This window comes from Marmota monax, unplaced genomic scaffold (assembly GCF_021218885.2).
Source record: "Marmota monax isolate L192 unplaced genomic scaffold, Marmota_monax_Labrador192_F-V1.1 WCK01_AAM20220418_F8-fsc00277, whole genome shotgun sequence".
In the NCBI taxonomy this organism is placed as follows: domain Eukaryota; kingdom Metazoa; phylum Chordata; class Mammalia; order Rodentia; family Sciuridae; genus Marmota; species Marmota monax.
In genome coordinates this window covers 931610-1203625 of record NW_026694513.1, presented here as the reverse complement: position 1 = coordinate 1203625, position 272016 = coordinate 931610, and the positions used below count along the sequence as shown (strand labels likewise).

Below are 272016 nucleotides of genomic sequence, written 5' to 3'. Positions count from 1 at the left end.
CATGCCCAACCCACAGCAGCAGTCACCTTACATGTTCTATAAATGGAAAAAAAAAATTTTCTATAATCCTCTAGAAATTTGTAATTGGTTGTTACTGCAGCAAACCGCCCAGTTGGGTGGCTCCATCTTTCTATCTTCTTTCTCTTTAATTATAATAATGCAGTTTCCAACTTGTGGTATGAAACAACTTCTCCCAATAGCATCACACACTGCCCTGTGGGAAGACAGAATGGAAAATAAACAGCACCTATACTCTTTTTCTAAAGTCACTCCCCAAAAATTGCACACACCTCTCCACTCAATCCCATAGCCCTACTAACCATAGCCCACAAGAAGCAGGAAAATACAATCTTCAGCTGAGCAGTCATATGCCAAACTAAACAGGTTGCTCTATTTTTCTGCATTTACAAATCACAGTGGTCCCCTATCTTCCCCATATTTAAACTTCAATTGTTATAATAGTAAGAAAGAAAATATAAATTCTTGGATTTTCATGAGAAGAGAAACTAATATGTACTGAATTCCTAATACTAAACCAATACTAGGTATGATTATTGGGTGCTGGGGAGACAAGAAACAATCTAATAAGGTCCCTACAGCCACAGAGATTTACATTGTAGTTAGGGGAGAAAGACAATGAATAAGTACTCAAACAATTAAGATAATTTCAAATTGTGATAATGTGTCATAATAAGAAATGTATATTTGGTCTCTGCCTCTGTTTCCTGACATGGAAACCCTAAAACCTAGTACTTTCCTAAGAAACACTGGTGCTAGGAATATCTTTTGTTCTAATATGTAATCTTTGAACTTGATTCCTGATACAGAGCTCTTAAATCCCCTAGGATTTTCTGGGTGCTGGAATATCTTTTGTTCTAATGAAAAAATTCTTGGTGAGTTCCTAAATGGGGAGGTGAGACAGAAAGACCATTCCACAACCAAAAACTTGGAATGGTTAGCCTTATCCCCCATTCTTCAAAAAGGAAAGAGGTAATGGATATTTAGTTAATAAACAATCAAGCCTATACAATGAAGCCTCCATAAAAATTCCTATAGTGTCAGAGAGTATCCTAGTTGCTGAACACATCCACATGCCAGGAGGGTGCCAACTTCAACTTCTTAAAGACAAAAGGTCCCGAATGTGGGACCCTCTTGACAACATTCTATTTACCTCTTTTTCAGAGTGCTCATCTATGTCCTTTGAAATACCTTTATAATAAATTATTAAATGTCAATACATGTTTTTCTGAGTACTGTGAACTATTCTGATAAACAGTTGAAACTAAGGAGGATGAATTTCATGATTGCTTTTCTATTTCTATGAGGAATGCCACTGGGATTTTGATCGGAATTGCATTAAATCTGTATATTGTTTTTGGTAGTATGGTCATTTTGATAATATTAATTCTGCCTATCCAAGAGCAAGGTAGATCTTTCCATCTTCTAATGTCTTCTTTGATTTCTCCCTTTAGGGTTCTGTAGTTTTCATTGTATAGATCTTTTACCTCTTTCGTTAAGTGGATTTCCAAGTATTTTTTTTTTTTTAGGTTATTGTGAATGGGGTAGTTTTCCTCATTTCCTTCTCAGAGTATTTGTTACTGATATACAAAAATGCCTTTGATTTATGGGTGTTAATTTTATATCCTGCTACTTTGCTGAATTCATTTACTAGCTCTAGAAGTTTTCTGGTGGAGTTTTTTGGGTCTTCTAGGTATCGAATCATATTGTTAGCAAATAGTACTAATTTAAGTTCTTCTTTTCCTATGCATATCCCTTTAATTTCTTTTGTCTGTCTAATTGCTCTGGCCAGTGTTTCAAGAACTATGTTGAATAGAAATGGTGAAAGAGGGCATTCCTGTCTTGTTCCAGTTTTTAGATCTGGGAATGGTACCACCATTTGACCCAGCTATCCCTCTCCTTGCTCTATACCCAAAGGACTTAAAAGCAGGGACACAGCCACATCAATGTTTATAGCAGCACAATTCACAATAGCTAAACTGTGGGGCCAACCTAGATGCCCTTCAGTGGATGAATGGATTTAAAAATGTGGCATATATACACAATGGAATTTTATTCAGCAATTAAAGAGAATAACATCATGGCATTTGCAGGTAAATGGATGGCACTGGAGAAGATAATGCTAAGTGAAGTTAGCCAATCCCCCCCCCCAAAAAAAAAAAAAACAAATGCTGAATGTTTTCTCTGATATAAAGAGGCTGACTCATAATGGGGTAGGGAGGGGGAACATGGGAGGAATAGATGAATTCTAGATAGAGAAGAGGGGTGAGAGGAAAAAGGAGGGAGCAGGAGATTAGCAAGGATGGTGGAATGTGATGGACATCATTATCCAAAGTACATGTATGAAGACATGAATTGGGTGTCAACATACTTTATATACAAACAGAAATATGAAAAAATGTGGTATATATGTGTAATAAGAATTGTAATGCATTCTGCTGACATTTTTTAAAAATCAATAAAAGAAAGAAAGAGAGAGAAAGAAAGAAAGAAAGAAAGAGAAAGAAACTAACTGAGGAGGAGGTCGTGGGAACTTCCAGTGCATATCCAAGTTGGACAGAGGTTGTGGGTAACTTGGAAACGCACCATGTGATTGGCATCTGAAATGGGAGAGCAATCTTGCAGGTCTGAGCCCTTAAGTGTGAGGTCTGTTAACTTGAGATAGTTAATGTAGTATAGAATTGAACTGAATTGTGAGACACCCAGTTGGTGTCCACAGAGAACTGAAAAACCCATACACATCTGGCATTAGAAGTGGTATGAGTGTAGAGAAGAAAACAGTTTGTTTTTTTCCAAATAAATAAGTTCTAAGAGAGTGGTGAATGGCTGGTTGGCAGATTGGTCAGAGAGGACTGTGTTAGAGAGGTAATATTTGAGAAAATGCCACCCTTGATAAACTCTAGAATACAGCATTTCAAGAAAGGGAATTTCAAATTCAAAGGCCATGAGGCAGGCATAGTTCTGGTGTAATGAAACAGAGTAGGCAAATGGTAAGAAATAAAGCTGGAGGGGTAGGTTTGTGCAAAGCCTTGAAGACCATGAAGAGGAGGTCAGGTTTCATTCTAAATGAGCCGTGGAGCCTTTGGAGGGTTATAGGTAAAGAAGTTGCATGGTCTGACTTAAATATTAACTAAATCACTGTGGCCATGGGAATTCCTCCAGGACCTATGCTATATGATATACAGATATTAGTCACTTAACACTACAAAATTATTTTTTAATAATTTTAATAATAGCAATTATTATTTCTCAAGGAGGCTATATAAATGTCAAAGTTCATATAATTCAAAGAAGATGCAATCAAGATGGCAAACAGATCATCTTTAACTCCTGATATTTACACCCATGTCTAATTTCCTCCACTTGAGTGTTGATGGGACCTGTAACTTGTTTCTAACCAATAGTATATGGCAAGAGTGATAGGATGTTGCTACCTTGACTTTTGCATAAAGGTCTGTCTTGGTAGTAGACTTACTTAGTCTCTTGTTGTTGCAAGCTGCCATGAATCCTATAGCTGTAAGAAACTGAATGCTACCAACAACCACATTGAATGAGAGAGTGGACCCTTTCCTGATTGAGCCTCCAGATAAAAACTTAATCCTGGCCAACAACTTGATTACAACCTTACAAGACCCTGAAACACAGAACCGAGAGAAACTATGACTGAACTTCTGACCCACAGCAATTGCCACATGTGTAGTATGTGTTTAAGCCAATAAGTTTGTGAAAATTTGTTACCCACAACAAGAAAATAATATGCCAGGTTTCAAAACCTGGTCTGTCTGGGCTCCAAATTCTGTGCTCCCTCTCCTACATCTGATCAGTTGAATTTATAGAGAAAGTTTTTAACTGAGGAGTTGATAGAAGTTATAGACTGTCAAAATTTGCAGAAGTTCACAGGTCATATAGTCCATCCCTCCTAGGACAAACAAATCCCCCTCTCCCAAGGGAATGTCTAAGGCTAGAATATATGTGTGTAGTGTGTGTGTGTGTGTGTGTGTGTGTAGTACAGGGGATAAAATCCATGACCTTGTGCATGCTAGGCAAGCGCTCTCCTACTGAGTTACATCCTCAGCCCAGAAGGTTAGGATATTGAGCTAGAAGATAGCATTTATATTTATATGGCAAGGAATAACAAGGATAACTAATAATTTTTTTAATTTATCAATCTGAAGGAACCATTGATTGTGATAGTAATCTTTCTTTTCCTAGAATTGTAAGCAGTAGAAACACTCACAACATTTGAAAAGGTTTGTGTATTTATTTCAGAGAGAGGGGCAGTATAAAAAACAAGAGTCTTGGTACACAGACAGTCATAAACTCTATTAGCTGTGAAAGTAAAAGATGTGGACCACCAACAGGTGATGGAAATCTCAGAGCAGGATCTTGTTGGTTCCTTCACAGTGTTGGGAATTAAACCCAGGCTGTTGTGCATGCTAGGCAAAGATCTATATCCACAGCCCTCAGAGCAGAATTTTAATCACAAAAATCAGTCTTGGAGCCATTTTATCATAATTAGAAAACATTATGACTTGAAATTATGAAACTTCAAATGTGAACTGAAACTTAATAAGCAAATGTGGAATTGGATTGTCAATAGCTACATAAATAATACATTACATATTTCTTAGGGCTGTGTTAAATTCCTGTATTTATCCACTGTCTCCATTAATACATCTGTAATTGTCAAACCACATTTTCTATTATCTGATTCAGACCCACATAGTACAATTCTTTTATCATTAAAGACACTTTGACCTGAAAAGGATAGTATTGATTTATTAAACTCAAGAGGTATCCAAATTTCCATCAACTAATTGATGGATTAACAATATGTGGTACACAGAAGAATATTTTTCAGCAATAAAAAGGAATGGTGTGCTGATGTATGCTAAATCATGGATAAATGTTGAAAACAGTATGCTAACTGAAAGAAGCCACCCACACACACACAAAAGCCACATACTGCATAATTCCATTTAAATGAAGCATTCAAAATAAGCAAATAGAGAAGAAAGTAGATTAGATAAAATAAAAGGTCATTTGAAAATCCAGACAATTCTTAACCAATCTATTAGGAAGAAGCCACCTCTTTTCCTATAGCACTAGCAAATCTAGAATAGGACTTTCATTGGTCCTGCGTGGGTAGCATGCCATTTCTGAACCAATCACTGTAATCGAGGGGGATGCAGTATTGTGACTGACCAAGCCTGGATCTCATATTCACCCCCTCTTTGAAGAAAACAGTATCAGTGCTTCTCAAACCACAAGAATAGAGCCTGAGTGCTATCTCTCCTAAGGAAGATTAAAGTGTTGTTATGGTAAGAAGAGAGAACAGAAGCTAGACAGGCCAAAACAATAGATGAACACTTTACCAAACCCACACAAGGGCCAAGAGAATCTCATCACGTAGAATCTCTTCATGACTTTGTGGAGCTAAAACTTCATAATACATGGCTACTTCTCCAATCCAATTCAATCCCATATTTATCTGAAACTGGTTAGTGTTAGAGTACAAGAGTCATCTGTGCTTGGAAAGCAACAAGGATACAGGGTGAGGGACTGTGATAGTAGAGATGAACAAGACTCTGTTCTCAGGAAGTTTACTGGCTAATCCAGGAGTTCTTAGACTTTACTATACAAAAAAAAAAAAAAAAAAATCACCAGGGGGGATTTTTATTAAAGATGCATATTCCTAGGCCCCAAACTTAGATTTAGAAAGTGTGTGAGGTCGGCTCCAGAAATGTGTGTGTTTGTAAATAAGCTCCCCAAGAGATTGTGTTCCAGGGGGACCAAAAACTCCCTTGAAGATTCTTTAAGGGGTGGGCATGCAAAAAGGAAGATACAGGGCACCTAAGAGATTCTATAAAACCATTGCAACTGAAAGGTGGCACAGAGGAAACAGTGTCCTTGTTTAGCTTATTTCATGAATTTTACATAAGGTATGGTTTCTTATAAAGAAAACTAGAGCATTTTATCTAGTCTACTACAAATGTTTCTGATTTTGATGAGCCTGGGGATGTTTGAGAGATGAGAAGCTAAGAGCTGGCCTTTATTCATTTGCTTAGAACAATCCTATACATTTCATCTCCTTTAATCCTTTGAGAATTTTGTAATGCAAATGAATTTACCCTTCAGAATTTATCCTACTCATTTGTATTTTCTTAGCTAAAAAACATTATCCTTCTATGTTTCATCCAAATTACTCAATAAGTCATTTGAACTTTTCTTTCTTTCTTTTTTTTTTTTTTTTTGTATTGGGGATTCAACTCAGGGATGTTTTACCACTGAGCTATATACCCAACCCCTTTTTTATTTTATTTTTTTGACTAGGACCTTGCTAAGTTGCTGAGGCTGGTCTTGAACTTGCCAGCCTCCTGCCTCAGACTCCCAAGTCGCTAGAATTACTGACATGCACCACTACACCCAGCCCTGAACTTTTTCAAACTAATTTACTATTAGATACTATTAAGGTTCCATTTAGATTGACTCTCCTGAATAAATAAAGTTGACTCTCCTTAACCTCATGAGTAAATTGTAGGCATTGTCCCTCAGAATATTGAAAATCAACTCTGCAGGCTATTTTTTATACTGGGATAAGTTTCTGATATTAGATTATCAATTGAGAATGTCACAGACAAATAAAACAAAAAGGAGACCAATTGTGCTTATTTTATGTCCACAGGTTCTTATATAATCTCATAAATGTATGCTAATTTCACTTTCTTTGAGTTATTAGTTGGACTTACAGGCTCATTTTTAATAATAGAATATAGCAGAATTGACAATATAACTTTTAAGATTAGGTCACAAAAGGTATTCCACCCTCTTGCTTGAATTGTTCACTGTGAGAGAAGCTGGCTGTCATGCCATTAGAATGCTTCAGTAACTGTGGAGAGGTCCATGTGACAAAGAACTGAAGTCTTTAGCCAATAGCCATGTGAGTGAACCATCTTGAAAGAGGATCATCCAAGTTCATTCAAGCTATCAGGTGGCTGTAGCCCCAGTTAAAATTTTGACTGCAACCTTATAAGATAAAGAGCTAGACCTGCCCAGCTAACTGACTTTCAGAGTTCTGACACTCAGAAATTGTAAGAGAGTACATTTTTGTTGGTGGTACCCACTATGTTTTAGAATAATTTGTTACACAGAAGTAGATTGCTAATCCACTGACAATTTGTGTCACTTTTTTATTTTAAAATAAAGGATATTTTTTAAAACTACTATCATTGGCTAAAATAAATGACTTTATTTATCTTTAACTTTTTATTGAGTACAGTTTTATATATGCCAAAGATAAAGAGTAAACCCTCATGTACTTGTTTAAATTCAACAATTATTAACTCATGAACAATTTTATTTCATGTATACCCACATCCATTCACGCATATTCATCTTAAATTATTTTGAAGGGAATTCCAGATAGCAAATTATTTCATTTGTAAATATTTTAGTATATATATATATATATGTATAAATATAAATATATATATATATATATATATTCACACACACACATTATGTATATAGATATAGATATTTCTAAAAGATAAGTGCCTTTTTTATACATAACCACAATAAGCTTATTATACCTGAAAACATAATTCTTTAATATTGCTGAATATTCAGTGCTGTAGTTTGGATATAGTTTGAGACTATCTGCTTAAGATTCATGTGCTAGAAGCTTTGTTCTCAATGTAACAGTGTTGAGGTTTTAGGACTTTTAAGAGATAATTATACCACAGAAGCATCATGTTTGGAGGGATTAATATAGTTCTCCAGAGTTGATTAGTTCCCTCAAGAGCAGATTGTAATAAAGAAACAAGCCTAGCCCTCCCTAATGCTCTAGGTTACTGGCTCATCATGTAACCTCTTTCTCTCAGTACTACTGAAAAGTAATGCCATCTATCTACCATTTTATGACTCAATAGGAGGCGCTCACCAGAAACTGATGCCAGTGCTTTGCTCTTGGTTCTCCAGAATGTGAGCTTAATAAACCATTTTTCTTTTTATTTTATACAGTTCCAATGTATTTTACCATAGCAGCACAAAATGGACCACAACATCCAAGTATTGGAAGGTTTTAAAACTTTCTTATACTTTATATGAATCAGGATCAATTGCTTGATCTGTTTTATACATTTCTTCTCATTCAAGTGTTCCCACATTTCTCAAAGTACATAATGTCTAGATGTCTCCTTTTTGTGTTGCTAGCCATTGATGATCATTTCTAGATCCATTAATATTCTATAGATAGAAAATTAGTAATATTTAATTTAATTATTTTTCATTTATTAGCTGGAATACTCTTCATACAAGAATACTGGAATACTCTTCATACAAGAGAAACTTTCATCAACTCTTTTAGTTGCCTAAGCTACAGTTCATGGAGAAACAATAAGATCTCTGTTTATTCCTTTTTTAAAAAAAAAAAAATCTATCAGTTTTCAAAATAAAGTTTTGCAGAAGTGTCCCTACGGAATTTTGGGGTATATAAATATATTTAGTGTTTCAGTGCATTGCATTTGGTATTCCCTTTTCCCCCCTGGTGCTGGGGATGTTTGACAAGTGCTCTACCACTGAGCTACATTCCCAATTTTTTTTTTTTTTAAATCTTAAGACAGGTTTTTGCTAAGTTGCCCAGGCCGGCCTGAAGCTTGTGAACCTCCTGCCTCAGTCTCCCAAATTGCTGGGATTACAGGTGTGTACCACCATATCTGGCTATTATTTTTAATAATGCTCAAATTATTCTCCTTCTCCAGGAGATACTTCAACCTGGCTTCTAAGCCTTTTTGCATGGTTCTAATATTCCCTGGTAATTTCTTGCTTTTTTGAATGGAATGATGTTCCAGGCACAAGTTTTATATTTTCTGCCACTAATCTGGAATCGTTTTCCCCAGAAGCTCTGATTTTTATTAATGGGAAGTACTTATTAAAAGCCATAATCTGGGCACTCTCTGCTACTTAGTCCTTATTTCAAGAATTTTTCAGTAGAAAGAGATTGAAAATACTTTCTCTTTTTAAAATTAAAATACACTGAAAAAAGATACAAATAAATACATTGTGAATTCATAGTGGTACTTCTAATTTAAATCTGGGATTTAAGATATTTAAATTAATTTCATTGTTTTTACATTTGTCTTTGTTTTTATACCAAAAATCTTTGCTTCCCAATGACCCTTGCATAATTACTCATTTGCTTTAATTTATAAGACACAAAATACAGTCTCAGAACAATATACTATTGCCAACAATATGATCACAGAAAACAGTTTACAATTTTTTGTTGTTTTTGTCCTTAGGATATAGTTCCCAAGTGATATATTAGTGAAATTACTGTTTTAAAGCATTTGACACAGTCCTTTCTGTGTGGTTATATCATGTATTCAATTTATAATTAGATTGATGCATTTCATTTTGCTTCTGATTTTTAGGGACTTTAAAAAACTTTTTTAAGTTTGTTTCATAATTATATAAACTTTATAAATCATATTTATAAAACATAATAAATCCAGAGAAGTCTAGCTACTATCCCCACCTGTATTCACTGTCCTTTCCTCCTCCTAGAGAGGACTGATTTTTTAAAAAAAGTTTTGGATTAGCCTTATTTTTAAAAAATATAAGCATTAACCTATTAATTTTTCTTTTCTCCCTTCAGCTTTCATAGACAAGTAGTATCAGATCACACATGATTTTCTTCATATTGGTTTTTAACTAACAAATATATTCTATAAATCATTCCATAGAACTGAATAGTTAGTTATTGCTTATTTCTATTTACAGTTTTCTTTATTTGAGTAGACTGTATCCTATTTGACAGCGCATTACAAAAAGGAATATTTCCAATGTTTTTCTACTGTAGTACTTTAGCAATCAATTGCTTACCTCAAATATATTTTCATATAACTTTGAGATATATTTATGAAAGTGAGATTGGTGGATCAAAGTTAAATACAAATGTAATTTCACTAGATATTGTCAAATTCCCTTTCATATGTGAATTAGTCTGGGTTTGCCCCAAAAACTGAATCAATGGCATACACACGCGTTCACACACACACACATGCAGAAAGAGATTTTACTATGAGAATTGGCTTACACAATTATAGAGGTCAGTAAGCCTATCACATGCAGTCTGCAAGTTGGAGTGTTAGAAAAGTCAATGCTATCCTTCAGTCCAAGTCTGAATCCCTAATGCACAGGGTCTTCAATGTTTAAAAGTAGGAGACTAAGATTTAATTTGCCTTTCCTCTGCCTTTTTGTTCTCAAAATTTTGGCCCTTACCTGATTAGATGGCCCTGAACTGCTAAGGACAATCTTCTGTACTCAGACTAATTCAAATGCTAATCTTTTCTAGAAACACCCTCATAGACAGATTCAGAAGTAATGTTTTTCCAGGTACCTGAGCATCCATTAGCCCAGGCAATTTGACACATAAAATTGGCCATCATAATGTACATTATACCATTTTGCATTCTCATCTACAGCATATGAAAACGCCCATTGGCTCACAGTCCAACTGAGAATATTTCACTTTCACTTCCATGGTTTCAGCTACATGCAGTCAACCATACTCAGAAAATATTAAGTGGAAAATCCTAAAGATAGAAGCTGGGGTTGTGGCTCAGTGGTAGAGTGCTTGCCTAGCATGTGTGAAGTCCTGGATTCCATTCGATAAAGATCCATAGACAATGAAAAAATATATATTGTAAAAAATCCTAAGGATAAACAATTTATATTTAAAATAATTTTTATTAGAGTATATTGTGATAATTATTCTAATATTATTTAATGTTGTTAATCTCTTATTATGCCTGAATTATACATTAAACATTATCATAGGTATGTATAAGAAAAAGGCATATATAGGATTCAGTACTATCTCTGGTTTCAAACACTCCCTGGGGGTCTCAGAAAAAATCCCTTTTTATAAGGGACAAACTGTATTGTTAAATTTCCAGACTCTTGCCAGTATGACAAATGATAACAAGTATTTTTGTGTATTTTTAATTAACAATTTTTTTTCTCTTAAAAACAAGGGAGACAGATCCACCCACACCAGGCCATGGGGGATCCAGGCTCACAGTAGGCCCAGGTCTACCCGTCCACCTGCTGGGCAGACGCCTGCCAGAGCCTAGCCTCTGGCACAGGACTGCCCCTTCTGACCAGCAGACTACCACAGGTGGTCAAGCCTGATGGCCCAGATCCACCCACACCAGCCTGTACAGGACCCAGGCTCACAGTAGGTCCAGTTCCACCCCTCTACCAGCAGTCACCCACCAGAGCCCAACCTCTGTCACAGGACTACTGTGGGAGCCCAGGCCCAGCCCAGATTCGTCCACACCGACTTACACAGGACCCAGGTCCAGGGTAAGTCCAAGTTTGCTCCCACCATGTGGGAGCCTAAGCCTAACCCACTTCCATCTTAGGACACTGCAGTCATCACCATAGCCTTCCCCACGCAGTAGCCCCTAACTTTTTGACAACAGACAGGGCCTAGAAGCAGCTTCATCTCAGAGCAGGCATCCCAAAGGGAGTGAGAGGCCCACCCTTCAGCCCCATCTCTGTAAGACATTGCTTCCAACTTGGGGCACCTTAACTATTATCTCGAGTTACCTCGGCTATTGCTGCCACCACCTTTAGATGCAGTAGCATCCATTGAGGGACACCAGCAGAGTCTGGAAGCCCAACATCAAGGTGAGGTACAGACAATCTGCATGGGTACTCCAAGAATATAGCGAAGAAACTGTAATATCTCAGATCCACACTGCAAGAAAGGAAGACATATAGACAACATGAAAAAAAAAAACAAGGGAGAAAAGTGCCCCAAACAAACCAGGACACTATAATAACAGAACACATGGACAGCGAAGTTGATGAAATGTCAGAGAAGGAATTCAGAAGGTTCAAAATTAAAATGATCTGTGAATTAAAGAAAGACCTAAATGAGCAAATACAGGCAAAAATTGATCACTCCAACAAAGAGATAAGAGAGCAAATACAGGTAGCAAAAGATTACTTCAAGAGACAGAAAATCTGGAAAAAAAAAAAACCAAACAGAAATCCTTGAAGTGAAAGACACAATTAATCAAATAAAAAAAAAACTCAATAGAAAGCATAATAAACAGACTATATCACTTGGAAGAAAGAACATCAGATAATGAAGACAAAATATACAATCTGGAAAATAAAGTTGATCACACAGTGAAGATAGTAAGAAACCACGAACAGAACATCCAAGAATTATGGACAGCATCAAAAGACCACATCTAAGAGTTATTGGGATAGAGGAAGGAACAGAGTTTCAAACCAAAGGAATGCACAATCTCTTCAATGAGATAATATCAGAAAATTTTCCAAGCATGAAGAACAAATTGGAAAAACAAATACAAGAGGCTTACAGGACACCAAATGTACAAAGTTACAACAGATCTACACCAAGGAACATTATAATGAAAATGCCTAGCATACAGAATAAGGATAGAATCTTAAAAGCCGCAAGAGAGAGGAATCAGATCACATATAGGAGGAGACCAATCCATATCTCAGCAGATTTTTCAATCCAGACCCTCAAATCCAGGAGATTGTGGAACAACATGTACCAAGCTCTGAAAGAAAATGGATGCCAACCAAAAATCTTATATCCAGCAAAACTAAGCTTTAGATTTGATGATGAAATAAAGACCTTCCATGATAAACAAAAGTTAAAAGAATTTACAACTAGAAAGCCTGCACTACAGAACATCCTCAGCAAAATATTCCACAAAGAGGAAATGAAAAACAATGATGAAAATCAGCAGAGGGAGGGATTACACAAAAGGAAAATCTAATCAGAGGAGAAACCAATTCATCTTAAATATCAAAAATGAACAAAAATGGCTGGGAATACAAATCATGTCTCAATAATAACCCTGAATGTTAATGGCCTAAACTCACTAATCAAAAGACATAGACTGGCAGATTGGATTAAAAAAATATGCTACCTCCACAGACTGAAGGTGAAAGGTTGGGAAAAATCATACCACTCACATGGACTACAGAAGCAAGCAAGGGTTTCCATCTTCATAGCAAATGAAGTAGACATCAAGCTAAAGTCAATTAAAAAGGATAAAGAAGGACACCACATATTGCTCAAGGGAACCATACACCAACAAGACTTAACAATTATAAATATATATGCCCCAAACAATGGAGCATCTACGTTCAGCAAACAAACCCTTCTCAAGTTCAAGAGTCAAATAGACCACAACACAATAATTTTGCGTGACTTTAACACACCTCTTTTATCACTAGATACTTCCTCTAAATAAAAGCTAAACAAAGAAACTATAGAACTCAATAATACAATCAATAACTTAGACTTAACTAACATATATAGAATATTGGAATTAAATTAGAAATCAATGGTAAAATAAGAAATAAAAGCCACTCCAACACCTGGAGACTAAATAATATGCTACTGAATGAAAAATGGATTGCAGAAGATATCAAGGAGAAGATTTAAAAAATTTTAGAGGTGAATGAAAACACAGATACTACATATCAAAATCTCTGGGACACCATGAAAGCAGTTCTAAGAGGAAAGTTCATTGCATGGAGTTCATTCTTTAAAAGAAAAAAAAGTCAACAAATAAATTGTTAGAGTCTGTAAACAAGTCAAAATAACACCTGGCATTTTGCCAGGGGAATGTTAGAGTTCCTAAACAAGTCTGGATGGTGCTTGGCAAAATGCCAGAGGGAGTGGTTTGAGAAGTAACAAAAACAAGCCATTAAGTGTGGAGATTCCTTATTGGTTGACTGATGTATCTAGTTTATGCTAATTAGATAAGCTGTGTGGAATGTATAAATACTGCTCCTGTCCTGCAATAAAAGGCTCCCTCTCCTGCTGTATCAATCTACGCAAGTTGTTCGTCACTCCCCGGTTATTTTGCTGCAGCCAGACAGACTGCGGCATAAATGACTTAACATTACATCTCAAAGCCCTAGAAAAAGGACAAATAAACACCAAAAGCAGTAGAAGATAGGAAATAATTAAAATCAGAGCTGAAATCAATGAAATTGAAATGAAAGAAACAATTGAAAAATTTGACAAAACAAAAAATTGCTTCTTTGGAAAACTAAATAAAATTGACAGACCCTTAGCCATGTTAACAAAGAGAAGGAGAGAGAAAACTCAAATTACTAACATAAGTGATGAAAAAGGAAATATCACAGCAGACACTACAGAAATACAAAGATAATTAGAAATTACTTTGAAAACTTGTACTCCAATAAAACAGAAAATATCAAAGGCATCGACAAATTTCTAGAGTCACATAATTAGCCCAAATTGAATCAGGATGATATATACAATTTAAACAGATCAATTTCAAGTGATGAAATAGAAGACACCATCAAATGTCTACCCACCAAGAAAAGCCCAGGACCGGATAGATACACAGCCGAGTTCCACAGGACCTTTAAAGAAGAACTAATACCAATACTCTTCAATTTATTTCAGGAAATAGAAAAAGAGGTAGCACTTCCAAACTCATTCTATGAGGGCAGTATCACCCTATTTCCAAAAACAGGCAAAGACACATCAAAAAAAGAAAACTTCAGACCAATATCTCTAATGAACATAGATGCAAAAATTCTTAATAAAATTCTGGCAAATTGAATATAAAAACATATCAAAAAGACCATGTACCACGATCAAGTGGGATTCATCTCAAGGATGCAAGGTTGGTTCAACATAAGGAAATCAATAAATGTAATTCATCAGATCAATTTTCTTAAAGCATCATATGATCATCTCAATAGATGCAGAAAAAGCATTTGACAAAATACAACACCCCTTTATGTTCAAAACACTAAAAAAATTAGGGGTAACAGGAACATGTCTCAACATCATAAAGGCTATCTATGCTAAGCCCCAGGCCAACATCATTCTAAATGAAAAAAAATAAAGACGTTCCCTCTAAAAATGGAACAAGACAGGGATGCCCTCTTTCACCTCTTCTATTTAACATAGTTCTTGAAACACTGGCCAGAACAATTATATAGACAAAAGAAATTAAGGAATACACATAGGAAAAGAAGAACTCAAATTGGCACTATTTACTGATAATATGATTCTATACCTAGAAGACCCTAAAAGTTCCACCAGAAAACTTCTAGAACTAGTAAATGAAGTCAGCAAAGTAGCAGGATATAAAATCAAAACACCCATAAATCAAAGGCATTTCTGTATATCAGTGACACATCCTCAGAAAGGGAAATGAGGAAAACTACCCCATTTACAATAGCCTGAAAAAAAAAAATAAATAAATAAAATACTTGGGAATCAACTTAACGAAAGAGGTGAAAGATCTATATAATGAAAATTACAGAACTCTAAAGAAATAAGTCAAAGAAGACCTTAGAAGATGGAAAGATCTACCTTGCTCTTGGATAGGCAGAATTAATATTATAAAAATGACCGTACACCCAAAAGCACTATACAGATTTAATGCAATTCTGATCAAAATACCAATGGCATTCCTCATATAAATAGATAAAGCAGTCATGAAATTCAACTGGAAAAATAAGAGACCCAGAATAGCTAAAGCAATCCTTAGCAGGAAGAGTGAAGCAGGTGGCACTATACCAAACCTTAAACTATACTACAGAGCAATAGTAACAAAAACAGCATGGTATTGGCACCAAAACAGACTGGTAGATCAATAGTACAGGATAGAGGACACAGAGACTATCCCACAAAATTATAATTATCTTATATTAGACAAAGGATCCAAAAATATGCATTGGAGAAAAGATAGCCTCTTCAAAAAATGGTGCTGGGAAAACTGGAAATCCATATGCAACAAAATGAAATTAAACTCCTATCTCTCACCATGCACAAAATTCAACTCAAAATGGATTAAGGATTTAGGAATTAATCCAGAAACGCTGCATCTAATAGAAGAAAACGTAGACCCTAATCTCCATCATGTGGGATTGGGCCACAACTTCCTTAATAAGACTCCTTTGGTGCAAGAATTAAAATAAAAAATCAATAAATGGGATGGACTCAAACTAAAAAGTTTCTTTTCAGCAAAAGAAACAATCTGTGAGGTGACTAGAAAGCCTACATCTTGGGAGCAAATCTTTACCCTTCACACATCAGATAGAGCACTAATCTCTAGGGTTTACAAAGAACTCAAAAAGCTAAACACCAAAAAAACAAATAACCCAATCACAAATAGGCCAAAGACCTGAATAGACATTTCTCAGAAGATGATATACAATCAATCAACAGATATATGAAAAAATGTTCATCATCACTAGCAATCAGAGAAATGCAAATCAAAACTACTCTAAAATTTCATCTCACTCTAGTCAGAATGGCAGTTATTATGAAGACAAACAACAATAAGTGTTGGCGAGGATGCGGGGAAAAAAGTACACTCATACATTGCTGGTGCAACTGCAAATTGATGCAGCCAATATGGAAAGCAGTATGGAGATTTCTTGGAAAATTGGGAATGGAACCACCATTTGACCCAGCTATCCCTCTCCTTGCTCTGTACCCAAAGGACTTAAACACAGCATACTACAGGGACACAGGCACATCAATGTTTTTAGCCACACAATTTACAATAGCTAAACTGTGGAACCAACATAGATGCCCTTCATTAGAGGAACAGATTTAAAAAATGTGGCATATATACACAATGTAATATTACTCAGCAATAAAAGAGAATAAAATCATGGCATTTTCAGGTAAATGGATGGAGTTAGAGAAGATAATACTAAGTGGAAGTTAGCCAATCCCCAAAAACCCAATGCTGAATGTTTCCTCTGATATAAGGAGGCTGATTCATAGTGGGGTAGTGTTGGAACCTTTTACCTCCTTTGGGACCCTGGCCATTATTGGGTGTTGGCTGAGGCGGCCTCATGGGTTAGCATTTCCGTATATGTGACCTGGCTGGATTGGCATTCGCTGGCTTTTAGCCCGTGCCGGGCTTTTGACCTTAGTCCCGCCTAATGGTTTAATCTGAAATCTGCCTAGGCCCCTTAGTGATAGTGACGTAACTGCCCCTTCTTGGTTCTTGCTACTGTCTCTTCTTACTCCCTCCTTCTATCACTATATAACCTTGTCCCTGACACAATAAAGTTGAGATTGCTGCACCTCTATGGTTGACTCAACTCCCGACTCAGTGTGATTCTTGGCCAGGCTGGGTGGCGGGCAGGGCTGCAACGCTCATATCTCGCTCAGCCCCGGAGACACTAGCTGGTCTAGTGCGCTTCACTACCTCTGTCGGAGGGCAGTTCCAACAGGGTAGGGAGAGGGAGCATGGGAGGAATAGAGGAACTCTAGATAAGGCAGATGGGTAGGAGGGAAAGGGAGGGGCATGGGATTAGAAATGATGGTGGAATGTGATGGACATTATTATCCAAAGTACATATATGAAGACACGAATTTGTGTGATTATACTTTGTATACAACCAGAGATATGAAAAATTGTGCTCTATATGTGTAATAAGAATTATAACACATTCTGCTGTCATATATAAATTTAAAAATTAACTAAAAAACAAGGCAGACATAATTTCAAACCAAATATATCTCTTTGAATTGTATACAATTAGATTCTCAAACTCACTACATGTTCTTGTTTGTGCTCATTTTTCTCTAGGTTGGTGAATACTTGCTCACAGTTCAGTATCAGTGTGCAGAATATAGAAACCATTGCTCTGGCCAATGCTTTTTCATCTACACGTATAAAATAATGATATTTGTACACTCTCTGGAGTGGAAGGGTGAGCCTTCTCATAAATAAGGACAGCAGGCTCCAGAGTCTGAACATCCAAAGACTTTGCCCAGATTCCCAAGGAAAAGACCCTTAAAAGCTACACACACCTGGAATCCATATGTTATGGTTTAGATATTGTTTTAGTAAGCTTTTTTGCTGCTGTGACTAAAGGACTCAACCAGAACAATTTTAGGGATGGGAAAGTTTATTTGAGGGCTGACGGTTTCAGAGATCTCAGTCCATAGAAGATCAGCTCCATTCCTTAGGGCTCGAGGTGTGGCAAGACATCATGGCTGAAAAAGAGTGTGGCAGACGGAAACAGTTCACATGAAGATCAAAAAGCAGAGAGAAAGAGAGAGATCTCCACTTGCCAGATACAAATATATATATCCCCAAACCACACTCCAGTTCCCACCTCCTCCAGCCACACCCTACCACTTCATTTAGCACTCAATTAATCCCAATCAGGAGATTAATTTGCTGATTGGGTTAAGACTCTTACAACCCAATCATTTCTCCTCTGAACCTTCTTTCATTGTCTCACTTGTGAGCTTTTGGGAGACACCTCACACCCAAACGATAATAGAAGTGTCCCCAAAAAGCTCATGTCTGAGATAATACAAGAATATTCAGAGGTGAAAATGATTAGATTATGAGAACTGTAACTTAATCAGTGGATTAATCCACTGATAAGGACTAAGTGGTATGTGTAGGCAGGTGGCGTGTTGCGGGAGATGGGGGACTGGGGCGTACATTTGGGGTTTACATCTTGTCCCTAGTAAGCAGATCTCTCTCTCTCTCTCTCTCTCTCTCTCTCTCTCTCTCTCTCTGTCTCTCTCTCTCTCTCCTGGTTGTCATGTCCTCAGCTGCTTTCCTCTGCCATGCCCTCCCACCATAATGTTCTGCCTCACTCAGAGCTGTAGAGTCCATTGACCAGGAACTGAACCTCAGAATCTGTGAGTCAAAATAAGCTTTTCCTTTTCTACATTGTTTTTGTCAGGTCTTTAGTCACAGAAATGGAAAAGCTAACGACAACACCATACCTGTTGGAAATCTCTGTATTAAAAAACTAACTCCATTCATGATATATGGATTCTTATTAGTTTTCACCTCGGAAGTTTGCCTTTGTCTAGGCATAACTATTAATTTAGGACTAGATTTTCCTCTGAGGATTATAACCCTCTGTCCTCTAACTAAAATAAAAGTTGAAATTAATTAAGAGAACAAAGAACAAATAGTTTCCAAGCCCAATGAAGTATTTCAAAAGTTCTATTCACTCTGTTTTTTTAAATTATAAATCATATGCTATTTATATTATAAATCTTTTTATTTGTCTATTAAAATTAGGCACATGCATTTCACTGCTATTATGGTTTAGACCTGGAATGTACCCAAAGGCTCATGTGTTGAAGGCTTGGTCCCCAGTTCAGCAATGTTCAGAAGTGGGGCTTTCAGGACATGTTTGGATCTCTAACCTCATCGGAGGCTCAATCCATTGATGGGATCATAATTTGAATGGACTATTGAACATGAAGGAAGTGGGTCTTGGGTGGCATGCCCTTGGAACTATATCTTACTCCTGATCTCTTCCTCTCTCTCTCTCTCTCTCTCTTTCTCATCCCCCCAACCTCCCCCCCCTTCTTTCTCTCCCCTTCCCAGCTGCCATAACACAGGAAACTCTCCTCTGCCACATCCTTTTGGCCAAAGAGTAGACTCAGACCCAAAGCAAAAGAGCCAGCCATACATGGACTGAAATCATGAGCCAAAATAAATCTTCCCTTCTTTAAGTTGTTTTTCTCAGGTATTTTGTAACAATAATGAAAAGCTGACTAATAATAACTGCCTGATTAATTTGGGGTATGACCATGCATTTTGCTTTGGCCAATAAAATGTGAGCAGAAGTTACTTGTGTTGCCTTCAGGCTGAAACCCCTCTTTCCCTTTGCTGTGGCAATCAGTATTTTTCCCATTAGCAACTGCTCCATCAGGTTGAGTCCTGGACTAAGACCCACTAAGATGAAGCAACCAACCCACCATGGACATGAGCCTGAGTGAGAAATAAACCTGGGTTGTTCCAAGCTATTGAAATTTGGGGTTTGCTCATTCCTATAACATAACTTGGCCTATCCTCACTAATAAAGCACTCTTCAGTGTGGCTTTGTATTATGAAGACCTGAGATTTCAATAAAGTTGAAAATATTGTAAAAGACATTGAAATAGATCAGAGATATCAAATGATCACTCCGTAATTGAAAAAATAACATGTATCATCTGCCAAATTGATATCTGCTTACAGGTAAGTTATTATTCATGCAATCACAGGTTCTCAGACTTAAAGGATCTTGGAGATGACAAAATCCAATACTCTTTCCAACACACAGCTCCTCTGTGCAACATCCCCAGAGAATGGTCTTTCAGGATCATCTTGTAAACCCCCATAGAAAGCTTAGGTATATCATATGAGTCAGTGTATTCCAATTCTTAATAACTCTTAGACTTGTTTAAAAGTGCTTTATTATATGTCAAGTCAACTTTCTTTCTCTTACTTCAAAGCATTGGTTATATGAGTAAATTTAATTTCTCATATCAAAAAAATTCTAACATGTCTTCTTCTCTTGCTGAAATATACCCAAATTTTGTAATTTCTCAAAGTCACTGTTTCAGACCATTCTCTTCACACTCCCTCACCTTGGGTCTCTCTGTGAATCTGGTAGACCATTCTTCAGTCTAATAACCAAAAAGACTCTGCATTCATCATTCACTATTCACTACCCCCATCTCCAACTCTGCCACCTCCCAAGATGGTTGCTGGTGGAATGGAATCCCTACCACAGTCACCCATAAAAGACACCTTTGATGTGACAGTCCTCCAAGAAATGAAAACCACATGGAGAAGAATGGCTAATAGTTAAGCGTGGAATTATAATAACAGAAAAGGCTGAATCCCTGCATTTTGCCTTCAGGGAGCATTGGAACAATGGACTTATTGTATAATTCCAGCTGAGTGATTTTTGGGACCAAGGCAGTCTGAAACCAGAGAAGGGAAACCAGCTGCAGTGGATTCCAAGAAATATAAATGTGTATGTACTTTTTGGAGGGAAATTTCCAGGGATTTCTGGGAATATTTAGTAACTTCTGTGCTTACATATGTTTAGTTGTATAAGGCAAGGGCTTATCCCAAAAGTAACCATTCAGAAATCAACACAATTTTATTTTAAAAAGTATCCAACTGGCTGTTTCTCTAACTCAGTAGTAGACTGATTGTCTAGCATGCACAAGGCCCTGAATTCAATACACTGCGCGCGCGCACACACACACACACACACACACACACACACAAAAAGTGTCCTACCAAAACATGCTATCAGAAAACTTAGGATGCACAGAAAAATATACACACACAGAAATTAAAAAGTTATGACAAAATCCAGGCACAGTAGCACATGCCTTTAATCCCAGTGACTCTGGAGGCTGAGGCAGGAGTATCACTAGTTCAAAGCCAGCCTCACCAAGTTAGTGAGGCCCTAAGCAACTCATCGAGACTGTGTCTCTAAATAAAATTTTTTAAAAAGCGGGGGGGCTGGAGATGTTGCTTAGTGGTTAAGGCCCTCAGATTCAATTTCTGGTACAAAAAAAAAGTCATGGCAAGAAACTCTTACAATAAAAATTTTGCATTATTCAATAGTTAACAGCATACTTATTTATGGTCACGTTTGATGTTAAAAAACATTATTCTTCAAAATTACTTTGTGTCCTTAAATTTTACATAACGAGATTTAGACTTTTTAGAGCTTTAACTCTCCTTTCTGCTAGAATTATAAAATTTATTTCAATTTCTTGACTTTCAGACAAGGAAATCAAGAACAATAAACTTCATGGTTATTGAGTCATTTACCAAAGTGAAAAGTAGTTTGGGGTAAATACTTCATAGTCATTGCAAACTCAAAGTGTCTAAAAACTGAGCTCATCTTCCTCATCGCGCCTTCTTCTTCTTCTTTTTTTTTTTTAAGAGATGAGGTAATGCTATTTTTCTGGTCCACCACACTTACAATCTCAATGCCTCCCTCTCTTCTCAACATTTTCAAGAAAACAGAAGTTCTGGTATGGGGGAGAGATAGCTCAATGCTAGAGAGCATACAGAATGCTTGGGACCCAGGGTTAATCCTTAGCACCTCCCAAAATAAAAAATAAATAAAAAGAAATTCTGTTGCTTCTTCTGTTAAACTTTCTCTAGGATTTCAGCCCTTCTAGAATTTTATGCCACTCCCTTAGGTACCATCACCTGAGAAGCTGTGAGTAAAAGAAGACCCAAATTAATAGTCCATTTAGTTTTCTCCATTATTCTCCCTTAAAACATCCTTCCTTATATATGTCAGTCCGTGGTCTTAAGAGTGTCAGAGATCTTTTTTTTTTTTAAAGAAAGAGTGAGAGAGTGAGAGAGAATTTTTTAATATTTATTTTCCAGTTCTTGGCAGACACAACATCTTTGTTTGTATGTGGTGCTGAGGATCGAACCCGGGCCACACGCCAAGCGAGCGGGCTACCACTTGAGCCACATCCCCAGCCCCGGTGTCAGAGATCTTAATTGTTTATTGATTCAAATGTAAACTCTTTAGCTTAATAGAAAGACATTTACTTATCTACTCTGGGCCATGCATAGGACCAGGCAGGAAAGAAACAAGGGTGAAATCAACAGATAAGATTCCCAGCCCCTTAGTGCTACAATTAGTGGGGCAGGCAGACAGTACAGAGAACAACAAAAACAAAATAAATATATAACTTATGACAACTGCTCTGAAGGACAGTAACAGAGAGCTGTGCCCAAGAATCACAAGAAGAATCTACTTTGATTGCTGGGTAGGGTGAGGTTTGGAGAAGACTGAAAGACAACTTGGGGGAAAAAAGAGGTTTCTGCCACTGTCCAGGTAGCAGATGATGATGAGGGTTATACTGGAGATACTAGTTAAGAAGCAAAAATAATAGGACTGACTAAAAATGGATTTGATGAGAGGGGTGGTAAGAGAAAGAGGTGAATCAAAGGTCATATCCAGCATTCTGGTTTAAAGAAATCAGGTTGAGATAGATATACTGAGATAGATTTACGAGAAGAGTGAATATGGGGACTCCATTTTCCAAGAGCTCCCTTTTTAGACCTAACCAACCATTTTAAAAGAAGAACCAGCCAGGGGTCACAACAATAGTAACAACTCAGGCATTGGCTCCCCACGGCCCCACCCCTTAGACTCAGCTATTCCAAAGAGAACTCTGCCCTCTGAGCAGATAGTGGCTCATCTTCATCCCAACTGAAAATCCGTCCAGAGCAGCTATGACCTTGTGGGGTTTATCTTCTGCAGCCTTAAGGGAGTCCCTAAGAAGGAGTATAACAAAGCACCTTCCCAGAAGTTTGAACAGGAGGGACAAAGAAGGGAATTTCTCCTGAAGATTTACCCATCTAGCAGGGCCACTCTCTCTAGAGAGGGTCTGTGGAATAGAAGGAAGGGAGCCCCCTCCCTCCCATTGATACAAGGGCAAGGTCCTTACCAAGGGGTTTCTTTGAATCAATCTCATCTGAAAGGAAGTGTCACTCTCACAATTTCCTGTCAACAAGAAACGAGTTTGCCTCCTCTGGATCTGGAAAATGTGTTTCACTACCAGGAGCAGAGAAAGGCCAAGTCAGCCCCTCCTTGGCACACAACCATCCTAAGGCTATGTCCTGGCATCCTGTTCACTCCAGCTCTATCTGCCAAGCTTGCCCAAGGAAAGGCTTCTGGATTGATAGCTTTCCTTTCACTACCCACATAGCACTCCCTGGACAAACTGAATCCCACCTACCTCCCTCACTGAAATATGTACTGTGTGGCCCCTGGGACCTGCCCTAGATTGGCCACTCTTAGGCCACCCTAGGCAAGGCCCTCAACTCTCTGGAGAGAAAGATTCCTGCATTGCTGCTGCCAGGATCACTCAGGCTGCTGACATTCTCTACGGCTGAGTGCTTAGACTAGCTAGAGATACATTGTCTGCACCAGGGAACAATGTGGCTCTTCTTCCAGACAGCAACCTCACACCCATGGCAGCTCTTCTTTCTGGGTTGGGGCAGGGTACTTTCGACAAAAAGATCTGCAGCTTGAGAAACACTTCTTTTGTTTTCCAACCTCCTGGCCATGGACACCATCCAGAGGTAGCTACCATTCATTATGAGGAGAGCCAATCCCACCTGAGGGGCCCTTGGCAGGATGCCCTTGACTGCACCTGTGATGGGACAGTCCAGCAGCCCCAACACCATTCCCATTGCCATCACACTTCAAGCTCCACCCAAGACACACACTTTGACCTTTGGACTCCTTGCCCCAACTATCTCTTGGACATCTTTCTCTTGACCATCTCTTAGTTACCTCCAACCCCTTACCTGTGCCAACTATGTGGATATCAAATAATTCTTGACAAATGCAAACTGATTTGTGGTGTCATCTGAGATTTTACCCATTGCCATGACTAGCCCTTCTGGATCAGGCCTGCTGTACTGAGGAAGAGAGTCAACCTTTAGTAGTGACCCATGTGTGTCTGACTTCAGATTTAAGAGTTTTTCAGATTTTATAATATTTGCATACAATTTATCAGTTTGCCGCAGTCTGGCTGGGCACAAAATAACCAAGCCACCACACACCTTGTAGATTCAAACTGTAAGGGTCCGGCGAACGTCGGAGGAAGAGACCACCAAGAGACCGGCTCATGCAACAGCAAAAGGGGATTTACTGAGGATCCAATCCAGGGCGCTGGGGCTCCAGGCTCACTCAACAAGGGAGAGCGGCACAGACCCCTGAGCAGAGGTTAAGCAGTGCTTAAGTACACTTTTGGGGGAGGGTGGGGGCTTTGCATACATCAGAACAAATCATCATGAGGCGCGGGGAAAATCAAACAACAACTCTCAAACTTGATTAGCACATTCATTGGCGGGAACAGGTTGGGCGGGGGTGATAGGTCAGTTCTAAAGCGGGGTACACGTTCAAACTGATTGGTTTAGGCCCTGAGATGCCTACGTGCCAAGCTGCACAGGGTCCTAGGTTATTAAACAACTAGATGGTCAGGGGGAATATTTACTGAGCAGTCCCGAGATTTGTCCTAACTGCTACAGGAATTTCAGGTTTTGGGTGTACCATAGGAACTTAACAATACCTGGTCCTTTACATTTTAACTCAGGCTTTGCAGCTTAGAAACTTTACGATACCCGGTCTTTTACACTTTAACTTCAATTTCTTTTACTCTTACAAAACAGCAACTCTTTATTCTCGAACTGTCACCGGCACTCTACACGCACGTTCTGGGAAAATTTCCCCTCCACCGGGATCTGGGTCCCAAATACCCTCTGAATCCCGCGAGAACTCAGAGAACTCAACAGGAACTCAAGGAGCAGGCGCCTGAGGCAGCAGGATACGCCCTATTCCCAGCAGGATCCACCCTAAACCTAGAACCTCCCTAAACCCGGATCCACCCTGGTCCTTGAGCAGGGTCACCTTTCTTAAACATTCATGCAATGTCACTGCAAATGACCTGGGTCCAAGGCAAGCCTATTTCCACAATGGAGAGTCCTCCCTCTAAGCAACATTGGGTAGGCTGACAAGGAAATTGCCATGCGTCATTCCTACTTGGCTATGGCTCTCAGCATCAGTTGAGGCCTGCATAGTGGTACATGCCTGCAGTCCCAGCTACTGTGGAAGCTGAGGCAGGAAGATTCCAAGTTCACGGCCAGCCTGGCCAATTTAACAAGAACATATCTCAAAATAACATTTGAAAAAGGACTGGGATATAGATGTAGCTCAACGGTAGAGAACTTGCCTGGCATTTGTGAGGCACTAGGCTAAACATTCAGAACTGAGGGGGGTAAAAAAAAATAAACTTACCACTTGAACATTCCTAACACAAAAACCTGAAATCTGCAATGTTTAAAGTTTTGGATTTTCGGAGCATTTCAGGTTTCAAATTTCCAGATTAGGGATGCTCTACCTTCATATAATATTAAATAATATGTGTATAATTTTCTTATAACACATATAATTATATGTATGTGTATGTAGAAAAAGATGAATCATAAAGAATTGCCTCACGTGATTATAGGAGCTGACAAGTCCCAATATGCAGGATGAGTCAGAATGGTACAGACCCAGGAGAATGAATTATTTATTACCAGTTCAAATCCAAAGTCCAGAGAACGAGGACAGCAAATGGTATAGTTCCTAACCAGACTCAGTTCCCAGGAAAAGTCCATGTTTTTTGTTTGAGTCCAAAGGCAAGACACAGCTGATATTCCAGTTTTAAGATAATCAGCAGGGGGCTGGGGATGTGGCTCAAGCGGTAGCGTGCTCGCCTGGCATGCGTGCGGCCCGGGTTCGATCCTCAGCACCACATACAAAGATGTTGTGTCCGCCAAAAACTGAAAAATAAATATTAAAAAATTCTCTCTCTCTCTCTCTCTCTCTCTCTCTCTCTTTTAAAAAAAAGATAATCAGCAGAAGGAATTCCCCCTTACTTTGGTACTATTCAGGCCTTTCACTGATTATAAGAGACCCAGCCATTTAAGGGAGGATGATCTGTTTTATTCACTCTACCAACTTAAATACTAATCTCATACCAAAACACCCTTACAGAAACATCCGGAATCATGCTTGATCAAATATTTTCTTGGCTCCCTATGGGCCAAATTAACACAAAAAATTAACCAGTCCACCTGAGGATGCAGACCAACTGCTCCAACACTTACTAACTGAGGTGCTAAGAATATTAAAACCTATAAAGAAAGGGTCTGTTCTGGAACAATCTAGTCCCAATGTAGGACAACCAGCCATGTAGGACAAACCATGGGGTTTGCCACAAGATCAGAGAAATGAAGCCAACGAATCTAAGATTGCTCAGAGTGCAATTTATTGGGGGTGGGGAGGAACCTACTAACAGAAATGTGGTCTTGAGTAGCAGCAAGATCAGGTGGATCCCTGTGATTTGAGACAGAAATGGGGGAATATCTATTGGTCAGGGCAAAAATGACTTTATTCAAGCCAGAATGCTCCTTATCTTGAGATAATTTGCAAAATCAGACACATTTCTGGCACCTGGGTCCAGTCATAAAGCTCCATATATGGCTTTAGTGATTTTTACCTGTTTTCAGTGTGCTGGGAAACTATGTTGGGAATCTGACCAGGTTTCCCAGGGGCAGTCATGGTGGTCACAACTCAGGATGATTGCAGCCATGTCAGCCTAAATCCATACAGGTTCCAACAGTAAAATGCATCAGGCCTACTTCAGATCCTCATAGGGATTAAAAGAAGGGTAACGTCCTACTCTGCCTACTCAGTAATGTACTTGTTCTGTTTGATATGTTAACTTGAGATAGCTGTGAGGCCTCTAAGGGTCAAGTAGGCTGAAGGATATTTGAGCCTGGAGGTCAAACGAGGGAGTTAGCATATAGCATTAAACCAAGGGGTAAAGATTACTGAGACAAAAGAGAAGAGGGTCTGGAATGGATTCCTGTAGATTGAATAGGAAAAGAATGGATATGTATAGAAGAAAACTGAGAAGTGCCAGGAAGAGGGAAGAATATGGTATCACAGGAATTAAGAATATTTGGAGAATGATTATACCAAATACCATGGCAAGATCAACTAAAGAGAACACAGAGAGTGCACGGGGTTTGATTATTTATAGACTTTTGCAGTTTGTGCACTAAGACACAACTCTAGCCCACTGTCATTTCTGTAAATGACCTGACCTCTTGATGACTTCTGAGACACACATCCTACTTTTCTCAGGACAGTCCTCCAATAAGTCATGTTGTTGTTCTCATTCCCAAATGTAATTCCAAATAGTGTTCTCTTTTATTCCCCGAAGTGCACCAGATTGCATGGTGAACTATATGGTCTCCCCATTTATAACACAAGTCTTTTGTGCCAGGGTTAGAAGGAGGTAACTTAAGTCCTACTTCCTCCATTCTCCTTGCTATCTCAGGGCTTTTGCTCAGGGTACTCCCCACACAACAGAAAGTCCATTTTGCTTCTTTCTGACAAATTCAGATTTACCTCCTCATGCTGCATTGATGGGTCCATCCCACCACAGACCTTCTCTGTCTCTTTCTTTTAACATTGTATTTTTATTCTGAAACAATATAAGATTTATAGAAAAATATAAAACATGAAACAAAACACTTTTTTCTTCTTATCTAATTAATAGTAAGTTGCCAACATTGTTCCCATGGCCCCTAAAAACTCCAGTGTGTATTTGGTAGGACATTCTTCCTCCAAAATCAGGAAATAAACATGGATACATTGTTACTATGTAATTCTTAGATTTATTCCAGTTCGACTGGTGTCTTCACAGCAATGGGTCCAGTTCAGAATCACTCATTGCTTTTGTCAACTCTCTTTAATCTCCTTCAATTTGTCAAAGTTCCTTGGGTTTTTCCTTGACTTTCATGACGTTGACCATTTTGAAACTACATACCAGGTATTTTATAAAATGTTCCTCAACTTGGGCTTTGTCTGCCATTTTTTCATAATTAGATTCAGGTTGTATCTTTGACAGAAATAAGACTTATTGTTATGTTTGTTACATTGTGTCTATGCCTCAATATGTCGTATTACTAATGACTAACTTTGATCATTTCGTTAAGGTGACATCTACCAGATTTTTTTACTATAAAGTTACTCTTTTATCCCTTCATAATAAATCAATATTTTGTACGTAAGAACTTTGAGACTATGTAAAATTTTCATTTGTCATCAAAAGTTTTCTTTATTCATATCCCTTTACATAAATATGGATTTATGAATTAGAAATTATCCAATAGTATATTACCATCATGTGGACTACATTGTTATTATTTATTTGTTTATTTTTATAGTGTTGGGGATCAAACCCAGGGCTTTGTGCATACTAGGCAAGCCCTCTGGCACTGACACATCACTAGCTCAAAAATGACTAGACTGTCATTTTTTTCAGCTTTCAAATTGTCCCAGATATAGCCATAAGGAATATTCCGGACTGATTCTTGTGTTATTCTTTGAGTTCTTTCTTACTTTCTGGTCCCACAAGATATCCCAGGCTCATCTTTTACTTTTCTCAGTCTTAGAATCAACCATTTCTCTAAGGGGTCTTGGTTTCTTAGTGAAGTATTATATTTAGAAACCAGGGTTTATATTGTTGATTGCAAGCCCTCTCTGTGCACAGAACTAGAGAGTATCTAAAGATACACAAACACATAACCACATGTGCATTTACACTTATATTTACATATACATATCTTATTTGTTTCTTTACTTATTGAGAAACATGAATTCACACTGATGCTTCCAATTCCAACCCAAGTTTCATTCTACTTTTCTCTCTAGTTTCCTTTCCTTTTCCTTCCTTCCTTCCTTCCTTCCTTCCTTCCTTCCTTTAATGGAGTTCTACTACATTTTCCAGGCTGGTCTCAGACTTCTGGGTTCAAGCCATCCTCCTGTTTCAGTCTCCCAAGTACCTGGGACTATAAGCATGTGTCATTGCACTTGGCTGTCTAGTTTCTTTCTTTCTTTTTTGCACCAGAAATTAAACACAGGGCACTTAACCACTGAGTCATGTATCGCCAGCCCTTTTTATCTTTTATTTAGAGACAGGGTCTCACTGAGTTCCTTGGGACCTCACTAAGTTGCTGAGATTGGTTTTGAATTCACAATCCTCTTGCCTCAGCCTCTGGAGCTGCTGGGATTACAGGTGTGCACCCCCCCACACACCCCCACCCCCACCCCACCCCGCTCTAGTTTCATTTTCAACTCTTTTTCCAACAGCAAGAAGCTTTGCTCCCATTGCTTTTAATACCTCTACATGCATGTCCTTAGAGATACCACTTTCTCCCCAGCCGCACTCCAACACCCCATCCAGTGAGGACACTCCTTTACCCCATTTAGGCAAGCAATGACACCCTGTGCCAGACTCCATCTAAATGTAAGTCTCCTTATCCTAGTCAGGTTCTGAACACCATAGCTCTGCCCCCACACTCTCTCTGTGCACAGAATATCTAAAGATACACAAACACATAACCACATCTGCATTTACATTTATATTTATATACACATATCTTATTTGTTTCTTATTGAGAAACACGAATTCACATTGATGCTTCCAATTCCAACCCAAGTTTCATTCTACTTTTAGCTGCCTCCCTTGCTTGTCCCTTCTCCCACCCTTGTGACTTTTGCACTTGATTATTCAAGGAAGGAGGAGGAAGGAAAAGGGTAACTGTATCTTCTCTCCTTTCAAATACTTCCATCTCCTTTATGCTTGGTCATTCAGAATTCAATGATTATTTCCACCATGTATTGTCCTTAAATTGTGTAATGCCTTTAAATTGCATTTCCCCAATAAGGTTGGCTCTGAATAGAGGAACTCTAGATAGGGCAGAGGGGTGAGAGGGGAAGGGAAGGAGCAGGGGCTTAGAAATGATGGTGGAATGTGATGGACATCATTATCCAAAGTACATGTATGAAGACATGAATTGGTGTGAATATACTTTGTATACAACCAGAGATATGAAAAAAGTGTGCTCCTTATGTGTAATATGAATTGCAAAGAATTCTGCTGTCATATATAAAAAAAAATTTAAAAAAATTTTTAAAAAGTCTAGCTATTACTACACACAGCAACTTGGATGAATCTCCAGGAAATTATACTGAGTAAAAATATCTTAAATGGTGAGAAAAAAAAATGGCTCTGCACTGAGAGCAAAGGTCTTGTGTCCTTCTTTGGGTCCACTACACTCTTTTCCCTTTGCATAAGGCCTCCTCCTGGCTTCCTCTTGCACCTCTTCTGGCTGAAAGCTGGGTGTGGGGAGTAAAGTCACTCAGGCCTGAGATCTGGCCTTGCCTGATAGTCTGCCCAGTGGCTGGGGCAGTCTTATCAGTTATTTGCACACAGATGGCCCTTGGGAGGAAGGGGTGGAGGGGTTGTTCACGGAGGCCCAGGCTGTGAGGCTTATATCCAACACCTCTGAAGAATAAAGTACCCAACCCAGGACAAAGAGTCACGCTTTCAGACTTTGTGTCGTGAGGAATATTATTTTAAAAGGTTAGTCACATAGGCATTTGATAGCCCATAAAGGAAACAGTGAATGACTGACAGAAATTACAGGATGGCTCCACCCTCTTGCAGAAATGACATATTCATTTGAATGCTTTGTAGGATTTCACAACACGCAGTGCTTAGTGCTCCCGGAAAGCAGCTTTCCAGCATCCAGGATGGAAATAGGAGAAATGAGGATGAGCCTTCTCATCCCTTCCTTTTCTGCCCAGCTTTCTTTTGTGACCAACCTCCTCCTACAGGCTTTTCTTGTTTGAGACTTCATACCTTAAGAAATAAATTAATTCATGCAATTGAGAGAATTGTAGACAGAGTATAAAAAAGATAAATTTAATTATGCTGCTTTTGAGGCTCGAATTCCAGTAAAACAACCAAATTTTCCCATCTACTCCCTCCCGCCAAACGTAGAGGTATTTACGTTGACACAGTGCCATCTGCTGGCACTTTGAATAGCAGCAGCTGATTATTCGCTGATTATTGTTTCAATGGCGCTTCTCACTGCTGCTCATTTTATTTATTCATTCTGAAAACATTTACTCTGTCCTAATGATGGGTCAGGCACTGTGCTCAGTGATAGAGATACAAGAATGTATCACTACTTCCCTGTGTAGTGTAGTAATTTTTAAACTCGGCACAAGTCAGAATTATCTCAGGAAAAACTTAAAATGCACACTCCTAGGCTCTGCTTTGCAGACTTCAAGTTGAGGGTCTAGATTAGGTCCTTGAAGCCTGTATTTTAAACCTACTCCTCAGGTAATTCTGAAACAGAATCTCCATGAATTATATTTTGAACAAAAGTAAAGACAAAGATACAAACAGTAGAATCCATTATTGTAATGTAGTCTAGTAAATGCCACAAAATAAGGACAGGGTTTGCTAGGGACATAGATAGACTAAGGAATAGAATGGAGAAAAGTTCCCAGAAGGTACGAGTCTAGACAAATAGTAATTGGTATGGGTTAGAGGTGTAACTTAGGATACTTTCCTAGCATGCGTGAGGCCCTGAGTTCACATCCCCAGCACTTCAAAACAAGAAAAAGAAAAGGTTGGGAGATGACAGAGGAGACCAGAGAAATATACAAAGGCAACTGGGTATGAAACTCCATGGGATTTGCAAGCAGTGTGGGAAGCTAGAGCTAAGAAGAGCTGGGCAGAGTGTCAAAAAGCATGAAGGCCCTGGAATATCAAGCTAACCTTATCTGCAGAGCTCCAGGGAATGTGGACACTTCTTACACAGAATGACTTGACCAGTCCTGCATTTTAGGGAGATCCCTCTGGCAGCAATGCTGATGGTGGATCCTTTGGAGATGAAGTATGAGAGCTCTGAGTGGAGGCAAGGGCGGAGGATAAAGAAGGGGCAGATCTGAGCGGGGCTCAAGGAGGTTCAGGCAGAAGAACATAGGGCAGGTACCAAGTAAAAAAGCCTCACAGTGACTGTAAACACTCCAGCTTAGGTGACCAGATGTTATTTTACAAGACAGGGCAAACAGAGGGATGGGCAGGGCTGGGTGGCAGACGTCAGGGAAGAGTAGGAAAGACACAAAAGGAAAAAGCACAGTATTTCTCTGTAGTATGTCACTGCTCTCTTCTGTCATTTACTATATGGTCGAAATTCTTCCTTTACCTTTCTGCACTTTAGATATATCCATCTGTAAAATACAGATTGTAAGAGCATCTACTTCATAGGGTTTTTGTAAGTGTCTAGCACATATTAAGTCTCAATAAATGCTATTGTTTTATTACTTTTAATGTTATTTATAGTAAAATTTATTACCATGTTAAATAGTTGCTTGTGGTACATCTAATGCTCCCAATGCTTCACCCCCTCCATGTTAAGAACTGTTACATCCATGGCTTTTGCCAAGGGACTTTGCAGTACCTCCCATTAGTACAGCCAGAGTGCTTCCCCCTCCAGGCCTCCGTGAGTAGCTTAGGCCAATGCTATATTAGTGATGATGACACAGCTGAGATTTTAAATCTGCTTGTGAAGTTTGGCTTATTCTCTTTGCTTATGAAATTCACCAGGGCTGGATCAGCAGCCTCAATTCAGAAGGGACCAGCCAACCCATAGGCCTGTGAACAAAGACATAAATGGGTTTTTGTTGTGTACCAGGAAGATAGGAGTGTTTCTATTACAGAGTATGTTTGCAACAATTACAAATCATATACTGATACGGAAAAAATTGTCTGGCCAAATTGTTCAATAATTAAGGGACTTTTGTCTCTCCGTTAGGCTCTCTGCAAGCAGAAACTGCCTAGGTATTCTAGATCTGACAATACCTAAGGTATTCTGGGCCTTTGGTAAGAGCAATCATTTTATTTATTGTTCTTAATAGCTAAGACATGGAATCAGCTTCAGTGTCTGTTCATCAATGTATAAACAGAGAAAAATATGATAAAGATGCACAATATAATATTATGATTCTTTGAAAAGCAAAAGGAAATCCTGTCCTTTGCAACATCATGGATGCACCTAGAGGGCATGTTAAGTGAAAAAAAATAAGCTAGGTACAGGAAGATAAATACTGCATGATCTCATTTGTATGTAAAATCTAAAAAAGACTACCTCATAGAAGCAGACAGTAGAATGGTGGTTACCAGGAATGGGGGTGAGGAAGGAGTTGGGAGATGTCGGTTAAAAGATATAACATTTCAATCAAGGGGCTAGAAATGAAGCTCAGTGGCAAAGCACATGCCTGGTACATGGGAGCATTGCAAAATTTTTTCAGTTAGGAAGAATAAGTTCAACAGGTCCACCTAACAACATGTTAGCAATAATGTATGGTACACTTGACCATTGTTACTAAGAAAATAGATTTTGAGTGTTCTCATTACAAAAAAAAATTAAAAATGAGTGTGGTAATGCCTATGTAATTAGTTTGATTTAGCCATTCCATAATGTGTACATACGTCAAAACATCATGTTGTATACCATAAATATTTATATTTTTATTTGTCAATTATAAAAGTAAATCTAAATATAATAAATATTATATTTATAATATAATAAATTATTATACTTATTTTAGGGTTTGACCAACTTGTAGCCACTAGGGTCACTTGGTGTCTTTATGTCCATGAGAAGAGAGGCATCAAGCAGAAAAGATGGCAGATGCCCAACCCCCATCTTCAGCTCAGACCCTTCCTTCCCCCTGATCAAGCTCAACTCGTGGCCCTGACCACAGAATGACCCAACAAAGCTAAATTCAATTATATGTTTGAAACCTAGAGCAGGCTCAACTTGGCCTCCAAATCTCCTATTTGGAGCACCCATATTACCAAGACTGTTTTCTGTATGCAAGGGGCAGGATTGTCTTCTTTCTTTTTGTCAGGGAGATCTGAGGTCTTTGTTCATTTCTCAGTTAAACTTGATAACCCTGCTTTATTTTGGACAGCAGAGTGGGGGAAAAAACACTGGGTCAGGAGTCAAAAGATTAGCTCTGCTACTGAATTGTCTGACACAGCCACACAAGTTAGCTGACTCTCAATTTTTTTTCTTCCTTCTTTTCTCCATCCCTTCCTCTCTTTCTTGCTTCCTCTTTTTTTAAATTTATTTTTTAGTTTTAAGCGGACACAATATCTTTATTTTACATCTATGTGGTGCTGAGGATCAAACTCAGTGCCTCGCACATGCTAGGCAAGCACTCTTACCACTGAGCCACAACCCCCAGCCCACTCCCTCCCTCTTTCTTTCTTTTCTTCCTTTGTTCTTTCTTTCAATTGTGTTACAAGGACCTCATGTTACAAGGACCTCTTTTCTTTCAATTGTGTTACAAGGACTCTAACACTGAGTTACATTCCCAGTCCTGCCCAATTTTTATTTGTAAAATGGGAATTATCTGGCAATTGGGAAGATCAATTAGGAAGTAAAAAAAAAATGAAATATAAGCAATTGTTCCTAAACTGAGGAGGTTCATTAGTATGGGGTAGGGGTTGGGAGTGAAGCAGGAGAAATAGCACAGCAAGGGTTCCTCCAGCTCAGGAACCTCAACACATGTCCCACTGAAGGCATTCTTAGTCCATTCTGGGGAGTTGAACCTTGGGCCATAGGTTTAAATCCTATTCTGACCCTCTCCCTCTAGGTTGCTTTAAGACTTCCTAGTTTAATTTATACCACTATCTCTTCCCTCATTTTGATCTCTGCGTGGGCATGGGACCTTCACAGCAGTTTAGAATTCTCAATGGTAACCACCTGTGGTGGTTTCTTATCCTTCTGAAACCCACTGAAAGGCTCACTTGGTCACAGTGAGCCTTTCCTATAGGAAATTCCAGATGAGATATTTATTGCAGATTAGAATCTGAGTTTGTTTTTTGTTTATTTGATTGCTTTGTTTTTGCTCGTGTATTACTGTTTGCTGAGAAGGATTTTTCACCTGCTTATACACATCCTCAGGACAAGTGAACTACAAACTCAAAGCAAAACTGCAAAGAGGGCAAGGTTTGTCTGGAGGGTTCCTCCATCATCCTTGATGCCCTCTTCAAGAGCATGAAGAACCAAGAAGCAGATTATGTTGGATGTCCTTCCAAGCCATCCAAATCTCCTACCTCCCTGTGCCCTGAGGCATCATGGTTCTGCCATCTGCTGGAACTAACTTGACTATTTTAAAAAATGTATTGCTAGGGTGATTTTATATATATAATTTTTTTGAGACAGGGCCTCCCTAAGTTTCTAAGGACCTTGCTAAATTTCTGAGGCTGGCTTCAAACTTACTATCATCCTGCCTCAGCCTTCTAAATTGCTGGGAATACAGGTGTGCATCACTAAGCCTGGATTAGCTGATAATATCTTTTTTTGTGTGTGTGCTGGGGGTTAAACTCAGGGCCACTGAGCCACTTCCCCAGCCCTATGTTGTATTTTATTTAGAGACAGGGTCTCACTGAGTTGCTTAGCGCCTCACTTTTGCTGAGGTTGGCTTTGAACTCGCAATTCTGCTGCCTCAGTCTCTGGAGCTACTGGGATTGCAGGTGTGTGCCACCATGCCTGGCAGGTAATAATATCTTAATGTGCTAACATATTTGTCTTATAATGGCAATCTTTAAAACCTTGACCCAAAGATGAGAGTGGAAATATAAAGAGGAGAATTTTAATAACAATAACACAAAAACAATAGTTGTAGACAGGGCCTTTCATGCACACAATGAGTAGCACTCACACATCGTGAAGAGCTGAGACAGGCAGGCTCTCCATCTTTCTCTTGACATAGAAACATTCAGTGCATGTCCAGGTCTGTGAGATAATTAGTAACTGAAGCAGGACTGGGTGAGACTCAGCTATTTTACTTTGCTCTTCATTTCTTTGCCATGTCATTATACTATAAAGGAATATTGAATGAGACAGAGGTTGCAAATATTTACTAGAAGGATAAACTGATATTCAAAAGAACTATCTGCAGGTTTACATTTGCTTTTGCTTTTATTTTTTTCCTTAGTACTTGTTGCATCATTGATTGAAAAGAAGGTGGAGAAAAGAAACAGAGCAAAAGAAAGAGAAGGAGCACTCAGTATATACCTGGCACTTCACAAACGTAATCTTACTTAAATTACCGGACAATCACACATGATAGGTCCCTGTTTCGTAAACACATGGAATGATGCTGAGAGAGGTTAGTCACTTTTCTCCAGGTCTTCCAGCTCGGGAGAGTGAATTTTGCTGTGTGCCACTGAGAGTCCTGTGAACTAGGATATCCTTGAATTTCAAGAAGGATTATCCTCATGGGAGTACACAAGGTCCTGGATCAAGGAAATTTGGACCTATTTTATAGGTTTTCTAATGTTTTAATAACTAGTAGGGCTAGTTCCTCCTCGTTGTTTTTCATTTTTTCAGGGCTTTCCCTGGTATTCTTGCTTATTTATCCTTCCAAATGAACATTGTGATAAAATGGACTTAGCTCTCAGGCTCCCCCTTCTGTTGCTTTTGCAAAGTACAATGATATTATTGACAGTTTCCAGACAAGAGTTCTGTCTCCTCTATTTTAGTCCCCTACTTTGGTCTAGACATTTTCTTTCTTTTCCCCCATATCCTACTAATATTCTCTCCACCTAGTCTTATTTCTTTTGTAGTATTCCCATTCTTATCTAATGACAACTCTTTCAGTATCTCGGGGAGAAATTCTTCCTTCATTCTATTCAACTGATCCATCAAGGACTCCTTTTTAGTTCACATTTAAAATACGTTCAGGGAGAGACATCTGTGTAGGAGAACAGGGTGAACAGAGTACTCATGTGGGTAAGTGGCCAGGTGTGTGATTTCAGAGCCAGGAGTGGCACAAAGATGTCAGTGTAGGGATGCTCTAGCATGGAGTGTCAGAGCCCCAGCAAGAAGAGAAGGGTGCCCACATATTGGGATGGTGGTAAAAGGCCCACCATGGAGATGAAGTCAGATGGCTAGAGTTGGATTACAGGGAGGATGAAGCGCTATTTTCTTCATGTAGTCTCAAGGCCTCTCTAGGTGGCTTCTTCATGTGGCCCAAATTTGAGCTTTTTTGTAGTGTGGTGGACTTGGAGTAGTCAGATTCCCTCTGTGACAGCTATAAGCTCTTCCAAAATGAGTGCTCAGTGAACAAATCAGAAGCTGAATTGTCATTTATGACCTAGCCTTGGAAGTCACATAGCATTGTTTCCACCATACTCAGTTGGTTAAAATAGTCACAAAAGCCTACCTAGTTTAAAAGTAGAGGGGGACACAGGCCCCATCCCTTACTTGGAAAAGTGTCAAAGTCACATGTAAGAAAAGCACCTGGACTGTAAGTTGGTCTCCTTGTAGCTATCTTTGGACAACATCTTTTGTCACAGTGGCTGATAAGGCCCAAAGAGACTGGAACCCTCCCTACCTTCCAGAATCATTCATTCTGTTAATTTCTCGCTTTGTTTGCTCCAGGCACACTGACTTCCCTACTATTCTTTGAAAACCAAGCACACTCCTCCCTCAGGGCCTTTGTACTTGCTCTGCCTACACTTTCTAGGATTTTCTCTCTCCACATATCTAAATGGCAGGGCCCCAGATTTCCTTTAGGTCTCAAATTGTCTGACAACCTTTCCTTAACAATAAAATAACAATAGCCCTATCCTCATTCTCCATTTATCTTCTCTGATATATTTTTCTCTGGGGCACCTATAAACACCTACCATTTAATGTATTTATACGTGTGCTTGCCTCTTTTCTCTCTTTCTAATGGAATGTTAGCTCCATGAGAACAAGGAAGGCCTTAACTCTTTTGTTCAGGATTGGAATGATGTCTTTAGCCAGTAGCTACAGAGGACCTGAGACGGACCAATAGCCATATGAGTGGACTTCCTTCCCAAATTGTGGCTTGAGTTGACTGTAACCTCAACCAATGCCTTAACTGCAGCATTGTGTCCGATTCTGAGCTAAATCTGGACTCCTGACACATAGAAAATGTGAGATAATAAATACTGTTGTTTTAAAGCTACCATTTCAGAGCCATTTGTAAATAGCAATTGATAACTAATGCAGATTAGTACTAGTTAGATTCTGTAGAGATTGTTACAGTAATGGTTCCCAATGGATTGTACCTCTCAGTATCTGTGCATATGTGTGGTCCCCTCACACATGGACTCTGGATTTGTTTACAGGAAAGCATGAGGCAAGAAGAGGTGTGCGAAGTACTTAGCACATTGACCCTTGCCCTCCAGGAATCCTGAGTCCACAGAATCTAAAGATGCCAGGGACAAAAGACCTTGTGGGGAAAGGCCCAGCTGACCACATAGTTTCAGCCATTCCAGCTGATCTGTCATCTTGTAGTCACATGAGTGAGCCCAGGGGGAACCAACAAGACAAACTATACAACTGTAATAGAAAATAAATCATTTGTATTAAGCCAGTAAAGTTTGGAGAGGCTTTTTACAGAAGTAGACAACTGATGTACCCTCCTTCTCTTCCAGACTCACCCCCCTTCACACACACACACTATTTATAGACAAGTTCTGGCTGTGTTGCCCAGGCTGGCCTGGAAATTGCTTTTTCTTATCTTTTTATCCCATTACAATGCTAGTCGTGGCTTTCCAGACACTAAACCTTTCTATTCTTTTATTTTCACTTACCAAACTCATGGTGTGAACCAACATACACACCCAGAAACAGATTTCTTGGAACCGTAGTATATTCCTTTCCTAGGGCTGCCACATCAAATTACCACAAACTGGGAGGCTTAAAACAATAGAAAGTTATTTTCTGGTAATTTTGGAGACTACAAGCCAAAATCCAGGTGTCAGCAGGGCTTCTCTCTCTCTCTCTCTCTCTCTCTCTCTCAAATGCTCTGGAGGAAAAATCAGTTTCCCGTCTTTCTCTTGGCTTCTGGTGTTGCCAGCAATCTTTGGTGTTCCTTGGATTGCAGCTATTTAACTCGTCTGTGACTCCAACATCACCTGGCATTCTCCTCCTGGGTCTTTATATCATATAGGGTTAAGGGCTGACTGTACTACAATATGACCTCATCTTAACTAATTATACTATAACAACTCTACTTCCAAATAAAGTCATGTTCTGAGGTATTAGGCAATCCCAGTGTATCTGTCTGTCTTTTTGGGAGACACAATCCAACCTATGACATATATCCATAATCCCTGCCCTTTGCTGTACATTCTAGAGCTCTTAAATCTTCCAGTCTACAATGTGACTAAACATTAATTCTCTTTCTTTTTTTTTTTTTTTGGTACTGGGGTTTGAACCCAGGGATGCTTTGCCACTGAGATACATCTCCGGCTCTTTTTATGTTTTTATTTTGAGACAGGGTCTCACAAAGTTGCTTAGGGCCTCACTAAATTGCTGAGGCTGACCTCAAACTTGCAATCCTCCTGCCTCAGCCTACTGAGTCATTGAGATTACAGGCATGTGCCATTGCACTTGGCTAAAACACTAATTCTTAGCATTCAATTAAGACATTTGTTGAATGCCTACTATGGGTAAACACTCTTTCTGGGCTTTATTTAATTCAAATAAGTCTGTATAAAAACTTGGTCTTATATAGTTTGGGCACCCCTTGCTAGATTAAAAAGTAAATTGGAGGGCTGGGGTTGTGGCTCAGTGGTAGAGCGCTTGCCTGGCATGTATGTGTAAGGGACTGGGTTTCATCCTCAGCACCACATAAAAATAAATAAATAAAATAAAGGTATTGTGTCCATCCACAACTAAATTTTTTTAAAAAGGTAAATTGGTATGAATATTAATTTTGAATTGTTATTACCATTGGAGCAAATTAAATAGTAAACAAACCCATACAAATGCCTGAGTGTGATGAAATGATCATGAAAAGCTTAGTTGCCAAGAGAGTTCCTGGTTTGGCAGTCACTAACTCATTTTTAATCAACAAGCTTTAGCTTGTTTAGTCAAAGTTAGTTGATGTATGTGGGCCTTTTAACTGTGACCACAAGTTGCATACCATCTCTTACCTCACCCCATGGTGACAGGATGATTCCTCAGTTATTTTTTGTTTGAACTTTTTTTTCTAAGTCCAATTTCACAATAACTTTTTTTTTTTTTTTCAAATCTCTTTTGGCACTGGAATCTCAAATGTTCCTAGCTTTGGAGATTAGAAGTACTTTCCCACACTTTGAAGTTTTATAGTATTGCATAATTTATACTTGTCCAGACATTTTTATTCATTATTTAATTCTATATGTTATTTACTTAAGCCCTTCCTTTGCTTTCCTGGAGTCATTAGAATGTCCTTTTTCAAACTATGTGAATTGAATATTTAATTAATTTATTTTTCTTTCCATTTGCTTAGTAACAAACACACATGAACTAATTTTCTTGTAAATACAGGGCTGTCCACTTATTGAAATTTCCTTGTCTGATCATTCATCTCAGAATTCCTTTCTGAACACGACTGCCCTTGCCATCTACCTGAAACAATTTCTTTTTCAAAATTGAAAGCAGTTTTGAACGATTCATTTGGCAATCTCTGAGAAAGATAGCACTGCATTTCTGTAATCAGAGCCTTCTTTTTGCCTCAGCATAGAGTCCCAGCACAAAGATAATAAGTGGACAATGGACAGTCTTTATTGAGCATTTTCCCTTGTAGCTGGTATTGTACTAAAAACTTTACACACCTTATTTTAACCATTCCACATTAGTTTCCATGCCCTTTTTACCAGGTAAAATGCTACTCATATATTTGTCTCATATTTCTATTATCGGAACATGTGAAATATTCCATTGTAGGGCCTTCTTTCTGGCCCTGTGTCATTTTCCCTCCATATTCCAACTCAGTAGTCACAGCAAATGACTGACCTGCCAGATCTAAAACAACCTCCCTCCACACTTCCACACATTCTATTTTATTTTACATTATTTCAAATTATCTTGCTCATTTGTTTCCTGGTTATGATCGGCTTCCACTGCTAGACTTTAAACTTCAAGGGCTTTAAAACTCCAAGAAGCCTTGTCAACCACAGCATTCTTAGAGCTCCCTAAGAACAGTGGCACATAGTAGGAAATGAAATGAAAATAATGAGGCAGAATGAAAGCGTTTCTGAAGGCAAATAATGTTGCCTGAGAAATCAATACTTTTGGACTCCATAAAGTAGCAGCTGCTTTTGATTCTGAACATTTGATCCAAGAAGGTAAGAGACATCTTTCATTAGATGCGTGCCTTAAAGTCCCTCAAAAACTGAACTAGGGAGGGAGGGAGGCCCTCCAGGCTCATTGTCAGTCACTGTGATTTTAAACAGATGCTTTCCCAGGGCAGAGGAGGAAGAAGGTAGAGAAGGGAAGTAAAGGAGAGTGGGAGGGAAAGCCGAGACTCCAGAGAGCCAGGAGAACTTGGCGTGGAGTGGAGGGTGCGAGAAGGCACCTGGTGGGACAGCAGACATTGCCAAAGGAGCCCGAAGAAGGCACGGTTTATGAGGCTGGGACTGGGCAGGTCAGGAACTGGCATGGACTAGGAAGGGGCTAGGGCTGCAAAAGGGGCGAGGGGGAGTAAGTGGAGTCCCGCAACCAAGAGGCGTCAAGGGGCAACCAGAGGTAGAAAGGGGGCGCCTAGGAGTTGCCAAGGGTGAATGGAGAGAAACGCGGTCTATCAGGGGGACCTGGCAGGACAGGCGCAGTGGTCGAGGGACGGGTAAAGGCTGGGGGCTGGATGAGACCGGAGCAGGGGGTTTTATAGGAGTCGACCAGGAGGCAGAAGGGAGCAAAAGAATGCCAGCGAAAGGAGCGGAGCAGAGCGGAGGGCGCAGATGGGGAAGCAGCGCCAAGGAGCGCAGGGGGCCGCTGAGACCTCAGGGATCCCCAAGGTCGCCGAGGGAGTGCCCAGGGAGCGCGGATAGCGCCGGCTGGCCCGGGCGGGCTGCGAGGAGGGGGCGCGCCGGGGTCGCCGAGGGGCGGGCGCTGAAGCCGGCGGCCGCGGGCGGGGCGGCCCGGTGGCTGTCGCTCACTTCCGGGAGAGCGTGGGTGCCGGGGCCGCCGCCTGCTTGCAGAGCTTCCAGCCGGCCGTCCCGGGCCGCGAAGCCGGTGAGCGCGCAGGCCAGGCCGCAGTCCCGCTGTCCGCCCTGCGTCGTCCTCTGTCAGCAGCCATGGGGGCTTCCGCGCGGCTAGTGCGCGCAGTGATCATGGGGGCTCCGGGCTCGGGCAAGGGCACCGTGTCCTCGCGCATCACCAAACACTTCCAGCTGAAGCACCTCTCCAGCGGGGACCTGCTCCGACAAAATATGCTTCAAGGCACAGGTGGGCGCCCAGGCCACGGGGCCGGCGGAGCGCTGTCGCCCGGGTCGGGTTTTGCGGGCGGAGGGGCCGAGGCGGGGGATTCGAGCCCGGATGCGGTCCTAGGAAGCGGGCGCGGCGTTTTCCTCCCGCCGCGGGGATATGAGATCTCTGGCAGCTGACAACCCCGAAAACTCCAGTTTCCGCCGGCTGTTTTGGGTAGGTTGCGTGGGGTGGGGGAGGGCATTCGTGAATTCGGACACGCTCTGAGTTCAAAAATAAAAAGAAACCACCTTGCTTTGTTTGAAAGGCACCTCCAGTCTGGTCGCAGCTGCTTCTGAGGGTCCTTCTAGCTGAGCTTCTTCTTCACGGGTCCCTTGAACATGGAAAATTGGCAGAGCCCTGCCAGGTCTTGCTCTTTTTCTTACCCCACCCCCATTTAGTTAAGCTCTGTGGGATCTTGTAGTTCTGACCTTTCTCTTGTAAGCTCAAGGCCAAGATTATTTACCCTCGTTGTAGTCACTGCTGAGTAATTTTTGAGCAGTGGCTTAGATTTTGATACCCCCAGAGACTTCTTAAACACAAAAGGTATCCTTATGCTTGATCACATAAAAGATAGTTTTGTTTTGCATGCCAAATAAAGCCGGAAAACTCAGTGCAAAATCCAGTCAACAAACGGTGTACTTTACATTGCTTGAATTTGTGGTATGTAGATTCTTTCTCTAAAAGACTATTTTTAAAAAGTTTTCTTAAAGTTTTTCTTTTTCTTAGCAAAAGTGTTGACCTTTACCTCACAATCAGAACCCATTTTGAAGCCTGCAAAAGGTTTTTTAAACAATGAAAAACTCAGGACAGATAGAAGTACATAAAATAACACACAAAGCTTTCTCTCATTCCCTGTCTCAGTCCTGTTCCTAGAGAGGAAAAATGTGTTTCCTTATAGAAATGTTTATTTTTGTACAAGCACATATACGTATATCTTTTGTGTTATATGCAATCATATATGTACTCTGCGTCAAAGTGTTTCCACTTTATATCTGGGATATCTTTTCCCTGGAAATATAGAACTCTATTTCATTCTGTGTAGGCATCTACTTGCTGAATTTACTGATTTATTTAAAAAGTCCTCTTTTGATGGGTGTTTAGGTTATTTCCAGGTGAGTTTTTTTGTTGTTGTTGTTTGTTTTTAGTTTAAAAAATGATATTTAAATTGGGGGGAAAACCAGAATCAACCCAATATTTCTATAGTTTGTTTCTTGGAGTTCTTTGGTTCAGTATCCAACTTACCTGGCGCATTACTACTTTCAGTTTTAACATTGATCTTAAAAAATAATGCCTTGTAGTTAATTGAACTTTACCAAAAAGATTAAATTGTTTGACTCTCTTGCTAAATGTTCTTGATGCAACACATTGAAATAGTTAGGTAACAATAAACAGTCCCTAGTATTGTAGACTGATTTTTGGTGTGAGGTTATCCAAAGTACAAGGGAGTAAGGAATTCTTAAGGATTATCTGAAAAATTACTGAGCAGTGAGGCATAACTGTGTGGTTAGAGAGCACCTTCAGGAAAGAATGTTTATTAATTTATTAAAACAAAATATTTTTAAAAAGTAAATTTAAAAATCAATTAAATAAACTTTAAAAATGAAGAAACCATGCTTTAATAAACTTTAAAAATGAAGAAACCATCCTTAACACTCCCTGACATTCTTGCTGTCTTATTCCCTAGAGCTCTACAACCTGAAAAGAACCTAAAGGGAGTATAGGGAACATGAAAGGAGGTCCAGCTTGCCTCAGGTGCCTGCCCCTTCTGGACTTTTTAGTAATTCTTAGACAAAGACAGATAAAGACTTCTTTAAAGAAATTAAAGATTCATGTCAGGAGAACTAGAATGTCAGAAGACCAATCTCTGCAGGGTCATGGTTCAAGGTAACTGCACATAAAAGGGTTGGCTTCTCTACTTGGCTAAGGAAAATTCCAGAGTTCACACGGAAGCACCCAAAGAGATCCTGAGGGATGGTTGCACTGTGTCTGATTCATCTAGCTGCCCCAAGCAGCAGAACAGGCATATCCTGAGGTGGGTCATTTGCTAGAGCTCTTCAAAGAATTATGGGCAGTTCTTTAACAAGAAAAACAAAATGAAGCTTGATGTCATAAAATTGTTATTACAGATGTGAATAATCTATTAATTATTAAAGTTATGCATAATGATCTGTTATTACAGATTATCTTCACAGAACAGATCTGGCACAGTTCTGTATTTCAAAACTAAGACTATATTCTCAATAAATATTTGTGAATGGGTTGGATATTTCCCACAGAATCAGAGCCAAAAGAGGTATAATCTTTAAAAATAAAATACTGCTCATGCTTTCTGATACTAAGTTGTATTTATTATAAAGGAATAAAAATGTCATGAGACTATTAGGAAAATTAAGATCATCCATGATTCTGCCTTCCCACATAGATAGATAGAGTTATAGTTGACCCTTTGGTGTTTTCCCTTATTGTTTTTTTTTTTTTCTCTTTTTCCCCTCTGCTCACTGTTGTATTTGCATGCATTTGTAAAATTGTTACATTTTAGATACTTTTTATTCTTATTTATTGTATGTTCATTCACACATCATTAAGCAGCCTTAAAATATTTAATTTCATTAAGATTATAAGTAAACAGTTTTTCTACTGTTGGACATATTGTTAACCATTTTTTTGCTATAATAAATACTGGTGCTACTATCCTTGTTCCTGAATATTTGTCAGCATCTTTGACTATTTCCCTTTAAATAAATTTATAGTGTGGAATCTCTTGCAATCAACCATCACTTCATGAAAGTGCTGTATTTTATAACCCTTCTCAGTATTTTATAGCTAAAGTTGAAAATCATCCCAGGAGATCTCTGCTCTTTAAGTTTATAACGTGAGGGGGGCTTGTATTCTTTCCAGCAGTTGTAGCTTCACTGTTACCTCCTTGGGCCTAGAAGTTTTCCTCATCTGTAAATGCAATTTAAAATATAAGCCATGAATATACTTTATTAAGACCAAAGGTAAATCACCCAGGAGATATGATAAGGACACTGGAAATGCTAGGCAACTTATTGGCAATAGCAAACATGGAGTAACTGTAGATCACACCTGGATCCTGGAGTCAGGAAACTTGAATATGATTCATACACATTTAGTCCAATCCTCATTTAAAGATGAGGAAACTGAGCTCAGGAAAAGTTAAGAATTCAGTCAGTAATAAACTGCATTTATTTGTTCATCTAAGTAGTGCATATACTGAAATGTGAAGGATACAGAGAAGATTAATATGACTTCTGCACAGTCTGAAATACAAATTCATGAAGTCCTTATTAAAAAAAAATTAAGATGAAAATAAAAAGCATTTACTGAAAGACTAGGATGAAAACCCAGGGCTTCTGTGTGTCAATTAAATACTCCTTTCATTATGTAGTATTTCTTTTTTTTTTTTTTTTTATAGAATTTTTTTAATATTTATTTTTTAGTTTTCGGCGGACACAACATCTTTGTTTGTATGTGGTGCTGAGGATCGAACCCGGGCCGCACGCATGCCAGGCAAGCGCACTACCGCTTGAGCCACATCCCCAGCCCATTTATGTAGTATTTCTCAAATTGAGATTCATGAGATATTTTTAGGTAGACATTTTTATATATTTATTTCAAAGTGCATGAGAAAAAAATAAACCTATATTTCATGAACTTGATGACATTTATTTAAAAAGGTGAGTCACTTTAAAGAAAACCATATAATATATAATGGTTCACCTGTTATAGAAATTGCAAAGTTGATATGAGATTGCTCAGAGTTTGAGAAAGTATACCACAGTATTGTGTGGACTCAGTGGCTTAATCTTTGAATCTCATTTGTTCTCATCTATAAGTTGTGGGAGTCCAACTCAGTATATAAACATCAAGATCCCTGTCAGCTCCCAAGTTTCTATATATCTAACAAAACATTATTATGTATACACATAGAGCATAATTATGCTTAATTATGATGATAGTGATGGCAGAGCAAATTATCTTTTTAACGGTAAAAATTTAATTTGTAATAGGAGATTCATTTACATAGTTTAGAATTCCTAAAAGTCTAAAAAGGATATTACATGAAAAAAATCCTTCCAAGATATTTCATGCACATGCAACCAAATGTTTACTTTTTCTTCTCTGTGTTTGTGTTTTACCTAAACGGCAGCACACTGTACATATTGTTCTGAACCTTTACCAACATGTTTTCAAAAAGAAATGCCCCATTTCACTTTTTTTGTAATAGCTTTGAGATGATGTATATACCATATAATTTATCCATTTAAAGTGTACAATTCAATGGACTTTAGTATATTCATAGAGTTGAGTATCTCTCACCACAACCAATTTTAGAACATTTTTATTACCCACAAAAGAAATCTCCTTCCTGTTAGTCACTCCCATTCCCTCCCCACCTCACCTAATCCCTCCTGAGCCTCTGATACCAATAATACACCTCTATATTTCTTCATCTATTTTGGACATTTTATCCAAACATACAAATTAATTATACAATATATGGTATTCCCCCCCCTCCGCGGCTTCTTTACTAAACATAGGGTTTATTTATTTATTTTTGTTTTGTTTTGTGTTTTACAAGACAGGTTCTCACTCTGTTGCCCAGGCTGGCCCTGAACTCCTGGGTTCAAGGGGTTCTCCTTCTTGAGTCTCCTTAGTAGCTGGTCTATAGGCATGTCTCACTGCACCCAGCTTAGTGCAGTGTTTTCAGGGTTCATCCATATTGTACTATTAGTATTTCATTCCTTTTTTTTTTAAAGAGAGAGAGAGAGAGAGAGAGAGAATTTTTAAATATTTATTTCCTTTAGTTTTCGGCGGACACAACATCTTTGTTTGTATGTGGTGCTGAGGATTGAACCTGAGCCGCACGCATGCCAGGCGAGCACGCTACCGCTTGAGCCACATCCCCAGCCCCACTTCATTCCTTTTTAATTGTCAAATACTCCATGTATGGATATACTACATTTGATTTATCCATTCATGAGTTGGTGGACATTTGGGTTGTTTTTTCTCTTTCCATTATTTTCTGTGTGTAGACAGTTTGTTTAAAAAGTTAAAGGAACAGTTTTTAAAAGATAAGTGTGTTAATTAATTTTGTCTCAAAGAAACTAGGCTTTTGTTAGATGGTAATTTTTGACAAAAATAAAGCCTTTGAAATTCCATGAATAGAATCCAAGGGCATCCAAGCAGCTTGTCCCTCCTTCCATATATCATCTATCTACCCATCCATCCATGGATCCAACAAGTACCTAATATGTGATAAGAAGTGACATACAGAAAGGAATAGATTTCACTGAAGATGCCAATAATCAGGATGTGGGCATGAGGAACAGGTGGACAGATGGACCTGTGTGTTCATAAGCTCCGGATGCTGTAACAGCCTCCCACAGCAGATCAGATATCTTCAACAGTAGAATTTATTTTCTCATAGTTTTGGATCCTTTAAAGTCCAAGGTCAAGGCACTGGAAGAATTGGTTTCTGGTAAGGACTTTCTGACTTGCAGACAGCTGCCTTCTCACTTTGTTGTCTCATGGTCTTTCCTCTGTGCCCAGGCACTCCTGGTATCTTCCTTTGCTTATAAGGACACAAGCCTTATGGGGTCCACCCTTATGACCTCATTTAATCTTAATTACCTCCTTAAAGGCACTATCTCTACATTATAGTCACTTTAGGGGTTAGGGTTTCAACATGGATTTGGGCTGACACAGTTCAGTCCTTAACATGTAGACATGTAGTTTTAGTAGTGTGATAGACAAGCCTGTGACATCATAGATGTGTGGAGGAGGAAATTTTGGTTTCTTAGGAGGTTGAGGGATGCCTCACTATGAAGAGCTCTTTAAGATGGCTCTTGAAAGAGTACATTTTCTTTTGCGATAACCAAATACTTGAGTTTATAAAGGAAAGAAGTTAGTTCAGCTCATGGTTTTGGAGACTGGAAGTCCAAGGTCAAGTGGCTATATCTGGCAAGGGCCTTGTGCTGCATTATGATGTGCAGATATGGAAGGACAAGTGGTTTCATGCAAGATACAGAACACCATCTGTTACAATTCATTCTCAAGGCAACTAGTCAAACTCTAAAAACTCATTTCCCAGAGAATTTTCCCAGTCCCACAAGAGTAATATTAATCTTTTAATGACAGTGGAGTCCTCATGAACCACACACCTCTTTAAAAAATCTTATCTCTCAATGCTATTCTGTTGGGGACCAAATTCAACATAAGTTCTAGAAGAAACAAAAACCACATCCATATCATGGCAGAGTAAGAACTCATCAGGCAAAAGAAGGGGCAAAGGGCTTGTGCAAAGGCTAGGATTCTGAGTATGTTCAGAGTATGTCCAGGCTGGGGGTTGTGGTTTGAGGGTAGGGTAAAAGTGGGGAGGGAAAGAGGTAAGATGAGGCCAGATGCAGACTGACCTTTATACAATTTTTGAATTGCAATTCTATGCTGAAACAGAGTTGAGTGGGAAGAGAAGTGTATGGATCTGGTATAAAAACACTTTCTAAGTGTTTCACTGAAGAGGAGAAAAACTGGGTGATAGTTGGAGGAAGGACCATTGGCCAAGGGAGATTTTAGCTTTAATATTTTGTTTTCAGTGTAATTCCTTGAAATATTTTATGCCTGGAATTAGTATAATGTCTGTGTGTGGTTAGAAGAAGAGTTAAATGAACACTCATTTACCTATCCCTGGAGAGAATGCCAGGCGCTTTGGGGGCTCTTCTGTGTGCCCTTTCCACAGATATCTTCTTCCTGTCCCACGTGATAACCACTGTGTGAATTCAAGTCTTTATTATTTGAGAAAGGTTTTACTCCAAAATGCCCAGGATGGGGGATAAAGCTGTCATTTAACCCATTCACTGTCATCTTTCTAGTTTTATTTTGACACATTTTTAAAAGTAGAGTTCATGTTGTTTACTATTTAATGATGATGAAAGCAATTTAGGTAGGAAGGAGATTAATTCTCTCTAGCCCTTTCTTTTGGTCTGTGTAAAAGAAAACTGATTCAGGTCCCTCTTTTGTACTTCATGGCTGCTCAAGCAATAATTTTGAATGTTCAGATATGATGTGAGGTTGGTTTGGGTAATGTTGTGAGGATGACCAGATTTTAAAAGGAGATACAGAAACAAAAATTGTAGTTTATGTAATAAATCAGTTATTTCTCAGATTAATGCCTGGTTTATGGTTATTTATCCTTAAAAGTTGATTTAGACCTTCCCTATTTTTCCTCTTAACTATCCTTTTCTATTTTTATTTGTGAATAACTTTATAGAAAATTAACTTATTGTGAAGAATCTACTTTTAAACTAGCTTTTTGTGCTGGGCATGGTTGGCACACACCTGTAATACCGGCGCTCAGGAGGCTGAAGCAGGAAGATCTTGAGATCAAAGTCAGCCTTAGCAACTGATTGAGGTCCTAAGCAACTCAGTGAGACTCTGTCTCAAAATAAAAAAGGGCTTGGGATGTGGCTCAGTGGTTAAGCACCCCTGGGTTCAATCCCCGGTGGTTTAAAAAAAAAAAAAATTAAACTAGCTTTTTGTGTTTTGGAGATGTGAAAGCTCCCAAATTTGTTAATTTTTGTTTTCTTTTTTTGTGGTGCTGGGGCTTGAACCCAGGGCTTTGTACATCCAAATTGTTTTTGGTTTTGGTTTTGTTTCTGGTACTGGGGATTGAACTCAGGGATGCTTTACCTCTAAGCTACATCCCCAGCCCTTTTTATTTTTTATTTTGAGACAAGAGTCTTGCCAAGTTGCTCAGGAATTCACTAAATTAATTGCTAAGGCTGGCTTTGAACTTATGATCCTTCCTCTTTTTCCAAGTGGCTAGGATTACAGGCATGTGCCATCATGCCTAACTCAATTGTTAATTTTTGAATCAAAAAGTGAATGGTACTCTTATGAGAAGTCTATTAAGGTATATGTATAATATTAAATTATAGGCAATCAAATAAATATTTACCTAATGTCCAAAGCTCACCCTGGATGGAAGTCTTTGTATATAATTTAGGGAGTAAGTCAACATTTAAAATGTAAAAAGCAAACTGCTTAGACTTCGAGGTGGAGAGTTGAATCTTTTTTTTTAAACTCCAGTTGAAACATTATAGGCTTTTGGTTTTCATACTGTATATAAATATTTACCTATGTATATACAAAAACTCAAAATATCTATTATCAGTTTTAATAATAATTGACTTTGAGTAGTGGTGGGATTTTTTTCCTTACTAGGAACTTTCCACCACATAATCATGAAATTAACCCTTGTAAAGTATGATTCAGTATTTTTTTAGACTATCCAGAGTTGTGTAACCATCACCACAGTGAATTTTTGTACATGTTTTTCCTTAAGATTTTTATACTTTTAGCTCTCAAATGTAGGTCTGTGATCCATATTGAGTTATTATTCAGTTATCCCAGCAGTTTTTTTTTTTTTGAAAGATTGTTTTACTTCATTGAATTGTCTTGACATCCTTATTGAACATTAGTTGATTGTAAGGTCGAGGGGTTATCTCTGGATTCTCAATTCTGTTCCATTAAACCATGTGTGTTCTTGTGCCAGTACACACAATCTTGATTGTTACTTTGAAATCAGAAGTGTGTGTCCTCCAACTTTTTTTTTTTTTTTTTTAAGATAGTTTTGACTATTCAGGGTGCCTTGAATTTTAGAATCTGCTTGTCAAAGACATCAGGTAGGTAGGATTTTGATAGGATTTCACTGAATCTGTATCACTTATGAAGAGTATTACCATCTTAACAATATTAATTCTTAAAATCGTGAATATAAGATGTGTTTTCATTTTGTTAGGTCTTTCTTGTCTTTCAATAATATTGTAGTTCTCAGGTTACAAGTTCTGCACATTTTAAAAAATTTATTGCTAATTTTCTTATTTTTTTATGCAGTTATAAATTCAGTCTTCCCCTTCCTATGATGATCAAGCCCAGGGCCTTGTGCTTGCTAGGCGAGTGCTTTACCAGTGAGCCACATTCCAGCCCACTGAGTTGTTATCTTAGTTTTATTTTCAGACTGTTCATTGTTAGCTATTTGTATAGTTGCCTTGTACTCTGCAACTTTCTGGACTCATTAATTGATTAGTTGTAATAGTTTCTTAGTAGATTCCTTAAGATTTTCTATGTATAAGATAAGGTCATCTGCATTTACTTCTTCCCTTCTGGATACTATTTCTTTCTGGACTGATTGCACTGGCTGGAATCTCTAGTTGACTCGAAGTGACAAGAGCAGATCATCTTTTCTTGAAGTTCCTCTTATACTGATGAAATTAAGCATTAAGCATTTTATTAATTAGTTCCATCACCTAAAGTCATTTGTTGTCATTGGTTGGGAGTTTAGAAGAGGGGTTGGTCTGAAGCAAGAGAGATGAGGATGGAACCCATTTGTTTAGGACTCAGTCCTGAAGAATTGAAAGTTTTTACCTTTTTTTTTTTTTTTTTCCTCCCAAACACCATTGAGAAGGATGGAACTCTGCCTCCCTAGAGCAGTAGTGAAAAGCCTGGAGACAGAATGGTCTACTCATATGAAGTATATGAACCTTTCCAAAGACTGTTATCTAATAAGTCTTCAGAGCTCTCTATCTTGGAACCTAGGCCCTTTTTCAATGCTATCTGTATTAGATTTTATTTGTGAGGGGGAACAGGGTTTCATGATATTGTGCCAGCTGATCTGGAACTGGTGGGCTCCAGCCTTCCTCCTATCTCAGCTTTTTAAGTAGATGGGACTACAGGGGTGCACTACCACACCCAGGTCCAAATGTTGTTGTAAACCTGATAACACACCTTCAAATGGCAGTTTCCATACTGTTAATTCTTGGTTAAAATATAAAATTTCATGAATTTAACAATTTGGAATCTGTTTTGAGTTCAGTATAGCAATTCATACCAAGAGGTATGAAAATATTCATATATACTATGACCTTTAATCAGATTATTGGGAATGTATTCATCAGAAACAATTCAGAAGACTAAAAGAAGGAGAAGAAGAAGGAGAAGGAGAGGAGGATGAAGAAAGAAGAAGATCTTAAAGAAGATCTTAAGAAACAGCAGTGATGAGGAAAAACCAAGACTAATTTACATAATTTAAATGTCTAACAGTACCACTGTGAGAAAGTATATTTTTATGTATAAAGCATTGATATACATTGATGGAGAGGACTATTACCAGAAATGACTATATAAGATCACTGAAAAATATTTACAAAATGTTAGTGAAAAAGAACACAAAAGTTTATATATACACAAGTTACAACAGTTTTACAACTCTGAATATATATAGATTACTAAGGGAGCATAAGGAAATTAAGTTTTTTGGATAAAAATGATACAGTTGTGCACAGTATTTCTAAATTGTTCATAAATTCTTTTCCAGAGTATCTTATTAATAAAAGTGTAATATGATCACAGTCAAAAATTGAATTGTATTACGACAGTAGCACCTGTTTTAAGATTGGGAAAAATCTCTAGACTAACATATGAAAGTAGGAATTTAAATTAAGCCATCTCAAAATAATGAATATTTCAAACTCTTATTTAGAAGAAAATATCAGTTATTCCATATTTTTCCCTGAGAGAAATAGAAAATTACAAATATATAAAAAATAATCTATTCTCAATTCTATCACAAAGAAATGACTACTGTTAGCATATTGGTCTATAACTTTGTATTATTTTTTCCATCTATACATTTATATTTATGTATTTTTTCATACTGGAGGATTTGAAATAGGCTTAACTTTATTTTGTAACCTGTTTTTAAGCAGAAAAGTCGATGATACACATTTTCATACAGGTGTGCTTCCCAAGGTCAATTTTAGGGAACCAGTTTTAGGAACCACTAGGATAAAACAAATGCACTTAATGATTTCCCCCCCTCTGCTCTAGAGATTGGTGTGTTAGCCAAGACTTTCATTGACCAAGGGAAGCTCATCCCAGATGATGTCATGACTCGGCTAGCCCTCCATGAGCTAAAAAATCTCACCCAATGTAACTGGCTATTGGATGGTAAGTAGAGTGTTGTGAGCATTCCAACTGTCCTATGGTAAGTAGAGTGTTGTGAGCATCCCAGCTGTCCTAAATGATGAGTGCTGGCAAGACAAAGATCATTTCATGGGCTATAGAAAGTTATCAGGAATGGTGGTCAGGGGACCAGGTGCAATGGCAAGGCTTATAATTCTTGCAAATTGTGAGGCTAAGGCAGGAAAGCGCAAGTTCAAGGCCAATCTCAGCAAATTAGTGAGGGTCTAAGCAATTTTAGTGAAATCCTGTCTCAAACTAAAAAATTAAAAGGGCTGAAGATGTAGCTCAGCGAAAAAGTGTCCCTGAGTTCAATCCCTAGCACCAAACACACAAATAGAGAAGTGTTTTTATTGACACTTTTTTTTAGTGCACAACTTTTAGTTATGAGTAGATGTTGGGTTAGCTTATGTTCAAATTCTACTCCCACTGCTTAATTAGCTTTGTGAGGAAGAGCAAGTAACCTTGCTACGCCTCAGTTTCTTCATTTGTAATGTGGGAATAATAATAGTGCCTCATTTATGATGGTTGAAAGAAGTTATCTTTATAAAATATTTGACATTATATATAGATCCTGGAACTTGGAGAGCACTCAATAGATTTAGCCACCATATTCTATTTGTTCTCATTAAATGTATTAAAATGTTTTTATTAGAGGGATAAGGATATAACTCAGAGGTAAAGCACTTGCCTAAAATTATTTTTATCAGGATCATTTACTTCATTGTAAATTTTATAATAAATGTTTGATGACTGACTTATTCAGTTTGGGGCCATATATAGATTGAGCTTTTTGCCATTATAAACTTTTATTAGGGGCTATTTACCCCAAATCCGGGTTTCTTGGGTATAGTTTTATCTATTATAATTGCTGTTTTAGCTATATAAAGTCTAGGTCACAGGAAAATTTTTCCATCTTTCAGTGCTAATAAGAAAATGTATTTTTAGCTTTAACAAATTATTGCATGTACACTTTTAATCTTTGTCACTTTTGTAAAGTATTCCTTTTTACCAATTTAAATTTTTCCTGGTGTTCTAACCAAAATGTCCTTAGTAACAACACTGCAAAGTCAAAAATTTGGGGATCAAAATATTATTTTAAATTCCCTATAGTTGTATCTGTTTCTGGATTCACTAACCAGTTACAATTTGCCATTCTCTGTTTTTTTTAACCACATTGTTTAAACTACTTTAGCTATACCAGTTGAGTATCCTGTATGTGAAATGCTGGGATCCAGAAGTGTTTCAGATTTCAGTTTTTTGTATTTTGGGATATTTGCATAAACTACTATTTGAGCATCCCTAATCTAAAAACTCAAAATTCAAAAAGCTCTGAAATCTGACTTTCTGAGCATCATAGGATTTCAGGTTTGGGGATTAGGGCTGCTTTATAAATTGGTTATCTGTTAGGGCTTATTCCTCTACTTTGTTTTCTGTCACATTCCAAAAAAGCCTTTTGAGGTTCTAAGTGAAGGTGATGAGTTCAGCTTTTGTTCAAAGGCATGAAAGTGTGAATGTCCTAATAAGATGGCAGTCAGGCAGAAGGTACTTGAGAGGATCAGCCTTCTGTTCTATTCAAACCTTCAAACTGATTGGTAAGGCCAATATACTTTAGAGGGCAATATACTTTATTCAGTCTACCTGTTTGAATGTTAATCTCATAAAAAAAAAAAAAAACACCCTTTCATATATACCCAGAATGTTTGATCAAATATCTAGGGATCCCATGACCCACACTCTCAAAAAAATTAATTAGTACAGTTGTATTACATCTATGATCAAGCTGCCTATGGTATTTCTTTTGTTTAGATTGTCCAGCATTTTTTTTTTTTTAATACCAGGGATTGAACCCAGGGGTACTTAACCACTGAGCTACATCCCCAACCCCTTTTTTCTTTATTAGTTTGAAACAGGGTCTCTCACTAAATTGCTTAGGTAAATTGCTGAGGCAGGCTTTGAACTTTGTGATCCTCCTGCCTTAAAACTCTGGAGCCACTGGGATTATAGGTGTGGGCCACCAAGCCTGGCTTCCAACATCCCAATGTTAATTTTTGTTCTTTCTTTCCTTTCTCCTTTCCTCTCTCCCTTCATTTTTTTTTTTTAAACTTTCTAAAGGTTTTCCAAGGACACTTCCACAGGCAGAAGCCCTGGATAAAGTTTATCAGATAGACACAGTAATCAACCTGAATGTGCCCTTTGAGGTCATTAAACACCGCCTCACTGCTCGCTGGATTCATCCAGCCAGTGGCCGAGTCTACAACATTGAATTCAACCCTCCTAAAACTGTGGTGAGTAGTTGTAGAGGAGTGGACATATGGCAGACTGTCCTTGAGTCCTTTTGCCTGCGTGGACATAAAGTTGGTGAACTTGAAAATCTTGTACCTGACCAAAATTCCTGAGGGTATGTTTTCAGGTTACTTGTAGTCCATTCAGGTTGGTAGTGAAGTCATTCCAGGAGCAACAGGGGTTTGTTACTTGAAATTCAAAAGTATGTGTTCATTTCCTACTTTGTGCCAGGAAATGAGTTAGGAGAAGAGGCAGGAGGGATTTGCAGCACTGACAGTTGAGGTTCTCAGTGTATAGCTGAATCTGTATGTGTGTGTATGAAATTGTTTAGAGGTTGGTTAGAAAATCTTTTTATTAAGGTGACTGATACTGTGTCACTTTCTACTTTCTGTGCTAGCCTTCCCCTATTGTAATAAATACCTGAGATAATCAGCTTTACAAGGAAGAAAGATTTTGGCTCACAATTTTGAAGGTTTCAATCCATTGGCCCATTGCTTTTGGGCCTGTGGTGAGCCAACAAATCATAGTGGGGAACACATGGTAGAACAAAGATGGGGAAGTGGAAGAGACCAGGGTCCTACAGTCCCTTTCCAAGGCAAACCCCCAATGACTAAGACCTTCCACTAAGCCCCACCTCTTAAAGGTATCGCTACTTCCCAATAGTGTCATGAGCTAGGACTAATCCTTTAACACATGGACCTTTGGGGATCATTCCAGATCCAAACTATAGTACTACAGAAATAATCCTAGTTTCTCTTGGCTCTGTGTTGCAATGGTCTGTCTTTGGGTAGGATTGTTTGTTTAGAAGTTAACATATTTTTGTAATTGGTGCTTGAACAGAGATTCACTGAAGTGCTTATAAAAATTTCCTTTAAAGATTATGATATTTAATACCAGTCTTCTAACTACTGTTTAGGGCATAGATGATCTGACAGGAGAGCCTCTGATTCAGCGTGAGGATGATAGACCAGACACAGTGATCAAGAGACTGAAGGCTTATGAAGCACAAACGGAGCCAGTTTTGGAGTATTATCAGTGAGTTCTTGCTTTTGAGAACTTCTCTTGCATTTTGAAGCATGGGGTTTTTGATTTTCCATACTTTACAATTGGATATGCTAAAATTCCAGAAGACCCAATTCAAATTGGCTTAAGCAACAAAGAAAATGTATTAGCTAGTACAATAGAGAAGTCCAGAAGGTAGGCTGGATTTCAGTCACTCCTAGGTCTGACCAGAGGTTTGCCATTGTCTTAGCTTTGCCTTCTTTTGTGTCTTTACTTTGTCCTCAGGCTTCCTGCATGGTTGCAGACATTAGCTAGAACAGCCAGGGCTTCCTCTTTCATGAAAGGCTGAAGAGTAATCTCTTCCTAGTGAACAAAAGCTCTGAATATCCCTCAGATTAAACCAATTGAACAGCCACTGTGGTCATGGAATCCAGGCACTAACTGTTGTAGGCCTGGATTACCAGTCACTTGGCTGGGAGGGATTATACCAGTTAGTCCACACCCGGAGCTAGGAGTGACCACTCTCACCCTAAACTCTGCTATGTAGTGGAGAGAGGACTGGAATGAGTGCTGTGGAGGCAAACCTGCCCACTGTATGTGCCAACAGAAGTTGCTTTAGTACAGGAGACTCTCAATTGACATCTGACCCACCGATAGTGAATTTGTCTAATAAATCAGGAGGTTTTTTTTGGTATTGGGGATTGAGTCCAGGGGTCTTAACCACTGAGATATATTCCCAGTATCCTCCACCTTTTTAAAAATTTTGCTTTGAGAGAAGATCTCACTAAATTGCTGAGTGTCTCACTGAGGTGCTGAGGCTATCATTGAACTTGAGATCCTCCTGCCTCAGCCTCTCAAGTAGTTGGGATTACAGATGTTTATCACTGCACCTGGCGTGGTTAATAATTTTGGTATACTCTTCAAGGAGTTCATACACAGAATGGGAACTATACTGAGTTAATATTTGATGCAAGCTAAGAAAAAGTTCTGTTTCTTTTTTTTAAAGAGAGAGAATTTTTTAATATTTTTTAGTTTTCAGTGGACACAACATCTTTATTTTTTTAATGTGGTGCTGAGGTTCAAACCTAGCACCCCACGCATGCCAGGCAAGCATGCTACCACTTGAGCCACATCCCCAGCCCAGAGTCCTGTTTCTTTAGTCAGCTTTCCTTCTCCTTATAGAGAATGACTGCTTCCCTCTTATTCACTGTCTTACTAAATAATGATTGTCAAAACAGTCCAGTGTTGTGAAAGCATAGGCTCTGGAGCCAGAACAAGTTCAAGTTTCAGCTCATCATTTAATTAATTTGGCCTTAACCCCTTGCTTAACCCTTGCCTGTTTTCTCCTCTATAAAATGGGAATGAGAATACATGCTTGGACATGAGTTAATATGTGTTAATTCTTAAAATGGTGCATGACATATAGTAAGCACTACATAAATATTAGCTATTATTATGGTTGTAGTTATTGTTATAATAGGGGCAAGTATGCAGTAAAATCTGAAGCAATAGTCTTCAAACCATTTTAATAGTTATTTCTGGAGGGCAAAATTACAAAATAGCTGGTAATTCACTTTTTATAGTAGTTGTTATTATAATTTTGTGATTTATATAATGAGCCTGGCTCCAAAGATTACCAGCTCTGGCCCTGGGCAAGGTATTTAACCTTACAATACAAAATCCTTATTATAAAATCAGGCAGTGTGAAATAATACCACTATATAGGCTTAAGGGAATGAAGAGGATATGTGAAAAGACTCAAAGCAAATTTGGTGTCTATTACTAAATCACCCAGTGTCAGTGATTATTATTTACTCTGTTGACACTGGGTCAGGCCCTTGGTCCACACAAATAGATTCAGTTCCTGTCAGGCCCCAAGCAGCTCACCTTCTGTATATGGGTGAAGTGGAAAGCTGAAAGCACTGTTTATCATTCGATGTGGTACAGTAACCTAATCCACACTGACTTAAGCAGAATTTGGGGCTGGGGTTGTATCTTAGTGGTAGAGTGCTTGCCTAACATGTCCGAGGCACTGGGTTCAATTCTTAGCCCTGCATATAAATAAATGAAATAAAGTTCCATCAACAACTAAAAAAATATTGAAAAAAAAAAACAGAATTTATTGGTCATATACCTAAAAAGTCTAAAGGTAAGTAGATGGCTGGGTCCAGGTGTTGAAGAAACATCCGGCTCCCTCTGTACTCTAGCTTATCTCCTACCAGTTCAATTACCCCAGCAGAAAAGAGCCTTTTTTTTGCCAGCAAAAATCTTGTGATTGGCAGAGATTACTGTGACTTCGTCATTCTTGAATATGGGAAATGAGGTTCAGTCTCACCTGAACCTCATGGACTTTGGTTGGGGAGATTATTACTGTTGTTGGGCAGGTAACATTACTGTAAGGCTCTGAATAGAGAACTAGTCCTACTGGGATTAGTTATGCCAAAATGAGGAAATCTTACAGAAATGAATGAAGCAGGTCCTTATCTTGAGAGATCCTAGTGCCAGTAGTGGTACACCTATAATCCCAGTGACTTGGCAAGCTGAGGCAGGATCGAGTCCGCCAAGGCAAGCCTCAACAACTTAGCAAGACCCTAAGCAACTTAAGGAGACCTCCTCTCAAAATTGAAAAAAATAAAAGGTTAGAGATGTGTCTCAGTGGTAAAGTACCCCTGGATTCAATCCCCCCACTCCAGAGATACTAGTTTTTCTTTCAAGACTTCTGGCTTTTGCTACCTCTTGCTGTTAATTCAAGCTTCTCCTTCTGAGTTCTCACACATAAAACTAAAGTTGGATTTCACTAAAAATTGAAAGTGGTACCATAAGGACTTCAGTTACAACATTGTTATATTAAAATGCCCACAGTTGTTATTGTATTTTAAAACTCCTTTCAGCCATGGGACATTTATAGAGTAATTAGCCTATGTTTAAAAATAGCAGGATGCTCTTACTCTTTGGAGGACTAATTTTTTTGAACTGGTTCCATTTTATTTCACAAAAAATGACAAATGTTCATCCAAGGTAACAGCTTTAGGATTGAATAGGTACCTTTAGTTGTGCTCTCAGCAATTAACCCACTTGTGACATTGTGGCTTGATTTTTAAAGTAGGCCTTCATGAGGCTTATACCATTAAGAAAGTTATTCTCTTGAAAGCTACTAAATTCCTGTGAATTTAGAAGCTTAAGACTTCTAATATGCAAAGAATACTGTTTGAATATAATTTCTCTGGTAGCAAATATTTCTTACCAAAAAAAAAAAATGTTAACTATCATAATCTTATGAGGTTTCAAGAACTCTGAAAACCTAGTAAGAGGGTTTAACAGAGGTATCAGGGAGTTTTTCATTTGCTTTTTTGCAACCTTTGAGCCAGTGTGTATACATGAGTATGCATGGATTGGTAAAGGGATATTAGCAAGAGTGTCACACTCTCTGGACTAATATCTATGGGTTGAAGCAGTCGCAGGATTCTGCTTCTTACTCTTCACTGCTGATCCGGTACAAGAAAGACAAATCTTTCCAGGAGAGAAATGAAGAAAATAAGAAAAACAATAAAACTTAAACTTTCTATTCCCCTTTCTGTTAAAGTTCACAAGGGTAGCGTAGAGGAAAAAAATAAAACTCAGCAAAATGAGAGATAATCCAGTATTGGAAAGCTCCAAGGAGAGAGAGAGAGAGAGAGAGAGAATTTTTTAATATTTCTTTTGCAGTTTTCGGTGGACACAACATCTTTATTTTTATGTGGTGCTGAGGATCGAACCCAGCGCTCCCAAGCATGCCAGGCGAGCACGTTACCGCTTGAGCCACATCCCCAGCCGCTGGAAAGGTCTTTTTGCAAAAGACTTTAATGAACAAAAAAAGCCAATGGCTATTCTGGTGTCTGACGGTCCCCGTTTGGAAATCTATTACCAACTTAGTGATCTGGATTAAGTCACTTTATAAGAGACAATTTTGTCAGCAGAGTAAGAAAATTTGAGTTTTGGAAATTACTGAATGAATTAGCTATAAAGCATTTAACAGAGGTTTTAACACACAGTACACAGTCAATAATGACAGCTGCTATTATTTTGTAAATGCCCATTTCTGTATGCTATGGGGCAAAGCTGAAACTAAAATGTAGGCTTGGGCTGGGGATGTGGCTCAAGCGGTAGCGCGCTCGCCTGGCATGCGTGCGGCCTGGGTTCGACTCTCAGCACCACATACAAACAAAGATGTTGTGTTCGACGATAACTAAAAAATAAATATCAAAAAAATTCTCTCTCTCTCTAAAGAAAAAAAAAAAAAAAACAAAAACCTAAAATGTAGGCTCTCCAGTGCCTAGCCAAATTCTTTCTCTTAGTCACCTAGATCTATACTTATGAGACTCCTAAATCTATACTGTCATGTTTTACAGAAAAGCTTTGAAAACCTTATTAGGAAGATTGAGACCTGTGTTTTTCATTTTTGTTTTGTTTTTCCTTTAGGAAAAAAGGGGTGTTGGAAACATTTTCTGGAACGGAAACCAACAAGATTTGGCCCTATGTTTATGCTTTCCTACAAACAAAAGTTCCACAAACAAACCAGAAAGCCTCAGTTACTCCATGAGGAGAAAAGCGTGTAACTAGTAAGATGAGCAGAACCTCCTCATCTTTGCATTAGCAGCTCCTTTTACTAAGATTCCAGCATGTATGAATTCTTTGAAAATTGTTTTATTTCTACTGATTTTATTGTGGATATTATTAAGGATGTGCCAAATGATTCAGATACTAAGATTGATCTTTTGAAATCATCTAGTATATTTTATCCAATTATATTCTATGAGTGTGCAATTCAAAAACATCAGATATCAAAACTTTTTAAAGAATTTGTTAAAGTAAAAATTAAAAGAGCAATTAGTAGTAACATTTTTGTTCAGTAAAAGTGGTTGATAAAATTTTTGTATTTTTCTGGGAAAGTTGGAAAAATACATGTCATTTGGGGAAAATAGCTCATCAGAGGCTTCTGCATATACTGATGCCAAAAAATGTTTTCTAGCCTGTGGAACATGGTATGGTAAGACACTATATGAAATTCCATGAAAAAAGCAACTAGATTTACAGATCCGTTGCAAGATGCAAATTCACTGCTGCCTTTACACTAAGAAACATGTAAGCTACCTACATATACTGTATTTATTTTGTCATTAGAAATACCTTGTTTACTCAGAATTTTCAATTTGCTATAAAAATGTCAGCGTATAAGAAAATATTACTTTAATACGACTTATTTTCTTTTGAAAAATACATGTGTACTGAGGGACATGATTTGTGTCAAAATTGACATTGTACGTTCTTAGGTAAGCACCAACACTGACTTCAGTGGAAAATGTAATAAAATCTTAGGTTTTCAGATGTTACTCAGGTTAAGAAATGTATGTTTTAAGATATACTTGTCAGTTTTTTCTTGATCTAAACATACACTCTGCCTTGATAAACAAGTTATAGCAAAAAGAAAAAATAAAGAAAAGAGGAAACCCATGGTACTATGTAAAGTAGGCATACTTTACCATTAAGGAAATAGAAATAGATCAGGCATACCTGGAGGATGTTCTCTTGAGGAACACTAACATAACTGGCAAACACATATTGCAGTAGAGAATTTACAAGACAGGTTAAGAAGGACCAGGAAAGTAACTATTCCTTAAAAGAGATTTTTGTTTTTGATCAAAGAAATTGATACTTAATAGTGTTCATTGCCATCCTGTCTTAAAGGGAAAGAACTCTGCTGGTGTCATCTGAGCAGCCATTTTAAAACTTAAAATCATTTTAGACTCCTAGCAGGGCAACAAGGATGCATGCTTATATATCCTGGCCTGGTAAAAGTTGTGCAATTTGAGAGGTGGAGGAAAAACCCACTGTGTCTTCCATGGGATACTGACTCTTATTTTCCTTGGTGCTAAAATCAAATGAATCAAGTCCTTGTACAAGCTATTAATTGCCTTTGAAAATCTGGCCCATCTTATTCCAAGGCCTTTAAAATACAAAACAAATGCCAGCAAGTGGTTCTTATGTATTTGGGGTGGGGCATACAACTTATTTTTCTTTCCTCTTGATTTTTAAAAATTTATTGTTGATCTTTTGAAATGGACCAAGGCTTTTTAAAAGGATTACAGTAATCATTATCACTCTTACAATGCCTTATTAAAAACATGTTAATATTACGTGTTTCCTAAAAATGTTGCAAAACTACTAAACTTAGGAATTACCACTTGGTTATCAGGCATACAGTCCTTATTAGAATGTAATGAAATTTCAGCACTGTAGCTATTACTTACTTTGTCTTTGGTCCTTCACAAGGGCCACCCCACCCCACCTTCCTTTTTGCTACCCTGCCATCTCATTGCCTTTGTACTAATAAATTGTCTTAAAACAGGTTTTAAAGCTGATTTTATACAATTCTTTATCCCCTGCTATACAGTACGGTAGCCACACTGGCTTTTATGACAACCTTAGATCTGGAAATCAACAAGAATTAAAGAATATACTATGAAAATTAAGACTGTCTTCTGTGACCATTCCTTCCTCACTACTAAACACTTAACCAAAGTTTTGCACATGCATGCATTATTTATGGGAAATATGTATGATTTTTTTTTAATTAAAACAAGCAAAAAGAACTTGTTTTCTGCTGGATGAGCTAATGTCACAGACAATGCTGATTAAGGGTATTGTTGCTAAGTGCCTCCTGCAGGGGGAAAAAAAAATCATACTGTGATGACCATTATAACAATTCATGTACCACATGGAAATATGTCTGGAGCTGAATGCATGGTTTAGGAGGAGATACTACACTTGAGATTAAAAGATGAGTAGAACAGTACCTCAAACCACGCTCCTTTCTGGAAAGTCAGTATGAAATGGGACATGCATAAAGGCAATTAGCACCATCCAGAAATTTTAATTTAGTTCTCAGTTCCACCTCAAATAGGTTAATTATTGTTTAAATTACTAAAACCAAGCCTATGGCTACTTTTGCCTGCTCCAGCCACATACAATGGCATCTTAGCAAAATATTTTGGACACTCATGGTTTGGAATAAAATGTCTCATATTAACATCAAATCATTGCAATTACAGACCTCAGATTATATTAAATTGCTGTAATACAAGCAACAAGAATAATTTTAAAACTTACTTATAAACTACGTCTTCTCATTGATAAAAGAAAACATCCTCACTGATAAACTGCAGAAATAGCTTTCCTGTCCTTGCAATTAAAGATTTTCATCCTGGAAGTTATGGTTTAAAAAAAAAAATTAAGGTTAAAATAATCTAGCTGTGCTTAAAAACTAATAAAAGCCGTATGATCTGTAGTGTCTACTCACCTCTTTCCCTCCTTTTTAGCTTCCAAATGATCGGGAGTTTGTCCATATGTAGCACTGAGTAAAACTAAATGTTAAGGCCAAAGTGTTAATCAGTACAGTGTTGTGTCATATTTTCCCAAATGATTCAAGTTAACTGTCTGAAGAGTGAACAGAATCATACTGCTCAAAGAACCAAGTGAACCAGGCAAAATGACACATACTTGGGGGGCTGAGACAGGAAGATCACAAGCTGAAGGCCAGTTTGGGCAACTGAGACCCTGTTGCAAATTAAAAATTGAGAAAAAATTGTGGGAGCAGTGCTAATTATGTAGCTCAGTGATAGAGCACTTGGTAGGCAAGCACAGGCCCCAGGTTCAATCCCTAGTACCACCAAAAACAAAAGTGAATGATGTGGGAATTTTAAAAATCATTTTTTCTATTTAGAAAAGACAAAACTTCAATCTAATTCTTCAAGGGTTATAAGAATATTTTCAACTTCATTATTAGATTTTAAGCAATCCATGAACAACTTATTTCTGTGTACTCCCTCAATTCACTTACATAGTAAGTAAACAAATACTTACTAGATGACTCAGCTTCTCAGAAGACCTCTGAAATAGTATCCGCATGGTCATTACAGATGGGAACAGATGCATAGGATTTTAGGGTCTTTAAATGTGTATGACATAGTAGCAAAATTGAAATGGGAAATCTAACCTCAAACCAGACAAATACTATTTCTGTCCCACATGAATTTAGAACTGAAATACCTGAGTTTAAGCATAGTAAATTGACATTTTTTTTTTCTGAAAATACACCAAGAATTATTTCCCAAATACCTTTCCTAAACAAACTTAAAACTAGTTTTTTTTCCATCCTGTAAGAAAGTCCACTAATCTATAGATAACATGTTAATTTATTTTTAAAGGATAATATGAATGCTACTCTGAAAGAAAAGAGCCTGATTTTCCTTAAAAAAAAAAAAGAATTTTATTATTTTTTTTTTAGATTGTGAGCCCATTAGGCAACAATTTGAAAGAGCCCACTAATGGTATTACTGGAAAAGAATGCTAGCCATCTATCTTAGAGCAATAATTTAAAACCAGTATTGTCTTCATCACTATTGACATAATAATTGCCAGAATAAATGGAATGATAGCTATTTCATCCTTTTAAAAAATATTTTATTAGAAGATTAATTTTATCAAGTAAAACAGGATTCTGTTGAATATTTTAATGTCAAAAATGTTTCATTCCTCAGATTGGGTTTTCCATGGCTTAGCCTGTTTAGGGAAAATTGTTCAACTTCAAATATAATTATCCCTTTGTTTAGTATATCTCTCATTACTTAAGAAACAGAAAAGAGTACATTTATTTCGATAGGAGTTAGTTCTCAGTATTAAAGAGGACATTTTTGAAATGAAAAAAAAAAAACAAGATGTCAATTTACTGTTCTTAGTACTAAATTACTAATTATATAAAAGTTATAGTCTTAACATGCAAATTATCGCCCCCTCTCGAATAAATCACACTTTTCTATACTTAAAAGTTATCACTTCCTTTTGATAGTTAAAAAATACAAATAGTCAGGCTGGGGATGTGGCTCAAGTAAGTGGTAGCGCGCTTGCCTAGCATGCGTGAGGCACTGGGTTCAATTCTCAGCACCACATAGAAACAAAATAAAGTTATTAAAAAAAAAGAATCATATTAAAAAAATAGTCACATTTCACAGAATAGTTCTGAGGTAATTCCTGTCATTAAAAAAAAAAAAAAAACCTTTCAGAAATAGTTTACTCAATTTGTGGATTCTTTCTGTCTTGCCATTCTTCTATTAATGGCTCTGTCAGCCAGAGCCATTAATAGCTCTAACTTGGAAGAAGACAAAATGAAAGTCAAAACAATTTGGATGACTACAGGCAAGTTCAGGGGAAAAGTGAAGTTGAAGAAGTGGTAAATAATGGTTCATATAACATTTCTGGGAAACGGGAGTAGTATATTTTTGTGTCCATTCTCTCCAATTAGGACAAAGGGAAAGATGACAGCACACTCCAGAAGAAAAGAAAACTTTCTATGACTAGGTCATTGGTTTAAAAAATTACAGGCTGATGAATACTACCATATAAATTAGTCAAACATTTTATTATAGAGTATATAATAATATCAAAAGCACAAAAAAGACTTATTCTGAAAAACAGGAAAATTGTGACATTACAGAAGTAGGATTCAATAATTCCAGCCTGTTTCTATGGGTACTAGTGCCTAATCACCTCAGTTAAAACAAGATACAAATGAGGCCAAGGTTACAGATCTGATCCCCATATGGATCCTTTAGCATTATTTGGTTTCTTGAATTGAGACATGTATTCCCAATTCCATGTTTGCGTCCAAATGTTTGCTACTGGTCTTAATGGGTACCAAAGACTATACTCAAATACAATCAAAGCTCATGTTCCTGTGAGAAGATAAATTTTCAAATAATAAGGACAGCATGATCAGCACTGTCATCTAATCTAAATAAAACAAGCCACCAAATATTCTAGTACATTTGAAGTGAATTATGCAAGAAGTAGTAAGAATAACATTCTATGGTAGCTAAACTAGAGAGGAATAACAAGTGGAGTAAAAGCCATTATTAGCATTAAGGGTTACCAAATTCTTAGATATGAGTAGTTGGCAGCTTAAGAAAGTTAGCTCTACAAGATTTATCATTATTGTTCTTCCAGTTTGTTCTTACAGGTCATTAGTATTCTTTTAAAACTTAGTCCCTGAGAGATCCCAGACTACGTCAAGTAAAGAAATTGAGTAAGCTTGTAGTCTATCTTGTTTTAAAAAAACAAAGCCCTATATGAGCTCATCACTACAATCTTTAGTATTTAGAAAGTCAACAGTAAAATCAACTTCTAAAGAACAGCTTTGAGAATACACTGAGGGGTAACAGAGTCAAGGATTTAACTGATGGTGCCGAAAATACATATTATTATTTTAAAAGGAACGACTTTTAAAAATTTGTGCCACCCAGCTTATTAGTAAAGTAGATTAGCGACTACTGATTTATTGCTTTTAATATGATGAAACACCAGATTTGACAGCTAAGTTAGCAGTGGGATACAAGTACATTTTTATCTTTAATTATTTTTGTAGAATAGGACATATCCATATCCATATAAAAAGAGACTATGTAGCAGATGCCTCCTAGAATCAGCCAGTTCTTGTAAACATTGCATTTGTGCAGATTTTCATACTTTGATTCCAAAATTGAGAATTAGGTTAAAGGCAAATTTAGTAGCCAACCCAGGGGGAAAAAAAGAGTTCAGTTTGACTTCCTGCAACATATGGTACCACTTCTCCTTTCAAAAACAAAACAAAACAAAACAAAAAACCTAGCAGCACATAAAAAAAGTTACAAAACGTTTCAGTACTCTTTTTTCCCTCCCTCAAAAACCGAACAAAAATAAAGTGCAGCACCCATAAAAGTGTCAAGAAAAATAGCCAAGTTCTTCCTTTCTTGTAACAAAATAGCACTTGGCCTCAGCAGTCTTAACCAAATTATACAGTGTCCATCATTTTGGGTTCATCATCTTCTTTATGTACCACTGAATTTAAACTGCAGAGAGCTGTATTGATAGAATACTGAAGATAATCTGGATTCTGGGGAAGGAAGAAAAAAAAAGAATATATAATAACCAGTTTTATGCCAGTACACATAATCACATATGCATTTTCACATCCTAATTCTCTACAGTATAACAAAGTAGGAAAGAAGATAGACTTTGGAGTCAGACCAGCTAAAACTGGAAAAATAAATAAAAAGTAGGCTATTATTTGCTTAACCCAAAGAGATGTGATAAAGACAGAATATGTGTAAACAGAAATGTAACAGACATCACCTTTTCTTATCCTTTTAACAAAACTATCATTTTAGTTATTCATACTAGGCCATGTATGTAGCTAATCTATGTAATAGATGTATACACTTATTGATAATTTAAGTAATAAATGTAGCTTGAAGGCAGCAATGAATTTTGAAGATTACTATCTAATTATAGCAGTAAATGCTAAAAATGCAAAACATCTTAACAGAGGAAAAATCCACTTACTGAGTAAAATAAGCTTGAATAAAAAATCTGAAGTACACAGACCCATATTTTAAAAAAAATAAAAGAACAACTGAGATTTTATTTATTCTTTAAATAGAAAGATAATTCATAAATGTTATGTTTGCCCATTTCTAAAACTAAGATTAAAAAACCAAAACCTTGTCCAGTATATGCAAAAATAAAACCATGATTTGTTAAAGCACTACTATTAAGGAAATAAGGCCTTAAGATCCAGGATTTCAGGAAAATTTTTCCCCAGAATTCAATTTGGTCTGCCCAGTCATTCTAAATATCTACTAGATACTTTTACAAATATTGTCATCACCTAGTTTAATTTATTTTTATTTAACAAACACCAGTGAGGAAAGTCCAAATGGCACAGATGTTTTAAACCTTCCCATACCTTAAGGAGAAAGGGTTTTCAAAAACTTCTTAATAAAGTATAATACTATATGAAGTTTTTTTTCTTCTTTTTTTTTTTTTTAAGCCAAAAAGCTAGATAAATTATTCCCCAGCAGGTCTTTATGAAAGAAGTGACACCAATAACTGACTGAGGTCTGGGACATTCATCGTGAACTTCAGTTCTAATCCTGCCTCTACCCTGTATTCTGAGAACTGGCTAAGGAGATTCTCCAGAACTCATTTGTCTTGAGGCTATCATGTCTTCCACTTTGAAAAAACAAAAAGCAATTGATATGCCTAACCTGACTTTGCTTAAATTACACTGGTTGGCTCATATTCTCATCTCAAAAATTTTCTTATCTCGGTGACAAGTGTCTTCTAAAAGCACAGGATTATCTTGCACTATTTGTAGTGCATTACTCAACAGTCTGTAATGCAGGTGAATAGGCGGTGAAGCAGGAAATTCAGGATTAGAATATTAGCTCTATCACACACTTCAACTGACTTCAGGCAAATTATTTAACCTAAGTTTCAGTTTACTTATCCATAAAAATGAATGAAAATGAACCATAGTATTTTTGAGAAGATTAAACAATAAAACACATGAAAGTGTTTTGTAACCTGTAAACTGATATAAAAAGGAATATTATTGTGGCAAGATTTTCTTTCCAACTTCCTCTAAATTGACAACTTGGTCCCTCAAGTGGCCCCCCATCCTGTTTCCCTCAGCCAGTCCACAATACTGCGCATCTAGCTGAAATCTTAAAGCTCTCCTCTTCCTCAGGCAGATTAGGTTAGGATACTAAAATTCTCACTCTATGAGGAACTGCTCTGTTAGCCAGATTAAGTCTAAGCAACCCTGATAATGTTAGCAATTAAGTCAGAATCATGAGTCTAGCCCCCCCCCCCCCACAGGCCAAATAAGTATAATGGATGCCTTGCAGTTATTATCAGTTACTATCTGTTATATTTACCAAAAACTTACTTCCCCCTTTCCAGACGCAACTTTTTGATACTTTACTGAATCAAACACCTTCAAAGTCTCTTTATTTCTCCACATGAATCATGTAACATTTTAATTTTAGGAGGTTTATATATTGGATATGACAGTGACTTAAGTCATAAAATTCCCTTGGAAAAACTAGTTCCCTATGGGCTATATCTCAGGAAGTGAAATTCACCATTGTATTTAAATACCATTTAAGATTTGATATTATATAGGAAATCTTTAGAGGTAATGTTTCTTACAAGTTTGGGGGGGTACTATTGTTTAAAAATCAGAACTTGATGATTTCCATCCTCGAAAATGATATTTTTGAGTTGAATATGATCAATTGCTTTCCTTATACAGCCTACAATACATGTGACTGGAATGGTGAAATTATAGTGACATAAAGTCAAGACACTGAAATATCTCAATCTTTTATCACCTTATGAATTTTAAAAATAAATCTAGGACTCTCCTCATCTTGTCTACTAAATGAGACTTTCCATCTCACAATGCAGGCAACAGAATAAACTGGTCTTTAAAATCCTTGCACATGGAAATGAGAGTTGATTGGACTAAGATGCTTCCACTACAATCAAATGGGAAGGAACTATCTACCAATAATTTAAAACTGAGTTTTAAATAGTATCAGCTAGATGAGTGGTCTGATTCCTTCTTCTTTTTGCTATAAAGTCTCTGATGCTGTTGACATGGTTTTTATCTTGATCTAAAGATTGATTTAAGTAGTTGCTGATACTACCAGACACAATATTATAAGCTATATTAATGTGAACTAAGTGTTACATCTGATAGGCAACACCACCACTAGAGATGGTATTATATAAACCCATGTAGCAGACTACCTTGATTACCACTTTCATGCATGCTCTGAAGCTAATCCATTTAAGAAAAGAGATAGAAGAGATTCAATGCATAAAATAGGACTAAGGATTACCTTTTGAGGCAAGAATATTCAAAACAGTCACACGTGTATCACATATAAGATACTCCAAAATAACAAAAACTATGATTTAATATGTTTACAAAATAAATATTAACTTCTCTAACTTACCTGTGGTAAGGATTCTAATAAACCTATAGATCCAACACCAGAATGGGGAACATGATTAGGAACTGTCATAGGTTGAAAACTTTGTGATTGAGAATAAAGTCTTACTCTTGACTTGAAAGCTTCAAGTTCATTTTTGAATGCTTCAAAATAACCTTCTTCCTCTGCCTAGAACACATAAAACAGACTGTTTTTCAAAACCAGAGTAAATTCTAAAAAGCTTACAATACAGCTGGTTGAGGAAATAAAGAAAAGGTGAACAGTCTAAATGTAGAAACCATTATGGCCTCTTCAGATCTGTGACATCTACTTGTTTTATAGGAACATTAATGACTAATTTGTTCCATTTCTTACTGCTTCAGCAAAATAAAACAAGCTAATAGGAACACACAAAAGTAAAACAGGTTTTCTCTTATCTCTCTTGATTTATCTGGATCTTTAACAGGACCCCAAAATCCTCATTTCACCTTTCACATTCATTCCATTCTCTTACCATTGCCAAACCGTCACAGGATATTCTTTAAAAAGATTTAAATTAATGAGGGGGAACTATTGCCTACTTCTAATAATTTTCTAACCCTTTATTCTCTATGAAAACCAAATAAAACTCAACATTCTACTTCATTAGGAGAACACCTTTGTGTTTTTAGTTAAACAGGTACATCTTTTTCTCCCAACATTATGGAAAGAAAAAAATACAATGACTTATGATGACATGTAACATATTCTATATCAACAGAATGCTGGCTTTATGTTCAAGTGGTGGAAGAGAGCTTATCAAATGAAGTTTAGGTTATATAACCAGGTTAAAACCTCTTTAAATTAGTCATTAGCATCAGCATACAAATAATGCAAACAGTATTCTACTGCCTTCCCATCTTCATAAATTTCATAATAATTTCCTTAATCACATTTTAGCACCTTTACTTTAGTTAATATATGGGAGTCATGTGGACAAACAGAATGTTAGCCCTGTGCGTAAGGCCTGGGGATTCAGGTCTAGAGTGATTTGACTTTGTTTTATTAAGTAATCCATATAGGCCACTTGCTTAATTTCTTTTCTTTTCTTTTTTTTTTTGGTGGCAGGGTATTGGGGGTTGAGATAGGAGATAGAAGAGATTCAATGCATAAAATAGAGGACCCCGGGGCAACTGACCACTGAGCCATATCACCAGCCCTATTTTGTATTTTATTTAGAGACAGGGTCTCACTGAGTTGTTCAGCGCCTTGCTTTTGCTGAGGCTGGCTTTGAACTCGCGATCTTCCTATCTCAGCCTCCCAAGCCACTGGGATTACAGGCATGCACCACCGTGCACAGTGCTTGATTTCTTTATACAGGTTTCCTTATCTACAATATAAGAACAGAAATCCTCATAAAACATGACAAAGATTTATAAGTTAATCCATATAAAGTGCCTTGCACAAAGTAAGCATCTTATGAATATTATTGTTTAATTAAAAAATATATTAAAAATACAATGCAAGACCGAAGACTTCAGTGCCTTTCAGTTCTACTTTGTTAAATTTTCAAAGAATGTACACAGTGTGGACATGTTCCATTATCATATTAATCACCAGTTTAAATACATCCATTAATACAAGATGAAAAAAAAAAAAAAAGCTCCTATGTGCCATATAAAAATTTAGAAAAGTCACCATAAACCTAGCTAAAACACCAACTCATCAAAACTCTACATCACAAGGGTTTTAGGGTATTTTAAGGTAGAACTGTTGCCACCTTTGTAGGTTTTTTTAAATATTAAAAAATAGAGGACTGGGGTTGTAGCTTAATGGTGAAGCGCTTGCCAGGGTCTTAAGTTCCACCCCCAGCACTCCCCCCATCTCCCCAAAACACCTTTTGGTATATTTCTTTTGAACTTCTAATTTTACATGCTGAAACATATCCTGTGTGCAAAAGAGCATGTAAGATACACATGTGTAGTTTATTCAGCAAAAATACAACCTTGTACCCATAAAAATTAGGAAATAGATCACTACTAGTACTTTATAAACCAGTTCTGAAGAGAAATTTTCCTCCCTACCTAAGTTATCATTAGACTCGGTCCTTTGCTTCTTTAATTTTACTGCTTATACACATATCCCTCAACTACATATTGCTTACCTCTGCCTGCTATAAAAATATTTTATAAAATACAGAATATTTAAATATATGATCTTTATCAAAATATATTTTAAAAACTGATACTGGTTATATCACTCCATATTTTATTTTATTCATTTCCCAGCTTTTTCATCCATACTGATATTGGTTAGTATTTTACCAAATGAATATAGCATAGTTTATTCATTCTATTGTTGTCAGACATTTGAGTTGTTCTCAGGCTTTTTGTTATTATGAACAAAGCTACATATTTTGGCATCTAGTGTATAGGTATAAGAGTTGCACTAAGTCAAACTTTGGAGCTTAGGACTCTTTAACACTTGAAAATTACTGAGGACCTGTAATTGTGTGGGTTATATTTGTTAATATTGCTGTTAGAAATTAAAAGTGAGGAATCAAGGAAAATAAAAATAGTAGTAAAAAACTCATTACATACTACCATTAATAACATTTTTATTTTAAAAGACTATTTGTGTTAGGCATAGTGGCATATGCTGGTAGTCCCAGCTACTTGAGAGACTAAGAAAAGATAATTGCTTGATCTCAAGAGTTTGAGATCTACCTGGATAACAAAGTGAGAACCTGTCTTAAAAAAAAAAGCATGTGAAAATTTTATTCTCCAAAACTAATTTAGTGCCATTTTTAATTTCTGCAAACCTCTCTAAGGTCTACCTTAACAGAAGACAGATTATCACATCTGCTTTGGGATCAATTTCAATTGTACACTTGTGAGAGAATAAGAATAAAATAGCAAATACCATCAATATTATCATGAAAATACTTCTAATCAAGGCCCGCCTGAAAAGGTTTTAAAGACTCTCAGAGGTCCCTCAACTACATGTTGATAACATATTCTCTAGGGTATAAACCTAAAAGAATTTTTGGGTATTCACATATGTGATTGTTCAATTTTACTAGAAAAATTTCCCAAATGGTTATTAGAATTTATATTCCCACTAGCAGTGAATTCAAGTCCTAACTGTTCTACTTCTTGGGCAACTTTCAAATTTTTACTCATCTAGTGAAATGGTAAGCTTTGCAGACATTATCTATTTTTTTGTGACATAGCCAACATTTTTTGTGTTTATATAAACATGTACCACTTCCTCTAAACTTACAGCATAAACATTTCTTAGAGCATTAAAAATGTTCCATAAATAACTAATGGCTGCATAAATCTATGTACACTACAGGTCTTTTTTTTTTTTAACCATTCCTCTAACTATTGAATTTTTGGGTTGTTTCTTATTTTTCTATTACAAAGTCTGATTTCTTATTAAACTGTGAATATCCTATATCTTCCACTTCTGAAATGGTTTTGCTTTCCATTAGCAGGTACTCAATAGTTACTGAATGGATAAATGATAAACTATCCAAATATACACATTCATTTGAATGGATCTCAATTTCATATAAATGCTATAGTATAAGTCATAAGAAAGTATGTATGAATACATAAAAGATTATATAAGAATAGCTCCTTTAAGACTCAATTAGTCTGTGGCCTTCTGGTTAAACGGTTTCTCCTGATGTGTACAGAACAAAGGGGTCTCAGCTATGACCTAACCTTCCCATTTAACAATACAAAATAACTGGGTTGGGGAAATAGCACAGTAGTTGAACACTTGCACAAGATCCTCAGTTCAATCAATCCTTAGTATAGCGTGTGGGGGAGGCACACCCTTAAAACAGCAACAACAACAAAAAATACTTACTTTGGCTTTTTGGAAAAATAAACGAAAACACCCTCTTGGATCCACATTACAGTTTTTGGCCATTTCCATAATAAATTGCATTACAACAGCTTGATGTGCTATTTGTTCCATTAGAGCCCCTTTCTGAAAATAAATAAAATTATAAGAAACCTCTAGAACATATTTAATTGGGTTACTTCTGATTTTGTTCTTTTTAGTTATAAGTCAAATACTATGTGGACATATAAAGAGTATATCTCAATTCTTTACTATTTTTATGTGACCAGAATTATTAAAGGGGACCATGCATTGGTCTGACTTAAAATGTGATTACCATTTGGATTTTTTAAAACATCACTTTCTAATTAGAAAAGAAAAAGGATATAGGAACAAAAGCAGTTGAGAGGCGGCAGAGAACACACCAGAAAAGTTTACATACGCTCACAATTATTTTAAGTTCCCACATTAAACTCAAGTAGGTCTGAAAACAAAAACAATTAGAATTCTAATGACCTTCTTGCTTTCATTGAAAGTAAATAACATAATAAACAAAACACCAAGTAAGAAATCAGAATTCCACTAACATTTCCCACAAAGTCAACATGACCAAGTAACACACTGAAATTTTAAGATTCACACAATACCTGCTCAGCTTCTAGGTGAAAACACCATAGAATAAGATATTTAGCAGTTTCTTCACATACAAGGTATGGATGGTCAGACAAAAACCTCTGACTATCATCCCATCGACTCAACATACCTGAAAAAAAAAAAAAAAAGAATACATATATATGTGTGTGTATACGTATATATATACACACATATACATATATATGAAATCATGAATGCTAAATATTTTGTTTCTTCCTGTGAAGAAAATATAAAATTATTCTCTTTAAAGGTAATTCATATTACCAAAGCAGTGTGTATGGTAAAAGGGCAAATGAAAAGGGATAATAGCTGCTAGACTAGAAATAGCTTCCAAAATTCACAGAAAGTTTTCTTTCAGATAATGAAGCTAATGTAGAAAGGCCAGTTTAAAGTCAAAAAGTCTTGCATCTGTAAATGCCCACAGTCCCAGGCAAATCGAGACAAGTGGTCATATTAAGGTTAAAGTAAAAGACCTGATTTACTCAGAGAACAGAATCTTTTCTATTCAAACGATGGAAAAGAAAGCAAAACCTCAATAAACTGCACTTGGCACACTTAAAGACTTAAGACGATATGTTAAAATGGTGACATTTACCAATTTAAGAAAATTATCTACTGGTAAAGCAATGAAGCCAGTATCATACTAGTAAAAATAATCATTTAAATTATTTTAGCTTTTTACTCATGATGTCTGTTTACACTCGCAGTAAGTAAAAATTTCTAAAAAGTAGTTAAGTAGACTTAAAAATGGCTGCCATTTTTTTTCAAGATGTCAAATGAATACAAATACTACCTTAAGAGTATATGCATGTTTATAAGATATCTCCTCAAAGTCAATATGACCAAATCATCATAGAACCAGACAAGTATTGCACTTTTAATTTTTCCAGTTGGCTTTATACTTGAATAACTTCAACATAACAATGTTAGCAGCTTTACACTCCTCAGATCCACCCAAGGAAATATGGATGTTACCAAATCATCATGGAAATTTTACAGGGCTGTTTTAGTACTCTGGCAATAAACTTTCCTCTAGACACAAAATGAACTTCTATATATTAAATTCTAAAGTAGAACACAATAACAAACAAAACTATTGCTGAAAATACACAGCAACATATAGCAATCAGTTGAAAATACATGATTAACTTTTCCTCAAAAGAAAAAGGGGGGGCATAAAAAAGGTTTTAACATTTCTTATAAACGTTTTATAAGCTTTGTGTTATTTCCCCAACACTTTGATGACAATGATTATTAGGTCATTTAAGATTCTAAGAAACAGAATACTGAAAGTTTAAGTAACTACTTCTCAAAGTATAGAGTTAATAATGACTCCTGGAAGTCAGAGTAAATGAAAGCAAAATCCTTATTTCTTATACCTGAAACCATAAAATTAATCCTATGAAGTAGTTTTGGCTTAACCTTCTTATACTTCTGAAAAGCTAATATTTCAACTCTATTTACCATCTGTAAAGCACTGCTTTTCTTCTTTACTTCTCCATGGTAGCACTGTGACTCCATGAATTATCAAAATTCTACACATTTTTGTCATGAAATGTATGAAAGGGTTAATAAAAATACTTGTAGGGAACCCTGATGGGTTAGTAGCACTTATAAGGGTCATGAGGAAGGGTGTCATTACATGTTAAAAGTTTTTTTTTTAAACAACTTATGTAATACCCAAGAGAAAATTTACACTTGAAATTAAACACAGATTTTCTGTAACTTGGAAATATTGTCATCACTTGACTTAAAAAAAAAAAACAAAAACCAGACACTGAATTACTAGGAAATTGAGAAGTTACAGGTAGTTCATACAAATCTCTGTGGAGGGAGTATGGAATTTTATGAATAAAATACTGAAAGAGAATCAATACAGGATCAGAACATGACTAAAACTATTGATGTTATTTTGGAATTTGTAAATAAATGTAAGAATAACACAATCTAGCAGGACGGCTAGGAAAAACAGATTCTAAACTGCTTTTTAATATAACCGCTTCACCATTTACTAACTTGAGCAAGTTCCTTTACATGCCTCCATTTCCTTGTAGAATAGGGCTATAAGTAAATAATACCTGACAGGATTTTTAAACGATTATATAAAATGAATTCATAGAAAGCACTAGAAATAGTGCCTGACACATATTAAATAGATAATAAGTATTAGGTTACTAACATGATATAAGAAATATTTATTAAGCTAAATCTTCGGTCAAGGATAATCCAGTCGTCTAAACTAGCCAACCAATTTCTTTGAAAGCTTGAAAAACTTCACTTGGACAATTTATTTCAATTATATGCTTTAATTTATGTATTTCCCTGGTGAACACCTATCTAAATCTCAATCTATCCATCTCTCCATATTCTACCTGTTTCCTAAAATGGTCCCCAAATATGCATATCCTTATTAATTTCTCTTTCCTTTTTGCACTATACTTACAGAATGAAAACATTTTAACATTTTACACTATTCATCTATAATGTCCCAGCTAGGTTGTTAATTTATTGAGGAAAGACATATATATGACTATTTTTTTTGTGTATTTCCAGAGCCTCAAATTTCCTGTATTTCCAATCACCTATGCACCAACAATTTCTACCTATACGACTACATAAACTCATCTTACTTGAAAATCAAACCCATTCTTCCATTTCTGTCAACCTACAGGCTTCCTGGATTCTATTACTCACTCAAACATTCTAGAAATTCCTCTGACATTTCCATTTCTCTGACGTTAAAACTGACTATCAAGTTCTATGGTTATAATACCATAATCTGTTAATAAATTTCTAATGTTAAGCCATCCTAAAATTCTTAGGATGAACTCTTTTTTTTTAAATTTATTTATTTATTTTTTTTGTACTTGTAGATGGTCAGCATGCCTTTATTTTATTTGCTTATTTTTATATGTGATGCTAAGGTTCAAACCCAATGCTTCATACACGCTCAGCAAGTGCTCTGCCACTGAACCACAGCCCCCACCCCTTAGGATGAACTCTTAAAAATATTTTTCAGATTATAAAAATGAAGTGTATACATTATGAAGAATATGAAAAGTCCAAAACATAGAAATCAATTGCAGGTCTACCACAAGCAATATTAATATTTATGTATTTCCTCCCAGCCTATTTGAAAATGAATTTTAGAGAAACAAAATTAAAATCGTATCATAATCTTCTCTTTGTCCTACTTCATAGTCTATTCAAGAATACATTATCCTATTATAGTTTATATTTTTACAGCTTTTGATAACAATTCGTCCAGATTCAAAAAAATGACAAATCATTGCTAACTATGGCTGGATGGGAAGATGACGTGCTCTGAAAAACTGTTAAATGAATCCAAAAGCAGCGCTGTAGATCACAAAGACAGTGATGTCAAAGATACATATAACTTTGAATAAAACTGTACAGTGAAATCTAAGAAAAAACAGGTTTTTTTATCTAAATAAGTATTTTGTATTTATAAAATGTGAATCAAACTAACAAATACAAATGTAGAAAAATAAGATTTCAATACTTTGTAATACTCCACAATAAGCATTGTACCATTTATCATTAGATGGTAAATTCCATCTAATTATAAGGGTAAAAGCAACACAAGAAAGACAGCCAACAAACAGCATAAGGGAAAGTTAGGAAAAACTCTAAAAAATGTAAGTACAGAGTAAGACCATAAAGTAGTACTGGTGTGAAGCCCCACATCCTAAACAGACCCCATGCACCAGGCTCATCTTTCAAGAGTCTGAAATGCAATCCAAGTATGGAAAGTCTCTCCATTTGAAAACTTTAAATACAGCTGCTATTCCAGGTGTGTTTACAGGAGTGTATCAGTGTGGTCATCATTCTCGAAAATGCTTTTTTCGTTCATTACAATACACATACAACACTAGAAAAATGTGGTTTCTCCAAGCAGGGATAGCATCAAACATTCATTGTCTTGCTTCAGGGCTCTATCTTCTCTGTGCCACAAATTTAGTCAGTGAGGATTTTGATTGACTCATCATCCCACAACTGCAAGCTGGTCCACTCTATGCTGATGGAACTTGGTGAGCAGGAAGTACTGGGTACCTCAGATGTCTTGGTAAGATACACACATGCCAGAGAGTAGGAAAAAAACACATGAAAATGTTGGGAGCCTACTACCTTAGTAACATTTCTGTGGATCCAATGTGCTGCGGCAAGTAGGATATCTCCTCCAAAGTGAAAAGTCAATATGTATTTCCACTAAGAGACAGGCACAATGTGAATCTGGGAGTGGCTATCAAGTCTGGTTGGGTTCGAAGACAGCAATGCTCTGGTTAGTATTACAAGATGAGGTAGTGGATGTTTACAACATGCAATGTTCAAAACAATTTTGCTTATCAATGACCTATAGGTGTCAAGTTAGCTTTTACCCTCAGCTACCTCATTACACGTACAATAGTTTCATAAACTAAGGAGTTATTGTAGCACAGGCTTGAGATTATGCACAGATTCAACAGTATGGATTTTCCTCATCAGGGATGTTCCAGTATCCCAACTCAGCACAGCCAATGGATACCTGATCTGCCAGTAGCAGAAACCAATGCCAAAACCTCAATATGGCAACATACACAAGAGAAACTATACAGTCATCAAGAAGCAGATTACATATTTTGGTCCCATTTCATCTTAAAGAGACAGTAATTTCTCACTTGAGAAAGCCCATTCTAGATCTGGAATTGCCCTCTCTGCTTACCATGTTTCTATCAGTAATATACCTGTGGTCCTACTAAGTGAATTATTCAATATCCCACATGATTTTTGGTTTATTTATAACAAAAGAAATGATGACTGTAGGCTCATGAAATCACTCGTCTTACCCTGAACATCATTACTCAGAAGGAGGTTTTATAGAATGATGAAATTATTTATTAAAGACTCAGTCATAGTACCAGGTGGGTTACAACAACTTGTGAAAACTGGGATATTTTCCCACATAAAATTACTTTTGACCACACCACCCAGTTTACAATAAAAGTGAAGGAACTGTTTCTCACCTACTAGGTTCCATGGCTCCAAAGCAACTAGCCTATAGAATACTAGATGGGTAAAAACGTCTTCAGGGATGCTGTTCTACCAGAATCGGTGTATGCTCTAAAAGAGCAACCAGTAGATGGTGCATTATTTTTTCTTACAGCAGAACACATAGACCTAGAAAGCACGGACTGTAGGTGGGAATGGCAGCTCACATAATACAACTAAGACAAATAGTTTTACAAAAATTATGACATAAGGCTCTACTCATTTAAAGATTTCAATATCTATCTAAGGGAGGACTGCTTATTCATTTTTTCTATTATAAAAAATATCACAATGGGGGCTGGGGTTGTGGCTCAGCAGTAGATTGCTCGCCTAGCATATGTGAGGTCCTGGATTAGATCCTCAGCACCACATAAGTAAATAAAGGTATTGTGTCCAACTACAACTAAAAAATAAAAATATAAAAAACATCACAACAATAATATGTAGAAATGCAGACTTTGTCTATACTTCTTTATGTACTAAGTTTTTCTTCATTTTAAATAAGAGGTATGAAAAAATGAATTCTTCATGAAAAAATAAACAGATGAGAAAACATTGACAATACTATCCATTGTCTTGACATTAGTGAAGCATAAATGAAATTTTAAATACTTTGGGAGAAATGCCAATGGGAGAAAAAAAAAATTTTTAAATGCCATTTAAAATATTCGTGAACATAGTGTTCTTTTGTACTGTTTGCTAAATTAACATATTACTGGTGATTTTAAAAAAACTATGAATTGAACCTTAACTCCTAAAACTTCCCAACAGCATTTTCATTCCAGCAGTATACTGTCTATAATTCTTAGAATACAACATACTGTTGCCTGGCTGCATTTCTACATGCCGCTATGGTTGCTACATGGAAAACTCTTATCTGTTCCTCATAAGCAGGCTCAGATGTCACCTTTCTTGGGAAGCCTTCACTTTACATTGACCTCATCCCAGTCTTCTTCCCCCAATAGAAAAACTATCAGTTCTTTGCATACATATTTCTATCACTACATTTATCTGAATAACTGTTAAATAACCTGCTTGAGTTACACAGCATAAAACCTTTAAAAAAAAAAAAAAAAAAGAATGCTAATATTTTAACAAAAGGATAAGCAGATACCAAGGAAGAAAAGAAAGAAAAAAGCAGAGGCTAGTCAAGATTGGAAAGAGACCATGGAATAAAGAAGATGGTTTCAGAAGGTATTATTAATAGACTGAATTTTGCTTTTCCTCACAATTTGATTTGTTCTATCAATCTATATTATTTATGACCCCAAAAAATGTCTACAATAAGATTTGTACATCTCCAGAAGTAGCTACATAACTGGAGTCTGTTACATATCTTTTTGGTTCCCATTTTATAAATCCATTTTTTTGCACATATATATATGATACCAAATATTATAAAGAAGAAATTCAGAGAGTAGACTTACCAAAATGTCTGATTTTTTGTTCATATTTCTGCATAAATGATTTTGATTTATCTTCATCTTCTGTTTCTTTTCTTTTATCTTGATTAATAAAACTCTATGAAAGAAATTTAGAAATTAAAGTTGGATTTTATGTTCTTGAATCTTCTTTCTTAGACATTGAATGTCTAGCAATTCTTCCAATAAACAATATAAAAATGTGGTGTAATATGATTCTATTATATCATTATTAAGTTCTTCATTAAAAAGGTAAATTTTTTTTCATTTGAGAGCTTAGTTTTGTTTAATGTGTGTCTGGAAAATTATAGATTTATCTTGAAAATCATACAGAAAAAACCAACTGAATTAATCCGTTTTGTTAAAATGGTTGCCCTACTAAAGCTAGGTTCAGAAAGATTCTTTACATGAATAATTTAGGTTTACACTATTCATTTCCTGTGAACATTTGCAACTCTAGCCTAATTTTTGGATTCTGCTAGAAATAAACTCAGAAATTCAAAGCACACAGACAGTAAAGTATTTACTATAAATTCTTTGAGAAGAGATAAATCAAAACATACATCTGGGTTGTATTGCTAATAAATTTTTCTTAAGAGGCAAGTTTGATTCTTGAAATCAAGTACAAAATTCTATTAAAGAAGTGCTTATTTTCAGTTAAAACAGACCAAAAATGAGGTTTTTATCTCTAGCCAGCGAAACTGACAGCACAGTTTCTCAGAACATTCTGTGATTACATTTATACCCTGATATTATCACTGCCCAAAATAAAAAGTAAAACCAGCTTTCTGTCAGTTTATGACCAGGAAGCCCACAAAAGTTTATACATTTCAAAATAAAAGCATTTTCCCCTTTATATATTCTGCCATCTAGACCAGCACTGTCCAATAGAAATATAATCCAAGTCACAAATATCAAATTCCTATTAGCCACATTAAAATGCAGAAACAGATGAAACTAATAACTACATTATTTAACCTAACATATCCAACATATTATCATTTTAACATGTAAGCAACACAAAAATATTAATGAATTTTTTTTTTTTTTTTTTTTTGATACTGAGCCATCAGAATCTGGTGTGTATTTTACACTTACAGCACATCTCAGTTCAGACTAGTCACATTTCAAGCACTCAATAGCACATGTGGCTAGTGGCTATCAAGTTGGATAGCGCAGATCTAGACCAGTCCTCTCAAGTCTCAAGCTCCCAGACAAAATCAATGTACGATTTTGAGAAAATGACTGGAACATAAAAAACAGTCCTAATTAATTTGTGATATAAATGTAGGCTATGTTAGAAATTAAGTTTAAAGAAACAATTAAAAGCAGAAACAAAATGAAAATATTCTTTGTGAGCACTGTGTTAAGAAACATTAACTATATAAAATAAACATTGCTTTGACTGTTCCCTCTGGAAGAAAAAAATTTTTTTTAATTATTTTAAATATTTTGAGGGTATAATGTAAAACAGAAGTAAAATAACACTTAAGACACACCCCTTAATACATTTATACAAATAGCAAATTATTTAAATGAAGAATGATCCTGTTGTAGGGGAGAAAAATATATATAAATTAGAACAGGCACAAAGAAAGTCTAGAAAGATATGACTCATTCTTAACAGAGGTTATGTCTGGAAAATGGAACTAAACGTAAAGGGAGCCTTTGAATTTCTATTTTACATGCTTGTTTATTGTTTATTTATCAATAAGCATGTTTTACTATTAAAAATTTTCTCAAAGAAGGAATTATTGATATGGCTAGTGGTGATGCACATTTACCTATGTGTCTTACTGACTGCTGCAGTAGAACCGAAGATGGTCCAGAAGAGGCAGTTAATAAATAGTGCTCAATGAGTGGGTGAGAGTGGATGCCAGGAAGACAGAAATTAAATAAGTTATAGGATGAGAAGTCTAGAAAATAATGATGGTTAAAGACAGGGTGAATGTTGATTTAGACAAGAATGAGCAGCCAATCTCTATAGCCCAAGGGTTAAATTTAGAACAAATACAAAAAAATTTCCCTTAACAAATTAATAGAAAATGACTGTCTTTCATTGCCCCAATAAGTTGCAGACCAAAGATTTAAATCAAATACTTGATTTTTAAGTTCCAATTTATACATCTTAATAGAGTGTGGATTACATAACTATATCTAGTTGTTAATTTTTACTGGGGATTGAACAAAGGACACTTTACCACTGAGCTATATCCCCAGCCTTTTTAATATTTTTATTTTAAGCCAGGTTCTCACTAAGTTGCTGAAGCTGGCCTCAAATTTGTGATCCTCCTGCCTCAGCCTACTTAGTTACTGGAATTATAGGTGTGGGCTACCAGCTATTTACTAAAATGTTACACATGAGATTTGTGTACCTCAACGTAAAATGTTACCCAAAGAATAAACAAACAAACAAAAAAATGAATAATCAAGGAGGGATAGGTTCAGGGATAATCAAGCAAATGAAGGTACAGATCAAATGAGAATGACAGAATGATGACGGTGTTGATGTGCAACATGGGGTTTGTCTGTTTACTTTGTGTATATTGATATATACGTTCATATATATTATAATATATATTTAATATTAAAATATTAAATTTATATTAATATATATAATATTTTCCATATTAAAAAAGCTAAAAAAGAACCAAATTCTCTCCTACATTATATGTTCATGGGTTAATTAAGGAAAGTGATGACATCTGAATGTCTATCTCTGTCTATTCTCTACATAAATGTAGTAACATCATCCCTGCTTCAAGTTCAGGGAACACTAATAGAGGATAATATACAAAATCCACCTTGTGGTAAAGGCAAAAGCTTTTAGCTTCTGATAAATGTTTCCTTTAGCCATTTTAGCAAAGTGGAAAAAAATTAACATAAAATATTTGTGCCTATAAGTATGTTCACAGATTTCATTACATTTCTACAGAGTAAGGCTCAATACAGAATGCTATGCTTCAACATAATATTACTTTATCCCATATTAAAATCATTAATTCATAAAATTATTAGGCTCTAGCCTGGTGCAATGGCCCATGCCTGCAATCCCACCAGCTTGGGAAGCAGAGGGAGGAGGACTACAAGTTGAAAGCCAGCCTCAGCAAAAGTGAGGCACTAAGGATCTCAGTGAGACACAGTCTCTAAATAAAATACAAAATAAAGCTGATGATGGGCTCAGTGGTCAAGTGCCAGCGTTCAATCCCCAGTCCTCTCACCGCCCCCCAAAAGTTATTAGGCTCTGACTTTCTCCTCCTTCTCATGTGTTTTGAAAAATCTCTAGAAGCTCTAGTTTTCAAATGGAAAACAAACATATAACCCCTGAGCAGTGTGAGAAATATGGGATTTTAAGTCTATCATTAATATCTATTATCTGTTATCTTCATTTAATAATAGACATCATTTTCATTATTTTTTATTTATTTCCTTTTAGTTGTATATGAACACAATACCTTTAGTTTATTTATTTATTTTTATGTGGTGCTAAGGATTGAACCTAGGGCCTTAACGTGCTAGGCAAGTACTCTACCACTGAGCCACAACCCTAGCCCCATCATCATTTTCATTCTTAAAGGTATCTTTAGTAAAGGATATTCAACACCTTTCTTTACCTTATCTAGTCTTCAAATCCCAGAGTAAGGATTTTATTCTTCAAATTTAATCCACTGTTATGTTATCAAGTCACTGTACTTACTTTTCTATTTCTTCACTTATAAAATAAGGTAGCTGAATGAAAATAACTCTTAATGCAATGACTACCAAACATAGGGTACAAAATGAGATGTGAGAGAAAATTTAACTTTGATTTAGATATTTTCTCATCCTTAAAATTTCTAAATCCTTAAAAGCATTTTAAGAATGCTTTTTATATATAGTATTTGTTCAACATTATCTTACATAAACAATTAATTGAGCCTGTAAATTATAACTGCCTGTAGGGGCTACTGATATAGCTTAGTGACAGAGCACTTTGCCTAATATGCACAAAGCCTGGGGTTTGATCTATAGCAACACAAAAACAAACAAAAGAAAATGAAAAAAAAAAAAAAAAAAAAAAAACTGCCTACAAAGCTGGATGCTGTGGTGCATGCCTGTAATCCCAGCAACTTGGGAGGCTGAGGTAGGAGGATTGCAAGTTCAAGGTCAGCCTGGGCAACTTAGTGAGATCCTGTTTCAAAATAAAAAATAAAAGGGCTGGAGATGTATCTCAGTGTTTGTAAAACACTTGTTTAGTATGTTCCAGGCCCTGAGGTTCATTCTCCAATATGGGGAGGTTGGGATGGGAGGCGGGCATTGGGAGGTGGGTGCAACAAACCTGCCTGTAGTCTGCAGCTCTAGAGTAAGAACTTTCAAACTTACAGTTTAGATGAAGAAATAGATTGTACGTTTTGTCCTAACATGCACACAAATACCTAAAATACTAGTTTTTCAATACAATATTGACCCTAAGTGGGATGCACTTTGATCTTTTCTATCAGATTCTACTTGAAAAAGAAAAAATGCTGCTAGGAATGCACCAAATTGTTTTCATAGCCAACTTAAATTGGTCATGACCCCATGGTCTGAAGAATACTGTTTTTCTGTACTCTCCCAGCAATAAATGGTCTTTGACTTTTTCTTCTTCAGCGACAAAAGTAAAAGAAAAAGGCCTATATATTCTAATGAGAAACACAATACTGCTCTTAAAACAACTTGACAAACTACTACACTATTTTAAGAGACAAAAGAGTCTGAATTATTTCTAAAAAGTTCTTTTCAGTACTATGACATTTTCTAGATTACCTCCTAAATTTACTAAACATTGGTAACTAAACAGTGAAAAGATTTTTATCTAGTAAGTCCAATAACTAAATGTGTTACCAAACTGATAGCAAGCAGGCAGCATTGCAATGTCAGAAAGTACTCGTAACATCTGAGCTTTACCACATACCAGGTTCTATGCTACCACACTTTTAAGACATTACTTTATTTGAAGCTACCAAGCTAAGAGATGTTAAGTGACTTGTCCAAGGTCACAAAGCTAGCATGTAATAAAGTTGAGATTTAAGACAGTCTAATTTCAGAGCCCAAACTGCACTATACCATGTGTCATGCTATTGTCATATATTTGTATTAAGGACTACTAGAATTAAGACAATGCTGGAGTACTTGTACTTTCCATAAACTATCAAAATTTGAACACTTTACAAATACTTGGTTGTTTTGCTATCAAAACGTACAAATACTTAAATTTTTCTCCTTTCTTTATAGCCCAATAAAAGGTCATACCTTATTAAAAACATCCTTGCTAATGGCATCCATGTTCCACAGACACATCCTCTCTCTTTGTACTAAAGCCTCTTCTTTCTGTCGCCACTCTTCTTCTCGTTGCCTTAGTTCTGATACTGCTGTTTGTGCTTTGGCATGTTCCTGATCCAAGGACTCAGAATTATGCAGTGCTAAGCTACCAAGTTTCTGCTGAGCTTCGGCAAGATTCCATTTGCACGCCACAGAGCTCTTCACAAACTCTTTCTGCTTTTGGCAAGCCAGCTCAATCCCATGGCTATACATCTGAATAGAAAAACAGTATTTGTAAGAAATGAAGGTTGCAATGGATATATTTGTGCAGCACAGCTCAACTCTTTTAAAAATTTTTATTCAAAGGATCTCTGTACAATGTTTGTGGTGCATAGCCTATCCTGTGTTCTTTGTCTACAAGTTACATTTTTATATTATAGGCCTTGTTTCATCAACTAGATTCTAAGCTTCTTTGTTAACCTGTGTCCCTCCTCCAACAACTAACAACACCACAAAGTCTGGCAACTATCACAGTGACTTGCATATAGCTGGTACTCAACATTTGACTCACAGTCTTCATAATCCTGGACCAACAGAATGAGAATAAAGATTAAATCTAGCTTACCACCTCAACACTCCACGTGTTGAAAACCAGATCTTTTAGAGTTTTGTTCTGCAAGTTCTTCACAGTAAGGAATCTCCTTTTGTTTAGAAATAATTATTTCTTGATTTCTGCTTTCTTTGTGTATTATCCCAATCCCTAGTGATCAGAGAAGATCTTAATAGAAATTTCTATTTATAACTGATTATATCAGACAGATATTCTTTAACTTTATCCTAATAAAAATAGGCAAAGTTATTTAAATTAATACCTGCCAACTGTTCTACCCTGGTGATTCTATCCTACTCAGAGTAATAATTACAGATTTTTAATATTGTGTTTTATTTGTTTATTTATTTGGTGGTACTAAGGATTAAATACAGTGACATTCTACCATTAAGCAACATTCTTTTTATTTTTTATCACATATATATGTGTATATGTGTGTGTGTGTGTGTGTGTGTGTGTTTGTGTATGTTTCACTAAGTTGCTGAGGACCTTTCTAAAATTCTGAGGCTGGCCTTGAACTTGTGATCCTCTTGCCTTGTTTCCACCTGAAGTTACAGGCATGTGCCACCGAGTTAGCAGTGATATTTACTTAATTGTTGTGTGTAAAGCAATATGGTAGTCAAAAAGAGGAAGGCATATTATGATTTCTTGGCCAAATATAAATCAACTTCAAACTACTTATTCAGAATAATTTCTCTTCAATCTGTTCCTATATATATTTCACTATTGAAAAGCTCTTATAACTTTATACCTAAATTATACAAATAGTCTGTCTCATTTCAAGCTATTCTCTACTCCACTACGCTGTAGTCATCTTTCCAAAAAAAAAAAAAAAAAACCAAATTCAATCACATTACTCGTTCTTAAGACTCTTGGAATAACATGCAAATTCTGTGGCATAGCATGGTACTTCATGATTTCATTTCCTATAATCTCTCCCGTCTCAGATATAGGTACTCTTCCATTTGTTTGCTTATTCTTCCCGCCTTCAACCTGTTGCCCCCTTCAATTTGGCAATCCTCCTTGCTCTAGGTAAACTCCTATCTCCATTCCAGATTCTAACAACCCATAAGCTTTTTCTTATTCATTCTGTTCCTACCAAAGATATAATACACGTTTTATATAATATTTTTCATATAATATTGTACTTATTTGTATTTTCAGCATCTAAGCTTCTTGAAGGGCTAGCATTCAATAAATAATAGAGGAATAAATGAATCTTCACTTCTTAGAACAGACTGGTCAGGTGGTAAAGAATTCTAAGGCAAGTAGCAAGTAAGGCCTCTTACACTATAATTATAATATTATAATGCAGATGTTTTATTTACTCATTCAACAGATTTGTAGCCCAGGTCCCCTACAAGTAAGCCAAAAGTAAAAATAAATGTTTTACTTGATTATCTTAGAATAGGATCAAAGAAAAAACTGGAAACTAGCTATGCTTAAAAATGGGGCCAAAAAAAGAAAAATGAAACTATAAAACTTAATTTATAAAAAGACAAAGCTATACCATACCTTATATTTTTTGGAATTATGTGGAAGCAAAAAAAAAATTTTTTTAAATCAAACCAATTCCAAAAATGATTTCTATTTAAATTCTTCTCCATAGCAATTAGAGATACCATTTGGCTACTTGGGCAAACTATCTAGGATGTATTCAGATTAAGTAAAATATTAGGTCATATTTTAATCCATGACCTTGATGTCTTAGATGGATATAATTATTTTTTAATGAACATAAATTCTGAAAAGGAACTGCTAAAGTCCACTAATGTTAGTAACGTCACATTAAAAATTCTCAAAAAGGATATCTATATTCTAATTTGCTTTTACCTTAATTGGGAATCTCAGAATCATACACTGCTTATTACATTAAGATATCTAAATCTATCATATTTGGTAAAAATTAATCCAAAGTTTTTTTTAAAGAATAATTTTAAGTGCCTATTTATTGGATTAAACATTTTATTCTTCCCGAATATTCCAGTTCAAAAATTTAAGTCCTAAAGTCAGCAAGACAAAATAAGCAGAGTTGTAACGAACACCTGAACTTAAAATTAGAAATCACTTTGCAAATCTGAAGACTATTTAAAGGTAATATCAGCTACACAGTTTTATAGTATTTCCTAGGATGAGTAGTGTAGTAGGTGGGCAAAAATACTGTACTAGAAGTCATAAATTCTAATTTTGACTCTGCTACAACTAGCTATATGGCCTCAGGGAAATCACATTTAGTGAAGGAGATAAGCCTATTCACTTATAAAATATTTTTCTCCTATTATGAGTTTGTAAGTGCACAAGTAAAAGATTAATATAAATGTATATTAATCTTTTAATCTAATTAATGTATATTAATCTTAAGAGTTTCTCTTAAGTAACTTTTGTGATTCAATTATAATGTACTGAAATTCTTGAGACTTTTTTCTCTCCGTCTGCCTTTAAAATTGACAACAGCAACTGCTGTTCATTCTCTCATACTCCCTTCCTTCCCCCACCTCTGTAATGCATTATAGGCTCATAACACATTTTGTATATAAAAATGACACTAGTGATCCATAATTAGTGGGTGACTACTGACACATCAACTCTTATTCTGCCTCACTTTCCCAGTGACCCGTTGGCTAAGTACAGACTGTGGTTATGAAACAGCATTTTTCTCCGTGTGAAGCCAACCAACTCCATTAGCTGAAATAAGACTGATGATCCTATACTTACTAGAAAAACAAATTTAAATCACTAATCTTCATTAACATTGAGCACAATGAGTTTTGAGGGAAAACTGCTATTAATTCTATTATGCTGTTATTGAACCTCAGTCTGCAGAAAGCCTAGGCAGACATCTACAATCCATTTCGTTGAACATAATAGTATTTAGTCTATGATCCCGAAATACAGCCCAAAACACTCAGGTTAAGAGAAAAAATATGAAAAGGTGATGAGTATGTAAGCACTACCTACGATTGGACCCAGAAAAATCCTAAATATCATATTTGGTTAAGTTGCAGAGACAAGAAATCTGGATTGAAAACAAGTAGCATTAGGAATCTTAGCAAAGAGTCTGGAAAAAAAAAAAAAGGAGAGAGAGAGAGAGAGGGGGAGGGAGAGAGAGAGGGAGCGGGAGGGAGGGAGGGGGAGAGGGAGAGGGAGGGAGGGAGGGAGGGAGGGAGAGAGAGAGAGAGAGAGAGAGAGAGAGAGAGAGAGAGAGAGGGAGGAAGGCTGTGCCTAGTATGTTTTCACTGGAGAATGTCATTAAGCAGTCAGAACTAAAAACAAAACAGCAAGGGAAAGTCACCCGACTGGAAGGTGTGCGCCAGCATCTAAACCGAGGTTTACAAAATTTGCTCAGGTGTTAACGTGCGTTAAAGAGCACGTGAAATCTTTATGTGAGGACTCAGTGTAACGTTGAAGTATAACCACTAACTATTCCTATCAGCCGTGCATAAGTACACTGGGGCCTTTAACAGAATAAAGAATTCGGACAAAAAAGCACGCACGAGAGGACAAAGGGTCAATGTCACACCGGGTGTGCCGCCCCAAATCTGGGAGCTGTCACGAAAGAGGGAATGAGGACTGTATTCCAAGGATGAGAAGAAATCATCCAAGGTAAGCGAAAATGTGTGCGTGGAGGTGGTGGTTGGGAATGAATATATGGCTACCGCTTCTTCACTCCAAAAGATGCTACAATAGCGGAGGAATGGCATCAGGCCCCGGGGGTTGTAGTGGGTACAGAAGTGGGCACAGAAGCGGGTCGTAGAGACGCGACATTTTAGGGGGCTTGGCGCCAGCATCTCCCCATCCCCCAGCAAAACGTGGGCCCCCCTCACCTGGGCGCCACCGCCCGGCAGCGGCGGGCAGCGGGGAGAGCCAGGGGACACATCCAAGTCACTCTCTTCCTCAGTCTCACCCTCTGCCCGAGGGAGGCTCCAGGGTCCGGGCGGCGGCCACGGTTGTTCCATGTCCAACTGGCCGCAGCCCTACAACCGCCACTGCCAACGGACTTGGCGTGAATGGAACCTACTGCACCCAGCCAGCCGCCCCAGCCAGCCGGGGCCGTTACCCAGAATCCCTCTGCAGGCAGCGACGCCGACGCACACCCGCGCTGGCCTGGCCGCGCAACTGGCGGACAGCGGAAGAAGAAGTACTCAGCTCGGTGCGTCACTTCCTGGTGGGCGTGGCCTGGGGCGCGGCCCAGGTCTTGAGTCTCGCGCGTGGAACTGGAACGCTTTCCCGTTTAAGTCTCGGAAGTCTTTCAGCCTGCCAATCAGTCCGCGATGGCTCTGTGGGTGGTGAGGTGTTAGTTAGCGTTAGATACTGTTGTTATAGTGTTCCTTACCCTGTAAACGGCGGATCCTAGCCTGCGGGAGTTACTTGGACGGTGTCCACTTTGCGTGTTTTTAAAGCTGCAACTTGTTTTTGTACAATTGATATATAAACCAGCAGGTCTAAGGCGGAAATGGAGGGGGCTAATTTTTTAAAAGCAGAGCCAATTTACCTCTCATTTCGAATTACCCGCAACAAGAGAGTTCTGCAAAATTTGGGAAGACAGGGACGCCCTAGATAAAACACTGGAGTGAACATGGCTCCAAAAAATTAAGACTAGTACCGCACCTACTGAATATGTGATCCGTATCTCATTTAATTCTAAAGATTGTGTTCGTACTATCAGGCACCCCGCTCTCCGCCGCCGCCTGTTTTTGAGAAGAAATAGACTGAACATGCCCGAGGTCACACATTTAATTTAAGAGGAAGGGCTAGAATCCAGCCATGCAAGTATAATTTCAAAATCTGCATGTTTAATAATCAAACCTTGCTGCCCTACTCATAGAGTCTCAAATAAGAACAGCAAAACGCCACTCTTTCTTTCAGTCGATTAGACTAGCACATTTTTGAAGTTGATAAATAATAAATGTTGACCAAAATACAAGGAATGCTGTCGGAGAGAGTGTCAGTTGTACAACCTTTTGGGAGGAGTAAATTAATAATATGAAAGGCTTAAGTGCTTCAATTCAGTAATTTCAATCCCAGGAAATTATCCAAGAATTTTGCACCAATATTCAATGATTCATATACAAAGATGTTTTTCAGTGGAAAGAAAAAGCCAAAAAAGAATTGTTTATCAATAGAGGATCTAAATTATGTCATATTGCTACAATGGGATACTAGTCTTATAAAGAACAAATGTGCTGATTTAGAAATATCTCAAAAGTGAATTGAGTGAAATAACAAGTTGTGGAATTAGATATATATGTATGAATCCGTACAGATCTTATTTGTATCCAAACAAGTCACCAGTTGAATGGGGTGGCCGATCCCTTTAATTCTAGCAATTCCAGAGTCTGAGGCATTAGGAACACAAGTTGGAGGCCAGCCTCAGCAACTTATGAGAGGACTGGGGATGTAGCTCAGTGGTAGAGCGCCCCTAAGTGGAATCCAAAATACCAAAAACATACAAATAAACAATAACAAGTCTGTGTGTGTGTGTGTGTGTGTGTGTGTTTGTGTATGTAAAATTTCTGGAAGGTATACAAGAAACTTGATTACCTCTGGTGGGTAAGGCTGGGGAGGAAAGTTTCTGAGGGTTTTTATTTTCTAGTTAGCTTTCCAGTATTGTGTCAATTGGATATTTTCAATGAATAAGTAAAAGTGGAGAAACACTGCACCTAAGCCTTTTGAGTGTAGGAGTGAAAGCCAAAGGAGAAAATGAGAAACAGAAAAGGAAAACACTTTTTTCTCTTTGCTTCTTTGAAGCCACAAAGTGCTTTGAGCAGTGCCTGGCAAAAAGTAAGCTCTATATAAGTCCTAAATTCTAAATAAATGCCAAGTTGTTGTTAGGGTTATTATTGGCAATGGTTTTTCTTCTACCTCTGAATACTTCTCAGTCTCCTTCCTCTAACTGATCTCTAATTTTGGAATCCCTCAGATTTTGACTAGTGGAGAAGATTTTATCTATCACTGTAGCCTTAAATTAAAACAACAAAAAAAAAACCCTTGTATTCACAGCCACCAACCTAAAATCAAGCCCAGACTTTACCCCAGTCCCTCAAACTCCTCTACTTACTGATTTCATATTTTTATTTGAATGTTTCAGCCACATTTTAAGTCATATATATATATATATATATATATATATATATATAATCCTACTCCTTTCCCCAAATCTCTTCTTCTTGTCTTGTCTTAGATCTCATTGGCTAGAACTTACGAATAATAATTCATTCCCTGGAGTTGAATGCATTGCCACCCAAACAAAACTGGGTTTCTTTTAGCAAGGAAGAAGATATTACAAGTATGAGGTAGGCACTGTGTGCCACAACTAAGTTCCTGTGCAAGCTAGTGGTAGTGTAGTTTGAGTGAGTGTCAGTTCCTGCCAGCTTCCCCTTCACAGTTTTCCCCTCCCCAGGGTTCTCTTTGTATGATCTTTGGCCTCCTTTTGGTTCCTGAAATATACCAATTTCTTTCCTGACTCCTGGCCCTTTGCATTTGATGTTCCTTTCACCTGCATATCTTTTCATTTGAAAGTCTTGGCTAGTGGTCATGCTTCTCTTTTAAGGTCTTAGGTCAAATGTTGTCATACCCTTGGGGAGCCAAGCTAGCCACTAAATCTAAGCCAGATTCTCATTTGCTCTCTCTAACCTGTAACCTTCTATCTCATCACTTTGGATATTTCCTTCTTGCCCTTCATAATACTTTTTCTGTTTATTCTCACTTGTTAATTATTAAGTTTCTTCCTACAGTAGAATGTAAGCTCATGAGCATAGTTTGCTTCTTATTCACCTTTGTACCTAAATTGTTCAGAACAGTGCCTGGGACATAGTAGGTGTTCAATGAATATGCTGTGAATAAATGGATGGAAATAGGAGTAAATAGATGGATATGAATATAAAAATAAAAAATGCAAGATTAAATAAAGACAGAAGAGAACCAAAAAAGAACACAAAGATGTATATTTTTGGTAGGAGACAAATACATATAATCACATAAGAAGTAACCTCATCTTGAGCCATTGCTGGCTTCAAAGCATGCATTTTATGTCCCAAAACAGTAGACACACTTTTTAAAATTTTACAAGTTTTCTTTGTTTATATGGTACTGGGAGTTAAACCCAGGGCCTTCTGCATGCTAGGCAAGTGTTCTACCTCTGAGCAACATCCCCAAACCCTAGGCCTGCCTCCGTCTTTTTCTTTTCTTTTTTTTTAACAAGTTTTAGAACTTAATTATACTCTTTTCTGCTTTTTTTAATGTTGCAAAATAAAGTTTCTGAGAAATTGCTTGTGTCATAATTTGCTTACTACTCCCAAAGATATAGTGCTAGCCAGCTGAAACTTAAGGAGCAAATTAGTTTCTTTCTGAATATAAATTAAGTTTAAATAGAAGAACTATATAGTACAAAATGTCTAAGAGAAGTCATAATTATTTAAATATTAAGCCTACAAATGCTAGTGTATTAAACACAAGGCAAAAAGTAACATAGTCTGACTCCTGAACTCTTATAAGTTTTATGAAATAGATGTCATGTGTGGGCCCAGATCCCAAATGACTTCAGGATTGTTAAAAGCCATTCAGTTGTAATTTGATTCTTTCTCTTGAAAACACTCCTAGTACTGGGAGAAATTCTGGAGAAGTGGGTACACTTAAAGAAACACTCAAATTTCCAGCTCCTGTTTTGGATTAGGAGACCACTGTTCTTACAACACAGTGCTTCTTTCCCCCTTTAAATGAATTTCCCTCTCAATTACTTTAAAATGTTACGGACCACAATAATTTGCTTAACTTACCTATATTAGAGGTGAAGAGATCCATCATGTTTTTTGTATACATATGTGAGACTTCTATCAAAGAGAACTGCATGTAATGCCACCAAGAATCCTTTTGATGGACTATTTTAGGACAGAAGTTCCACAAAAGGCTATGATATTTTTTTAATTTAACTATTGATTTTTAAAAATTGTGATTATGAAATTTTTTTGCTGGTACTGGGGCTCAAACCTAGTACCTCACCCATTCTAGTCAAGTACTCTACCACTGAACTACAACCCCAGCTTATTTTCAGACAAGATCTTGCTAAGTTGCCCAAACTGGCACTGAACTTGCAATCCTCCAACCTCAGCCTCCCAAGTAGCTGAGATTACATACAGGTGAGTGTTACAACCCCCAGTTGTGAATATTTTTAAACACATATTACGATAGAAGTACAGAAACTTTATATATCCATCACCCAGATTCAATAATTATCAAGATTTTTCTACATTTGTTGTATCTATTCCTTTAATGCATTTACTGAATCCTTGAAAGCAAAACCTTAGCATTATATCATTTTATCACTACATAATTTAATATGCATCTCTAAACAATGTTAATATTTGTCTTATATAAACACAAAGGTTTTATCATACCTATAAAAATTAATTTTAAACCATAATCAAATTTTCCTGATAGTTTCTATAAGTTAGTTTATTCAAATTAACTTTCCAATAAAGTCCATATATTACAATTGCTTATTAGGTCTCAACTATCTTCTATCTAGAGAAGTTCTCCTCACTACTAGTACTTCTTGCTTTTCCTTCCTTCTTCTCCTTTAACTTCTTTTCCTTCTCCTTTTCACTTTTAATACCATTGACTTGTTGCAGACTGAGGCAGTTGTCCTATACAGTGTCTCACATTCTAGATATTACTATTATTAACATGTTCTCCTCCCCCATTCGCTTCAAGTGAAGTTAGCTTTAGAGTAGTGCTGCCCACTAGAATATTCTGTGATGATGAAAATATTCTACTTGCATTCACTGGTACATAGTCACTAGCCATATATGGCTATTGAGCACTTTGAATATGACTAGTGCAAATGAGGAACTGAGCTGTAAATTTATTTAGTTTTGGTTCATTGAAATAATTATACATGTCTAGCATATTGAATAATGCAACTCTAGTAGCTTGATTAGATTCAACTTGAACTTAGCGAAAGTGCTTCATAGGTGCTTCCTATGAATCATGCAGGGAGATACTTGATGCTACCAATAATGATATACAGTGATTGCTAAGAGCCACAGCCAAGTAATATGATGCATGGCATTTTTGGTTGAAAGGTGATGCCAGCAAGCCATTGAGATGATATAATTATGTTAAGATTTGCATTCATATGGATATTGGACTCCTGCTGTCCACCTTGGCCTGCTACTGGACTCCTGGAGAGTTCCCATTGGTTGGGGAAGTGCGGTAGGAGGGAATTCCGGAGGAGGAACTTCCTCTTGGGATCCGGGAGAATGGCGGCGTGGGTCCATCGATCTGCCCGGGCGCAGACGGACCACTGGCGGCAGTTTCAAAAAATAAAGTTTGTTCCTGCTTGAGTGGCTCGTGATTTTGTGCCCAGCCAGACTGCGGCAAGTGATATTAGGACTGATCCTGCTCATGGAAAGTTTTCCCAAAGGGTATGATTTTAACAGTAATCTTTGTGTGTGGGGAGGGGGACTGGAGATTGAACTCAGGGGCACTCAACCACTGAGCCACATCCCCAGCCCTATTTTGTATTTTATTTAGAGACAGGTTCTCACTGAGTTTAGCACATCGCTTTTGCTGAGGCAGGCTTTGAACTCTTCATCCTCCTGCTTCAGCTTCCCAAGCCACTGGGATTACAGAGGTGCACCACTGCACCTGGCTTAACAATAATCTTTAAAAAAAAAAAAACAAACATTAATTGCATCTTTATGCAGTTTGTGGGAACCAAGGAAAGAACCCAGTGCAATTCATTGAACTCATATATATTCACAGTAAAAGTCAAAAAGACAAAATGTTCTCTTATATCAGACTTGAGAAAGCTAAACTGTGAAAGAATATTTTAAAGAAAGTCTTCGAAGGATAATATAAAATACAGTTATTTCTTGGGTCTGGACACTGTGCCTAAAAACAGAACAAAACAAAATCAGTGTTCTGGAAATGCATTACTCCTGAAGCAATCAATTGTTCTATATACTTGGGACTTTCTTTCTTCCTTTTTTTATTTCCTGCAGGCATTTTTCACAAATGCTGATGAATAACAACTCACTTTGGAAATCTAATCTGTTAGTGTTTTTTACACTTACTAATGAGTAATTCACTGGCTCCAAAGATTTTAGGACCTAACTCAGTGTTCTCCACTGAATTCAGACATAAATAAATGGCTTAAGACAGGAATTGACGGTCTTTTTTTTTTAAAAAAAAAATCACTTATTATGGAATGAAGCTGCCTTTGGAGACAACTATAAGGAGGTATGACTATGATGGAGAGAGAAGGCCCTCTTTCCTTGTCTTTGCCTCATCAGATAACCCAGGTGGCCCTTTTCTTGTGATTGATGGGGAACTGATAGCAGGTTGGAGGGCTCAGTATGCACTGAGAAGTAGCTCTAAAACCTGATGTGACTACCCTTTTAGATGCTGAAGAAACCTACAGGCTCTCTTCCCAGAACAATACACATTTGCACATGCAAGAAAGTTTGCTTATCCTTTCAGGAATGTTAGGGCCTCTGGGATAGGATCTCAGAATTTAAAAAAAAAAAAAAAACACAAAACCAAACAAACAAAAAATCCTCTGCCCTGGAAGTGGAAGTGGCAGACATACATTGCATGGATACTTTTGTAGCATGCAGTACATAAAACATGGCCCCAAAATCTGAAGAAGTCAGTTCTTGCTCCTTCCTATATTCCCAGATTCATCCTTTCTATTGTTTTATGTTTCCTGTTTGTTTAGGTAAAGATTCCTCTTTACTTCTGTACCCTAGATTCCCTTCCCAGAGGCAAATATTACTAGCAGTTTCTGTTGTATTTTTTCAGGAATATTTAAGCATGTAGGAACACATAATATTCTGCCTTCCCAAAAGGCAGCATATCATTCACATTTTTGTGCCATGCTCTTTTTCTTTGTTCTATATTTTAGAGATTATTATTGTTAGGTCTTATAGCTCTGCCCCATTCTTTTTCCATGCTGTGTAATATTTCCACATGTGGCTCACTTATAATTGATTACTGCTTATTGAACATTTATTCTTTCTAGTATTTTTTAACTGTGAATACTGGTACAGCATATGTCAGTGTTTTGTGAAAGCATTCCCATGGGATAAATTTCTAGCAGTGGAATCACTCAGCCAAATTAAAATTTTTGGTAGACATTATCAAATTGTTCTCCTAAGAAGTTATATGTGGTAGACAGAATAATGGCTCACAAAGACATTTCCTATATTATTTCCTATAATCTTACTTAATAAAGGGGAAATTAAAGTTTCAGAAGGAATAAAGGTGCTAATCAGCTGACCTCAATATAGGGACCTTTTTGTCTGACTGGTCCCAATGTAATCATAAAGATCCTCAAAAATGGAGTAGAGAACCAGAGAGATATGGCAGCATGAGAAAGACTTGGCTTGATGTTGCTGGCTTTAAAGATGGAGGAAGGGAGCTTGGAGCCAAGGAATTCAGGCAGCTTTTAATTAAAAGTGAAAATGTAAGGATGCAGAAAAGGCAAGGAATGTAACCCTGCTGGTACCTCAATTTTTGCTCAGTGGGGTCCACAAAATTGGAAGATAATAAATTTGTCTTATTTTAAGCCCCAAAGTCTGTGATAATTTGATATAGTAGCCAGAGAAAACAAATATATGTATTTACATTCCAACCAGCAATGTTTCTCCATACCCTGTCCATTAGTGCCTTAAAAAAAATAGTTTCTTCCCTTCATATGAATACAATTATTTGAAAAGAAATGTTTATAATTTTGTGTCTTATAATTAGCTTTTTGGTTAAAAGGAAAATCTCAGTCATGATTGTCACATTCTTGTTCTTTGCACTTTGGCAAATTCTCATTTGAAGAAAGGTTTAATTTTCTCATCTGGGGCCAGGAAATAAGCAGGATGTACTGATGTGTCTTTTCTGCAATGCTGATGTCACTGCTGATCAAGGTGCACTGCAGAAACACTCTACAAGAAACACTTTACAAGAAAATATAAATTAAATATAATCTCTATTGATTCATTGAATATCCCCACAGCAAATTAGCAAAAACAGCTGTGCCTGATCCCTTCTCATTGGGTATATTTAGCTTGCCCTCATGTGGTGAGACTGCCCCTTATTCACACAATTAACCCTTACAGACTGTAGATCATCTCTACACTTAACATCTATGCCAAGATATTTATTGAGCATCTGCAATGCAAATTAATCAGGGTTCAAACACTTAGCCATGTAGAGTTAACAGATTATGGAGATAAACAGTAATCAGCAATCACAGGAACAAATGTGAAACTACTATTGTGGGAATTGGTCCAAAGGGATTATAGATGAATATAATCATCTAAAATAGTAAGATTCCACCCTATCAGAGAAAGCTGAAGAGCGAAAGTTGTGTGGGATCTGTAAATCTGTACATGTTAATTAATACCTACATTGGCTGACATCCCTAGATAAAGGATACAGAGTGAGGAAAACAAAGGACCAAGAAAAACTGTTTGGCTAGGTAGAATAGGATACAGAGACAAGAAGAATGTTCAGAGAGATGGAGGGAAACCATAACAGGGCTGGGCCATGAAACCAAGCAAGGAGAGTCCAATTTTATGAAGAGTTAAAGATTAGAAATAGCATATGATGGGAGTGTGGACAGTGTGTCTGTAAGGATCAATAGGATGTTCTTGTTTTAGGGGCAGTGATGTGGTAGGGCACACCTTGATTAAATATAACTTCTCTTTATTAGTTGTGTAGCCTTGGGCAAAAGGCGATTTATTTGGCTTTAGATTCTGCCTCTGTAAATAGGGAATAATATCTCCCTCAGAGTTATTGTGGGAGTGATTAGCTCTTTGTAGATCCTCAATAAAGGTTGATTTTCCCTTGCCTTACACTAGTTAACTTATTCATAAATCTGTTTTTATTGTCACTCTCCTTGATATGTTAATATTGGTGTTGACGACTTCATCACAGGGCTCGTTCCAGTTAGCTGTTGTAAGGTAACAAATCAGATCTCTGGATTATAGGAAATCAGGCATCCACCTGTGTATCTCTTGGTATGGGGGAGGGAGGGGAGCTGAGCACAATATGCTAGGAATCAGAAAAGTAAACAATACATCATCATCACACTGTATTTTTCCCTTCCAGGGAAAGAAACGTCAGTGACCAAAACGAAGACCCAATTATTCTCTAGGGATGTCTTTTTGTACCATTTCCAATTGCATAAATTTCCAATGCAAAATATTAATGATAAATGATAACAAATGTTTTTGTTGTTGTTTTCAGAGATAGCATTGTTCCTCCCAGATTTTTTGGATTGGCTAGAAGTGGCTGATCCTACCTCTCTTCCTTCATTTTTGTTTATCAAATACAATGAATGGGGGAAAAAAAACATGATTTCCTTTACCAATTCAGACCTCTTACTTTGCCTGTCATCTCTGACAGGTTTTTACAATGTGACCGTGGCTCTGTTGCCACTAAAGCAAATGGGGACTGGAACAAACAACACACCATGTCCCTGTATTCCCTTTTTTGTTCCCCCAAATCTAGCCAAGTTAAGGGAATAATGAGAGAAATCTTGGTCTGGAAAATCCAGACACACTTTTATCTTGAAGGACACTGGCTTTCTCTTATGCACACCGGGAACTCGGGTGAGTGTTATTTGAGAAAGCTACTTTTTTACGTGTTCACCAGGACAGTTGCTCCTTGGGATGCTGGTAATAGAAGCAAACTAAGCAAGCTAACGTGATGATGTCATTGTTTCTGCAGTCTAACCTAAAACCCCTCTGTGAATGGAGACATAAACAGAACTGAAGGCACTGCGGGAAAGATACATTTCACTCATCCAGCTCTGCCACTGGACAGAACACCGTGAGGGAGAGGAGGCACTGCTTGGCATATCACTATGAGGGATGGAGTGCTATCAGCCTTTCTCCACTCAACTCTTATTGGAGAGGTCACTTGATTTCTTGTAAGCTTCTTAAAGAGCAAACGCGTACCTACTGGGACAGTTAATTATATTAAATTGGAAAATGGTTAACAGAAATTCCAGGACCTGGGGGGTAGTAACTACTAAAATGTGTAGTAATTAAATTATATCGGAGCTATGATTTCATTCCACTGTTAAAAAGGAAATTGTAAACATTTAAACATAGTGATTGGGACCACACAGAGTTGATGGAAAGAAATTAGTGCTCCAAACACCTGACCAGGATCCTGCTCCCTCGACAACACCCAGTAAGTCACTGCAGATAGTTGCTGCCCGGGAAGCCGCGCCCCGCACGCGCGTTCCAGGAGGTGTACCGGGCCTCGCTTGTGTTCTAGGGTCGAAGGTTGCGCGTTTGAGTGTCCATGGCAACGCGACGCTTCCACCTTCTGGAAGCCTACGCTCTGGCGCCGGTTGTGAGAGACCGGTCCCGGTGGGAGGGACCCGGGCTGGGAGGGTCTGATGGGGGATCGAGGGGGTGGGGGGCTGGGGAAGTTTCTGGGAACACTTCCCCAGGGGTTGAGCTAAACTAAGGAAAGTTGGTCCAAGACCCAGCACAAAAGGATCTTGTCATTCCAGATCTTTCGCCCGCGCAGGGAACGATGCCTCTGGAGGCGGTGGTGGAGTTGCAGATCCGGGCGGTAAGAGATTAGCAAACCTCTTTTCCTTAACTCCAAGTCAGACTCTTAAATGGTCTCCCCACCCGCCGCCCCATAGTTTTCACCGCTCTTCTCCCACTTGACACATACACATTATTTTCTTTGGGGACAGATCGTACCTTTTTGTCCTAAGATTTTTATATACGTTTGTATTCTTGGACTTCCTAACCTTTAATTCAGATCAACCTGTTCCTATTTTTTCCCCCAAAGCAAAATGTTTCTTAACTTCATTCTGAATTTGTTGTTTTAAAACAACACTACCTTAAGTCCAAGTAGGATTTTTTCTTTTTCAGAATAAAGATTTGTGAAAGAATTTTAAATTCTCCTTTAAATAACCATGGAATAATTTAATTTTTAAAAAGCCCCATTACTTCCTGATAATGTCACATTTATGAGCCAACCAAATATTATGACTTTGGCTTGCTAATTCAAAAAGGGAAATCAGTCAACAAATGTTCTGTAATTATCCACCACATCCTTCCTAAATGAGGTATTGGGGCAGGGGGCTTCATTGTTCTTATTTGGGAGACAGTCATTCTTCTTCTGCTTCCATTTTCCCATCATTCTGTAGTTAGTGACAGACTGACATTCAGCTTTGTCTCCAAGGTGCTAGGGACTTCTCTCCTGGCTACCATTAGATTATAAGACTAACAGGACACTGCTGTGGATTCTGGCTAGCTTCCATACAATTGGCAAATGCTAAAGTTTCATCAGACATGTAGCTGTGAAACAAAGATAATACAATTTTCCTGGTTTTGTTCCATTTTGCTGACAGAAAATAAGGCCAGACCATATCAATTGTGCTTTATTAATTGCAAGCTCTCAAAACTGCAGAAGGTGAAGAATCTCTGGAGAGAAGCCAAGTGATATTTCTTACATACAGGCAAAAATTAAGTTTTCATCTAACAAAATTATTGGTTAATTTTATTTTGATTTTTAAAAGGCATTCCTCAGTGTATAATTAACAATGAAATCAGTTGTCTATTCTACAGTACTTAGGATGTTCCAGAAAATCAGTTGAATTGATCTGTGCTTTAAAAGCCAGCAAACTCAGATCCCAACAGCTAAAACAGGGAATTCCATAAGTATAACTACAAACTGGAAGTTAAGCCCCCAATATTCAGACTTGTGGACACTGCAAGAAGAAATACAATTGCTTTCAAATATCTGGCCTGAATATTGCTGCAGTTACTATGAAGGATCTAAGATTGAACAACAAACCCAAAACCACTTAGAGATTCACTGTTGGCTGATTCAGCAAGTGAAGAGGTAGTCCGTGTTCAGGATATTGTGGAAATGTGAATTATTTTATTTAGGAGTAGCCGTTCCTCTTTTAAGTGTGCCTCTCACTCTCAGAAAGTTCATGCTTCCCCCCAATCAGAACCTACTTATCTATCACAGTCATTCTCCAGGTTCCTGTCTGCATCTCTTAAAGTCCATAGTCCTTCTATTTATAAATGCCAAAATAATTGGTCATTATTTTCTGAAGACATTAGTTCCAAAAGTAGGCTTTCTTTTCAGGTAGAGCAACATTTAAAGCACATACCTCTTTTTAGGTCAAATGAGTAAAGCCTACCACACATTTGGTAGTCTTTGGTCTTATGATTTGAGGCAACATGGATGAACAGCTTTAAATGTAAAGGTCAATGTAAACAGAAATTTAGGAGTTTTACCTAGTGTCTGATATAGCAGCAAGCTCCCCTGGTGAATTTCAAGTTAAATACTGTTACATAAACTATGCTTTATACAGGAAAACGGAATTCCATTTATAAAACTATAGAATACAGGGTCATCCTCATGGTATATATGAAAAAGCTTTTGCACATACATTGAAAAGAATCACATTATTTTCCTTTTTTTTATTTATGGATAGAGGAATGTTATTTTTTTATTCAGTAGAGATGATGGGCAGCAGAGTCTCATCTCCTGCCATGCTGGTCATTGACATAATAACCTAAATTCTCAGTTCTTTTGACTTTCCCCAGCAGCTTAGCTTCTCTGTCCTCTGTTGTGCCATGCTATTGGTTGTCAATAGAGTTAGACATGAAACCAGAGTCTCATACTTACTTTTCTGTGGGCACCTTAGACATGCCCACCTTTTAAGTGTTTCTTCAAGTAGTTCTTGATTTGTCCTCTGAGTGGTAAAAAAACAGTATTAGAGAATACTGGAAAATAATATTTAAAGACCTTTTGAAAGGGTGTAGGGAAAGGAGAGAAAGTACTATAATCTTTCTCACTGCCTAGTCCACAAAGATGGAAGAGATAATAAAGTAAAAAGGCTTACCAAGAAAATCAGGATTAAGAAGAAATCTCCCTGATGGTGGCAACAAATCTTCAAGGAATAAACTAGAAAAACTTGTGTCTTAAAAGACTTTTAGTACTGCTTAAAGTCTAACTCAGAAAAAGGACTAGGATTAGTACATGAAATATCTGCTCATATATTTATGGAATGAAGATGGTGTTTCTCAAAAATTCAATTTACAAGTGATGTTAACTTACAGGATTACTATACAACACAAATCCTACTGTCAAAACCAGCAACAGTATAACCACCCCAGCTTGGTTTCTTTGCTATTGTCCTGGAGATATAAACAGTTGAATAAATATACAATAGATTTTTTTTTTCTTTTTGCTTCCCTTTTTATGGCTGTCTTCCAAGGGCTAGCACGTGCTCTGGCCTAGCAACACATCAAGATGGTGGGATATCTGAAATCCTAAGGAAGCCTGAAATATCTGAAATAAGAGGGGCAAGTGGGATGGTGGCTGATTTAGGCTGGCATCATCAAACTGTGGAAACTTTCAGCTCTCCTGTTGCCATAATCAATGAGATGGTGTCACTGTTGATTCCACAGTATAAAGAGGACCGGAGCATTGTGGGGTGAAAGCCAGCAGTAGTCCACGATGCTGTACTGCATATAGCCCAGAAAAAAGCCAAAAGCCACATCGGTGACATTGTGCCTCCCCAGCATGACCCTGGAAAGACCCAAGATGAAGGCCCACAGTACCACCAGCACCCTCAGTGGAATGGCCAGTACCAGGTGCTTCAGGATGAACCGGGACACCAGGGAGGCCCTTGTGGCATGGCCCGAGGGGAAGGAGTACTTGTCCACCGAGAGAGTGACAAACATGTCCATCTGATTGTGGGCCGGTCGGCGCCTGCGGACCAGCCCTTTGATCAGGGCCACCACCAGGAGGTCCAACAGCAGGGCGAAGAGTAGGTTCATCAGCACCTCGCGCCCAGCCCAGCTGTCGCTCCTGCATAGGCAGTACAGGGTGCCCAGCAGCCAGGTGATGCCGTGTCCCGAGATCTCCAGCAGCTTCATAAGGGGCCTCACGCTACCCCAAGACGAGCTCTCCCCTGCACACACCCCCAGCTTCTTGGACAACCACAGGTCGATGGCCAGCAGGGAGCGCAAGGCGATGCCCAGGAAGGACGGGTTCAGGTCCATGCGGTCCTCCTCGGGCAGTGAAGGAGGGGGCGCCTGCGAGGAGCCCGCGGCGGCCACTGGAAAGGAGCCGCGCCGGTGCACCGGGCTCTCGGACGCGCGCAGCCGGGCGCTGGTGGGGTCGACGCCCGCGGCTCGACTGCTGAGCAGGGACTGGAACTCGAACCTGCCGCTGCTGCCTCCGCCATGGGCCGGACTGCCGGGGTTGCTGGTGTTGCTCGAGACGGAGGCGCCCAGCGGCCGTCCCTCGACGCTCCTCCGGGGGCTCGCCATCGCGGCGGGCGGCCCGGACCCCGGGACCCGGCGGGACTAGAGAGAGGCCTCCCGGCCCTGCAGCCTCTTCCGCTTCCGCACAGCCATCCTGAAGGGGCGGGGAGAGGAGCCGGCGAGAGCGCGATTGTGACACCTGGCGGAGACGTGGGAGGGAATTGGAATTTCCAATATGAAATGGGAGAGAACAGGGGAGGATGTTGATGATGGGAGGTACACGTGAGGGAATATGATGATGGGGGGACATTTCAGGGGCTCTGGAAGGCTAGGAGGAATACAGCCCTGTTAAATAAAACAAACTTTGCTTGTTCTCCCCCCCCCCCCCCCCACTAAGATTTCTTGCCCGGGAGTGTTCCTGCCAGACAAACAAGATGTGTACCTCGGGGTTTACCTCCTGAATCAGTACGTGGAGACAGCCTGCTTTCCTTCTGTGTTCCCTATTGTCATTCAGCAAATCCTGAGATTTAAAAAGGTGATCTTGACTTTCTCATTGTATTTTGCTGTCTGAAGATAATCTAATAGTTCTTGTAAAATTATTTTGTAAATTTTCTGTAAAAACATAACCCAAAGGCATTTAAGTATAGTGCAAAACTACAGTCAGCCTTGAAGTAAAATCACAGTTGAAAGACTTGCTTGTGCTTTGCAAGTCCCAGCCAAGTTCTGTCAATCTAGTGCTAAATACCCTGGTCAATGGTTTCTATTCTTGGAACTCCCATGACATTTTTTAACTGGAGCAAAGAGAGCATTTCTGAATGTTCTTGGAGGTGTTAGAATTGCATTACATTTAATAAATTGCAGACCTTAGCCAAAAAAAAAAAAAAAAAAAACTTTCTTAGACCCGGAAAAATAATGAAAGACTATAACCAAATCAAGTTAAATCTTATAACCAAAATCCTGTAAGGAGACAAAAAAGCTCTTCTGATTTATTTAAGTCAAACCTCGTTTATGTAGCTATAGTGATAAGGCTAGATTCCTGTTCCAATGAATACAGTAATGACACAAATAGCCCAAACACTACCCACCCACTTCCCACCTCAGTATTTAAAAGAATATTCATTTGATTACAATGCAGTTACTGGCAATCCCCTGAACTTTTTGTTTTGCATTTGGAGATGAAATCAGTTTTAACCTCAATAAAGCTAATGATGTTTCTCTAAACAGTGTCACTAAGATCTTTTGGGCAGAGGGAAGGTTGGTAGGATAGGTCTGAAAGATGGTGCCCAGAAAGTGACCTGTTTTGACCTGAGGATGGGAGAGAAGATCAAGATTGATTCACTGAAGGGCCAGGGTTGCATGCAATATGTTTGTAAATCGCAGCCTATTAATTTAAATTTAAAATGTGCTAAACTGACTGGATAAAAAGAGAGAAATAAATGAGTATTATCTTAGAACATACAATCAGAACCCACAGGAACCTATTTCTCACATTTAGATGTTGAAAGTGGTGAAAATGCAGCCATTTTTCCTCCTAAGAATTTTCATATTAGTTTTATCAGTTTTCAATTTAATCTGTAGAAGACTTTAAAAATCTTTTTATAAGAAGCCCAAAGATACAAAATTGTGGAATCCTAGAATGAAATCTGTAAATGACTTTGGGCAGGGGGTCGTCTAGTCCAACCTTCTTGATTTGTTTAAAAAAAGAAAGGAATGAGTCTTAGAGTCACATTTTAAATGTCACTACTGCTCTGTTGAAAAGTGGTACATTTGATATTACTAGTAAATATATCAGAACCATTTTTTTTTTCTGAATGAAACTAATTACCCTCTTTGTATGAGTTATTTGGGTTCATAGTGTAGTTTTCTCCTAGTCAATTCCAGCTCTTCTTTATCTGTTCGCTTATCTTTCTTCAAATACTTGCAGCAAGTAGTGACATTTTCTCTTCCTTGGACCTTCTGTGTAATGCAGAATTGAATGTTTTAAAGCATTTGAATAAACAAATTCCTCATGAAAAATTTATGAGCTATTGTGTTTGAACAGTTTGTGTTCATCATTTACTCAAGATCACACTTGAGAAAATCCTCAGATAAGGGAGTATTCATTTTCCAGAGCTGGTATACAAAAATACTACAAACTGAGTGACTTAAACAACAGAAGCATATTGTCTCACAGTTCTGGAGGCTAGCAGTCTGAGATCAGAATGTTGGCAGGGTCATGTTGCCTATGAAGGCACTAGGGAAGGATCAATTCTTGACCTCTCTCCTAGCTTTTGATAGTTCCTTGGCTTTTGTCAGCATATTTTTAATATTTATATGGCTATTTATTCTTTCTGTGTGCATGCTGTTTAAAAAATTGAGGGCAGAGAGGCTATTAGGCTGGGGAAGATCCAGTGCTTTAAGTGCCTCCATAAGTAAACTGAAGCCCAATGTAAACTGTAAAATCAAACTAGAGACTTTACCAATTATAAACTGTCAACTGTCCTCTTAACTAGAGACTTTCCTAATCAGAAACTGTCAACTAACCACTCTCCAGGTCTTTCCACTCCAACCAATCAAATGTATCTTCTTGTTTTATTTCCATGTCACCTATAAAAGCTCTCTGCCCACTTGGTAGCAATTTTCTGATTGAGTGCTGCCTGGTTCATGAATCATTCTTTGCTCAAATAAACTCTTGAATTTATTTTGTATAAACTTTTTAATACCTTCTGTGCTCAAATATCCCCTTTTTATAAGGACACCAATCATATTGGATTAGGAATCCAATCTATTCCAGTATGACCTCATTCTAGCTTAACAATTACTTAATGACCCTAATTGGAAATGAGGTCACATTCTGAGGTACTGGGGCTGGGATTTCAACATTTTGGGGGACATAATTCAAACCATAACAATAGTAAAAGATGCAGTTATTGAAAAAATTTAAGCAAAAAATTACATTTGCTTAATAAATCCAACCCAGTAAGACAAAAATGGATTACAGGGAAATCACACAGTCTCCCATTTTTGTTCTTAAAGCAGATCTGGCTTTGGATCCAAGACAGATTTTTAACCATGTTTAACATTGTTTAAATGAGAACTCTGAAGCTTGAAATCAAAGTCTACTGGAAAAAAAAAATGCTTTCCACTGGGTTGCATAATTTAGTGGGAGAGGCCTTTGTTTTAGTCCTATCCCAGGGCCTTTACTGTCAAAAACAAAATATGCAGATTTGGCAATAACTGAACAGAGCACATGTGCTTTATGATAGATTTAAGAGGCTCTCTCTCCCTCACCTCTGGATTCTGTGAGAGTGTAACTCCTAGTAGTGAGCTTTTTGTGTGAGTGTTAATATGTAGGCAGAATTTCTATTTTAATGTTCCTTCTTAGCAGAACTAATTGCTTGGGAAGAGAAATCATTCAGTTAACATTTAGTGAGATCTATTGTAAGCAGAATGTTTTTCTAGGTACTCAAGACTCAGGTTAATGTAAAATGTGCTTTTAGCAACAAATAGAACTAGGTCAAGTTGACGACATTTTAAGCATGTGGTAGATTTAGCCAACTCAGATTTCCTTGCATATGCTATTGTTCTGTTAATTTCTATGAATTTGTTCTATGTTCTATTTTTGTACTATATTGATCTTTTAATCATACTTGTTAAAAGTGTTTCTGTTGAGTCCTAAAATATTATATGGCTGGATTTTACCAAATAACATCCTAATTATTAGGAAGAAAATAATCTACAGTTTCTGTAAGTAACTATTAAAAAACTTAAAAATGTTTTTCCCATATTTTTCTCTACAGGTATTTGAAAATGCAATAGATCCTGGAGCTGTAGCAGAACTTTTAGAAAGTAGGTACTCATTAAAGAAAAAAAAGATTATTCTGTGTAATTCACAGGTATATAATAGTATGCAGTTTGCTGTTTTTCTAAACTGTGATATTTCCATGTTTGATCATGTTTACATTCAAAAGACCTTATGGTAAATTTTGAATCATGTTTTTGATCCTATTACAAACTTTTTTCTAAATATAGATGGAATTTTCAAGATGATAAATTCTGTTTGGTTGTTTATCAATATTAAGTGAGAAATCCTATACCCATTATTAATCACTCTCTATTCCCTGCTAACCCTCCCAGCCAAATGCAAATATGGATCTTTCTGTCTTTATAGATTTGCTTATTCTGGATATTTCACATAAATAGGATTATTCAATATGTGGTCTTTTGTGATTAACTTCTTTTGCCTAGCATAACATTTTGAAGGTTCATTTGTGTTATAGCATGTTCCAATACCTCATTTCTTTTTATGGCCAAATAATATTCCATTGTATAATTATACCACATTTTGTTTTTCTGCTTATCAATTGGGTTGTTTGCACTTTTAGGCTATGATGAATAATGATGCTATGGATATTTATGTACAAGTTTTTGTATGGACCTATGTTTTCTTTTCTATCTATCTATCTATCTATCTATTCATTCATCTATCTATCTATCATTTATCTATGCATCCATCTATCCAGGAGTGAGATCACTAGGTAATATAATAACTATTTGGTTAGACTTTTAAGGAACTCCCACACTATTTACCAAAGCAGCTGAATCATTTTACATCTCTTCAGTAATGTCTGAGGATTTCACTTTTCTACATCTTGGCCAGCAGTTATTATTTGTCATTTTGATTGGTCTTTGTGGGTATGAAGTGGTATCTCATCATTAGTTTGATTTGTTTTTCCGTGATGGCTAATGATGTTGAGTGTTCTTTGCAGAATTGTCTATTCAGATCCTTTGCCTACTTTTTAAGTAGGTTGTCTTTAAAAAAAATTGAGTTACAAGTGTTTCTTATGTATTCCATATATAAGTCCCTATCAGATAAATGATTTCCAGTTATTTTTCTCCTGTTCTTTGGGTTGGCTTTCATTTTCTTGTTGGGATTCTTAGAAACACAAAAGTTTTAAACTTGGTGAATTCCAGTTTGTTCTTCTTATATTGCTTATACTGTTGGTGTCATATCTCAGAAACTATTGTTTAATACAAGGTCACAAAGATTTACATGTAAAAATTTTATAATATTGACTCTTATATTTGGGTCTGTAATCTGTCTTCTGTTGATTTTTGTAAATGGTGTGAGTTATGGGCCTATTTTCATTATTTTGCATGTGACTATCCATTTGTCTTAGCATCATTTGATAAAAAGACTGTAAAGATTTTGTTTCTGTCACTGAAGTCTCTTGGCACTCTTATTGAAAACCAAGTTCCTATAATGTGAAGGTTTATTTTTAGGCTCCCAATTCCATTCCATTGATTCACATGCCTATTGTTATGCCAACATACAATCTTGATTACTGTAGCTTTGTGAGAAGTTTTGAAAGCAGAAAATGTGAGCTTTCCAGCCTCCAGTTTAGTTCTTTTTTCAAGACTCTTCTCAGGGGGATCACTTAAGTTTTTTCATATGAATTTTAGAATCAACTTGTTACTTTCTGTGAAGAATCTAGCTGGGATATTAATAGGGATTTCATTGAATCTATAGATCAATTTGGGGAATATTACCCTCTTAACAATATTAAGTCTTCCAATCATGAACATGGGATGTGTTTCCATTTATTTAGGTCATTTTAAGCTTATTTTCAATGTTTATAATGTTCAGTGTACAATTCTTGCATTCCTTTTGTTAAGTTTTAAGTATTTTATTCTTTTTGATGCTGTTGTAAATTAAATTTAATTTTTTTTCCATTTTTAGATTGTTTATTTCAGTGTATAGAAATTTAGCTAAATTATTCTCTGATATTATATTCTGCAAATGTGCCAAACTCATTTATTGATTCTAGTTTTTGTTTATTTATTTATTTTTTATGATTTTATACACACAAAATTAGATTGTCTACAAATGGAAATAACTTTATTTCTTCCTTTATAGTCTGTCTGCATTTTATTTCATTTTCTTGTCTAATGCCCTGACTAGAGTTTACAGAACAATATTGAATAAAAACAATAAAAGTGATGTTACATGTCAATTTTTTATAGATGCCCTATATCAGATTGAGGAAGCTTCCTTCTGTTCCTAGTTTATATGTTGTCTTTTTTTTTTTTTTTTCTTTGTGGTGCTAAGGATTAACTCAGGGCCTTGTGCATGCGAGGTAAGCACTCTACCAACTGAGTTATGTCCCCAGCCCAGATTTTTTTCTTTAATTACAAAAGAATGTTAAATTTTATCACATGCTTTTTAATCCTTTGTTTTGTTCATATGTTTATTTGTTTTCAGACATTTATCCAATTTTACATTCCTGGAATAAATTTCACTTGATTATGGCATACAGTCCTTTCCATATATTGCGTTATTTGATGTGCTAGGATTGTGTTGAGGATTTTGGGATCTACAGTCATAAAGAGATACTGGTTGACAGTTTTGTTTTCTGGTGATATCTTGGTCAAGTTTTGCTAATACTAGCCTCATAGAATGAGTTGGGATTTTTTTAAAATTTATTTTATTTTATTTTTAGTTGTAGATGGACACACTATCTTTATTTTGTTTATTTGTCTTCTTATGTGGTGCTGAGGATTGAACCCAATGTCTCACACATGCTAGGTAAGCACTCTACCACTGAGCCACACCCACAGCCTGGGAAATGTTTTTTCCTCTTTAGTTTATTAGTATTAATTTTCTTTAAACTTTTGGTAGAATTCACCAGTGAAGCCACCTGGGCCTGAACTTGTCTTCAGATTGTTTTTCAATTACAGATTTAATGTTTCTGCTTGTTTTATTTTAATTTTTAAAAAATTTTTTAGTTGTATTGGGCAAAATACTTTTATTTTATTTATTTTTATATGGTGCTGAGGATCGAACCCAGGGCCTCGCACATGCTAGGCAAGTTCTACCACTGAGCCACAACCCCAGCCCCTCTTTCTGCTTGTTGTAGGTCTCTTCAGTATTTCTATTTCTTCTTGAACCAGTTTTGATAGATTATATCTTTCTAGGAATTTTTCCATTTCATTATCTAATTTGTTATCATAAAGTTGTTCATAGTATTGCGTTACAGTCCTTTCTATTTCTTTATGATCAGTAGTAATATCCTCTCTTTCATTTCTGATTTTAGTAATTTGAATCTTATCCCTTTTCTTGATGAATTTAACTAAAGGTTTCTCAGTTTTGTTGATTTCTAAAGAACCAGCTTTTGGATTCATTCGACTTTATTGTTTTTCTGTTCTTTATTTTATTAATTTCTTCTTATCCTTCATTATCTTCTTCCTTCTGTTTGCTTTAGATTTAGTTTGCTCTTTTTTCCCCAGTGTATTAATATGAAAGGTTCATTAGTAGGTAACCAACAACCACTTTCTTAATCTTTATGAATTTTTCAACTGAGATTTATTCAGTTGAAAGAATTAGGACCAAGGTCATAGGTAATAGCAGAATCTCATAGAGAAATAATAAGAATTAAATGCTAGGTGACCTGAGGCAGTGCTGGAAAGAGGACAGAATCAGGAGCAGGCTAGGTATCCGGCCAACATAAGAGGTGGATTAAGAAATTTGAGGGGCTAGGGTTGTGGCTCAGTGATAGAGCACTTGCCTAGCATGTGTGAGGCCCTGGGTTCGAGTCTCAGTACTATATATAAATAAAATAAAGGTCAGTTTACAACTAAAATAAATATATATTTAAAAAAAAGAAATTTGAAATTATGCATCTAATGAGTCTGTGTCCACAGATAGTGCAGGTTAGAAACAGAATAGTACAACAGTAAAACAGGGGTTCAGAAAGCCAGGTGTAGAATAAATAGAAAATCTACAGGAATCAAAGGTTATGATCATCAGAAACAGTAAATGAAACTTTGAAGGAGTTGATGGGATGTGGGTGTGCTCAAAACTCACAGCATCTAGAGAAAACCCTGGATCCTATTTATGCTATTCACTAAGACTAGAAAGTCAGAAAGAAGAGTTGGTGGAGGGAGTTTAACTTTGGACAGATTGAGTTTAGAGTGTCAGTGTAAGATCTAAATGGAGGTGTTTCATTGCTAGCAGGCAATTAAAAGCTGTAGGTATTTTATAAAGTATCCTAATGTACTTGTTCTTTGGAAGAATGGGATTTTCAGTGAAACATCTTGTGGGTAAGAACACTAGCCCTGGGAATAGACTGCGTGGGTTCCTGTAGAGCTCTGTCAGTGTTAGCCATGTGACCTTGCTATGCTTTTTTCTTTGAGATTTAGTTGTCTCATTCATAAAATTGGAAGATAGCTGTTATTAGACTCTTTGAGTTGTGGTGAGAATTAATTGAATACAAGGAATTTTGAACTTAAAACAAATTAAGTGCTTAATGGAACTGTTGGAGTGAAATTTCAGGCTATCTTGGTTTTTAAGTTTCTTGGAATTTATATTTATTTATTTATTTGGGGTACTGGGGCTTGAGCTCAGGAACACTCAACCACTGAGCCACATCCCCAGCCCTGTTTTGTATTTTATTTAGAAACACGGTCTCACTGAGTGGCTTAGCGCCTCGCTTTTGCTGAGGCTGGCTTTGAACTCATGATCCTCCTGTCTCAGGCTCCTGAGCCACGGGGATTACAGGAGTGCGCCTCAACATCTGGCTAGTTTCTTGGAATTTAAATTTTGTTCTTATGCATTCATAAATCTATTTTTATCTATTTAATCTATTCTTTATTAATTTTGTATTGTAATACTGTTTGTTTTAATTCACCTTTATGATTTGAGTTTTATTCTTGCCTCTAGAGATACTATAGATTAGATCATTATTTCTAAATGTATTTTGAACTCAAATAATAATAAAGTTTTATTTTATGTTTTAATTTATATAGTCATTGGTACACTGTCTTCGGTAAGATAAACTTTTATGTTAATGGGTCACAATTAGATTTTGAATTTTTAAGATGAAAAGTACACATTTTCATGCCCCTTTTTTTTTTTTTTTTTGGTGGTACTAGGGATTGAACCCAGGGCCTATGTGCATGCAAGGCAGGCACTCTACCGACTAAGCTATATCCCCAGCCCCCCATTTTGATGCTCTTATGAAAACACTTTTTTTTTTTTTTTGGTACCAGAGATTTAACTCAGGGGAACTCGACCACTGAGCCACATCCCCACCACTATTTTGTATTTTATTTAGACACAAGGTCTCACTGAGTTGCTTAGTGCCTTGCCATTGATGAGGGTTGCTTTGAACTCTTGATCCTCCTGTCTCAGCCTCCCCAGCTGCTGAGATTACAGGCCTGCATCACCGCACCAGGCATGAATACACTTTTTTTTTAAGTATTTATTTTTTACTTGTAGTTGGACACAATACATTTATTTTATTTGTTTATTTTTATGTGGTGCTAAGGATCGAGCCCAGGGCCTCACATGTGCTAGGCGAGCACTCTACCGCTGAGCCACAACCCCAGCCCTCATGAATACATTTTTAAGAGACAAAATATTACATGTTTTGTCTGTACTTTCCTGGAGTTGAAACGATATTTTTATAACTCAGATATTCTTATTCTACTCCCTCGACTTATTGACACCTGAGACCTTGTTGGTGTGGCACTTATTTTTAATTATAATTGTTCCTTGATATCCATGGGAAATTGGTTCCAGGACCTCAAAGAATCCCCAAACCCACCAATATGCAATTTCCTTATAACGAATGATACAGTATTGACTTATAACCTATACCCACCCTCCCATATATTTAAATCATAGCCATATTACTTATATGCAGTGTAAATAGTTGTTATTCTGTATTGTTTGGGGAATAATGACAAGAATATGTCTGTACATGTTTAGTACTGATGCATTTTTAGAAATATTTTCTATCCGCAGTTGGTTGAATATGTGGATGGGGAACCTATGGAAATAGAACCTATAAATATAGAGGGCTAGCTGCATTGTTGTTATTAATAATGTAAATGGAGTGTTATGGTAGTTTAATTTATAAAATTAAAATATTTAATAAAAAACTCTGACAATTTTTTGAAGTATTAAAATTCCACTGTTTTCCTTTTTAGGCTTCCTAGCCAGGTTTGAGTTAATACAGCTAGTGCCTCCAGGTAATGTGCCAGAAATGCATTTCTACACCAACTTAATTTTAAGAGGATTTTTACATGACAAAATGGGGACTGGCATTTAAACACTGAGCCTTTATATAACATATAACTTCTTATGCTTATATGTTTATATATGTGACCTTACTGTGTTTTTCTCTTTGAGATTTAGTTGTCTCATTCATAAAATTAGAGGATAGCTGTTATATCTTGGGGTTGTGGTGAGAATTAAAAAGTATATATGGAATCAGCCAAAGGTGTCTTATCAATGGATGAATGGATAAAGAAAATGTGGTATATATGCACAATGAAGTTTTATTCAGCCATAAAGCAAAATGAAATTATGGCCTTTGCAGGAAAATAAGTGGAACTAGAGACCATCTTGTTCAGAGAAATAAGTCAAACTCAAAAAGTCAATGGTCAGTTGTATGTTTTCTCTCATGTATAGAAGCTAGAAAGGAAAAAGGAAACAAAGGTCAGGGTGGATCTCCTAAAAATCAAAGGGCGATCAGTAGACCAAAGGGAGCAAGGGGTGGGAGGCAGAGAGGGAGAGGGGAAAAGTTAGGAAGTGATATTAGCCAAATGATATTGTTATATTGTGTGCATGTGTGAATATGTAATAACAAATTCCATCAATATGAACAACTATAATGCATCAATAAAAATGTAGAAAAAAGTTTTTAAAAAGTGTACATAATATATACTTCTCCTCTGCCAATCTATTGACAATTCCAGGACATTTTTTGTCACCCCAGAAATAAACCCCATACACAGCAGTTATTCCTCATTCCCTCTTCCGTCTAGCCCCTGAGCACTGCTCATCTACTTTATGTCTCAATTGATTTGCCAATTCTAGAATTTCGTATAAATGGAAAGCTACACTATGTGGCTTTTTAGGTCTGGATCTTTCATTTAGCCTAATATTTTCAAGGTTTAGGCATGTTGTAACATGTATCAGACCTTAATTCCTCTTTATGCCCAAATAATACTCTTGTATACTCACCATATTTTGTTTATACATGTATATGTTGATAAAAATTGGAGTTGTTTCCACTTTTGGGAGATTATAAATAGTGTTGTTATGAACATTCACATACACATCATTGTGTATTTCTTTTAGTTCTCTTGGGTGAGTGTGGTTTTCTACATTATACAATAAATCTGTCAAACTTTTTGGGAAACTGCCAAACTGAGTATGGTTTTTCAACATTTTTAGATGGTTGAATAAAAATTTTCAAGAGAAGAATATTTAGTAATGTGAAAACTATATGAAATTCAGATTTTATCATCTAAAAGAAAGTTTTACTGGAACATAGCCACATTCATGTTTAAGTATTACTTGTAGCTCTTTCACAGCACAGTGACAGAGTTGAGTAGTTGTAACCAGATGGCCTGCAAAGCCTAAAAGATTTACTATCTGTTCCTTTATAGAAAAAGTTTGTGACCCCTCTGCTACAGTCATGGGACTCTAGGAGGAACCCATTCTCTGATGCTTTTGCATTGAGTCTTGAGACCTGAGCTGGTCCAAGAGGGTACAACCAGCTAATCTCATAAATAGTCTTTGAGCATGGCTCTGTGATTTTAGGGCTTTATATCTCTATGGTGTGTGTGTGTGTGTGTGTGTGTGTGTGTGTGTGTGTGTGTGAAAGAGAAAGAGAGAGAGAGGAGAGAGACAGAGAGAATCTAAAACCCAGAAAATTCTCTTGTGATCTTTGATCTTTGCTATTTACACATTTCTGTTTTTTTCTTTCCTGAGATGAAAATAACTTCATAGTCTTTACTTACAAAAAGGATCCAAAAATCACATCATCCTGAAAGAACCATTAAGCATGTTTCTTGGTATTTCTCTGTGATTAGAGCACATTGTTACAGACTTTTTATGTGTGTTATATACATATTCTATTCTTGTTAAAAAGTCAAACTCAAAAAGTCAGTGGTCAGTTGTATGTTTTCTCTCATGTATAGAAGCTAGAAAGGAAAAAGGAAAATTAGATTTTCCTCATTTTATGTCCCTGTTTTATTGTCTTTTTTTTTTTCCTTTTTAGTACTGGAAATTGAACCCAGGGACATTTAACCACTGAGCCACATACCCAGCCCTTTTTATTTTTTATTTTGAGACAGGGTATCACTAAATTGCTTTGGGTCTTGCTAAGTTGCTGAGGCTGGTCTTGAACTTGTGATCCTCCTGCCTCAGTTCCCAAGTCGATGGAATTTCAGGTGTACACCACTGCGGCCATTGCCAGGTTCACTTTTTTTTTTAGTTTCCACATCAGAGAGAGAAACTATAACACTTTTCTTTATGTGTCTTGACTTATTTCTCTTAGCATGATGTCATCCAGTTTCATTCATTTTTCCTGCTAATGACAGGATTTCATTAAGTCTGAATAATATTCCATCATTTCTAATGATAATCTATACCTTGATTTTTGATAGCCATGAAAACCTTAATTAATTTACTTGTGTTTTTAAAGGGCTATAAACAGAATATCTGCAATATTTTGGGTTGGATTTTCTTATTCTACCTAGTTCACCTAGTTACCTATAATTTAAAATTTTTCAATATCTATTTTCCATAGTGTTATCCTTACATTTTATTGAGCATTTAGATTTTGTCTTTCACATATTTATAAAAATTATTTTTCCTTGGTTTATTTATGAAGAGTAGAATTACTAAATTAAACTGTGCCTTGTGAATCTGGGGTTAACTGATCACCCATAAGGTTCACTGCTACATCTGCATCTACAAGGCAGAGCATACCCATTCCCCATATCCAGCAGATAATAAGGTCCAGCTGAATATTGTCATTTGGATTTACTGTGTTTACAAAATGTGTAATAATTTATTTTTTTAGATTGATTTTTTAATTTGTTCTAATTAGTCATACATGACAGTAGAATGCATTTTGACACATTTATACTTAAGTGGAGTATAACTCCATAATTCTTTTGATTGTACATGATGTAGAGTTATACAGGTCATGTAATCATATATGCACATAGGGTAATAATGTCCAATTCATTCTACTATCGTTCCTACAATAATTTCTTTAAGATATATTTTACCATGTTTTATAGCCCCTTTTAAAAAAAGGTGATTTGTGAAAATCCTACATTTGAAATTGGCTTCTTAAAAATTTCCATTTTACTACATTGTGAATTGTTTGCTTCCTTTTCTTCTATATTAAGTGACTGTCAATGTCCTTGATTAATTGTGGTGTTTGGTTGCAAAGTCCTGACATTTTAACCTATGTCTTTAGTTAGTTATAGTCAATACATATATATTTCCTCTTTTTTGATTCAGTGTTTTGGTATTTTACATGTGAACGTTCCTTTTTCTTAAGAGAGCATGAGAGAGGGAAAGTGAACCTGGCAGATGCCTCAGCTAAAGAATGGGGGCAGTGGAGGATTTTGAGTGAGGATCATATTCCTACCCATAATGATATATCACCAGAGCAAGTCAAGGGGCCCTGTGAAGTGATGTAGACCCAGGCAGCTATAGTTCTTTCTTCTACTTCTTGGTCAGCCCCTGCAAACAGAAAAGAACCCTACTCTGTCTGAATTTAGGGATAGACACTCTTGGATATGTCGTTACTTTTTAAGGCAGACAGAACAGAGCAGATAGATGCCTCCTACCTGCTGTTCAGAAATTCTTAGTGAAGGTTTTTCAGCCAAAAAGTGACAGGCTAAAAATCAGGCCATTGAGTTTTTTTCCATAAGTTTTTTTTCTTACTTGACCTAATTTTATGTTCAAACATATATCACTGCTAAGTGGCAAGTTATATTTTAATATACTAATAAGGTAGAAGTATGCTTAATTTGGTCTTATTTAATTTTGCATGAATTAAAAATTAAAAATTACCTAAATACCTCACTGTACAAAATTTAATTAACATAGAAGTATATAGACTCATTCATCAACAACTCCTAACAGATACTTCATTAACAATTAGTTGCATATGTTTTTAGATCTTTTAAAATGCATTTGGTATATATCATGCATTTAGTATATTTAACCAACCTTAAAATAACACATGCACACACCTCTACATACTGAATATGTGAGGTGCACACTATATTTTTGTAGATGTGGTGTATGTTAAATATGTGCATTTTGCAACTGCTTTTAAAATTTAATTCATGTTGAACCCCTGCATATTTTTTATGTGACCAAAATCCATTTTTGAGAAGGCTACGAAAATAGTTGTCTGTAAATAATGATGATTGGAGAATATTTAAGCTGAGTGCATCCATACTGGTTCTAACTCACAAGTTAATCATATGCAAAGTGGGAGCCTTATTATGCTTGTTTTCTTTTTGTCCACAATCCTCCAATTTCAGATTATAATTTTAGTGGAATTAAGTTTAAATTACTCAAAATAACAATTTCACTCAGCTACAGATGCCATGCAGATTAACTGATTAATTGTTCAGCATATGTTATTGAGGGTATACTTCACATGTGTCTACCCTGTGCCAATCTTTCTGGTATGATACTAGTGACTCCAGGCACTAATTGGAGGTAGTGAGCCCTCTGGATCTGCAGTCCTTGATACTAACCTCTTGCTTAAAGTCTTGTGTGGGCTGCACTGTGGGGTCACACAGGCTACATTTAGACCAATTTTTCTTTGGCTGATTTGTTATCTTGCTGTATTTTGCTGTATATATTACTTTATTGTTTGTTACTTTTTGCTTCTCTTTCACTTAACCATGGAAAGACATTTTCCCATTAGAATAGGAATACAAATAGTGTTACTAAGATTTGCATATGGCTTTATGCTAAAGAATGAAGAAGTCCAGTGATTTTGCTTCCAAAAATTAATGATCCCTTTGGCTCTTAGTTTACAAAGATGCTATGGACACAGGGGGGCAGTGTAATCCTGTTTGACAGTGAGCTCGGTACTTTTTATTAATCTCCTAAGCAAATACCTTATCTTTGGGTAATCCATGTATATTCAGTATAACTGTAAAATCCTATTTTAATGGGCACCCATTTACTTAATCAGAGCTTGATTTTATACTTCACCAGTTGTGTTCACTAGGTGCCAGCACGGAAAGTAGTTTCTATGAAAGTCAATTACTGGGAGTAAAGAGATAAAGAGTAGGTGGGAAACAGGTGGGAAGGTGAGTATAATTCTAAGATTAGTCTTCAGTTTCGTTTACTTCATTTACTTTGTTTGCCTCAGCTGAACTGCTTTTGAATTCTTACTTTGCCATGTGGGCATCATGAAATGTCTTAAATTCTGAGAGCTTCAGTTTCCCTGTCTGTAAAGAGAGAATCAAATTATATTCTCTCTCTAGAATCATACTGTCAATTCTGATATGCTCCATAGATGTTAAAGATTTCTAAAAACCAATGTTATTAAAATTATTGTTCTTCTTAAAGACACATTCATTTCCTTTTTTTTTTCTTTTTTTGGTTAGATGATGCTACTATCTATGCCATTAGCCTGTGGAGAACACTGAGTTCTTTCAAACACTTCATTTGTCCTGAGACTTGCTCAGCCTGTGAATGAGTTCATTATTTATAACTTTGACTCTTGTTGTAACTTCCCCTTAATATGCTGACATTTTCACACTTGGTGGCAGTTTGGGTGTCTGGAAAATGACCAAACCAGAGAAACTGTATTAAGAAGCTTTATAGCCTTCTATTTATTTTTCTAAATTGTTCCAGTCTATTTTTTAAAAAATATTTATTTTTTAGGTGTAGATGGACACAACACAATGCCTTTATTTTTATGTGGTGCTGAGGATCGAACCCGGGTCCCGCCCGTGCTAGGCGAGCTCTCTACCGCTGAGCCACAATCCTAGCCCCTTGGTCTATTTTTAATCTTATTATTCCGAATGTAGTAGATGAGCTCACTTCCACTTCTTTGACCTCTTATTTTAATCTAAATTCTTGCTGCATATAGAAATAATAATTTAGTGTTGTCATTTTGGATGCAGTGACAAGAACTAGCTGAAAACATTTGAAAGGTAAGAGGACAAAGGAAAAGCCTATTTCATACCACACATCTAGGTGTTTGTTCCCATCAGGAATGTAACCATGTTCACAGAGACCAGAGTAGCGCTGGGACAACCCTTAGGCAGGTTTTGGGGAGCAGTCATGACAATGACAGGTAATGTCAGATGCTCTGCTTCATGTTACATGTGTTTTGTCATTTGTCCTTACAGTACCCCTAAGGTTAGGTAACTAGGATGATTTGTATATTTACCTAAAGAGAAAGCTGAAGTTATAACATTTGCATAATTACCTAGGGTCACATAGCTGATAGGTGGTGAAGCAGGGATTTGAAGCCAACTTTTACTGACTCTGGAACCTGAGTTTTTATCCAGTGGGCCACAGCCTTCAGTAGAAAGCTGCTTTTGTGTTGCTAGTGATAGGGAAGGAAACTGGTACACCAATTCCCATTTTTATGTTGTACTTCATTGTTCAGTTGGAGGAAGAGTCTGTTTTGGGCCAACAAGGGTGGAGAGGTCACACCTGTCACAGAGAACACTGTAAAGGGAGCACTGATGAAAAAGGAGGCTGGGATAAGACTAGTAAATGAAGCAGAAGACTGATCTCAGAATTGTACTCACCTGTCCACCTGTCTCCTCACCTCCTCTTTATCTCTTTACTCCCAGTAATTGACTTCCATGGAATCTACTTCTTTTCACTCCTGGCACTTATAACTCTTTTTTAAAAAATGTTTTTTAGTTATACATGGGCACAATATCTTTATTTTGTTTATTTATTTTTATGTGGTGCTGAGGATTGAATCCAGTGCCTCAAATGTGCGAGGCAAGTGCTCTGCTACAGAGCTACAACCCCAGCCCAGCACTTACAACTTTTAACTATACATTTATTTTTTGAGGTTTTGGTGCATTAATTTTAAATATATTATTTTTAATGTGTTAGTAATATTTAATGTATTAGCACTTGCGGACTACAGACTCCAGAAGGGCAGGAATTGTGTTTATCTTGTTCACCTGTATATATCCATTCTTTAGTACTCTTGGCACATAGTAGGTTCTCAACAAATATTTCTTGAATAATGAATGAAAAAAATCATTGAAAAATAAATGTAATCCCATCTACTTGGGAGACTGAGATAGAATTGGAAATTTAAGTTCAGACTGGGCAACTCAGCAAGACCCTGTCTTAAATTAAATTAAATTAAATCAAATCAAATAGGACTGGGGATACAGCTCAGTGGAAGAGTGTCCCTGGGTTAAGTCCACAGAATCACATACACAAAAAAACTCATTCATTTTCTTGAATGAATATGAGGATTGCATTTATCAAGTATTCACTGTGTTAGAATTATGTTGTTCTGTAGTTCTGAAGACAGCATCCAGTATGCTATACTTTACTGTTCTTCTCTGAACATCTTTGGAATTCAGTTTTAAAATGTTTGTCTTTAGGGCTGGGGTTGTAGCTCAGTGGTAGAGTGCTTGCCTTGCATGCATGAGGCCCTGGGTTTCGTCCCCAGCACCACATAAAAATAAACAAATAGAAATAAAGATATTTTAAAAAGTTTGTCTTTAACGATAATTCAAGGGGTCTGTGAAAGATGCTGACATTGTGACTCCTTTTTAGAGATGATTGTCTTAGTCTGCCCTGTAATTGTTGAACTGCCCTGAGTTCACACCTTTTTAGGGGCAGCCCTGTCAATAGAAGAGTGAACAGAAAAGACAAAGTCAGTGTTTTCATAGAGGAAGCAGATCATGAATAAATACATGAACAATAACAACAACAACAGTGATAAATGTGATATCAAAAATAAAATAGAGTGATGTAATGTGGAACACTCCTTTGGGCTGAGTTGCTAACTTTCTGATGAGATGATACTTAAGTCAAGTCTATCATTTGATAGGAGGGAGCCAGCCATTCAAGGGCTAGGGGGAGGAATACTACAGGGAGAACAGTAGGACAAAATTCTGTAATAGAGGCGAACTTAGTATGTTTGAGGGACAGCAAGGATGGGCAGCAGTGATGACAGGAAACAACCCAGGGGGAGGATAATAAATAAAGTAGGAGAAGGTGACGAGAGGCCTGATTATGTAGAGTCTTGAAGGCTGGGGTAAGTTGCTTAAGTTTTATTTTAATATTTGGGAAGACTATTGGAAGGTTTTAAGCAGATGAAAGGCACAGTTTGATGTACTTAAAATAACACAGAGTGTGGAGAATAGGTTTGGTGGGCGATGAAAGCCAGGGGATCACCTAGGCGGCCATAGCAGTGACCCAGGAGAGAGGTTAAGGGGTGGGGCATGGAGTTAGGGTGGTAACTATAAAGAAAGCAAAGGAAGCAGATTATAGATTTACTTTGGAGATAGAGTCGACAGAACTTGCTAATGGAGAGCTGAATTTTTTTGGGAAAATATGACTTCTGGTTCGGGCCTGTTAGGATGAAGAAACTATAATGCATTTAGGATGAAGCTTGAAAGATGAATAGGATCTCAACACAATGAGAAGGAAGGAATAGCATAATCTGTGGGGAATACATTGCAGAAGAGGGAAGATTGAGGGACGATTCATCATCAGTTGTTGTGGATCATAAGCTGGATCATGTCTGGGAAGGCAAGTGGAAAGAAAATCAATATAATATTCCAACTGTAATATAAGGGAAAAATAAAAGGACAGATGTTTATAATAAAATGATATGCATGTCAGTTCATAAAACTGAGCATAGTGAGGTATTTAAATGTGACATGGTTTTCAAAATGCCAGACAGGTCTTGATGAAGATTCAAACAATACAAAGTAAAATTTTTCCTTGATATATGCTATACCCGCATTCTTAGAAAATTCAGTTTATTTTAAAATCACACAAAAAATGCTTAGTACTTATATGTAACATAGATTTAAGGTCTTGGCTCAGATATTCATCAGGCAATTTTTAGCCTGAAAGAATGTCTTATAGGACTATAGAAAATCATGCAGATAGCCCATTGTCCAAGAGGCAGGAATATTGTGAGCACTGCAAGACACCCTACCACCTTTGGCTCCTGCCCATAAAATGCCTCACAAATGACCAGAATGTCCCTGGGGTTGATGAGAACCACCTTATGAGAACCACAGGTTTAGCTGTTCTCTGGGCCAGTGGCACCCCTGTTTGGCAGACAATGAACCCCAATCTAAATAAGTAATCTTTGTGTATGCAGGGGTGTGTCTGCCTTGTTCCTGTCTATTCCTGGGGTGTGGCCAAGGTTTGTCCTTGGTAAATATTTGGTGAGGGAAAGAATGAAAGAATGGTTGGAAAGATAAGTTCTCTTCTTTGTTCTGTTTTGTGGAGCAACCCTTTAGTCTCTTTAATCTGTTATGACTTGAGAGAATTGTTAAACATTATCCATGAGATAACAAAATAGTAGAAATTATTTTCCCCTTGAAAAACAAGTGCTGGTACCAAAAAGTCTATTTTTACTTATTTGTATCTCTGCCATAGTCTGTCTGAACTTTTATTTTGTTAAATGTGGGTGAAGATACACATATTTGTGCTTTTCTCCTTCTTTTCTAGTGTGGGAAGAGTTGGCCTACTATGAAGAAAACACACGAGATTTTCTTTTCCCTGAGCCCAAGTTGACACCTTCACATCCTGGAATACATAGAGAGGTGCTTATGAAGACAGCCATAGGTTTTCCAGTAAGTGATCTTGCTCATCTGGGCTTCTATTGGGAGAGAAATTCTTGGAACATGAACATTTTATTCTCAACAGTGTTGATCTTGGACAGATAATTTTATCTTGCTTAGTACCTCACTGCTGTTCAGGGCCCTGTTTAGATGCCCTGCTCAAGATACCAAATTATACTTATTTCTACCATTGATCTGATGGTGGAAGTCTTATTATCCATTCAGGCTAAATCATTGACATAGTTGCATTATCACATAGCTATACAAGCAAATTGATATCTCAACTTCTTTTTTTTTAATTTTTTATTGTTGGCTGTTCAAAACATTACATAGTTCTTGATATATCATATTTCACACTTTGATTCAAGTGGGTTATGAGCTCCCATTTTTACCCCATATACAGATTGCAGAATTACATCAGTTACACATCCATTGATTTACATATTGCCATACTAGTGTCTGTTGTGTTCTGCTGCCTTTCCTATCCTCTACTATCCCCCCTCCCCTCCCCTCCCCTCCCCTTTTCTCTCTCTGCCCCCTCTACTGGCATTCATTTGTCCCCCTTGTATTATTTTTCCCTTTCCCCTCACTTCCTCTTGTATGTACTTTTGTATAACTCTGAGGGTCTCCTTCCATTTCCATGCAATTTCCCTTCTCTCTCCCTTTCCCTCCCACCTCTCATCCCTGTTTAATGTTAATCTTCTTCTCATGCTCTTCGACCCTACTCTGTTCTTAGTTACTCTCCTTATATCAAAGAAGACATTTGGCATTTGTTTTTTAGGGATTGGCTAGCTTCACTTAGCATAATCTGCTCTAATGCCATCCATTTCCCTGTAAATTCTATGATTTTGTCATTTTTTAATGCAGAGTAATACTCCATTGTGTATAAATGCCACATTTTTTTTATCCATTCATCTATTGAAGGGCATCTAGGTTGGTTCCACAGTCTTGCTATTGTGAATTGTGCTGCTATGAACATCGATGTAGCAGTGTCCCTGTAGCATGCTCTTTTTAGGTCTTTAGGGAATAGACCGAGAAGGGGAATAGCTGGGTCAAATGGTGGCTCCATTCCCAGCTTTCCAAGAAATCTCCATACTGCTTTCCAAATTGGCTGCACCAATTTGCAGTCCCACCAGCAATGTACAAGTGTACCCTTTTTCAACTTCTTCTTATTGTGGATTAACAGAAAGATTTATTTAGTCATAGCAATTATGACTAAGTAAAGAAGCAATAGTGGTAATGTTATCTCTCATTTATTTTGTGCCTTCAACTTTTTATGCATAATATTTTTCTCCTAACATCTCTCAAGTTAGCCAAGGCAGATCTTATGGCCTTTATTTAACAGAGGGGAAATTGACAGAGGCCCACTAATTGTTATTACTGAAGGATCTTTCTTTTTTTTGTGTGTGTTTTGGTTTTTTGTTTGTTTGTTTTTGGTACTAGGGATTGAACCCAGGGATGCTTAACCCACTGAGTTATATCTCCAGCCATTTTTATTTCTATTTTGAGACAAGTAGCTCAGGGCCTCACTAAGTTGCTGAGCTTGACTTTGAACCTGTGATCCTCCTGCCTCAGCCTCCTGAGCCGCTGGGATTATAGGCATACGCCACCGTGCCCAGCCTAATGTCTCTATCTTTAAGCCCTTCAATATTTTTGAGACTTTGGCAAATATTACTGAAACTATTTTTCCCCAACATCATTATCTTGTATCAATTATACTCATGGTCTTATGATATGCTTGCCTTTATTATGGTGAGTTACTGGGATATCGCTTTTCAGAAATTAAAAGGGAATAAAACTTAAAGAGAAACTCTTATATTGCCCAAATTCTCTGTTAAATAAAAGTCTTTTGTTTTGTTACATGGGATTGAACTCAGAGACACTTAACCACTAAGCCATGTCTCCAGCCCTTTTTAATCTTTTATTTAGAGACAGGGTCTCACTAAGTTGCTTAGGGCCTCCCTAAAGTGGTGTAGATGGCTTTGAGATCCTCTTGCGTCAGCCTCCCATGCCACTGTACAAGTCATCTTTAAACACTGGGCTGGAATCCAGCAGAATATCAAGACAAGGAAAAACACACTATCTTATGTTTTTCACATTATCTGTTTAACTTTATGGGCATAAACAGAAAGAAGGACTTGTAAGATGCTGTGTTTATAGTTATTTATAAATGTACATAATCATCAGAGAAGGAATTTTAAAAATGTATGGAAATAGTTTCTTACAATTACATTACTTCTATCAATTCTTACAATTACATTAATCGCACTATATTTTAAACAGTTTGTAAAAAGAAGGGCTCTGTTTCTCTCAAATATTCCAAAAAACAAAATAAAAACCGTGGCTGAAGTTTTAATGATAGCTCTTGTTCATTGTGTGCTCACTGGATAGCAGGTACTATGCTGAACTCATTACATGGATTTTCTTGTTAAAACCTTCTTCACCTTGTGAGCACTTTGTTCTGCTTTTCTTTTTCCTATTGTGTGGATGGAAAGCTGGTTTAGGGGGGTTTCAGAAATGTACTGAAGATCATAGAGCTGGTAAGTAGTAGATCAGGGGTCCTTATGTTTCATTGTTGGCACTCTTAGTGCATGATGCTAATTCTCTTGTATTTATTACAGCCCACTCCTACTTTTTTCCATTAACATTATAGGAAGTTATTCATTTTATTCTCATAATTTATCAATTCATTAATATTTAGATTTCTTTCCTTTACTAAATGGGATTTTTTTGCATTTCCATATATATGTATTTTAAATTTCACTTGGTACTTTAACAGTCTTCTAGACAGTATGGTAATGAGGAAAAATAGCAGCATCAGTTTAGGAAACAAAATTCATTTTGAGTTTGGAAATAATTCTGATGAATATGAATATTTGATATAAGATATAAAACAAGTTTTTCAAAGACAAGAAAAGAGAATCTTTATCTATCCCTCCTTCTAGTTATCTCATTCAATTTCATTGTCCCTTGATAAACAGAGTAACTAATAGCATGGACACTGGATAAGTTATTCAAACTGTATATTAGTTTAATCATCTACTAATGGAGATCTATTAGGACCTGCTTCATGGAGTTATGTTAGGATTAGAGGAGTTAATATTTTCAACATACTTAGTTCTGGATCTAGTAAATAATACATATTATGTAAGTCTTTAGCTATTCTTATTATGTATATATTTTAGATAATATATGTGGATTATGCCAACCACAGAAGGGCAATTAGGTTCTTGCATGATTTCAAGTTAGGATGAGATATGGAAAGAACTGTTTCTAGTAATTTAATTACTTCTTTTATGCTATTTTATTTTTAGGGCATTGCTCCCAAACTAGAATTTTCTACAAGGACAGCCATCCGAGAATGTATGTTTCTGCATAGAAACAGATTTCATGTAAGTATAATCAAAAGACAGCAATAGAAATGACAGAATTTTTTCCACAAACTTAAATTTTAAATGCAACTGAACAAATAGAAACCTGTAAAGTTTTTTGCTAGGTTTCTATATTCGCACTGTTCGCTCAGCCTATCACATTAGAGTGGATATGTTTGGCATGTATTTGGTATGGTGTAGAAGTGGATAATTTAGACATTAAAATCACAAGTTTGACATAATCGACCAGTTATTGTTCTGTTTGTTTGTTGATCTTGTGAACATTTTGTTTTTTTAATTGATTTTTTAAAAAATAAATGACAGCAGAATGCATTACAATTCTTATTACACATATCCAGTATAATTTTTCATATCTCTGTTTGTATATAAAGTATATTCACACCAATTCATGTCTTTATACATATACTTTGGATAATGATGTCTGTCACATTCCACTATCCTTGTTAATCCCCTGTCCCCTCCCTTTCCCTCCCACCCCTCTACCCTATCTAGAATTCATCTATTCCTCTTATGCCCCCCCTACCAACCCCACTATGAGTCAGCCTCCTTTTATCAGAGAAAACATTTGTTTTTTGGGGATTGAGTAACTTCACTTAGTATTATCTTCTCCAGCCCCATCCATTTACCTGCAAATGCCATGACTTTATTCTCTTTTATTGCTGAGTAATATTCCATTGTGTATATGTGCCACTTTTTTTTTTTTTTTTTATCCATTCATCCTCTGCAGGGCATCTAGGTTGGCTCCACAGTTTAGCTTTTGTGAATTGTGCTGCTATAAACATTGATGTGGCTGTGTCCCTGTAGTATGCTGTTTTTAAGTCTTTGGGGATATAGACCGTGGAGGGGGATAACTGGGTCAAATGGTGGTCTTGTGAACATTTTGTTTCCTTCTTTCTTCTGCTGAGGCTTAACTTCAGAGTTGCATCTGCAGTCCATCTTCAGTAGGTATGAAGAGCTCAGGGCACCTGTGCTCATCACCTCCACACTACCATCTTTTTCACTCCTAATTTCTCTTCATCCTCATTTTTTTCAGTCTTTCTTTTACCTTAATGCACATAGCCATTAGAAATTCTTTCTAGAACGGAATGGAGAAGAAATGAAGATAAAGTGTAAAGCTTTGTCAAATACTTTAGGACAAGGTAGAATAAAATTAATAGTAAAGTGCTTATCCCTAATCTCATAGTAGTTGTAGAAAATACCTTGAAATTATGAACTACAGATTAAGGGGCACTATTAGAAGGGCCACTAATCTATGAAAATCTAACAGTTCTCACAGAATGGAGACCAGTAATTAATTTTAAGGACGACATTAGCTACTTTCCCCCCACTATACTGGGGATTAAACCCAGGGGCATTGATTTATATCCCCAGCCCTATTTATTTTAATTTGAGATAGGGTTTCACTAAATTGCCCAGTCTGATCTAAACTTGTCATTCTTCTGCCTCAGCTTCCCTGGTAGCTTACAAGTATGCCACCTTACCAGACATAGTAATTGCTTTTAAATTTCTCTTTATTAGTCCTCCATTTTCTCCAGTTTATTTGTGATATGTTCATGACAATTTTTCAGTCTATCTTTTTCTTCCATTCTACCATTTTAACTTGTTTAACTTCCTTATAGTCTGCCTTCTAAATGTGAACTTTTAAAATGAATAACTAACAAAAGTATCACATTTATTTTAGAAAATGATAAAATACAGGTAAGAAAAAAGGGGACACGATAAAAACAAACATCACCTGTAATTATTACCATTTAGAGATAAGCTTGACTTAAAAAATTATATTCAGTACACATACACATATATTTTTCTATTTTAAAAGATTTGGATCATACCATGAACATATCATTTTGTACATTTTTCACTAGTATTTTTCAAAAGTTCAATTAAATACTATTATATTCAGATTAAATTTTCTTTTATTGTAATATATATTATATATATGTGTGTGTGTATATATATATATATATATATATATATATATATATATATATATATATATATTTTACTTCAGGAAGAAAGATGTAAGTCACGAATGCCTTTATCCACATCACGTCGACCAGTGTTTCCCTTAAATAATAAAAATAAAAAGCCAAAGGAGAACAGTCCTGATAGACAGCCCAGAGGCACTCAGCCCCGGACGCCCTCTCCATATTCCACCAGACGTTTCTTCCTTGACAAACCAGCTCAGATGAACCTTGGAAACAACTTCAAAATCTCTGAAGAAGGGAAGCCTCCTTTCGTGGTTAGACATGTGAGCCTAAAATTACTTTTTGGAATACTTTGGAATGGTCAGGATGTAGATGATGATGTGAATAAAGGAAGGTTGGGCCATGAAAACAAATGAGTAGTAGTAAATAAAGAGGGAATTCAAATTAAGTAACAACTGTGAATAAATTATGTTCTTTCCTAGAATAATTCCAGGAAGCTCCTCTAAAGGTATCTCATACAGAGAACTTGCTTGGCAAATGTCAACATCCCTATTTTTAATTAAAAAAAATTATTCCTAGAGCATATTTCAAGAGTTTGTGAACTGCTGGGAGTTGAAGATAGGCTGGTGTGTACTCTCTCAATTCAAAACTGAAGTTTCGTCAGTTTAAAAGAAAACTGCTTTGGTTTTCTCAATGAGATTGGTGTCCCAGCAGCCATACTTTGAAGAGCAGAGAGAATATGTTTGTAGGAAGAAGCAAGGATATGCCATATTCACAGCCATTAATTAGAGGCACTTTAAATTTATCCTGCAGGAAGTAGTGAGCAAATTTAATTGCTTTAGTTCTCTTAATCTCTTTACAATTTTTAAATGTTGTACTATAAAAACAATGGAAAATATGACAAAGTTCAAGAAAATAAATTACCCATAGGCTCACTAACATAGTAAAATCATTATTTCATTTAATTTGGTTCATTTTCTCTGTCTTTTTTGTATTCATAGGTTTTATCGAATTATAATTTTAGTGTATTTAGTGTATATACACCTTCATTTCCTGATATATTTTAGTTAGCATTGCTTTTTATTTATTTATTTATTTTTTTTGTGCCAGTGATTGAACCTAGTGGTGCTTAACCATTGAGCCACATCCCCAGCCTGCCATTTTTATTTTTTATTTTGATACAGGTTCTTGCTTAATTGCTGAGGGGCTTGCTATGTTGCTTAGGCTGGTTTTGAACTTGTGATCCTCCTGCCTCAGAGCTGCTGGGATTACAGGTGTGAGCCACCATGAACATTGCTTTAAAAGAATTTTCTATATTATTTTATACTCCTCAAAAACATCATTCCATGTTCTAGTTAATGACTTATTATCCAGAATATTAAATATTGATAATATGTTAAGTTGATATTAAAGTTGCTAGTTGTAATGTTTCTGTATTTGACATATAGTGAGGCATAATAAGTCTGAAAGTCAAGGTACTGTTAAGATGATGTTAAAGTAGTTAGTTTTTAGGAAGTCAGAACTTACTGCTAGAAACTACCAAATAGACAACATACCTACAAATACTCTCAGACTGGAAGGGAATGTAGAAGGCTGAAATGTTACCTTGTGGCAATCCCTTGCTTTCAGAGAGATCCCTGCCTGAGCCAGCAGTGTTCATACTATTTAGAAACATGAAACTCTGTCCTCTCTTTAAAAGATCAAAATAAAGCTTTGCTTGCTTCCTACTCTGCTCCATCCTTATCAGTTATTAGAATGTAATTTGTGTTCAACTTTAGTTCCTTATGCTAACATGTAGCCTGTATCCTCATGTTCTAGCTTCAATGAAGCCTCAGTGAAGACAAGGACAAACAGTTTCTCTAACATACTTGGAGACTGTGATTTTTTTGTTTTTCAACTTTCTCTTTTCCAAGCTATCTAATCAATGATTGAGGAGGAGAAAGGCATTTTTAGGTAATAGGGATAATAAGGATAAGGGATAAAACCTACTTTAGATTGTAGTCTTATTTTTTCTTTATTTTCAGGTGGACAGTGCAAAGCCCTTTGGTGAAAATAGTTCAGAGCATCATTCACGAAAGTCTAGAAGAAAATCTAAGTTTCCAAACTTCCCATTTCCAATAAGAAGAGGTACTAAAGTTTCTTGTTACACCTGTACATAATTCTTATGAGAACAAGTGCATCCTACTTATTTTCTTTCATTTTGAGGAATCAAAAGTTACACTGGACACCATGGGCCTGACTATGAAGGACTCTCCATCTGTGATGTTCGCAGAGGGTGTTCCCATGGAGCTGAGGCAACCAAGCCTCCAAGCCATCAATTGGATAGTCCCCCTTCTATTGAAGGGGACTGTCCTGAGTATTATTGCCCACAAAGTATTGCATTTGTCCTTTGGCAGAGCTGAAAAAGCAGACAGCAGTCTGTCTGGGTATGAACTCCTTGCAAAGGCACCATTAATAGCTAACAAAAAAGCTATTTTGTCTGCCATTTTTTCCAAGTGGTAAAGAGTAAAAGATTGATGGTGATCAGGAGATATAGCATTTGCTATACAAGATTCCCTATCAGTGAGGAGGGAGCCAACTCTATCTGAAGCAGTTTGGTTAAGGCAGGGATCTCAAAACTTTAGATTTCAGGACACTTGTCCATTTTTAAATATTGTTGATTATCCAAAGAGCTTTTGTTGAGGTGGATAATGTCTATCAATATTTAGCATGTTAGAAGTTAAAACTAAGACATTTAAGAAATATAAAACACTAACACAAATTCCATTAGCCATCAGCACAGTGATATTATGACATGTCATGGTAGCCTTTGTTAGGATTGTGAGAAAATGAAAGTGAAAAGAGCAAATCATGGCTTAGTATTATTATGCAAACAATTTGACTTTGAAAATAGTTTAAAAGGTCTCTGGAACCCCTAGGGAGGTTCCTGGAGTACACATGGAGAATTGCTGGGTTAAGGCATTCCTGAGTGTCCTTTACCTTTTGACTTTGATTTGTGAATCATGTCAATAGTGAAGGTCAAGGTAGCCAATTCAACCATTCAACCATTCCTGAACGTAATCAAAATTATTTGATTAGGAAGGGATTGTGGTGGTTCCTTTTCCCTTGTCTCCTGGTAGGACTGGTCTTATCCCATTCCTGACAATAGAGTTCTCTGTCTTAGGCTTAAAGGTTTGTACTCTTAGGGGGCTGCAGAGTCTTTTATGGCAACTCAGGCCAGAATTCTTAGATCATGGTGACTGTCTGATAGTAGCTGACCAAGGTCAGAGTATAGGGTTTGAAGCAGAAAGTGCTTCATCACCTCTGACATTTAATTTAAGTTCTGTGAATTGAAATCATCCACATGGCCTGTAAAAGCAGCACTGTCTTTCCTATTACAGTGAAATTAAGCAGAAGCAAATGTCCTTCCCTGGGAAGGACAAGTTGGGCTTAATGCTGGTTTGAATACAACAGGACTCATATATCACAAGGTCTCAGCCTTAGTCGTTTCTTTATCCTGGCAGGTGGAAAACTAAGGTTCCAGAAAGGTTACAGGATCCTTTTTTTCTAATAAGTCTCCATGTGATACTGATGCTGCTAGTCCATGGGCTGCACTTTGAGAAGCGAGGGAACAAAAGCCAGCCCTCTGTGCAAGGAGTGCTCAAAATCAGAGCAAGGGGTTCCTAGGCCCCAGGGCAGGTTTGTGGCTATTGTTGCAAGGACCTTAGCACTGCCAATGCCCTGTCCAGCTCAGGGTGGCAGAGGAGAGCTCCTGGGATGAGATGAAAATGCACATATTTGTGACTCAGAAGATATGAAAACTACCAGACTTTGAAAACTCGTTTTTTTAAAAAGTCTTCCTTCTTATTACCAGTGGCAAGGGGGAATTTTCCATCCAGGAAAGGTCCTTGTTACTGCCTAATCCCCAGTCACACTGGGGGAAGCCAGGGTGGCATCAGCATCATCTTATAAATATTTTATTTCAAAATCATTTTTTTCCCAACCTGGAAAAATCCAACTTCACCTTAGTTTTCTCTATGTGAATTTATTACTTCACTTCCTATCATCCTTAGCATTTCTGGTATTCTATATACTTCTCATATTTATTTAGGGTGATAATGATTTCCATTGTTGCTGCTTTATATTTCTCTAAGCTCTTATGTATTCATTGTTTCAATTTAACATTTGTGTCTACCTTGGACAATATACTCAAGAGCTCCTGCATATAATCCTATAAAAACCAAAGAAAATGGCAGAAGAGGCAGAGTATATGAATTTTTTTAGACCCACATTACTTTTTTTTAGGTTCTGAGCATCTAGGCAAATATAGTTTTTTTCTGCATAAGGCTGCATAGAGGAATTGAACTTATTGCTTCACTTTAGGTTTGCTTTACCTTAACCCTTCACATACATGGTGTCATTAAATTATAACCTCACTTTTGACTTCAAGAAGACAGAAATAGAATTGCAGTGACTAAATGGAGATTTAAAAGTGATAGTGTAATTTACAAGGGAGCATTTAAGATTTTTAATAACTCATTCATGGTCTAAAATTTATATACTGCTGTGGAATAAATGTAACAGCAGTTTTAGGGCTAATGGTAATAATGAGTCATTCAAACACCTGTTCCTCTTTCTTCTAGCTTCTTCTCTTGACAGCATTGCAGCAAACATAAAGGTAATTTTAGAAGTAGCATTTGTAAAATGATTAATTTCCAGCTATCTTATGTCAATTACTGGGTTTTCTGCAATCAGTTGTGGAAATGTATTTCCAGTTAGTGCTGCTTATATGGACTTGCTTTAGTTTAACTAGGGTTTATGCAAAGAGGTGCCCAAGTTCCACTGTACTCTTTGCTTTGGGACTTATTAGTTTCCTCTCCTCTTTTCAATTGTAGGATGAGTTACCTAGGAGGGTGTATATAGGGGCCTATTACCTACTTTATCAGTAGTGATTTTCATTGCTTTTTCTGTAATTGAATGTTTATACATAGAGGTGGTAAATCACTTGTTCTTGAAGTTTGGTTTGTCAAAGTGAAGGCTCAGGCTTCTATGGTATGACTTGAAAATATATATGTGCAGAGCAAATTGAATATACTATGCTTTTTATGCCATAGCATTTAAAAAATTTGTATATATATGTGTATATATATATGCATATATATGTTTTCCAGACTAATAATCCCCCATCCTCAGAAATCAAAGTTCAAAGCATTAATTTATTTTGCCCTATTAATATATGCTAAACACACAGGCTGTGGGTTATTTTTCCTTAACCTTGACTCCTGAGCATTTTGTCTCTATAGTCTTCTGCATTGCAGTTCCTCTTTCATTTGCAGGGACAAGTATTTTATCATCTTACTCCCAGTTCTCTTCCTTGTCCCACCCAACCCCTGGCTCTAAATTAAGCAAACAAAACAAAAAAAATAAAGAATAATGCACAACTATTGTCATTCAGGTTATCAAAGAGCCAGATGAACGGATTGTCTTAAGGAATGAATCATCATCAAGTTTAAATTCAAGTAAGTTTGGAAAGCCCTTGCCCAAGAACCAAGGGGATGCCGATTTCCACCGGGAAGCTTCACTTGCCATCTCCCAGCAATCCAGCTCTACCAGCCCTCTGGATCAGCCCTTTCTCCGAGAAAGGTTAGCACTCATCTCTGCTTGAAGAGAGCACTGAGGTCTGGCAGCAGAAAAGCCCAGTCACTTCATTAGTTTGCTTTCTGAGGATACCTTGATATGAAAAAAAAAAAAAAAAATGACTGTTCTTTTTAAAATTTACCCCAAAGTCAGAATTGAGCCTTTTCTCTTGCCTCTGGAAAACATCTCTAAGAAATGGATAGACAACTAACTGGTATAGATACTTTTTATCTATACATTTTTATCTATTGTAAATTTTAAAATTAAAGCTCTTTATTTCATCAGTATAAAAATCTTTGCTATAGAAATCTTAGAAAATAATGAAAAAAAAGTGAAAAACAATTTCTCATAGTCCTGCCAAAGACAAGTGTATTAACATGTGGATGTATTTTCTTTTTCTAGAGATAGTTTGTTTCTTTGTCTACATTATTATCACAGATAATCAAAATACATTTGCATATGTCTGGAGGACAGACCAGAGAGCTAAAAGCTAGAATCTGCATTTGCCAAACTGCACTCTGGGAAGGTGACCAAATGCCCACGTTCCTTGGGTCTGCCCTGAGTTGAGCCCTCTAAGTTCCAGGAATCCTCTGAGTCTTAGGCAAGCCAGCACAGATGATCACCTTAACTGAAAATAATATTTTAAAGATAGTTATTTTATTTTAAATGGGAAAGATATGCCCATTTTCTTTTCTCTGTGTTATTAGTGAACAGAATAAGAAAGAAATGCCCATACCAAAAGAATACTGTTGATCATAAAGGAATTCATAGTAAATATATCCCAGAACCAAATAGGCCCTGAGATTTTAACAGGAACTATGTAAAATTTGAGGTACACGAGGAAAGTGGCAATCCATTTTTAGTGTTTTTCAGAATGATAGAATAACTATATTAAAATGTTAATTCATTTAAGGAAACAAGGTAATTATTTTAATAATATCTATTAATGTATGGTGAGTTCTTGATTATTGACTTTATTGGAAAATAATATAATATAGATTTTTGAAAACCAGCATTGGCACATTGAGATAGGTGGTTAGACCACACACTTATACCTGTCTCTGTGCCTAGTCTCCATTGACTCCTGGTTTATACTTTTGCCATCAGACTGGAATGTAGCAGGTTGGCAAAATGGGGGGTTATCCCAAATTCAGAAACTTGCAGAGAATTGATTTGATAGACTTTTATTTATTTACTTATTTATATGTGATGCTGAGAATTGAATCCAGTGCCTCATACATGTTAAGCAAGTGCTCTACCACTGAGTCACAAGCCCAGCCCTGGTAGAGATTGATTTGAAATGGAGAGTGGGAAGAACCTTTAACTGATGGTGATTGGGAGACTTGGCTCTCATGCTTGTCTTATAAGTGCTGTTTGATCTCTCACAAATATCCAACCTTTTAGACCTCAGTTTTGTGATCCTTAAGATGAATGTGATGATCAAAGATCCATCTTCTTTCAACCAACAATTAATTCTCTGCTGCCAGAAGTAGGAAAAGCCCACAGCTTTTGTCCGTGTGTTGTATTTATATACATCTTCCAAATTCCTTAGAATCAGTTCAGCAAGCTTTTCTGAGAGACTGAACTGAGTGTGCAGTTATTGGGCAACTGTTATGTGCCATTTACACGGTCATGACATGTCTGCTTCCCAGTTGCTTACACACTAGATGAGAAGGCAGACAGAATCCCATCCCATTAAGTATGAAATGGATTGTGTTATGTACTTAATGGAAGTACATTCCAAATGCAGGGGAAAGACGGTGCAGGAGGAGATTAATTCCTTCCTGAGGGAGATCTGGGAAGGCCTCGTTTCTCCTTCTGCCTGTGAAATGGCTTATGCATTCATTCAACCAGACTTTTATGACTGTCTTTATAGAGCAGGTCAGAGATTCTCTGGATGACATAATTGCCTCATGTTTTTTGAGTCAGTATCAGTTGAGATTAGAATTAAGTGTATGGTTAGAGTGTGGAATCTCTATGGTTAAAAGAGTGTCTCAGAGGGAAAACAGGACTGTTAACCAATCTGCTCTGCCTGGAATGGGAATACTTGACATTTAACTTATTTCTCCTGACTCTGAGAACTTGAACCTAGCACAGAATTAAAAAGAAAGGAAAAATGTACAAAGAGCTTTCTACAGGCAGAACTTTGTGAATAAAGCAGACAAATGCTACTAGAGTATAAAGGAGGAGAATGGTACTTCTGGAATGTTTTGTGGAAGAGGGAGCATTTTCATTTGGCCCCCAAGGAAGGAGACTAGTGTATGATAGAGTTAATGGGAGTGAGGGCTTGGAGATAAGATTGCAGGGCACTGTCGGTCTCTGAGTTTTGCGGGGGATAGTGAGTGTCAGTGCTCAAAGATCTGAGGGGCAGAGGATGCCAATCTGAGGAATTTGGGCTTTGCTTAGAAGAGAGTGGGAAGCTTTTGCAATGTCACCTTTAGGAAGGTGTGTCTTCAGACCAGCATTTTATTAGCTATTTATAATGAGACAGAGAATTCTGTGTGTCCAGAGTCACTCTAAGCAACTAACTTTGGACCTAATTGGACTATGAGTTTGTAAATGAGGCCATAATCCATAATGACAAAAGAATGCCATGGCCACAAAAAGGTCATCCAGTTTGCCCATGGTTGTCCTGACTTTAGAGCCCAAAGTTCTGCTTCCTGGGAAACCTCTGGGTCCAGGACAACCCAAGAGATGGGGTCACCTGAACTCCAGAGGAGTTTAAGGCAGCTGTTTGATTGGAGGATATACCCGTCATATACTTGGGGAACACCTCATTCCCCATTGATTTTAGAGTAATTACAAAGACAGGCTTCTGGAACAGGAAGGGTTATCAGCACCTTGTCCCCAACTTACCAATGATTCTTTTCACAGCAGTACCATCAGAACCAGTCTCTGTGCCCAGATCCCAAGAGTGCATGAGAAACACCTCTTGAGATTCTCCTATCTTAATACTGAAATCAGTAAGGTCTGAGGTCATAGGGATAGTTTGGAGTGAGATTTTGGATTGAGATTCAGCCTAAGGGTTGAATGGAAGAAATGCAAAGTCCTTTGACTATCAAGGTAAAAAATAGTAGTCCCAAAGGAGAAAGGAACACTCTCCAGCCCAACCCCTATCTCTACCATCTGGATAGGGTCACACCCCCTTCAATGTACATCCTCACTCTTCCTTCCACATGAGAAGGTGAATAACATGGACAAAGCTGTAATAAATAAACAGCACTGAGCCAGTCTGCTGGCTCATCATTCTCAAAGAATAGAATCTCAAATGTAGAATAGATTGTAGGTAACATGCAACATATGTATTTATACTGTATGTGAATGTGGGAATTCCTTTTGTATTTTGAGACTTATAAAAAAGCATACACAGTGTCCAGCTGGTAGCTATTTTTAAATGTTAATTTGATTTATAGCTTCAAAATATTTCTATTTCTTCCTCTTAAAAATTCTTGGAGAAATTTACAAATGATATGTGTGGTCATTTCTTAAATACATCAGTACTTTAGGGGAGGCTTTTGTTTGCTGTGAATTGTTTTTCGGGGTTGGTAATGGTTTGGAGTAGAGTCATTTCTACCCTTGGTGTCTTGTCTCTCTGGAAACCAGTGGGACATGCTTGTTACAGAGAGACTTGTGATCAGAAGCTGGATGGACCTGGAGCTATGCAGAAGGGCAACTGTACAGGAGTTATTAGCTTAGTGGTTATAATAACTGTATTCCCAAATGCTCCTACCATTTCCAATGTTTGTCAGCCATAAATAACAGTAGAGAATGCTTTCATCTAAATTGCTGAAATTCTTTAGGCATTTTTAGGAAACAGTATCTATGCTTTTCATTATCAAATTGCTATATACACTTTTAGTTTAGTTTGACCACAGAATTTAGGATTTGGTATTTACCCCCTCCCAAATATGAGTGAGTGAATGAATGAATGAATGAATGAATTCACCACTAAGCAATAGTCTTTAAATACTTACTGTGGTATTTGATACCTACTATTCCCGGGATGAGCTGTTAACCAGAGTCTCATTCCAATATCAGTCTTAGGAGGGGAGAAAGACATTAACCAGATAATAACAAAATGTTCACTGGTCGAAGTGCTATGAATGTGGTATTGGGAAATGGAACTCTAAGTGCATATAATAGGTCAGCTGACCTCCTCTACAAAAGACGGCTCAGGTGAGACTCTTTGGGAAGTCAGCAAAAGAACTGAGCCCAGAAGTATAGTTAAGAGTTAATAAGAGTAGGGATAGGGATTGGGAGGTGGTGGTGTTGTAGGCAGAGGTCTTGGCAAATGCTAATGGACAGGCAAAAATGCTCCATGTTGAGGACCTGAAGGACATTATAAGGTCTGTGGTTAAGTTTGGGGTCCAGGTAGTCTAAATTAAATGAGATATAAAATGAAATCCTTGTGGTAGAAAATAAGGGCTTAAATTTTATATGAAAAATTGAGGGATTGAAAATTTAAATGTAAAAGCAAGATTTGTTCTTTAGAGAACTATCTGAAAAACACAGCAAAGTCTGAAGAAGAAAAGAATTAATTTCTCCTAGCCCCACATTCACATACAACCATTTTTTAAAAAAATATATTGGTTGTTCCTGCTCCCTAGTTATTTTCTTATGTGTAAGTTTTATAAAGGTATTGAAATTATACCATGTTAGACTGTGGTTGTAGCTCAGTGAAGGAGCACTTGTCTAGCACGTGTGAGGCACTATTTTCAATCCTCTCAGAAAGAGAGAGGGCGGCGGGGGGAAGCACTGGTTTCAATCCTTAGCAGAAGAAAGAAAGAGAGGGAGAGAGAGAGAGAGAGAGAGAAAGAGAGAAAGAGAAAGGTATTTTGTCCATGTATAACTAAAAAATTTTTAAAAAGAAATTACACTATGTATACCATTTTGCATGTTGCTGTTTTTCTTATGATTAAATTTTTAGTATCAACCCGTGTTTGTTATGTACTTTTAAGACAGTGTTATTTTTTAACATAATGTTTATTTTTTAAAGATTTAGGTGGACACAATATCTTTATTTTTATTTTTATGTGGTGTTGAGGATTGAACCCAGTGCCTCGCACATGCCAGGCGAGCGCACTTCTACTTGAGCCACATCTCCAGCCAAGACAGTGTCATTTTTAGTAGCTGTATAATACTTCACTCTGTTTACTCTGTTGAGCAGGTTCCATCCTGGTTCTCAGCCCACATGGAAGAAGATCCATGAAAGGGTATGCAGTCTTCTTACATCCCACAGAGCTCAGCAGCATGTGAACAAGGTTAGGAGTTCCGATGAAACTAAATCTTTATTGACAAAGTAATAAGGGAACTGGAACTTGCAGTCTAGTGAGGGAAACACACATTAATCAAGTAACTACAGGAATAAATGTACAACTGTGACATTTACCACGGAGAGTACAAGGTGACCTGAGAGTGTGCAGCAGGGGCACGTGAGTAGTTAAGAGCCAGGGAGGAAGAGGAGGAGGAGCTTAGATCTGAGGAATGAGTGGCAGCTACTTTGGTGCACACCTTTCATGGAGTGGAGGTCCCGTGAAGGGGTCCTTTTAAAGGACTGAGAGAAGATGGTCTAACTTGTCTGTAGCACATTTCCTCTACACTTGGGAACCCAGTCCAGAGAAGAATATGGGGTGTGTGTGTGGTCCATGTAAGATTGAAGAAAGTTTTTCTAAAATTTAATAAGGCGATTTTGGCTGTTTGACTTACATGTGGGTGTTAGGAGTATTCTGATCCATTGGTAGATATATCCAGGACTTTATGTGTACTACAGACCTGCAACTAAGCCACCTTTAACAATGCAAAAGAATACAAATGAAAGGTTAGCAGTACACTCGGTGTCTGGATATAACCATGCCATATATAGTTGAATTGGTCACCTTGGCTTGTTAAATACTGGCATGTACTAAATTTATGGGATGACATTTATAGGTGGATATTGATTACTGTAACAATGAGAGTAGTGGATTACTTCCTCTTTGTGAAGTTATTGGTTTTACCTTAATTCGCAACCTTTCCAAGTAAAGGACTCTCTTTAAAATGAAGAAAAAAAGAAAGGAAGGAATGGAAAAAAGAATGAAAGAAGGAAGAAAGAAAAGAAGGAGGGAGGAAAGGAAGGAAAGAAAGGAAGGAGGGAGGGAAGCTACATACCCACACATACAGCGAACACCACAGATTTGGGATGTATGGGATGCTCACACAAAAACTACTGATCTCTATTACGTTGTGGCAGTACAATTTCTGGATGTGTTTTATAGGAAGATTCTACCTTTGAAATAAATGATAACCTTGAAAGACCAGGCTGCTCTCCAACGAAATACCCACTGCATGAAGAGATATATTTTTAACTGCTGTCATAAGTAAGTAAGAAGCTTCAGTACTTATTATCCTTTTGTGAAAAAAAAATTGAAGTTTTCTACCAATGAAGTAACTAAAAAATGTTGTGGACAGAAAATGTGGAGGAGACCTAAGGGCCGTGTTCTTCCTTCACCCAGTAAAACTCAGTAAAGAATGATGGTACATATATCTGCCAGCTCTCTTGCCTCCTATCCCACCTGCTGTCTTTATCTAAAGACCCTTGGGCTTCTTTCACCTCCTTGAACCAGTCCCTTTCCTTGAACCAGGGGCCTTTGCACTGTTGCTTTCTCCATCTGGAATTCTTCCCGCCTCTGCCCGGGTAACTTCTGTTTGTCCTTCAGCTCTCATCACTTTCCATGACACTCCCTCCTTTATAACACTCTGCACTTATCTTTCATTAAGTGCGACACAGTTTTTTATTATTGTTTTAAATCAGTCTCTTCTACTAGAATGAAACCTTCATGTTATCCAGAACTGTATCTCTTGTCACTTGCCACTTTAAATTTAGTATTTTGTGCAACACAGGGAATACCATTTAACTTTTCAATTGGACATACTGGCTGTGTGTCCCAAACAAGAGTCTGCCTTGCCACCCTCATCTGCCATTATTCTCACATCATTCGGCCCTCCACTGTGGTGGTTACTTAGTAAACTTTCTTAAAAGTGAATGTCAAGTAAGGTAACTCTATCTCATATTTCAATTCAGATATGTGGCAAAGTAGTTGGCCGCATTGTGAGCTGTTCATCATTTCTCAGGTATTCTCTTATATTTTCCTTTCTGAACCAGGCCCAGAATAATAATGGCTCTAACTTTTAGAATGGTATTCTTGCCTGTGGATAGTTGAAAGCTTATTTCTGTGGATGGGAGTGAAGCTGGGGAATTCCTCTTCTGCCATCCTGCTGACCAAAGTCTCAGCTTTTCCTTATCAGATGCTTCCTAAATCCCAAGAATGGGTCCAAACACTTAACATGTATTAAATGAATTGATACTTACTTCTCACAACAACCATATGAGATGAGTACTATTATTAGTTCTGTTTTACAGAGGGAAACAGAGACACTGAGGGATTTAGGTACCTTGCTCAAGGTATATATCTAGTGAATGATGGAACTGACAATATGAACTTAGGAAGTCTGGCTTCAGAGACCATCCTCTTAACCATTACAAAGCTAGAGTGTGTGATAGGAGAACTCTGGGAAGAAAGACAGCAGGTATATAAACAAGAGCCCTTTGAAACCCAAGCAGGGTTTTCAGACACTGCCCTTGGATGTCTTCCAGTAAGATCCTATTGTATTATATTATATATTTCTCACTCCAGCCTCATCAAAATAATTGAGTCTTTTTAAACAATAAAGGAGTATGGGATAACCTGCTAGATTTTCACTATAGTCAGGCTCCTGAAAGTCTGCTTTAAGGATCATTTTTTGCTTTAGGTCACAATTCACCTTGCCCCAGGGCTGGCCAGGTCTCCTCATCTTTATCACAGAGGAATGTGGAGGACAGCTCAGTAATTGTCTACATTAGAACGTTCTGCTTTGTAGATTAAAGGATTCTAGGCCACTTAATCTCTGGTCATGAAAACAGTCATCTAGGCTTTTATTAGGTTGTTGCACAGAACATAGCCCACATAATTATGAAATGCCAAATTGCTTTGAATTTCAACATGGGTAACATCAAGTTACCTAAAGCCTGACCAGCTGGTGTGGACATTGATATGAGGGGACTCAGAAGAGGTAAAAGAAAAAAGCTATAAATTCTGTCTTGGAAAATGGATTTCCTACAAATCAGGAGTCACCACCCCCCTGGGGTTTGGAATATGCTCATGAGTGTTTTCCAGAAACTACCCATTCTATCCTTTTACTAACTCTCCTTTTTTTTTGTATTTTTAAAATTTATTTCTTACATGACAATAGTGGAGTGCATTAATTCATAATTATCCATTCCACTTTTTGAGCTATGGATTCCTAGTGAGGCAGGATCCTGGAGCGTCATCATGTTAGAGAGGTTCTTGTGAAAAACCTGGATGACTTTGGCTAGTCTTAAGCAAACAGGGCATTTATATAAGCAGCACTGTGTAACTAGGGAATATCCAAACAAGTAAAGTCAAGTAGACACAATAGCATAGCTAGCGTCACTCCTGTGGGTTGGGAAGCGAGATCCCAGAGAGGATGCATATGGCACACTGTGCTGCATTTCCACCACGTGTTCCGGTCGATACCTTCCTCAAGGACTCTCCTGACTGCAGCATAAATGTCTGTCCTGTCCCTTCTCCATATCAGCTGTTTCATTGTCAGTCAGCTTTTCCTCTCCTGGCTTTCAAGATCTCAGGGAAACCTAAAAGTGGATTCTTAACCACAAAAAAAATGAGGGATTCTTAAATCCAGAATGATGAGTCCAACTATCTGGCCAGGTAGAGAGAGGATAGAGGGAAGAAATGGGTAGAAGGCATTGGAATACATCTGTTTCCTCCTTATTCTGGATGTTTTGGGACTTGGTACTTTTGACATAAAACAGATTATCTCTTGTATACTTTAAAATGGTGAATTTTACTACAAAAATAACAACAACAACAATTAAAACTCTGAACTCCTCAGGTTATCCTTAGTTCTCTTGGACAGGGAGGGCATGATTGCCTCTATTCAATATCCCTTACCAATGTGTGAACTAACTGCCCATGTCTGGTACACTTTCTGAGAATCCATTTTTGGAGATGGGTTTACAAGGCCATCTCTATAACACTCCTGATCCCTATGCACTCAGGCCCTCTGCCTTCTGTGCAGGAAGCGGAGACTTAGCAAATTGCATTAGATCTGGCCCACTGGACTCTCTATCCCTGTGAGCATTTGCCCACCTGTGATTCCAAATTCCACCCTGTGGCTTGCCCTCAGGGAGAGAGAGATTGAAGTTTCTTGTAATGCCTCCAGCCAGTTAGTGAGGAACTTGGGCCTGAATTTCCTCAGACACTAGGAAGAATTATATCCCTGAACTTTTTCGAAAATTGAAGAATAACAAAAAGGAAATACATCAAGAAAAGATAAAGGACGCAAATAAATTGAAGTACTGGTTTCTAATCCTGTCATAGCTCATTGCCTCTAGTTCCTAAGACAGTAGCTGGTATGGCATCTAATCTCACCTGTCTCCACTGGGTAGGGGCCATTTGACTTTCTTTCATAGGAGCCCAAACACCTCTGTGAAATCAAGCTGAAAGCAATTCCACCTCACTGCTGAGCCATGCCACTGTTCAGGGCTCTCTCTCTGACTTGGTCACCAGTTTCTGAGGGATTTGGTGATTTGTGAGGATTGAAGCAATGGATAATGGTGTACCTTTCTTCATCCTAGGAGCTTTCGGTCCTGTCAGAGACTAACAGACCACACAGGCAGTGGCTACCCACCCAAATCAGCAGCAAACTTATGGGTTAGCAGTTGAAGAATGAGCATTAGAATCACTGGGAGTGCTTTGAAAAATTTTAGTGCCTGGGCCTCACTCACTCCAGAACAATTTAATTTGAGTCTGTATAGGTGGTGCCTAACACTGGTATTTTTTTAAGGTCTCTCAGAGATTCTGATGCACATTTAGGATTGAGAATCTCTGCAATAGATTGTGAGTTTCTTGAGGATGGGGAGTTTGGAACACCCCCAAGTTCCATACTTAACCTCCTCTGTGCTCAATAATGATTGCTCTGTAGAATACAGTTGATTGGAATATGTTGGACAGTTCAACAATTATTTTGTTTGTTCCGAGCATTTGCTACACACACACGACTAGTAACAATGGTCACAATAATACTAGCAGGTAGATACTCCAAGTATTGTCATCCTGATATTTTACAAAGAGGTCAAATAACTTGTCCAAGGTCACACAGGTGTTATTCTGCACTGGGAATCTTGGGGAAAGAGGCTCAGAAAACAAATGACCTCATTTGTTTTCATTGGCATAGTCTGAGAAAAGCTAAATGCCAAGAAGGGTAGTATGAAATAATCTTTTTCTCCTTGATTGTGTTGATTGTAGTGATGGAGTATGTGATGTCTCACATTTTACAGGGGAAAATGATGAAGGCTGGAGGAGGATCACGAAGAGCTTGCTCAAGACAACTACACATCCTTGGAGAAATGAACAATGATCTTTGTTGTCTCTATTGAGTTACTGGTGTCTAATCCCCTTTATATCAAACCCTGTATTCATTCTTTTTTGCCCAGGTAAGAATTATTGATTAAAATGTTTGCTGTTTGGGGATCACATTTTCTTGTCACCTGGAACATTGTGTTTTGTTGTGGCAGGTGCTTTTCCATTTGCAAAGCACGTGTTAGAATTCTGACAAAAAGGTCAAGATGCTTTCTCAGCTATTCTTTATTTTTGTCAGTGAATGTGTTCTTGAAAAGCTTATCTTCCCTCTTCCTTCTTCCTTCTTTCTTTCCCTTCCTTTCTCCCTTCCTTCCTCTTAAATTTTATATGCAACAGAAGTTGCTAATTGGGGGAATAACCTGATAAATCCTGCAGGAAACAATTGTCAACCTGATTTTCTCCTTTTGGCAAATCTGATTTTGTTGTTATTGTTGTTTTTAATGTTAGGCTTGATTTATATGAAGTACTCTTAAAATGTAGGAAAAGAGAATTATTTCTGGAAAAATTCACATTTTGTTTTAATGGTTGAATTTCTATGATAAATTTGTAAGAGGAGGCAGTTTCTTTGGATTGTGGTTTAAACTGTTCTGTTCCCATCCCTGCCTTTTTTCACCCTTAGCAATTCTTAATAAATTTAGATGAATATCAAAATCTTTCTCAAGCATTTCTCCAAAAGAACTACATTAAGTAAATAGGTTCCACAGAAAGGTCTGCCAAAAACCAGACTGTAAATTAATTAGTAGGGTACCTTTATGAAATGCTTACATAGTTGGGGGAGCAGGAAGAGGAAGCAGATGGAAGGAAGGGTTATTAGAAGCACATTTGTTTTCATGGGCACAGACCCAGAGAAAAGGGGGTCTGAAAAATGGAAATCTTCGTTTTTTATTCATATTATAACCTAGGCATCTTCTTCTGTCATACTTGGTATGGTCTGAATGTTTGTATGTCTTCAAATGTTGAAATCTTACCCTGGAAGATGAAAGTATTAGGAAGTGGGGCTTTGGGGGAGGTGATTAGGTCATGAGGGTGGAGCCCTCATGAATGGGATGAGTATCCTAGAAAATTAGGCCCAAGGGAGCTCATTTCTCCCTTCCACCACAAGTGAGGATGCAGTGAGGTGGTACCATCTACAAACCAAGAAGAGAGGGCCCTTAACCAGTTTCCAAATCTGTTTGTACCTTGGCCTTCCTGGCCTCCAGAACTGCGAGAAGTAAATTTGTTATGTTTAGAAGCTGCCTGGTATTTGGTATTTTGTTATAGTATCTCAAATGAACAAAGACAATATACTAAAATTCTTTTAGTTTTTACAAGATACAGAGAGAGCTAGGTTTTCTTTTCTCATTATGACCACAAAAATTGGTTTGTTAGGAAAACAAAATTAAGTAGAAAAAGAGACTCCCAAAACAAAAACAAAATCCATTTAACTCATCTCAGAATTCTAGTCAGTTGGAGCTGGGGTTGTGGCTTAGTGGTAGAGTACTTGCCTAGCACATGCGAGATTCTGGGTTCGCTCTTCAGTATCACATAAAAATAAATAAATAAAATAAAGATATTGTCCTCTCCGGGCTCAGGCCTTAGCCATGTGACATGGCTTAACGCACCAAGAAAGTCAGAATCATGGGTAAATATGGGACCCACTATGGTGCCTCCCTCCGGAAAATGGTGAGGAAAATTGAATCAGCCAGCACACCAAGTACACTTGTCCATTCTGTATCAAAACCAAGATGAAGAGACGGGCTGTGGGGATTGGGCACTGTGGTTTCTGCATGAAAACAGTGGTTGGTGGTGCCTGGACCTACAACACCACATCTGCCATCAAGGTCAGCTCTGCAATCAGAAGGCTGAAGGAATTGAAAGACCAGTAGAAAGTTCTAATATATAACAAAATTGTGGTTTGTTGTTAATTGTATTAACTGGATATTCTGATGTGAATTGTATTAATATTACCCTTTAAAAAGAGATTTGTAAACTGAAGCCTTTCTAATTTGAATTGGAAAATTTTGCTGAGATGGGTTATTGTAATTCAGGGTTTTTTTTTTCCCCCAGTATTTAGATGATAATGGCATGAAACTAAGTCTTAGGTATATGCTTACCTTTTTTTTTTTTAAAAAAAAAAACAACACTGTTCAACTTCTTAGTGAACATATTGTGCAAAATTTGTTTTAAAGGTAAAATGTGCTAAAATACACAAAGGATATACATAAAACAAAGATTGTGTCCAACTACAACTAAAAAATAAAATATTGAAAAAATAAATTAAAAAAGAATTCTAGTCAATTAAAAGCATATATTCTAATAAGCATTCCACCTTTAGAAGCGGACAAAGCAGGCTTAAATTACATGCATTTATAAATGTTCTTGATGTTTTTGGAACTACCATTTATCAATTTGTTATTTTGATATTACCTTTAAGAAGTCATCAAAATTTCAAAAAATACTGTGTTACATTAAGATTATAGTATGCTGGGCTCAGAGGCACACACCTGTAATCCCAGTGGCTTGCGAGGCTGAGGCAGGAGGGTCATGAGTTCAAAGCCAGCCTCAGCAAAAGTGAGGTGTTAAGCAACTCAGTGAGAACCCTGTCTCTAAATAAAATACAAAATAGAGGTGGGAATGTGGCTCAGTGGTCAAGTGCCCCTGAGTTCAATCCCCTGTACCACCACCCCCCCCCCCCAAAAAAAAAGATTATGGTACAGTTCTCAGAAAAGGTCCATTTACATAAGTAGTTAAGGGAAAGAAGTCCTAATGAATTCATATCTCATTTTAGTTATTTTAAAATACATGAAACTCAGTGTTCATTTTCCAAAAATGGTTTGTGCATAACTTCTTAATTTAATAAGATCTTGAATGCTTGCTTTTATTAAGTCATTTTTTATTAAATATACCTTTTTTCTCACTTTCTGATCTGTTAATTCTATTTTTATATTATTTTTATTTTAACTTTTTATTTCTCAAAGAATCATTGTTTTGAGGAGTCATCTTAGGGCTGGGGTTGTGGTTCAGATATTTTGCTTTTGGATTATGTAACAGCACGAATAATTTTGTCATGTATTGGGGTTTGGATTGCTGTGTGAAGATCTGTGTAATTCAACACAATAAAAAAAGAATCTCCATCTATCTTGCTTCAGTTTATAATTTATTTCTTGACTTTCACAGATGAAGATCTGTCAAATCCTGGACCATAATTTACAAATATATTTCATGAGATTTTGGTGAAAATCATTGTACATGCTGCTGTACAATGAGACCTTTATGGCCACTAGGCTAGCTGAAGCTTATAGGGCCTGTATTATAAAAGAGATTTTTAAAAATGAGAGTGTGAATAAAAGAGGTTTTAAGTGAAAAATGTGAGAAGCTTGATGTGTTATGTATTTGAGTTCAACCTCCCCCTGAATGCCATGTTATTCTCAACATACCCATGACACCACTCAGTGAGTTTCATTTAAAGGGTCCTCTCATCTTTCTGATGGACATTCTGAGGAGTAGGACATTCCCTCTAGTCCATGCTATGACGAACAAATCTTCTAGTATTTCCAAGTGGACTACTGGCCCTTCCCTAATTAGGGGTTCCAACCAAGAAGTACTTGGGAACTTTCAGATTGTGTTAGCTTTCTGTTGCAGTGGCAAAATATGGGAGACAAACGACTTAAAAGAGGAAAGCTTTATTTTGGCTCTAGGTTTCAGAGATTTTAGTCCATGGTCAGCTGGCTCCATTCTATCGGCTTGTGTTGAGGCAGATCATTATGGCGGAGAGGGTATTGTGGAGCAGATCTGCTTACCTCATGGAGTCAGGAAAGTAGGGAGAGAGAACAAGTGAGGGTTTGGGACAAGATTTGCCCTTCAAAGTCAGGCCCCTAGTGACCTACTTATTCTGCCTAGGCCTCACCTCTTAATAGCCCATTCAGCTAGAACTCATCAATGGATTAATCCATTGATGAGGTTAGTGACTTCATGATTGAATCACTTTTCAAAGCCCCACTTTTGAATAATGTTGCATCAGAGACCAAACCTTCAACAACCTGAGTCTTTAGGGTTCATTTCAGATGCAAACCACAACACTGGTCTTGGGAAAAATTCCCTCTCACCACTTGCCTTGCCCTGGGAATCCTGACAACAGTGATAAGAGCTGCAATCTTCTGTTCTATTGGTCTGGGACCCTTCCATCCTCATCAATGGGTCTGGGTGTCCCATTATGGCAATAAAATTACTTTATAGGGGAAAGAGCCTATGCTTACTTTCACCTTCAGAACTAGGGAATTTGGCTAAAACAGGAACATGGTTAGGACAGAAACTCTTCCTTGGTGCAGATGGGTCCTTTTTAGGATGGCTGGGTTGACAAAGCCTCTTCAGCAGAGTAGGCATTCCCAGATCCAAAAATATCCCCTTGGATCAGTCTGTCTATCTATCTATCTATCTACTATCTATCTATCTCTATATGTTCTTTTCCCTTTGTTTTCATATCTCTGTTTTTAAAGTGCTCTGAAGCCCATAGTATAATATGACCTCTTTTTACTTACCCATAACAGTTGCCTTCTGGGGCTCATTTACTCTGTGTAACTCATGTAAAGTACGTGATAGAGCACCTGGAAAACTGAGATGCTGAACAAAGGAATGAGGGAAGGAGTGCAGGAGTGTTGGGGGAGGAAGGGAGAGAGAACCTTTACCCTATCTCTTTACTGGCATTCCAGGTCCCCCAAAAGTAGATGATAAGGTTTCTAAGACTGTGCCTCTCTCAAACACCCCAAAGTTGCCCTTGACCTGGCCCACTCTGTGTAAGAACATAGGAAAAATTGCCCTCTACACACATTGAGGCTAAGCAGGACATACAATAACAATTTACTAAAAGTTTATTGAGGATGTTTGCATCTGTATTCATCAAGGATATTGGTTTGTAGTTTTCTTAATGTGTCCTTCTCTGGTTCTGGTATCAGGGTGATACTGGCATTAAAGAGTGAATTTGGAAGTGTTCTATATCTTTCTGTTTTAGGCACTTATAGCACTGAGAAGCAATAGCACCTGGATTTAAATCCTGCCATTTATAGGCTGAGGGCCTTGGGCAAATAATTTAACCTCTTTGTGTCTCGGTATCCAGATGTGTAAAATAGAGATAATGATAGTATCTGCCTCATAATGTTGTTGTAAATGGATGACACATTTTGAAAGCACATTAAATCAGTGCCTAGCACAAAATTAGCACTCAGTAAATATTTGCTATTCTTATTCTCATCTCATTTAATTATCTGAAGAAAGCACTATTTCCTAGATTTTCTCACTAAGGACACGAAAGCTCACTAAAAGCAAGTGTCAGAGTCAATTTTCAAACCCTGGTCTGTCTTGTTTCCAAACCTCTACCACTTTCTGGTTGTCACATGGGCATTATTGTCCCTGAGGCTGGTGCATCCTAGAAATTCTAGCTGAGGGTTTGAAGAACATAAACTCAGCGTTTCAGTCAAAGTGACAGGGCAACTAAGGTCTTTTGACAGTTGTTAGAATGAGGTTAACCACTTCTTGCTTAGGTCAACAAGAGGTGCTTTCTGTTTCTATTTCCTGTCATTGGAAGATTATGTTTGTAAATAGCATTTTTAGGAAGTTCTCCTTCCCCCTCACTTCAAAATAAACCTCCCTGTTCCTTTTCCTCCAGGAACTGACACTTAAGTTGGTATTTTGAACTGAGATAAATACCACACCTGTTTTAGTGGGATGACTTCCAGGAACAGATCGTAAGCAGTAGGTGTTATTGCTGGAAGTGCTGGATTCATGGTGGGAACTCCTGGTCATGAAAGCTCATCTGGCATTGCATAAGGGAAGTTCATCTCAGGCGCATGATGACATTCTTTGTCCATTGAGTCATTCGATCTCCCAACCCTGACAACCAAATCTATTCCACAGTCTTGCATGGGTCCACTGAACTTGTATTCACCAAGTTCCTACTATGTGCTTAGTGTAGTACTGGGACCTGTGGGGTAGCAGAGGTCAGGCTAGAGGTGTACAACACAGCAGGTACCTCTGGAAGTCTCCAGACTTACTAGGGCAATGAGATAATTCAAGTGTGACTCTCAAAAAATATTGCAAACTTGAGTGTCTTCAGGATCAGGCAGTACTTGTGACTCTTCGATGCACTAGGATTTGAAATAATGGTGAGTGGTAGAAACTGGAGTGAAATGGGCACGGTGACACCTACTCCCCCACTCCCACAGGTTGTTTGAATTCCTCAAATTCAAATGTAAAGCAACAAGGCTCTGTTGCCACATAAAGCTGATATGAAGCCATGTCTTGCCCACAGTCATCAGTTCTGACTCCTGTTTAATAGTATGAAATAATGATATCGATTAAGTGATGTTTGTGGAACTTAATTTCAGTCCTTTATAATCGACTCTCATACTGATTATAATAAAGTAATAATATAAGGTTATAATATCAGGTAATATCTGATTAGTTACCAAGATGCTGTTGTTTCTCTAGATTCCAGGATGTAATAAACACTGGAGTCTTAGGGCTGAGGGCTAAGAGGGTCTTTTGACTTTGAAGAAAAAGAACAGATGGAGAAGAAGCTTGGAAAAAGTGAGGCAATTGGAGAGGGGAGAATGAGGATGTGTGTGGAGAAGGAAGTGTGCATTAGGAATATATTCTGAAGTGTATTAAATTAGGAATATATTCTGAAGTGTATTAAATAGGACTCACATTTTAAACTTTGTACTATCGACATTAGGGCTTGGGGACAAGAAAGTCAAGTGTCAATCTGACAATATTATTTAGGATAGTCTGGGAGTAGGTTAGAGACTAGGGGCAGGGAGACTCTGAGAAAGCCTTTGAAGAAATCCGGAAACTAGCCTTGAGCTGGGTAGGAGGCCAGAGAAGATAAAAGGATTGATTCAATATCTGGGATGGAAAGAAATAATGAGACAACTTACTTTATGAAATGTTTTGAAGCCTATGGGTGTGTGTGTTAGGGGTAAGATCTGATTCCTTTCAGGAAGAAGCAGTTAAGTCAGGCGGCCTTGGCTGAACGGTGAAGCCAAGGTAAACTATTCATTTATTGAGAGTGAAGTATTGATTAAGAGAATAATTGCCCTGCAGATCCAAGGATACAGAGTCCTTCGTTTTATGAAATTCATATTCTTCATGACCTAAGGCAAGATGAACTCAAGAACTAAGGGAAAAAAATAGGAAGTCAAATACAATCTTTTGGGGGAGGGTTTTTTTCATGGTCTCTTTTTGGCAGGCGGGATAGGGAACACTTAGAATACTAGGGAGTGGGATTGCTGAGAGGCAGAATAGATGTCCCAAGGACAATGGAGGCCTTGTCTTGGATTTAGTTTAGCTTTTTTTTTTTTTTTTTTTTAAATTTCCTCTGAATCATTTTCTTTTCTTTGAATCTTTCTTATTATGAAGGTTCTATTGTAGTAGAATGTAGAGGATCATCAAAGTACAAGTTGTTTGTTGAAGGACTGCATGGGAAGAGAAAATGAAGGAACATACCACATCCAGTTATTCACTGTGAAGGGAGGCTAAATTTTGGGCCAGCCCCTTCACAAAAAGGCGACACTGTTCACTCCAGCTTCCCCCTAAAGCCCAGAGCAGAGGGATTCAAATAAATGCACTAATTTCTATAGACCTGCCTTATAGCATCAAACCTAGTGGAGTCAAAAACAGGAAGACACTTGCAGGGGAAATAATGTTGACTTTAAAAACACAATACTCAATTTAGGAGAGACGTAAGTAGAAATTTATGTGGTTAATATTGAGTAAGTTCAGTTTAAAAAAGATAGTAGAAAGGCCAAAGGAAAATGCCCAATAGAAGTTAGAAATGGGATCTGAAGTTTGACCAAGAAGTCAAGGCAAGAGAAATCAAGGGTTTTAGTTACATTTTGTGGATTCATATTTTTGGTAATCATCTACATAAAGTAGTTGGAGTATAGTATTTGAAGCCAAATTAATGAGTGACTTTCTGGTGGACAGAGTATAGAGAACATTGAAAGGAAGCTTGCTCACTCATTTCTCAAATATTTGAGGGGCCCCTGTGTGTTTGGCAGAGGCAGAGATGAGAACCACAGCAGGAAGCAACAGCAGGAGGAGGTTACAAAGGTGATGGGACAGGGCTGGAAAGAGGCAGGCAGGGAAGCCCCTGGTGGTGTCCCCAAAGTCAAGGGGAGAGAACATAGTGGTATGTGAGCTAATCAACAGTGACAAGTGTTGCAGAATAGTAAACACTGATGACTGGGAAAATGCCCTTTGGATTTCACAAGCAGGGCATTGGTTACCTTGGGATTTCAGGAGAGCTGTAGGGGTGGAAACCAGACTGTGGTGGGCGAGGGTGTTAATGAATGGGAAGGAAATGGAGGGTGAGCATGAAGACCAGAAAGCAACCCCAAACATTTGTCAAGAAAAGGAAAGAGATATATAGTTTCAGTTTTTATTCTGATACCTTCCCATCTTTAGTTTGGGAAAAGGTAGGTCTTCTTGGAATAATTTTTTTTAAATGTTTAGTTTTTAGTTATAGGTGGACACACTATCTTTATTTTTATGTGGTGGTGAGGATCTAACCTGGTGCCTCATGCATGGTAGGCGAACGCTTTGCCTCTGAGCCACAACCCCAGCCCCAAGAATTGGGTTTTGAATGAAGGATTTAAAGGTGATATGAGGGGAGAGTGATGTGAAGAAATGGTATCAGCCATGGAGGAGGTGAGGTAAGGTCACAAGGTGACAGAGGATAATAGAGATATTTTCATCTCTGTTAGAATGTGACAACAAATTTGAGGGAGTAAATTTGATCATAGCCAATGAAATGCCATCATTAGAAAAGATGAACAGCTTTTAATGAGGTGACAGTTGAATACTACCATGCACAGCATTTTGCTTTGTAGGCATTTTTGAAACCCCAAATCTTGATTGCTCTAAAAAGACTTTGGAATCATGTTTGAGTCCCAGCTCTTTGAACTTGGACAAGGTACCTCATCTTGCTAAACCACAGTTTCCTCATCTGGAAAACAAAATGGCGATATTACCCAAAGTTCTCTATAGGTTTAATGCAATGCCAGTCAAAATCCCAACGGCATTTCTTGTAGAAATAGATAAAGCAATCATAAAATTCATATGGAAAAACAAAAGACCCAGAATAGCAAAAGCAATTCTAAGCAGGAAGTGTGAATCAGGCGGTATAGTGATACCAGAATTCAAACTATATTACAGAGCAATAGTAACAAAAACAGCATGGTACTGGTACCAAAACAGGCGGGTGGACCAATGGTACAGAATAGAGGACACAGAGACCAATCCAGAAAACTACAACTATCTTATATTTGATAAAGGGGCTAAAAGCATGCAATGGAGGGAGGATAGCATCTTCAACAAATGGTGCTGGGAAAACTGGAAATCCATTTGCAACAAAATGAAACTGAATCCCTTTCTCTCGCCATGCACAAAAGTTAACTCAAAATGGATCAAAGAGCTTGATATCAAATCAGAGACCCTACGCCTGATAGAAGAAAAAGTTGGCTCCGATCTACATATTGTGGGGTCGGGCTCCAAATTCCTTAATAGGACGCCCATAGCACAAGAATTAATAACTAGAATCAACAAATGGGACTTACTCAAACTAAAAAGTTTTTTCTCAGCAAGAGAAACAATAAGAGAGGTAAATAGGGAGCCTACATCCTGGGAACAAATTTTTACTCCTCACACTTCAGATAGAGCCCTAATATCCAGAGTATGCAAAGAACTCAAAAAATTAAACAATAAGATAACAAATAACCCAATCAACAAATGGGCCAAAGACCTCAACAGACACTTCTCAGAGGAGGACATACAATCAATCAACAAGTACATGAAAAAATGCTCACCATCTCTAGCAGTCAGAGAAATGCAAATCAAAACCACCCTAAGATACCATCTCACTCCAGTAAGATTGGCAGCCATTAGGAAGTCAAACAACAACAAGTGCTGGTGAGGATGTGGGGAAAAGGGTACACTTGTACATTGCTGGTGGGACTGCAAATTGGTGCAGCCAATTTGGAAAGCAGTATGGAGATTCCTGGGAAAGCTGGGAATGGAACCACCATTTGACCCAGCTATTGCCCTTCTCGGACTATTCCCTGAAGACCTTAAAAGAGCGTGCTACAGGGATACTGCCACATCGATGTTCATAGCAGCACAATTCACAATGTAATGTTTTGAACAACCAATAATAAAAAAAAAAGAAAGTAGGTTATATTAAATAATTTTAAAATGTAATTAATTAAATAATAGGCTTTGCTTTTAAAATCTAATTGAGATTTCATCCTATTATTTTCTTGCTTTAGCAAGTTTTTAGTTAGATATATGAAATGATTAGTTTAATAAATTATTAAGCTTATGTGTTTGTATAGAAACAGAAAAAGTTTCTCAATGATAAGATCTTATATAACTGAAGTGAATTAAAGGCCTTTTAAAGTAAAAAAAAAAAGAAATGCAAAAAGCTGCACCTATTTGATGTGTAAAAATTGATGAGTTTGGAGAGAGTTTTATGCCTATAAAACCATTTCCATAGTGAATATCATAAATCTGTCACCTCCAAGTTTCCTTTCTCCCTCCTTCCCCTTTTTTTCTTCTTTTTGTATATATATTTTTTAATGAGAACACTTAGTATCAGAGCTACCAAAATTTGTAAGTATACAGTACCATATAGTTAATTATAGGTACTATGTTGTAAAGTAGATCTTTACAATGCTTCTTTTTTGTCTTGAAATTTTTGGACCATTCAGATTTGTTAGAATTAATATTCCAGCACCCCTGGCTCTCTCTGCTTTATAGTGCTCAGTAAAGAACACTGGCACTGGAGCAGGACTGCTGTGCCATCCTATTTGTTGTGTGATCTTAGCCAAGTTGCTTAAATTAACCTTTCATGCTGGTTTCCTCACCTATAGAAAGGAGATAATAATACTTCCACTTCATGATGCTGTTATGAAATTACATGAATTATTGTTTAGGTGGTAGGAACAGTGCTTGCCACATCATAACTACAATGCCAATATTTGTCAAGTGAATAAAAATCCTCTGTCCTGTCATTTTTCCTTCTAGTATCACAACATTCCATCCCCTCTTGCCTTCATTCGGGCAGGGAGAAATCTCACTCGATGCCTACAGCTATTAAGTATTAGGTCAACTTCTTAAAGAAATGGGACCCTCACAGTAGAATGGGTAGAGAATAGTGATGGGAGGGGAGGGGAATGGAGATGGGGATAGGGAGGGCAGCAGAATACAACTGACACTAGGATTGCTGTATGTATACACATGGATGTATAACCAATGTGATCCTGCAATCTGTACACGTGGAAAAACGAGAATTCATACCCTATTTAAATCAAATATATGATATGTCAAGATCATTGTATTGTCTTGAGCAACTAATAAAAATAAATAAATAAATAAAATTAAAAAAAAAAAAAGAAATGGGACCCTTACTTGCCTTAATGTCATTCCTCTGAAAGATAATGATACACCAGAATAGAGTAGGTAGTTGTCTGGCTGGAATAATCTATGAGCGAACTTGTCCTAGGGGCAGAAGAGCAGACTACAGATCCTTGCAGCACAAGTTTGACTTGTTTGCATCTTTAATTTTTTCATCGATTGAAGGTGGCATGTTTTCCTGACTTAACTAACCCCTCCTGTCAGAGTCTTGCTTGGGTTTGTGTGTGTTTAATGTGAAGCTGACAAATTCTTGTCTATTGTAATGTTTCTGGCTAAATGGAAATGGAGGACTAGCTGGGAAGCCCTGGGAGGTAAAGCCAGTTTGGCATGCTGGAAAGACAGAAGTGTTGAGGAAGGGTCAGCCAGTGCTCCTTTGTGGCTAAACTGGTACTTCTTTTATTCATAATATAAGTTTACACAGTAGCACTTCTGTGACATAGTCACACCCACTCTCTTTCCTAAAGACCTGGAAATTTTGTTATCCTCAGATTCAGGTTTTTAGGACCCTGTTTCCTCACTCCAGTCGGTTCAGACAAAACCTTTCTGCTGGCCTTTTATTATTCTTGCCAAGCTAAGTGATAACCTTAGGAATACAACACAAGGGCTCTTTAAATGAACATTATGTCTGCATGCTGGATGGAGGATCAAAGTCATCTTTCAAATATTCATGCCTTCAGCATTTTGTGGGGGCAAGGGGTGCCTTTTCTCTAGCCACTGTGCTCCCAGGATCACTCAATTCATTTCAACCCATCTTACCTTGATCTTGAAATGTACTTTTCTACAGAGTCCTAACAAAATAAAGTAAAACCTGGCTAGATAGAGTCAGATCTCCAAATCCTCCTGACTTCCTCTGGCAGCCAGACCCTTGAATCTGAAGGGCCTAGATGACAACTCTTTTTTGCAGTCTCCAGACACCCAGAAGTGAAAGAAGAGAATGCAATGTCATAAAGCTAATGACTTTTCTGAGTCATGGAGGAATGGCAGCTACCAGAGCCTCTAGTTTGTCATGAATAAGCAGTTTTTTGAAGAGAAAATAGTGTTGGCATTCAAACACTACTGCTCAGGGATTTGATTTTGTATTTTAGTTCCAGGGTCCTTTGCCTCTCTTTTGATACATGGTACTTGTGCAGGTCAGTCTTCTCTCCAGGTAATATCCCGATGGTGCTCTATGGGATTGGAGCTTCCCAGCTCCAGGCAGGTGAGGCCTTCTAGAAATCAATGGAATGTCTCTGGAAGAGCAATGGCTTTCCTTCCCCACTTTTTCCAACCAGAATAACAAAATGGTATGGATATTTATCTTGTAATTAGGGCCACATTCCCTAATTGCAACAGTGACACTGAAACACCGCAGTAGCAATTGTAGTTGCAACTTATGTTAGCTTTCTGTTACTGTGATGAAATCCCTGAGATTAAGAAAGGGTTTATTTTGGCTCAAGGCTTTGGAGATTTCAGACCATGCTCCATTGGCCCCATTGCTAATGGCAGTGTGATAGATGATGTGGTATATAATGGCAGGAACACATGGCAGAGGAGGCTACTCACCTCATGGTGGCTATGAAGCAAAAAGAGAGACAAGGGTCCAGGGTCCCAATATCCCCTTCAAGGGCATGTTCTCAATGACCTAACTTCTTCCCACAAGGCTCCACCTCCTAAAGTGCCATAGGCTGGTGAACAAACCTTCAGCGAATGGACGTTTGGGGGACACATCCAACAACAGCATATCTCTATGGATCACCCACGTAAATGGGGGAGGAGGGAAAGGGTGTAGGCTATTTTTTCTCCAGGGGCTGGCATAAGGGGTAAGATACTAACAGGGTCTCTGCTAAATACATCCCATACATTTTCTCATTAATACTTAAAGCAATCTCCTGAGGCAAGGATTGTCATTCTTATTACATAGAAGAAGAAATCAAGTCTTAGATTATTAGCAAGGGTCCCAAAGGTGACATGGCATCACAACTGCATCATGCCTACCCATTGTGTTTCAGTTTGTTGCTGGGCAGTTAAATTCAGAAAATCAGTCCTGTTGCATGGCATCTTCTAGCACTCTTCCAAGCCTCCTCAGGACCATTGCTTGTCTCCTCTTGTGGCAGGGAAAATTCTTAAACATCTGTAAAGCCAACACCACTGCTGGCCTACTGTTCTATTATAAGCCAAATACATTCCCCTTAGCTATTCTTAGAGGTGTTTTTTGTTTGTTTGTTTTTGTTTTGTAGATGGACACAATACCTTTTATTTTATTTATTTATTTTATGTGGTGCTGAGGATTATACCCTTACACATGCTAGGCAAGATCTCTACCACTGAGCTACAACTCCAGCCCTAGAGGTATTTTTTAAATAAAAGTCCTTGTACCCAGAGGGCTTCCAAATATTTGTTGAAAAAAAAATAACCATTTTCCAGAGCTAATAAAAACATCCTCTGTCCCTGAGTATACTCTGGGCAAGATCAAAATCATATGGAGGTCCTCTGCTCAGGTGCACCAATTCTTCCAAACAAATCTCTCTGAGGACTTGTGTTGTTGGGTATTCCCCGCATGATGCAATCAAAAGAAACATTCCTGATTTCCTTTGGCCAGATAGTGATAAGCATTCATACACTGTCTTCTTTCAGTGGGGCCCAAGGCTCTGTCTTTACCTTTGATGTCTATCATGAGTCCACCATGTCCTACAGAACACAGTCATGACTCAAGTGTTCCACACAGGACAGTGCCATCCCTTCAAAGAGCACTCTCAGCCCAGCCTTTAGCTGGGTTGTATTAATCATATTTCAGATGGCAGGACTGGTTCTTCCTTGAAACCAAGTCACCATCCTCTTGAGATAAGCCTGTCTCCTATTAATTTCCAACAAAGGTCTATTTACATCTCTGTCACAAAATATGAGCATAGCTGTTCATAATGGCACTGTATTTCAACTATGTAACACTCACTGGTTCACATGAAGGTTATATTTTCTCAGGTCAGGCTTTTTCATTTTGGGGTTGTTTAAAGGTTTTGAAAACAATATACTGTGTACAATCTGACTCAGCTGGCCACATCTCCACCTTCCCACATCCACCCGGGTAAGATAAAAGAACAGATACAAGGAAGGAGGAAAAGGCCAGGAAGAAAGAATGAAGGAAATGTTTATTGAGACTGAAATGGAACACTGTTTCTTCTATGAGTTAACAGCACAGTGTGTTAAGAGGCTGGTTACAAACTCCAAAACAAAGATGACCCATAGTTCATGAAGAGCTCTGCCAACTCTGGTGCCACTAATTGGAGCCACCTGATAAGAGGATAGAACCATTCAGTCCAAAAATACATTACTGATTCAACTCCATTTATATTTAGATTTAATTCCTATTAACAGTACCAATATTTGCATTTTAAAATTCACACTGAGTTTCACTTTGATGTTTACATGGCAATTTCAGTATTATTTTCTTGTAGATTTCAGGTACAGGTGGTCAATACTATTTACTTTTCTGCTATCTTTGGCACAATCTCTGGTTTCTAAAATATAAAAGTACAGGTTTAGGTTGGCTACACAATATTGCAAAACATGACTATTTGGGATCTATCTCCATGTAAGTACAAGTTCATGTTAAGCATTATTTACAAGATGGGATCTGAAGTACAGACTCTAATAAGCTATCTTCCTTCATTAGCAGAAGAATGACAAGTAGAGAATTTTAATGAGCAGGGCCAAGATTACTAGTTAGAACAGTCCTCTCTGGAGGAGGAGACAAGTGTTGGAGGAGGAGACAAGTGTCAGAGGACGGAACAATTTCCCCTGAACCATTTATGTTGTGGGATTGATTTTGCAAGAATCCAGGGTAGGGATGGCTGTTTTAGGCAATGTGTCTTGTTCAACTTCTGGAATCTACATTAAAATACAACTTAGCTGGTAGCTCGCCATTGTTGTCTGGGCCCTGATGGATTAAAAAAAAATCCAAGGGCAGCAAAATACTGGCCTCTTTAAGTGGGTGTGAGTGAACTTGGAAGGATGAAGCTTTCCAGTCAGATCCAAGCAAGTCTAGCCTTCTGGGAAAACACCTTTGCACATCATCTTGTAGAGGGATGGTGTGGATTTCCTCCAGAAAACGCAAAAAGTCTGCGAACTGTAAATGAATGGCTATGCCACCCTGGAGTATCACCATAGTACATCTCTGCTTTAGGGCTGACACACAGATGTGAAGTGATCAAACAACATGATTTCTCATTCTAGTGCTCCTGAGAAAGGAGTTCTGATAAGCTGTGAAGCAGACCTGGGTTGGAATTGTGGTTATTCAAGTACAAGGAGAGTTCCTTATTTCACATTGACAGTTTAATCCTGATCTCTGTCTTGTAAATTATATGAAAATAATAAATATATACATATATATAGTTCTATACTGAACACTGGGTTAACAGTTACCAGCGTCCCAATACAGTACATTGAATAAAGAACCCTTCTCCCTAAATGCTATGCCCATGTTAAAGTTAAAACTGTTATTGCAGAACTGTGCTGGTCTGTTTTGTTTTGTCTTCCAAAACAGTGTCTTTGAAACTGGCTGGAGATGAGTTCAAAATGGACAATTTGGCACACTGACCAGGTGGGGTTGTTCAGATGCATTAGAATCTATAAAAAGTGAGAAGTCAAAGGAAATCCATGCCAATAGAAAGTCTGAGTAAAAATTTGTAACCAATGACAGAAATTTTTAAAAACCCCAAATCACTGATTATGCATGAGAAAGCAATCTCTCTTCCACATCTGTTACCTAATTCTAAAAAGTTATTACTTCATATACTTCCAAACTTTGTTTTATAGAAATTTTCAAACCCAGATAACACAACTTTCTTTTAATCAATTTCCTTTTATCTTACCCCAACCCCAAATCCCAAAACCCAGAGAACAAAGGCTATGAAGCCAAATATAGAAAATAATCTGGAGGTCTGTTTATCAAACTACATGTACAATTGACCATTAGCGTTTCTCTTCATGTTTGAATTCGCTAAGAGATGACTCTCATGGAGATGTCCTTCATCACTCCAGTCATCTGAAGCCAAGGGCTCTAGAACTGTGAGGTCTGGGTGAAAGAGATAGTGTCGGACTTGTCCACTGCGAAGCCTCCATTGACATAGGACTTCTTAGTATCTGAGTCTTCATTATCCAGTATTGTGGATTCCAAGGCAAAGGGATTCACAATGTTGACTTCGGATGAAACATCCATCTGCTCCAGCTCCTTCTTAGAGAGCTTTTCTACAATGCCAGTCCCAAATGCATCACCGAGGACATTGACCATGGTCCTGAACCGGTCCCTGGGGAAGAGACAGGAAAGTCAGGCAGAGGGCTCAGATTTCACTTTCCTTCATCACGGACAGGACAAAGGAAAGGACTGATATGTTTGGTTAAGATTTAAATCAATACAGAAAATTCTGTCTTCATGGCTGGCTGGCTGGAGGTGCCTCACAGGCCTGGGGCAGAAGGGTATTCTAAAGCCACAGAAAGAACAAACAGGCTCCACTGGGTCTGTGCTCCCAATAGGTAGCAATGTCTTCCCTAAATCTCCTAAAGTTCTCTTTTCTTCTTCCAAAGAAATATGAATACAGTCTCCACAGAGATGTTTGGAGGACTGAGGGAAACTCATGATTTATCCAGATTAAATGCAACTGACATTATGGGTTCTCTTTTGGCTAAGTGAGAGAACTTATGCCTCTCTCTCTCTCTCTCTCTCTCTTTTACTTTTTCCTTTCCTGGTGTATTTGTTTCTTTACCAAATGAATCTTGTTCTATGAGTAAGCTACCAGGAACATGGCAGAGCACAGGTTCAGAAAATACAGGTCAGCCCAGGAATGGATTCTCCTTGAGGCAACTGCAGCCAGTCCTAACTTCTGGACAGCCTAGTGAAGAGGCTGATGGCAGGTCAGTCTGAAGACAAGGCCTACTGGGGAGGGGAGTATCCATTTTGACACTGGAGCTTTGATGGCAGGAAATGTGTACATAGGTATTCCTGTGAAAATGATACCCGTGGGAAGGAAAAGGCCACAAGTGTCTACACATATCCACTCTGCATGCCATTCTGCTATTTAGAGCAAGGCCAGGGATTGAAATGGCCCTAGTTTCTTTCTATCCCATGACTTCAGATTGGATTTTTGGTTCATCTGGCTATCATGACAGTGAAGGTCCCTGGTTTCAGGAAGAACTAGGGGAAGGAGAAGAGGGTAAATCCATCATCACCAATGGAAGGAAAAACTAAAGCTTACCTCAGTGGTATGGTATTTTTGCAAGAAGGGCACCATTTCAGTTGGCTTATTAAGGCCTGGTGAATGTTGAGGGGACTGTGTATGGGACAGCTTCCAGGCTAGATGCAGGGTTTGGGACATACCTAGAATGTCTCTGCTTCCTTTCCTCCATCTCACCTGCAACCTACAAACCATGCAGCACTGGACTTCCCCGTCAACCCCACTGGCTCTAAGTTAAAGGTTCAATGTGGAGATTACACTTACCCTGAGGGTCAGGGGATGGAGCCAGACCTAGGTGCTGGAAGTGGACAACCAGGATAAGTCCCAGAGCCAGGCTAGTTCCAACTTTAACTTTGGAATCACAGAAGGCCCATTCTCACTCTCATGCTCTGCTGTATTTGTGTGTGTGTGTGTGTGTGTGTGTGGGAGAGAGAGAGAGAGAGAGAGAGAGAGAGAGAGAGAGAGAGAGAGAGAGAGAGAGAGAGAAGTTGTTTGGGGCCTTAATTCATCTGAATTGTAGCAATAAAATTTGCCATATTTTGAGTATGTACTGTCTATTAGATGTGATTCTAGACACTCAATTCACATGAACTCACTTGGTCAATGGCAGAATTTCTCCTGTCTCACAGATAATGCAAATGGCTCTCAGAGAGGTTAGGGAACTTGCTTAAGCTCAAAAGCTAATAAGACATCGGATGAGGATTCAAACCCAAGTCAAGCTTACCCCAAAGTCTTTGCTCACACAATTGCCCCTGTCATCTCCAAAGATGCTTGATAAGATGCACAGATTTTAAACCAGGACATGGTGCCATATCAGGTTAGGAGAAGCCAGGATGGACAGGGGCCTTTTCCTGGCTTCTTCACCATTTTATCCTATGTTTATCTTCTTCCACACCCAGCTTCTAATCTTGAGTATCACTGGTATAATGAGATAATGGGGCTTACTGGCTTTTTAAAATCACTATTTAAAGTTAGGAGGAGTTAATTTTTAATCATGTTATCAGATAGCCTGGTCAGAGGGAAATTAAAGCAGCAACAGATGGCTCATTAGGCAATCTAAGCAGGGATGATGGCAGCCTGCAGACTGTGAATGGTAGGAAGCTGCCTGCTCATCTGGCTGAGGCAGAGCATTTATTCCAACTCACAGGAGCCAGTCGACAGCGACGATCAGGGTGACATCCTCGGCAGGCAGGCCCACAGCACTCAGCACGATCACCATGGTCACCAGGCCAGCCTGGGGCACACCAGCAGCTCCGATGCTTGCAGCTGTGGCTGTGATGCTGTAGTCAAAACACACCAGCAGAGAGGAGTTAGACCCAATTTCTCCACTTAATGTCCCTGGTCTGAAATGGTCTCCGTGGGTGTTACTGCTCTGCCCTGAAATTGGGCAGGCAGAATCTGTTATCTGTTAAGCACCAGCTCTGCCTCATTATAGGATGAGTGCTGCAGGGGACTGAGAGAAGCATGATGCCAGGTTCTGACAGGAGGAGATATGGCAAGGACATATAGAAGAACTGCTTGAGTGGCAGCAAAAATGAGCCTGAGAGTTATTCAAGAGGAGGGCAAGAGTTTACCAACAGGGGCGTTTATAGAAGGTTTTATCTATCTACCCATGCATCCACCCAAAGTTCCAAGTACCTCTCCGTCTGCTGTCTTCCTCCCTTCTACTCACCTTCCCAGTCATTTACTGAATATCTAATGTGTTCCAGGAATTTAAGTTGCCTTGAAGGATTAGTACAGGTAGTAGCAGGGTAGATGGACAAAGGCATTTTGAGTGCAGCAAAGGAATGAGCAATTGTTAAGCAGGTTTTATGCACTTTATGGACATCACAAGACTCTTGTCTCTCAGAGGTTTCAGGGCACTGAATTGAGAAAGACCAAGACTCCTGTCCAAAGTACAAGAATTTATTCCTGACTGCTCCTTTTGCCAGTGGATGCTCTTTGTGCAAAAAGAAGCGAGATCTGGAATCCAGAAAAGGCAGGGAAATGAACTTTATTACTATGTATTTAAAAAGATCTCTCTTGGGAATATATGCGGTACTAGGGGTTTTTCATCAGCAGCATCTTTCATATTTTAATTGGATCATTGTGGAGGAAATCAAGGCTCACCATGCCCTGAAAAGTCCCTTAGTTTGGATGAGCATGAGAGCACAGCCACAACACTTTCTGGAGACATGGTCTTGCCCTTGAGCCAATGAACTGCTGCCAAGAAGTCACTGGGTGGAAAGATAAAAATATAGGAACTGCAATTTAAACCAGAAGAATCCCGAATTTAATCTACAAACCCATATTCTAGTGAGCTCTAAAGTCTCAGTTCTTAGGCAACTGATTCTACTGCCCATTCATCTGCCTAGTGATAAGCTGTCAGGGTTTAAGGAGTGGTTAAATGCAGTCCAGAGTTTTTTGATGATTATGTTATTCCCTCAGTGGCTATGGCCCCCAATTTGTGGGGCTGTACCAATTTCTCTAAAAGTTTCAAGCTTTGCATAATTCTTTAGATCTGTTCTGACCTAAGTACTCTTTGGAAAACCCAATTTTATTTCAATGCTGGTTGAATTGAATGAATCAATGGGTTTTATTTGTCAGAAGTGATTTGTGCCCAGACCCTCTGATCCCTCTTGGAAGCCTCAACATGTTATTGTTAACCAAGTCCCTATAGCCTGAGGCTGGACTGGAAACTCAAAATCCACTGAGCCAAAGAAAACTCTGCCCTTGAGCCTTCACGTTGTTTGCTAAATGTCAGCAGTCTGACTGGCTTTGGTCTGAAATTTGGAACTATACATAACTATAAGCAGGAAAAATATAAAATTCTATTCCTGCTATTTGAACATATACTACTTTGGCTGAGAGGACTTTCATTCTCTAAGGTACAAAGTTCTTTCCTAGCACCGAGGTTTAGTTTTAAGGACAGGCCATTTTTTAACTCAGTCCAACATGATTGCAGGTTGGGTGTGAATTGTAGTGAATAAAGGTTTGGGAATCAGACACACCTGGGTTATACTTCTGGCTCTGCCATTTTACTCACAGTTTTAATGGGCAGGTTACTTCTCTGAATCTAAATTCCTTGACAGTACTATGATGCTGCTCTGAAGATGAATCCGGGCAAATCATCTGGGATAGTAGATTTATAACATGCCATTTCTGCTGCTAATTTTTCAGCCTCTGTTGTTGCCACTGCTAGCACTAATAATAATGTCACTATGACGACAAGCAAAAACACAGGTTGAGCATCCCTAATCTGAAAAATCCAACATCTAAATGCTCCAGGATTTGAAACTTCATTTGATCACTGACACGATGCCACAAGTAGAAAATTCCACACCTGATCTCATATGAGGGGTCACAGTCAAAACACAGGCACAAAAAAATACTGTGAATATTTATAAGGTATACATGAAACTTCATGAAGTTTGTGTTTGGACACTGGTTTACTCCTAAGCTATCTCATTATGTATATGAAAATATTTCAAACTCCCAAATCCCAAACACTTCCGGTCCCAAGCAGTTTTGACAAAGGATATTCCACCTGTGCTATTATAACAAACGCAACTACTACTATTGGTACTTTTTTCTTGTGAGCCTTTCTAGGCCCCCAATCCTGTAATTATCTGTTTTTATAAGATAATTTATCCTATTTTCAATCAGTTATAGCCTGTGATAAGTGAATATTAGATAAAAAGATACCACAAAACGATGGTATCTATGTTATTTGATGTTCATCCCACAAAAAGAAATGTACTGTGTATGGGTCTAAAAGTTTTTAACCATTAGCCATGTGAGCTATAACTGTAACCTATAAAGTTAAAGCTAACTTTTATTTGCCAGGTAGAGCCAGAGAGGACCTTTTAAGTCAATGATTACTTTGGACTTCACAGTTGTTATGGTTCTGAGACACTAGTTATCAGCAAGTCTGACTAAAGATTTGCCAGAACAGGGAGGGAGGTTTTAATGTGATTTTGCTAGTTAGCTTCTTAGGCACACAGTTGATTCCTCTAGCAGACAGGTTTTAAAAAAATGTTAGAAAGATCTATAAAATGTATGACTAAGGAAGAGGGAGAGGATTCATTAAAAAGTGGCCAGTAACACTTGAGAGCCACCACCTCCTACAACCACTCCTTGGAGCCGTTTAGTGCAAACTCTTGATTCCCCAGGCCAGGCTGAGGGAGATGGGGAAAAACACTTGGAAATGTAAAAGCAGCAACTGCTGAAGCACAGGGGGCAGGAACTTTCTCTGGCATGACTGAAGGTCTTAATTTAACACAGTCTCTGCTGTTGTAAGTACAGGACTTTACTGAAGCTCTTTTGGCACAGCCTTCTTTTTTCTTTTTTTTTTTTTTGTTTAAGATGGCCTTCACATGTGCTAGGCAAGTGCTCCACCACTGAGCTACAACCTCGGCCCCTGGCACAGCCTTCTTTAGCCACTCACACTTCATAGATTATGCAGCATTTGTATACTACCTCCTACTCCCACAAGCTGATGTGCTAAATGATATATATATTTTAGTACTTTTTTAGTTGTAGATGGACACGATGCCTTTATTTTTGTTTATTTATTTTATGTGGTGCTGAGGATCAAACCCAGTGCCTCACCTGTGCTAGGAGAGCACTCTACCACTGAGCCACAATCCAAGCCCCTCCAAATGATACATTTTGCACTTGTTTTCAGTGAATTTCAGGCAAATAGCAATAGTTTATAGGGTTGAGGAGGAGGTTTTTAAAAATGTACTAAATTAGAACATTGTCAGTTAATGAACTCCTTATCCATAGAATTTATGTCTATGTTGTGGACACAACAGTTAATTAACTCTAAAAGGTTGAGAGTCAATCCTGAGTGGGCCTAGGGACTAAGTTTCATATTACAAACTGAACTAAATGGTTACCTCTAATCCAAGCCTGTCGCTCCACTCCGACATACTGCTGTCCAAAAGAACTTTTGGCAGTGATGGAATTGTAATACAGCTGTGCTATTTAATTCAGTCAGCCATTGGCCACACATGACTGGTAACAACCATATTGGTCCTAAAGAAACAACTCAAGATTTACTAATGATATTTCTACTACCTGATTGAGCAGACAGACTATTTTGGTTCTCATTCGATGAGAATTCTCTTTAGCATCTGACTCTGTGAATCATTTTCAACCTTGAAAAATCTTCTTTGGGTTTTCATGATAACATGATTCTTGGCTCTCTCCCATCACTCTGTTCCTTCCCACTCTCTCTCTCTTGAATTCTCCCTTTTTTTGTCTGCGTCTAATATTAGAATTTTCCAAGGCTCAGCCCTAATTGTCTTCTCTATATACTCTCCCTATGCAATGCCTTCCATTCCTAACATTTATGTGCTCCCTGTGTAGGCACTAAGCATTTTCTATGCATCATCCTACTTCATCATTACTACTTGAATAAATTGTAGGCACTATTATTATCATTTTACAGGTGAGAAAACAAGAAAGCTTAGAGAAATCAAGTCTTTTGCCTGCGGTCACAACTAATCATAGTGTCGCTGAGATTTGAACAGACACCTGACTTGTGACCTACTTGTTTGATGACCACCATTACGATGATTGCCCTGACTTCCATTTCTCAGTCCAGACCTGTATTTCTCACTGTATATTTCCTTAAAATCTTAAAGGCTTTCAAATTCAATGTGTCAAAATATAAACTCTTTATTTTCTCCTTATTCTTGTTTCTCTCATGCTAGTCCCTGTTATGATAAGCCCCATCCATCAATCCAGAACCATCCATCAAACCTGGGAGTCATACTAGTCTCCCTCTGAATCCAACTGATAACTCTTCAATTTATTAGCTCCTTTCCATCCCCAGTGTACTCAGTGCCTTGTTGTAGGCCTTTTAAGACCTTACTTAGACCGCTCCAAATGGCCTCTAACTGGTCTTCTAGCTTGGGGTCCCTGTCTCCATCCAATCCATCCACTGCATTGGCAGTTACCTATCTAAAATGCAAATCTGTTCATAATATTATAAACGATCTAAGACCCTTCTATGAGCATTCCATACAAAGCCTTTCATCAGATAACCCCTTTCTCCTCATCCTTTCATGTTTTTCATGTTATACTCCTTATGTCAGCCACACCAAATAATCTGTACTCAGTAACTAGGTCATGGCTATATCACAATTCCTGAATAAACTATTTTTGCTACCCAAAGCTCTAAAGTGTCTTTCTTCACCTAAATTCTTACTCCTCATCTCATATTCAGCTACATTTCCCCCTCTTCCAGGAAGCCTTCCCCCACCTTCCCAGGTAGAGCTGATCCTTCTTTCTTTGGTACCCTCTGTAACCACCACAGCAAGTTCTGGATAACTGCTATCACAGATATCAGCTCTCACTTGGTTACCTATTCCCCATCCACCAAGGGCCCTTAGAAAGCAGAGACTAGACTTTATTCAACCTTGAGTCTTTGGTGCCCCCTCTGTGCCTACTTTGAACTGAGCACAGAGTGGTGCTCTGGCTAGCCAGACCCTGAAACAGAAATCTTGTATACCACAAGTCCACTACTTATACTTCATCTTGGGAAGAAACTTGGTAGGCCAAGAAAAAACATCACTGGGCCATTCTTGATCTCCCTTCATAGACCATTTTACTTGAGGCAATTCCTATAACAGTGATGCAAAAGAGTGACACCAGGCCCCACCTGATAGTGATGATCTGCCCAATGCCCAAGTCTAAGTCATTCAACTGCGCAATAAACACAGCTGCCACTGCTTCATAGAGTGCAGTCCCATCCATGTTGATTGTGGCACCAACGGGCAACACAAATCTAGTGATCCTCTTGTCCACCTGGTTTTTTTCTTCGGCACAGCGGAAGGTGACAGGCAGTGTGGCTGAACTGTGTGATATAGAGAGAAAAGAACTTATGGTCTTAGGATGGTGGTGCTCAATCCCCACCTGAAAAGACACATCTCTTCCACAAAAGTAAAGAAAGGACCTAAAACAGGTTGGTATTGTGGCCAGTCCAGGGATCCGAAGGTGCTGTGTCCACCACTGCCCCCAGTGATTCTAGAACTCCTCCCTGGCTGCAGGCCATGCTGAGGGCAGGAGATATTCAACAGTGTGAAGAAATATGGTGAGGATGGGGCACAGAATATGGAAGTCAACTCTCAAGTTAAAGGTAGGTACAAAAAACACAGGCTGGAGTCTGCTCCATCAAGTGAGGGTTGAGCTAGTAAAGTGTGGCCTGAGGCTTCTTCTAGAAACCTCTTATAGTTACCTGGAAGAGATCATGAGAGCTGTCAGGAGAGCCTGGGCCATACCCATGGCAAATCGGAAAGGGTTCTTCCGGACGACTATGAAATATATCAGTGGGAGAATTACAATGGAGTGGATGGCAAGCCTGTAAACAAGAGGGAAAAGTTTCAAAGATAATACTCTCTTACTTCACTCTTTTTTTCAAATAGTTTTTAAAAAGTATGACGTTGTTCAGCTTTCCTAAAGACCCAATGAGAAAATGAGAAGTTGCCTAGGAAATATATGTTCCCATGCTGCAGATGAGGATGTAGGGGCCTATTCAGTAAATGAAGCATCTGGTCAAAGTTAATGACAAATTCAGTAGCCGAATATAAATTTCAGAGCTCACAGAACAGAGTTATATCATGCTGAAATGCTCCTGTCTGTGTGATTCCTGGTTTTGAATTATGACTTCTCTAAGACTCAGCTAAATTTCCCCCTCCTTCAGGAAACATCCAGTTACTTTCCCAGGAAAAGCTTACCCTTTCTTACTTGGCACTCTCTTTATCCCCTACTGTGATACCTCATTATAGCCCTTGTCACAGTCTCTACCTTCTCTGTCCCCTGGGCTCTGCAGTTATTTTGCTGGATGGTACTCACTGTGTAAGAGGGCGTTCAGAGTGGCTATAAGGAAAAAGTCCCTCTTCTTCCACAGTTGTACTTTAGGACTGGCCCCCTTTACTAGCCTTACCTTCTCAAATTGTACCTTATTTTACATGGAAATAAATAGCGTACCCAAAATAGGGGGCTTCAGAAATGAGACTCATTTGATGGATGGCATGCATGTGTAAGTGGCAACCTAAGAATTTACAGATCAGTTATACAAGGTTGAAATGATAAGAAATGGGCACTGCAAATACCAATCCTGGAAGTTTGGAGAGAGGGTCTTCTCAATACAGAGCTTATACCTAAGAACTGTGAATTCTTATCTAGGACTTTTAGTTTTCTGTTAGAAGCCTAGAGAAGGCAAGAGAAAAGAAACCAGCATAACTCCATTAAGAAATGGCTTAGTGTCACAAGCCTCAGTTACATCACTGCCAAGAGTTTGATCCTGGTCCTGCATGTTTCAGCGGTCCCAGAGCAAGGCTGGCCTCTGGTGAGGCCAAGGCCCTGCCTCCCTGACCTCTGTGGCCTGGAGATTTGACACTGATCCCCACACTATAGGAACCCAGGCTGCTTCTGTGTTAGCTGACAGGGCTGTGCTTTTGGCAAACACAGATTATGAACCAAAAGCTGTGCAATGGAAACCCCAAGGCAATTGAGTTCCAAAAGGTGAGCCAATTCCTCAAGTTGGGTGTTTGACCTGTGAGAGTCAAATCAATGTCATTTCCTCATTCCCTTGCTCCATATGTTTTAGCATATATGAAGTATCTTGCTCTTGGATGGGTGTTTGGGGGCACCCTCTGTAATCTACCCCACTGCATTTCTTCTCAAGGAACCATACCAATATCCCCACTCCCTTCCTATTTGTGGCTTCTAAAAAGCCCCACATGATTCCAACTAGCCTGACGATTTCCCCATCACCATCCCCAATACACTGAGGACTCAGGGCAGGGAGTAGCTACCAGCCTCAGTGACAGCATTTGAACCAACCTGTTCTCCTGCTCCTACTTGCTCTGATTTAATTTCATTTAGGCCCTTCTTAATTTCTTTCTACTTCAGGGTATGTGGGGGGCAATTCCTACCTGCTCGGTTAGTTTATGTTCTTGAGAAAGTAATGGGCAGGAGACAGCCAAAAGAGGCTACGAGTGGGTTTCTCTCTTGTTTTAAAAATGATTTAAACACAACCAATAAAGGCAGTGGTAAAGCCTGGTCCAGGCTGTTCTGCCAAAAGCTGGCAATTAGCACAGTGTGATCCACCTACAGTACAGCTGTTAAAGGGCAGCCCTGCTCACTGCTCTCTTATCTCTAAACTATCTTTTCCTGTACTTATGAGAGAAGCCGACCTTAACCAACCAAACCCCAGTCTCTCTGCAGCAATCCTATTGAACCCAGTTGAAGGTTCTGTTTTTTTTTCTCTTGAATCAGACATACCCACTCAGGACAGTAGCCATGTAAAGACCCAGCTTGCGGAATATTTCCCAGTCTTCAACTTCTATGATCTTCCCAGCAATCAGGAACAAAATACCAAGTGGCATGTAACTAGAAAGTAAGCACAACAAAGACCCAATTCCATCACTAGGGTTTTCTCAGGCTGGGATTATTGGGGAGGAAACAAGCCAGTGCATGCACCCCAGCTTGCAACTGGAAGTACAGAAGACATGGTTGCAGGACAGCAAGTGCTCATCTTCGAGTCCTGGGCAGACTAATGGCTCTAGTTTCCAGTACCTGCAAGCAAGCACCTTGCACTCTACCCACCCAAACTACTGCAAGGGTATTTTGCAAATATGACATAAATATGCAGTGAGATTGGTGCATACCCCATACCGTATACACCCCCACATCCTACTGATTGTCACATCTGCTTAGCTCATTTGAGCTCCACTCATCCCTACAAAATAAGGATGCTAAGCTCTTTCTAGCCATGGCATCTCATTTCTCAGGTGCCAGCAATTGAAGCAACAGTAATAACAGTGGAAGTGGTCACCATATGTCTATTTGTGGAGCTCTCATTAGATCTTGTGTTGGGGAAAGTATTTTACATGCATCATCTCACTTAATGTTCTTCCAACCCTGAGGTTAGGTTTTATTACTTTTTTTTTAACAGATAATAAAGCTGAGGGTTTTACAGGATTAAGTGGCTTGCCTGTCTGTTATTACTGAACACTTTACATCACTGTCAATGTCCTTTGGGGTTAAATAATGTTGAACCAATTCCATGTGAGATACATGAGGCAGAGATCTCCCAGGAAATGTGGACTTTCTGGCATCTCAGTGACAGGGCAGATACTTAGGTGGTGTCTCTGGGATGCTCAGATGGCAGTTTTCCTTTGAGTGAGCTAGTGGCCCTGCTGTAGCATTTTTGATGTTTTGAACCTCATTTCTGCATGGGGCCTAAGAAGGAAAGCACCCTGAAAGCACCCTCTGTTCTGATCTGCGAGGAGCTCTTCCAGATCATCCCTTTAGGAGCACTTCTCACCTGAGTGTTGGTTGGGTGCAAGATGACCTGCCAGGACTTTGAGGGAAAAGACAGTGGCTGATAGCTAGACATTTATTAATGAACTACCTACTGATGAGTATATGGAGCTATTTCATACTCCAGTGTCTTGATTTCTAATGTCTCCATCTCCAAGAGGAGACGAGTTGAGGAACATAAGCCTCATCTTTCTAATTTTGAGGATACAGAGTTTTTAGGAGAAGCAAAATGGTCTCAAATAGTGTCTGCTCACCACATAATGATCTGAACAATTTTCATGGTTGCGTCACTCAAGGCGTTGAAGAAATCCACCAGAATCTGTCCCTTTTCTCCCATTTTTCCAATGACAAGTCCGAAGACGAGGCAAAAGATAATCAAGCCTAGAACATTTATGCCATCTGAATACATGCCCACGATTCTGTATTCCTTTGTTTTGTTCTGTGGATCAAAACAAAGAAAATATATTGATACATGATGATAATCACAGTGATCTATTAGAGTCGATAATACTTTAGGAAATATAATAATTATTAAAAACCCTACACAAGTATCAAATCCCCTCCCCCAATGAAATTTAAAGTCCCCCCTTTTATTTTTTTTTTAATATTAAAGCCTGACTATACAGCTTAGTCTTTTATTTATTTATTTTTTTATGTGGTGCTGAGGATAAAACCCAGTGCCTCACACGTGCGGGGTGAGCGCTCTACCACTGAGCTACAGCCCCAGCCCCCCTCCCTTTTCTTAACAAGTCCATATTTTAATATTTTTTCTGAAGATTTATAATTCTATTTTTTTTAATTTTTGTTATAAATTTTAGAATCAGAGCACTTTTCAGGGTTATTTAAACTACTAGCTACATTTGGAGTTCGTTTTTAAAGAAAGATGGGAATTAATAACACAGGAAGCACAAACTACCATCTGTTTTATCCTGATAATGAAGCACAGGAACATTTTTCACTGTCTCTGTTCTTGTATGACCAACAGGATTTTAGAGATAGATATAAAATTAGCCAGATACCTACTACAATGAGCCATTTCTTCAATTTATCCTGAGTAAAAATACCCTGAGATTCACTGAGAGAAAACATAATCTGACTGGTGCAAACCAGGGTGATAAAGAATTAGCTTAACAAGCCACTGGGGTATCAGTCATTTCTTATTTATGATGCAACAAATATTTATGGAGCAGCTAGAGTGTTCTAACTGCATTGGCTATAGTGCAAGGCCTTAAAATTCAGCTGGAGAGATGAGACCAACTGTGAGAAACATGAGCCAATAGCAAAATGGTGTGTAATTAAAGACATAGCCAAGCTATGAGTTACAAGAATCACACAGAGACTGGGACATGAATGAGGACTTCGAGGTTAGGGAAAGCTAAGTTTGAGGAGTAGGCAGCCAGGAGACAAAGTATGTTCCAGAAAAAATGGTACGCACAGGCAAAAATCATGGCATATGGGCCTTTGTAACTTGCTTGGATAATAATTCTTACATAACTGTTCCTATGGCTGACACCCTAACTTAAACCTCTCTGTTGGATGACCCTAAAAGAACCAGTTCTTCTCCATTGTAATATCCATCACTCTTCGCATGAGGACAGATGCAGTATCTGCCTTTTTACTATTATAATCCCAAGGCCCAGCAGGGCCTGGCATATGGAAGGTGCTCAGAAAAATACTTTGGAAGCACATCAAAAGGCAGGAATAAGGGGTAAGTGAGGAGGCAGATCTGGATAGAAGAGAGGAGGCTGTTGGGAAGAAAGCTAGGAAGACTCCAGAGAAGTCAGGTCATGGAGGCCCTCTACCCAAAGCCCAAGAAGCTAAGGCTTTCTGAAGTAGGAAGCAAGGAGCCATCCGTTGTCTACTTAATTTGAATTCTTAAATATATGGAATATTTCTCTTTTCCTTAAATCTTTCCTTTTTATGTGAAGGCAGAGGACATTCAGGAGATGTCTATTAGAGGCCTACAAAGGTATCAATTCAGGACCATACATTCCAGTTCTGAAATCCCTAAAGATCTTAAAGTCCATTGATCTAATTGGTAAGTTTATAGAAAACTCTGGGTGACAAAACCTATTCTGAACAGAGATGAGGCTACTGATAATCTGTTTCTCTGACTTTACAGAGTATCCACGTGTTTGTTACAGAAATATTGATGATGTTTGATTCTCTGGAGTGTTGCTGCAATCTCACAGATGTTACTTATCATACAGTGTATATATTGTATAACCCTTCTAAAGTCTTAAAAGCTTTGGAATTAGAATCATTTCTGGGTAGAAAGATTTGGACATGGAACTGTGGGTCTGTATCCTGTGTTTATATAGCTTTATAAAACTAAATCAGTCCTCAAGGTACCCAATTGTAAAAGGTGTCAAAAATTCAGTGGCAACAAGCCTCATTCTTTTCCCTATGTATACAGTTGAAACCCTTTGTTCTTACTAGTTTTTATGTAGTATAGTTCCCCCCCACACACCAACATACTGAGTTAGCAAACGCTGAATGATTGCTACTAGTCACATCAAACAATCAATAGGTGACATTTTTATGCGGGTTTCTGCTTAAAAACATCTCATTTAATATATACTGCTGATTCATTGACATTGAACTCATGACCAACAGCACTATTACTCCTGCCTGAATGAAGATTCTTTAACACACATATTTTCTCCTTAAGACACATCACAGCCTTCTTGTGTTTAGGAACCCTTAAAGAGTACTTTAGTACTTTGTTTCTGTTCACATTAAATAGTGAAATCACCATGAAAAAGCACAAAAATGGAAAAAAATGGCACTAAATGCATCACAAGATGGACATTTGCTTACAGAGTGAGAGCCAAAAGTAGGCAGGTCCAGCCTAGTCCAGCCTCACCTGGGAACATACACAGTGGGCGACTCAAATTTTGTGCTGCTTTTTGCCAATGACTATGAATGTGCCATGAATATTGATTTGGGGGTCACAAGTAAGTTCGCAAAAAGGAGAATTCACAAATGTGGATTCTGTGAATAACAAAGACTGACTATCTTTCATCTTCTGCTCACTCATGAGTGGCATCTGCCTACTGGGGGAAAAAAGCAGGTGACAGAATGGTACCTCAGAAGCTGTGGACATCATGGTGGTGACAGGCTCCTCTGTCATGTTCCTCTGGGGATCACTGGGGGGCTTTACTTCTTCACGCTTGGTTTTGTACTGCATATTGGAGAAAAACAAAGACAAGCAAACAAATAAGATTTTTAGCATCTTTGATGCTACACCATAGGAATAAGTTATTTTTGCCAAACAAGTACCTCCAAAGAGTTCTACCTTCAGTGCTTCTGTTGCTTCTAGTTTTTGATAAAACCACCCATGAGGTTTTATAACTAAAAATGGATTGAGAAATCCAAATCCCTGACTCCCACAACCACCATTCAATAATGTCAGAACGTTCTTTCACTTTCATAATAAGGACAAAATCAATGGAGAAATAATGTGAAAGAAAGGATGTTTTCTCCACAGGCGCTTTCACAGAAAGACCCAATAGGGATTCCTATCACTTTTGCTTTTATTAATTAATTTTTTTAATTGGAAAAAAATACCTCATCACTTTGGTAAAAGTAGTCCCCAGGACTTTAATAAATATCCAGAAAGTTTTAACAAGATAGTTGCATCCAAATCAACAGTCCCTTTAGGGCTATTCAGTGAGTGAGATTTCTGTTTCCTTCAGTTCTGTTTGGATCTGTGGAGCTTTGACACAGAGGTTTAAGAAAGAGCTAGTATATTATTACACCAGGCGCAAATGTCCCTCCTACAGGGCTCTGCCAACACTGAGAACCTTACAAATGACCACTGTGGCTGATCTGCAAAGGCACCCCTGAAATAGAGGTGGTTCTGTGCCCCATGGAGGTTGGCAGGGAGCAATATAATTGCCATTTTTGTTGGTATACACAGAAGTTTCTGTTCATGTAATTTATGTAAATGAATACAGCAGTTTGTGATAGACTCAGCTGTCTTGACAAATGGAAGAAAAAGACTTGTCCATGGAGTGAAGAGATGTCAAACTTTCCTAGAGGGGGGAAAAAAACCCCTATGGCTTTGTTACATTGCTCTCCAGAGTATGGGCAATGGACATATAATGGTTAAATAAAAGAAATAATCTCAGGAATTCTAGCTATGTCATGTGTGTTAGATACAGATTGCCAACACCAGAGCAGCAAGAAAGAAGAGATAGAAAGCTCTTTTTCTAACCATTGCACTGCATCAACAGACAGTTCACATTTCTTTACAAAAGTAACATGATTCTCCAGAATAGGTACTGAAGGCCACATTTTAAGCCACTCATTGTTTGAAAGATTACTAATTGCTCCATTTGAGCCCTTTTGAGGGAAACTGCATACGGGAAAAGGAAGCAGTGTAAATTATGACATGCATTTGACTGTTGGTTTGAAAGCAAGGATACAAAACAGAAAAGCCACTGAAACTCTTCATTCACAGGTGCACTGCCCACTGCCAGGTTTGATGGGATTACTTCCATTTCTTGGATCATAGAAGGAAAAAAAAATATCTTAACTGGTAATGGAAAGAAGAGAGAAACTCAAGGGTAAAAGTCATTAATATTACCTGCTGAAAACAGGCTTGGACAAGGTTCTCAGGGAACATATTCCTGTTGGAGACATGAAAAGCAGTATTATAGGATGGCAAAAAAGTGTTTTTTTTTTTTTTATCATACTCAAATACATTGATAAAAAATGAGTGTAAGATAGAATGAGTACTCTGATTTCTCCTCTGGCCTCTCTTTTGAAAAACACTTCCTTGTAATAAGATTTCTTTCTTGTTTGCCGAGCCTTAACTGAGTATAGAATGTTCTCCTAATCAAATGTCACTTAACCAGTTCACTGAGTAACAACAGTTGAGGAGCCCAGTGAAAAGCTGGCAGGTAGATACTTGTAGTTGAGAGACAATTCTTTAATTTTCTGCACATTTCAGTTTTCATACATGCGACAATATTTCTACTAATAATCTGTTCCCAAATTCTTTATGCCAATTGCAAATATTATTGTAATTATTGAATTAAATGTTAAAGCATTGAAATATGGCTGTGAAAAAGACAGTGTGGTTTCTATTAAAAACCAAGCTGAATGCCTGGAATCTCAATAGAGGCCAATGACTAAAATTTTCACTATTAAATTTGATATGAGGAGACAACTTAAATAAAAAGAAAAAGTGGAATGATTTGGCACTTGACTTTCTTTGCAATTTTGAAGGGTTTGGGTTGCTTCACTCTATAGAAACTCAACCTGGAAATTGTAAAAGATGCATTTATAAGGGCACCATACGCAACAGAAATTATGAAAATACAATGAAGTGATACATTGAAACAAAGACTGTGACCCTACATCAAAAAAATTGGTGAATAAATGCTTTTAACTTTTAGGTAGGAAAAAATATGTAATACAGCTCCTATAACTTTTTTTTTTTTGTGTGTGTGTGTGGGGGGGGGGGTGTTGCTGGGGATTGAACCCATGGCCTTGTGCATGCTAGACAAATACTTTTATCACAGTGTCACACCCAGCTCTCCTAGAACACCTTTTGTGAATCTCTGATTTAATTGCTACTTTAAATCGACAAACCTATTTCTGGCTCTGTTTTAGATAAGAGGATTTTTCCTGTACAGTTAAAAAAATGTATTTTTCCAAGTGTGAGGTTTTCTCCCTACAATTAAAAACAATGTGTATCTCCAAGAGTGCTACGGACTGAACATACAACCCAGTCCGACATCTTTATACAATAAAGATACTTTCTGCATCTCTGTCCATCCTAAATCATTACAGAGGACACTGTTGCTTCTAATCCTCTTGGAACCATGACCAGCAAGCAGTAATTACTTGCCATGTAATTTGTGGGGTCCAAGGTAAAATGAAGATGCATAATAATTTTAAAAATTACTAAAAATGTCAAGATAGAAGAGCATTAAAGCATGCACATGGCCTTGGCCTCCTGTAACTACACAGCTGGCACAACCAGGAAGCTAAGACTCTCACCTGATCAGGTCTAACATGGCATCTACTGTGCTGACTTCCGGGGTGCTCCCCATCCTGTCGATTTCAGACACCTTCTGGGTGACACCAGGCTTGATGCTCACCACCAGCACAATACCTATGATCAAGGACAGTATCCACAATGCATTAAGAAACTTCCGGGCCATGTGTGGTGGCATACGCCTGTAATTCCTGTAACTTGAGAAGCAGAGGCAGGAGGATCACAAGTTCAAAGCCTGCCTCAGGAACTTAACAAGCCCCAAAGCAACTTAAGTCAGACCCTGTGTCAAAATAAAAAATAAAAAGGGCTGGGGATGTAGCTCAGTGGTTAAGTGCCCCTGGGTTTAATCCCTGGTACCAAAAATGTGAAAATAAAAAATAAAGAATCTTCCAGAACATTTGGCATCCTGGTGCATTCTTCTAACACTGTAATGAGGAGACCTGAAATTAACCAAATGCTGAGACATTCGTGGCTTCCTTAATTACTTCCCCATTGAAATTCATAAGCAGAAGGAATTCTGCGCCCTCCCCCCCCCTTTAAGCATCTAAGAATTGCTTCTGGAAATACCTATTGATGAGAATTCTTTTCTTTTCTTCAATTCATGAGATCAACCTAGGCAGGTGTGCGGGTGAAGGTACTTCATTTCCTGGCCCAGGGAACCTGTTGATATCTTTTGTAATTTAGCCCACAGACACTCGTCATTCTGCAGGTCATACAGAACAAGCTTTGTCTTGTCTACCTTCTTTACCAAAGGCCTTGGAAGAACTAGAATGCTGTATTGTGGGTGAGTGTCATTCAGGGGTGGAATGGAGAATAGATAGACAGGAACTGCAGGGAGGGAAGGTGCTTCATGCTGTAAGGAAGACCTGTCTGCATGCTAGGTCATCTAAAAGCACCATTGTGATCTCTGGAAATAATGGGTTTCTGTCTCTCAAAGTGTCTAGCAGAAATGGGAGGTTGTAGAAGAGACCAAGGCATTGAGGGATGTTTGACTAAAAGACAGAGAGGAAGAAAAGATATTTCCATGCCTTTCTTGCTCCTTTCCCAAGAGGAGGAAGTACTAACGGGACTTTGGAGTGTAGAATGGGTCAGTTTTGCTTGTAGGACCAGTCGCTGGGCAGTAAGAGGGCTGTGGATCTTTTCTTTATGGCCCACTTTCCCCTGTCAGGGCTGCAGAAGGGATATATACCCAGTTAATTATAAGGCAATATCTTGCTTTTTTTCTGCTATTTTTTCTTTGTGCTGGATCCCCTTAAAGAGATACAGCTTTGGTTTAGGGCTGGGCTCAGGCCCTCCTAAGACCCTCAGCCTAATACCACTAAAACTTCCCCATATCCCACCTCTTACCCATTCACTGAATCAAGGCTGTAAGGATCAGGCTGGCTGCAACATCTGAGAACATTTCCTTCCTTTCTTCCCACTCTGGGCACCCTTCTTAAAATGTCATGCTAGGTCACAAAAGATCTTGAAGCTATAAGAATAGCTCTTCCTTTATTAAAACTTTCTCTTTCTCCCTTGTACAAGTGGGATTTATACTTAGCAATACTGTTAGCTGTTAGCATTTGGTAAAATGTGAAATGCACTGAAATCCTACCTTTCTGGAAATATGTATCATTATACTCAGTACCACTATTATAGATTAATTATCCAGTTTAAGATTACATAAGCTCTTGGCTTCACTTTCTTCAACCAATGACCCTGATAAGGTATGGAACTGTCATCCACTTCCTTTTTCTTAGTAGAGACTCTAATAAGCAGTACCATGTCTAAAATTATGTCAGCATTGCATTGCCTTCACATAACAGGTGCAATGTAGACTTCAAAGCAAAAAGTTCCAGGGCAGTTTGATATATTACTTTCTGATTTAAAATAATCTTCATTTTTAACACTCCAACTACTTTTTGGATGAAAAGTCACAATTGTATAGGGGAATAAGGATTCAGAAATAAACATTACCTAGAATTACAGCAATGATGGTGGTACAGAAATAATATACTACAGCACGCAGTCCAATTTTTCCAGATACACTGGAGTCCAGTGCAGCAACACCTGGAAGGAGAGGAGGGAAAGGTCAAATTCACTCATTTTTAAAAGACAGAATTCCAGCTGGGCCTATAATCCCAGCAACTCCGGAGGCTGAGACAGAAGGATCATGAGTTCAAAGACAGCCTCAGCAAAAGGTGAGGCACTAAACAACTCAGTGAGACCCTGTCTCTAAATAAATTACAAAATAGGGCTGGCCATGTGGCTCAGTGGTTGAGTGCCCCTGAGTTCAATCCCCAGTAACACCCCCCACGCCCCAAAAAAGACAGAATTCCAGGATTGGTGATTCAATTCTTAGGGTGTGAAATGAGGAGCTGAGAGGCCCATCTCACACAGTCAGTTTGGATAAGACACAATGGGCAAAAGAAGCACTTAAAAATTCCCAAGCTAAAAATTAAGAAATAGAGACCCTGGGCAGGCTAACAGCTTTGGTCTCTGTTGTTCTTAAGGGCAGTTATGAAGCAATTACAAGGAGTATCTCTTCTGCAAGTGCTCTAAGAACCTTACCAGGATTTGCATATTATGTCACTCAATATCCTTTATGATAAACTGATAAAACTTTCCTGGAATTCCATACTAAGGTAACAATTTATCTTGAAGAACTGAGACAGTACTCTTTATCGCTTAATAAGAATCATGGGTGTCATGATTATTTTCCTGTCTGTCTTTTCTGTCAGGAAGCTCAGTCAAGTGAAAAAGTAACATTTATGTGTGATTATAAAAGGAATGCATAATCATTACAATTAACTAGAACAAAAATAAAGATGAAATTAAAAGACTTTATCTAACCCAACCACAGTTAATAAGCCAGTGAATTTTTCTCCAATATTTTTTTCCTTGATATTTTTAACCCACTGTCTTCTTAATTTTGTATTATAAGCATTCTCTCTCATTGTTACAAACTTACCCTACTGATAATCTTAATGGCTACATAATCTCCCTGGATCCTAATGTACTAAATCATCATTCACTTATTGCTAGATCTTTAGACTGTCTCAGATCCTGATTCAATAATAATTCTTGGTAATTTCATTATCCATCCTTTTCCTAACATATTTCCTTCCTCTTTTCATGATTTTCAAATTGCTGCTAGTTGAGCAACTTTATGAGATGCCTTAAAATTTCTGTTTGAAAAAGGCACAGGTTCTGTTTCCAAAGGCACAGGTGATTTAAGAGACTTATGGCCACATCATTGGATCCAGTTTCAAATAGTCTTGGGATACCAAGAGGAGTGTTGCCTAAATTTAAGGGGAGTTTCTGGAATGCCAAGGACAGCTATATTAGAGGTGGAAGGTATATATCTCTGCTTGCTAGAAACCTTTGCCCTCCATCAAAAATGCTTGTATCGCTGGAGTTGTGGCTTAGTAGTAGAGCACTTGCCTAGCATCTGTGAGGCACTGGGTTCAATCCTCAGCACCACATAAAAATAAATAAATAAAAATGCTTGTATAAATGAGGTCAAATGATGCTCTCTAAATGGACTTCTATGAGGGGGATGGGAAAAATTGAGAAACAACCAAAGCAAGCTGTCATTTAAGATTTCAGACTTTAACCTACATAAGTTCTAAAATGAAGATCACGTTTTTGAGTCAAATTATCATCATAGAAAATTATTTTGCATTTTCAACACTTATGAGTTTTCCTATAACTGTTTGCAAAGCCCTAAGTACAGGGTAACAGGAAAAAAGAAGAGGTTGTCACAAGGCAATCCCCAGGGAAAGGTAGTAAACCTGTATGGCTAACAGGATGCTCAGGCAGCTTTTATGGTTTCCCCTCCCACTATAAAAGGCTTACCCTTTCTTTTAAGTGACTGGGGGATTATGCTCCTCACATGTAATGGTACATACGTGACAGTTAGGAAAAATCTGCAAGGACAGTATCACCGTTATGATGACAGATCTAAGTCATTTCTCCCTTTACACACCCTATTCCTTGGGTTTGATTACTCTTCTGGAAGTTAATATTTTGAGAGAGGGAGCCCTGGCCTCTTTAGCAGTTACCCAGGAAGTTGTTAAAGGGCCATTCAGCAACCTCCAGGACAAGGTTGTGCAATCACAAATGACAGGCATGTTAAAGAGTCACATCCTAGAATATCCTTGATGATAGAGTCTATTCTCCTTGTTTGGGAAAAATGGAATTTGGTGTGCTGAGGGGAACTTCTTTCCTGACAGTAAGGCATTGAAAAATAACACTTATGCAAAGAACAACAATAATAAGCTGAAGGCCACAATTCACAAAAGAACCAACAATCTCATTTTTAATTTAGATCTCTCTAATAAATAGCAAACAATAATGTAAATATGTTTGTTATTTTATGATTTTTTTTAATACTGTACGATTATAAAATGTGCCTATTTCATTTTAGAGCTCAGTCTATTATTTTGACAATTATAATTATTTACAAAAATAAGGGCAGGTTAAAAAGAAACAAGAAACTCACCACTTTAACACAATCCTATGTAAACTACAGAAGCACCTGTAATCCCGACTTCATGTAGGATGTATTTTCAGATATACTGTCCTTCTTTGGTAGATGTCCAATTTAAGCATGTACCAGCCCCTAAAGGGCCAATAAGTGACAGATTCACAGGGTAGTTATGGAACGGTTCCCTGGTATGTATTTGGTACCCTCTCAGGACTTTATTCCAGCAGTGAAACAAATTAAATCTATGTGGGTAATTGTTCCCAGCATATGTTAATATGTCTTAATTTGTCTTAATGATTTGGCCATGGGCTGGTGCTTCCGATTGTACGTCAGGACTCAGCTGGCAATAAAAGCCTTCAGAATAATAAGCTTCTTGGTGGAAATATCTAGGCAAATACCTCCTGGAGCAGTCAATCAGCTCCTCTCAGCAGGAGCACGGCAACTATCTTGTAGTCACTGTTAGTAAGGACTTGACTTCCCATTCCTCTCATCTATCTCATGCCTCCAGTATTCCTGGATATAGCAGAAAACTCTGTACTTTTCTACACTCTTACAGTTACACTTCTACTTCTCTAGTCATCAGTATTGGTTGTGGGCCAGAGCAGCACGCCAAATCCAGACTCTTGGATGATTTATAATGCATTCTTGGGGATATGGTGACTAGCACTGTAGAGGGAAGGGACATATACAAGGAAAACAGCCTAGCCTTTGAAACCCTATATAATAGAACATTACAGAACTTAATAACTATGAATGTCGGTCTGCATGGTCTGAACACCCCACCTGCCAACAATGATGGTGATGATGATGATGATGATAATTATAACAAAAATGATAATAATGATGGCAGAAGCCACTATACGGACTGCATATTACTCAGTCAAGTCCTTTAATTCACATTGTAATCCTAAGAGACAGGCATTATTATTATCCTCTTTACAGAGGAGAAAGTTGTGGCTGAGAAAGGCTAAGCAATCACCATGAATATAAAGCTGAGGAGGTCAGTGGTGAAGCTGGGATCCCAGTCCTGGTTTGACCCCGAAGACCATATTCTTAACCACTATGCCACTGTGGTTTCATTCATGTGCTGCAAAATTCTAGACTGGTGCTATCCAGTGTTACTTCCTGGGATGTGGAGATGCTCTGTATTTGTGCCATCCATTGAAGTAGCCACATACTACATAAGGCTAGTGAGCAATTGAAAAGTGGCTACTATGCCTGAGGAATTGTATTTCAATTTTAATTTAAATTAATTTCAACTTAAATAGCCACATACAACTAATAGTTATCACATTAGACAGCTCAATCTTTAGACCTTACTGGAGTGTTCAGCATTTAGTGGGTGCTCAACAATACTGAATGAACAGCTCAAGTTTAACTCCATTATGAAAACTGGTGAAGCCTCCTGACCTTGCCAACATAGGGGCAGGGAGAGGAAGAGATAAGGCACAATCTCTGGGCACATGGTGCCATATTGCTCCAAAGCCTGATGCTTATTCTTCTCTGGGTCTCCAGAACATTCAATAAAGTACTTTATGAATGTTTTCATGTCAAACTTTCCACATGGTGGGGAGAGCTACACTTTTTATAGGTCATCTTCCTTTTATCAACTGAGTCCATTCTAAAAGTCTATTTGTGTGTCAGAAAAGTAGAACTCAGCAGGTAGCCTCCTTAGAATCACTTGTACATAGTGGTTAGGTTGGGTTCTCAGGGTAGCCAAGAAAAACACTTGCCAAAAGCTTCTAGGTGAAAACATGTTTAACATCTTTGTGTCTCTCAACTTGTTTTTCTTTATTATGGTTCATCTCCCTCCCACAAAGTCTTTTAGACATTTTCCCCTTAATAACCACCTTCATGAAATTTTAGTACCACAAATTATGTGTTTATGTACTAAATGACTACATTTGCTTTTTACATAGAATAAAATCCCTCCCCTCCCCTGCCGCTGCTGCTCACCTCAAATCAGCTTTTGCTGCCTTTAGGGTGATATTGCCACACTGGGAACTAGTGGTCAAGCTTAGTGAATATTTGCCATGCACATGGCACTATAATCCAGGGCTCAGACTCTGAAGGTGGTGCCTCTCCATCCCTTAGCAGAGATAGGTAGGACAGCATGTCCACATGGCTGAAACGTGGCCCTGCCTTATGCTGGGTTTTACTCTCAACATCCACCTGGCTTTCCTGCTCTCAGGCCTGGTGCCTGGAGAAATCTAGGGGACCTCCTCGATTTATAGTTCCAGAAACTCCTTCCTCCTGGGAGCTAATGGCTGTTCCACTGGAACTGACAAATGATAGTAGACTGTGTGTTCATCCATCACAAAGCAGGAGCAAGAGGATCTGCACAGACATTAACACAAGTGTTGAAAAGCATTTACAGTAATGATCCTGTTGACTGCAATAATAAAAAAATAAGGCTAGAGTTTTATGTGTCTTTTTTGTATCATTTTTCTGGTAAATTGTTTTTATTATAGTTTATAAAGGCTGCTGATCTGTGACAGATTAGAAATTTTAAAAACGGGATTTTCTCATCTAGTTTAAGAACCAGATATATTGTGAAGCCCTGGTGTACAGAATAGGTACTGTGGACTTTCTGAGAATCAGGTGAGACTTGATGGAGCACCTGAATTAGACAGAAAAAAAAAATGCACAGGACTCCAGTTACCAATAAGGCCAGGATCATCCTTTGAACCAGGACAGTTCTGAGTTGGGCTATGGCCTAGAAACAGGGATAAGATCCATGGTTGTCCTTGGAAGTCGGGGGTACCTGCTAGTGCTTTATTTTAGGAAAGAACATTTGCTTTCTTTACCCCAGGAGGAGGCTCTGAAGAGCTGGGATGTTGGCTCTTGGCCAAAGCAGTAATCATCTGAACTTTTTATAAAAACACTGCAAAGGAAGCAGTGCCTGGGCCAAACAATAGCAGGTTTTAAAAATAAACATCCAAGAGCAAAAGACTCGTCAGAAAGCCCTCTGATGAAGCTGCCTCCCACAGGAGAACAAAGTTTTCATGACATTCCCTATCCATCTTGCAGTTAAGTTATCAAAATTAACTTTGTCATTGGGAAACTTTTTAGTCTGACATTTGATGGTGCTTCACAATTCTGAATGGACACAACATTCAAGAATCTCAGAGTTGCATAGGAGTTAGAGCCTGCTATGTGGACGACTCCTATCTATCTCCAGGGGAGTCCACCTGCATAGAGAGAAACAAGCATGGGCTCTGCTGGGACAGATTGGGCTCAAATCCCAGCCTTCTCCTCCCAGACTCAGTTTCCTCATTGACACAGTGGAGGTTTTAAATGCCTACACCTCTTTAAGGGTGATGGTGAGGAGCAAAGTGAACAACCTCTGCTTGCACAGCTGTCATGAGGATTAGAATTAGTGTCTATATCATGCCTGGGACAGTGCATAGACTAGTGCTAGGCAAGCAGTCCCCAATATTACAGAATGAATGATCAATATGATGCATGTCACTGAGCAATGAAAGGCACAACAAACACGAACTTATCCCCCCCCCCCTCTTTCATTCCTTCACTATATAATAACTAAAGAGATCTTCTGAAGTCATTTTATACTCTGGTATAAACCTCCAATGGCACCGAAGATAAAAGAGAAAATTCTCACCCAACAAATTAGAACCTATCTGCCTTTCCAGTCCCAACATGTGCCAACTGCCCACCTCATCACTTCCCATCCCTCTTCTAGAGCAATCCATGCCCTTCCCACCTCCAGGCCTCTGCACAGGCTCTTTCCTCTGCCTGAGTTGCTGTACTCCACTCTTCATTTGACTTTTAAGATCTTTTCTTAAGGTACTTCTCTGACTGCACACCCTGATTTTCTTGCTTGGAGTCCTGTGCATATCATGTTTCATAATTTTTCATCAGTGAGCTCATTATTTAACATCTGTATTTCTCACTAGATGGTAAGCTCCATGAAGTCAGGAAACCTAGATATCTCCTTGTCCACCAACATATACCTGGTGCCCAGCACAATAGACATGTTGATTGAATAAATAATGTGGTTACATATATATCGTTGCCTATCTCAGATTTATCTCCCAGGCTCTGGCCGCTGGGCAGCAGAGAATGTTCCAGTGTGGAATTCATCAGGCCCAGGTGTTGCCCTTATGATCTGTGTGATCTTAGAAAAGTGGCTTAATCCCTCTCCAACCTCGTTTCCTTATCCTTAAAGATGCAGATAGGACCCCACCTACTCCACTACTTCACAGGGTTGTTACAAGGAGTCAACAAACAAGTTCATGATTTTTGAACTATGAAAAAAATTTTTTTTAATTCCCTGGAGAAAACAAGGCTGGATATGATCTCACTTTGTTAGTCCAGGGCACAGGGAAATCTGACAGCCTGGATTAATACCCCTGGGAGGTTAAAAGGCAAGAGAAAAGGCAGAGGGGAGTATGCAAAACATATTTCTGTGCACACTTCACCTATATATCTCTATTTCTTAGAGACATTAATATAAAGAACTTCCTTAAAATAGGTGATATCATCACCCTAGACAATTCTTTGAAGTAAACAAAATAAACCAGTTCTTGGGCAGAATCAAGCAAGGTCACTTTATAGCCACTGTCCACATTTGATGTTCAAAACATGTGTCAAGAAGCATGGTTTCCAGGCTGGTAAATGGCACAATCAGGATTCAAACCCAGGTAGTGTGGGTTTGTACTCTTAACCACTAGACTCTCCTGCCCCTCTATGATGGACACTTCCCCACCTGAAGCTTATTCAGGGTGTCCCTTTGTAGAAAATGGCACAAGTGGCAGTCACTGCTATAACTTTCCTGTGCCTATAGGCTCAAGTCCACACAAAGCCACTGAAGCACATGCTCACTCTTCTATCCCATTCCTCCTCCCTGTGTTTCTAGTACATCAATTAAATCTCACTGCTTTCCCAGATGCTATGCATTCAGCCATTCTCTTCTTTCTGGAATATCCTTTTTCCTTTCTCTTGATTCCTATCTTTCCTTCAAAATCCCACCTCTCTGTTCCTTCCACTGCTCTCATTCCCACACAGCACTTACCACATAGCATTGTAATACAGTCTCTCTTTCTTGCTAGGATAGGATTTAACTTGATGTCTTTCATGCCTAGCATACAGCCTGGCTCATTGAAGATGGAATGAATGAATGAAGTCTCCTAGGTCTATGCACTCAACACACTGGAGGATCATTAAAACCCCTGCTGGGTTTCTCTCTCCTTTTTAAAGAAACACAACTGGGTTATCTTATAGTAAAAACAGGGCTGCAAACTAGTCAAGTAGCAGTTTAGGCATAAGAAAGCTCATTCATGGTTGATTCTTGGGCTTCACAGTCTCAGGGAGAGACTGAAGCAGGGCATGTTTATCCCCTGCCACTTTTCATGTTATTACTGGACAAATGGCACATCCATTAAGGAAACTTTACTTCTTTTATACTTTGTGTTCCTTTTGGCTTGGGGGGGGAGCATTATAGACATCAAATTAATATAAGTCCCTTGGATTTAATAAGTGTGTTCTTATTCAACACATATATTGATGATCTTAGGGAAAGGTTTAACTCATGTGAAAAAAGCTGCTTAACTTACCTTATTTTCCTGGTTTCCACATAAGGCTGGGGATAGGGCCAGGGGGCACTTGGAAGGCAGGAAGAGACAACTAATTCCAGGTGTTGCAGTATTAGGCCACAACCTTCCCCAGGGTGGAGTTTTATAAAGAACCTTGAAGTGGTAATTTTCATTAAAACTGAACTATATAACAGACCATCACAGTTTCAAGAAAGAGTGCAACTTCCACAGCTGAAGTTGGCATTACAGCTCCTAGATACCTATGTTTACAAGCAGTGGCTTATAATTAACAGCAAGTTGTATAGCCACGTGATATGTGCAACTCTGGTGTCTTCTTGCCAACAAGAAGATTCCTGTACCTGGCTATTGGAAGACTGTGGTCCATGACCAGATGATTGATAGGACTTCACCCTCTTATAGGTGGTTTTCTGTTAGTTTTCATACAGTTGGTATTAATAAATGTTTTTTGAATAAAACTGAACCCTGTCTCAGGGAGGCACATGGCATGGTTCTTTCCACTGGCAGATGTGGGATCATTTCCAGGTACACAGCTGCCTTTGAGTAAATGAATACACAGCCTCAACCAATGCCTTTCCCAGCCCAAACAATCCAAGTGTGTCATCTCTTGCAAAGCCTGAATTTTAAAATAAGGGTCTTCAAAATCTCTGGCCCATTTCATTTTATTCTTCTCCATCCTCTTTATTTCTTTGTATCTCTCCAGGGCATTTATACTCATGTTCAGTGTTGTGGTTTATTTTGCCACATGGATTTAATCTCAATTAGATTGTTTTTAGAGAATCAGGATCCAGTCTTGTCTTTCATCTGCATCAGGGGTCTCATGTTTTGGTAAATAAATGTTTTACTGGCACCCAGCCAGTCAACATCATCTACATATTGTCAGTGGCTGTTTTCCCATGGTAACCAGAGTTAGGAAACTGGACAGAAAATGAATGGCCTCAAAAGCCTAAAACATTTACTGTTTGGCTCCTTATGGAGAAACTTTAGTGACCTCTGTTTGAAAGGTAACCACTCACATATGTATTCTACATTTGTTACTGAATAAATACTCTTTAGGTCTAAGCTTTTATAAAGCTTTAAACATTTTTTTCCTTTGGCTAGAAAGTAGTGGAAAACTTTTGCCCTTAAGGTTAAGGTCAAGACCTAAAAACTTTGAGATCCTGATATAGAAGCTGAAGTAACTAGCATTTAAAAGCCTGTAGTATTTTTATTTTTTTAATCTTCTGAGGGTTAGGCCTTAACTTTATCTTTTGTTGTTGTTGTTGTTAGTTGTAGATGGACACAATACTTTTATTTTTAAAATTTATTTATTTATTTTTGAGAGAGAGAGAGAGAGAGAGAGAGAGAATTTTAATATTTAGTTTTTTAGTTTTTGGCGGACACAGCATCTTTGTTTGTATGTGGTGCTGAGGATCGAACCTGGGCCGCGTGCATGCCAGGTGAGCGTGCTACCACTTGAGCCACATCCCCAACCCCAAATTTATTTATTTTTATGTGGTGCTAAAAGCACTCCACCACTGAGCTACAATCCCAGTCCTTAACTTTATCTTTGAAGAGGTTCCCCACAAATGTAAATTCAATCACCCAATTAATGTTCTTTTGGGGACTGTGAAGTCCTTGATACATGGAAGGTAAATGGTTTCTTCTGATATCTAAATGTGATTTGCCCAGGAAGTAGAATCTGTCCTAGGATCCACAAAAAGTGGCCTGAGAGGGGAGTGTGGGGAAAGGAGAGAGTTTTCTTGGCTTGGTATGAACTTGGAATACACTGAGCTCCTTCTTGAGTCTGAGTAGGCATTTGCAGGAAATCCAGACTGAGATGTCACAAGAATGGTTAGGAATGAGCTTCTCTTCTTTGCAGGAGGAAATGTCCACAGGAACCAGCATGGACTTAGCTCATCCTGACCTGGGCAGACTCCAAATTCTATGGGCTGGATGGGAAGGCAATAACCCAAAAGGTACAACTAGTGTGCCAATTCTACCTATGTTCCCTGATGGAGCCCATAAGGTAAGACCTACCCCTTGGGCCTGCAAGTTTTTCTCTGGAGTAGGTATTCCACAATGGCAAGCTTTAGAGGAAATAATTGCATTTGGGTCAGGACAGGAAGGCCTATGTTGTAGTGAAACTCTTCCTTCTTAGAACCTGGTGTTAGGTGCTGGGGCCTGGGGTGCAGCAATGCTTGGCTGGAGACATAAACTGCACCAGCTTCCTGGAAGCACGTTGGCAACTAAACAGAGGGGTATCCCTGTTAAGGAACTCTAGGACCTTTGGAAGATCCCGTTTAGGAAGCAGTTGGATGTCTCCATTTGTTTTTCATCTGCTTTTGGTCACCCCAAAACCTTTAGTAATTCTCTGGTCTATGTAACAGTCTGCCCTTACCCACACCATGGAGAATTAAGCAGTTGCTCCTTTTTAAGAATGAACAGAGAGGTGTGACAACCACAGCAGACACCAGGGGGCGCGGTAGTGCCCTGGAGCACTTCCGGCCCAGGCAGTATGAATGGAAAAGTATGGCTAAGAGCAGGGGCATATGCAGGGGAATCTTGGAGTGGGACTGGAGGGGCTCTTCTGTTTCTGTGCTGGTCACAAGGGGCTCTGGTCATCAGAAAGGGGTACTATGCCAGGCACTGGCACAGTAGCACATACCTTTAATCCCTGCAGCTCAGGAGGCAAGAGGATCCTGAGTTCAAAGCCAGCCTCAGCAAAAGACACTAAGTAATTCAGTGAGACTCTGGTTCTAAATAAAATACAAAATAGGGCTGGGGATGTGGCTCAGTGGTTGAGTGTCCCTGAGTTAAATCCCCAGTACCCACCCCTCCCCTGCCCCCCCCCAAAATGGAATAATTAGGATACTATGACTTAAATTGAAACTCACTGGCTACTAAGACCTGAGCCAGTATTCTTCCAGAGTCACAGTACTCAGGCGTATCTACAAGCCATCTCCTCTTTTTGTTTTGCTGGTGGTTTGACGTAAAAACAGCTTAGAAACCTAAATGTTAAAAGGGCCCAAGCACAGATCATCCTCACCATGGCAGAAAGGTGGGGTTTTTTTAGAATGTAAGTCATGGAGAAGATTCTGTTAGTGCCCCCACTGTCTGTCTGTCTCTGAAAATGCCTTAAGATTATATTGAGTGTGCCTTCTCTTTTACATTTTTCTATTTTAAAGCAAATATGAGACATTATGTTATTTCATCCCCACATAATTCCACATGCATTTTTTAAAAAAGAACATTTTCCTTAATTAACTCTATGCCATTATCATCTCTAACAAAATGATCAGAAATCTTTGATATCATCTAATATCAAGCCTATATTCAAATTTACCTGATTAAGATAGTTTCTTAACATCATCTTCTTATAAATTATCCTATTTAAAAACTATCATCCTATTTTAAAAGACTATCATCCTATTAAAAAAAACAGCTATAAAGTAATAAGCATTTTTATGTCACCAAAGGCTTTCATGGCCTTTTTTTTTTAACCTGTTAATTTGGCAAGGAATATTCAGGAGCACAGATTATTAGTCTTGGGTCTCAGTGTTAGCGGTATTTATTCCTCTAATTCATGTATTCCTGAGGGATGCATTCAATCTGCATAGCTTCCACAACATCCTCCTTTGGCTTAATAAATGCACCAATTAGGCTAGTGACCTGCTGGGTTTTCCAAGGCTTTTGCAATGTGAAAACTGCCCTTCCTGTGAATTCTCCATGCCATCATCTGGGTGGGGAAATGGAATGATGCTGCAGGGCTGGGGTGAATGACCTGCACACAAGGCTAAAGGGGGCACTGAACTGGCAGGGACAGGGAGCAGAGCTCAGAGAAGAGGAGTAGGGAAATTACCAGAGGCAAAGTCTGTGGAGCACAGAATAGAATTCATCCCACTTTCTGCCATTAAACAAAAGAAAGGGGAAAACACAAAACAAGACAAACAGAATAACACATGTTCACCTTGAAAATGTAATGAAAGTACAATGAATCATGTTTTCTTACTATCCAGATTGAACCACTGTTAACCTATTGGTTTTAACCCAACTTTTAAAAATGTATACATATTTTACAAAAGCCTGGCATTTATACAACATCATGTTGTGTAATTTGTTTTATCCTTCCACTGGGCGCGTATTAGGAAAATTTCCACTTGTCACTAAATATGTATCCAAGCAGGTTTTTAATTGTTGCACAGTATCCTAACTTATGGGTATACCACATATTTAGATTGCTTATAATTTATTGCCATTATTTTTTAAAATGCTACCATGAATATTCTTGTACCTAAATCTGTGAATATGTCTCTGTATATTTCTTTATGATAAATCCTATGAAGTAGAATTATCAGGTGGAAAGATCAGAACATGTTCTAAACCACCTTCCAGAAAGTTTGTTCCAATTTTGATGGGAAATGAAAGTGTATGAATTTTCCCACATCATTGTCAATACTAGTACTGCCACTTTTTTCCTTTAATCTGACAATTTTAAACATGAAAGTGGAACCATTTTCCCTATTCTGCTTTTGCTCATATCCCTGGAATCTCTGACCATTTCATTGTCACTACTCAAAAGAATGAGTAGTGGTTTTTCTTTCTCTTTAGCTCCTGACTAGCTACTTGGGATTTGGTAAAGGATAGGTATAGAACCTACCAGAATCTGTGCTATGGCTTTGAAAAACAGCTGAGCTATGTCACTAAAATACTGAGAATTATAATTTATTTCCCTAGATTATTTACAAAGCTGAGCTATACACAAAACAGCCAGCCTGAAATACATATCACTAAGTGATTCTCAACAGCCCATATTTTCAAACAGCCAACATTATAGAACTAGTATATTCATACATGTATTTTTACCTTTTCTTCTAGAACCTGGATTACTACATGAGTTTTGAGTTTGCTGCTTAATTTTGGATTAACTTTCTTTACTTTCCCAATAGAAACAAGAATTAAATGATGTCACTCATCAGGCAGCTTTTGAATCTTGTGCAAAATATGTAAAAGTATGCAAAATATCTTATATGCGTACAATTGTACAATTGTACGCATATAAGGAGAGAATCCAAGATTCTCATTTTGCTCTTGAAAGAGTACAAAAAGAAAAAAAAGATTAAGAATCTTTGATATGGGGAAAATTTCTAAGGTGTTATAACTGCAGTGCCTACAGGAACCAATCAGCAAATATAAAAGAGAGAAGTGGACAGGGTGTTAGAGAATATGGAATGGTGGGGACTGCGGCATCCTCAAATGTATTTCCTTCAATTAAATGGAACCACTGTCTCTTGATGGCTGTTGGTGTGTATGAATGGTGTATCCAGATCTTAATTTTTTTTCCAGAAAAAGCCAGAAATCTGTATATTTATACAAAATTCTTCCAAATTTAAATGCTTCCAATAATACGAAAATAAAAATCATGTGGGAGAAACAACTAATATGCTGATTTGTTCCTGAGGCTGTGAGGCTTGAAAGAACTCAGGCATTTCAAAACATAATTAAATATATAAATAAAGATAATTAAATGTTCTCTTTAGGTTTCTCATATGCTGAGAACACCAAGACCATTTATGAACAAAGCTCCCAAGGGACTCGAATCTGACTGGAGTTTTGCTCTTGTGAAGTTCATTGGTCAAATGTGGCAGCTTTTCAAACAATGCAATTACTGAATGCAGCAGATTCCTCACTTCCTCCTGGCCAATGTTTTGGACAAGATCAGATCTTTTCAATGGCAGTGGAGAAAAGTGTTCTAGAAGAGGACGTACAAGTCTCCTAATTGCATGGTTACATAAACCTTGATTTTGAAGCTGACAACAGAAGTGACTAATGTCATGCCACATTTTCTCAATTGCCAGAATTGAGATAGGTACAAGCAGTGATGGAATGCATACAGCAGCATACCATTTACAGATAAATGGCATTTTTGTCAATCAGGTTAGTCTCTATCTAGATAAAGAGATACATTGCAGGATTATATTATAGGATTCCTTCTCTTTGTTCGTAAATGGCCTTGATGTTCTTAGCTTATTAGAAACCTAAAGAGACCATTTAATAATCTTTATTTATGTATTCAATTATGGTTTGGAATTCCTTCTCTTTGAAGAAATCCTACAATATAATGACCAATAAGAGAAAAGTCATTTTCAGATCCAACTGTGTCACAAGTTTAAAAATGCTGGCCTTGTAAAGTATGGTACAAACCCATACTTAGGTCTTTTCCACAGTACTTGGCTGCTGGCCCCCTGGCAAATTTGCAGGACAGGTATGTAGCAAATTCTGAGTCCTGTGGAGGAGCAGAAGTAGGCGGGGAGTAGGGAACAGAGGGACCCTAAAGGCAGCTGCTGAGAGAGCTCAGCTGCAGCTGGGAAACAAATGAGTGAATTACTGAAAACATGATCAAAATTGACAACCACATTTTCCCCGAGGACACTAGCTGACATTTCAGGGACCAAATATGCCTTTTCCCCACTTCTGTGCCCCAGATGGAGTTTTATCTACAATATATTTGAAATAGCATCCCCCTCACAAGACATCATTTGTTGAACAAATGAAGATTAGAGACAGTGCACCATGACAAAACCATACCACTCTGACACCAAGGAAATGTTTTCACCTAAGCAAATATACACTTTCCAAGTGAGGAGTGTATATGAGAGCGTGATTTGTGTGATGCCTCTAATGCATTCCAATTTTCCATAATTAGAAAAGGCCAACATAGATTCTGCTGGACTCCTTAAAGAATCACAGAGAACATCAAGGTACCTGTAATCATGCTGGATATAATTAATGGCAAAATGATGAGTTTCAGCATCCTCATTAGAATTTCTCCAGGAAAAGCAAAGTAGAATTTCTCCAGATTCGAGAGCTTGCTGTATTCTCGAACTAAGACTCCTATGGCAATGCCTAAGAAAAACAAGGAAAAAAAGAGGAACATTGCTGAGTTCTCCCATCTACATTTTTAATGGGAAAATATCCCCCAAACTGCAAACTTTAATGGCAAGAAGACATCACTCATCAGTCTGTAAAATTTAGACTTTAAAAAAAATGTATTTTAAAAGGAAATAAGTTGAAGGTAAACATTAGTCGATTAATCTGTAAAAAAATAATCTCACATAAGAGCTTTGGTTTGCATTTCTTTCCCATCAATTCTATGTATAATAATCACAAAATATCAAAGAATATTGTGGAAAAGAAAGTAATCCACCATCTTAGAAAAACCAGTATAACTTTTATTTTTACAAACCACCTTATTCTATTTATCAGCAGAGACATTTTACATATTTCATAGCTTGCATATCCACTTGTATTTTCTCATAGTTTTGTTATATGCACTTTTAATGATGAATTTTTGTGATGCTTTTCTGTTAATGCAACTTTTGTAATTTCAATAGCAAATTAATATTATATTGATTTGACATTTATTATATTACTGAACAACTATGTTTTCATTGGTTTGCATTCTGTCCAGTTATTTCTAAGTAATGGTATCCAGTTTATCCAGTTATCCAGTTTATCCAATCAAGAGCCATTTTATGAAATTTGTGATCTTGAGTTCTTATACATACATTGACTACAGGGGTACATTCACTTTTAAGAAATGTTATATATTCCCTGAAATTTTGCCTTAACAAGATGCTTATATGAAGTGTACAGGAAACAATTTAATGACAACTTTGATAACTAAACTCACAAAATTTCAATATCCTCCTCATCATATTTCAAACTGTTCTAAATTCTTGTACCTTTCCCCACAATACACACATATATACTTTTTTTAAACCACAAAATAAATGAATTGGGATGACTCATATCTTTTTTCTTTCACTAACCTCTGATGAGTGATGCTAATTGAAAATGAAATGATTAAATGGCAGGAAAAGTCAAAGTGGATATAACTGGGTATGAAAATTCATAAACTCAAATTATCAGCTGGTGAAAATTTGACTGTAGGACAATGAAAAGAAATATGAATTATAATCAATATAAGAATTTCCATTTAATTTCAGGTATTCCTCTTTTACCCACTAGTAGACCAAATACATGAACCTCTCACTTGGTGCATTTTGTGTTTTAAATCTATCCTTAATTTTGTTTTCCTACATATTCTATCTTTTCCTTGATCTCTTTATTTGTGTATATAATACAGAATGCATTTCTGGTCATAAATGTTTCCCAAATTGTAGCTAAGACAAAGAACAAATCCATTACCTCTCTAATTTAGTTCATATATCAAAACCTACTGTTAGAAACTCATGAGTGGTTAAGATGATTCAAAATGTTTTAAGTAAACTAAAAAGGCATTATATACTTCTTTCCTGCTTTATTAATTGTCTGGGTTCAATTGTTCTATATGCATATACTTATGCCATAAAGATAATCCATAATGCTCAAGGCTGTTTTTTAAAAAAAAAAAAAAAACATTCTCTCTCATGCTATTTATATTGCTTCAAATAAATTTTTGGCTTGAATGTCAAAGAAACTTCAATATGTAAAAATAAAGATGTGTTTGTGTTTAAAAAAAAAAAAACAGCCACAAAAGCCCTATGTTGTGCCCAACCTCAGGGTTTGTATTCCCAAGGATGAACTGCCTCTACCCATCTCCATCCAAATGAATGCAGTGTGCTTAGAAAGAAAAGTACTTACTATTTTTTTCAGACTTCAGTGAAATATGGGGTTTTATGGAAGAAACAAAAGAGTTATAACTTGGAGTAGTTTACAAACAATCAAGGGCAAACTGCAAGGTGAAATGCGTTATTGTATTTGGCAATTAAAACTTTCTATTAAGCTTGTTCTTGAAGGTCACTGTTACAAATTGTACTCCAACATTTCTCTATTTTACTGAAAAGAATTAGAAATGCCAGTCAAGTTAGGAGGTTTATAGATGTTGCCCCGAGATACTCAAGTACCTGAGGTGTTTGATGAATGCCCTCAACTGGGACCAATCAAATTTGGAAATATCAGATTCAGGTCAGGGTGAGGATAATCCCTGGGAGATCTTCGGGTCCCTAGACCAGGTCAGGATCTCACAGGACACATCCCCTCCCTACCCATTACAGAGTTGGAACCTTGGGCTGGATTAAGGTGCATGGAGAAGGTTCAAAAGCTAAAGCTTGCTGGAAATAACTCCTCTCCAAAGGGTGTGCAGGTTAGGCCTCCCTGAGAGGGCAATGCCCACCTGAGAGAGGTAAAGGTCAATAGTCTCCTTGAATGGTAGAGTACCATAGAGGCCTTTGGCAAGGCCAGTGAGGAATTCCCCAGTGGTAAGGTAGTAGCTTAGAACACTGCACCCCTAGCAAGGGACTCAAGGACACCGTTTTTGAGCTTCTCTTCCCTACACAGGCAAGATGATCCCAAGCAGGTAGAGAGATAGTGTGGAAAGAATACTGGTGTTAGATGAGCATGCTGGGATTTGGGTTCCACCAATTGTGAGGCATGTAAGCAGGGCCATAAATTTTAAGTCCTCTTATTAAGTGGTGGGGAAAAGGTTAAGTTAGTGACCTTCAGAGATCCCTCTGATGCCCAAGAGGCTATGAGCACCTCTGAGCCTCCACTTTATTTTATTATTTTTTTTTTATAATTTTTTATTGTGGGTTGTTCAAAACATTACAAATTTCTTGACATATCATATTCCACACTTTGATTCAAGTGGGTTATGAACTCCCACCTTCACCCCATACACAGATTGCAGATTCACATCAGTTACACATCCATTGATTTACAAATTGCCATACTAGTGTCTGTTGTGCTCCGCTGCCTTTCCCATCATCCACCCTCCCCCCTCCCCACCTCTCCCCTCCCCTCCCCTTCTCTCTCTCTACCCCCTCCACTGTATAACCCTGAGGGTCTCCTTCCATTACCGTGCAATTTCCCTTCTCTCTCCCTTTCCCTCCCACCTCTCATCCCTGTTAAATGTTAATCTTCTTCTCCTGTTCTTCGTCCCTACTCTGTTCTTAGTTACTTTCCTTATATCAAAGAAGACATTTGGCATTTGTTTTTTAGGGATTGGCTAGCTTCACTTAGCATAATCTGCTCTAATGCCATCCATTTCCCTGTAAATTCTATGATTTTGTCATTTTTTAATGCAGAGTAATACTCCATTGTGTATAAATGCCACATTTTTTTTTATCCATTCGTCTATTGAAGGGCATCTAGGTTGGTTCCACAGTCTTGCTATTGTGAACTGTGCTGCTATGAACATCGATGTAGCAGTGTCCCTGTAGCATGCTCTTTTTAGGTCTTTAGGGAATAGACCAAGAAGGGGAATAGCTGGGTCAAATGGTGGCTCCATTCCCAGCTTTCCAAGAAATCTCCATACTGCTTTCCAAATTGGCTGCACCAATCTGCAGTCCCACCAGCAATGTACAAGTGTACCCTTTTCCCCACATCCTCGCCAGCACTTGTTGTTGTTTGACTTCCTAATGGCTGCCAATCTTACTGGAGTGAGATGGTATCTTAGGGTGGTTTTGATTTGCATTTCTCTGACAGCTAGAGATGTTGAGCATTTTTTCATGTACTTGTTGATTGACTGTATGTCCTCCTCTGAGAAGTGTCTGTTCAGGTCCTTGGCCCATTTGTTGATTGGGTTGTTTGTTCTCTTATTGTCTAATTTTTTGAGTTCTTTGTATACTCTGGATATTAGGGCTCTATCTGAAGTGTGAGGAGTAAAGATTTGTTCCCAGGATGTAGGCTCCCTATTTACCTCTCTTATTGTTTCTTTTGCTGAGAAAAAACTTTTTAGTTTGAGTAAGTCCCATTTGTTGATTCTAGTTATTAACTTTTGTGCTATGGGTGTCCTATTGAGGAATTTGGAGCCCGACCCCACCGAATGTAGATCGTAGCCAACTTTTTCTTCTATCAGACGGCGCGTCTCTGATTTGATATCAAGCTCCTTGATCCATTTTGAATTCACTTTTGTGCATGGCGAGAGAAAGGGATTCAGTTTCATTTTGTTGCATATGGATTTCCAGTTTTCCCAGCACCATTTGTTGAAGATGCTATCCTTCCTCCATTGCATGCTTTTAGCCCCTTTATCAAATATAAGATAGTTGTAGTTTTGTGGATTGGTTTCTGTGTCCTCTATTCTGTACCATTGGTCCACCCGCCTGTTTTGGTACCAGTACCATGCTGTTTTTGTTACTATTGCTCTGTAGTATAGTTTGAAGTCTGGTATCGCTATACCGCCTGATTCACACTTCTTGCTTAGCATTGTTTTTGCTATTCTGGGTCTTTTATTTTTCCATATGAATTTCATGATTGCTTTCTCATACCTCAATATTGTAAAAGCAATCTATGCTAAGCCTCAGGCTAGCATCATTCTGAATGGAGAAAAACTGAAGGCATTCCCTCTAAAATCTGGAACAAGACAGGGATGCCCTCTCTCTCCACTTCTCTTCAACATAGTTCTCGAAACACTGGCCAGAGCAATTAGACAGACGAAAGAAATTAAAGGCATAAAAATAGGAAAAGAAGAAATTAAATTATCACTATTTGCAGATGATATGATTCTATATCTAGCAGACCCAAAAGGCTCTACAAAGAAACTATTAGAGCTAATAAATGAATTCAGCAAAGTGGCAGGATTTAAAATCAACACGCATAAATCAAAGGCATTCCTGTATATCAGCGACAAATCCTCTGAAATGGAAATGAGGACAACCACTCCATTCAAAATATCTTCAAAAAAAATAAAATACTTGGGAATCAACCTAACAAAAGAGGTGAAAGACTTATACAATGAAAACTACAGAACCCTAAAGAGAGAAATAGAAGAAGATCTTAGAAGATGGAAAAATATACCCTGTTCATGGATAGGCAGAACTAACATCATCAAAATGGCGATATTACCAAAAGTTCTCTATAGGTTTAATGCAATGCCAATCAAAATCCCAATGGCATCTCTTGAGCCTCCACTTTAAAATAGGGGTCACAGGATCTCAGTTCCAAGAAAGCTGTCCACACTTTCTCCAGGTTTTATGCTAAATATAAATATGTTAGTAACACAGAGGAGAAAGAAACACAAGAAGAAAACAATCAACTAGGGATTCTTAAGTTCAAAGACCCAAGTTTAAAAGAGAAGATACCCAGAATGTCATCTATTTATGTCTCTATTGTGTGAGAAAACAACTGCAAGTCCCACAGACTTGTCCCCAGGGTTCTGGGGTGATTTGCTTTCTAAGTTTATAAAAAAATTATTATTCAGGAAGCAATACTAGAAATCACAAGGAGAAAAAAAGCCATATATCAGTACATCAGCCGGTCTTCCTCTCTGTTTTCTCCAGGTCCTCACCAGTCCTTGTTCTCAGGAGCTTACACTTTTTAGAGTTATAAAATTAACCTGGGGATAGTAGCTGAATTGCATTTGACTTAGATTTATGAAAGCAGCATTGTTACTGTTTGAGGGGACGTGAAGGACAGAGATTAGAATCTTTTGTGTGTTTTTTTCCCCACTAGTTTCCCATTACACAAATTAATTTTGGATTGATTAAATAAGAATTATTGACAAAGGTAAATATTTTAAATTTTCATTGAAATAGTTATCAGGCCATGCCACATGCTAGGCTCTATAGTAAGCAATTAACCAGGTGCCCTTTTGGCCTCCTGGAGCTACTCTGAGATGAACATTAATGGTGAGGAAAAAAAGCATAAAAAGACACTTCCTATAATGACAATGTGTATATGCTGGATAAATGGAAGGATGGTTTCTCTATAATGCCCTTACACTGCAATATATCTGGACCTTTTTCTCATCCTTTTCTTGCTCTCCAAAGATCTGAGTAGCTCCACCAATGCAAGCCTTTCTTAGAAGTATATCTCAAAAACCAGATGTTTGGGTTTGTAAAACTCTTATTTTTTTTTCAAATTTTTAAAAAATGTATTTACTATACTAGCAATATTAGAATAGCTCTACTAGAAATTTTTAAAAAGTATAAAAAAAATTCACCCCAAACTACCAACTCACTTGAATACCTGCAAAGTGAAATTGTTTTTATTTTACATATTCTATTACAGTTAACCATAATATAATGGTGAACACAAATGAGCACATTTGTGTTCCTATCAGGAGCTGCACTAAACACCTCAAATGAATTATCATATTATCTCTTGTCATCTCTAATGGCTATATCATCATGGAGTTTTTGGTATTTTTTATTGAGATAAAATTCATATAACACAATATTTTCCATTTAAAGTGTGCAATTCAGTGGTTTTATGTATATTCACAATGTTGTAGAACCACTGCCAATGTTTAATTCTAGAACACTTCTATCACCCCAAAAAGAAACCCAAACCTGTCAGGAGTCACTGCTCATCACCTTCTCCCTCCTGAGGCCCCTAGAAACCACTAATTTACTCTCTGTCTCCACAGATTCCTGCTCTGGCAGTTCACAGAAATGGATTCATACAATATGTGGTTGGTTGTCTCAGTTCTTTCACTTAGCATGTTTTCTAGAGTCACACACGGTACAGAATGTAAAGGGGAGTTATAAAGCATTTTTCACTTGATATCATGAACATTTCCCAATATTGAACATTTTTACTGTTGGTAAGTGTTGAGTATTACAAGTTTGTATAGACTTGCTTATTTACCATCAACCAACTGTTAGACATTCAATCCTAGAAAAATTTCCTGAATGTTGCTGACTTTTCCTAACAACCAAAGACTGTGATGCAAAGCCTTAATGTGATGCAAAGCCTTAATATTATCATACATGTCCAGACTTCAGGGAAGAAGGCACACTGAACACATTCTTTGTAGTATCTGAATTCAAGAAAAAGCAATCACAAATTAACATTTATTAATGCCAATTACATACCAAGCACTACACTGAGTGCTAGAGGATCTGAAAATCATGAGTTAAAAAGGAGTTCAATCTTGTTGTTATTGCAATAATAAATGTTTTCCTTCATGGATAACTCTGTCCACTATCAACAGGAAATGTAGTTTGCACTGTTTTGTCAATAGCTGTGACTGCTTCCATTGAGTCATCTTTCCTGGTGCCTACCACCTACAATTAAGTCTGACTCAAGAATAAAGTTGATCTTGGTGAGGATCTCATGGGTTTTTCTGGGATAATGGTTTGGGACCACAGAAAAAACAGTTTCTGTTTGGCACAATACTGAGCTAAACCAGCATCACCACGCCTTAAAGAGTGACTGCTTCTCCTCCTAGCACAGCTGATCCTGAAGTAACTTTTGGAATCAAAGGTTACACTTTTTTTTGCACCATTACTACACCAAGTGCCCTTAGTTATGCTTCCAATGCTTCAAAAAAACTCATGGGCCACAATGGAGTGTTTTGATAAGGCAATGATCCAGATTTCTGATTATCCACAACATTCCACACTGTCCAATATGTCAGATATCAGAATCTATAATATGCAATTTGAGAGGGAGGGAAGAATTGGACTCTCTTCTTTGCATGCTCTTCCTTATTCCCTTCTCCCCTCCCCAAACCTTCTGTCACTCCAAATAAAAGTTAGAGAAAATAAGGGAAGGCATCAGGTCATTCACTTTTCATTATTTATTGTGTATTTTTAGGAAGACTAGACTAAACACTCAAGTTAGTCTATCAGCCTACTTGATAAAAATAAATAAAATACATACATAATATTTGTTTTATTGTCCAACTCAATTTTATCATCTAGTAGCACTCAAAGCATTCATTTTACAAATGACTGAGAACTTTAAAAGGGACTAGCTCCACAGACCATGAGTAAAATGACTATGGTGATATAATAATAACCAATATACATTTTAAAAACGAGAGCTGATGCTAGAGATTACCATTTATTATATTCATCTGCATTTTTATCTGTTCCCTCATACATAGGTTTATTATTCCACTGTTATGATCTAGATATGAAGTGTGAGACAATGCATGAATGTTCAGAGGTAAAATGACTGGGTTATGAGAACCTTAACTCATCACTGATGAGGATTAATCCACTGATATGGAGGAACTGGGTAACTGCAGGCAGGTAGGATATAGCTAGCAGAAGTAGGTCACTGGGGGCGTGCGTTTGAGGTTTATATTTTGTCCCTGGTGTATGGCGTTCATTCTCTGCTTCTTGGTTGCCATGTCCTGACTGTTCTTCTCCACTATGCCTTTCCACCTGATGTTCTGCCTCACCTTGGGCCCAGAGCTATTGAGTTGGCTGTCTATAGACTGAACCTCTGAAACTGTAAACCCCAAAGAAACTTTTCCTCCTCTATGTTGTTCTTGTTGGTCACAGTGATGAAAAGCTGACTAAAACATCCACTCACTAATATGCACATATCAAATATTTACTGAGCACCTATACAAATAGGCACCATAACACACTGCATGACTACAAGGACAATTCAATGTCCAGCCCTGTCCTCAAGGAATCGTCTTTGAAAGGCACACAGACAAACTGCTTTAAAACAATGGGAGCCTGCTGTGGTGGCACACACCTGTAATCCTAGCTGCTGGAGAGGCTGAGGTAGGAGGATCACATAGCCTCAAACAACTTTGTGAGGCCCTAAGCAATTTAGCAAGACCCCGTCTTAAAATAAAAAACAAAAAGGGCTGAGGTTGGGGCTCCATGGTTAAGCAGCCCTGGATTCAATGGAAAAAAAAGAGTTAGGATGAAGATAAACAGTTTCTTCAAGAGAGTAGAAAGTTTATCAGGGAAAGGAGGACTAATAATAAGACCAAAAAGAAAAAGGCATTTCAGAAAAACAGAACACTATTGCAAAGGCATGAAGTTTAGAAATCCTAGTGCATGTGAACGGCTTCAAGCCATTCAGTGTGGGCAGTGATCAGAAGGAGGACCGGCAGCTGCTGAAGGGCAGACTGAGACAGGTCCCACACACTATGCTAAGGAATTGAAATTGATCCTGAAGGCAGTAGGAAACCACTGACAGATTTACCCATTCATCTAAAGGAGTTCTGAATTAAGAGAGCCGTGTGAACCTGGAGAACAGTTAGGAAGTCACTGCTGTGATCCTGGCGAGAGGTCTGAAGAGAGTGGAGAACTGGGAAGAATTAGGAGGTAGAAGTGCAAGTACTTGGTGATGAATTTGTTGGTTGTGGGTGGAGGGTGGTACAGCTGAGGAAGAAAGGGAGGCCATGGGATTCTTGCCAGTTTTCTAGCTTGGTCAACAGAGTGGACATTGGTACCTATCCCAGTGGGGAATTTGGGTAATTCTGGAGAAAGGTGATGAATTAACTTTTGGATGAGAAAGATGCTTAATGAACCCGTGGATATGTGGGTACAGAACACTGGAAAGTGGTGTGGGTGGGTTAATATGGGTGACACCAGCAAAAAAGTAACTAGAAAGGTAAGGGCAGATGAGGCCACACGTCAGCCAGCTCAGGTCATGGCCAAAGAAGCATGCACGGCCATGGTACACTGTAAGGTTAGGAGGCACAGATTCTGGCTTCTCTGTGTAAGACTACAAGCCCGTTTTCTTTCTTCTGATCTTCTTAAATCATAAGACTCTCAAACTATGAGAACATCTAACTTGCATTTTTAATAAAACCAGACTCCAGTTCTCCATGATTGTCCACGAGTCATGGGAAGGACAGGCAGGCCTTAGGGCTTGGTGTTTTGTTCCTGGAGATGCTTTTCCCTTTGGGAACTTTCACTAATAGCACTGGCATCCCCACACTGTGGCCCAATGTTTAAAGTATCATTCTCTTCATACCTCAGCACAGCAAAAGCCAGACTAAAAGGCTTAAATGAGACCTTGCTAAAAGTGAGGTTATGACTTGGGGGGGAATCAACAAAGAGTAAGATGCATAAGATAAGTTGGGTAAAGAGATGCCTATATTTACTGATTCTTAGCTGATGATCACAAAAAGAAAGCCTCCTGCTATGTTAATTGTTACTCCAGGAATTGTTTAATTTCTTTCATCTTCTGAAGCTCAAGTACAAATTCAAATTTCTGCTTTTTTTCAGAAGGTTCACCACTTTCTCCTTCAGAGTAGTGAACCACAATGATATTCAACAAAAACATTCTAAAACTCGATCCTCCATTGGGTACCACTGGCAGACCTCAGCAGACATTAGTGTTGGATGGTAGGTTAATTTTTATTTATTTATTTATTTATATTATGTAAACTTAGAAACAATTTCTGTGGATCTTTTGTCTAAAATGAGTCTGATTTGAAGATCTCAATCAAAATTGTATTCCAAGACTAGAATGCTGGGAGCCATTAGCCAAGTAGGTATGACAATTTCCTTGCCAGCGTACCCCATGTTGCTTAGTGGAAGGACTCGTGGAAATAGGACATTTTGCAGTGATATTGCATGTAGGTGACCTTGCTCAAGGACCAGGGTGGATTTGGGTGTTCCCGGTTTAGGATAATTGGGTTTAGGGCGTTCCAGGTTTAAGATTATTCCTGCTGGGAATAGGGCGTATCCTGCTGCCTGAGTTCCCCTTGAGTTCTCACGGGATTCAGACAGTATTTTTTGGGAGACAGAAGCCCAGTGGATGTGGATTTGGGCAGAGAACGTGGATTTCCCCAGAACGTGATTGTAGACGGCTGGTGTGAGTTCGGGAATAAAGAGTTGCTGTTTGAATCTACAAGCTGTGTGGTGGCTCGTGATTGTGTGCCCAGCCAGACTGCGGCATTTGTGCCCAGCCAGACTGCGGCACTAGACATAGAAGGCTACCAAATGCAGCACCTTTGATCTTCTGGTGTGTTGATCACAGAGGTTCAGATAAAGGAAGAATTATCAATGGTGTAACAAAACCAGCATTGTTTGTGGAGTATGCCACAGTTTACAGGGTACATTCAGCATCTATGGGAATAATTTCTATTGCTGTGTAACAAACAACAAACTTAGCAGCTTAAAACAACAAATATTTATCGTCAGTTTCCATGAGTCAAGAGCCAGGGCACAGCACAAAGCTTCATGGGGGTCATCTGCTCAGTGCATCACAGGCTGCATTCCTTTCTGGAGCTTGGGGTTCTCTTCCAAACTCATGGGACTGTTTTCAGGATTTACATCCCTGTGGTTGTAGAACTGAGGTCCTTGATTTTTTTTTTTCCCTTAACTATCAGCTTGGAGCTGCCCTGGGCTCTTGGAGGTTTCCACCATTCCTTACCACACGGCTTTCCCACAACACGGTCCACACCTCTTCCTAGTCAGCAGGACTATATGTTCGGGTTTGGCTCAGTCTTTTAAAGGGGTTTCACTGGATGAAGTAAACTCTACCCAGAATATTCTCCTTTTTGATTAATGTAAAACCAGCTGAATAGGGATCCTAACTACCTGATAAATCCAGGTAATATAAATAATTTGCCAGATAATATAAATAATTACAGAAGTGAAATCTCATCATAGTGTCATTTATGGGAAGGAGATTATATAGAGCATGTGTACCAAAGGTGAGAATCTTGGGGAACATCTTAGAATTCTGCCTACCATAGCTATTTTTCCATAACCTGATGACATAGAGTAAAACCCTTCGGTAGCACTGGCATTAACTCTATTGCTTAACAGTAAGTGTGTTAGAATTCCATGCCATGTAGCATAGAATTCAGATTGTCAATTATTTGAAAAAATGCTATACTAAAATATTTCAAGGAAAAGTAAAAAAGCATTAAACACGCATACACTCACTATCCAGAATGAACGAATCATTAGTATGTTACCAAATTTGCTACAGATTTTCTTTGATTTAAATAAATCCTTATGGTGGAGGATCATTGTAGCTCCCTCAATTCTATTCTCTTCTCTCCTCAAGGACATCACTATTTTGAGTCTATTTTCTGTCTCTCTCTCTATATATATATATACATACTACATATCTGTGTCTATCTCTTAAAATGTATTATGCTGTTTGTGTTGGAGAATATTACTTAAATGGTAGCTGTTTATATGTATGTTTCCTTTCTCAATATGCCTTTTAGTTTGGGAATGTTTTCATTATGTTTTTGAGATTTATGTATGTTAATACGAGAAGATCTAGTTCCTTTATTCTAAGTCTATTTCAAAATGTGTTCCATACCACACGCCTATTTTGTTTTTGTTTTGTTGTTAAATTCCACCCTTATCTAGCAATTTATTTCCTTCTAATGTTTTAGGTTTATCTGTTCTTTTTCTAAATTTTATAAATTGATTGTTTAGCACATTCGCTTTTTCACCCATTTCATACTATCCTCCTTCTAAATTCTATGATAGTATTCCATGAATTATTATGCAGTATTTTCATTGCTGATTACTTCTTATAATTTCTACTGTGACTTCTTTGAATTATAAATTATTTTAAAATGTGCTTTTCAGTACCCAAATTCCTAGGAATCTTTTTTCCCCTCTGTGATGCAGCTGACTGGTTTTCTCAAGCCTATCTTCCAGTTTACTAACCCTTGCTTTGTTTTTATTTAGTAGATATTTAATTCACCTACCAAATTTTTAATCCTGTTGTCTTTAAGTTTCATTTTATCTCCTCATACTATGTCTAAATCATTTTTTTTTCTATTTTCCAGTTTCTTTTCCATCTGTTTTTCTTGAAGAATGTGACACATTTTTATTATGTACTCTTACAAAATGTTTTACCATGTCTATTTTGGGGACACATACTCTCCTGTTCATGTCCTTTCCTGCATTGTGTGGTGTGTGTGTGTGTGTGTGTGTGTGTGTGTGTGTGTGTTTTAGTTGTCGGATTTTGGTGAGGGGTAGCTTTTTCCTGTGAGTTGTGAAAGTGTCTATATCAGCTACTCACTTGGCTTGGGGACTCAGGAGTTTTGAGGCCTCCAGGACAGTTTTCATATTAGATTTTTTAGCTTAGGAAATCAGAATTACATGGTGGTATTAATTTAAATCATGCACCTAGGAAAGCGTAAGTCTGAGGTTTAATTTATTCATAAGTGCCCCATCTCCCTTCACTTTTTGCCATGGTCAGATAGCAAGATTTCTCAAGGTTTTCCTGAGGTCACCGAGTAGAATTTTTCTGCTCTGTATTCTAAGGACAGGGTCAAATTTTGAGGTTTCAGGCTTTCTGCAGAGGTCTGATTGTGGCTCCTTTATTCATGCAGATCAAGATCATCTCAATTTTTCTCATATGAATATTAAAACCCCAGTCTCTCATCATAAAGGCCTATCATTGAGTCTAGACCTTGGCACAGCTCATTTACAGTTTGGGCTACAGTTTACAGTTCTGCTACAGTTTCAATCTGAACATGTCCTTCAAGGCCCATGTATTGAAGGCCTGTGGTGCTGTTGGGAAGTGGTAGAACATTTAAAGAAGGTTGGGACCTAGTGTATGGAAGTGAAGTCACTGGGGGCATGTCCTTGAAGCCATATTGGGACCCCAGCCCCTTCCTCTTTCTTTGCTTCCTGGCTGCCATGAGGTGAGCAGCTTCCTCTGTCACACATTCCCACCACAATGTCAGCCTTACCACAGACCCAAAGCAACAGGGCCAAGCAGTCATGGACTGAAACTTTCACAACTGTGAATTAATTAAATCTTGCCTCCTTATAACTCAAATTAGGTACTTTGTTTTCAGTGACAGAAAGCTAACTAATATGAGTTCCCTTTTAATTCCTGGCACCTGAAGATTTTCCTTTATTTCTCTTGAGTTTGGGTTTATGTATTGTTTCTATATTAATTTGGAGAGAAGTGCTACATTTTATGTGTGTGAGATGGTAGGAGAATCCATCCAGATTAGCCATTATGTGATGTTACACCATTACCAATGATCTATTCCTTATCCTTTCCAGGGTGACCATTTTAAGACGGGTAATGGACTCAATGAAGATTAAAACTGAGAGCCCCACAAAATATAGAAAAGATCTTGCTATATTAAGGACTTGCTATACTAAAACAATTACTGATTTTCCAAATACTTCCATGTAAACTCAAGGAATCAATTAGCCAATAATCATTTACAGACCAACAAATTCTTAAAAGACATTAGTCAATGGAAAAATATAGATGAGAGCAATGCATATTCAAGGGGGCCTTTAATCTACATAATGAAATAAGTATGTTAAATAACATGAGATATTTTGAGGGGAGAAATCAACAACTACTCAGGGAGAAGGCTCTGGGTTCAGACTGTGTTCAAATCCTGGCCTCACACTTTATTTAGCTGTGTAATTGTAGATAAAATACTTATCCAGATGCATGTACCTGTTTCTTCATCTACACAAGAAGCATAATAAAATACAACCTCAGAGTCATTAGGAATTTAAATTTAATTTAAGCTTTACATTTGCATGTAAAGTTCTGGTTCACCAAGTAAGAGCTTCTAATAAATGTTTGCTATTATAAGCTATGCACTCTTTTTTTCCACATTTTTATTGGTGCGATATAGTTGTACATATTGATGAGTTTTGTTGTTACATATTCATACATGTACACAATGTAACAATATATTTTGACCAATATCACTCCCCAGTATTCTCCCCTCCCTCTACCTACCATCCCTTGGTCTCTTTCCTTTATTGATCTCCTTGACACCTGAAGGCAATGTGGAAAGAAAAAGTCCAATACGAGAATGAGGATATGTTTGGATTGATTATCTGCTGTATTACTAGTTTAACTCAGAGTTTGGGAACATAAGCCATGTACTCTTTATAGATTTTCTCATAAAATCCTCAGAACAGTATGGCTTTGACAGGTGAATCATGGTCACAAATTTGAAAAGCAACAGAATCAGAAGAAATTAATGTAAAATATTTTCAGTGAGACTAAATTTCCAGTTATTCGCTGAGTTCACTGAATTTATTTTGTAGATAAATAGTTACTTTTATTCTATACATTTTAAAAGTTTCAGAGTTAAAGATAGTACATGGGAAGGACTCACGAAGTACCCAATGTGATCTTAGTTCATTTCTATACAACTTGATATTACTGAAAGAAAAGTCTCAAGATCTGAATGGGACTAAAAGAAAAGGCATTTAAAATTTTTGGTGTCTTCTAAAATAATTCTCATTTGAGATTCAGTAACCTAATTAAATTTTGCAAATATTTACCATGTTCAAGGATCTGGGTTAGGAGACATGTGGGAGGAATGATATTAAAATGAATGATATAAGACCCCTTCCCTCAAGGAGCTCATGGTTAATTAGGGCCAATCACAGATGCAATTTAGCCTAAGACAGGGGGCAGAGTGGGAATTTCTATAGAATTATTTACATTTCAGGGAAATGTTAAGTGACCGAAATTTTCTTCATCCAATAATGAGAAGAAGTACAGGAAATATTAGGATGACATCAAGAGTACACTAGGCTGAATTCATGAAATCCATGAAAAAAGAAAGATGAATCTGACTCAGACAGACACAGATTCAATAACCATGTGAAGTGGGCAGGAACAGGGAGGATATCAATCTATGATGCCCAAATTTTGATACGCATATGAATCACATGGGGAACTCATCCAAAGTTTCAAATTTAGTGATATTATGCCTGGCATAGCAAAGATGTAAAGAAGCCTAGCAGGGACAAGGGCATCCTTGCACTAATGACAATGTCCATTTTGACAGAGCTGAAAGATCCTGGTGCAGGCCTCCAGCAATGGTACAGGGAGTATGCAACATACAAACAAGTTGGGTTATCAGCTCCCTTTGGAAAAGTCCTGACCTAAGAGCCATCTTTGCCTACTCTTTCTCTCTTACTCAGACTACTATTTCAGCTGTGGTTCCCTTTCCCTGTTGTGTCTCAGGGCAGAATTCAAGGTTTCCACAAGGTGTGCAGTGATGATGGCAGAGTTGATCCAATTTACTATCCCAGTCAGGCCAATCCATCTAAACAAGAAGAATGTGCTGTAAATATTCTCCTTGGAAGGAAGAGAGTTGTTTTTTATTTTTATTTTTTCCAGTACTGGGGATTGAACCCAGGCATGCTATATTCCCATTCCTTTTCATTTGTTATTGAGACAAGGTTTCACTAAGTCGCCCAGGCTAAACTTGAATTTGTGATTCTCCCGCTTCAGCCTCCCAAATTGCTGGGATTATAGGCTTATGCACCACGCCTGGCTCAGACATTTTGTTTGTTTGTTTGTTTGTTTGTTTTACAAGAGTAATTCTGAAGCAAAAACAATGTTTCCATTCCCACCATGGGTTAAAAATAAGATAAACTGTAAGGAATCGGTTTGACCTGACCATAGCCATCTGAGTCATAACTGCCAATATTGCCCCTACGTATGGTAGGCTTTCCATGCATAGTTTCCCAGTGTACTATAAATAAGCAAAACCTTTACAGAGGTATGTAGAGATTTATGATCAGACTCTGGAGCTGTCAGTACAAGGAATGTGCCTGATACTAGCTTGATATAAACCAAGTACATTTGGCGTGGATAAGTCACTCTTGTCCTGATCACTTTTATACGCCCTTTTCCTCTGACCCAGATTGGAAAGATCCATTGGTCTTGCTGCTGCCCAGGATCATGCTTCTATCAGTAAGTCCCCAGAAAATTGAATTATTTGCAATCCCGGGTCTCTCTCTTTGTTCTCATGGCAACTTGTAGCTGTTTTTCACACATTGAGACCAGATTTTTTGGGAACATAAACCCATAAACTTCTGCCATGACCCAACCCCATCCTCAGCCTCCATGACACTTTCTACTATAGGAGATGGTGACCACTGCTTTCTTCAAGATGGAGGGATTAATGCATGACCTCAACAGTAAAACCCTTTGCAAAGGAAGTGCTTCCTTCTCACCTCAATCCCTATGTTTGAGCACAAATTCTGATGACATTCCAAACACCAATTATTAAATATAAGGCAGTGCTTGGCAGAAACCACTAAGTTTCACAATATGGCAGTAAAACACATATTTTTTTTTTAAAGAGAGAGAGAGAATTTTTTTAATATTTATTTTTTAGTTTTCGGTGGACACAACATCTTTGTTTGTATGTGGTGCTGAGGATCGAACCCAGGCCGCACGCATGCCAGGCGAGTGCGCTACCGCTTGAGCCACATCCCCAGCCCACATTTTTTTTTTAAAAAACGTAGCTTTTCAACTGACTCAAGAATGGCAGACATGTAAAGCATGTGTTTGGCAAAGTTCTAGAATATATAAAACTCTCATACAACTCAACATTAAGAGCCTAGTTTTATTAAGTGTGCAAAGATTTTGAATACATCTCTCCAAATAAGATATGTAAATGAAATAAGTACATGAAATGTTGTCCAACATCATTAGTCATTAGAAAATGTAAATCAAAATCCCAAAAGAGATCCCACTTCACATTAATTAGGATGGATATATATGTATGCAGTAGAAAAATAATATATTTTTGTGAGGGTGGGGAAAAATTGGAATCCTTCTACATTGTTTTGGGGAATGCAAAATGACATAGTCCCAATGGAAAACTATTCAGCAGTTCCTCACAAAGTCAAGCATAGAATTAACATGACCCAGAAATTCCACTTCTTGGTACACATTTAGGAAAATTGAAAACATACCTTCACACAAAATTTATACATGAAATGTTCATAGCAACATTATTAATAAATAGCCAAAAAGTTAAAACTATTTAAATGTCCATTATCTTATTGTTGGATGAACAAAATGAGGTATACCCATGCAAGGGAATATCATTCAGCTATAGAAGGCATAAGGCACTGATAAATGCTACAGAATAGCTGAACCTCAAAACTATACAAAGTGAAAGAAAGCCAGTCACAAAAAACCACGTATTATATGGTTTCCTTTATGAGAAATGTTCAGAATAGGCAAACCCATGAAGACAAAATGTATACTCATATGTTGAGAGCCACAGCCCAGTCAGAATGATGCCTGGCATTTACCAGAGGGAGTGGTTGAAAGGTGATGCTGGATTGATTGTATTGTATATTTGACCTTTACTGTCGGGCAATAGGGCGGCTCTTGCTGCCTTGGGCGCCTGCTACTTTGGAGTTCCCGGGAGTTCTCCGGGGGTGGGGGTTCGGAGAGATTGGGCGGAGCCTGGTGGAGGGAGTGTGGTCCCTTGTGGTGTGTGCAGTGCCGGTGAGAGTTGCTGTTTGAATCTACAAGGCTTTGTGGCAGCTGGGTTATTTGTGCCCAGCCAGACTGCAGCACTCACAGTTTCTACAAATGGGATAAGGGATTGGGACTGAATGCTAATAGACATGGGGTTTCTTTTTGAGACATGAATGGAAATTAGATAGCAGAAATGGTTGTACAACACAATGAATATACTAAAACCACTCATAGTGTACTTTAAAATGGTAAAAACATAAACTATACCTTAATTTTTAAAAGCATACACTCCCTCTTAAATGAACTAAATTGATTAAGAAGGGGGAAAAGAACCAGAGAATAATAATACTAAATATGATTAATTTACATTTTGATTATTTCAATGGTTTATTTATGGGATAGGAGAGATGACAACGACATAGGAAACTTCTTTTTCTTTTAATCATCATACCAATAGCACAAAGATCACTAATGATGTGGTGATCAGACTTTTGTTCAGACTTGGCAAGATGTGTGTAAGTTTATTAGATTTGAAAGTCTCACCAATAATGTGAAAACCCAAATGAAGCCAGACATGTTTATTAACAGCTCAAAAGAAGATGATCAATTCAAAGAAAAATTGTAATTACATATTGTGGTTCATAACCTGCAAAGGAGATGTTTGAGAGCTTAATTTTCAATTATATAGCATAAAAATGAATCAAAACGGCTAACACTAAATCAGAACTATTCTAAGATTATGATTTGAAAATCCTTGGAGAAAATGAAACGTCAAAACTAATGACCTAGCTAGGTGTGTTGGCACATGCCTGTAATAGCTACTTAGGAGGCTGAGGCAGAAGGATTAGGAGTTTGAAGTCAACCTGGACAACATAATATGAGACTCTATATTTTTAAAAACCTATAATATAAAAATATATATAAAAACACAAATTTTAAAAATTAACAGCCTGGAAAAATATCAACTGTCATTAATGAATGACTTGCATGTTATATACAACCATTCAGGTAAGCTCTGTGGAGGTTACAAGAGCCTAGTCCCACGTGGTTTACAGTCTAGGTGTCTTATTTCTTCTAAGTCATAGCAGAAATTTCCAGGAATTTCCCAAGCCTGGAGTTGAGTCTCCTGTACCAATTAAATAGTGTTACAGTAAGTAGGCCATTTAACTCTCTAAGCTGAAGTATCCTCGTCAAAGAGGGGAAAGAGAACCTATGTCACATTGCCATTGGGAGCATTAAGTGAAATAATGAATGCAGAGGACTTAGCCCTGCCCTTGGCCCACGGGAAGGCTTAATAAGTGTTAGCTATGATTGAACATGACAACAGATGACACTAATGGCAGCAAAAGTTGAGAGAACAGCACTTTCAAAATTAACTGATGCCCTGGCATAAATCAAAACTACTCCGGAGATAACAGAAGAGGAATCACGATTCAGGATTTTAATTTGTGTCTATCATATATTTAGCTATGTCACTTTATCTTTTTGCTTTTGGTTGCTTCATCTAAAAACTTCAACAAACATGCCTCAGAAATGTGAAGACCAAACAAGTAAACGTATATAAGAAGCACTTTGTGATCTAAACCAACATATCCATTATTCTTATTTTAGAATGTACATGTCTTTTATTTTTTAATTATTTTATTTTTGTTTCTTCTAATTAGTTATACATGATAGTACAATGCATTTTGACATACTACACACAAACGGAGCACAACTTCTCATTCCTCTGGCGGTACATGGTGCAGAGTCACACTGGTCATGTAATCATACATGTATGTACAGTAATAATGTCAGTCTCATCCCACCATCCTTCCAACCCCCACATTTCTTCCCCTCCCCTCACTACCAAATCCAAAGTTCCTCCATTTTTATTATTCTTATTTGCTCCCATTTCCTTGAAGACCATTCAAATTATATTTATGTAAAACTTGGAGGCCTAAAGACACATTCCTGGTGGAGGGTTGAACAAAAACTCCTATTAAGAGCAGGAAGAAACCTGTTTTATTTTTAGTTCATAACCGTCTTCAAACTAATAAACATATATGCAAATACCAGTCTTAGAAGCACAGGAGAAAGATGTTGAAGACTGTAATGCAGGCAGAACAGTGGGAAAACATGACATAAATTTGACACAATTGGGCCCAGCTCCACTCATTATGTATTTTCTAGCTCTGGGACAGAGCGTAAATGGCAGCCTTAATTTTGTCATTAGTCAGGAGAGAATGATACCTGACTCGGAGATTCAGGGTCTGAATGTTAAAGGTGATAAACCATAAAGTCAGATAATTCTCTTCCTCTTTCTTTTCATTCCTTCCCAGTCACTTCCACCTTTCCTCTTAGGGAGTAGGGATGGTGCTGAAAGGAAATAGCAGAAGCAGAGTGACCTGAAATTTTTCACTCTACCCAGATGGACAGAGTGGGACTGAAGGATCCTCTATCTGATAGAAGCCACAGACACTGCATGGACAGGTAGCTGGAGTTGGAACAGAGTGTGAGGTCTCCATCACCACAGATTCTAAACAGATGCAAGAAGTCTGCAGATGGTAGCCACAAAGACATTTAAACACACATGCAATAGAAGAAACTTTTTTACCACTCTAAGAAATAATACCTCCTTGATCATCTGTCCAAAATAAAAAAGAGGAAAAAATTCCATTCTTAAAGACAGAATTTAAATGCATATCAACAACTTCCACAGTTGGCACAGAAGAATGCAAACACCCAAGGCTTCCAGGGTCAGGGCGGTACTGAGGGAAGAAGGTCTCGGTGGAGGGTGGCCTGTGGTGGTCCAGCCAGCTCTGGCCAAGCACTGTCACCAAAGAAGTGAGGGTCCATGGGTGACTCATTCTCTTTTTTTAACAAGTAACTAGGAATCTGGGTCTTTGTATGAAACCATCTATTTTTGAATGTTAACAAACGCTTATAAACAACTATTAAATTCTGTGAGGTCATGCCAATACCTCTGCAAGTCAGTTTCCTCCTAGGCTGTCATCTTTCACTCTGGTTTTTTCATAGAAGATAAGACAGGTGTGGCAGCACACGACAGGAGGACGTGAGTTCAAAGCCAGCCTCAGCAAAAGCAAGGTGCTAAGCAACTCAATGAGACCCTGTCTAAATAAAATACAAAATAGGGCTGTGGATGTGGCTCAGGGTTGAGGGTCCCTGAGTTCAATTCTCGGTACCAAAAAAAAAAAAAAAAACAGAACAGATACAGAAACAGAAAAGGAAAGCAACTGACTAGTGTTTGGTTGAAAGCAAGCAAGCATCACAGTATCAGGAAATGAGCACAAAGAACACACAAAGCCTCCTGTGGTCTCCAGGCACTCTAACAAATGTTCTCTGAATGACTGATCACACCAGCACCCCAGGAAATATTGGGTGGTGAGGCCAAGGACAGTACAAGGCTCCTGACACCCAGAATTTATAATCTACTAGGCAGGACCAGATTAGCTCATGGTGACATAAAGAGGTGTTGCTAATTTTTTGGAAAGGCCACCCCAAAGTTGTAGGAGTTTAAGGATACCCTTAAAATCCCTGTTAGATGAGGATTAGGAAAGGTGGAATAATTCAGGATATGCCTTCAGAGTGCAAATAGGAATTCAAAAGGGAGGGACTATGGAGAAGGAAGGAGAGTGGGGAAAATACAAAGAAAAGGGGTCAAGAGAAAAACTGACATGCATCAAGTGTCTATAGTTCTAAACACTTTTATGATACATTATAGATTATTTTTGGATTTTGAATTTTTAGGGATTTTGTTATATTGTATATACATAATTCTGCACATGAAACAAAGTCCTGTGGTGTAAAATTTTCCACCTCTGGTGTCATGTCAGTGCTCAAGAAGTTTCAGATTTTGGAGCATTTTGGATTTGAGGTTCGGAATTCTCAACCTGAATTTTACTTAATTGTCTCATATAACATATTTTACTTAATTGTCTCATATTTGTAGATGAAGAAAATAATGCAAGAAATGTTAGAAAACTTGCCTACAAGTCACAGCCATCCTCAAGACCCAAGATTGTCTGACCCCAAAGTTCTGTTTTTCCATAAGGAAGTAATGAATGTGTTTAGTCACTAGTTTGGCTGATGTGTGAGAGGGTAGCTTAGAGAACTAAAACTAGAAACATGGCCTGGGGCATTCCATGAAGGGTCTTCAGTACCAGGTTGGACAATTTATATTTCCCTGATCCTTTGTTCCCTTCCTTATTTATTTTTTAAATTTTTTATTCTAATTTGTTATATATGACAACAGAATGCATTACAATTCATATTACACACATAGAGCACAATTTTTCATATCTCTGGTTGTTCCCTTCCTTATTGAACCAGCTCATTATAAGGATTCGATGAGATAAACATGTGCTGGACTATGAAGTAATATAGATTTTAAAGATTAGCTAGTGGAAGAGATAGTGAGTAGCCATTGAACAAGTTTGCATAAGGCCAGGTTTAGGGCAGAGATAAGGCCAGCTAAGGTGTGTAAGAAGCATTAGAATAGGGAGAATAAAAGACAGGAAGGAGCCTCATCCTCAGTGGGAAGGTTGAAGGCAGAAGAATGAGGATCCCAGACTCAAGACTTGGGTCAGGAAAAGGTTTCGGGAAATGGCAGGCTGGTTTATGTCTGGGTGGGAGGGAGTTTGAGATAGCTTGTTACTTTATCTTGTTTCCAATAGAGAAGGGGAGGTCCAGTGAAGCCATTCTGGTTCTCATGTTCCCCCTGCAAGTGCTATTTTATTTCAACTTCTGGCTCAAACTAAACCTGTCATACTGGAGCCCAATCTGTCAGGAACCAGCTGGTGTGTTCCGAACTCGGTTATTCACACATTCAGGCCCCTTAGGGGCAAATTCACACAGGTTTCTCTTGGAAAGAGGCCTGGGGGTGAAGAGCTCAGACACACCTGTTTTGGAACTCGGCTCTTTCACAGAATTGCAGGTCATTTCCTCTTCCCTTATGGCAAGTCACAGAAGAGGAAACAGGCTAGCACTTGTACCAATGTGCTTCTCTAAAAGAATTGAAGGCTAATTACTGGGATGTGGCTTGAATTCAGAAGTACATTTTGAAGTGGTTGGAGAGGAACAATTGTTCAAAGACTCTTTGACTTCAGGGAAAACAAATGACTAGGGGCAGGGAGAAGGATCTATTTCCTTGTCCCATTCTGGAAACTTACAGGACAGAAGCAATCAAAACCCTTGCACTCCCTGCAAGGCACAGCCTAGTCCTAGAAAAAGGGAGGAGCAGCCCAACTATCAGTAGCCTGTGGTGGGAAAAGACACTTGATCTGGACAGTCTTGCTGGAAAGATGACCCTTCTTTTGCAAAAGGATGCTAAGATCCAGAGAAAGAATTTTTAGACAACAACACTCTAGGGCTAAAAGCATAAGGGTGTTGGGAGAAGCCCAGCCAGGCTTACTAAACACTCTCTCCACCTGTTGGCATGCCTTCCATGATGCTCCAACATCACCCTCCTCTTGAGCTGCACACTTTCTCAGGGTAATTTACAGCTTGAATTTCCACCTCTATTTCCTATCTCTGTCTCCCAAGTGCAAAATCCCATGTACAATTGCTTTCTGGGGGTTCTCTATCCGGATATATACTTCAACATGGAACCCAATATGGGGAAAATATTTTTTTTCCTTTTCCCCAGAAAATTTTAGACTTGGCATCCTGGGTTTCCAGGGTGGTTTAAAATAAGTCAACATGATCTCTGATACTCTCTCCATCAGGCAATGGTGTTTGCCCCCTTTGCTTGAACCTGGGTGAGTTTTTTGCTTGCCCGATATGGCAGAATGCAACAGCAGTAAGACAGCATGGAGTCTGAGGCGAGGAAAATAAGGGCCAGCATCTACTGGTTTCTCTTCTTGGTACACTCACTTTGAAGCACTCAGGTATCATATAAGAAGTCTGGTGACTCTGAATCTGCCATGTTGGAAAGACCACGTGGGAAGATCAGAAAGAGGAAGACAGACACACACACACACACACACACACACACACACATCAGAGGAGCCCTAAAGCTGTGTGAGTCTTGCCAGATCAAGAAATAGCCAAGTTAGTGAGAAATTTAAATGATTCCAGACCCAACCATCAGCTCCCCATAATCACAAAAGAGACTCCAGGGGAGAAGTGCCTTGCTGAGCCCAGCCAACCCTCAGAACCATAAGGAATAACAATATAATCATTGCTATTTTAAGCCACCAAATTTGCTCTTTATCTTTAGGTCTATGATCCACTTGATGTATTCGAAAAGTATGATGGTGAAAGTTCATTTTTATTTCTTTTCTTTTTGGATATAATGTCCAATTGTTCCAATATCATTTGTTGAGAAGACTATTTTTCTTTGGATGACTTTTATACTTTTGTCAACACTCAGTTGGGCATATTTGTCAACATTTAGTTGGGCATACTTGAATCTACTTCTGGAATCACTTTTATGCTCCACTGTTCTCCATCCTTTTACTATTACTATACTGTCTTAATTACTCTATTAAAATAAAATAGTGTGATTTCTTCAATTTTCTTGTTTCCCAAAATTGTTTAGCTATTCTAATTCATTTTACTTTCCATATAAATTTCAGAATGAGTTTGTCTTTATATCTACAAAAACTCCTTGTGAGATAATTTTTAATCACAATTGCATTAAATATATAAATCAATTATGGGAGAACTGACATTATTACTATGATAAGTCTTCCTTGAACAAGTATGTCCATTTATTTAGGTGTTCTTTGATTTTTTTCATTAGGGTTTTATAATTTTTGGCCTACATATCCTATTAGCTATATACCTAATCTTTTACTTTTGTAGGTATTCTATATAATATTTTAAACTTCCATGTCTAATTGTACAATGTTATGATACAGAAATAAAAAATGATTTTGTGTATTGACATTGTATCCTGCAACCTTGCTCAACTCATTCACTGGCTCCAAGAATTATCCAGAAAATGATACCATAGTTTGAATGTCCTCCTCAAAATTCATATTGAAGTTTAATCTCAATTTTGAGGTATTACAAGGTGGGACCAGGTGGGACCTTTAAGAGGTAATTAGTTAGGAGGGCTCTGCTTTCATGAAAGGATTAATCCCATGGATTTTGAGGCTACAGGTTTACCTTGAGAGAAGATCTGTTACAAACGTCAGTTTGGTGCTCTCTTGTAGGTACCCTTCTTGCCATGTTATACTCTGCACCACCTTGGGATTCTGCAGAGAGTCTCCGCAAGTAGAAAGGCCCTTGCCAATGGAGCCCCATGACCTTGGACCTTCCAGCCTCAAGAACCATGAGCTAAGTAAGTCTTCACACTTTATAAGTCACCCAGCCTCTGTAGAAAACATAGTAAGATGCTTGGTTACTTACTCAACAATTTAATGGTTTTTGTAACATGATGAATTCAATAAGATTTAACCTGAGTGTGTACAAATCACTGTCAGGAAATAGCTCAGGAACACAGCAGATAAAGGCCAACACCCATTGTCCCTGCTGTTAAAAGAGCACCTCTCAACTCTTAATCTGTTTCAGGAGGAGCTAACCCCAAAACCACAGTTCAGAAGTTTGGGGGAACAGCACAGAATTGAGAGTGACTTTGGTCTGTCATTCATTACATTTCTTTGGTCCCAAGACTTTACTGAAAATGAGTCTATGACTCAAATAGGACTGAGGGACTCTCAGACTAAGGCCCAAGAATCTAGTTGGAATCTACAGAGACCAGAATCTCTCTCTTTTCCTCCATGTATAATTGGGAAACAGGTACCCTGAGCTGTGGTTGCTGCTTTCTCACTATCTATAAAAGTCTTGCTGGAAGTACAAACAGCAAAATGCAGAGACTCTATGTAAAGAAAGAACAGGTCTCAATGATATTGTTGAACCTCTGAATCTAGCTATACCTGAAGCCAAGTACTACTTTTGGTACTACTATCTGTGCCATAAATTCTAAGTCTCTCTCATCTTTCTGGCTTAAACTTATTTGAACTAGATTATATGACACTTCCAGCTAAAAGAGTCCTAAATTACAGATGGGCAGAGCAAAAGATACTCTGAGTACCTTCTCCATCAAATACATCTACCCTACTACATGGAAAAAAGAACAATTGATGTGGGACAAGTCCTTCAGATGTGGAGGCCAAGGGGAGAGGCTTATGTGATAGGGCAAAGGCAGGAGGGTGGCCATGCTGGAGGGTGGCCATAGATACAGATGTTGTGGGAGCCATTTTCTCCTCTTCTTTCCCACAGTGGCCATGAGTGGCAGCCACAGTCATCACCAGAATCATGAAAAGATTTCTATGCTACCATTCACAGACTTTATCTTTTCAACAGTTCTTTTTGATAATAGTGTCTTGAAAAACCTTTCAGTGTGGAACTCAATGTCGTATGTTTCTGTGCAGCTTATTCTCCATGTGTCCTCCAGACTTGCCCTCTGTCCTTCTTTGCCCTACGCTGTGTGTTGGCAGGCTGAGCTAGGATTCCTTACCTTCTGGTTTGGGCTGGAGTTAGCCAAGGGGAGGCACTGGCGGTAGATCCTAAGAGTGGAAAGATTGAAGTTGTGGGATTTCTGTTCTCCCTCCCTCCCTGCCTTGCCAGGGTTCTGGCAATATCTGTGTTCCTTAGTGGTTACATAGGTCTTGTCATTTGTTCCCTCTGCCTCAGTCTTCACTGGATTGTGGTCGAGTGCCCCCTTCCCCTGTTCAGGCCCAATGAAGCTAACAGAGTACATAGTTATTAGTCCCTAGGTACCTCTCCATTCCTTGCTAGTTCCCTTAATCCCGCCTAACTCTATATAAAGTCCCCTGATTTAATTCTGTTCAGTAGAACCCTATTGAGTGAGCCTACCGCCTGTTTCCTGAAAGGTCTCTGATCCAGGCCTGCATGGCCTTCCCACCCTCAATATCAGCATATACAGCTGTTACAAATGTTTTACATTAAAATTTTTTTTTTTTTTTTGCTTTCATGCCCATCTTAAAACAGATCCATCTCTTTGGAAAACCCTTTGCCACTATTGCTGCCTAAAGAACACTTATCCATTCTTTAAAATCTACTTAAAATGCCACCTCCTCCAGAAAGCCTTTCCCAGGGTTTCTCCTCAGGACTGAGTCTCTCCTCTGGGCCCTGCTGAGCTTTAGCTGCATCTCTGTTGCCCCCTCTGACCAACTTCTTCTCTCTCTCCCCTCCCATCTCATTTTCAGGCCTAAGGCAGAAGCACCATCTGCTCATGTTCATGCCTGCACACCCCCGCCCCCCACCACTGTCCCAGCCCTGTGTTTGACACACTGTAGGTATCTGACACCTGCTGCATTGAACTGAACAATTGCAATTCAATGTATGTACCAGGAAGTCACTGCATTTTTCACCCTCTGCTCATGAAACTTGGTTAAGAAGGGCAGGAGAAAACAGCTGATGGAGGATGCTATTTGCAAGGCATGAAAACTGGGCTATAGGAATGTGGGTACAAATTTTCCCATCATCCCAGGACCATGAAACCCGGAAACGCATCATAAAAAATGTAACTCTTGACTCATGGACTAGGTCTCCATCAACAAAAGTTAAGGTTCTGTGCATATGAGAAGTGAAGGGCCAAGTTCCTACATCTGGGAACTTCTTTTGGAACCTCTGAAGCCTGAGGAGCCCTCTGGGTTCAAATGAAGGTGAGATTAAATGGGAAAAATGAAGACCATCAGTACTCTCTAGAGCAATCATCCCACGGGTTCAGATACCCAGCTGGTGAATAAACCTTTCAATCTTAGATGGACCAAACTCTTGCTCTCCCCGGGAAGTGCGTCCATCCCCTGCATGCATGGTTGGTTACTTCCTGAGATACATATCTATGTCCTGACTTGTAGGCTCTAAAATCCCATTTTCTACCTCTTTATTCTACTTTTCTCCTCGTAAAACAGTTTGTCTGATAATATCAAGGGTAATTCAAGCTATCAATGGATTTTATGCATTCCTATGAAATAACTTCATGTACCTTGTGGTCATATTCCACTCTATCCACTCCTCAGAAAATATGAGCCTGCAATCACCCACACCTGTATGGTTTGGAGAAGGTCATAACTTTTTCTCAAGTTTAATACCATATGTCCCTGATCACTACCTCTTTGCAATAGCTAGTTTCATAACTGCTATAAAAACACCTTCTCAGTTCATTACACAATGTTAGGAACACTTCTCTCCATATAAACAAAATCTGACCCTCTCCCTCCTAGGAGGTTTAGTCAAGAGCAACGTGATATCAGAATGAACTCTGGAAGAAAGAAGTGAGCCAGTCACCCCAGATTTTCTAGACCTGCCACAAGCCTGGAATCCCCAGTTTGATGAACCTTGAATCTTTGTCTAAGAAACTGAGACACTCCAACTTTTCTCCATCTGTTTCCGCTCACAAAGTGTGTGTCCCCTTGAACTCTCTTCTCCATGATGCTAACCATGCAGTCTCCCTGCCAACTGTATACCCCTTTGTCCTAACTTTGGGAAGCTGTAACCCTACTCCTTCTTCACTCCCAGAAGGATCATAAAAATATGTATTTATTTATTTATTTATTTTAGTACCAGGAATTGAACCCAGGGGCCATAAATACTGAGCAACATCCCCAGCCCTTTTCAATATTTTATTTAGAGATAGGGTCTCTCTGAGTTACTTAGGGTCTTGCTAAATTGCTGAGGCTGGCTTTGAACTCACAATCCTCCTGACTCAGCCTCCTGAGCTGCTGGGATTATAGACATGTGCTATCATGCCCAGTTTAGAAATATTTACTTTTATCTTCAAATGAGTTAAGACATATTTTAAGAATTTTGTGATATTTCTTAAATTAAAATGAGGCAGCTCCAGTGCTGAAAGGCTAGGTCAGAAGTTTATTTGTAATACCTTGAAGTTTCTCTTAATCCTCACTGGAAGAAGAAAGGCAAAGACAGATCAGCTTGTTAGGCTCTCATTTTGAAAGGAAAGAACACTCCTGTATGGAATATTAAACATGTCAACAGCCACCAAAAGAAGCCCAGAAGCCTTTTCATACAGGATGTGAGTAGGACTGGAGAAAATACGTGAAGATGACATCTTAGGCCAATGCCTCCAAGGAATAACATCCTACTCAGAATCCAAGTTTTATTATTTGCAACCCTCCTTTGTTTTTGTTTCTGAGAAACAATAATAAGCATTCATAAGGCCCTTGATGATTTTATAAAGTACCTCCACATGTGTCAGGTCGTATGATGACAACAAAGGATTAGATTTAAGTTCCAGAAATAAATGTGAATTCATCCAAGATGATCAAGAAATCAAATATGGTGGGGATCTCCTTCTCACAGTAACACTTGAGCATTTTATTTGCTCATGGACTCGTGTATGTGTGTGAGACTCTTGGGCCTCCTTTTTCAGGTCTGTCCTCCTGGGCCACAGATATTCCCTCAGGCAAGAGGGGAAGTGGAGAGGGTGTGGAGGAAGGGGGAAAGAGATTGGGCAATAGAATCTAAGCAAAAAGACACAGCTTCCTACCCACAATAATCAGCCAACCCCTTTCCTTAATGCACAGGACCTGAGTAGGATTCAGGGGATTCTACAGGAGCTTGGTGATGAGTACTGATTCAGACCACTTCAGGGGTCTATATCTAGGATACAATAAATGCAGTCTTCTGTAGACATCAACCTGAGGTTTAAGAAACAACTAAACCTTACTCAATCATTTCTACTTAAACTTCTAACAAATAAACTTCTAATTTAAAAAAAAATAAGCTAGTTGGAAATTACTGGACAATATCAATATTTTCAATGTAGGTGTCAAACCAGTCACAGAAGAGACTTGGACATGATTCTCAGTTCTGTGGTTTCTAAACTGGCCATGAAGTTTGAACTCCATTCCTCCAAGGATCTCAGAATGTCCACAATCTAGTTAGTGAAACCTCAGGAAACTCTCCTGGCATGAGAAAGGAACCAGGGAGAGGAAGCACAAATGGAGCAAGCCTGTTTCATCTCCTAGTTGACAATTAACTTCTAATAAAAAAGAAAAAATTCTATCTTTAGAATCTTTAATAACTAAGTCTAGTGTTTATCCAAGCAGTGCTTGAGATCTACTGGAACTGGTAGCACAGACAGGCAAACTAATTTCTTATCATAGAAATAATCTCCAGACAGGGAGAGAAATGAGAAGACTATGAATAAGTAGGTTAAAGGAAGAATACTTGGAGTGGGAGAAATTCACTAAAAGATGTAGGAGTTGTGAGTTGGGGTTATAGGTCGGGATTAGAGCTCTTGCCTAACATGTTGGGTTCTTTCTCCAGCACTGATGGAAAAAAAAAAGTGTAGGATTTGCTAAATATCACATTTTTAAAAGGTTCTACCATCCAAGGCTCATTCAGCACTAATCCATGGCCCAACTCCAGTTATTCCACTTTTGCAAATTAACTCAGAGAATTCTCTGGATATCAGATTTTCCTTAGGAAAGAGAGATGCTGAGCGCTTCAGGGCCATTCTGAAATCACACAAAAATGGCTTCAGAATTGTTAGCAGCAGCCAGCCTTACTCTTTTTCCTGGGGCCTCCAAACTAGAAATTAAATATGTTGGGACGACGTGGGTTTTGGACAGGAGTGCCCCAGGGTCTCTAAAGATCCATAGGACTTAGTGGGTAACTAGGGAAATCAGTGGATTTACATACACTGATATAATTTATATCTTTCATTTTTCAATGAAGAAGGTTTTGTGATCAGTCAAAATATTTTAGGGCTCATTTGGGACAGCATTCTGAGGCGAGAGAGAAGTGTGAAGACACAACAATACACGTTACTATGAGTTGAATACAGTTTGTCCCCTCTGAAACTCATGTTGGAATTTGATTGCCACTGTGGCAGTGTTGGGGGGCAGTTAGATTGTGACAACAGATTCATGCCTTTCTCCCCAATGTGAATTCTTGCTCCTGCAGGACTGGACTAGTTACTACAAGAACAGTTTGTTCTGAAGTAAGGCTGCTCCTTGCGTTGTCTCTCCTTCACCTGCACCTGCTTGCCCTTTGGCTTTTCCACCATGAGCTGAGGCACCATGCTCTTGGACTTTCCATTCTCCAGAACTGTGAACCCAAATAAACCTCTGTGCTTATAAATTACCCAGTCTCAAGTGAACCAAGACACAAGTATGAAAGAGTAGTTTCATGCAACACTCAAACAGAACCGGACAGGATAAAGGCTCTGTAATCCCATCAACACCTCTTATCTGGACTCCATCTTTCTGATAGGCCCAAAAATCCTATCACACCTGCTCAAAGCCATTCCAACTATGACCTCCTCCAGGAACTTTTCCCCAATTCCAACTCTCTTTTTAAGACCCAAGGCATGTTGTAGCTTTTAGGTAGCAGTTGCCACACTTGGAGGCTCATGTTAACGATATTTGTGCATGTATTATCACCAATAGACAAAACTTAGACTTTGCATCTCTTGCCAGTGACTCCATACTTGTTTAATTTCAACTGAGTGCCTAATTGATTGCTAAATGAATAGATTTTCCTAGCAACAGACAGTACTTTTAACCTTTTATGTCAATCCTGTTTGATTAGGTTGCTTAGAGCCTAGTTTTGAAGATTCTGAGGCCATGACAGAGCTTAGTAGTAAGAAGTGCTATAATCAATTAGTGATGCCTGCTACAGGGCAGGGTTGGGAGTGGTGATGTGAGTACTGAATATTTGTGAATATAAATTAAGGATTATAAGAATTTAAAGAAGAGAGATAAATTCTGATTAAACAATCAGAGAAATCTATACAATAAAAATGGAAATGAGATCTATCCTCAGTGATGCACAGGGTAACTAACATTGGATGAAACATCTGAGCAAAAGTATTCATGAAGGAAAAGTACAACCCACCACGGGAAAGCAACTATTAGACAAGTTCGACTAAAATATAAGCTCAAACAGAAGATTGACGTAGGAAACAGGACTGATCACTGTGGCAGGCTCTGAATAAAGATGACAAAAAAAGAGTCAAGAGAGAGAAAGGAGGGAGCAAGATAATAGTTTTTATTTAGCTAAATGAAGAATAAAGTCTTCAAGAATGCTTTTAACTACCAATTAGATTATCTAGGTTTGTTAGGGAGGAAGAAACCTTGCTTAGTGGTTAATAACCTAAGTTTTGGAATCAATCTTGGATGCAAACCTCACCTCTGTGTCCTCAGGCACATGACCTTAGTGTTATACGTTTCTGTGTCCTCATCTGCAAAATGGGAACCCCCTAACTCATTTAATGTATGGGGATCAAAGAGGAAATCAATATACAATTAACTCAAGTAAGTCCTCAATATATATTAGTATTAAGCTCACTTAGCCACAAGAAAAAGAACTTTTCAAAGGAGAAAATGTGCTTCCTGTGGTGTCTTATAATTTAGGGAATCTTATGTGAAATTTGTAAAGTGACTAAGTAGCTCAAAAAGCAATTAAGTATGTGAGTTTGCACACAAATTGGGTAAAACCAGTTTATTTTCCAGGAATGGGCAGAGGCTGGGAGATTAGGCTTTCTTTAGTTTAGGCATATCTGATGAGGGTATCTTTTTTTAAACTTATTGTTATTGACTTAATTCATTACTAAATTTTAAATAACCAGCTAACTCTTAAGCAATGGAACAGTGGTAGAAAAACAATTTAATTGCAAAATCTCACATGAGCTCTCTTGCCTAAAATTTTTCCCCCTGGTTGAGTGAGTGCTGTAGTTTAAACATCTAAGTGCTGAGCTCAAATATTTCTCTCAGAACAGTTACAAGAATAAACATGCAGTACAGACCATCTCTGGGGTCATTTCTGAGCTGAAGTTCCTATCCCAAAACCCACCACTTTGCTTCAACATGCAGTGTTAAGCAGAGACCACATGATGTTGGTGCTAAGACCCTTGCAAGATACTTGGAGATTTGCTGTGGCCACTGTCACATCTTTGGATACAGTAAGGGACTGTGAGACTAAGAAGGAGCCTGAGAACTAAGACTTCAGCTTGAGCAGATGGACTGGTGGAGGATCTTACTCCTCAGTGCTGGTCTGGGTCTGAGTGGTGAAGAATGAGGCATAGTGTCCCCCCACACCCAAGCTCTATCTCACCTGAAAAATATAGGGGTATTTGTTAGAACGAAAATGTCCTCCCTGTGATAAAGGAACAGGCAGTCAGCAGATAGTTTCTGAAGCAAGGTAACAACGTTTCTGGCAAGGAATGAGTCACTGAAAACACTTCCTTTCCATTAACAGAGGTGTTACTGTGGAGTGTATTAATTACAACAGAGCACTCTCTGTTGCAGTTTAAGGCTGTTCCCCCAGCAAGTATAATTAATTTGCTCCTTCTAAAAGTACCAGCTTAGCTGCTCTATAGCTCCAAAGTGAGTTGTGGGCTTCATAGTAACTGTCTCCAATGTTGTCTTCTACTGAATGTATGTTTAACACTCAAAATAGGAAAGGCCATTTAAAACATTTGCTACTTCAACAGATGATGCTGCAGGGGGGTTTATGTGGGCCATTCCATGTCATCTAAAATGAGTACATTTTCTTAAGTCGTGCTTGAGTCCCCACAGTCTAAGTGACCCGAGGTTTCCGGTGACATGGGAGAACTGCAGATTTCCTCAGGCAAATACAGCCTCCCTGGCAGCAGCCTGGCAAATTACTGACACTCCAGGAGTTATTTTTGGTCTCAACTCTGTTAAAGGTAATCACAATTTCTCACAAGTAATTAATGTGGAAAGCTCTCTCTGTATAAGCAAGAGCTCACACGTGCATTCATATGCTCTTAAAAGCTGAGTCCTAACCCTACTGGTTTACACATTGTCTGACTTAACTTAGGTTTCTTACTCATCTGAGCTACTTCCTGAATTAGCACACAAAAAATTTAACACATCATGTTTCTCTGTTGAAACTTTCTTTGTTTCTTGTGCCTGGTGCTCAAAATTTTTCTTTTTTCTTTCTTTCCTTTTTTTTTTTTTTTTCTTTTGCAGTGCCAGGGATGGAACACCCAGGTCTTCATGTGCTCTATCACTGAGATACACTCCAGCCCATGGTGCTCAAATTTTGACAAGTGGGTAACTTTTATTCTATAGTTCAATTGTACTGAATAAAACATTAAATCTTAGATTGAGTAACATTTAACAAGACATTTAATATATGTCAATTATTAGCAATTTACTTCAAAGTCCTCAATAGGTGGCATTTGGAATGTGCACCCTGATGTGCAGACTCTAATATGAAAAAAAATCATTTTAAGGTTCATTTTATAATTCATCTTATAATTTTATGTTTAGATAATTTATTTTGGGGTTTTTATTTGATAGATTTAATGTATATGCCTTGCATAGAACAACCTCAAATCAGAATCTTTTCAGTGATTCTTCTAATCTGGTAGGTTCTGATTTATTTTTTTTAAATATTTTTAGTAGTAGATAGACACAATACCTTTATTTTATTTGTTTGTTTATTTATTTTTTTAATGTGATGCTGAGGATCAAACTCAGCACCTCACATGTGCTAGGCAAGCACTCTACCACTGAGCCACAATCCCAGCTCTGGTTGTGATTTAGTTTTAAAAATGAAAGCAACAGGAATAGGCATTCAAAATTCAATTTTCTTTTCTTGATTCCTAAATAGGTAGAACTTGGGCCAATCCAGCTAGGGACCTTTCCTTTAAGCTTCTTAATTAAGCAGATATGTATGACAGATAGATAGATGATAGGTTGATAAATGACTGATAGATAGATAAATCAAAGAATAGTTAACTCAAGATCCAGGTGATTCCATCTTCATATAATACTTTTTAACCACCCCTTAACCCTATCTCCTTAGTGCCCTGCAGAAGTCTCTGGCTGCCAGTAGTGACCTGAGGAATGACTATATCATAGAGTTAAAGATTATCAATCTCAGAGATTTTCTAATCCAGGGTCTACAAGTATGCAACACACGTACCACTATACTACAAAGCTATGCCCTTGACAGACATCAGTAATCCATCTCAGAACTTTGGTTTCCATTTCTTTCTCAATAAATATCATAACAAATAGTCTACTTCCTATAAGCAGGAGTCAGCACATGAATGGAATCCCTTTTGCTTTTCCAGTTAATCCAAACCCCTTTCTTCCCTTTCTTTCTGATAAGAAACAATGATCCAAAAAGTATAAGTGTAGGATATACTTTTTCACATAGCTTTTTAAGAGCCAGTTGCACAATTTTAAGGTCTCATTTTGTTTCCAAGTGACTTCTGGGTGTAACAGGAGTTCCCTCAAGGGGTTTATAATCTAGTTTAAGGAAGAAAAGATGAGCATGCTTGATATAAATGTAGACTAAGGGAAGTGTTAATCTGTGCTACTGATATAGATCAGATGGGGCTGAACTAGACAGAGAAGACTTCATGGAGAAAATGAAGTTTTATGTAAGTTTTGTGCTCACTGATTTATTCTTACTAACTCTCTGGGTCTTAAATGGTTCAACAATTCAACAAATGTTGAATGTCACCTATTAGGCACAGAGACAGTTGCTCTAGGCACAGAGAGGAGCGGCACAGGATTCCTTCCCTCCAGGGCTCATGGATTGATAGGGAGGCAGAGAAACCAGAATATAGGGTCATAAATACCAGGCAGATACTAGTTAGAAACTGCTGAGAGCCACAGCTGAGTCGGAATGGCCTGTGGCATTTTGCCAATAGTATTGGTTGAAAGGCAAGCCATTAAGATGATGCTGGATTGATTCGGTTGTATATCAGACCTTACTGTCCACCCCGGCTGTGCGTACTTAGACATGCAAGGCTTAATCTTTGAGACAAGCATATGCTACTGGCAGGAACGGACAGGGGGGCCCAATGCTCCGTGGGCCCACAACCACAAACATATGGGGCACTGGAGGAACCCAGAAACACCATGGAGGAACCCAGCAACACCATCAGGGTAGTGTCCAGGACACATTATCCATTAGATCTCTCATCAGACGAACCAGAGGGAGCGCAGGGTTGGACATCTGCGCCTCCGCCAGAGCAGTACTAACTCCAGAGATGGGAGTTCAAATCATTCCCACAGGAGTAAAAGGACCTCTTCCCCAAGGAACAGTAGGCTTATTGTTAGGACGCAGTTCTTCTACTCTAAAAGGGCTTATGATAAGTCCTGGGGTAATTGATCCTGATTATGAAGGTGAAATAAAAATTATAGCTAGTTCTCCAAGAGGTATATAAGTAATTTCACCAGGAGATAGAATAGCACAGTTATTAATAATACCCTGCCTGCATGATAAATTTTCCAGCTGTACTATAGAAAGAGGTTCCAGGGGATTAGGCTCCACAGGTGTAGATTGGGCTATGCTGTCTTTAAATTTAGATTCTTGCCCAATGCTATATATCGGGCGGACAGTAAAGGTCTAATATACAACCGAATCAATCCAGCATCATCTTAATGGCTTGCCTCTCAACCAATACTATTGGCAAAATGCCAGGGGCCATTCCAACTCAGCTGTGGCTCTCAACAAGAAACATCAGTGGGAAAGCATAATGGTTAGGAGCAGTCTCTAGAGCCAGACTGCCAGGATTTGAATCCCAGCTCTGCCTTTGATCAGTGACCTTGGGCTAGTTTCTTCACTCTCTTGGCTTCAATTTCCTGAAAATATGCTTGCTAGAAAGATCAAATGGGTCAGAACAGTGCTTGGCATATGGTAAGCCACCCTAAATCTTTGATCTCACATGTGAAACTGGAAGGGAGAGCATTTTGCACCACCTTGGGGCGGGGGCTAACCATATGAGGGAGGGTCTAATCTGGGTCTTGAAGGATGAGGTGAGCAGGCTAGATGCAGACAGTGGGGGGTTGTGGATGTCATGCTAAAAAAAGACATCCTCTCCACCCTGAGGGCAGTGGACAGTTCTGCACTGTTTTAAGCCCGGGAGCACTATGATCCAGTCTACTTCTTAGAGATAGGTCACTTTAACAGCAGTTTCAACGATTAACTATTGTAGGGGTTGGACTGGTGGTCTCCAAACAAACAGGCCCATGCCCTAGTCTCTGGAACCTGTGAATAGTAGCCTGAGTGGCAGAAGAGTGAATATTATCTTATATGGCAAGATGTGATTTAGTTAAGGATCTTCAAAGGAGAATTTTCCAAGCAAGCTCAAAACGCCATCACTGAAGACAGAGCTAGTGGGAGACCACACACACACAAACACAGAAGAAAGTGGTGTGAAAAGGAGGTATGGCCACCAGCTCAGGAATGCTGGGACTGCCACCAGAAGATGGAAGAGTCCAAAAGCAGATACCCCCCCCCCCCCAGAACTCTCAGAGAGAGTGTGGCCTTGCCAGATTCCAGACTTCTGGCCTCCAGAACTTGGTGAGAATAAATTTCTGTTGTTTTCAGCCACCCTGTTTACAGTTCTTACAGTAGTCACAGGAAATGAATACAACCTTAACTCTTCACCTTCCATCTTGGGAGTGTGGAAGCCCATCTCTGCCCAGGGTAAGCCCTCACCAGACCACTCCACCCACAGATAAGTGTCTTCTGTTCTCTTGGGCCTCATCATCCATCATTCATCCTTCTCTGTCTGTATCTTTATCTTTTTTTTTAAATGTTTTTATTAGTCGTTGATGGTCATTAATTAATTTATTTATATGTGGTGCTGAGAATTGAACCCAGTGCCCCACACATGCTAAGCAAAGGCTCTATCACTGAGTCACAACCCTAGCCCCTGTATCTTTACTTGTAATGATTGTTTCTCTTCAGATTAAATCAGGATTAAGTCTCCTAAAAGTGAAACAAAAAAAAATAACATCTCTGGATCTTACACTAACTACCATTTTCTCCCAATTCTATCACACCTAAGTAGCTCCAAAGAAAGGTCACTTGTCCTTTTTCACTCCCATGCTGTTAAGCACCCTCCTCTTTCTCACCAAGCCTCTTGCCCAATATTCCCTCCAGTTTTTAACTCCTTTGTTTTCCCCTCTCTGGGTCCCCTTCTCTACTCATACTTCTAATGCTTAGTGGCCAGGGCACTGTCTTTGGTCTTCTCCCCAGATAGGTTCTTGCCAAAGTTTTAACTTCTTTCTGTACCTGAAATGCTCTCTCTGACATTCCACTCCAAATCTGCCTCCTAAGCAGGAGATTCATTCATCCAACTGCTTGTTGCCTACTTTTACCAAATGTCCCCTGGGCTCCTCCACCTCTCAATGTTCACATTGCAACAATGTGTCATACTCTTTTCCAAGAGGGCACCCCTTCTGGGACTCCCTTTCCTGCTGGAGACCACTGCCTCTCTTTCAGAGCAAATCCTCCAAGCCTGCACAGGTTAACCTACTGAACACCTGCCTTTTCCCTTCCACTTCCACTTGCACAGCAGGCTGCTCAACTGAGGCACCCTTTCGTCTTGCCTGGACTTTGTGCCTGACCTACCTTATTGGTCTGTCCCCTTCTCACCTCCACCTCATCTCCTTCCACTCTATGCTCACCTCACTCCTTTCCTTGCTGTTTAATGACAGAGTTGTGGTATTTCCCAGATATCTGTGAAAACTTGCTCCTTCACCTCTTTTCAGCCTTGATTCAACCATCACCCTCAGTATGGCCTTCCCTGTCATCTTATTAAAATTGTAGCCCCTACCTTCCCTAACCACTTACCTGGCTTTATGTTGCTCTAGAGCACTATCAACATCTCACATACTCTATGTTGTATTTTGCCAACTTACTGTTTACCCTCTACCTCTCTCTACTGGAACATAAGTGCTACAAGGGCAGGGAATTTTGACAGTTGCTGTGTGACCTGGCTTTAAAAACAGACCCTGCACACAGTGGGTACCCATTACATATTTGTTGAGCAAATGATGTAAGTGTTGGTTCCTCAACCCTGCTGAGCCAAGGCTCTGTGATGTGAGGGTCTGGTCCTGGAACCAGCATGAGTTACGGCTGGCCCTGTCCTCAGGGGACTTTACAGACAGACATAAAATCAGACAAAAGAAAGCAGACACCAAGTCTCAAATGAACACTGCCAGGTATATGTCACAAAAACTCCAGAGGAGGAGATGTGAGGCAAGGGTATTACTAAGAACTTGAGGGAATTGTTTTTTATTTTAGACCATGGAAAATTGCAATCTATCAATGATTGCTTCCTCAGGGCTCCAAAGGAAATGATTTACAACAGTAGACCTTCTTGTGCCATTGTGTAAACAATACCTATTGCTTCCTCCCAAGATTCCTAAGCTGGAAATCACAGATTTTTTCAAATGAGTGAAATGACACTTAACCAGTCTGGAAAGGAAGATGAGGCTTTATACTACGAGGTGGTTAAAGGGCAACACAATAGCCTACCAACACCTCATGTGATATCATTGCTTTGGGGTAACTGGGATCAGAGTGCTCACAGAATTCTCTCACTCGGTAATTCTGCTTGGACAGCATTCCCACTTACAACACAAAACCTCTTCCTTCTTAATTTCTGCTTGTTAAAGGAATTGAGGATCAGGCTGTATGGCACAAAGCAAAATGATAATTCTTTCCAGTTCCCTTAAAAAAGGAATAATGTTACAGAGTTATTGGTTTAGAGCTCCAAATTATAGGCTGAACACTAAGAGGAAAGAAGACAGTGACATAGCTTGGGAGACTTTATTTCATAAGAAAATATTAATTTTCTCATCATCAAATCATTCAGATTTACCTTGAAATAACATTTATTGAGTGCCTATCATATACCAGCCACAAAACTGAGTATTTTTACATTATCTTAACCCTAATAACATATCCCCATTTTCCAGATAAGGCAACTGAGGGTCCCAGAAAGTAGCAATTTGTCTAGATGGTAGAGCTTGACAGTACCAGAATTCAAGCCCAGGACTCCTATCTCCAAGTTCTGTGCTGATTCTCTTTTACTAGAGAAGCAGGGAAAAGCCTATAAGAATTATAATCGAAGCAATGGAAATGATCCTCATGGCATTTTAGGAAAGGCTTTTCATTGAAAATCCAAGATATTATTTTCAGGATCCTGTAGGATTTCACAGAAATTAATAAAGGTGGTTACCTTACTATTTAATTCCTTCACTTTGTGAATAAGAATTTGAGAAATGTTTAGTTCATAGCATCTTCTTGTCCATGAAAAGAGTTAATTTCTCATTTAATAAAATGATCTTTAATTGCATTTCCTCTTATATGTTGTATCTTGGAAAACTAGAGACCTTAAACAGGCTCATAAAGAGTCTTTGCCCTTTATTTCAATAACTGAAATATTTTATAAAGTCAGGGCCGCTGATCTGTGTATAGCAAGAACCAAACATTTCAATGACTGTAATAAGATGATATTTCAACAGAGTAGTTAATAAATTTGAGAGTTTTTTCTTCTTTAAGAAGAAAAGTCCAGAAAAGGTGGTTGCAGAAGAATTCTGTGATTCTTCTGAATCAATTAAGGCAGTTATAAACTCTTAGTATCATAACCTAGCAAAGGGCTAATGGATACTCAGTGCCACTGTTATCAAGTGGCTAGAATTTCACTGCTTGTTAAGCAAGTGAGCTGGTATTAATCACACAAAAAGAGGCATGATTTTTCACTCAGGCCCAGTGCATTCCAAAAAGAAGGAAAAGAGGAGGAACCCAGGAAGTGCCAGGATAGGCACACTGGGGATGGTTTAGACTTGAGACTTCTCAGATCAGAAGCAGAAACTTGTGGAGGGACTTTCCTGGGTTGCAGTCTAGAGGAGCAAATGTCCAACCATACTTTAGCCAGGCACTTACAATTTTTAAATGGTGAATTGTCTTTATGGAGAAAGGTCCACCTGATACCAAAAGACACCTGCAAATGGACACGAAATCACTCTTGACACTGAAGATATATTTATGCAACTGGGTCCAAAGGTCAGGGAGCAACTACTCAAAATCTTTCAAACTGGCCTCTAGTGAGTGGCTGTGGTGACCACTTGGTTAACAAATGAGTATCTGGAGAGCTCAGGGCTGAAAAGGCAGCATTACACTGCACTTGCACAGGGACTGGGAGGGAGACACTGACTAGGGTTATCCCTAAAGTCTTTATAAAGGCATTTAATAATTCCAATTATTTACTAGGAAAATAAACATGGCCATCTCTTCTATTTGGCCAAAGGGAAATCAAATTGGTCTTTGTAGAATTGCTATTTACATGTGGTAGGGCAGGACAAACCTGTCTCTAAAAATGCCCAAAGTCACTTGGCAATTTCTAGAGGTAAGAAGCCAACACTTGTCTTCTTTCCTCCCACAGATGTTCTCTGCTAAGGCAATTCCAGGATATTATTTATTTACCAGAAACACGACTTTCCTTTGCACAAGGTTCAGGAGGAGCCTGTCTGACCCCAAGTATCCCATTAACATCCAGAGGTTTTTCTCTGTTGTTGCTGTCTCGTTTTTGATGGGGAGGATTTTGGAAGGGGGCAGGCAGCACCAAACACTCAGATTTAGAAGCAGCAGACCGAGAGGAAGGTGCCTGAGGTTAGAAGGGAGACAGGCTGCCCCACCCCCCACCTGCCTTTCTATTAAAGGCAGCAGGTTTCCGAGCAGAGGGTGGAGCCTGTCAAGGAATCCACTTTCTCCAGAGGGTGCACCAGCCCTCACTTTGCTGGATTTCTCCATCTGTGCAAGCTCAAAGAAGGGTATCCCTGGGCCCAACTGAGAAAAGAGACGACCTTGGCAGAAATTAAGGATCTAAAATACGAATAACCCGTACCTCCGAGCTCCGACAACAACCTAGTCCAGTGATCTGTCTGGAGTGAATCACTTAAATACACCCTAGTTTAAATGTTTAAAAACAAGTAAAACTGGCTTAACATTATTTTTATTAGAAAACGTGGAGAGCAAGGTAGCACAGGAAGACTGGGCTATGCGAGTTCTGTCTTTTCCCCTGTGATCTCCCGTGGGCCACAACTGCACGCCCCTGAATTCTGGCATGCATCTGGCAGTTTTACAGAGCCCCGGTGCAGAAAGCAGGCGCTCACTCCCTTGGAAGGTACCTTTCCGCGCACCGCCCTGGGTGAGGGGCGGCAACACTCCAAATCTCCCCTGGAGGCTAGGCCAGCCCGCAGGCTAAGGTGTCTCTTCTAGTCCTACAAAGAACTGTAATCCGTTTCGGTAACTGGTGGGATAACGCTGTTCAGGGAGGAAAAAAACGGGGGGTGGGGCAGATAGGATGGAAAAAAAATATTAAGCCACGCTTGCTTTCAAAGGGGCAGAAAACAGAGCTACTTGCTTTCCTTTGCACCTTTAAATCCCCTTTGATCATTTTGGGTAAAGCAACCCAAAACGGAGTCCCCCGAGTAGCTTTATTCTTCGCATGCATAAATTGCGCTCTTGGGGGAAAACGGCGGTCTGGGGTCCAAGGCCAAGGTCCAAGGGGAGCGGGTGGCCCCGGCAAAGACTGCGCCCGCGCCATGCCCACCCTTGCACTCGCACACCCCGCACGCGGCCTGGGCTCTGGGCACGCGTGAGGGTGCGCGCATCGCCCACCCGCCGCGCTGCTCACCTAGCACCACCGCGGCCACTGTGGAGAGCAGCAACCAGTTATTCTTCAGGAAGCGCTTGTAGTCGTATCCCTTCCTCGCCGTCTTCCCCATGGCTGGCGTCCAGGTTCGGAGCCGCAGCTGCGACGGCCGCTATTGTGCGCGGGGCTCGGCCGTGGGCGCGTGGGCCGGGGCTCCCGGGATCGCCGGCAGCTCAGTGGCGCGGCGGAGGCGGGATGCGGGTGCTCCTGGGAGAGGAAGCGCACAGACTGCTGCCGCTGCCGCTGTCACCGTCACCGCTGCCACCTGGGATCGCGCAGCCTGCTCGCCACCCAGCTAGAGCGGTGGTTTTGCGTGGCGGGCGCGCCCGGCTCCTCCCGCTGCCGCTGCTCTCCGCAGCGACCCGGCCAACCAGTGAAGAAGGAGGGAGGAGCGGCGGGCCCAGGGAGGCGGGTGGGTGCGTGCGTGGGGCGCCTGGGGTCCCGCAGAGCAGGCGTGGGAAGGCGCCCAGCGCACCGGCTGGAACTGGGGGTGCTTCTCCAGGAACCTGGTCTGCCCCATGGCCTTCAGCTAGAGTGGCTATCGCTCGTCCCCCCCCCCTCGTGTTAGGTCTTGGAATTTAGGGTTCCTTCGGCCCCTTATCCAGAGGGGGCGGAGTCACTGCCCCGCCCTCCCTCCCTCCCTGTCTCTCTCCCCCCCCCCCCCCGCCACCACCAGCCCTCCCACTGGTGGCACTGGGAGAACGCGCTGCCCTTGAGAGTTTGGAGAGGCTTTGAGTTGGGGGACACTGGTTCTGCCTTGAGTCCCTCTTGCTTTCCATGCAGGATGTGATTTGGCAGACGCCTCGAAAACCTGAAGCCTCTGGGTGAGCAAAGGAAAGAGCGAGCGAGCACTGGCAGTAGAACAAGGCTTCCGGAACTTTCACACAGGGCCGCTAATCCCCCGCAGAGATTATTACTTTGAATTTTGAGACTTAAGAGGCGAGGCTTCAACAGTATTTGCTTGTGGACACAGGCTTGGAAGTGTTCCCTGCACCTGCAGATGATGATCCCTGTCACAACTCTACTTTCTGCTCCTGGTGACTTGCTCCTCAGCAGCGCTTGGTAATTAGGGCTGAGAACCCATCCAACTGTTCTAGGAAGGTGGACAGGCCCATCTCTTAAGGCCAAACACGTTAGAAAGGCAAACCCGAGAGCTGGAGAAATTAGGTTAGTGATGCCAAATATACTTTGTGCTGCTAAGTGAAATTTCTAAATCTTTCTTTCTTCTACCCATTTTTTTTAAACTCTCACTTAAATTCTTTTCATCTCTTTTAGCACATTACCACCTCCTCAGTTTTCAACTGCCTTCTCATAAACTTTATTGAAATTAAGTTGAGCCCTATAACTTTTTGCCAATGTGGAGTCTACTCTCTAGTTGGGGGTTGGGAAGAGATCTTTCACTACATTATCTGATGACTATAACCCAACAATTCAAGCTTCATTCCCTTGTCTTAGATTGATAAAAGCAGGATTAAAAAGAAGATAAGCTTTATCAGCCATGTATACTTTAGTATGAATGAGTTTGATAAGCTCCCTTCTAGAAAGTAAACTTTGACTGTCGGAAGGATAGTGTTTTATCAGGATCATTGGGTGGCCGAGGGGGATCTGAAGACTGTCAGAAAAGGAGAACTATCAAAAAAAGGGGACAAAGATTCATTCCACTGTGGGGGAAAAAAAAAACTGGAAAAACTCCAACATCCAACATGAGAGAAATGATAAATATATTCTGGAACTGCCATGCAGCAGATTATGAAGTCTATTTAAAGGAAATTTATGAAGTTTTTAATATCATGAGATAGGAGAGAAAAGAAAGATTTAAAATTGTGTATATAATTTTATCACGTATGTAAAATAAACTTAAAACCATGTGCTTAGGAAAAGATTAAGAAAATACACCCAAATTTAAACAATGGTCATCTTTGGGTGAAAATATTATGTTTGAAGTTTTTCTCTTTCTATTTTTCTGTATTTTCAAATTGTCTGCTTTAAGAATACCATGGCCATAATAGTTGCTGGTAGGGCTGTATTTCAAAATAAATAAGCCCTGAAGGGAGAAAAAAATAGAAGAACCTAAGAGGAACTTGGCATACTTCATAACTTTCTGAATTGTAATAAGACAATTACACTTGAGTTCTTTGGGTAATATACTTAAGTTTAAATACCATGCCATCACTTACCAGCTGGGTGACCTTGGACAAGTTGCTTAAGGTTTTTTGCCTCAGTCTTTTCATCTGTAAAATGGGGCTCTGAAAACCATTACTTTGTAGGGCTATAGTAAGAATTGAATATGATAATATATCTGAAAGCCATAGAGTAGTGCCTGGCACACAGTATTATCACTGGTTTCTCATGGGGTCAACCTGGACAGGCATCTTCATATTCCCCATGCCTTGAAGCCTGCCTGTCATCTGACCCACCAGAGCCCTTACATATTGGTCAATAATAATTGCTGTTTAAAAGTACAAGAAATTGAATATTACCCATTGCACTTAAAGCCTATATAGTGCATACTCATTTACATTATGCAAGTTTAAAATAATGCAGTGTAGATTAATGAAGTCCCATTAACTACATACATTTTGAACTAATAAAAATCTCCCAGAGCCAAGTAAATTTTACACTGTTTATACAGTTGCTACATAGTAGCCCCAATTTAGCTGATAGTATAAAAATTAACAAGCAAACACAAAGCATGCATGTGCCAGCACTGTTCCGAACACTTTACACACATTAATTCACTTGGTCAGTGCAACAACTCAGTGAAGTAGGGAATGTTGTTACCTTCTGGGACTGTTAGAAGAATCAAATGAGATATTGTGTGTCATCATCTTCATCTTACAGATGAGTAAACTGAGACACAAAGAGGCTAAGCAAATAGATCTAAGTTCTGTTCCTAAGAGGATCAGGATTGAACTATGAGGTATTTCTAGAATTTCTGCTTTTAGCCATCACCTTTTTCATGAGGAACAAATACAGAATTGCAATAGGAAAATTACTCTTGAATTACATGTTTTATGCAAGGTCTGTTCATATTTTGGAGACACTTTGGTGTTCTAATATGCCACACTCCAGTAGACACTGAATACATTTTATGGAGTAGTAGTTGAACTCCTGAATCCTTTGTCACTGTTGCTGGTACCTAATTCTGTGGGATTTCTCTGCCTAAGACAAGCAATGTATGAAGTGTTTCTTTGGGGAAAGGGAAAGTTGGAGACCCCTACTGCTGATTCCTATTCTTTTTAACTTTCTTGGCTTGTGAGAATCATGGACACACGTGATCCCAGATTGCAGGAGAGTTAGAAGCACTTCCCTTGTAAACTCCACCTAGGGGGAATTTGGCCACCAATTCCTGGAAGAAAGAGTTCATTCTGCTAGGATGAGAACTTGAAGCCAAGTAGAAAAAATTGCTAGGATTTTTTTTTTTCTTCCAACAAATGTTAACAACTCCTTTTTCTTTTCTTTTTTTCCTGTAAGTCTTTTGAATTCCTTCCTGTGGCTGATTTTTATTGATTACATTTTGCTCATCATCATCATCATCTTCTTCTTCTAACATTTAAGTATTTCTGGTGTTTCCCTTTATTGTTCCCCCTCTACAACCACTTTTTTTTTCTTTTTTACATGTTGACTCATGGACTCTCCAGTTAGTTATTAAAGAAATGAGACTTTGACTTTATCTGACAAGGTTAAATCAGCATGTGACAGTCTGGCCTTATATATCAATTGAGATATAAATGAAAAAGACATTCAGAAGCAAAAAAAAAAAAGTGAAGCATCAGCTTCTGAGCATCTCTTGAAGTAGTCTGCTGGTTATAGTCTCCTTCATAAAGCAGACACAGTTGGTTGCTTTGTCTCACAATGTGGCAGTGGAGAAGGTCACGGGGGACCAGAGTCTCCTCCATCTTCTCAGCTTCCTGCCTTGTATAATGGGGAGTGGTGAGAACAATGCTCATGGAACTAGAAAATACTATGACTTTTCTGAGGATAGTTAGGTATTTTGTAACATCTTTTACCAGAACCATGTGTATTCTTTTAACTCAACCATTTCACCTCTAGACATTTATGTCTCCCAGAGTACCCAAAAATGTGTACAAAGTCTGTTCATCCCCAGTCAGTTGGAAACAACTATCTCACAAAGTAGACTGGCTAAAGATTAAATGTGCAAAAGTACATTGGACAATGGAACACCAATCAGGGAATGAAAAGCATATTTTAGTAGAATATTGAATTAAGTGGGAATTACAATGGGAAATTGAATTACACTGGAAAATGGCAAAGACTGTTTTGAAATGACAAAAGTAAATTATAAAACAGTGGTCAGGATGGTTTTTGCCATGAGGATGTAGTCACTTACTACTTGTAGTCTTGAAAATATAAAACAAAAATATGCCCACTATAATTATACTTAAATGTGTATAAGAGTGGTCATTTGAAAATTATTAATGTGTGTTTTTCTTTTGCTTTTCTGAGCACATGCTGTTTGCCCTGCCACGCCAAGGTATTTGTGTGTGAGAGAGATTAGGATTTGTTACAGAAAGAATTTAAAATATGTGGTAACATTCCACTTCTGCTAATATATAGGATCATACAGCAGGCAGGAAACACTACTATTGGAAGCCAGACTGTTTTCTAGTCCTGTTTTCTGGTCTTTCTATTAGAATATCAAAAGCCCAGCCTAGAAGATCCAGCTCATAGCATTCTCCTGCAGTGTAGGAAAAACACCCCTCCTTTTAGAACAGGTGTGGGCCTGCACAGCAGGTGGTTAAGGCACAGGGAAATGAGAAGAAAAACTCACCACTGGGTTCTCAAGGCCTTGGTGGGAAGGAGAAGAAGAGATGGTGGTCTATCTTCTCGCTCTTTAGGTCTTGTCCGGGAAGTGTTTGGACATTAGAGAAAAGAGGATGGCAGCTCCGCTCCCCGTTCCTACATAGGAGGCTGCCTCTACACTAGCGCTTTCGAACCTGGGGCATACCCACATTAATGCAAATGGGGCAGGGCAGAGTGGTCAGGCAGAGAGAAGCTCTGAGATTTCATTTCCCAAAGTTGTGGTTTGGATATGAGGTGTCCCCCAAAAGCTTACATGTGAGACAATGTAAGAAGATTTGGAGGAGAAATGAATGGGTTACAGCCTTTACCTAATCAGTGGATTAATCCTTGATGGGATTAACTAGGTGGTGACTGGAGGCAGGTGGGATGTGGCTGGAGGAAGTGGTTTATTGGGGACATGGCTATGGAATATATATTTTGTGTCTCAAGAGTGGCGACTCACTCTCTGTGCTTTCTGATTATCATGTGAGTTGCTTCCCTTTGCCGTACTCTTTGGCCATGATGGAGCTGGCTATATATGGACTGAGCCGTCCGAAACTGTGAGCTCTTAAATAAACTTTTCCTCCTCTACAATTGTGCTGGTCGGGTCATTTAGTCACAGCAGCGAAAAAGTTGACTAAAACACCCAATCATTCTCAGTTCCCAGTTCCTAGGATACTGAGTTGAGAGTCTCAGGATGGTCATGACAGGGTAAGTTGAGCCTTCTCAGGGTCTGGTGCTGGAGGTGTCTCATGAGAACTGAACCTTTGTAGACACTTGCATATTTGTTACGGGCAGTAGCAGGGGTGAGGCTGAAGCTTTGGTAAACGTCTCTGGGCCCTAACCAAGCATACTGACAGGACAAAATACATCTCCATAGCTGCAGATATCAACCACAAAGGCCACAGGACAAGTTGTAATCAGAGCCACCAAGGGCAACCACATGGATACCAGGATCTAGATAAGTCTGTATATTATTTTCAGTTCTTAATTTTTTAAGTCTCTTATATTCTATAACTGATCTTTCTTGTCTCATATATTTGTTAAAGATAATGGGTTATTTATCTTACAAAGTTGCCCACATTCTAAATTGGACTAATTGTTTCTTCATGGTGGCAATTAATTTCTCTATCCCCTACAATTAGCTGATATTTACATCTGAAGGTTTGGCAGTGCTAAGATTGAACAAGTGGATTCTGATGTTGTCAGCCTGATTAACCTGTGATAAATGCATCATTGACCTTTTAACTATGGTTTTAGCATCTGTAGGTGATGGTTGTTTAAGACCATTTCATTTTACGAATTCAAATTCTTTCATTCTTTCTGAATACATTCCCTGGAATCAACTACTTGGTTACCCAGAGGTAGAGTTTATACAGAAAAAGCAGGATATGTGCCTAATTGTTTCTCCTTATTGGTTTTCTCAACAGTGAATTGGTACCCTAGCAGCTTCCAATGGGGACTGCTGAGGGTTTTGTTTTCATGAGTTTTGGATGGATTTATATGTTTCAGGCACATGCTCAAATCATCCCATGTTTGGCCAACAAAAGCCCCTTCACTTTGGCTTCTATGTCTTTTTGACAATCATTTGTCTCCAATAGTATCTTTGCTTTTTTGGCTCAGCAAGATTTCCCCAAAACAGTTTTGTATATTTCTTGCCCTGGAATCAAAATCAGGCATTTATTCCTTCAAAAAGTTCAGGTTTTTTTTGTTTTTGTTTGTTTGTTTGGTTGGTTGATTGGTTAGTTTTGTGTGTGTGTGTGTGTGTGTGTGTGTTTGTTTGTTTGTTTGTTTTGGTGTGTGTGTGTGTGGAGAATGGTACTTAAAGCTACAGTCTTGGTGATAGGGAAGTTGTTGCTTTGACACTGTCATTGCTTCTAGGCCTTTTCAGATGACAGAGTTAAAAAATGGGCCTTTAATCGTAAGAGAGAGAAAAGCAAGTTCATGTTGTTATTTCCAGTTCATCTTTTATTATGGCATAATACACATAATCATTTTTTTAAATATTTATTTTTTAGTTGTAGTTGGACACAATACCTTTATTTTATTTATTTATTATTATGTGATGCTGAGGATCCAACCCAGTGCCTCGCACATGCTAGGCGAACTCTCTACCGCTGAGCCACAACCCCAGCCCACATAATCATTTTTAAGTGTACCACTTAGTGAACTTATGTATTTTCATACTGCTCTGCAACCATCAACACCCTCTGTCTCCAGAACTTTATCTTCTCAGACTGAAACTCTATGCCCATTAAACATCAGGCCACTGTTATTCCCCACCGTCAAGCTCCCAACTCCAGTTTCCAGCAACCATAATTCTACTTTCTGTATCTATGAGTATTTGTCATTTTATGATTATCTTGTTTCACTTAACTTGATGTTTTTAAGATTCATCCATATTGAAGCAGGTATGAGAATTTCCATTTTAAAGCTGAATAATGCTTGTGTGTGTGAGCACACATTTTGTTTAACCATTCATTCACTGATAGCCACTTAGATTGCTTCCACTGTTTGGCTGTGATGAATTATGATGCTGTGAATGGAAGTGTACAAATATCTAGTTGAGTTGCTGCTTTAAATTCTCTGGAGTATATACCTAGAAGTGTAATTATTGGAGCACATGGTCATTCTTTGTTTCATTTTTTGAGGAACTGCCATACTGGTTTTTTACAGAAGCTGGGCAACTGTGCTTGGACCACTATTCTTACCAGTGATATTCATAGGTTCCATTTTCTCCACATTCTTGCCAAATTTGTTATTTCTTTTTAAAATTATATAATAAAAAATAACAGCCGTTCTAATGTGAATGAAACAATTAAAATGTAAGGTTTTAGGATTTTGATTGAATTTAAAATTATTATTCTTCTATTTCTTTTCTCTTCACTTTAAAAATCTTTGTTCTTAAAGGCATTAATCCAAGTACCTTTTTCCTATAATATACACATAATAGTTTTTAAAAAATATGACCATATTACCTTAAAAAATAAGACTCAGCTTAAGATATCTTTGTGCTTTTATGGCTCCAGGGTCTACACCATTGGGACATATGATCAAATGACTGTTTAAAAAATGATTTGACAATTATTTTCTCTATTGTGGTTATTCCATCAATTTAACATAGAGTTGGATTTTTTTCCATTTGTTTTCAATTTTCAGAAGTTGGCTTAAGAAATTTAATATTTTTTATTAGATAAAATACTTACATAGTTCAGTCAAAACTATAAAACAGCATAATTAGAGAATTCTCCCTGAAATCACCATCCCTTCTCTTCTTTTTCTCTTTTCCCTCCCACCATAGGTAACAAGTCAAGTATCAATTAGTGTTTGGTTTATCCTTCTATTTGCTTTGTTTTAAAAATATATAGACGATTTTTTAAAATCTATATTCCACCCTCCCTTTACTGCACAAAGGTGACATTTACAAACCCTGTTCTGTGCCTCGCTTTTATCACTGAACAACACATCCTGGTGCTCACACACTACCACAATGCAGAAATCTTCCTCATTCCTTTTTCTCCTTAACACTCCTCTAGACATGATTATAAAGAATTCTTCCTGTTTTCTTTGCACTGTAGCAGAATCCCATGCTGTGTGGATATACCCATGGTTTATTTAACAAGCTCCCTAGCAATGGCTGTTTGGTTTTCTAGTACTTTGCTGTAAATAATACCACAGCTAATAGCATTGACCTTACTTAGTAGTGCTCTGCTAAATGTTTACTGACAAACTCTCTGGAGAAAAAAAGACAAAAACAAAACAACAACAGAAAAACAACCCTGATATGTAATCTCTGCCAAATACCATAGCAAATTATTTCCATTATGGTCAATTTCAGATTACCAATGTGACATCAGTGAAGGTGGAGTCAGAAAGAGACTTATAGTAATATACTATTATGTAGTATTTCTGTCATACAGATAATATACAAACAAACTCAAGGAAATGAAAATATTTACTGCATCCAAAATAATCATGGAGCAGTGAGTTTAAGTTGTTATTACCTTTGTTTTAACTATAATTTATTTTGTTTTGTGTTTTGATTTTATTTTTTAAAATGGAAATGTTTAAAAACCAACTTGCAGATATTTCTGAAAACTTAACAAATGAGTCTGATGAACTGGTTCAACACACCATTGTTCTATACTATTCTTCAATACCTGGATAGAAAGTCTTTCTGTTCCCTAAATTAGCTAGCATGAGCATCATCTGAATATCATGGAATGCATAAGGATCTATTTTTGCCTTATGAAGTTCAGAGATAGCCTGGAGTCTGTGTGGAATCTCCCTGTCAGCATCCCCGGTTCCTTCTTCTTCTCTAGCTCAGCCATCTAAGTAAGCAGCCTCTTGGCCCAAAGTGGCTGATGGTACACAGACATCATGTCCATATGCCAGAGAATAGGAAAGAAGAAGAGGGAAAAGGCAAACCATTTGCACTGCTTAAGTGATTCAGCTACCTTCTGGAATATTTCCCGGAGGCCCCATATAGTACTTCTACTTATAATTAACCAGACAGCATACAGCTCCCTGGTTATACCTAGCTGTAAAGGTGGCTGGAAAATGGAGCCAATATGCAGATTGCTTCCCCCAAATAAAATCAGGGTGTTTGTTTATTCTATCTTACTGAATAAGAAATAGAAAATAAATATTGGGTAGTGAACTAGTAGACTCTTTCCCCTAACTAAATCTTTCAAGTCCATCCCTCCAAAATTTTTTCTAACTATGTCTCTTCTCTAAATTACAGCATTTGTGCTCCAGTAATTGTTTTGCACACAATATCACATCATTTCTTCTACTCTTCTTTTGGTGTTTCATGTATATGTCAGGCTTCCCATTCCTAATTCACTTATATGCAATTATAAAGTATGGGACAGGTTTGTATTTTATGCTTCTCTTATAGCTTACATTTTTTTTAAATGTAAAATGAGAATAGTAGTACCTACACAGTATTTTTGGGAGAAGAAACAATCATGTGAAAGACTAAAAAATGAAATGTTTTCTGTGTACACATCCTTTTCCCCTCCCTTCTTCTCTCAATCCCTTCCTCCTTTCCTTTCTTTTATCACTTCTTACTTCCTCTGATTAAATGTAAACAGAAACCTGAGGAAATGGGATGTGAATGTTTTATCTTAGCTTAAGTTGGGGTCAGATTTCCACATCACCAGACTGACTCTAGGTACACACTTATTATTCTACCTACTACTGACATCTTTTGCTTATCTTTGAGATTTATAAAAAGTAAACCATGCAGACTCTTTTGAGTGTGACTTTTGTTCACTCACTGTTCATGAAATTTATCCATGCTGTTTTGTACAGCAGTAGTTTTCATTATGTGAATATGCCAAAATTTATTTATCTGTATACAGGTGACAGACATATGAGTTGTTTCCAGTTGTTGACTATGATAAATAGTCCTGCCATATTCTTATACCTGCCTTTTGGTACACATACATATGTGTTGGATATATGTGGAATTATAAGTTATATAGTGTGGATGTGCTGGGTGACAGGGCATATGTTCAACTTTACTAGAAACTTCCAGATAGTTTTCCAAAGTGATTGTACCAAGCTCCCCTCCCACCTGTAGTGACAGTTCAGTTGCACCCCATTCCTCTCAGTATTTGATATTTGAAGGCTGTTCTATGATACTTCACCTAGCTCCTGCTTTGGGACTGAGGTACTCATTCACATAATTTCTGGTAGTGTTGGTGGCCAGCAGCTTGCCACTGACATCCTCTGTGTAAATTAACCTCAAGCAGAGAATGATTCCATACCCAAGGTCATGCCTCTACTCCTGGCCTCTACTCACAGTGACTCATCTGTGGTGGTGGTGATGGTACCGATTGGACAGTGGTGGGGATGGTGGCGGAGTGGTGGTGATGAATGTAGTTCTGGTGGGTGGAAACAATTACCGTCACAACTCAAATGCTCCCTGCAAGAGTAACTGAGGCTTCTATTGCAGGATCATTCCCCGTGTCCAATTCTGCTTTCCTCACATCCATAAATGTTTTCCCAAGTGCAGTCTTCCCCAAACTTCCTTTGAACACATTTTACAGTGTGGAAAGCATATTTCCTAGAGAACCTGGCCTAAGATTGTATTATCTGATTTTTTAAAAATTAATTTTGGCCATTTTGGAGGGTATGTGATGGTGTTTCATTGTGGTTTAATGTCCATTTCTCAAAAAACTCATGAGATTGAGCATCTTTTCACATACTTAACAGGCATTTAGGTATCTCTTCTTTGGTTAAGAGTCTGTTAAGGTCTTCTCACATTTCCATTAGTCCATCTTAATCTTTTCTCAATATGATATGAACCCTTTGCTGGATATATGTCTTTCAAATCTATTCTCACTTTTGCTTGTCATTTCACTCTCCTAATGATTTCTTCAGATTTTATGAATTTAAACATTTTAACACTGTTTCATTTATTTAAATTTCCTTTAAGTTTTGGAGAATTTCAGGTTCTTCATAAGAAATACTTGTTTCCCCAAAGCCATGAAGATATGATATGTTTTATTCTAGAAACTTTATTATTTCACTTTTCTGGGTTTGTTCTAAATTTATCTTATACTTTTTCTTCATATTGATATCATATTATTCTTAATCTCTAGATATGCTTCCTGTCTAAAAGTCTTTTTTGTCTAATATTTATTTATTTATTTTTGGTACTGATGATTGAACCCAGTGGTGCTTAACCACTGAGCCACATCCCCAGCCCTTTTTATTTTTTTTATTTTGAGACAGGGTCTTGCTAAGTTACTTACGGCCTTGCTCAGTTGCAGAATCTAGCTTTGAACTTGCAATTCTCCTGCTTCTGTCCCCTGATCTATTTGGATTATAAGGATGTGCCACCACACTGGTCTTAATATTCATTTATTTATACCACTTTTATTTTTATTAGTGTTTACATGATATATACCTTTTAAAACTTCTGTGTTGTTACTTAAAGTGTGTGTCTTGAAAACAAGAAATAGTTGTTTTTTATTTTATTTTTCAGGATGAAAATCTTAGTTTTTCCATTTGGGTATTTAATTTACAATTCATTTATGTTTAATGCAATTGCTCATATATTTGAATTTATATCAACTTATCTGTCTCACCTGTTTTATGCTGTCCATCCCATTACTTGCCTCCTTTATTATCCTCATCAATTTGTTGGTTATATATTTCTTTATTCCCCTAGTGGTTGTACTGGGGATTATTGCATTCATTTCTTAATTATTAGTGTCTAATATAAATTAATATTTCCCACATAGCGTTAGGAACTTAGAACATATTAACTCCATTTCCTTTTAGTGTTTATGTCATCATGCATTTTAATTTTACATAAGTCTGAAACCCACAATATAGAATTAGTACTAGTAGTGGTAGTACTGGTATTTTCAAATGTACAATACAAATATAGCATTACTCACATATTTACCTTTTCTGGTGCAAGTAATTCTTTTTTTCATTCTTCATTTCTACATGGAATCATGATTCTTTTTCCTGAAAAGTTCCTTTTAATATTTCCTACAGGACAAACTCAAAGTAATGAATGCACTTTGTCTGGAAATATCTTTATTTCACTTTTGAAGAACGCACTTCCTCTCCTCTCGTCCCCTGCTCTGGCCAGAGAAGACATTTCATCTGGCCTTCCCAGTACAGACAATTCATGCCCTAGGTCTTGTTCTTCCTCCACCTAGTGACTGGACTGCTGATGCCTGACTCCTTTGAATGCCCACCTACCCGCCAGCTTTGGCCTGTGTGAGATTCAGAAGTGTGCTTCTTGCTTTCCCAGTAAACCAGTTCTTGCCTGTACAACTCAGTGAGGTTTTTCCCTCATCTACAACCACAACTTCTCTAATTAGGTCTGAATATTAGCCTTGAGGAGAAATCCTTCTAAGTTTATCCATTATTAGGCACTCTTCTCAGAGCTGGTGTATTCTTTAGCAATGTCTTCATAGTTTTGTCATTACTACCCTATTGGAATTAGTAATTCTTTATATCAAACTTTCCTCTTTAAATTACTGTGTGATTTCTCTCTATTGATTGGGTCCTGACTGGTAGACTATCCTGCGTTCCCAGGATGATAAAACCCATAGGTCATAATACAACCACATCAAAAGTAAAATGCAAATTTAATCCAAACTTAATTGTGTTAGAGTTTACATTTAGAACTTGAAGGTTAATGTTCTATAATTCTATTTTCCTATGATGAATCTGTCTCATTTTGGAAGTAGAGTAATACTGGCTTCATCAAATGATTTGGCATTTCTTTCTTCTCTATTTTCCAAAAAACCCGAAAATGTGTGTAGGACTGATATTATTTCCTTAAATACTGGGTGATATTCACCAGAGAAGCCATCTGGGTCTGGTTTCTTTGTCAGAAATTGTTCACTATGGATTTAGTTTCTTCCATTGGTATTAAGCTGCTTGAATTTTCTGTTTCTTCTTGGATCTGCTTTGATTAGTCATATCTTCCAATGAATTTGTTTTATCTAAATTGGCAAACTCACAGCATAAAGTTGTTCATAAAATACCCTTATATCCTTATTGTCCTTGAGCTATTCAGTGAGGCTTTCTTATTTACTCTTGATATTGGTAACTTGTGTTTTCTTTTTATTTTTTCTCTTTTATCACTCAGCCTGGGAGTCTGTGGGATTTTGTCGTTTTTCCTCTGAAAGAATCAACTTTTGGGTTCACTGATATTTTCTGTAACATTTCTCATTTTGGTGGGCCACATTTTGAAAGTTCCCTCTTCTCTGTGGTTATGTACTCTCAAATGCTGGCAAATTTCTAACAAGTTCAAATAGACCTAAAGTCTTCAAACAGATTTTTATTACTGTATTTTCTAGCTTTTCAGTTTATTCTCAGCAGGAGCACTAATTGGCCACATGTTAATTTATTAGAGCCAGAAACAGAAATCTAATAGAATAGTCTTGGATGGCTAGTATTGCAGGATTCCTAGGCTCAAGAATTTCTCTATCATTATTTAATATTGCTATTTATAACCTTGGGCAAGTCATCTAACTTGACCAAGCTTCAGCTTCCTTGTCTGTAAAGTAGGGATAATAATATCTTATATCACAACATTTCTGTAAGAATTAAGTTCAAATTCAAAGTGGGACTGTTTTATGAGCTATGACAAATTTTATAAATATAGTATGGCTTATTTGATTTCTAAAAAAATGTGAATGCCTTTAAAGGAGAGACTGTATCTTTTTTATCTTTCCACAGTACATCGCAGTTTCCGGAACATATTGTGGTATTTAATAAATGTTTGTTAAGCTCAACCAAAGCTTTATGCATTAATGGTTATAATTCTCACATACTGACTCCAGAGTAAATGCATACTAGGTGCACATATTATTGATAACATCTGAATTAATCAAGAACATGCTGAATTGTTATTTATTATCATTACTTAAACTAAAATTTATGCAACATTATGTACAAATTTATTGCATTCTTATAAGATTATACTCTCTTTGGTCACAAACAGAAAAATGTGCTGAAAATCTCTACAAATGTTGGGAAATCCTCAAGTTCTGTCACATGGGAGGAAACAAGAAGGAAATGCCTTGATTTTGGCAATGTTGTAGGTTAGGTGTGCAAATGTAAACAGAGTTTCCTAAGAGATGTGTCACTGACACTTGCCATCTTTAACTCTGCGACTTCATCACTTTGAGTTTATGCAAACCTGTCTGTTCAGAGGAATTAACTATATTAACTACAGAGGATAGAGCTGGGTCTTATCTTTAGACCATTTCTGCATTTTTCACACCATATTCATGCAAATTGCTTGCATCAGTTTTAAACTTAAGTGTGAAGTTCATTTGGGTTAGTTCAGTGTTTGTTCACTTCAGTATTTCACATACACATATATGTACCACTTATATTATTTACCTAAGATTTTCTTTAAACACTCTTTATTTTTCTCAAAGGAATGCATTTTAAAAGAATCTAATATCACTGTTGTAAGTTAGAAATCAGTACCATTATTCAAAGTCATCGAGAAAATAATTAAAAAAAACATTTTATTAAGTGTTACAAAGAGACTATTGCCTATTGAAGGCTCTGAGCTGCAGGCCTGCTCTCTTCATTAAAATATGTAATAGAAAGGTTCTAAAGCCCACATAAGCTGAGTTGTTGCCTTTAATATAATAAAAGAAATCCCAAAAGAAAATTGAAAATGGGGTGATTTCTTCATCAAGTGATCTCATCTCATCTAATGATTTAACAGCACACCATCTAAAGGCATCTCATGTACTGCATCTGGGGATACACTGACTGGCTGGATCATCTCCAAGATCTTTTTCATCTTACAACATCTATGGTGCTCTAAATATTTTTTTCTCTGAGGTATTTTGTATTTCTTTTAGTTTTCATTCATCCAAGTTTCATCAACTATCACCTCATTTACAAATGACTCTTTTTTGCCAATGACTAACTCCCCTTTAAATGATGAATATCACTGTTAAAAAAACATGGAAATTTTATGTAAGAAATAGCAACGGGAGAAGCTGAAAAGCAGGAAGTACTTGGGCAACAGTGATTCAGACAAAAATCATTTGCCTTCTTGACCTTGACTTTAGTCTTTTTTTTCTAAACATTTTCTTTTTACTTTCTTATATTTCTCATTTGAGATTTATTCACGTCAAAACAAGGATATTCACCTTAAATCAGGGCAGCTCCAGAGTTTTAAGAAAAAGAACTCATAATGATTTGTCTCTTTACAGAACAATCATCAGAATGAGGCAACTATGTAAGAATATCATTGAGACAACAGATAAAATATGAATACAATCTGTAGATTACATGAGGGTGTTGTAGAAATATTAATTTCTTATTTTTGATAGTTTATCTATGGCTATATAAGAGAATGTCCTTGTGTTAAAGACGTATATACTGACATTTTTAGAGTTAAAAGAGTATTTGGTCAGCCCCGTTTGGACTCTTGTATAGAACTATATAAAGATTCCAAAGTAGCAGTGAGGAGAAAGAGAGGACAGAGAAGTGGGAAGGGATCTTCCCTACCTGATTCACATGGACTTATGGAGGATGATTGACATAAGGGAAACGGTGGTGTTATTAACTGGAGAAGTTAAATGAATACCAGACACAGACAAAAGCACAAATGAGCATTATTTTGGTTTGGATATGTGATACTCCTCAAAAACTCATGTGAGAGACAATGCAAGAATGTTCAGAGGTAAAATGATTCGATTATAAGAGTTGGAACCTAATCAGTGGATTGATCCACTGATATGGTTTAACTGGGTGGTAACTGTAGGTAGGTAAGATGTGTCTTGAGCGGGTAGGTCACGGGGGCCTGCCTTTGGGATTTATATTTCTTCCCTGGTGAGTGGAGGTTTCTGTCTGTTTTCTGTTGCCATGTCCTGAGCTGATTTCCTCCACCCTCCCTTTCTTCCATGAGGTTCTGCCTCACTGTCAGCCTAGAGCTATGGATTTGGCCACCTATGGACCGAGACCTCTGAAACCATGAGCCACAATAAACCTTTCCTTCTCTGTTTTTCTTGTCAGGTCTTCTGATCACAGTGACCAAAAAAAAAAAAAAAAAAAAAAAAATCCGACTAAAATAAGCATTACACTACCTCTTCTAATTCCTGGGCCAAGATATCTGCTGGGGCACCTGGTCATCCCCAAAGGAGTGGCCACTTAAGTCCCTGCCTTCAGAGTCTTACAGTTTAACCAGGATAAACTCTAAAGTTGTTGAACTACAGTTATCACAATTTTACTGTGAATTGACAGAACCATGGACAGCACCCAAGTTTGCATGATAAATTCTTCTGAAGCACAAAGAAATCTTTGCAATAATATTTTAAACACATTAATTTTACAGATAAGAAAAATAAAACCTCAAAAATGTTACATGATTTTCGCCAGGTTATGGAGAGCTGAAAATCTAATCTGAGTCTTTAAATCCAAGTCCAAGTCCCTTTGCCTATGCCTCCTTGTTTCCCAACACATTAGGATAGTGTGGGAGAGAAGATGAAAGGGTAAGTCTAGGGAACTGTAGGAGACACCTGTATTTTTCCCTTTCAAGCATGCATCTTCTCTGATTTTGGCAAGTGAATCTCCACTTTTTCTTTTGAGGAGATACTTTTCTCTATTGCAGGGAAACCATTCCCTGCTCTGGTCAGTGAGTGTGGTATGTTCTAGGCATGGCTAATTAGGTTTTCTCTCCCATGAATTCAAAGTAAGTGGGGTTATTCAAGAAAGGACATGTAGTTGAGGGCAGTACATTCCCTTACTGGAAATCTGAACAAGTAGATCTCACAAATTTGGAGAAATTTTGATTTGGTATATCCTAGGATTTGCATGTGTGAGTCTGTCTGTCTATCTTTATACCTATCCACATATATCTATATATACACGAAATACATTTGTTAATTATATATTTCCCTTATTTTATTTTTATTAATTTTTATTATAATTTTTCCTTGTTCTTATACCATTAACCTCTCCCCCAAAAGTATCAAGAATTAAGAAGTCAAACAAAAAAAAAAGAATTAAAAAGTCTGCAGCATTTTTCAATTTTTCTAAACAATTTATACATTTCCCTAGAGTTCTTGGCAGATAGTACAAAGTAGAATTTAGCTCCAAGATAATAATCAATTTTTTCTTCTAAAATAGAGGTATAAAAAAATCTGTTTGTGATGAGCCTTAAACCAGCCTTTGTGGTACATTCTAAAGTTATTATTCTTTCACATGGGTGAGCCTATAAATTGCCAAGTTTGTATTGATTTATGTTTAATTGACAGCTGCTGTGAGGTTGCCTTCCATCTTGTGGTTTTCAGTCACCCTGAGTTCATTTAAAATGTATCACCACACTCTGTGTAGACAACTAAATAGCATTAGATTATTAATAGAGTATATGTGGCTATAACCTCAGAGAACAGGAATGAGAGTGAAAGGACAAAGAATAAAGGTATCTTGTGTAGTAAAAGGAGCCTATACTTGAAGGTCTAAAAGACTTGGGATCCTAGAATTCTAGTTCTAGCATGTCACTAACAAGTTATTCTGTCTAGATCATATAATTTCTCTGGGCAGATGGAGTTGCCTCTAACATTCCTCTCAAGCCTAATGTAGAGCTTCCTCAGTCACTTTCCCCCCCATAGTATACCAAATGTATATTTCAATTTACTGTATGCAATCTAACAAAAATTTGGTGATAATTTACCAGATATACACAAATGACTTAACTAATAAAAGAAAGTTCAGTTTCAAGAGAATAAGTTCATATCTTAAGGAAAAGTGAAAGTACATTAAAAACGTAAAGCAAGTCCAGTTTCTATGCAGTAAATGAACTAGTCTACTAAATCAGTCTTCAGTCACTTTTGCAGTTAATTTTTTGAAAAACTATCTTTAATATCTTTATGAGATAATCAATAATGGGACACTCAATGATAATGTGTTGGTTGTTCCTTTCCAGATCTTGAAAATATATTTTTATAGGGGAATTGATTGCACCTCTCTGAAAGGAGAAAAGCAGATATTTAGCAAGCTCTAGAAGAACATCATTCATCCTTGACACCCTCTGTGATCTTGTTTCAGGTAGTTTTGGGCACATACATCTTTGGGCCCTTTAATAAGATAATAACTTTGAATAGTAGAAACTGCAGGATGATGTGAGACTGAATTTCAAAGACCTGGATTCTTGGCCTCCCTGTAGCTCCTTCTAGATAAATGACCTTGGTATATTTGTTAGAATCTTGCTAGATTCAGAACCCCCCACCCCCATGCTACTTAAAGACAAAGGTCTGTAGACTCCATGGAAGGGTTGAACCATCAAGCTGCTGGAGAGCAAGAACACATCTGAGCACAAGGAATAATAGGGACTGAAGCTCAGCCAGGACTTGTCTTCTACCTGGTCTCTGCTGCTCCGGACATGTCAGCTTTGTTTTTACTTACTGCAGACTACTTCTCCTGATTTGATAGGAAATGTGGCTGCTACAGATTTAGATTTATTTATTAATTTATTAACAGACTAATTTATTCACTCAACCAACTGTTGCTTTTGAGCTGAACTACATGGCAGGTACTATTCTAGGCATTAACAACTTAATAGTGACAAGGTAAAAGTCTGCCCTTGTGGAGATCACCTCCTAGTGGAGGGGACACTCAGTCACATGATAAACAAATGTAAAGACAATATGCCAGGTAGTGGTAACTACTATGGAAAAAAAATAACCAGAGGGCTAAAATCAGAGGACTAGCGAATGCCAAGTGTTGGTGGCGATGGTGCGGTCTGAGGGTGATATGTCTTATTTTATAGAAGCTGATCAGGGAAAGGCTTTTAACATTTGGTGATATTTGAACAAGTGAAGAAGTTTGGAAACAAGTAATGCATGCATTTGGTGAAAAAGCAAATAAAAGACCTTGAGATGGGAACATGCTTGACATGTTTAAGGACAATCATGGGAACCAGTGTGCTAAAGTGAGTTTAGGAGGAAGGGAAAGTTCTAAGAGGCAAGAACAGAAACGGCAATGGTCAGACCATATAGACCCAAGATAATTGTTAGGATTTGGACTTTTACTTTGGAGTGGCAAGTGGTTGGAAAGTACTGAGCTGAGAAGTAACATGATCTGACTAATGTTTTATTTTAGTAGAGTATTCTGGCTGTAGTGAATAGAAGGTCAAGAGTGGAGGCAGAGAGATAATTTAAAGTAGATTTTGAATAATTATTGTAAGAGATTATGGATTTGGTCCAGATAGTAAAATTAGAGAAAAATGGCCATATACTGAATATATTTTCAAGGTTGTCAACATTATATTCTGAAGTATTGCATACTAACATATAAAAGGAAAACAGAATCAAACCCTGAGATCGGTTGAGGATATAAGCAATCTGAAGACTGAGCTCTAGAGCTCTTCAAACTTTAGAGGTTGGGGATTTGGGAACAAATCTACTAACAGGACTGAGAAGGAGTAGCCAACAAGGTAGGAGAAGACTCAAGAAGAGGAGAGAGTGGTTTTGTAGAAGCCACCTGGAGAAAGTGGAGGAGGAAATGATGAACCATGCTAAATGCTGCTGAATGATGAAGAAATATGAAACCTGAAAAATTGACCACTGGATATGACTACCGGGAGGCCATTGAGGACCCTTGACAAGAACTATTTCAGTGGAATGGTGGAGACCAACACTCTAAAAGCTTTTTACCAGTCCCAGCTTTACACAACTCCAAAGACAGACCCTAATTAACATGGTTCAGGCCAGGTATCCATCTTTAGACCAAGCAATTGTAACCTTATGGAAGAGGAGTTTGGTTGCTCAGTGGTGGACAGATCAACAGTAAGGGATCTCAGGATGTCCTGTTAGAACTTGGGCATTTCTTATATACATATGTGGATGGAGTGAGGAGGCCATTTTTAGTAGGAGGAAGATGAGGTCATCATGGGTTTCCTTCACATTCGATTTGTCATTTAGCCTTAAATTAAAAGATGGAGCTGGAAATTCCAGTTTTTGGTGACAAAATAAGGTCAAATGAGAGAGTGTGAGCTGGGTATGGTGGCTGTGCCTGTATTCCTAACCACTTCAGGAGGCTGAGGCAGCAGGATCATTTGAGCCCACGAATTTGAGGCCAACCTGGGCACTATAGTGAGAGCTCATCTCAAAGAGAGAGAGATCAGGGGACATGGGAAATGTGGTCATCTGCATATACTGCAGCTTTAATATAATAGATTCTCATAACAAGCATAGGAATTACTATCATGTATCAAGATGGAAGTCCACACCCATTTGGCCCTTCTCCAGCCTCACTCTCCGGCTGCACTGTGCTCCACAAAGAAGCCATAGGCATAAAAAAGAAGTACAGCTGAATATTCTAGCTAGTGTAAGTACAAGCACAATTTTCCTCCTGAGTTTGAATTTTTGGAGCTCTAGGAAAACATGCTATTAATATCTCACAAAACAAAGTAGAAAAAGTTACCTCAATACTAACTAAAAAGGAATACAAGATAAGGATCAAAAGAAAAAAATAAGAAAGCACTGTTAAGGAGAGAAAGGAAAGAGGCAAAGAGAGAAGTTTTTTTTTGCTTTTTTCCTTCTGTATATCTGCCGCCTTTAAGATTTTCACTTATTCTTTCTTTCTAGCTCCAGCAAAGCATTTCAAATCTGAAATTTTTTATAAATAAAAGGAGATCTTGAAGAATTCTAACCTCCACTGAGTTATTTCTTGGCTGGATGTTACATACTTAAGAAGGCTTGTTAAATCTTTGATACAGTTGATTCCTATTTGAAGAAAGGTGTGAGGGAATTTTGCTTCTATCCACAGAGAATCAAGAACTGTTAAGAACTGCTGACCAAGAGCAATTAGACAAAAGAAATGAAATGGATACACATAGGAAAAGAAGAACTCAAATTAGCAATGTTTGCCGACAATCTGATTTTATACCTAGAAGACCCAAAAAATTTCACCAGAAAACTTCCAGAATTAGTAAATGAATTCAGCAAAGTAGCAGGATACAAAATCAACACCCAAAATCAAAGGCATCTCTGTATATTAGTGACAAATCCTCTGAGAAGGAAATGAGGAAAATTACCCCATTTACAATAGCCTCAAAAACCAAAAAAGACCTTGGAAATCAACGTAACAAAAGAGGTGAAAGACCTCTACAACAAAAACTACAGAATGCTAAAGAAAGAAATTAAAGGAGACCTTAGAAGATGGAGAGATCTTCCTTGCCCTGGATAGGCAGAATTAATATTGTCAACATGACCATACTACCAAAAGCAATATACAGATTTAATGCAATTCCAATCAAAATCCCAATGATATTCCTCACAGAAATAGAAAAAGCAGTCATGAAACTCTTATTAAAAAATAAGAGACCCAGAATAGCGAAAGCAATCCTTAGCGAGAAAAGTGAAGCAGGTGGCATCACTGTAGTACAGTTTAAGACCAGACCTTAAACTGTACTACGGAGCAATAGTAACAAAAACAGCATGGTATTGGCACCAAAATAGACTGGTACACCAATGGTACAGAATAGAGAACATAGAGACTAACCCATATAGTTACAGTTATCTTATATTAGACAAAGGCACCAAAAGCATATATTGGAAGAAAGATAGCCTATTCAACAAATGGTGCTGAGAAAACTGGAAATTCATATGCAACAAAATGAAATTAAACCCCTATCTCTCACCATGCAAAAAAATGAACTCAAAGTATATCAAGAACCGAGGCATTAAACCAGAGACCCTGTGTCTAATAGAAGAAAAAGTAGGCCTAAATCTCCATTATATTGGATTAGGCCCCTACTTCCTTAACAAGACTCCTTTAGGGAAAGAATTAAAATCAAGAATTAATAAATGGAATGGATTCAAACTAAAAAGCTTCTTCTCAGCAAAAGAACAGTGAAGTGAATAGAGAACCTACAGCTTGGGAGCAAATTTTTACCCCTCACACATCAGATACAGTATTAATCTCTAGGGTATATAAGGAACTCAAAAAACTAAATTCCAATAAAACCCCCAAATAACCCAATCAATAAATGGGCGAAGGACCTAAACAGACACTTCTCAGAAGGTGATATACAATCAATCAACAAATATATGAAAAAATGTTCAACATTTCTAGTAATTAGAGAAATGCAAATCAAAACTACTCTTAAGATTTCATCTCACTCCAGTCAGAATGGCAGCTATTAAGAACACGATTTGGGTCAAACTACTTTATATACAAACAGAGATATGAAAAATTGTGGTATATATGTGTAATAAGAATTGTAATGCAAAAAAATCAAAGTACATGTATAAAGATATAAATTGGTGTGAACATACTTTATATACAAAGATATAAAAAATGTGCTCTATGTGTGTAATAAGAATTGTAATGAATTCCACTGTCATGTATTTTTAAAAAATCAATAAAAAAGACTACAAGCAACAATAAGTGTTGGCGAGGATGTGAAGGAAAAGGCATACTCATACATTGCCGGTGGGAATGCAATGAAAATTGGTGCAGCCAATATGGAAAATTGGTGCAGCCAATATGGAAAGCAGTATGGAAATTTCTTGGAAAACTGGGAATGGAACCACCATTTGACCCAGCTATCCCACTCCTCAGTCTATACCCAAAGGACTTTAAAACAGCATACTACAGGGACATAGCCACATCAATGTTTATTGCAGCACAATTCACAATAGCTAAAGTGTGAAACCAACCTAGATGCCCTTCAGTAGATGAATGGGTAAAGAAAATGTGGTATATATACACAATGGAATATTATGCAGCAATAAAAGAGAATAAAATCATGGCATTTGCAGGTAAATGAATGAAGTTTGAAAATATAATGCTAAGTGAAGTTAGCCAATCCCCAAAAACCAAATATAGAATGTTTTCTCTGATATAAGGAGGCTAATTCATAGTGGGGTTGGGAGGAGGAGTATGGGAAGATTAAACAAACTATAGATAGGGCAAAAAGGGAAGTAGAGGAATGAGGGGGCAAGGCAATAAAAAAAGATGGTGGAATGAGATGGACATCACTACCCTAGGTACATGTATGAAAAAGACACAAATGTTGTGAATATACTTTGTATACAAGCAGAGAAATGAAAAATTGTGCTCTACATATGTAATATGAATTGTAATGCATTCTGCTGTCATATAAAACAAATTAGAATAAAAAATTTAAAGAAAAAAAAAGAACTCCTATGACCAGTCTCACTGAATTTAGAAATGTCCTATTGTATTTTACTAGGTTAGGAATTCTCTGACAAGTTTCAGAGCATGAATATATTATTTTTTCCTGTGATATCTTCATCTTCTAAATGAGACATGCAAATCAAGATAAATGACATTGAAGTTTTAGAATGACAGGCATAAGTTGAGTATTAGATTGAACTTCATTTTCATTTGTGTTTACTTTACAATCATGTTTATTTATGTCAGAAATCCTTATTACAGGAAGGATGGGTAGATTTTCATTATATTTCTCTTTTCAAAAGAAATCATCTATAATTCTTACACAGGGAATACACATCCCACTTACGACACTCAAAGGACCAGTTCATCTTACTTTATCTAACTATATCATTTGACCTGATGATTCAACATTTTCTTTGAATCACTGAATAACACAGCATAGCAGAGATAATTGTGTTTACAATTTATGCTGTATGCACGCATATATTTCCCAGCTTCCTCATGTCTAGGATGGACTATACTATTAGTTTTGGCCAATGAGTTATAAGTGAAAGTAACATAGCACTTAAGAATGGGTATGGATAGGCAGAATTAATATTATCAAAGTGACCATACTACCAAAAGCACCATGCAGGTTTAATGCAATTCCAATCAAAATCCCAATGGCATTTCTCATAGAAATAGAAAAAGCAATTAGGAAATTCATCTGAAAAAATAAGAGACCCAGAATAGCTAAAGCAATCCTTAGCAGGAAGAGTGAAACAGGTGGCATCACTATACCAGACCTTAAACTATACTACAGAGCAATAATAGCAAAAACAGCATGGTATTGGCACCAAAATAGACTGGTAGACAAATGGTATAGAATAGAGTACACAGAGACTAACCCACAAAATTACAATTATCTTATATTAGACAAAGGTGCCAAAAACATGCATTGAAGAAAAGATAGCCTCTTTAACAAATGGTGCTAGGAAAACTGAAAATCCATATGCAATAAAATGAAATTAAACCCCTATCTCTCACCATGCACAAAACTCAACTCAAAGTGGATCATGGACCTAGGAATTAAACCAGAGACTCTGTGTCTAATAGAAGAAAGAGTAGGCCTTGTAGTGGTGAGAGTAGCTGAGAAGGATTAAAATACCAGCAATCAAAGTTTGACTTGCTCCCAACATGTTGTAGGTCCATCAGATGAGTAGGCCCCAACTTCCTTAACAAGACTCTTATAGCACAAGAATTAAAATCAAGAATCAATAAATAGGATGCACTCAAACTAAAAAGTTTCTTCTCAGCAAAAGAAACAATCTGTGAGGTGAAAAGAGAGCCTGCATCCTGGGAACAAATTTTTACCCCTCACACATCAGATAGAGCACTAATCTCTAGGGTATATAAAAAACTCAAAAGTAAGCACCAAAAAACAAACAAACAAAGAAACAAACAAACAAACAAAAAACAAATAAACCAATCAACAAATGGGCCAAGGACCTGAACAGACACTTCTCAGAAGGTGATATACAATCAATCAACAAATATATGAAAAAATGTTCGTCATCTCTAGCAATTAGAGACATGCAAATCAAAAATACTCTAAAGTATCATCTCATTACAGTCAGAATGGCAGCTATTATGAAGACAACAATAAGTGTTGGCGAGGATGTGGGGGAAAAGGCATACTCATACATTGCTGGTGGGACTGCAAATTGGTGCAGCCAATATGGAAAGCAGTATGGAGATTTCTTAGAAAACTGGGAATGGAACCACCTTTTGACCCAGATATCCCACTCCTCAGTCTATACCCAAAGGATACATTAAAAACAGCATACTACAGGGACACAGCCACATCAATGTTTACTGCAGCACAATTTACAATAACTAAAGTGTAAAACCAACCTAGATGCCCTTCAGTGGATGGATGGATAAAAAAAATGTGTCATATATACACAATAGAATTTTACTCAGCAATAAAAGAGAATAAAATCATAGCTTTTGCAGGTAAATGGATGAAGTTGGAGAAGATAATGCTAAGTGAAGTTAGCCAATCCCCCAAAACCAAATGTCGAATGTTTTCTCTGATATAAGGAGGCTGATTCATAGTGGGGTAGGGAGGGGTAGCATGGGAGGAATAGATGAATTCTAGATAGGGCAGAGGGGAGGGAGGGAAAAGGAGGGGGCAGGGAATTAGCAATGATGGTGGAATGTGATAGACATCATTATCCAAAAAATATGTATGAAGACAAGAATTGGTGTCAACATACTTCATATACAACCAGAGATATGAAAAATAGTGCTGTATATGTGTAATAAGAACTGTAAAGCATTCTGCTGTCATTTATTTTTTTAAAAATTCAATTAAAAAAAAGAATGGTTATGGATTCTCTGGCTTGTGCTACTTGGATGATCCTGGATCTCCAAGTCACCAAATGCAGAAGAATAATTCCAAAGAGTTGGCAGCACAATCTTCAACATTATAGGGGTTGAAATAGAAATAGTTGCTGTCTTAAACCATGAGATAAGGGGGTTGATTTGTTATCACAACATAGCTTAATTAATTTGCACCAAAACACCTGATATCCTCCCAGCATTTTCATTTTGGTGTGAGCTAACTAGAGTGTTTTTTTTAATTCAATTAAAGAACCTGTAGTGCATACACCAAGGTTGCTGTAGTGTTCCTCCTTGTTGTCTCTAGCCTGTGGAAACTCCAATCTAACATTCAAACTTCTGCCAACTCAGGGTGGGTCCCTTACCTATTCTCCTTGGTTTACTGTATGAAGTGAACTCAAGATCTTTCCTAATTCCATTGGATTGTTCACCACCTTTTCTCCAGAGATATTTTGCTACTCTTCATTTCTTCAGCATAGTCTATATTTTCTGTTTTCTGAGGATTGGGCCATGACGCTATTCCTTACACCAGGTAAGACACTTCTTTTTTTCTATTTCTGCCTATTAACATCTGTTTCCTTTTTTTATTGGTTGTTCAAAACATTACAAAGCTCTTGACATATCATATTTCATACATTTGATTCAAGTGGGTTATGAACTCCCATTTTTACCCCAAATACAGATTGCAGAATCACATCGGTTACACATCCACATTTTTACATAATGCCCTATTAGTAACTGTTGTATTCTGCTACCTTTCCTATCCTCTACTATCTCCCCTCCCCTCCCCTCCCCTCCCATCTTCTCTCTCTACCCCATCTACTGTAATTCATTTCTCTCCTTGTTTATTTTCCCATTCCCCTCACAACCTCTTATATGTAATTTTGTATAACCATGAGGGTCTCCCTCCATTACCATGCAATTTCCCTTTTCTCTCCCTTTCCCTCCCACCTCATGTATCTGTTTAATGTTAATCTTTTCTTCCTGCTCTTCCTCCCTGCTTTGTTCTTAGTTGCTCTCATTATATCAAAGAAGACATTTGGTATTTGTTTTTTAGGGATTGGCTAGCTTCACTAAGCATAATCTGCTCTAATGCCATCCATTTTCCTGCAAATTCCATGATTTTGTCATTTTTTAGTGCTGTATAGTACTCCATTGTGTATAAATGCCACATTTTTTAATCCATTCATCTATTGAAGGGCATCTGGGTTGGTTCCAGAGTCTAGCAATTGTGAATTGTGCTGCTATGAACATCGATGTAGCAGTATCCTTGTAGTACGCTCTTTTAAGGTCTTCAAGGAATAGTCCGAGAAGGGCAATAGCTGGGTCAAATGGTGGTTCCATTCCCAGCTTTCCCAGGAATCTCCATACTGCTTTCCAAATTGGCTGCACCAGTTTGCAGTCCCACCAGCAATGTACAAGAGTACCCTTTTCCCCACATCCTCTCCAGCACTTGTTGTTGTTTGACTTCATAATGGCTGCCAATCTTACTGGAGTGAGATGGTATCTTAGGGTGGTTTTGATTTGCATTTCTCTGACTGCTAGTGATGGTGAGAATATTTTCATGTACTTGTTGATTGATTGTATGTCCTCCTCTGAGAAGTGTCTGTTGAGGTCTTTGGCCCATTTGTTGATTGGGTTATTTGTTTTCTTATTGTTTAATTTTTTGAGTTCTTTGTATACTCTGGATATTAGGGCTCTATTTGAAGTGTGAGGAGTAAAAATTTGTTCCCATGATGTAGGCTCCCTATTTACCTCTCTTATTGTTTCTCTTGCTGAGAAAAAACTTTTCAGTTTAAGTAAGTCCCATTTGTTGATTCTTGTTATTAACTTTTGTGCTATGGGTGTCCTATTAAGGAATTTGGAGCCCGACCCCACAATATGTAGATCGGAGCCAACTTTTTCTTCTATCAGACGTAGAGTCTCTGATTTGATATCTAGCTCCTTGATCCACTTTGAGTTAACTTTTGTGCATGGCGAGAGGAGGGGATTCAGTTTCATTTTGTTGCATATGTATTTCCAGTTTTCCCAACACCATTTGTTGAAGATGCTATCCTTCCTCCATTGCATGCTTTTAGCTCCTTTATCAAATATAAGATAGTTGTAGCTTTGTGGATTAGTCTCTGTGTCCTCTATTCTGTACCATTGGTCCACCCGCCTGTTTTGGTACCAGTACCATGCTGCTTTTGTTAATATTGCTCTGTAGTATACTTCGAAATCTGGTATCGCTATACAGCCTGATTCACACTTCCTGCTTAGAATTGCTTTTGCTATTCTGGGTCTTTTATTTTTCCATATGAATTTCATGATTGCTTTATCTATTTCTACAAGAAATGCCATTGGGATTTTGATTGGCACTGCATTAAACCTATAGAGAACTTTTGGTAATATCGCCATTTTGATGATGTTAGTTCTGCCTATCCATGAACAGGGTATATTTTTCCATCTTCTAAGATCTTCTTCTACTTCTCTTTTTAGGGTTTTGTAGTTTTCATTGTATAAATCCTTCCCCTCTTTTGTTAGGTTGATTCCCAAGTATTTTATTTTTTTTGAGGATATTGTGAATGGAGTGTTTTTCCTCATTTCCGTTTCAGAAGTTTTGTCGCTGATATACAGAAATGCCTTTGATTTATGCGTGTTGATTTTATATCCTGCCACATTGCTGAATTCATTTATTAGTTCTAGTAGTTTTTTTTGTAGACCCTTTTGGGTCTTCTAGGTATAGAATCAGGTCACCCGCAAATAGTGATAATTTAAGTTCTTCCTTTCCTATTTTTATGCCTTTAATTTCTTTCGTCTGTCTAATTGCTCTGGCCAGTGTTTCGAGAACTATATTGAATAGAAGTGGTGATAGAGGGCATCCCTGTCTTGTTCCAGATTTTAGGGGGAATGCCTTCAATTTTTCTCCATTGAGAATGATGCTAGCCTGAGGCTTAGCATAGATAGCTTTTACTATGTCGAGGTAAGTTCCTGTTATCCCTAGTTTTTCTAATGTTTTGAACATAAAGGGATGCTGTACTTTGTCGAATGCTTTTTCCGCATCTATCGAGATGATCATATGGTTCTTATCTTTAAGTCTATTGATGTGGTGAATAACATTTATTGATTTCCGTATATTGAACCATCCTTGCATCCCAGGGATGAATCCTACTTGATCATGGTGCACAATTTTTTTGATGTGCCTTTGTATCCGATTCGCCAGAATTTTATTGAGGATTTTTGCATCTAGGTTCATCAGAGATATTGGTCTGTAGTTTTCTTTCTTTGAGGTGTCTTTGTCTGGTTTCGGAATCAGGGTGATGTTGGCCTCATAGAATGAATTTGCCAGAGCTCCCTCTTTTTCTATTTCCTGAAATAGCTTGAAAAGTATTGGTATTAATTCTTCCTTAAAGGTTTTGTGAAACTCCGCTGTATACCCATCCAGTCCTGGGCTTTTCTTGGTTGGAAGTCTTTTGATTGCTTCTTCTATTTCATCTATTGATATTGGTCTGTTTAAGTTGTGAGTATCTTCCTGACTCAGTCTGGGCAAATCATATGACTTAAGGAATTTATCGATGTCTTCACTATCTTCTATTTTATTGGAATATAGGTTTTCAAAATAATTTCTAATTGTCTTCTGTATTTCTGTAGCGTCTGTTGTGATATTGCCTTTTTCATCCCGTATGTTAGTAATTTCAGTTCTCTCTCTTCTTCTCTTCGTTAGCATGGCTAAGGGTCTGTCGATCTTATTTAGTTTTTCAAAGAACCAACTTTTAGTATTGTTAATTTTTTCAATAGTTTCTTTTGTTTCAATTTAGTTGATTTCCGCTCTGATTTTAATTATTTCTTGCCTTCTGCTACATTTGCTGTTGTTTTGCTCTTGCTTTTCTAGGGCTTTGAGATGAAGTGTGAGCTCATTTATTTGTTGGTTTTTCCTTTTTTTGAGGAATGACCTCCAGGCTATGAATTTCCCTCTTAAAACTGCTTTCTTTGTGTCCCATAGATTCCGATATGTTGTGTCTGTATTTTCATTTATCTCTAAGAATTTTTTGATTTCCTCCTTTATGTCTTCTGTAACCCATTGATCATTCAGTAACATATTGTTCATTTTCCATGTGATGTAGGATTTTTCCTTCCTTCTTTTATCATTGATTTCCAGTTTCATTCCATTATGATCAGATAAAATGCATGGGATTATCTCCACCCCTGTATATTTACTGAGGGTTGCCCTATGGCATAATATATGGTCTATTTTTGAGAAGGATCCATGTGCTGCTGAGAAAAAAGTATATCCACTTGATGATGGTTGATATATTCTATATATGTCAGTTAAGTCTAGGTTGTTGATTGTGATATTGAGTTCTATAGTTTCTTTATTCAGCTTTTGTTTGGAGGATCTGTCCAATTGTGAGAGAGGTGTGTTGAAGTCACCCATAATTATTGTGTTGTGGTCTATTTGATTCTTGAACTTGAGGAGAATTTGTTTTATGAACGTCGCAGCACCATTATTTGGTGCATAAATATTGATAATTGTTATGTCTTGTTGGTGAATGGTTCCTTTTAACAGTATATAATGTCCTTCCTTATCCCTTTTGATTAACTTAGTCTTGAAGTTGATTTTATTCGATATGAGGATGGCCACCCCTGCTTGCTTACGAGGACCGTGTGCGTGGTATATTTTTTCCCAACCCTTCACCTTCAGCCTGTGTATGTCTTTTGCAATCAGATGTGTCTCCTGGAGGCAGCATATTGTTGGATTTGTTTTTTTAATCCATGTTACCAGCCTATGTCGCTTTATTGGAGAGTTTAAGCCATTAACGTTTAGAGTTACTATTGATATATGGTTTGTACTTCCAGCCATGTTTGATTATTTATCTTCCTTTTTTTTTATTTAATTTAGTTTGTTTCTCCATGGTTAGCTTTCCCCCCGCCCTCTGTTTTTATAGAGGCACTTCCCACTGATGGTTTTGGTTATTGTTTTTCATTTCTTCCTCATGTAGTGTTTTGCTCAAGATGCTTTGCAATGCTGGTTTTCTGGCTGCAAATTCTTTTAGCTTTTGTTTATCATGAAAGATTTTTATTTCGTTGTCGTACCTGAAGCTTAATTTTGCTGGATACAGAATTCTTGGTTGGCATCCATTGTCTTTCAGTGTTTGAAATACGTTGTTCCAGGATCTTCTCGCTTTCAGCGTCTGTGATGAAAAATCCGTTGTTAACCTTATTGTTTTACCCCTGAATGTAATCTGCCTCCTTTCTCTTGTAGCTTTTAATATTTTCTCTTTGTTCTGTATATTGGATATCTTCATAACAATGTGTCTTGGCGTTGGTCTACTGTGATTTTGTGTGCTCGGTGTCCTGTATGCATCTAAAATTTGTATATCCGTTTCCTTTTTTATTTCTGGAAAGTTTTCTGTAATTATTTCATTCAGCAGGCTACTCATTCCCTTGGTTTGAATCTCTGTTCCTTCTTCTATCCCGATGACTCGTAGGTTTGGTTTTTTTATGTTATCCCATATCTCTTGGATGTTTCTCTCGTGATTTTTAACCAGCCTTTCTGAGTTGGCTAGGCTCTTTTCAAGATGATATATTTTGTTTTCATTATCTGATGTTCTGGCTTCTACTTGCTCCACTCTGTTAGTGATACTCTCAATTGAGTTTTTAATTTGGTTTATCGTTTCCTTCATTTCTAGAATTATTGTTTGATTTTTTTTAATAATCTCTATCTCCTGATAAAGATGCTTAACTTCTTCTTTTATCTGTTTATGTAGTTCATTTTCAAAGTGTTCTTTCACTGTTTGGATTTGCTGTCTCGTATCCTCTTTAAGGTTCCATTCCATCTGTCTAAGGTATTCCTTGAGTTCTTTATATGACCATTTTTCTGCTGACTCTAGGTCCTCCTGAATATTTAGGCTGTCCTTCATTGTTTGTACCCCTTTTCTTCCTTGCTT

At 38.1% G+C, this 272016-nt stretch overlaps 5 protein-coding genes and 1 pseudogene across 16 annotated transcripts; 3 read left to right on the top strand and 3 right to left on the bottom strand.

Annotated features, from left to right (window-relative positions):
- The first annotated feature begins 41663 nt into the window (after window positions 1-41663).
- Window positions 41664-63433, top strand: Ak3 (adenylate kinase 3). 3 transcript variants are annotated; one of them, XM_046420155.2, is made up of 5 exons: window positions 41664-41775; window positions 53505-53624; window positions 55752-55924; window positions 56839-56957; window positions 61383-63433. In XM_046420155.2, the coding sequence occupies exons 2-5, from the start codon at window positions 53564-53566 to the stop codon at window positions 61501-61503; spliced, it is 474 nt and encodes a 157-aa protein (XP_046276111.1). In that variant the 5' UTR covers window positions 41664-41775; window positions 53505-53563; the 3' UTR covers window positions 61504-63433. The 3 variants fall into 3 exon arrangements, with proteins under 3 accessions (XP_046276111.1, XP_046276110.1, XP_046276112.1); XM_046420154.2 differs by lacking the exon at window positions 41664-41775 and adding an exon at window positions 42301-42575; XM_046420156.2 differs by lacking the exon at window positions 41664-41775 and adding an exon at window positions 42749-42770.
- A 2926-nt stretch (window positions 63434-66359) lies between these two features.
- On the bottom strand, window positions 66360-91737 carry Cdc37l1 (cell division cycle 37 like 1, HSP90 cochaperone). The gene is made up of 7 exons (XM_046420149.2): window positions 91447-91737; window positions 87004-87285; window positions 81739-81832; window positions 75256-75371; window positions 74633-74755; window positions 70799-70963; window positions 66360-67887 (listed from the first exon to the last, which is right to left on the bottom strand). The coding sequence occupies exons 1-7, from the start codon at window positions 91576-91578 to the stop codon at window positions 67786-67788; spliced, it is 1014 nt and encodes a 337-aa protein (XP_046276105.1). The 5' UTR covers window positions 91579-91737; the 3' UTR covers window positions 66360-67785.
- Spata6l (spermatogenesis associated 6 like) lies at window positions 90833-150018 on the top strand. Of its 9 annotated transcripts, XM_058571446.1 has the most exons (14): window positions 90833-91225; window positions 106271-106408; window positions 109653-109701; window positions 112353-112438; window positions 115843-115884; window positions 125375-125499; window positions 128802-128879; window positions 130891-131130; window positions 132832-132934; window positions 135430-135464; window positions 136242-136429; window positions 141591-141684; window positions 142678-142779; window positions 146820-150018. In XM_058571446.1, exons 4-13 carry the CDS (start codon window positions 112432-112434, stop codon window positions 142765-142767), a joined length of 1002 nt encoding a protein of 333 aa, XP_058427429.1. In that variant the 5' UTR covers window positions 90833-91225; window positions 106271-106408; window positions 109653-109701; window positions 112353-112431; the 3' UTR covers window positions 142768-142779; window positions 146820-150018. The 9 variants fall into 9 exon arrangements, with proteins under 9 accessions (XP_058427429.1, XP_058427430.1, XP_046276095.1 ...); XM_046420139.2 differs by lacking the exons at window positions 90833-91225; window positions 112353-112438 and adding an exon at window positions 102062-102202; XM_046420141.2 differs by lacking the exons at window positions 90833-91225; window positions 106271-106408; window positions 112353-112438 and adding an exon at window positions 102062-102202.
- Plpp6 (phospholipid phosphatase 6) lies at window positions 103010-106030 on the bottom strand. Its single transcript, XM_046420150.2, has one exon. It carries the CDS (start codon window positions 105937-105939, stop codon window positions 105055-105057), a length of 885 nt encoding a protein of 294 aa, XP_046276106.1. The 5' UTR covers window positions 105940-106030; the 3' UTR covers window positions 103010-105054.
- Window positions 148489-150018, top strand: LOC124076296 (large ribosomal subunit protein eL43-like; annotated as a pseudogene).
- An 11434-nt stretch (window positions 150019-161452) lies between these two features.
- On the bottom strand, window positions 161453-240768 carry Slc1a1 (solute carrier family 1 member 1). 2 transcript variants are annotated; one of them, XM_046420171.2, is made up of 12 exons: window positions 240230-240758; window positions 197665-197805; window positions 182836-182928; window positions 180882-180996; window positions 179461-179503; window positions 177958-178053; window positions 175124-175308; window positions 173829-173936; window positions 171778-171900; window positions 171202-171396; window positions 165698-165832; window positions 161453-163628 (listed from the first exon to the last, which is right to left on the bottom strand). In XM_046420171.2, exons 1-12 carry the CDS (start codon window positions 240318-240320, stop codon window positions 163382-163384), a joined length of 1572 nt encoding a protein of 523 aa, XP_046276127.1. In that variant the 5' UTR covers window positions 240321-240758; the 3' UTR covers window positions 161453-163381. The 2 variants fall into 2 exon arrangements, with proteins under 2 accessions (XP_046276127.1, XP_046276128.1); XM_046420172.2 differs by lacking the exon at window positions 171202-171396 and having other exon boundaries at window positions 240230-240768.
- Between the last annotated feature and the right edge of the window lie 31248 nt (window positions 240769-272016).

What these genes read in the sequence shown, in the direction of transcription:
- Slc1a1 (XM_046420171.2), bottom strand. Translation starts at nt 240,320, where the DNA reads ATGGGGAAGACGGCGAGGAAGGGATACGACTACAAGCGCTTCCTGAAG. An exon ending in ATTGTTCAGATCATTATGTG is followed by an intron (nt 173,937 to 175,123) that starts GTGAGCAGACAC and finishes CTTACTTTCTAG; the next exon opens with TTACATGCCACTTGGTATTT. An exon ending in GTCGCTGTCGACTGGCTCCT is followed by an intron (nt 163,629 to 165,697) that starts GTGAGTTGGAAT and finishes TCTCTTCCCCAG; the next exon opens with GGACCGGTTCAGGACCATGG.
- Plpp6 (XM_046420150.2), bottom strand. Translation starts at nt 105,939, where the DNA reads ATGGCGAGCCCCCGGAGGAGCGTCGAGGGACGGCCGCTGGGCGCCTCC.
- Cdc37l1 (XM_046420149.2), bottom strand. Translation starts at nt 91,578, where the DNA reads ATGGAACAACCGTGGCCGCCGCCCGGACCCTGGAGCCTCCCTCGGGCA. An exon ending in TGCCGGGCGGTGGCGCCCAG is followed by an intron (nt 87,286 to 91,446) that starts GTGAGGGGGGCC and finishes TTTTCTATTCAG; the next exon opens with ATGTATAGCCATGGGATTGA. An exon ending in TATTTTTCCAAAAAGCCAAA is followed by an intron (nt 70,964 to 74,632) that starts GTAAGTATTTTT and finishes TATGTGTTCTAG; the next exon opens with GCAGAGGAAGAAGGTTATTT.
- Spata6l (XM_046420139.2), top strand. Translation starts at nt 102,164, where the DNA reads ATGCCTCTGGAGGCGGTGGTGGAGTTGCAGATCCGGGCG. An exon ending in CCCATTTCCAATAAGAAGAG is followed by an intron (nt 132,935 to 135,429) that starts GTACTAAAGTTT and finishes TCTTTCTTCTAG; the next exon opens with CTTCTTCTCTTGACAGCATT. An exon ending in GCATTGCAGCAAACATAAAG is followed by an intron (nt 135,465 to 136,241) that starts GTAATTTTAGAA and finishes ATTGTCATTCAG; the next exon opens with GTTATCAAAGAGCCAGATGA.
- Ak3 (XM_046420154.2), top strand. Translation starts at nt 42,425, where the DNA reads ATGGGGGCTTCCGCGCGGCTAGTGCGCGCAGTGATCATGGGGGCTCCG. An exon ending in ATGTAACTGGCTATTGGATG is followed by an intron (nt 53,625 to 55,751) that starts GTAAGTAGAGTG and finishes AACTTTCTAAAG; the next exon opens with GTTTTCCAAGGACACTTCCA. An exon ending in TCAACCCTCCTAAAACTGTG is followed by an intron (nt 55,925 to 56,838) that starts GTGAGTAGTTGT and finishes ACTACTGTTTAG; the next exon opens with GGCATAGATGATCTGACAGG.